The 288,358-nt window shown below is 38.3% G+C and overlaps 5 protein-coding genes across 10 annotated transcripts; 3 read left to right on the top strand and 2 right to left on the bottom strand.

Annotated features, from left to right (window-relative positions):
* Window positions 1-61,467: 61,467 nt before the first annotated feature.
* RBMX (RNA binding motif protein X-linked) lies at window positions 61,468-67,584 on the top strand. Of its 2 annotated transcripts, none has more exons than XM_081276686.1 (9): window positions 61,468-61,635; window positions 62,765-62,894; window positions 63,087-63,193; window positions 64,312-64,483; window positions 64,983-65,135; window positions 65,407-65,521; window positions 65,610-65,735; window positions 65,823-65,905; window positions 66,540-67,584. In XM_081276686.1, exons 2-9 carry the CDS (start codon window positions 62,786-62,788, stop codon window positions 66,848-66,850), a joined length of 1,176 nt encoding a protein of 391 aa, XP_081132812.1. In that variant the 5' UTR covers window positions 61,468-61,635; window positions 62,765-62,785; the 3' UTR covers window positions 66,851-67,584. The 2 variants fall into 2 exon arrangements, with proteins under 2 accessions (XP_081132812.1, XP_081132811.1); XM_081276685.1 differs by having other exon boundaries at window positions 61,469-61,635; window positions 62,768-62,894.
* Window positions 67,585-88,984: 21,400 nt separating this feature from the next.
* On the top strand, window positions 88,985-89,506 carry LOC308639908 (ubiquitin-ribosomal protein eL40 fusion protein). The gene has a single exon (XM_081278291.1). The coding sequence runs from the start codon at window positions 89,022-89,024 to the stop codon at window positions 89,406-89,408; it is 387 nt and encodes a 128-aa protein (XP_081134417.1). The 5' UTR covers window positions 88,985-89,021; the 3' UTR covers window positions 89,409-89,506.
* A 28,456-nt stretch (window positions 89,507-117,962) lies between these two features.
* ARHGEF6 (Rac/Cdc42 guanine nucleotide exchange factor 6) lies at window positions 117,963-233,348 on the top strand. 5 transcript variants are annotated; one of them, XM_081276678.1, is made up of 22 exons: window positions 117,963-118,479; window positions 119,822-119,905; window positions 146,642-146,726; window positions 148,925-149,049; window positions 150,573-150,774; window positions 164,286-164,356; window positions 187,396-187,490; window positions 191,017-191,112; window positions 192,595-192,717; window positions 209,332-209,470; window positions 211,613-211,672; window positions 213,826-213,972; window positions 216,736-216,822; window positions 217,617-217,695; window positions 218,697-218,842; window positions 219,905-220,030; window positions 221,600-221,620; window positions 223,115-223,208; window positions 224,302-224,379; window positions 226,814-226,913; window positions 228,946-229,000; window positions 230,937-233,348. In XM_081276678.1, the coding sequence occupies exons 1-22, from the start codon at window positions 118,315-118,317 to the stop codon at window positions 231,075-231,077; spliced, it is 2,319 nt and encodes a 772-aa protein (XP_081132804.1). In that variant the 5' UTR covers window positions 117,963-118,314; the 3' UTR covers window positions 231,078-233,348. The 5 variants fall into 5 exon arrangements, with proteins under 5 accessions (XP_081132804.1, XP_081132805.1, XP_081132806.1 ...); XM_081276682.1 differs by lacking the exons at window positions 117,963-118,479; window positions 119,822-119,905 and adding exons at window positions 125,958-126,892; window positions 139,100-139,235 and having other exon boundaries at window positions 230,937-233,347; XM_081276679.1 differs by lacking the exon at window positions 219,905-220,030 and having other exon boundaries at window positions 230,937-233,347.
* Window positions 230,157-230,483, bottom strand: LOC308638956 (protein BEX3-like; the record flags this gene model as incomplete). Its single annotated transcript, XM_081276887.1, has 1 exon — window positions 230,157-230,483. One exon carries the CDS (start codon window positions 230,481-230,483, stop codon window positions 230,157-230,159), a length of 327 nt encoding a protein of 108 aa, XP_081133013.1.
* A 7,639-nt stretch (window positions 233,349-240,987) lies between the features above and the next one.
* CD40LG (CD40 ligand) lies at window positions 240,988-255,558 on the bottom strand. Its single transcript, XM_081277388.1, has 5 exons — window positions 255,013-255,558; window positions 252,846-252,977; window positions 248,131-248,185; window positions 246,192-246,251; window positions 240,988-243,339 (listed from the first exon to the last, which is right to left on the bottom strand). Exons 1-5 carry the CDS (start codon window positions 255,166-255,168, stop codon window positions 242,963-242,965), a joined length of 780 nt encoding a protein of 259 aa, XP_081133514.1. The 5' UTR covers window positions 255,169-255,558; the 3' UTR covers window positions 240,988-242,962.
* Between the last annotated feature and the right edge of the window lie 32,800 nt (window positions 255,559-288,358).

The following is a 288,358-nucleotide window of genomic DNA, read 5'->3' as shown; positions in this document are numbered from 1 at the left end:
TTCTCAAATCTAAATAATGAAATGGAAAATAAAATACAGAAGGCTTATAGGATCCCAAATATACAAAATTACAACATACCCATACCAAGGCACATTATAATAAAAATGTCTAACATACCGAATAAAGATAGAATTTTAAAGCCTTCGAGAGAAAAATATCAGATTATGTATAGGGGCAAAACAATTCGAATCTCAGCTGATTTCTCAACCCAGACCTTCAAAGCTAGGAGGTCCTAGAATAACATGTACCAAGCTCTAAAAGAAAATGGATTCCAACCAAAAATCCTATATGCAGCAAAATTAAGCTTCAAATTTGAAGATGAAATAAAACCTTCCATGAAAAACAAAAGTTAAAAGAATTTGCAACTAGAATGCCTGCAATACAGAATATTCTCAACAAAATATTCCATGAAAATAAAGTGGAAAAAATAAAAAACAGCAAAGGGAGGAAATACACTAAAGGAATAGTCAATCAAAAGAGAAACTAGGGCTGGGGCCGTAGCTCAGTCATAAGAGTGTTTGCCTATCATGTGTGAGGCATTGGGTTTGATTCTCAGCACCACATATAAATAAATAAATAAATAAATAAAGGCATCCTGTCAAATGGTGGTTCCATTCCCAGCTTTCCAAGGAATCTCCATACTGCTTTCCATATTGGCTGAACCAATTTGCAGTCCCACCAGCAATGTAGGAGTGTGCCTTTTTCCCCTCATCCTCACCAACACTTATTGTTGTTTCTATGCCTAATAGCTACCATTCTGACTGGAGTGAGGTGAAATCTTAGAGTAGTTTTGATTTGCATTTCTCTAATTGCTAGGGATGTTGAACATTTTTTCATATATTTATTGATTAATTGTTCATCATCTTCTCAGAAGTGTCTCTTCAGGTCCTTGGCCCAGTTATCCCTCTCCTTGGTCTATACCCAAAGGACTTAAAAACAGCATATTACATGGACACAGCCACATCAATGTTTATAGCAGCACAATTCACAATAGCTAAACTGTGGACCCAACGTAGATGCCCTTCAGTAGATGAATGGATAAAAAAATGTGGCATATATACACAATGGAATTTTACTCAGCAATAAAAGAGAATAAAATCATGACATTTGCAGGTAAATGGATGGAGTTAGAGAAGATAATGATAAGTGAAGTTAGCCAATCCCAAAAAAACAAATGCCGAATGTTTTCATTGATGTAAGAGGCTAATTCATAGTGGGATAGGGAGAGGGAGTATGGGAAGAATAGACAGGACTCTAGATAGGGCAGAGGGGTTGGAAGGGAAGGGAGGGGGCATGGGGTAATTAATGATGGTGGAATGTGATGGTCATTATTATCCAAAGTACAGGTATGAAGACATAAATTGGTGTGAATATACTATGTTTGCAACCAGAGATATGAAAAATTGTGCTCTATATATGTAATAAGAACTGTAATGCATTCTGCTGTCATATATAAATTTTAAAAAAAGAAAAAAAATTTAAAAAGCATTGTGTCCATCTACAACTAAAAATATTTTAAAAAGAGAAATTATTTCAAATTATAAAGTAGAAATATGCCCAAATGACTGGGAATATAAATCATATCTCAATAATAACCTTGAACAATAAGGGCCTAAACCCATCAATCAAAAGACACAGACTGGAGGATTGGATTAAAAAACAAGACCCAATAATATGCTATGTCCAAGAGACTCACCTCATAAGCAAAACTACCCAAGACTGAACTTGAAAGAATGGGGGAAAATGCGTCACTCACATGGATTACGTAACCAGGAAGGGGTTTTCATCCTCATATCAGATAAAATGGACTTCAAGGCAAAGTTAATCAGAAGGGACAAAGAAGGACACTTCATACGGCTTAAGGGAGTCATATGTCAAAAATATATAACAATTGAAAATATTTATGTCCCAAACAATGGAGCATCCGAGTACATAAAACAAACCCTTGTCAATTTCAAGAATCAAATAGACCACAACACAATAATACTGGGTGACTTTAACTAAATGCCTCCGTTACCACTGGATAGATTTTCCAAATAAAAACTAAATTTAAAAAAGCTCTAAAAGTAAAAGATACAATTGATAACTTAGACTTAACAGGCATATATAGAATATTTCATCCACCAATGACTGAATACACTTTCTTTTCAGCAGACATGGATCCTTCTCTAATATAGACCACATTATATAAGCTATCACGTATGTTGGCATACAATTGTAATATTACTTTAATATAATTTTAGCACCTGTAGGGTTATTTTGATCACTCCCTTTCCATTGATATTAATTTTTGTATTCTTTTTTTAATTTTTTTTAGTATTTATTTTTTAGTTGTAGTTGAACACAATACCTTCACTTTACTTATTTATTTTTATGTGGTGCTGGGGATTGAACCCAGGGCCTTGCACGTGCTAGGTGAGCATTCTACTGCTGAGCCACAACCCAAGCCCCTATATTCTTGTTTTTTATATTGATTAGACTTATTTGATTTTTATCAAATTGTAGCTATATTATTTCTTATTCTATTTCATATTTTGCTCCTACTCTTATTTTTCCTCCCTGCTAGATAATTTGAAAATAATTTGTTATTCTAACTTCTTTCTGATACAAGTACTTTAAGTTATTTTCATCCCAGAGATCCTGATATTTGAAGCTTTTACTATCACTTAGTTCAAAGCACCTTTTATTTACTTTTCTTGTGCTTTCTCCCTTGACCTCTGAGATATTTATAAGTGTGCCAATTAATTTTGAAATAGTTGACATGTGGGGATGGGATTCTATATATCTTAAGGTGATTGATCTCTAATATAATAAATCATGTAGGAAACAGTTTGCATAATTTTGAATCTAAAAAAGTAATGAAAATGTTTTTTATATTGATTGTATTGGTTACATACATGTCAAAACTGATCAACTTGCCTACTTCAAATATGTGTATTTTATTGTACTTCAATTTTACCTTAAAAAAGCTATGGGGAAAAAAAGAAAAAAAAAAGAATCCTTAGGAAAAAAAATAATGACATGAAAAAATAAAGGAGAACAATTTGGAAATCACTATACATCAGGGAAATTCAGGTCAAAACCACAATGAGCCAGGCACAGTGGCACATGCCTGTAATCCCAGTGGTTTGGGAGGCTGAGGCAGAAGGATTGCAAGTTTAAAGCCAGTCTCAGAAACATCGAGGTGCTAAGCAACTCAGTGAGACCCTGTCTCTCAATAAAATATAAAATAGGACTGGAGATGTGACTCAGTGGTTGAGTGTCCCTGAGTTTAAACCCCAATAGCCAAAAAAAATTTTTAAAAACACATTGAAATATCAACTCATACTTGTTATCATAAAGACAAAAATACCAAGTGTAGGTGAAAAAGAGGGAACACTCATACATTATTGGTGGGAAGGTAGATTACTATGGCCATTATGGAAAACAGTGTAGAAGAGCTGGGGATATAGCTCAGTTGGTAGAATCTTGCCTCACATGCACAAGGCCCTGGGTTCAGTCCCCAGCAACACACACACACACACACAAAAAAAAAAAAAAAAAAAAAAAAAAACAGCGGGAAGTTTTCTCAAAAAGCTAAAAATAGAACTACCATATGGTGCAGCCAAACCACTTCTAGATATGTATCTGAAGGAAATGAAATCAAATCAATGTCAAAAGATATCAATCCTCATATATTCATGTGGCATATTCATAATGATGAAGATATGGGAACACCCTAAGTGTGTATTGAGAGATGAATGGATTAAAAATATTGTATATATGCACCATAACATACTATTCACCCTCTAAAAAGGAGATCTTGCCATTAGCAATAGCATGGGTGAAACTGGCAGGCACTGTTCTAAGTGAAATAAGCCATACAGAGAAAGAAAAATACTGCATGAACTCACTCATATCTGAAATCTAAAAAGAGCTGAATACATAAAAACAAAACAGTGTAGACTAGGGATGGGGAGGGGGAGGAAAAGGAGATATGTTAGTCAAAGGGTAGAAAATTGAAATTACATAGGATGAATAAGTCTAGGAATATAATGTACAGAATGACTCTAGTTAATAATATGGTATTGCACACTGAAAAATTTGCTGAAATAGTATATTTTAGGTGCTATTCACACAAAAAGTAAAGGTAACCATGTGAAGCTATGGGTATGTTATTTTGCTTGACTGTGGGAATCATTTCACTTTGTATATGTCTATAAAAACATCATTTTTGGAGGCTGAGGGTATAGCTTAGTGGTGGATCATTTGCTTTGCATACATAAGGCCCTGGGGGTAATCCACCAAAAATCTATGTCATGACCCTTAAATGTATATAATTTTTACAGTTTTCCTGAAAAAAAGAAACCAAGTCATGCCATAAAAAATGTAAAGTACTAATTTTCTTAACCATTTAGGGCCTGTTTATCCAATGAAAGCTATAGATATTTTTCTCCAGAAAAATACACACAAATAAACTTTTCCAGGGTTGATGCATTAGAGTCCACATTTTAAAACTCCTAATACTGCTTTCTAATTTTACAGATGAAGGAATTAGGATACCAAGAAATCAAGTTAAAATATCCATGGTTAAAAACTTGGCACAATACATCCATTAACTATTCTTTTCCTTGGTTAATTAGCTGTTACAAATGGAATAACCTTGGCTAAAGTAAAATAGGTGGTAAACCTAAAAACAATAAAGCCTGATTCATTTCTGTGTACTCAGAATTGACTTTCTCCTTTAGCATATTTAACATAGTGTCAAGAAACAATTCCCTCCATTCTGATACTTCAGGTTTTAACATACTTGGCCAATAATGAATCGTGATTTTATACATTGTGTAATATATTCCCCTTTTACTTTCTAAATGCAGAGAACTACCTTTTTTTTTTTTTTTTTTGGTACTAGGGATTGGACCCGGGATGCTTTACCACTGAGACCTGTCCCCAGCCCTTTTTATATTTTATTTAGAGATAGGGCCTTGCTAAGATGCTTAGGGCCTTGCTAAGTTGCTGAAGTTGGCTTTGAACTCAAAATTCTCCTGCCTCAGCCTCCTGAGCTGCAGGGCTTATAGACGTGCATGACCACGCCCAGCAAATGTTTGATTTTTCAAAATATATATCTAAAATATAACCTTATAAGGACAAGTGAAAATTCTAGTTGAGAATTTTTACATTTTAAATTAATTTTTAAATCATTGGAGATCATTTAAAAGAAACTGTAATTACCTTTTGGGGTCAAATCTAGCAGTAACCTGTGTTGCAATACCCCAATATGTATCACTTTTCCTGTGATATGCAATAGTAATGTCAATATGGTTGAAAAGGTTTATTCTTTTTGTTAAGTTCAGACTACTAAAAGATAAATAAATTTTTAAACTTGAGCTTTTCCTAGAAATTAAAAAATTAAATCTGATTATCAAATAAAATTAAATACACTAGTTCTAAGAAAACTGAGCTATAAATTAAGCATACAGAAGAAGAAATGTGTCTTTATAAGATTAAAACTGCATATGGGTATGGTGGCACACACCTGCAATCCCAGCAATTTGGGAGGCAGAGGCAGGAAGATCACAACTTCAAAGTCAGCCCTGGCACTTAGCAAGGCCCTAAGCAAGTTAGTGAGAGCCTGCCTCAAAATAAAGAACGAAAAAAGAATGGATATGTAACTCAGTGGTAAAGTACCCCTGGGTTCAATCTCCTGTACCTCCCCCCAAAAAAGAAAAAACACCAACAACAAAATACTGGGGCTAGGAATATAGCTCAGTTGATAGAGTGCTTGCCTCACATGCACAAAGCCTTGAACCAAAAAAAAAAAAGCAAAAAGGCCTGGCGCCACCAGCAAGAGATGCAGACTAGGCAGCTTGAGGCTCCCACCTGCAGGCACCTGAGCCTGCAGGGTACAAACAAGCTTGAGCCAACACCTGCTCTGAGGCTCTTCCTCCAGGCCATGCCTCTGATCCACCAAGGCTGAGGCAGGCAGACTGCAAGTTCAGGCCAGCCTTATTTAAAAAAAAAAAAAATACTGAAGCTATGAGCATTTGACCTAAAATTAAGAATTAAGGGCTAAATGTGGTGGCACATGCCTGTAATCCCAGCAACTCAGGAGGCTGAGACAGGAGGATTATGAGTTTAAAGCAGCCTCAGCAATTTATTGAGGCACTTAGAAACTCAGTGAGACCCAGTCTCTAAATAAAATATAAAAAAGGGCTGGGAATGTGCCTCAGTGGTCAAGTGCACCTGAGTTCAATCCCCAGAACCAAAAAAAAAAAAAAAAAAAATATTTAAGGTGCTACAATTCATAGTAGCTAAGCTATGGAGTCAAGCTAGGTGACTTCAACAGATGCATGGATAAAGAAAATGTGATGTGGGGCTGGGGCTGTGGCTGAGTGGTGGAGTGCTTGCCTAGCATGCGTGAGGCACTAGGTTAGATCCTCAGCACCACATAAAAATAAAATAATAAGATAAAGATATTGTGCCCACCTATAAGTAAAAAATAAATATTTTTTAAATGTTTATTTTTTAGTTTTAGGTGAACGCAATATTTTTATTTTATTTTTTATGTGGTGCTGAGGATCGAACGCAGTGCCTCACGCATGCCAAGTGAGCGTGCTACCACTTGAGCCACATCCCAAGCCCCAAAAATAAATATTTTTTTAAAAAGAAAGAAAATGTAGTGTGTGTGTGTATATATATATATATATATATATATATACACACACAGACACACACACACATAATGGAGTATTACTCAGCCATTAAAAAGAATGACTTTGGGGCCAAGGTTGTGGCTCAGTGGTAGAGTTCTTGCCTAGCATGCGTGAGGTACTGGGTTCGATCCCCAGCACCACATTAAAATAAACAAATAAAATAAAGGTATTATGTCCATCTACAACTAAATATATATAAATATATATATATATTTATATATAAATATATATAAATATAAATATATATAAATATATATTTATATATAAGTATATATAAATATAAATATATATATATGAATGACTTTATGACATTTGCCAGTAAATGGATGTATCTGGAGACTTATCATGCTAAGTGAAATAAACAAACCCCCAAAACCAAATGTCTAATATTTTCACTGATATGTGGAAGCTAACTGACAATGAGGAGTGGGTGAAGAATAAAAGTTCAGGAGATTAGACAAAGGGAAATAAAGAGAAGGAAGAGGGGATAGGAAAAGGAAAGACATTGAAATGAATGTGACATAAGTATCCTACGTACATATATGAATACACCACAGTGTAGATCAATTAAAATGAATCAATTAAAGGGACTGGGGTTGGGGCTCAGTGGAGTGCTCACCTAGCATGTGCAAGGTGCTGGGTTCGATCCTCAGCACCACATAAAAATAAATAAATAAAATGAAGGTATTGTGTTCAACTACAACTAAAAAGTGAAATTTTTTTTTAAAAAGAACCAATTAAAAAAGAATTAAGGTGCTAGTTAACTGTGTAATTGTCATCTTCTTTTTTTGTGTGTGTGCCACAGATTAAACTCAGGCGCTAGCATATGTTAGACCAGTGCTCTACCACTGAGCTACATCCCCAGGTCCTTTTAGTTTGAGACAGTGTCACTAGTGAAACCTGCAATCCTCCTGCCTCAGCCTCCCAAGTCACTGGAATTACAGGCATACACTACCGCACCCAACAACTCTATAAATAGTTGTTATAAAAGAATATTGCAAGACTGTATTGTATTATACTGCATTTTTTTCTGTGTTTTAAACACAGGAAACTGTGAAGTAATGTAAATTAAAGTGTTATCAGTCTACAGGGTTTAAACGTATCAAGAGTCTGAGTTTCTAGGTCTCTAATGTACAGCATGTGGAATATAGTTAATAATATCGTATAAACTGAAAATTTGCTAAAATAGTAGATTTTACATGCTGTTACTTCCTCTTACCCTCCCCCCACATCCACAAAGGGTAATTTTGGAAAGTGATGGAAATGTAAATTTTAGTGTGTAATCATTTCACTCTGTGTATCAAAACATCACATATACAGTAAAAAATAGAATTTGACTTTTATCCATAATAGCACAAGAAAAAGAGGATATGTTTCAGAGTGTTAATAGGGTACTTTCTGGGTGCTAAGATTATAATCAATCATTTTTCTGTTTTTTCTTTTTTTTATAATTTCCAAATTTTCTATCATGAGGATATATGTACCTTTATAATTAGAAGTATCAACAGAAGAAAAGAAAGTGAATCTAACTCTCATTACTAGCCAAGTATTCATCAGTTCACACCCTAATAGTCTGGTGAGGCCTGAGCTTGTATGACAAGCTCCGAGGTGATGCCAGTGCTCCTGATCCCACACTACACTTTGAAAGCCACTGCTCTAGTCCAGAAGAAAGAACACTCTTGACTATTTTTCTTTTCTTTTTCTTTTTTTTTTTTTTTTTTTTTTGTGGTGCTGGGGATTGAACCCAGGGCCTTGTGCATGCAAGGCAAGTACTCTACCAACAGAGCTATATCCCCAGCCCTTGACTACTCTTTTTTGACAGGAGTGGTCAGGGGAGAGTGAACAACTATTTTCCATAGTGATTTGGGGGCAGTTTTGAAATAAAAGTTATTCTGGGTTAGATTGTGTCCCCTAAAAAGATACACTGAAGTTGAAAGCTCCCTGTAACTCTGAATGTGACCTGATTTTGGAAAATGGTGTCTGCAGATACAAACATGTTACAAATAGGCCATTAGGGTGAGCCCTAATCACAACAGGTGTCTTTATAAGAGAAGGAAAACACAAGGAGATTTGGGGTGAAAATGGGAGTTCAAAGCACAATTTGAGTCTAATGTATGAAAGATGATATATCATGAACTATGTAATGCGATAAATAATCAAAAAAAAATGGTATCGTTTTAAGGAAAAAAAAAAAAAAAGAAAACACAAGGAGAATGCCTAATGACGCAAAGGCAGAGATTGAAGTGATATGGATACAAACCAAAGAATGTCAAAGGCTGCTGGTTGCTGACAGAAGCTACAGAATCTTCCTCAGAGCCTTCAGTAGGAACCAACTGTGCCAACACCTTGATTTCAGACTTTTAATTCTAGAACTATGAGAGAATAAATTTCTGTTGTTTCAAAGCTATGCAATCTGTGGTACTTTGTTATGGCAGCCCTTGCAAACTTATACAAGGGTTAAGAATATAAACTTTGCAATCAGACAGCCTTTTGCTAGCTGTATGATCACAAATAAGTAGTTTATGCATTTGCTTTATATAGATTTGCCTATCCTCAGTTTAAGCCTCAGTTTCTTCATTTTGAAAAGGAAGATGGCTGGGTATAATGGGGCCCGCCTATAATCCCAGAGATTTGGGGAACTGAGGCAGGAGGATCACAAGTTTGAGGCCAGCCTGGGCAATTTAGTAAGACCCTGTCTCAAAAGAAAAAAACAAAAAAAGGCTGGAAATGTAGTTCAGTGGTAGAGCACCTCTAAATACATAAATAAATAGGTAGGTACACAATAATTGGATTTTCAGAGGATTACTGAGAAGATTAAATAGCATAATGTATGTAAAGTTCTTGGCATAGGGAGCCTTCAATAAATGTTAGCTATATGTCACTGAGGCCTTTAATCCACAGAAAATGAGTACAAATGAGCCTTGTCAATTATTATGTTAAGTAATCTACATGTGGAAATCAGTCCAAGATGAAGAATTTTGGCTATACAAATCCTAGAATTGAGGGTAGTGGCCCTGAAGGAATTTTTGAGATCATTTAATGAAACAATGATAAAGAAGGGGGTAAGAGCAACCTTATGGGAGTGTATCAGAATCAGCTTGGGGTTCAGGGGAAACACTGCTCACTAAAGCACTGTCTATAATTGCAAAATCAGAGAAATAGCCAAAAATACATCAATTGAGTAAAATAAATTATGGTATTACCAAACAGATATAAAATGCAAGTAGTAGATTTGCATGTATTTATATGGAAATATGTCCATTATATATACCAGAGAGTTTTGTTTTGTTTTTTTGGTACTGGGGATTGAACTCAGGGACACTCAACCACTGAGCCATACCCCAGCCCTATTTTGTATTTTATTTCAAGACAGTCTCACTGACTTGCTTAGCACTTCGCTTTGAACTCACAATCCTCCAACCTCAGCCTCCCAAGCTGCTAGGATTACAGGCATGTGCCACTGCTCCCAGCTTACAAAGTTTTTTATAAGCACAGCATAATTGGTGTGGTGGTATATGCCTGTATTTCCAGCATTTTGGTAAGCCGAGGCAGGAGGATGACAAGTCCATGGCCAGCCGTGGCAACTTAGTGATACCCCATTCTCAAAACAAAAAATAAAAAAGGTCTTGGAATGTAGTTTAGCAGTAGAGTGCCCCTGGGTTCTTTCCCCAGTACCAAAAACAACACAAAACAAAAAACAACACAGCATGGTGGTTAAGGATATAGACTCCCCTACTAGATTCAAAGCTCAGCTCAGGTATATCCTATACTAGTATGTGAGACCTTGACCATGTCTCTCAGTGTCTCACTTTTCTTACCTATAATATATACATCATAACAATACTTATCTTACAGGGTGCTATGAGGATTAAATCAAATGGTGAAAAGTATTTCAACCACTGTTTGACATAAAGTAAGTAATTGATATAATAGGTAGAGTTAACAAGACCCTTCAAGATCAGAATCCCACCTATCTCTCCAGACTCATCTCCCACCACAGCCTTTTACTTCTAACCCTCTAAATTACTAAAGAGAATCCTTTGTTCTATGATTTCAAAACACTCAGCTCATTATCTCTGTTGCCATGTTTATCAAATGGTAGTTCATATATTTATATGTTTAAACCCCCTAGTAAATTGTATTTCCAATAGATCATAAGGCTAGGAACTTTGGCCCATTTAGTTATTTACTCACTGACTCACTCATTCAACAATATTTTTTAACTTCTACTATGTGCCAAGAACTTCTTAGCTGTATATACAGAGTTGAGATCCTGTAGGTGCTCAAAAATATAAGACATAGTTTTATTAGATAGATGATCAGCCCTGAGCAGGTGGGTTGAAGGAGGACATTAACAGGAGATAACTTACAGGGGGGATATCAAACATACACATCAGGGCTGGGGCTATAGCGCAGTTGGTAGAGTGCTTGCCTTGCATGCACAAGGCCCTGGGTTCAATGCCTAGCCCTACACACACACACACACACACACACACACACACACTATATATATATATATATCTAAGTCACAGGACTGGGAATCACTGGAAATATTATCAAAGCAGGCAAACATCTGGAAAACAGGAATTGTTATGTTGAACCTCTCCCAAATATAGTTAATTATAACTCCTTAAGGATCTCTTGTGACCAGTTCATCACGACCCTCGCATATTGATCACAAAGGAGAATATGAGAGAATAAGAATCCCTTTGTTCTTACAAAGGGATCCAAAACCCTTAAAAGCCCAGACTCTATAAGAAATACACCATTCTTTGTCCACTCAGTCCCCACACTGTGTGTTTTTATCCTTTGTCCTGCCTAAAATGCCTGTTACTCTGTGCAATTTTCTTGAAATTCTTCCTGCAGGATCACAAGGCCCTGTCACTGCAATCCCCAGAGTCACTTCTAGTCCATGGGACCAGCTCTACAATAGTCTGATAGAGAACAGAATTTGCATTGAAAAACACTAGGCTAGAATTGAGTTTTTGTCATACACAATCTTTTGAATATCAATCTTTTGGGAACTTGTTTTTTTAGCTATATAAAATTGAAACATGTAACTCATAACCTGGCACAGGACAAATAGGCCATTAAATGTTAATTTCCTGCCTACTAGGTATTAAAATTATGTTTTAAAACTAACAAATTTTCAAGTCAGGTGTGGTGGAACAAGACTGGAATCCCAGGGATTCAAGAGACCAAAGCAGGAGGATCACAAGTTCAAGGCCAGCCTCAGCAACTTAGCAAAACTCTGTCTCAAAATAAAATTTTTAAAAGGGCTTGGGGGGATGGGGATATAGCTCAGTTGGTAGAGTGTTTGCCTCACATGCACAAGGCCATGGGTTCAATCCCCAGCACCACAAAAAATAAATAAATTTAAAAAAATAAATAAAAGGGCTGGGGATGTATAGCTCACTGGTCTAGCACTTGCCTAACATTCATGAGACCCTGAGGTCAATACTTAGCACCTGAAAAAAAAAAAAAAAAACTTTAACAAATTTCCAATTCCAATCTTATTTGGACTGCTAAAAACTACAAATGCTAAATAAAACATAACACACATCTCCATAAAAGCAACATGAGCTGTTGGGAAATTAAATAATTATCATGCCAATTTCTAAGGAAAAGCAGGAAGCCATAGAGGACAGCTGGTTAAGGTGCATTGATTTTCCCCACTGCCCTGAGGACACCTGCTGATGGGAGAAATTTAGGCTTCAGTTTGTGTTGCCTCATGGAATAAGGAGATACATTTGTACTCATTTTCTAAGGACTTAAAGCCTGGGTCACTGGGATGGAGATGTGGCTCAAGCGGTAGCGCGCTCACCTGGCATGCGTGCGGCCCGGGTTCAATCCTCAGCACCACATACAAACAAAGATGTTGTGTCCACGGAAAACTAAAAAAAAATATATTAAAAAAAAAGTCTGGGTCACATATTAGCCAGCATTTATTGAAGGCTCCCTATGCCAAGCACTTTACTAAGTACTTTACATACTTTACATACATTATTCTATTTAATCCTCATCCAGGGCCTTCCCAGATGAGAAGGGTAATTTGAGACCCTCTGCATTTGAAACTGAAACCATCCACCCCTGCCAAAAGGTAAAACAGAAGTAAATGTGCTCCATGCATCCAAAGGACCATAGGAAGACTGCCAGGATGCTACACAGAACAAGGGGAGAAAAGGGAAAGAAAAAGAACTCTACCCTTGAAAAGTTGTGCCTACAGCCCAGCCCTAACATTGATTTTCTTTTTTTTTTTAAAGAGAGAGTGGGGGGGGGGGCGGAGAGAGAGAGAGAGAATTTTTAATATTTATTTTTTAGTTCTCGGCGGACACATCATCTTTGTTGGTATGTGGTGCTGAGGATCGAACCTGGGCCGCACGCATGCCAGGCGAGCGTGCTACCGCTTGAGCCACATCCCCAGCCCCTAACATTGATTTTCAAAGCCAGGTCCTAAGTAACTTAGCAAGACACTATCTCAAAATTGAAGCACATGAAGAATAAGCCCTAGGGTATTTTCCCTATCTGCAGCCGTTCCCCCACCCACCTTCCTGTCACATTAGCAGGGAGTCCTCTGTGGTAAATTGGAGCTTTTGTCATTTATAGTGAACTGACACCAGACCCCCATCTGACTGAAAGAGCTGACTCCAGTACAATAGGTCCCAGGAACTTCCCTATCTACCCTCCTGTCCTACTCTAAATGATCCTGCCAAACCAACTCATCCCATGACCTGGCTCTGCTGAATTCTATAAAACCCAGACCCTTGTTGTAGCCCACCACTATTTTCTCCCTCAAAAATTTGCCCCTCCATTGCTTAATAAAGCATTACCGATCTGTCAAGGTCTGTCCCCATTTCAGTTAGTTTTGCTTGCAAAAATAAAAACAAAATGAAAAAGGGCTGGGGATGTGGCTCAGTGGTAAAGCATCCCTGGGATCAATTCCAGACACCTAAAAAAATTATGTATAATTGTAATGTACCAATAAAAAGGAGTTAAGAATAAACAAACAAAAGAATTAAAGGCAGCATACTATATGGAAGGATAGGCAAATCTATATAAAGCAAATGCATACAAAGAGGAAGCAAGGGAGCTGAACCTTATGGAATAACACAAGACCAGATTTACCCTCCCACCTTAAACAACTTAAAAATGGGTAAATAAATAAAACAACAATTTTCAGATATTGGATAACAAAGAGTATAGGAGAGAAAGGGAACTGGGTCCTACTATCCAACCACCCTTTGCTTACTTTGCAGAGAGAATTTCCAGGCTGTGGTATAGGGAAAGGGTATCCAAGCAGGGCCCTTTGGTCCCCCTGAGTTGAGAAAACAAAGTTCAAAATTCAGGGAGGCCAAGAGGCTAAAATTTATGGAACAGACATCAGAAGGAAGAGTGCTTCACCCAGAGAGATTTTTAGAGATAGTACAGGGTTCTCTTTATCTGATCAGTATGAACATATAAAGTATGCCCATTATTGATTGACATACTGCCTCTCCAAATTAATGGCTTTTGCCCTGGGTGAAAATAAGCTGGGCCCTTCAGTTTTCTTCTACAAACTAGAGCTAAACCAAGCTTTGTCAGTAGAGGGCGATGGACAGACTTGCAAAGCAAAAGGGTTTTGTTTCTTAGTTGATAGGGTTCACTCCACAGGCTTGTTTCTCCAGCATGCTGCAACCCATTATAAGATAATGGATCCAGGTATCACAACAACAAAGAAAGAGAGATGAAAAGACAGCATGTGCCTCTTCACAAAAGAACACACCACCACCTTATCTTGTCAAAAAAACTAAATCTGAAATCAGTTCAAGCTGCCAGATCCAGCTGTGAAATTACAGTAAATAAAAGGACAGAAGAACATTTACAATGAATCAGACTGAATGATACAGGGATGGACAGATGGATAGACATGTAATGAATCAAATGTAGCAAAACGCTAATTTTAGAATCTAGGTGCTGGGTATATGAGTTTCCACTACATATAATTCTTTCAAGTTTTCTGTGTTTGAAAATGCTCATGATAAATTGTTATTGGATGTTGTTAAAAGACAAAAAAAAAATGTCTACTGAACTTCTATTCTTCCCCTCCCAGGTCTTAATTAGAATAAGATATATGCCAGGCTTGTATAATTATATCAAAAAAGATTTTACTGTCATGTATAACTAAAGAGAACCAAAATAAAAAAGGCATAAAAATAGTAAAGTCTATAGTGTCTAAGGAACTATACTTGAGTGATAAAAAACTATAAAAGAAACTAAAAGAAGTGATTACAGTTGACCCTCCTTACCTGCATGTTCCATATCCATAGAATCAATGAATCACAAATCAAAAATATTTTTAAAAATAATCACTTCTGTATTAAATGTGTACAAATATTTTTCTTGTGATTATTCTCTAAATAATGCAGTACAACAAATATTTGCATAACATTTGTATTGTATTAAGTATTATAAGTAATCTAGAGATGATTTAAAATATATATGAGAATGTGCAAAATTTATGCAAAATTTATGCAAAATTTTATGTAAGGGATTTGAGCATCAGTGCATTTGGGTGTCCATGAAGGGAGAAAATCCTGAAACCAATCCTAGTCTAGCATGACCACAGTATAAAAATTACGATAGCAGGACACATGCCTGTAATCCCAGCAATTTAAGAGGCTGAAGCAGAAGGATGGCAAATTTGAGGCCAGCTTCAACAATTAAGCAAGACCCTGTCTCAAAATAAACAAAAAGAAAAAAGAAAAAGCTTAAGATATGGTTCAGTGATAAAGCATCCCTTGATTCAGTAAAAAACAAAACAAAGTTAATCTCTTAGTTACCTTGGGAGAAAGAATGTTGTAAATGGGCAAGGACACGTAGAAACCTTCTGATATAGGTGGCTAAATTCTATTTCTTGACATGGTTGTGCATACAAAGGTGTCCCACTTATAATAATTCATTAAACACTGTATAATATCTGTTCTGTGTGGTTTTCTGTACCTGTATTTTACAAAAAAAAAAAAGATTGTTTTGAAACATCTATATTCCTTTCCTAGAAATTACACTTATATGAATTTATCCTAAGGTAATAGACAAGTTCATAGTTGTGCAATAACAGCTATCATTTTTCGAGTAGCACTATGTATGAGATGATGTTCCTAGCACTTTACAAGAATTATCTTACTTAGCTTCATAATGACTCTATACGGTATATACTATTCTCATCTCTATTTTACAAATGAGGCTCAAAGAGGCAAAAACAATGTTCACTGAACATTGTTAATAACAAAAATTTAAAAAATCTGATCATGATTGGATGGTTTAAAAATTATGATCTGTCCATACAACGGAATGCAAGAAACTATTTAAAAGGACAAGCATTCTCTCACTCTCTTGTTCTGTTTCTTTCTCTCTTTCTCTCTTTCAATACGAATATACAGATCATATGTACATATATTATTACATAGTACATGTATAACAAACATGGAAAGTCCATTATAAACTTTTCAGTAAAGACAAAACAGTTAGATTTCAAAAAGTGTATATGTATACACGAAATCACTTAGACTTAAAAAATTATGTATATAGCTATGCATGATGGTACACACCTGTAATCCCAGTGACTCTGGAGCATCACAACTTTGAGGCCAATCTTGGTGACTTAGCAAGACCCAGTTTCAAAATAAAATTTAAAAGGCTGGAGGTGTATCTCAGTGGTAGAGGGCTTCTGGGTTCAATCCCCAGTACTGGAGTAGGGGTATTTTATATATATATATATAAAGAATCCACAAGGGCTGGGGTTGTAGCTCAGCGGTAGAGCGCTTGCCTTGTATGTGTGAGGCCATGGGTTCGATCCTCAGCACCACATAAAAATAAAAATAGAGATATTGTGTCCATCTACAACTAAAAAAAAAAAAAGGATCCACAAAAGTAGGGAAGTGTTACAAAGAGACTCTCATTTTATACTTTTTAAAAACATTTTTAGACATCAATGGACCTTTATTTTGTTCATTTATTTATATTCAGTGCTAAGAATTGAACCCTGTGCCTCATACATGCTAGGCAAGCACTCTACCACTGAGCCATCACCCCACTTCCATCACTTTATATTCTTTATGCTCTTTATACCTCTGTATTATATAGGATTTTCATAAACATGCATTACTACTGGGCACTGTGGCATACGCCTGTAATCCCAGTGGCTCAGGAGACTGAGATTGGATCACAAGTTCAAAGCCAGCCTCAGCAACAGTGAGGCACTAAGCAACTCAGTGAGATCCTGTCTCTAAATAAAATACAAAATAGGGCTGGGGATGTGGCTCAGTGGTTGAGTGCCCCTGAGTACCCCCAGGACCCCCCCCCCCAAAAAAAAGCATGCATTACTTTTGGAATTATGAAAGCCATAATGTTCTCATGGTAAAGAGATGTGAGATGGAGGGCCATGATAGAACAAAAGCAAGTGTTGGGTGAGGCTGGGCTTGTGGTTCAGTGGTACAGTGCTTGCCTAGCATGTGTGAGGCACTGGGTTTGAACCTCAGCACCACATAAAAATAAAAATAAAGGTATTAAAAAAAAGTCTCATGTTCATGGGCATGAGGCCATGATTTTAGCATCTCAAATCCCCAGAAACACTTCCATGTTCTTAGCTGAGAGATGCAAGGAATAATTTTTAAAAAGCAACAGGAATGAAACTGAGCACAGTGGCACACGCTGATAATCCCAGTGACTCAGGAGGCTGAGGCAGGGGGATTGCAAATTCAAAACAAGCCTCAGCAAATTAAAGAGACCCTAAGCAATTTAATGAGACCATGTCTCAAAAAATAAAAAAAAAATAGCTCAGTAGTTAGGTTACAGCTCTCAAAAATCTAACTCTTTTACCTCTGAACATTCCTTCATTGTCTAATATGAGCTTTTGGGGGGAACACCTCACATCCAAACCATAACAACTACCTCCAATACTCTGCTAAAATGACAGCGTGGAAATAGTATGTCAAAGTAAATATGCAAAATGACCTTGTTTCCACAGTTCTGTAAGTTAAGGTGGTCAATCATCAAAATAAAGATTTCAGTTAATGATAGTTATTACTATACACACACCATTCTACTAGCACAACATAACCCACTGTGGTTCACAGTTGACTCTGTGCTAAGCATCACCATGAGCGCTCTCACCTAAACACATTCATGGGACATGCATATTGGCAATCCTCAACATGTTTATCTGTAGTATGAATTCCTGCCACTAGGATTATTAGCCAAAATATATGTATCTTTTTATGTTTGTTATGTGTATTGTTGTCCCATGTTATTTTGCAAATGTTGCATATTACTATGCATATTATATGCCTATTTTATTTAACCAGCTATAGCCAAATATCATTAAGAACTGTATTAGTTTACTGTAACACAATGCGTGCTTCCCTCCACCCTTAACATGTTTATAGATCTGATAGATGAATAATACCACTTATCAGTGTTGTCTTCATTTGCATCTCTTAATTATGACCATGACCGTAGTATCATGTTTCATGGCCATTTGCATATATTTTCTGTAAACAGACTGCAGGCTTTGCCCATTTTTCTATTGGGGGGGGTGTCTTTTTCTGATTGATTTACATGAGGGCTCTGAGACAGAGATAAAGGTCAGACAGTCAGTGGAGAGGATGATAACTAGTTATCAAAGAAAGAACAAAGGGTTGCTAACAATTAACATCTGAACTCTGAACTGTGTATATAAGGGAGGAAAGATAATGAAAAACAACAGTTAATGAAAGAAAGAAATTCTGGGGGCTATAAGAAAGCAAATTGCACCTCCTCCCATGGACACCCAGCTCTGGGGCCCCTTCTCTTGAGACAAGTCTGTATCTATCATTTTCTTAAATAAAACTGGCTTGCTATGCTTGCTTTGGCCATTACTCTTGGTATTCATTCTTCAACTCTGGGGAACACAGACCCCATCTCCACTGGAGCAGTATCAGCTCTATGGATGAAAGTAACGAAATAAACTAACCTTTCATCACTACATTTGTAAATAGTTTTTCTTGGCATACCAGTTGAATTTTACTTTACTATTTACTTTTACAGAGTCAGATTCATCAATCATTTTCTTTATCATTTCTGAAGCTTATATCTTTCTTCTGCATTCCTTGTTTTCTCCTGATTTTTAATGTTTCAAGTTTTAATTCAATTGAAGATCATTTAAATATAAGGATTTTGGTAGGAAACCTGCTCATTTTTTAAAACAGTTATTTGTATCAATATCATTTATAAAACCATCTTTGCTGACTTGATAAATTCCCATCAATGGTTATAGAACTTTTCTAGACTCTATTCTAGCCCACTGCTTTGTTCTACTATTCTTTTTTTCTAATAGTTCTTCAAAGAAATTAGATTAAATTTAAAACAGAAAAAAATTTTTTTCTTTATTGTGTGAGTGTCAGGAATGAAGACAATACTGGGGATTGATCCCAAGTACACTGTATCACTGAGACCCATCCACAGCCTATTTTTTTTTGGGGGGGGGGGGACAGGTCTCACTAAGTTGCTGAGGGCCTTGCTAAGTTACTGAGGATGACCTCAAACTAGTGATCCTCCCACCTCAGCCTCCCACACTGCTGGGATTATAGGCATGCACCACCACACCCAGACCAGCCTTGTTATTTTATTTTGGGCCAGGGTCTTACTAAGTCACTGAGGTTGGCCTCAAACTTGCAATACTCTTACCTCAGCCTTCCAGTCATTGGGATTATAGGCATGCACCACCATGCACAGTGAAATAAAAACTTTTTCTTAAACAACCATAATTAGCCGCTTTGATTCCAAACATCTAACTCATTAATTCTCAAATGTTTTTGTCTCAGGACCCTCATCCTTAAAAAAGTTTTAAGGACCTTAAGAATTTCTGTTTATGTGATTTATATCTGCCTAAATTTTCTGCATTGCAACTTAAAATGTGATATTCTTGAAACACAAGAATACAGAAGCATACATTCCATTAGCCCTCAGAGTCATGACATCATCATGCTTCATGTTGACTTTGGAAAATTCCACTGTACACTCAAAAAGGAAAGAGAGTGAAGAAGGCAAACAACAGCTTAAAACTATTATGAAAATAGAGTTAAATTTGGGAACTCTCTGAAAAGCTCAGAGACCCCCCCCCCACACCCCTCACTTTGAAAATGGCTGGTCTAATTATTCTCATAAAAATTATCAATGACACTATAAACAATTTTTAAAAATCTTGCCTGGGGCTTTAATTTTGCATTGAAAAAGAGCCTATGTGTATAGGGGGCAGTGTCTGGGAGGGAGAGGATATCAGTATTTATCTTTAAAATATTTAAAATAAAAATAAATACAATTTATAAGAAAGAGTACTTCTATGTATAAAAGGAATAAGATTACTGTTGATTGTACTTAGTTTTTTGCTTCACCTTGGTAATTTTAGGTTGGCTCCTACAAATGTTGATAAAGTTACTACTACCCTTGCCAACTGGTGCTCTTTCATTGTATTAGTCCCTTTATTGTCCCCAGATCTGATCTAAAAAACTTAATCTTCAAGTGTTCCCGAAGAACCCATTTTCATATACAGTGTCAAACACAGATTATGGTTATAAAAATTTCTCCTGTTCATTAACTCCTCTCTTCTGCCAGTTTATACTCACTTTAAAATAAGTGTTGTATTCAGCTTTTTTCACTGCTGTAACTAAAAGATCTGACCAGAAAAATTTTAGGGAAGAAAAGTTTATTTGAGGGCTCACAGTTTCAGAGGTCTTAGTCCATAGTCAGCCAGCTCCATTCCATGGGGCTTGAGGTGAGGCAGAACATCATGGCCAAAGAGTGTGGTAAAGGGAAGCAGCTCACATGATGATCAGAAGGAGAGAGATTCCACTCCCCAGATACAAATATATACCCCATAGCCACACCCCCAATGAATACTTCCTCCAGCCACAGCCCACCTGCCTCCAGTCATCACTCAATTAATCCCATCAGGAACTAATTCACTGATTAGGTTAAGGCTCTCATAACTCAATCATTTCTTCTCCAAACCTTCTTACATTGTCTTACACATGAGCTTTTGAGGGACACCTCTCATCCAAACCATAACAGTATCAATTAATTTGTTACTTCTCCTCCTCCCATATTCACTATCTTGCTGTTTCCCATTGTGAACCATACAAACCACTGGGATATAGGATTTTGGGGGTGGGGTACTAGGACTTAAACCCAGGGGCACTTAATCACTAAGCCACATCCCCAGCTCTTTTTGGATTTAGAGACAGGGTCTCATTGAGTTGCTTAGGGCCTCGCTAAATTTCTGAGGCTGGCTTTGAACTCATGATTCTTCTGCCTCAGCCTCCCAAACTGCTGGGATTACAGAAGTGTGACAATACTCCCAGCTATATGAGATTGTTGGGAAAAGTATAAACGGCAGCCGTACCCCAGAGAAAAAACCCCAACATGGCGCCTAAGGACTTCTCCTTCCTACCTTCCTCTTCTCTGCAGTGGCTCGAAAAGTTCCCGCCCTTGTGAACTCTCCCGCCGGCGCCAATTTCAAACCTCGCTGGCGGGGAACCTTAGCCCCAATGAGAACTAATGCCTGGGCACGGGAACTGACATCTGGAAAAACTTGCCAATAAACGGGTGGCCTGCCATTTATCTAAGCCCTACCATCTCCCCTTTAGTTCTATATAAGCACACAGCCTTTTGCAATAAAATTGGAATTCTCCTGGCGAAGTGTCTTTGCGTGGGGAATTCTTTCAGAGATGATTTTTAGGAAGCAGATGGAAAAACAATTTGTATATTTCTTTTTATAGATTTACTTGAAATTATATGAATAAAAATATTAGTACATTAATTCTGTAACTTTTGAGATATCTGTTTTCTTTCCACATAAATCTAAATTAAGTATTGGATTTTTTTTTTTTTTTTTTTTTTTTTTTTTTTTTTTTTTGGTGCTGAGGATTGAACCCAGGGCCTTGTACATGTGAGTCAAGGACTCTACCAACTGAGCTATATCCCCAGCCCTAAGTATTGGATTTTAAAAAAAATAAATAAATAATGGAACTGGGTATGGTGGCACATGTCTGTTATTCCAACAACTCTGGAGGATGAGACAGGAGAATTGCAAGTTTGAGACCAGTCTCAGCAGCTTAGAAAGGCCCTCAGCAACTTAGCAAATCCCTGTCTCAAAATAAGAAATACAGGGGCTGGGGTTTTGACTCAGCAGCAGAGCACTCACGTAGCATGTGCAAGGCACTGGGTTCGATTCTCAGCACCACATAAAAATAAATAAATAAAATAAAGATATTGTGTCCAACTACAACTAAAAAATTTTTTAAAAAAATAAGAAATACAAAAGTACTGGGGATGTAGCTCAGTGGTAAAGGTCCCCAGGGTTAAGTCTCCAGTATCTGATGATAATGATGATGATGATGCAGCAAATGCCTCAAATATACAGTCATCTACAGATGTCTGAAATTTAAGAAACACTGTCGTTTTATTCTGGAAATAAACAATTAAAAATACCACCAAGCCTGGTGCAATGGTACACACCTGTAATCCCAGCCACTTGGGAGGCTGAGGCAGGAGGATTGCAAGTTCAAAGTCAGCCTCAACAACTAGAAAGGCCCTAAGCAATCAGCAAGTCCCTGTTTCTAAATGATATGTGTATACACACTCACACACACACACACACACACACACACACATATATACACACACACACATATACATATATATGTGGCGTTATGTTGTGGTGATGTGGCTCAGTGGTTAAGCCTACCTGAGTTCAATCCCCCACACCAAAAAAAAAAAAAGTACCATCAATTAGACAACCAAGCCAAAAACCTTGGAGTCATATTATATCCTTTCTTCTCCTTCCCCTTTACTACCACCATTGATCAAAATTCTCCACATACAAAACAGAATAAAAGTAGAGCTTCCCCGGTTCAGTTCTTCCATACCCACTCACCTTCTCCTTTAGGCTCCATTGTGACACAAGACACTTCCATTACCCTAGAGCCCATCAGAAGACAGTATGAGAACAAGGCAGACTTCAAATCACATGATTGGAAACTCCAGGCTAAAAAGATCTTAGATCTGACCTCTGTCACTAGAAAGTATTACACTATATCTGTATTACCCTAATCAATTCAATGACCTTCTCTGAGACCCTCTCAGTTTCTTCATCTGTAAAATATCAGTAGTAGATTCTAGCAACAGAGCCGTTATGAAGATTAAATCAGTCAGTCAGTGCATGTATAGTCGCTGCTGGCACATAATAGGCATTCAGGATATTTTCTTTAGCACCTGGTTTCTGCCTACCCCTTTGCAGCTTCACCTAGCTATGCTTAAATTTCAGAACTTCTGCCACAGACATGCCTAACTACTCATTGTCTCCCATGGTGTGCTGTTTCATGCTTCCAGCTAATGATAACATTAATTTCCCTACAAGAAATGCTCAACCACCTCTTTGCCTGATAGTTTTTCACTTTCTCCACTGTATCCACCCTGCCTTTTAGTCTCATATTACATAAGATTTTATTGCATTGATCTGTTTACACATCCATTTCTCTACTTAAGATTGTGAACTTGTATTGGACAGAGACAATGCATGTTTATATTGTCTTTGTATCCCCAGCACCTAGCCTAAAGCCTAGAAGATGGAAGATGTCCCATAAATGTTTGCTAAATGCCTACAATAGAAAGTGAATTGTAGATAAACCAACATTCTTAGCCTTCTATAGTAAGTTCTCAATACTTACACTAATAACAGAAGCATCATTTAGAAAAACAGTGGCAGAGTACTTGCCCAGCACGTGTGAGGCACTGGGTTCAATTCTCAGCACCACATATAAATAAATAAAATAAAAGCCTGTTGACAACTAAAAAAAATATTAAAAAAAAATAAAAAGAACTAGGGATGTGGCTCAGTGGTTAAGCATACCTGGGTTCAATCCCCAGAATCAATCAATCAATCAGAGAAACAGCTTTCAATATGCTACTTTTGATTATAAAATATCCTATTGTAAATCCTGTTATGCAGTAATTTTTCCAGCTGTTATGTCATGACACCATCATACTGGCATATTATCAATAATCCTTGGTATGAATACTTCTTAAAAATTAATAAGCATTTCATGTCAAGCAATACAAACATCATCTTGCATATGTTTTAGTTCAAAGTTTTAATCAAATTCAAGTCAAAAATAGTACATAATTTTACATATCTTATTAAAAGTAATTTTGAAAAGAATTGAAAAATTAAGTTAGAGATTTGCTTTTCATAAAGAGTTTCTGAATTTGCTTTGTTGCTATCTGCAAAAATCCTCTGGTGCATTTGGAAATGAATTGATAACCAGTTTGGTGAAATTAACATCTTAATAATATTGAGTTTTTCAATAAATAAATATAATAGAGCTCTCAGAAAAATTAACTCCGATGCCAAACCTACCAGTGATGTTAGTTAATTCAGCTTTACCATTCTCTTCAAAAAAGTCACTTGCTCATTTGTGCTTTATTTTTCTGGATCTTAAGATTTATACATGGGGCTGGGGATGTGGCTCAAGCGGTAGCGCGCTCGCCTGGCACGCGTGTGGCCCGGGTTCGATCCTCAGCACCACATACCAACAAAGATGTTGTGTCCGCCGAAAACTAAAAAATAAATATTTTAAAAATTCTCTCCTCTCTCTCTCTCTCTCTCTCTCTCTCTCTCTCTCTCTAAAAAAAAATTCTCTCTCTCTCTCTCTCTCTTCAAAAAAAAAAAAAAAGATTTATACATGTCTGTCTTGTTAAAAGAAAACTGTTAAGGCTGGGTGTGGTGACGCATGTCTGTAATTCCAGCAGCTGGGGAGGCTGAGACAGGAGGATCACAAGTTCAAAGCCAGCCTCAGCAAAAGTGAGGTGCTAAGCAACTCAGTGAGACCCTGTTTCTAAATAAAATACAAAATAGGGCTGGGGATATGGCTCAGTGGTCAAGTGCCCTGAGTTCAATCCCCAGTACCCAAATAAATAAATAAATAAAATTTTAAAAAGAACTGTTAACCATTTTAAATATTTAGAAAGTTGGCTTAATTCCATGAGTAAAATGATTCAAAATAAGCAATTTATCTTATAGGTAAAACTTTTCTTTGAAGACTTTTTCTTTTAAAGAGAGAGAGAGAGAAAGAGAATTTTTTTTAATATTCATTTTTCAGTTTTTGGTGGACACAACATCTTTATTTTATTTTTATGTGGTGCTGAGAATCAAACCCTGCACCCTGAGCACGCCAGGTGAGCACGTTACCACTTGAGCCACATCCCAGCCCTCTTTGAAGACTTCTTTATGCCATCATTTTCAACACTCTAAAAAAGCTTAATTCATAACTGAAATTATTACACTACATATACACAGAAAATGCTTTCACCATTGAACAAAAGAATTTGCCTTTTTCCATAATACATGCTAGGGTTTGAATATGATTTGTATCCCAAACTCATACAAGGGTACTTTTGTTGGTGGTACTGGGGACTGAACCCAGGTCCTTGTACATGCTAGGCAAGCATTCCACCAAGTGAGCTATATATATCCCCAGCCCAAGGATAATTTTCATTCCCCAAAGTTGTATGTCAATGGCATTAAAAGATTGAAAATTTAATCTGACTATGGAGTTTAGAGTTGAGACATTTGGAAAGTGATTAGATCATTAGTTTGGGGCCCTCAGGATGGAATCCTAGTTGCTTTAAAAGGAAGGGAAGAATGACCAGTGAGATACACATGCACTCCTACCATGATGCAATATAGGCCAGAGGGGCCATCACAAGAACCAACACAATTGTTGTCTGGACCCTGTATCTACAGAACTTAAGCAAAAATAAACCTCTTTTCTTCATAAGGTAGCCCACATACAAATATTAACCAAAAAATTCCTACTGGAAGCTAAGTTGAACGCTGCCTATTTTTTTCAGTCCAAAAGAGTATTTCCTTTTTTTCCCCTTTGCTTTTTTGTTTCATTTTGTTTCCGTTTTGCTTTTTGTTCTTCCAGGGGACAGCATTTCTTGATAAGGTACACTTTCCTGTTTGGCACTCCACAGCGTATTGTGTGAAATTTTAATCATCAGAAAGGTAAGGTATGGGGCTGAGGATGTGGCTCAAGTGGTAGAGCACTTGCCTAGCATGTGTGAGGCATTGGGTTCAATTCTCAGCACCACATAAAAATAAAATAAAGATATTGGGGCTGGGGATGTGGCTCAAGCGGTAGCGCGCTCCCCTGGCATGCGTGCGGCCCGGGTTCGATCCTCAGCACCACATACCAACAAAGATGTTGTGTCCGCCGAGAACTAAAAAATAAATATTTTTAAAATTCTCTCCTCTCTCTCTCTCTCTCTCCTCTCTCACTCTCTCTTTAAAAAAAAAAGATATTGTGTCCACCTGAAACTAAAAAATAAATATTAAAAAGATAAAGGGAATATATGATACACAAAGCAAGGTAACAGATCAATAGAGAACTCAGAAATAGACCATGCAACTATGCCTAAGTAATTTTTTATAAAGGTACAAAAGCAATTCAATGAGGGAAGAAGTGTCTTTTCAACATTGTGTTGAGACAATTAGACATCTATAGGCAAAGGAGAAAAATTATTTTCAACCTAAACTTCATATATTATTCAGAAAAGCTGAAAAGAGATTGCAGATTTACATGTATAAAGGAAACTTATAAAACTTAGAATAAAGCATAGAAAGTCTTCAGGACATGGGTCATATGAAATCCTCTTGGACTTGACATCAAAAGTGTAAGAAATAAAAGAAAAACTTTATAAGTGGACCATGTCAAAATTTAAAACTTCAGCCAGGTGTGCCGGCACATACTTGGTAATTCCAGCAATGTGGGAGGCTGAGGCAGGAGGATCACAATTTTGAGGCCAGCCTGGTCAACTTAGCGAGACCCTGTCTCAAAATAAAAAGTACTGGGGATATAGCTCAGTGGTAGAGCACCCCTGGGTTCAATCCTCAATACTGGGAAAAAAATTAAAACTTTTACTTTGTGAAGACCCTGTTAAGAGAATGAAAACATAACCTGCAGAATGGGGAGAAGTATTTAAAACCACTGTTGCAACAAAAGACTCATATCTAGGGGCTGGGGGTGTGGCTCAAGTGGTAGCGCTCGCCTGGCATGCATGAGGCACTGGGTTCGATTCTCAGAACCACATAAAAATAAAAATAAAGATATTGTGTCCACCTAAAACTAAAAAAAAGATTCATATCTAGAATATATTCAAAAGTCTGCCAACTCAACATCAAAAGAACAAATAATCCATTTAGAAAATGGGTATAAAATATACGGATTGCAGGGCTGGGGTTGTGGCTCAGTGGTAGAGCACTTGCCTAGCATGTGTGAGGCACTAGGTTCAATTCTCAGCACCACATAAAAATAAATAAAATAAATGTCCATTGACAACTAAAAAAATATTTAAAAATAAAAGATATATGGATTGCAGATGAGCACATGAAAACATGTTCAATGATATATGTTACATCTGCACATGTAACAGAACGACTAAAATAATAAATAGTGACAACATTAAGTACTGACAAGGATGTAGGGAAACCGATCACTCACACATTGCTGGGGGGGATGTAAAATGACACAGTCACTCTGGAAACAGTTTGGCAACTTCTTACAAAACTAAACATGCAACTGTCATATGATCTAGCCATTGCTCTTTTGGGCGTTTATTCCAGAAAAAATGAAAAACAACCTACACACATACAAAAAAAACTATATATAAGTATTCATAGCAGTTTTATTCATAATAGCCAATAGGTAGAAAAGATCCAAATGTCCTTTAATGGAGTGAACAGTTAAACAAACTGGTATATCCACACTATAGAATTCTACTCAGCAATAAGAGTAGAATTGGAATTCTACTCAGCAATTTTTTTTTTCAGAGCTAGGGGTAGAACCCAGAGCCTCATGTGACCTAGGCAAATGGTCTACCACTGAGTTATGCCCCCAACTGAGGAACAAACTGTGGACATAACACCACAACCTGGATGAGTCTCAAGGGAATTATGCTGAGTGAAAAAAGCAAATCTCAAAAGGTTACATAGGTATGATTCCATTTATGTAACAGTCTTAAAATAACAACATTGTAAAAAAGGAAGAGATTAGTGTTTGTCGGGGTTAAGGAATGTGGGAGAGGGGTGGAGGCAGCTATAGAAGGGAAGCACAAGCCAGTCTCCTGGTAATGTAACTATTCTTTATTATCTTGATTGTGGTGGGGGTTGCACAAAATCTGCACAGGTGATAAAATTGTAAAGAATCAATCTCTCTCTCTCTCTCTCTCTCTCTCTCTCTCTCTCTCTCTCTCTCTCGCATGCTTTCTCACACACACATATACAAGTGCATGTAAGTGAAATCTCAATAAGCTCTGTGAATTGTACCAATGTCAGTTTTCTGGTTTTGATACTGTACTATAGTGATGCAAGATGTTACCACTGGGTAAACCTGGTGAAAGGTACATTGGACCTTCCTGTTCATTTTGTTTTTGCAACTTCAATCTATATTTATTTCAAAATAAATAGTTTTCTTTAAAAAGCTAGTGCTTATGATTTCTCGTGTATGTGTGTTAACCAATCAAATTAAATATGTGCAGTTTAGTGTACTTCAATTATTCTTCAATAAAATTTGGAATAAGGATAAATAAAGGTTAATGCTTCACATCATAACTGCTTATGTAAACATCTTTACTCTATCCCCATATCTATTAAGTTATTGAAAGCAAAAATCAATAGACACTCCAGGTCCAATTACATCTGCTTATATCACCCACCCAAAATGTGCACAGAACAATAAAATAACTTTTTTCTTTATAAAGCAAAAATAAAATTTGAAATAAAATCTTTATATGGGGCTACTAACCACTGCAGAGAGCTGAGAAAGTGTATTTTAATCCATTCTCATGACAACACCATACTCTACCTCCTTTTCTTTTGCTCTCCCCATTTGACATAGACTCCACTATAACTAAGTTATAAGTTTTTCTAAATCTTTTTTAGTTGTAGATGGACACAATATCTTTATTTTACTTTTTTTTATATTTATGTGGTGCCAGAAATTGAACCCAGTGCCTCATGCATGCTAGGCAAGCGCTCTACCACTGAGCTACAACCTGGGCCCCACAAGTAATCAATTCTAAGAATATTCATTTAAAAAGAAGATTTAATAATAAGATCAGCTGTATAACCTTATAAGCAAATGATCTAACTCATTCTGCAAACATTACATGTCCAAGATTTTTCAGAAGGTCTTTTCAGAGTCTTAATAGAAATCAAAGCTAAAAAAGGTGCAAGTAAGATAAAACATCAGCAACGAAATGGATCTTAGTAATTCATCTAGCTTCTGTGCTATTAATGGTATTGCTCTACAAAATATGACCTAGAATGTCTAACTATAATTTATAGACCTCACTATATAGCTCTCTTTAGATTGTTTAACCTCCAAATGCATAATTTATATGCTCCTGTCACTGCTGTTGACTTTTTAAAAGTAATCATAACTTTTAAATACAATCAATAATATTTTCAGAATTAAATTTCAAATTACATAAAAATAAGCAAACAATAGTTTAAAGTCTGTGCTACTTCTAACATGAAACAATTTCTATAACTGTAACTATTAAGTCCAGACCTAGGAAAACTTAAAGAACAGAGTCCTCCCACAACATTACTCACTCACAAATCAAAACCTTACTAGATGAAAACCACTTTTCAGTAAATCTGAATATAAAATGAATTTAAATAGAAAACAAAATAAATTGTTTATTATCTTAAATTATCTTGTTTATTATCTTAAATACTCATAGTAATACTTACATATATACCTGTCATTTTAATGAAAATCAAAACTGATCATATTTTTGCTTTATTATAAGAAATAAAGTAAAAACAAAGGGAACAACAACCATTTTTTTTCTAAAAAGTACATCAATATTGCTATTCTCAAATGATAGAGCACACTTAATCTTGATCATATGGTAACTGGTCAGTACTAAACAAATTGCTTTAATTCATTACAAACTTTAATATAAACCTGTTTTTTCCATGTTAGAAATTAGGCTATAACTCCCAGAAGATATTTTTAAAAGTCTAAAGTATAGTAAATTCATAAGTTGCTTTGCTTATAATTAAGTATAGAACTTTCTAATTCTTAAACATTGGTTTCATTTTGAAAGCCCTTTTTTCATTTTTCCTCTTAGTTTCATTACAAATTATACTTCTTATTATATCCAGGGCTTTTGTTCATTATCTTTAAAAACTTAAGGCATATTTTATTTTATTTTTTAAATATTTTTATTAGTTATTGATGGACCTTTATTATTTATTTAATTGCTTATATGTGGTGCTAAGAATCAAACCCAGTGCCTCACACATGCTAGGCAAGCACTCTGCCACTGAGCCATTCCCCCAGCCCCTTAAGGCATTTTTCAGAACAATTGTCATGCTACACTTACCTATTATATTCATAGGCAGATTTCAGTGGACCCACTTATGACTGTTAAGAAGGAAAAAGAACATTCATTACTAACACACAGTAAAATGAGGTAGCACTTGCAAGATACATAATGAAGCAACTGAAAGGTAATTAGCGTACTGCTACCATAATATCAACTATCATGATGAATTTATAATTTAGTGTAGTTATAAATGTATAAGTTATAACTTGGTAGTTATAAATTTTTAACACTGTATAGCTATAAATTCTTTTTTTAAAAGAGAGAGAGAGAGAGAGAGAGGGAGAATTTTTAATATTTATTTTTTAGTTATTGGCGGACACAACATCTTTGTTTGTATGTGGTGCTGAGGATCGAACCCGGGCCGCATGCATGCCAGGTGAGCGCGCTACCGCTTGAGCCACATCCCCAGCCCCCCATAAATTCTTAATACTTCATTTATGAAATGAAATCTTTAGGTTCTCTGGCTACATAAATTTTTCAGATACCCCCACCATTCTTAACTTTTTTAAAAAATTATAAAATCATTTTAGAATATGATAAAAAGCTATGGCCTTCTCTCCCCAGAAACACACACATATTGCACAAATTCTCTGTTCACTTTTAAGAGGCTTCATTTGGGACCCTGGGGTGCATGGAACTCACGTTAAGGACTTGAGATAATTAAAGCTATCTATATAAAGTGCTTTCCTTGTATTACTTCAACTATTTTCATAAGATTCCTTCTAAAATATACTTTATTCTTTCCCATCCTCAACAAAGAGTAATGATCACAATTTGACCTCCCTTGATAACTTGGAGTCATTTTGGACACCAATCATTGTACCTGCTTTGACTCTATAACATTCTTGGGATCAAAAAAGATTAGAAGAGCTGCCCCCAAATTAAATGCCCATAGATGACTTCCCACATTCCTTTATCCCCATCAAAGAGCTTAAACTTCTTTGTAAAGTTCTTATGTCTATTTCATTTTGGTTTGTCAGCTATTATTGTCTCCTCCTCCTCATTCTCTCCCCTCTTTCTCTCCCTAATCTGTTTGAGAGCAGGCCTTCCAACTGTGGAATAAATAACCAGATTTGTTACTAACCTGAAAGAGTATCTGAGAGCAAGAGATTTAGTGCATGAACATTATGACATCTATTCTGGCTCTTCATGGGACATTTTAGCTTACTTCTGTAGATTTCAACTATATTTCTGACAGTTTACCAGATCAGAAATTTTAAACCACTAAAACAGCACACTTAGATAAATGCATTATCCTTTCTCAAAATTCCATATGCAACTTAGAAAAATAAACATCTGCTATAAGCTTTACCATATGGCTAGATTTTTTAAAAGAAGAGAATATAGAAAAATATCAACTTTGGGAACAAATATAAATAGCCTTACTATGACTCTGTAAAATGAAAGAATTATATCTGCATTTAGAGCAGTCTAATCAAAACTTTGCAACTGCAACATAAATCAGTTATAGCATTGCCAGGTGTGGTGGCACACACCTATAATTCCAGTGACTCTGGAGGCTGAAGCAGGAGGATTGCAAGTTCAAAGCCAGCCTCAGCAAGTTAGAGATACCCTAAGAAACTTAGCAAGACCCTGTCTCTAAATAAAAATATAAAATGATTGAGGCTATGACTCAGTGGATAAGCACCTCTGGGTTCAATCCCTGGTATTCCCTCCCCCCAAAATCCATTATAGTTTTATAAATGTGAACAGGCAAAAGTTTCTAAAAGGAGCCAAGAATGGTGGCTTACACCTGTTATCCCAGCTACTTGGGAAGCTGAGTTAGAAGGGTAGCAAGTTCAAGGAAACCAAAGTCAATATAGCAAGACCCTGGCTCAACATAAAAAAATTAAAAAGGGTGAGAATGTAGCTAAGTGGTAGAGTGCCCCTGGGTTCAATCTCTAGTACCAAAAAAAATGTTTAGAGTACCAAAATTGACAAAGTACTACTAGAAACTAACATCATTTAAATAATATTTTAACATGCACCAAGGCTTACTTAAAAGAAACTTGATGATTTCTCAAATCAAGTGCAGTAAAGATTATTATTCAATAAATGGTGTTATGACAATTGGTCAGCACTCTGAAAAAAAAACATGTAAGTTTGACCTTTAATTTAGACATTACACAAAGAAATATTAATTTTACTTAAATGATAAAAACTCAAACTAAAAAATACCATGTGAGAACTACTTTGTAATCTTGGCTAGCATGGGAAAGGTTTTAAAAATAGAACACAATACTTAGAAGCCATAGAAAACTTGACAGATTAAAATTAAAATCAGATTTCTAAATGGTAAAAAAATGCAAAACCCAAAGACAACTGACAAACTTGAAAAAAGCATTTGTCACATGTCACAGACAAGGGACTGATTTCCTGACTTATGAGTTCTTACAATCTTTTCATATGAAAAGATTTTCAATCTTATTCCTAATAAAGCAATGCAAATTAAAACCACAGTGCACAATTATTCACCACTTAAATTGTCAAAGATCTAAAAGTTTCATAAACCTTTGTTGTCAAGCTGTGAAGAAACAGGTACTCTCACACTGTTGGTGGGAGTGTAAATTAGTATAAGGTACTTAGAGAACAATTTGGCATTGAGATTGTTAAATGTATGTATTCTTTGACCCAGCAATTCCATTCCCAGGAACTTATTCTACAGAATAATTTCACATGCAGCAACATTTGACAAGATCAAAGGACAGAAATAAGTGAAATAGATAAATAATAGATTAAGTAAAACAATTATAGTGCATCCATGATGTAGTGCTATGCAGCCATTATTAAAAAGAATGAGGATGAGCTGTACGTAGTAGCGCATACTTGTAAACCCAGTGACTCTGGAGGCCGAGGCAGGAAGATCACAAGTTTGAGGCTAGCCTCAGCAATTTAGTGAAGCTCTCAGCAACATAGAGAGGCTGTGTCTCAAAATCAAAAATAAAAATAGTTGGGGATGTAACTCAGAGGTAAAGTGCCCCTGGATTCACTCAACAGTACCCCCCCCCAAAAATGAGGATTTTTCTCTATGATATAAAACAATCTTCAACCTCTGTTGTTAAATGAGTAAAGTACATTAAGATGAGAATAGTGTTACCATTTTTGTAAAAAAAAAAGGAGGAAGAAAAGTATATAAATACATATTCATCTGTATATTCATAAAATTCCCAGAAGGATGCACAAGAAACTGACAATATTGATATCTTCCAGGGAGAGCTACTGTGTACCTAAAGGATCAAGGTAGATGAGAGAAAAACCTCTCATCTTCCTGTGTCCTAGCATATCATTCTAAATGTAATCATCACAAGATGGATGGATATTTTTTAAGACTTCAATACATATTTCAACTACTTTTCGATAACTTGAAGTTTAACCATTAAATCAAGTTAAATGCCATCACAAGGGAGGAAGCAGACAAATCTAAGAGGGACATTCCTTCCACAGAACAAAACAGACTGATCCCTTTTATAAGTCAGTGTCATGAAAACATATAGGAAAGGGACCATGTTTGATTAAAAAGAACCATAAGAATAACAACCATATGCGATCTGTAGTCCTAGATTGGGGAATGCTGACTACGAACTGGGTAATAGATGCGACAAAGATGTACTAACATGGGAAAATGGAGTTGTTGAAAGAAAATGTCTGCTTACAAAAGAACATGCGTACTTTGATTTTATTTTTATAAAAAATGCATGTGACTCTCATTCATTGCTTATGGGAATGCAAAATGGTACAGCTAGTTTGGAAGACAGTTTGGACATTTCTTACAAAAGTGGACATACTTTATCATACAAGCCAGCAATTGGGTTCATTGGTATTTACCTAAATGAGCTGGAAACTCATGTGTATGCAAAAACCTGCACATGAATGTTTATAGCAGCTTGATTCATATTTGCCAAAACTTGAAACTAATCATCATGTCCTTCAGTGGGTGAACAGATAAACTGGTACCCCGAGACAATGAAGTATTTTGGGGTAGTATAAAGAAATGAGCTATTAAACATGAAAAGACATGGAGGAAACATAAATGCACATTATTAAGTGAAAGAAGCCAATCTTAAAAGGCTATATACTGTACAATTCCAAGTATATGACATTCTGGAAAAGGCAAAACCATGGAGAAAGTTAAAAGATCAGTGGTTGCCAGGGGTTAGTGGGGAGGCAGAGATGAACAGGAGAAGCATAGAGGATTTTGGTGGCAGTGAAACTATTCTGTATGCTATAATGGTAGATACACATCATTATACACGTTTCTAAACCCATAGAATGTTTAACACCAAGAGTGAACCTTAAAGTAAACTCTGGACTTTGGGTGACAATGATGTGCCAATGTACATATAATGATTGTAACAAATGTACCACCCTGGTACATTATGTCAACAGTGGCTAGAGTTGGGGGAAGGGCAGTTGATACATGAGAACTCCCTATACTTTCTGCTTAATTTTGCTGTGAATCTGAAACTCTTTTAAAAAATAAAGTCCAAGCCAGGCACAGTGGTGAATGCCTATAATCCCAGTGACTTGGAAGGCTGAGGCAGCATGATTGAAAGTCTGAAGCCAGCCTGGGCAACTTAGCAAGACCCTGTCTCAAAATAAAAGTAAAAAAGGGCTGAGGGCATAGTTCAGTGCTAGAGCACTTGCCTAGCATATGCAAGGCAATGGGTTCAATCCTCTAAAAAATAATAATTAAAATAAAAATACATTTTAAAAATAAAATATAAATCCACGAAAAATGCATGTGTGCATGAACATGTATAGAAAAACCCTAGAATATATGTTTAAATAACAGCAGTGGGCTGGGGATATAGCTCAGTTGGTAGAGTGCTTTCCTGGCATGCATAAAGCTCTGGGTTCAATCCCCAGCACCACAAAAAATAAATAAATAAAAAAAGATAACAGCAGTGATAATTTTCTAGATATTATTTTTTTTAAGTTTGCCTATCCACATTTTCTAAAGTTCTACCATGAATATTAGTGCTTTTATACCATAAAAGTTTTAATTTTTTGTTGTTGTAGATGGACACAGTACCTTTATTTTATTTATTTATTTATTTTTAATGTGGTGCTGAGGATTAAACCCAGTGCCTCACGCGTGCTAGGCTAGTACTCTACCACTGAGCCACAACCCCAGCCTCCCCCCATAAAAATTTTTTAAATTTATTTTTTAATTTATTTTAGACTTATTTTTAAATCTTAGGTGGACACAATATCTTCATTTTATGTGGTGCTGAGGATCAGACCCAGTGCCTCGTGCTTGCTAGTTGAGCACTCTAACACTGAGCCACAACACCAGCCCCACCATAAGTTTTTTTTTTTTTTTAAAAATGAAAACAAATTAGGGAATAGCTTACTACTGAATTAGGAAAGTGTGGTGTGTAAAACATACAAATGAGGGCTGGGAATATAGCTCAGTTGGTAGAGTGCTTGCCTAGCATGCACAAAGTCCTGGGTTCAATCCCCAACACCACATACACACACACCTCCCCCCAAAAAAACATACAAATGAGAGACTCACTAAAGGACAAAAGGTGCAATGTCAGAAAAAAAAATGGAACACATTCGAAGATGAGAGTAAATGCCTAAAAAGAAAAGAGCTTACAGGAAAAGAAATTCCAGATATTTGTTATGATTAAACATTGTGTTTCCTTGCTAGGAAGTATGCTGAAATAAAGAATAAAAAACCAGGACTAGACACCAATGGTCAGGGAAAAGACAAATATAAGAACACCATTTCTTACATATATTTGGCAGGATGTTGCCTCAAAACACTACTGGCAACACTTCTTAGAGAAAAAGGCAAAAATCTGGGTGTCAACAGCAAACACGCAGCACCTAGACCAGGAGGGGTCTTTAAAATCTCCTCAAACCGAGTTGGAGGTAGTGGTGCAAGCCTGTAATCTCAGACACGGGAGAAGTTGAGGCAGGAAGATCAGGCAGTTTAGTGAGTCCTTGTCTCAAAAAGGGCTGGGGATGTACACACAAATTGGAACCTTCAAGTTGGCTAAATCTGTTTTCAAACCACACTCTGGGAGGTTCCCACCTGGTACTGCATTTGTTGTATCTTCTACCAGAACACTCTCCCTCACACTAGATTAGGTAAGGAGAGGTCAGAAATTAATTCTTTTGGGCTTGGGATATGGCTCAGGTGTGGCTCAGTGCTCAAGCACCCCTGAGTTCAATCCCTGGTCCAAAATAATAATAATAATAATAATAATAATAATAATTATTATTATTATTATTATTATTATTACTTGATTGCTCACCCTCCCCTCAAAAATTCTTTTCGAGTCAGTTTACAATTAAGAGAACAAGGCTGCAGGGAGGTGGTACATGCCTGCAATCCCAGTGACTTAGGAGGCTGAGACAGGTGGATCACGGGTTCAAAGCCAGCCTCAGAAATTTATGGAAGCCCTAAGTAACTCAGTGAGACCCTGTCTCTAAATAAAATACAAAATAGAGCTGGGGATGTAGCTCAGTGTTTGAGAGCCCCTGAGTTCAAGCTCCAGTACTGAGGGTGGGGGGAATAAAGAGAAGGAAAGGAAGAAACCAAGGAAAGAAACCAAGAAATTACAGATGGCACATTCCTGTAATCCCAGCAGTTCAGGAGGGTGAGGCAGGAGGCTCATAAATTCAAAGCTAGCCTTAGAAACTTATTGAAGCACTAAGCAACTCAGGGACACGTTGTCACTATTTTTTAAATTATTAAAAATAAAAAATGTGACTCAGTAATTAATTGCCCCTGGATTCAATCCCTGTTGAGGAGGAGGAGGAGGAGGAGGAGGAGGAGGAGGAGGAGGAGAAAGAAAGAAAAGGAATAGAAAAACAACATTGTTGGGGATTAGGGATATCACAGAAGAGGAATTGTGCCAGAAATCCCTGGCTAAAGAAAACTAATAATGATAACAGTTACCATTTACTGAAAGCTTAGTATGTATCATTGTAAGTGTTCTCTGTACATTCTCTCATTTTATTCTTACCAGTCTCTGGAGTTAAACAATATTATCTTGGGCTGGGGATGTGGCTCAAGCGGTAGCGCGCTCGCCTGGCATGCGTGCGGCCCGGGTTTGATCCTCAGCACCACATACCAACAAAGATGTTGTGTCCGCCGAGAACTAAAAAATAAATATTAAAAATTCTCTCTCTCTCTCTCTCTCTCTCTCTCCTCTCTCACTCTCTCTCACTCTCTCTAAAAATAATAATAATAATAATAAAAATAAACAATATTATCTTGGTGTTTGCTGAGCCCAAAGTGGATCAGGAAGAATTAGGGAGACAGAAGCTTGAAACCATAGGAGTGAGGTGTGACAGAAACAATAGGGATGTATCTACAAAGACCACAATGAGTGTGTTGTCCAGAAAGGGAGATGGTATAAGGGGAACTAGGGGGTGGAGGGAGGAGGAAGGTTTCAGACGGTGAGAGGCAGAAGAAAGATGGGGGAGGGGGGCTACTGCAGGAAAAGAGGAACTAAACAGAGGTGAGGGGGCGGAGCAGGGTGGGGGATTGAGAGGGAGATGGAGAAGCACAGGGGAAGGAACTAAAGAGCCCAGAGAAGGGAGGATGAGAGGAGCGAAAGGAAGGGGAAGAGGATGAACCCTACAGGGAATTGAAAAGGGAACCAAATGGGAGCCAGAAAACCAGCTGAGGACAGGGAGAAACAGCATAGGGCGGGGAAGGGGGCAAGATGGAGGGGAGGAGCTAAGAGGGAGTTGGCTGAAGGAAAGGAAGGAATAGGGTGGGAGGGTAAGAGTCAAGATAGAGAAGAGGCGGAGCCCAGCGGGAGGGGAGGAGCCTAGAGGGGTGGATCGGTAAGGGAGGAGGAAGGGAAGGAGCTGAGAGTGAGGGAATTGAATCCACAGAATGAGAAGGGAGGAGCTGTGAGGGACTCGGAGATGCCAAAAGGGAGGGAAAGAAGATCAAAGAAAAGGAGATCCAGATTCGCTAAGTGGGAGGATCAGAGATTAAGGATACCCTGAGACACACCCAACAAGAGAGCGCTGGCATTCCTGATCCCGGGCCATGAGCTCTCAACCCTGGTCTGCCCTCCATTCCCCTACCCGAAACCTTCCCCTCGCATATCGCTCCTTCCCTCTTGACCTCACCTTGCAGGATTCGGTCTCTAGGTCAGTCTCGCAGAAGTTGACTAGGGGCAGTCCGGCAAGGTAGAAAGCTGTGCAGCAGCAACTCGAAGTCCCGGAAACGGCTGCAGCCCCAGTAGCCACCTCAGCCCGGAGAGGGCGGACCAGGGGTGGGTTCCTACGCGGAACCACGAGTATTGATTTCAGGGGCCGGTCCAAGTGCTCAGGGACCAGCACCCTGAACCAGATCAGAATCAGTTAGTAGGGAGGAGCAGAAATGATAAGAGCTGTAGACAGGAAAGAGCCGAGACAGACTGGTGGGACCACAACTCCTGGGAAGAACGCATACACAAGAGTAGACACTGGTTAAAAATCCGGTTGCCAGGGTGTGTGGCGGGGAGTTGTGAGCACGCAGAGTGCGCATGCGTGGGGATCCCCACTGCGCCTGACACCCCCCTCCCCATCTCCCCACTTCACCCCTGACATTTTCCCACGGTTCTGGCAATCCTTCCTGCGGTATCTCACAACCTTGCTGGGCTCAGGGGAGCAGGGACCCTAGGAAGGGAAACGAAGAGGTCTCAACATCACAGACTCTGGCCTTTTCTAAAGGTTGCCACTCTGTCTCAAACTAGCAGTGTTACTGCGCCCACCCGCATCTTCATTTCTGCCTACAGGGAATGGGGGTTGTGGGAGTGAATTCCAAGGTCAAGCGGTCCAAATCCGGGGGCTATTAAGCAGTTGAAATGCAGCTACTCCGAATTTTATGGTCTACAAGTTCAAATGAACACCGGGTTTGAAAGAAAAAAAAATGTCGAAATTCCCAGTAATTTTTATAATATTAGCACAGGAATGATAATGTTTTAAGTTTTTTAAAAACGTTATTAGTAATATTACCTGTTTTTTTAATGCAGCTACTAGAAAATTTAAAATCACACGTATGGCTTACATTGTATTTCTATTGGACAGCACTGGATTGGGGAAGGAAGGAAAATAGAAGTAAAAGGGAGGAGGAGGATGGGGTCTGTTCTAGGGTATTGGAAGAAGTCTTTCTCAGCAGCAGGAATCTTATTTTGCCACCTCTGTAAGAATCCATGTCGCCCTTACCTTCTGCTCTTTGTCTTATAAGGCCAAGTGCTTGGGTTTGGACCAAGAGGTATCATAGGACAAAGATAGTAGAAAAGCTTAATTATTTTCCTTCTTTGTGCTTCAAGAGCTCTGGAGAACAAGAGGTCATTTGTTTAGGCTGAGACGTGTGCGCCTCACCAAGTGCCTTTCTGTCCAAGTTCCTTTCTCAAGAGGTCTGCTTCTTCTGGTGATTGGCAGGAGGCGATTCAAGACAGAACAAAGGCAGTGAGCAAGCCCTTAGCTGAGGCGTGTAGAAATTTAGAGAGTTAACTCTTGGACTAGCAGCATAGGAATAGTTGTACGAGAAATGAAAGAGAATGTACGAACAATCAGAAATAGGGGAGTTGTGAGAATGAAAAGATTGAACTTGACTAAGAGAATTGGACTATCCCATGTAAAGATTCAGGGTCAGAATAGCAGGATTAGAAGGGCACCGCCTTTGTGAAAAGGAATGGGAAAAGGGAGAATAAAGATTGAGATGGGTAACGGTTGGAAGTAACCAGAGCTTGAATAACAATCTTGCGTTTCACTGCTGCATAATCGCTGCTCCCTGTTCTGCTTTGAATGAAAAGGTGTATAATATTAAAATAAAAGGAAGGCTCTGCCAGCATCCCAGGCCTGGGCTGCTGGGACCAAGTAAGTACACCTACAGGTGACTGTAGGGACTGCATTTTATAGTATTTCAACCACTTTTACAAAAGGAAGCCCTCCTAGTGTCAAAAGCCCTCCTAGTGTCACCCGTGTATCACTGTGTAATTATCACCAGCTCCAGCCACTTACTGAGCACCAAGCTGAGCCAGGAGAAGAAACTGAGACTGTGGGCACTATTCACATAAATGATGCCACCAAAGGCTACTCAGCTGATGTGGAAAACAAGAACCACCTTTTAAAAGTGTGGTGGTCCATGATACCATATTCTGTGTGTAGTGGGGGTCTCTAGGCATTTGTCAATCAGGTCTGTCCAAACCATCTTCATGTTTTGCCTGTTCAACCCACAGCAAGATGCTTAAGCCCCAAGACAGCCTTGTGCAAATCATCCACTTACCCTGTGAGACTTGCTAGGACAGGTATAGGCCTCCCTGACTCTGAGAAGCCCTATAAACCTTCTCATGTTGTGTGCAAATAACAAGCAGTTTCATTTCCTTTCCAATCCATATGCCTTAGGTTTCTTTTTCTTGCATAGTTGCACTGAGTAGGATTTCTAATGCAAGGTTGAATACAGGTAGGGAGAGTGGACTTCCTTGCCTTATTCCCCACAATCTTAAAGGGAAAATTCTTCCACTATTAAGTGTTATATGAACTGTGGGGTTTTTTGTAGCTATACCTTTATCACTTAAGGACAATCCCTACTCTTCCTAGTTTGCTGGAAGTTTCAGGTATTGAATTTTACCTTTTTTTTTTCATCTGTTTGACATTATCATTTTTTTTTCTTAAGACTGAACATGATGAATTACATTGATTTTCAAGTATACAATCAGCCTTGCATTTCCAGACTAAACCTTGCTTGGCTGGTTGTTGTGTAAAACAACAACAACAAAACAAATGAGCAGGGCTGGGGTTGTAGCTTGGTGGTAGAGTGCTTGCCTCGAATGTATGAGGCACTGAGTTTGATTCTCAGCACTACATAAAAATAAATTTCAAAAAGTCCATCAACAACTAAAAAAATAAATATATTTTTTAAATGAGCAATAATGTGACATCAAAAAGATAAAATTTTAGAGGGGCTGGGGATATAGCTCAACTGGTAGAGTGCTTACCTTGCATGCACAAGGCCCTGGGTTCAATCCCCAGCACAACCACCAAAACAAACAAAAAAAAGATATAATTTTAATTCATTTATCAATGTAGACTATTTCCCAAAGTCCAGAGAGATATAAGTTGTCCCTCCTGTGCCATGAGGGGTATTTTGATGGAAGAATAGAAAACATTTTATTCATTTTATTTGTTTACTTATCTCCCTCCCTCCTCTGGAAATAAGCTTCTTGCGCACAGGGTCCATTTCCTCCTTGTTTTCATATTCCTAGTGAAGACCCAGGAGCTTAGTGAGAACATTAAACATAGATTCAGAACAGATTTATTTTTAATATTTATTTATTTATTTTTTAGTTTTCGGCAGACACAACATCTTTTTTTTTTTTTAAAGAGAGAGTGAGAAAAAAAAGAGAGTGAGAGAGGAGAGAGAGAATTTTTAATATTTATTTTTTAGTTCTCGGCGGACACAACATCTTTGTTTGTATGTGGTGCTGAGGATCGAACCCTGGCTGCAGCATGCCAGGCGAGCGCGCTACAGCTTGAGCCACATCCCCAGCCCAAAGATAGATTTTTATTTTTTATTTTTTTTTTAATATTTTTATTTTTAGAGAGAGAGAGAGAATTTTTAATATTTATTTTTTGGTTTTTGGTGGACACAACATCTTTGTTGGTATGTGGTTCTGAGGATCGAACCCCGGCCGCATGCATGCCAGGCCAGCGCGCTACCACTTGAGCCACATCCCCAGCCCAGAATAGATATTTAAAATGAACAAATGAATGGATACCATGTAACTTACACCATCATAAGCATTTTCATGTATTTTGCTGCATTTAGACATCAAAGGAGAACCAGGCAGTGTTTTATACCTAGGATACTAGCTACTCCAGAGGCTGAGCCAACTTTGGCAACTTATGAAGTCCCTATCTCAAAATAAAATAAAAAGGTCTGGCATTGTTGCTCAGTGGTAGAGCACCCATGGGTTCAATCCCCAGTTCAATCCCCAGTACCAAAGTCACAAGAAGATATGGTCAAAAGACCAAAGTAAATGTAAATAACAAGGGTAATGCCCACTCCCTCTTTTGATGTAACCATAGAGTTTGCAAAGTTCTTTCTCATCCATTGTTTCATATGATCCTTCCAGTGAAGCAGGTTAGTTACTGTTCTCTCCATTTGGAAGAAGGGTATTGGGGATTGCACCCAGGAGCATTTTACCACTGAGCTACAATCTCAGTTCTTTTTAAAAAAAAATTTTTAGTTGTCAATGGAACTTTTATTTTTATTTATTTGTATGCAGTGCTGAGAATTGAACCCAGTGCCTCACACATGCTAGGCAAGCACTCTACCACTGAGCCAAAATCTCAGCCCCCAATCTCAGTTCTTTTTATTTTTTTAATTTTGAAACAGGGTTGTTTCTCACTAAGTTGCTAAAGCTGACCTGGAACTTGCAATCCTCCTGCCTCAACCCTCTGAATCACTGGAATTACAAGTGTAATTGTAATTACTATGCCCAGCATAATCTCTCCATTTTATGTGAAGCAACTGAGGCCAAGAAAACAGAACCTAATTTGCCTGTCTTAGATCATAAAATTAATAGAAAGATATTGACAGTAAAAGCAAGTGTAGTATTTTGTAAAATAAAAAAGACAAACTTCTTTTATATATCTCTAATTTGTCACTTATCACTGTGTTTTATAATTTTGTCTGCCTCCCCATTAGTCAGTCTTAACTCTGGATCTCCTTTTTTTCCATACCTTCTACTTTAATAGAGCAAGGCAGCTACTGAAATAGCTTGATTTCACATATTCAACATTTAGAGAGGTATGTATTCCATCTGGGTAATTAATCCTGCCATTTATATACTCTGATATGGTGAGAGAAAAGTTTTATATTTTCCCTTAGAGTGTAAATATTGGACTGTGAATCAACTTTTTATGGAAAGAGTATACACATTTATTACAGGTTTATAAATACCAAAATTTTTATAAGGATAATCAAACTGTTAACAAAATACAAAATCCTAATTATGTACAACAATCTTGTTCTAAGTCAGCAGTCTTTTGTCCTTTCTTGCCTTTCAAATTTAACCTTGATCATAAGATTTTCTCTTCTAAAACCTATCTACATTTATCTTGGTATCTAAGCCTGTAGCTGTGCCATTTTATCTTAGTCTCCAGGTCCCTGCTGTCCTGTCCTTCACACTGTTAATAGACAGGGCTGGGGCTGTAGCTCAGTGGCTGAATGCTTGTCTAGCATGTGTGAGGCACTGGGTTTGATCCTTAGCACTATATACAAATAAAATAAAAGCATCTGTCCAGCTACAACTACAAAAAGATTTTTTTTTAAAAAAAGACAGTTTTTTCTTTTTAAAATTATTTTTTTTTAAATTTATACATGACAGTAGAATGTATTTTGACATAGCATACATACATGGAGTATAACTGCCCATTCTTGTGGTTGTACCTGATGGGGAGTTACACTGGTCGTGTACTTATTTATGAACATAGGAAAGTTATGTCCAATTCATTCTACTGCATTTCATATTCCCATCCCATCCCATCCCCACTTCCTTCCCCCATTCCCCCACCTCCTCTTCAATCTGGTCGTACACTCCTCCCCCTCCCCCACACCCTGCTGTATATTGTGAGTCAGCATCTGTCTATCAGAGAGAACATTCAGTCTTTGTTTTGGGGGGGGGATTGGCTTATTTCACTTAACATAATAGTCTCCAGTTCCATCCATCTACCAGCAAATGCCACAGTTTCATCTTTCATGGCTGAGTAATAGTCCATTGTGTATATGTACCACAGTTTCTTTATCCATTCATCTATTCAAGGGCACCTAGGTTGGTTCCAAAGCTTAGCTATTGTGAATTGAGCTGCTGTGACATTGATGTGGTTGCATCACTGTAGTATACTGATTTTAAGTCCTTTAGGTATAGACTAAGGAGTAGGATAGCTGGGCCAAATGGTGGTTCCATTCCAAGTTTTCTAAGGAATCTCCATGCTGCTTTCCAGAGTGGTTGCACCAATTTGCAGTCCCACCATCAATGTATGAGTGTCCAAAAGATAGTTGTGTTTCTTTTAAAAAAAGAATAAATTGGGGCTGGGGTTGTGATTCAGTGGCAGAGCACTTGCCTGGTATGTGTGAGACACTGAGTTCAATCCTCAGCACCACTTATAAATAAATAAAAAATAAAGGTATATCAACAACTAAAAAATATTTTAAAAAATAAAAAATAAATAAAAAAGGATAAATCATGACTGTCATACAAATATAAAAATGAGCTAATGCTAAAGATTATATTTAGTTCATGTGGGAACTAGGCCAATTTCATAAATACTTCAAAGGAGAATCCAAAGAAACCCATTAATAGATAAGGAATAGTGACAAGGATGTGCAAATGGAGATAAAATTAGTAGAACCTAACATAATTTTCAACCACATTGAAGCTCAACCAGAACTTTTAGAGTCTACAAGTTCATATCCAATAATTATTTCACATTGTAATCAGTTATTACAGAGTTATAGAATAGTTTTTATTCAATCAACAAAACTGAGAGGGCTGGGGATGTGGCTCAAGCGGTAGTGCGCTCGCCTGGCATGCGTGCGGCCCGGGGTTCGATCCCCAGCACCACATACAAAAACAAAGATGTTGTGTCCGCCGATAACTAAAAAATAAATATTAAAAAATTCTCTCCTCTCTCCCTCTCTCACTCTCTCTTAAAAAAAAAAAAACTGAGAGATATCCTCTAGAACCTGACAATGCATAGATTCCCACCGAAGCACAGACTTTTCCCTCTAACAGAAAATCATCTCTCTTGGGCTATCTACTCCCCAGATAAAGGGTAAGCTCCTTAAAGGCAGCAAAAATATTTTATTGATAAATGTAAAACCATATTTTATCATTGAGATATCCAATTAAAATAATTACTACTTTCCATTTGTAACAAACCAGCAAGACCCTGGCTTGTTCTAAAAAGTGCAGGCATTGGAGCTGTATTAGTGGCTCTGCCACTTAAGGCCTGTGACATCTTGAGCAAGTTCCTCAAAAACTTTATGCCTCAGTTTCTTCATCTGTAGATGGGAATTATTATAGTTTGAGTCTAAAGTGTCTTCCAAAATTTCATATATTAAGGGTTTGGTTGCCAGTATATAGTAGAAGGAAATTAGATCATTTGGGGTGACTTATGGAGACCCTGTCTCAAAATAAAAATAAAAATAAAACACCTGCCAAGTACCTCAGAATGTGACTGTATTTGAAGTAAGGTTTGTTTGTTTGCTTTTATTGTACTAGGGATTGAATTCAGGAATGCTTTGCCAAGGAGCTACATCCCCAACTGTTTTCATTTTTTATTTTAAGGCAGGGTCTCAGGCTGGGGATGTGGCTCAAGTGGTAGCGTGCTCGCCTGGCATGCGTGCGGCCCGGGTTCGATCCTCAGCACCACATACAGACAAAGATGTTGTGTCCACCGAAAACTAAAAAAATAAAATATTAAAAGTTCTCTTTCTCTCTCTCTCTCTCTTTAAAAAAAAAAAAAAAAAGACACGGTCTCACTAAGTTGCTTAGGGCCTTGCTAACTTGCTAAGGCTGTCCTTGAACTTCTGAGGCACTGGGATTACAGGCATGTACCAACATGCCAGGCTGAGAAAATAAATTTCTGTTGTTCAAAGCACCCAGACTGTGGCCCTTTGCTATGGAAGCCTTAGCTGAGTACTATAATCCAGAGGAAAGTTAAGAATGGCTAAAGTTGGGGGCTGGAGGTGTGGCTCAAGCGGTAGCGCGCTCGCCTGGCATGCGTGCGGCCCGGGTTCGATCCTCAGCACCACATACCAACAAAGATGTTGTGTCCGCCGAGAACTGAAAAGTAAATATTAAAAAAAAATTCCCTCTCTCTCTCTCTCTCTTTCTCTCTCTCTCCTCTCTCACTCTCTCTTTAAAAAAAAAAAAGAATGGCTAAAGCATGACATCTCAAGGAATCTTCCTGCCTTGACTGGATGTAGCTAATTCTATAGTGTGTACCACTGTAAGGGTCCGGCGAAGGTCGGAGGAATAGACCACCAAGAGACCGGCTCATGCAACAGCAAAAGGGGATTTACTGAGGATCCAATCCAGCGCGCTGGGGCTCCAGGCTCACTCATGAAGGGAGAGCGGCCAAGAGCCCTGAGCAGGGGTTGAGCAGTGCTTAAGTGCACTTTTGGGGAGGGCGGGGGCTTTGCATACATCAGAGCAAATCATCATGAGGCGCGGGAAAATTGAACAAAAACTCTCAAACATGATTAGTCCATTCATTGTCGGGAACAGGTCGGGCGGGGGTGATAGGTCACTCCTAAAGAGGGGGATACATTTAAACTGATTGGTTTGGGCCCTGAATGCCTATGTGCCAAGGTGCACAGGGTCCTAGGTTATTTAACAACTAAATGGTCAGTACCGGGCATTGTCTTAACTGTCTCAGGAATTTCAGGTTCTGTGTGCAGTTCAGAAACTTTACAATACCTAGTCCTTTACATTTTAACTCAGGCTTTACAGCTTAGAAACTTTACCCTTTCACCACCAGGTCTTCTCAGGACTCTTTTATGTACTTGAAAATGATTGAGAAGCAGGCACTGAGGCCCATGACTGTAATCCCAGCCACTCAGATGGCTGAGGCAAGAGGATTGTAAGTTTGAGACCAGCCTCAGCAATTTAGCAAGACCCTGGCTTGATATAAAAAATAGAAAGGGCTAGGGGCTAGGGATGTGGCTCAAGCGGTAGCGCGCTCGCCTGGCATGCGTGCGGCCCGGGTTCGATCCTCAGCACCACATACCAACAAAGATGTTGTGTCCGCCAAAAACCAAAATAAATAAATAAATATTTTAAAAAATAGAAAGGGCTAAAGGGCTGGAGATGTGGTGTTATGCTCGAATTCGGGACCCCCAAAGACCACCAGAGACCCAAGATCGATGTAAGCAGCAAAGAGGTGTTTATTGCGAGCTAGCTAGGTCCTCCGCGCGCACACAGCAACTGGTGACGCTGAGAGGCTCCAAACCCAGGGTTTGCAGCATTTTTATACATTCTTTGGAGAGGTCAGGGACTTCACATACATCATAGCATCTCTTAGCAAATCATCACACACCGCGGGAAAATCATAAAACAACTCTAAAACATGATTAGCACATTCACTGGCGGGAACAAGTTGGGTAGGAGTGATTGGTCAGTACAAAAGGGTATTTATTTGAACTGATTGGTTTAAGCCAAGAAGGGTGTACGTGCTAAACTACATGGTTTGCCAAATTGTTATCAACCACCATAAACTACTGGGAGGGTCATCTGGCATCCCAGGTATTTCCCTGTCTCATGCTAATTGGTGGCTGCTAGGGGGCTGCTATGGATCCCCACCTAGCCTGACTGAGTCAGGGACACCTGGCGCAGCAGATCTCTCCTATTATTTGTAGATAAGCAACTTAGCAGGGTGGGAATGTGCCTAGGAGTGCTCTGTGGGTTTTTCCAAGGACAAAGGCCATGTCCCTTCCTTGGACAGGCTTTGCTCTGAGATAGAGGCTGTTTTTTTCAGTGGCTCAGTGGTAGAGCACTTGAATAGCATGGAGGTGGTACTAGGTTCCATTCCCAGTGCTGAAAAAAAAAATAGAAAAAAAATATGGGTGAGAAGGGAGAGAGACAGGGAGAATGAGTCAGGAATTCCATAGAGCTTTTGTTTCTGTAGTTTAGATCCATGGGTATTTACCATATTGGTAAGTAAAACTGAGAAAAATTGTATTGTAAAGATCTTTATTAATTAATTCAAAATAACACTTATAAACCTATAATATTTTAACATAAGTAGTACATGTCATAAAAATATGCATAGTTTTTTTTAAAGGTAGTATTAAGAAAAGTGGTATTATTTTCATTCTTGCAAATCTTTTTTACCATTCTCAACTTGCTTCTACATTCAGTTCATCATGATATCATGTCATGTAGCCTCTGGACCATTGTATATTCATGAAAGAATGAGAGTGAGAAAGCAAATACTATTTTGGTATTAATATGAAAATTGGTTTGACTTTATGGATGTACTACATGGGTCCCTGAGGCCCCCAAGGATTCTCAAACTCAACTCTTAAGAATTACTTCATTAGAAGTGCTGGGGCTGTGGCTCAGTGGTAGAGCGCTCGCCTCACACGTGCAAGGCCCTGGGTTTGATCCTCAGCACCACATAAAAATAAATAAATAAATAAAATAAAGTTATTGTGTACAACTACAAAAAAAATTAAAAAAGAATTACTTCACTAGAGTGCTAACAATGCACATAATGAACTTCTTAGAAGATAAAACAGATGATTTGGTAATCAATGGATTTGATGGCATGTAGTAAGGAAGAGAGAAATTTCACTGCTACTCATTGGTTTCTGGCTTGCACAACTGAGCATGATATGTAAGAAGAGGACCAGGTTTAGCAGGTGATAAAAAAAAGATCAGGAGTTTGAAGATGTGTTATACTCTGAGACATACAAATAGAGATCTTAAGTATGGAGCTGAACGTATAGCTAAGGAATGGAAATTCAAATTTGATTATTTATGGGGGAATAAAAGAAATCATATAATGAGAGCGTAGAAATGAGAAGAGAACAGAATCTAGGACCAATCTTTGAAAAAAGTCCAACAATTTATTGTCTAACAGAGGATGAGCTGCAGAGTTTCAGAGGATGAGCAGAGAATTAGGGGAAAAACCAGAACAATGTGATGTCGAATATAAAAGTAGAGTTTGGGAGCCAAGGAAGGGAATGTTAGTCAGCTTTTTGTTGCTGAGACCAAAACACCTGACATAAACAACTTAAAGGAGGAAAGGTTTATTTTATTTTGTCTCAAGTTTACAGAAGTTCAGTCTATGATTGGACCAGTTCCATTGCTTTGTGCCTGGGGTGAAACAGAACATGATAGTGAAGAAAAGCTGTGCAGTTCATGGCAGGAGAGAGAGAGAGAGAGAGAGAGAGAGAGAGAGAGAGAGAGAGAGAGAGAGAGAGAGAGAGAGAGAGAGAGAGATATAAAGGGGGTAACAGAGGCAGACAGAGGGGGGGGGAGCAGAGACAGAGAGAAAGAAAGAGGCCAGGGAGAAGACATAGTTACACTCCCAGTGAACTATGTCCTCCAACCATGCCCCGCTTGTCTATGTTTCCACCTCCTCCCAGTAGACCATTCAGATTATTCATTCATCAAATGGATTAATTCACTAATGAGCTTGGAGCCCTCATGATCCAATCACTTCCCCAAAGCCTCACATTACTGCCCTGAGGACCAAGTATTCCACACATGTACTTTTGGATGACATTCCAAGTCCAAATCATAACAAAGTGTTTCCAGGAGAAAGTAAACAAGAGTATCAAAGGCCAAGTAAAAGAGCAAAAGATATCTTTTTTATTTGGTAACATGGATGTCACTGTTGACAAAAGAAAACTATTTGGAAGGAAATCATAAGTATAAAAGCCAGAATGGAGTGGTGAGAATTAAATGAGAACTCATGAAATGGAAGTAGTCAATATAGATAACTATTTTTTCTTTGATTAATATTTTTAAAAATGTTTTTGTAGTTGTGTATGGACAAGATACCTTTATTTTGTTTATTTTTAGGCCCTTTTAAGGATTGGACTCAGTGCCTCACACATGCTAGGCAAGCACTCTGCCACTGAGCTACAACCCCAGCCCAATAGTTGATTAATCTTTGTGTGTGTGTGTGTGTGTGTGTGTGTGTGTGTGTGTATGGTGCTGGGGATTGAACCCAGGACCTTGTGCATGTGAGACAAGCATTCTACCAACCCCAGCCCTGAATTGATCTTTAATGACATAAGTACAAAAAGTTTATATCCTCTTGTAACGGTGTTCCACTTTACCTTTTGAATATAGACTTAGCTGCTCTGAGGCCTGTGTTAAAAGGGAAATGTTTTTCTTTTCTTCTCTCTCCCCACCCCATAACCTGCAGGAGGAGAAAAACATTATCTTTTACTGTCCTAGACCTAGTTTTATCTGTATATGAGCACACATTTGCCTGCCTCAGGAACCAAGTAATTCAGACTCGGGGGATGATGCCAGAAGATCTAAAGAATGGCTATCTTCCAAATTAACAAATGCATCCCAATCCTCTGTTGGGGCACACTGGGAATGCAGCCTTTGAACAACTTCTTTAAAAGCCCTTTGTTCTCCCTTAAGGGGAGAACCACAGTCTCTGGGTCTGGAGTCCCAGGTGCTTCTCCTTTGTTAGTAAAGCAATAAACCTTTTTTATCCTTTTTCTCAAAAACAAGTCCTCATTATTAAACTGGTGTGGCAATTGGGGACAAGAACCAACCTTTTAATAACACTCTTTAAAAAAATTGTTTAAACATTACAAAGAAGACTAAAATCCTCTTTTGACCACTTCTATCAACCTGGTCTTCTCCCTCATCTTCCAGATATATTTCTTGATACTTGTTTGGTGGGTGTACTTAGCATATTAATACCATATATAGTATAATTTTACATATATGTATACAAATATGAAGGCACAGGCCCAGCATGTTGGCACAAGCCTATCATCCTAGCTACTTGGGAGACTGATCACAAATTTGACATCAGTCTCAGCAACTTAGCGAGACACTGTCTCAAAATAAAAATAAAAAGGGCTGAGGATGTGAAGCTAGGGATATAACTCAATTGGTAGAGTGCTTGTCTCACATGCATTAAGGCCCTGGGTTCATTCCCCAGCACCACAAAAAAGCGGGGGGGGGGGGGGGGGGGGGCTGAGGATGTAGCTCAGTGGTAAATCACCCCTGTGTTTTAGTCAGCTTTTTCATTGCTGCAAACAGAAGACCTGACAAGAACAATTTTTAATATTTATTTTTTAGTTATAGTTGAACAAAATACCTTTATTTATTTATTTATTTTTATGTGGTGCTGAGGATCCAACCCAGGGCCTCTCATGTGCTAGGCAAGCGCTCTACCACTGAGCCACAACACCAGCCCCGGACAAGAACAATTATAAGGAGAAAAGTTTATTTGGGGGCTCAGGGTTTCAGAGGTCTCAATCCATAGAGGTCCAATTCTATTATTTGAGACCCAAGGTGAAGCAGAACATTATGGTGAAAGCATGTGGCAGAGGGAAGGGGCTCAAGACATCAGGAAGCAGCAGAGAGAGATGAGAGACTATATATAGAGAGACTATATATATATATACATATATATATATATATATATATATATATATATATATATAGAGAGAGAGAGAGAGAGAGAGAGAGAGAGACTATATATATGTGTGTGTGTGTGTGTGTGTGTGTGTGTGTGTGTGTGTGTGTGTATATATATATATGATTAATTCACTGATTGGGTGGTTAAGACTCTTATAATACAATTATTTCACCTCTAAACCTTGCATTTTCTCACAATTAGCTTTTGGGGAACACCTCATATGAACCATAACACTCCACCCTTGGCTCCCAAAAGCTCATGTCCATTTCACAATACAAAATACATTTAGTCATAAGACAAGAGTCCCCATAGTCTTATTGTTAATTAAAGTTTGGTCCTTGTCTCTGATACCAATCCAATAACAAGGACACAGTTTTAAGAAAGAAGATATTTTGGTTTTGGTTTTTTGGTACCAGGGATTTAACTCAGGGGCACTCGACCACTGAGCCACATCCCCAACCATATTTTGAATTTTATTTAGAGACAGTCTCACTTAGTTGCTAAGCACCTTGCCATTGTTGAGGCTGGCTTTGAACTCTGATCCACCTGACTCAGCCTCCCTAGCCACTGGGATTACAGGCATGCATTACAGGCATGTGTGGTGAAAAAGAAGTTTTATTGCTTTACTAGCAAAGGAGAAACACAGGAGAATCCTGTCCTAGAGGCTGTAATCATGTTCATCAGGGAAAACAGAGGGATTTTAAAGAAGATCTTGGCAGGTGGTTCCAAGGTACCCTGATGCTGAGTTAGGATTCACTTGTTAATTTGGGAGCTATGAATTTCCTAGATCCTCAGGACACTTCTCCTTCCAGTGGTGGGTGTTTTCAAGGACAATTAACTAAGGGAAGAAAAGATAACATTGGGGGCTGGGGATGTGGCTCAAGCGGGATCGCACTCGCCTGGCATGCGTGCCACCCTGGTTCGATCCTAAAAAATAAATATTAAAAAACTCTCTCTCTCTTTAAAAAAAAAAAAGAAAAGATAACATTGTCTCCTTAGTCTTGTTAGGTAGGGGGAGAATGGAGAAAAAAAGAAAAGAAAAATGGCTTTTTAAAAAATAAGCCTCATCTATTGAAGGGCATCTAGGTTAGTTCCACAGTTTAGCTATTGTGAATTGTGCTGCTATAAACATTAATGTGGCTGTGTCCTGTAGTAGGCTGTTTTTAAATCCTTTGGGTTTAGACCGATGAGAGGGATAGATGAATGGATAAAAAAAATATGGCATATATACATAATGGAATATTACTCAGCAATAAAAGAGAAGAATAAATGGATGGGGTTATAGAAGATAATGCTAAGTGAAGTTAACCATTTCCCCAAAACCAAATGCTGAATATTTTCTTTGATATAAGGAGGCTAATTCATAGTGGGATAGGGAATGGGAGTGAAGGCATGGGAGGAATAGATGAACTCTAGATAGGGCAGAGGGATTGGAGGGGAAAGGAGGGGTCATGGGGTTATTAATGATGGTGGAATGTGATGATCATTATTATCCAAAGTACAGGTATGAAGACACAAATTGGTGTGAATATACTATGCATACAACCAGAGATATGAAAAATTTTGTGTATATGTGTAATAAGAATTGGAATGCATTCTACTGTCATATATAAATAAAAAATAATAATAAAATAAGCCTCAGCCAGGGGGGCCAGGCGTGGTGGTGCACGCCTGTAATCCCAGTGGCTTGGGAGTCTGAGGCAGGATGATCGTGAGTTCAAAGGAAGCCTCAGCAACTACAAGGTGCTAAGCAACTCAGTGAGACTGTGTTTCTAAATAAAACACAAAATAGGGCTGGGGACGTGGCTCAGTGGTTGAGTGCCCCTGAGTTCAATCTCTGGTACCCCAAAAAAATAAAAATAAAAAAATAAGCCTCGACCTGGGGATATAGCTCAGTTGGTACAATGCTGGCCTCACATGCTCAAGGACCTGGGTTCAATCCCCAGCACCACAAAAAATAAATAAATAAGCCTAAGAGGGCTGGGGATGTGGCTCAAGCGGTAGCGCGCTCCACTGGCATGCGTGCGGCCCGGGTTCGATCCTCAGCACCACATACCAACAAAGATGTTGTGTCCACAGAGAACTAAAAAATAAATATTAAAAATTCTCTCTCTCTCTCTCTCTCTCTCTCTCTCTCTCTCTCTTTCTCTCCCCTCTCTCACTCTCTCTTTAAAAAAAAAAATACGCCTAAGAGCAATGAGGGTTATATTCAAAAGGTGAAGTATATAACTGTTACATTAACAGTTCCAGGATTGCTCAAAAGTCTAAGTCCAAAGTCTCCTGAGATCCAAGGCAAACCTTCATTGTGAGCCCCTATAAAAATCAAAAGCAAGTTACATGTATCCAACATATAAAGACACAGAGTAAACATTCCCATATCACAAACAAGTCCTGTCCCTCCACATCTGACATCTGGAGCACATGGCATCCTGCTTGTGTAGCTCTGCATCAATGGCTTTTTCTGGTTGCAGCCCACATGTCCTCTCTGCTCTATCCCTGAAGATTTCTTCAGTAGATGTTCCATGGTACTGGCATTTCTTAATCTTTGGGGGGTCTCCACTGCAGCTTTGGCTTCCTCCTCACATATACATGTAGTGCCCTCACAGGACAGCCTGCAGGGACTTTGACCCCAGGGCATTTTGCCTGGCCTCCCAGACCTTCCTTTGAAATCTTGGTGGAAGCTTCCATGACCCCCTAACTCCAGCATCCTATAGTCCTGCAGAACCAGCGCCACCTGGTTGATGCCAAGATCTGCCACCAATCTTGAGCAGTAACCAGGCCTCCAGGGACCCTGGCTGCAGCAGCCTCTGAGTAACTGGCCACTGAGCATGGTGAAACAACTTCCTAGGCCCTCATGCACAAGCAGGGTGCCTCATTAGTCTCCTTTCAAAGGAATTTTTACTTTTACACCCTTGAGCTTGAGATGAGTGTGGTTTTACTAATTCCTGAGATGCCCTCAAGCCATTTTTCTTATTGTCTCTGGGCAAAGTCTTTAGCATTTCTTTAGTGGCTGTCACGTCTAACAACCACACATTCCTCAGCCCCAGTTTTACTCAGTTTTCAGGCCAAACTGCAAGATTCTCAAGTCTTTTGCTTTGCTTTCTGCTCCAGATTATCAGGATAAACTTGGCTTAAAACCACCAGCAATATCTGTTCCACCTACTGAAGGCTGTGCTGTCTTAAATTTCCTCCACCATATTAATCAGTCCATCATCTTTAATTTCAGCCTCACACCAAGTTTCAGGACATGGGCAAAATGCAAACAACTTCTTAGCCAGAATGTAACTTGAATGGCTTCTAGTCCAATTCCCAATGGAATCCTCCTCCTCCTCTGAAACCTCATGAGCACAGATTTTACTATGCAACAGTCCTATCAGCATTCTGGTGTTCTGAGCTCTCATCAGAATCACCTATTAAGCTCCACTTACAACAATCTAAAGCTTTTCCAGCTTTCATCTCTAAACTTTCCAAAATTGCTCCCACAAATTCAAAAAAGCTCCCAAAACTTCTGAACCACATGGTCAGATTAGTCACAGCATCGCCCCCATTTCTCAGTACCAATTTCTGTTTTAGTCAGCTTTTTTGTTGCTGTGACTGAAAGACCTGACAAGAACAATTAGAGGAGGAAAAGTTAATTGGGGACTCAGTTTTAGAGGTCTCAGTCCAAAGACAGCCGGCTCCATTCCTCAGGGATTGAGGTGAGACTGAACATCATGGCAGAAGAGTATGACAAAGGGCTGGGGATGTAGCTCAGTGGTAAAGTGGCCCTGAGTTCAGTCCCCAGTAACAACAACAACAACAACAAAAGGACAGGGTTTCAATAATTTGGCAAAGCTGGCCTTGAACTTGGTCCTTTAAATGGCCTGATCCAGCTGAGCAGGTGTCACATGCTTATAATCCCAGTGGTTCTAGAGACTGAGGCAGGAGGATCACAGGTTCAAGGCCAGACTCAGCAACTTAGTGAGGCCCTAAGCAACTTAGTGAGACCCTGTCTCAAAATAAAAAATAAAAAGGATGTGCCTCAGTGGTAGAGCATCCCTGGGTTCATCCCCCAGTACCTAAATAAATAAATACAATTTCTTAAAAATAAAATGAGCTCAGGATATAGTTCAGTGGTAGATTGCCCCTGGGTTCAATTGCCAATACAGCAAGAAAAAAACAAGTCTTTATTCCTTGCTTGTTCTAATAAGTAGGCTATCTTCTGGACAGTGGCTACATAAAGTGGTTTGGAAAGTGTCCTAATCTTTAATCACATACAATTCTTCCCTCCCTTTCCTCCTTGTTGCTTCACACAAGATAACAACAGACTATTCAAGAACAGGAGGCAGGACTTTTTCTACCATTAGGACAGCAGGCATACCTACAGGACCTTTCATATGCCCTTAGTTTAAAATGCAAGCCTGGGCTGGGAATGTGGCTCAGGCGGTAGCGTGCTCGCCTGGCATGTGTGCGGCCCGGGTTTGATCCTCAGCACCACATAGAAACAAAGATGTTGTGTCTGCTGATAACTAAAAAATAAATATTAAAAATTCTCTCTCTCTCCTCTCTCACTCTCTCTTTAAAAAAATAAATAAAATAAAATGCAAGCCTGACAGAGCAGCTGAAATTTACTCATCTGGGTGATCCCTAGTTTGATGACTGAAAAGTTATTTATTCATTCGTTTACTTATTTTACAGTGCTGGGAATTGAACTCAGAGTCTCATGCATGCGAGGCAAGTGCTCTACCACTGAGTTACATCCCCAGTTCTTTTATCAATTTTTGAGACAAATCTCACTAGGTTGCCTAGGATAGCCTTGAACTTGCCATCATCTTGCCTCAGTCTCCTGAGTAGCTAGGATTAAAGGTATGTGCCACCATGCCTGGATGTAAGATTAGTTCTTAAATTTAACTGGTCTAAGCTTTTATATCTGTGAAGTTTTTTTGCTTTAGGAAAAAATGTGAGCCCCTTCTAGGTAAGTTGGAATTAAAGCAAGGCCACCAGTTATCATTAAATACTTATCATTCTGCTCCCATCTCATGCTAAGTGAAATGGGGGATAAAAGCTTGCAAGTCAATTCAGCCAACATTTATCACTGGTTATATTCCATGGTTACCTTGTGGTGAAGTAATATTGCTTAACTCGGTCTATCATCACTGAGATAGTATCTGGAGAGAAACAATGAGCCAAACAAAACATTATAGTATAAAGAAAACCTAACTACATACATTTAATGACAATCCCAAGGAGTGAATAGAAAGAGGCCAAGTGAGCCACATGTGGTGGCACATGCCTGTAATCCCGGCAACTCAGGAGGCTGAGGCAGGAAGATCACAAGTTCAAAGCCAGCTTAGCAATTTATTGAAGCTCTACGTAACTCAGTGAGACCCTGTCTCTAAATAAAATATAAAAAGGGCTGGGGATGTGGCTCAGTGGTTAAGCGCCCTTGGGTTTAATCCCTGGTTTAAAAAAATGAAATAAAAAAATTAAAAAAGGAAAAATCTAAAAGATCCATTAGAAGGAAAGATGAGATTCAGAGATAACTTTTGGGCAGTCTGAGACCTGCTTATCTATCTGACTGTCCATTCACCAAAGTTCCTTACACTCAGCATGCCCATGTCTCTCTCCTCTCTTGGATTACAGCAGCAATACCTTCCTATTTTGCTTCCTGTTTCTTGTTTCTCTCTTCCCCAATGTAGTCTCCAGACTTCTGCCACAGTAATCTTATTAAGGTGAAATCTGATTACCTTGCTCCACCTCTTAAAATGGTTCCTGTTTCCACTGCATTCTGGATCTAGCCAGTAAACCCTCTGCCTCCTCTGTCTTCCATTCTATGCTATGGCCATACTGATCCCCTTGTACAATTCCCTCCAACCCCCTCCCTCTCTCTTTTGGCACTTACAAAGGCTGCTGTCTTGGCCCTCCACTCCATCCAGAGTACACTCTCTTCTTACCTCACATTGCTGGCTACTAACTTGCACAGCCAGAGAGATCTGCTCCACAGGGCTGCACATTTCCTTCTTTTTCTTGTTTTGTTTTTCAGTGCTGGGAATGGAATCCAGGGCAAGTGCTCTACCACTGAGCTACAGCTACAGCCTTTACATTTCCTTCTAGAAACCCAGGGAGACAGGGTCATCTATAGAGGAACCTGCCCTGTTCTGCTCTAGACTAGGGGAGACCTGGCTTAGCCTAGGAGCCTGAAGTGTATCCTGTAGTCCTTCAGTCTGGATCTGAGACAGAGAAGGAAAGTGCCTGCTTCCCCAGAGTAGGCGATTTCTCTTGGCTTCCCCTGGAGGTACAGGCTCTGCTTGTTGGGTCTGGTATTTCAATAATTTTTGCCAACCTGACCAATTCCCAACTATTCTGAGTCAATAATTTACATAACTCATTTTAAAGGCAGACATAACTTTTGCTTTACATGTTACTATTTGGCTGGGGGAAAGAAGAAACAAGAACAAATATATTCTTGTCCTATTGATCATTATTCCCTCCATTAATGTTAATGATTTAGAGCTACTTGCAAAGTTCCTTGGGGGCTTTTATTCATGACCTGAAAATTATTTACTGCAATCTTCCTGGTATATATCATAATTTACTATGTGTAGGTCAATGTTAACTATGAAGAAGAAAAGTGACCACTGACCATAAATTCCATTACACACCCCAAGATAAATAATAACATTTTAACCTGGCATGGTGGCATATACAGGTAATCTCCCAGGGACTTAGGAGGCTGAGGCAGGACTGCAAGTTTGAGGTCAGTCTCAGCAATATAGTGAAATCCTGTCTCAAAATAAAAAATAAAAAGGGTTGGGGGTGTATTTCAGTGGTTAAGTGACCCTAGCTTCAATCCTCAGTACTGAAATAAATAAATAAGTAAATAAATAACATTTTAGCATATTTTTCCTTCCAGTTATTTTTCCCTCCATATACATTGTATGTGTGTGTGTGTGTGTGTGTGTGTGTGTGTGCGCGTGCGCGCGCGCGTGTCCTGGGGATCAGACCCAGGAATCCACACGATAGGCAAGTGCTCTATCACTGAGCAACATACCCAGCCCCACCTTTTATTTGTATTACTGGAGATTGAACCCAGTGGTGCTCTACTACTGAGCTATAACCTCAGCTTTTTTTTTTTTTTAATATTTATTCATTTATTTTTTAGTTTTCAGCGGACACAACATCTTTGTTTGTATGTGGTGCTGAGGATCGAACCCGGGGCCGCACGCATGCCAGGTGAGCGTGCTACCACTTGAGCCACATCCCCAGCCCCTAACCTCAGCTTTTAAATTTTTTTAAAAATATTTATTTTTTAGTTATAGGTGGACACAATATCTTTATTTTATTTGTATGTGGTGCTGGGGACCGAATCCAGTGCCTCACGAATGGTAGGCGAGCACTCTACCTCTGAGCCACAGCTCCAACCCTAATTTTTTTTTTTTTAAATTTTGAGACAAGGCTGGCTTTGAACTTGCCATCCATCTCAGTCTCCCTAGTAGCTGGGATTACAGGTCTGCACTGTATTTTAGTAGCTTATAATGTGTGATCTGGGGCCTTCTTTTTATACTGTACTTTCTTCTTTGGTGGTTTCGTCCATTCTGTTGGCTTTTATTACTGTCTTTAAGGTGTCAATTTAGCACAGATGTGTATTCCAAGCCTTAGATTTCTCTAACCCCATTCCCCAAACTTGCTCTTCTGAAACAATTTTGGTAAATGACTATCACCATTTGCCATACTAGTACCAGCTATTTACTGTCATCCATAATGATTCCCCCTGTTGCTGCAATTCCTTCCCAGTTGTACCCTATTTGCTTAGTCCATTCAGGCTGCTGTAACAAAATACCATAAACTGGGCAGGTTGTAAACAAGAGAAACTTATTTCTTATAATTCTGGAGGCTGGGGAGCCCAAAATCCAGTCACCAGCAGATTTGGTGTCTGGTCAGGGTCCACCACCACCAGTTTCCTTGTTCGTAGATGGTACCTTCTCAATCTGTCCTCATATAGTGGAATGGGACGCTTATTTTTTTTATTAGTGTATAATAATTATATAGGATGATAGGCTTCATTGGTGTGTGTGTGTGTGTGTGTGTGTGTATAAATAAATATATATATGTAATTTGATTAATTTTACTTCCCAATAGTTCCCCACCCTCTCATATTCCCTCTTCCCCAACCCTTTTGCCTACTTTAATGATCTCCCTTATACTTTCATTTTTTTCAAACTTGTGGTACTGAAAATTGATCCCAGGGGTGTTCTACCTCTGGGCTACATCCCCCAGTCCATTTTTTTTCCCCAGTCCATTTTTATTTTTTATTTTGAGACTAGGTCTCACCTGAAATTTGCCATTCTCCTGACTTTGCCTCGTGAGTGTTGGGATTAGAGATGCTGTGCTTCCCTTCTACATTCATGGAATCCCTTATTTCCCCTTCTAGTTTCCACATATGAGAGAGAGAACATATGATATTTCCCCCGAGTCTGACTTATTTCCACTAGAAATTATGGTCTCTAGTTCCATCTGGAGTAGGATACTTTTATAAAGACCCTCAAGACTTTAATCACCTCCCCCAAGGTCCCACCTCTTAATACTATCACCTTGGGGCTTAGCATTTCAACAAAGGAATTTGGGACACAAATATTCATATCATATTACCTTCTAGTTCATTAGCAAATTCTGTCCATGCTACCTGCCATAGACATCCAGCAACTATTCCTTTCTCTCCATGTCCACTGCCATCACCTTAATTCAAGCCATCATCCTTTCTCATCTTCTCCCACAGTTCTATTAGTGTCCCTGCTTCCATATTTACCCAGCTATTATAATTTAGTGGAGTCACAGGTCCTGCCCACCTTAGTTCCCTTATATCATTCATGTCCCTTGAATTCCCATCACCTTGGTCCTCTTTCTGCCCCTTGACACATGCCTAGCTCTTTCCTTTTATTTAGTGTTCTTTTCCGGAAAGGTTTTTCCCTCAGTCCTTCCCAAGGTTTCTTCTCTACCTTCAGCTCTGACCTCCAAAGTCACCTCTTCAGAAAGACCCTCTCTGATGTCTTAATTTAATTTGGTCTCCCTAATGTTGCTCACTGAAGTATCTAGTTTCCTTCCTCCCTGGCACTAATCACAATATGGAATTATTCTGTTTGTTGTTGCATTTTAGAGAAATTTAATTTAGAAAATCGCTTTTTTTATCCCCCCTCTCCAGTAGCATGGGTAGAATCTTTGAATCAGTTAAATTTTATTTATTTTATTTATTTTTTTTAAAGAGAGAGTGAGAGAGAGAGAGAGAGAATTTTTAATATATATTTTTTAGTTCTCGGCGGACACAACATCTTTGTTTGTATGTGGTGCTGAGGATCGAACCTGGGCCGCACGCATGCCAGGCGAGCGCACTACCGCTTGAGCCACATCCCCAGCCCTGAATCAGTTAAATTTTAATGTCAGATAGACAAAAAATATTTTTGTACATATTTTGAACATATACAAAAGAAGTGCTCCTTATCTGACATTCAAACTTAATTGGGTGTCCTGTACTTAATATATCTGGAAGCCTTACCGTGACAGGAGTGCCTGGTTTATGTCTTACTTGTTATGGGTTGTATCCTCCTGGCCTAGCCCAGCGCTTGCCATTTAGTTAGGTGTTTAGTAATTGCTATATACGAATAAACTATCTGCATGCCGTTCGCTAGGTTTTTTATTCTCAATTGACATTCATTTATAGGAATTTCTCCCATTCATGAAAGATTCTTGTTCAGGATAATTTTGGCAAATATATTGTATTACCTAAACTTCTTTGTTTCCCATTTCTGCAAATTGCGGTAAGAGTATCTGCCTTTATCGTCTTGTTTTTAGAATTAAAAAGAGTTAACGCAAAAGTATAAGTGAAAGTTTTTAACCGTGTCCGGTCCACTAGAATGCTCAACAAAATTTACCTTTTTATTAAATGAAGTCTGTGCACCATTTTAGCAGAAAGCAAAAACGCGCCTTTGAGAATGGGTGGGGGTAGGGAAAACGGTTAGAATCGGGCGCCGGCCAGAAGACCTAGGGCCTGGGGAAAGGGGAGGAGCGAAGAGTGAATGACATGGAATACAGCCAATGAAGACACTGAGAACTGCTCCCCCTCCCTTCGCGCTTCAAATTCTAAGCTTCGTTTCCATCCGGGTTCTTCAGCCTCGTTCCCGGGTAGTATAAAGTTTGCTGTCTCCTTTGTTCGCCCTCGTTGCGCAGTAGTCCTAGCGGCTTCTCTGTTCCGTTCCTGGGTCCAGCAGCTGTCAGTCGTGTTGAGCTGCTTGGAAAGCCTACTCGGCGAGCTCGTAGGAGCTTGAGACCGTAGCCACCCCTCCGGTACGTGTCTCCTTTCCTTGGTTCGTTGTTTCCTACGTTCTTGCCTTGTTAGAACTTGGGATTATCTCCCTGGAGATGAGGGTGGCGGGCGCCATTTTAAGACACCCAAAGGTGCCGACCTATTTAAATAAAGCGGGGGGGGGGTCGGTCAAAGGAAAACACATTAGGGGGTTCGTTTCATAGTATGTCTCTCTTGAAAGTTTGGCCGTTGCCTGCTGGGGCGAGGGCGGAGGCGGAGGTCGGCGTTTTGTAGCTTGAGCGGGACGCGGAGCGACCGCGCCACCGCGGTACCTGCATTGGGATGGCGCTGACGCTAACGATGGCATGTGGACTTCCATGCGGCCTCCTTGTTAATTGGCAGCCCTGAAGACGAAGCCCTTGGAATTTTCCCAGCCAGTATTGATGGGAAAAGTTAGTTTCCTGACCAGTGTCAGTTGCTCTGGGCTGAATCCAAGTGTCGCCATTTTGTCGTTTCCACGCGGTTTTTAATGACTAGTCTTAATTGGGTTCGGTCGCAATTGTAGCGTGTTGAGTGTTACAGTGTGCGCTTCTGTGTGCTGTTATTTAATATGAAATGATGTTGACACTTTGCCTTTTTTCCCCCTTAGGCAGTAACCTTTTTGGCGGGTGGGGGCTGGTGGAGATGAGGCGGAACTTGGCGCAAACTTAAAAGATATCTGCTTAGATTTACTAACATACTAATGAGAGAACGGGGAGCCATTGAATGAGGGTTTGGTGTTGAAGTCTTGCCGTCTGGTTAGTGACCTTGAACTAGCCATTAGTCTTAAAATCCATCACTGGGAGGGGTGTGATTGAATCTGTAAAAGGCATCAGACCTAGGATTAAAACTAAAATTGGCTTTTTCAAATGTTAAGTACCTGTTAACTCGTTAAAAACAGCCAAGGAAGATTAGGGTGAAAGTGAACTTTGTGTCGGCCCTTTCAACTACTTTAATGTAAAATTGCACTATTACCACTTAGTTTAAATTGGCTCCCTACTGTGTTGGAAGCTTATCGTTGTCTTTAGTTATTAAAGAATAAAGGTTTTAGTAAAACAATCCAAACCACATTTAAAGGTGTCCCATAAACTTGGGGAACTTCTTCTGGGAGGTAATACTATTCTTTTTCAGCAGACTCATCAGGGGGGAAAAATGGTTGAAGCAGATCGTCCAGGAAAGCTCTTCATTGGTGGGCTTAATACGGAAACAAATGAGAAAGCCCTTGAAGCAGTATTTGGCAAATATGGACGAATAGTGGAAGGTGAGTTATATGAAAGTACATGCTGGGATATTATAATTAAAAGATAAGCTGTGATGAATTTGATTACATTGATCATCTGACATGATGTTGTATTTTTGTCCTCTAAGAAGTTCTGAGCTTTCTTCTCAAGTAGGTAGTTAGTTTCATTGTTTGATTCGAATTAGTGACACTTTTTCTTAAACTTTGTTAAAGTGCTCTTGATGAAAGATCGTGAAACCAACAAATCAAGAGGATTTGCCTTTGTCACCTTTGAAAGTCCAGCAGATGCTAAGGATGCAGCCAGAGACATGAATGGAAAGGTGAGATTGCACAATGAATACCATGTATCCTAGTACATAAAATAGCATGTGCAATCCCAACTGTGGTTCAGGGAAGCTCTTGAATTATTTTGGTTTTGAATATATACCTCTCCAAGATCTTCTCACCATAGCCAATTTGTAGTACTCTTTTGAAGTATATCATGAGTTTTTTTTTTTTTTTTTTTTTTTTTTTTTTGTGGTGCTAGGCATGCCGAACAAGTGCTCTACCACTGAGCGACATGCTCAACTGAAGCATATTATGAAATTCCAGGGTCAAATGTTGTAGACAAAGTTATAGATTGTACCCTTTCTTCCCCCTTGGATTGGACTTATGCATGCTAGTCAAGTGCTCCACCTTGAGTTACATCCCCAACCCTGGATTGTGCTCTTAAGTGTTTCTCAGTTCAGAGTAGCATGTAATGTTACAGATAAGCATTGTATTTTATCTTGGGATCCCTAAACCATAGCTTGATGGCTTGGCTTTTAGCATTGGTTATTACTTTTGCTTTTTTTTTTTTTAGGTGGGGGGTACTGGGGATTGAACCCAGGGGTGCTTTACCACTGAGCCACATCCCCAGTTCTTTGTATATTTTATTTTGAGACAGGGTCTCACTGAGTTGCTTAGGGCCTCCATAAATTGCTGAGGCTGGCTTTGAACTCAATCCTTGCCTCAGCCTCCTGAGCTGCTAGGATTACAGACATGTGACACGATTCCTGGTTCCTTTTTATTTTTTGAGACAAGGTCTCACCAAGTTGTTGAGGCTGGCCTCAGCTTGCTATCCTGCTTCAGCTTCCTGAGTTAACCTGGAGTTGCTGGGATTATAGGCAATGTGCCACTGTACCTAATCTGGTTATTAGTTTTGAAAATGAGCTGATATACCTACCTAGCATTGCTTTAAATTTTACCAAGTGCACTGAGTTTACTTTATGCTTTGTATTCTCAATGACTGGGTAGACATTTTAAGTAAGTGGAAAAGTCATTCTTAGAATTACTACTTCTAGGATTTTACTTAGAACAAAATTAACAAAACTGTATTTTGGTGTCAATAGTATATAGTGGATCTGTAAGTTCTTTTAAAATGATACAATTTAACCATTTTGATTTTTGTTGTTTAAAGTCCTTAGATGGAAAAGCCATCAAGGTGGAACAAGCTACCAAACCATCATTTGAAAGTGGTAGACGTGGCCCACCTCCACCTCCAAGAAGCAGAGGCCCTCCCAGAGGTCTTAGAGGAGGAAGAGGAGGAAGTGGAGGAACTAGGGGACCTCCCTCTCGTGGAGGGCACATGGGTAATAATTTAGGTGGATCTTTGGCTTGGTGTATAAGAACGACAGTGTATACTTTAAGCCCTTGTTGAAAGGCTCTCTTGCCTTTGAAATTAAGAATATATGCTTACCTCTTGAAGTGATAATGACTCAAAAGGAAAACATGGAAGGTGTCCTAAGTTAAATGCATGTTGATTTAAATGATAGATCACATTATTTCTTAGCTTATTACTTAATGTGTAAGAAAAGTACTTAGAAAATCTTTTTCAAGATTCAGTTTGATACATTGAGCATATGAAAGCAAAACAATTATTTTCTTTGAAATAACTTTAGAGACTACCCTTCATTTTCCTTATTTTCCCAGTCTACATGACTTCATGCTTGGCATTGTGCAATTGAAAATATAAGTTAGACCCCTCAAAGAGAAAAGATAAAGAGAAGGTAGTATCATCAAATCATAGAATTCTTTGTTTTGTTTTTTAAATTCTTGTGTTAACATATTTTTTTCTCCTTTCTAATGTAGATGATGGTGGTTATTCCATGCATTTTAACATGAGTTCTTCCAGGGGACCTCTTCCAGTAAAAAGAGGACCACCACCAAGAAGTGGGGGTCCTCCTCCTAAAAGATCAGCTCCTTCAGGACCAGTTCGCAGCAGCAGTGGAATGGGAGGAAGAGGTAAATGTTGCATGCATAACAATCTGTGCTATCACCATAGCACTAAGAATTAAGAAGTAACTCTTAAAAATGACCCTTAAGACTTGTTCAGGAATTCCAGGTGATCTGGTAACATGAAGCTAATGAGTACTCAAAAGATGTGAATAACATTTCTTGATCTGTGTACGTATTATGTTTAAGTCACTACTTTTCATTGTCTGAATATAATAAGTTCACATTTTATTTAACTTTTACCAGGCTACATTTTAAAAAATTATTATTTTTCCTTAAGCTCCTGTATCACGTGGAAGAGATAGTTATGGAGGCCCACCTCGAAGGGAACCCCTGCCCTCTCGTAGAGATGTTTATTTGTCCCCAAGAGATGATGGATATTCTACTAAAGACAGGTAACTCAAAAAAGTGCAGTTTTTTCATTAATTAAGGTTAAAGGAGAGCTCATCAAAAGCATAGACCAAATTACTTTTGTTTCTATAGCTATTCAAGCAGAGATTACCCAAGTTCTCGTGACACAAGAGATTATGCACCACCTCCAAGAGATTATACTTACCGTGATTATGGTCATTCCAGTTCACGTGATGACTATCCATCAAGAGGCTATAGGTAAGTGAGTGCTTCTGTGGCTCAAGTATAATATTTTATTGTAAAAGTTGGTGCTCTGGGACTTAAAGGTTTTTCTCTTTAATTTAGTGATAGAGATGGATATGGTCGTGATCGTGATTATTCAGATCATCCAAGTGGAGGTTCCTACAGAGATTCATATGAGAGTTATGGTAAGATACTGTTAAGAGTCTTGAGTTTCAGCAGCTTGAGTTTTTAGGTTCATGAGCCAGTTTAATAGGCTGCGTGGTGCTTGCTTTTAAAGGGACGTTTGCTTGCTTTTTTTAAAGGGTTAACTATCAGCTGGGCTTTTCCTAGTTTTGTGAGGGGCTTTTGTTCTTTCCTAAGTTTTTTTTTTTTTTTCTTTTGAGGCTGTTCGCTTGCTTTGGAGGGGATTTTGCTTGCTTAAATTGGCAGCCTTATGTGTTTTCCCCCAACAGTGAAAATACAATTTAAAAATTTTAGTAACAAGATCAAATGTTTACCATTGCAATATGAAGGAAACTCTACAGTTCAAAATTGCAACTTATCACTGGAAAGTGGCTGAGTGTCTACTATAAAATAACAAGCTGGAATATCCTCTTGAAATACACACCGTCTTCAGTCTTTTCAAACAAACATTAAAATCAATCCATTTCCGTATTTCAGCAGATGAGCAAATCCTTGTTATGGCCAGCAATGGTAGAGTTTAAAACCTCCCAGTTGAGAAAGTAAACTTTTAATACAAGAATTCTGTAAATTCAGATTTAAATGTTGTATATATACAATTTATAGTGTTGCCATATTACCTGACCATTGACCCTGCAGGTAACTCACGTAGTGCTCCACCTACACGAGGGCCCCCGCCATCTTATGGTGGAAGCAGTCGCTATGATGATTACAGCAGCTCACGTGACGGATATGGTGGAAGTCGAGACAGTTACTCAAGCAGCCGAAGTGATCTCTACTCAAGTGGTCGTGATCGGGTTGGCAGACAAGAACGAGGGCTTCCCCCTTCTATGGAAAGGGGGTACCCTCCTCCACGTGATTCCTACAGCAGTTCAAGCCGCGGAGCACCAAGAGGTGGTGGCCGTGGAGGAAGCCGATCTGATAGAGGGGGAGGCAGAAGCAGATACTAGAAACAAACAAAACTTTGGACCAAAATTCCCCGTTCAAAGAAACAAACAAAAAGTGGAAACCATTCTGTCATAACTACCCAAGGACTACTAAAAGGAAAAATTGTGTTACCTTTTTTAAATTTCCTGTTAAGTTCCCCTTCTTAATTTTTTATGTTCTTGTGAGGGAAAAAAAGTAAAACATGTTTAATTTCATTTGATTTTGAGTTGCTTTCAACAAGCAAATGTTAAGTGTGTAAGACTTGTTGTACTAGTGTTGTATTTTCCAAGTTAAAGTGTTCCTAAAGGCCACTTCCTATACAGTTTTACCCAGTAAATGAGGCAAGCAATTCTAAGATCTTCCACAAACATCTAGCCATCTAGATGTCCATTGATCTCCACTGAGAGATGAATCGTTCTGCCTATACAAAGAAGCTAGCTAATAGGGGGTGGTTGGGGTATGCTACTCTTAGGATTTCAGGGTGTCTTCCAACTGAAATCTCCATGTTCTCAGTATACAAAACCTGAGATCAGATATCTATGTAAGGAAAGTGCTATTCACCCAGTAAATCCCCCTTCCCCCCCAAAAAAAAAACCAAGTGGATAATGCTGGCCATATTTTGCCTTTCTGACAATTCCTTGGGAATCCGCAAGAACCTCCCTTTCCCCCTCCCCCAATAAGACCATTTAAGTGTGTGTTAAACAACTACAGAATACTAAATAAAAAGTTTGGCCAAAACCAACCATGAAGCTGCAAACGATGCTTGCTCTTACTGTTTCAAATTTTTGCAACTCTGTAGTGTCTCACTTTTAAAGGAACAGCTTGATTGCAAAGGAGAAAATAGATAAGCAATGAAGTTATCTCCAACTTCCTAAAGGCTTATGACTTCTAAAAAGTGAATCTATCAGCATTCCACATCAGATTTAAAGCACCAAATGCCTGTGAAACAGCAAAGATGGTAAGCAAAGCAAACTAGTTTTTCCGTCTAAGTCGAAATTGAACACTTACCTTCCTCATAGTACAGTGAAACATACTGTACCTCATGGCAATGGAAATGTGCCTTCTAGATTAAAAAAAAAACCTTTTGGAAAAGCAAATGTTCAATAGCATATTAGAAGTCCTCCAAATTCAACACTTGGATTTTTTTTTTTTTTAAAGCATGTGTGACACTTAAAGGCCTTAATACAGCTGTTTACCAGTACCAATCTGGGGCTTGGGAGGGGGTATTTTTTAAAGTATTTTTGATGAAGACCTTTAAACATGCTTCATATGTTTTTAACATTTTTTTTCAAATTAGTCTTAGTCAATATAAGAAATGGCTTAGGTTTGGGGTCCCCTCTCTTACCCCTGTAAGCCATTGCAAACTTGACCTTTAGTTGGATGCCTGACTTGTTTTTAGTTCTATGAAACTACACTGTATGGAGAAAATCTATTGCAAGTGGTCTTTAAAAAGCAAAACCTGAGGCAGCATGACCCAGGTCCAGCCATGAAGTTGAAAAAGATGCTCTTGAATATAGTAAACTTGAAGACCTCCAACTAAAAATCCTTATACGCACTTATTCCTTCAAATAAATGTTTTGTCCGTTCAACTTATGGATTTAACGTGGCAGTGCACCATTGGAACAGAATGAGAATCCATAAGCCATGCAACTTAACCATTTAAGCCATTCCAGTCCATCCCAAGCCAGTGAATCTTCCACTACTTAAGAGAACTAGTAGAACATGAAATACATTAAACTGCAAGTCTGAACTTGCCTTTCTGGAAAGAGGGCAGTTATAGGCAAGTTTTAAAGAGTTTCCTTAAGAGAGATAACTAGTTTTCATCTGTTTAATTTTTGCAGGTTGAGGACTTATGGTCATTGTGGTCATGGAGTGCTGATTTATTCACAGTAGATAAAGCTGGCAGCAGGAGAAATCAAATGCTAAGGTAAGTTTTGAAAGCACTGGCCTTTATAGTATTTGTAGCTTTGCCACTGTCTAGCTGTGGTGTTGGCAAGTTTTTTTTTTTTCCCTGATCCACACTTCATCTGTAAAAGGGGGTAATATACAACTCTTGGAAATTAGGTTAGATTATTTAACGTGTGTTATCTGACACATCCATTTTTTTCTTAAAGAGAGAGAATTTTAATATTTTTTAGTTTTTGGCGGACACAACATCTTTGTGATGCTGAGGATCGAACCCGGGCCGCACGCATGCCAGGCGAGCGCGCTACCACTTGAGCCACATCCCCAGCCCTGGCACATCAATTTTGAATGTAGAGGGAGGTTATATAGGTATATTTCTAGTAATATACTATTAGTCATGCAATATTCTTGGCTGTTTAAAACCAATTGCAAATCTCTCTTCAAGAGTTCTCTTGACAGGATCTGTGTATACAGGTAATACTTTGGTATGTGAGCAGACTTTACATGAAGTTTGGGCTTCAGTGAATTTTCTCAGTGCTTGCTTATTTGTATAGCCATGATACAAATTGACTAAATGGAGAGTTATTGATATCAATTACAAGAAAAAGCATGTATTTAGGAATGGTGGGGGGAGTGGGGTACTATGCAGTATAAAACAAATGCTTTACCTTGTAACTTGATCCCATGCTTTTTTACAGAGTTGTTGAAGCAGAAGAATGCTGATTGTCGATCAGTCACAGCAGTCGCATAAGCAGTGCTCATCAGAATTGGTTTGGTGCAGGCAATAGATTTTGTCTTCAAGGGTTCTTGTGGATCTGAGGAAGGCATTAGTGTTGGTTAACACTCTTAACTAGGGAGTGGTAGTTACTTAAAATTGACCAAATGGAGAAAGGGAAACAAAGAAATTGGCAAGTGGAGGTACTCAGGAAGTTCTTGTGGCTATTTATGTAGAGTTTATAGCTTTGGCTTTCATTTTGATCAGCTGAAGCAACTCTGTAATTTAGAATTAAGTATCACTGGATTTCAGAAAGTTGAGTTAGGGGCTGAGGATGTAGCTCAGTGGTAGAGCACCTGCCTAGCATGCCTGAAGGCCCTGGGTTCATCCCTAACACTGCAAAAAAAAAAAAAAGTTGAATCATGATAGGCATTAAGTGGTAACTTGTAACTCTCTTTCAAGTAATATCTTGTTTTTTTTTTTTTCCAGCAAATGAAACTTATTCTGGCATTAGCTTATCAGGAATGAGGGTTCAGTTTTACAGCAAAATTAAAGCAAGGAGTAACATGGGGAAAATGAAAGTAACAACTGGAAACATTGCTAGAATGGTGGAAAGCACACTTGAAACTGGAAACAAATTGGTCACTTGGTTATTGTATCGTTTTGTAAGCTTACTTTACCCACAGCTCCCATTCTTGGAAACAAATCATGGTAAAACCAGTTTATTGCTTTGGAGACTAGAGCCAATATTTTAAGTATTAATGTTCTCAAAACAGAGTTGTTGCATTAGAGGAAGCAGCTCAACTTCTGAGAGTTTTTGCATAGTATAATACTATCACATTTAACAACTGTGATTCAGGAAACTAAATTTTAACCCTCATTGGTCACATTCCTAAGTCATAGACCATGAGGATACTGACCAATTAAGTAGTTGCACTTGAATAGCTATCTTAGCTCAAGTCTTCCATAATCTAATTACTTGAGTTGGTGCTTCTGTGAGGACTTTTTTGGCTCTTGAGATTTTAGATTTCTTGAAGACAGTGTAGAATAGACTAATTGTAGTATGAATACTAAATTCAGAGTAAGGAGTATGCTTAAATTACCAGATACTTTTTTAACAGATAACTTAAAGACCCAGAAGGCTTAGTTTTTCCATTAGTAAAAGAGTTGGTCTTGATTCATTTTACTTTATATTGGTTGTAAAAGAAACGGAATGATAAAATGTTTTCCTTGTTTGACTGGTAGTTGAATATAGAACTCAGGTATTATAGATCATTTTCACTTTTTGGAATGTTTTGTATTGAGACAATAAAACTTAAACGTGCATCTTTTTTGTGGCAGTGGGTTCTTTTTTCCTTTTTTTAAAAAAACCTTTTTGAAATTAGAAATTATTTAGGCGTTGGAGTGTTTTTCTTTAAAAAGAAAAAGTCCCACTTCACTCACATTAGTTTTGATATACTTCTGGCACTTGATATGTTGAGTCACTGATTTGGCCAGCTTCTGCAACTAGGTAGCTGTCTTTATTGGGGAGTGAACTTAGATGTACATCAAAGTAATTAATACAATGAGGCAATTCAGATGATTTCATTTAATTTTCACCCCCTAAATTTAGTGGGAGCAATCGTACCTAAGAATTGGAGACTAACATATTAATAATTATTTCTTTTACCTCTGATTTGCTTTTAAATATCAAGAGGAAAAGGTAGCAATGAATCCAAAGCACTTTAGACCAAAGTCTGTCTTAGTGATGCTGTTGACCCATATGTGCTTTACCACTGAGCTGCATCTTCAGTTTTTTTGTTTTTGATTTATTGTCTAGGCTGACCTTGAACGTGTGATCCTGCCTGGGCCTCCCAAGTCAGATTATCGGTGTGTATCACCATACCCAGCTTATTAAATATACATTTGGCTAATGGATGTTGGCACCTAAATGGTGACATTTGTGTTAGGAAGCTAAGTTGAATGACAGCCCCAAGTAAATTAGCATGGGGTTTATACCAGTTTCAGAAAAAAAGCCTATCCATCCCATCAATTCTTTAGAAAGCTTAATAACCAATTCAGTATTTATGAATTTCAGGATAAAATTTAACTCATGTCCCATCATTCCCTTTATGGACCACCTAAAGATCTTAAATTGACCAACAAATATACCACTTAAGAGTGACTTTGAAATATTTTTAAGTTTTTTTTTTTTTTTAACGTACTGGAGGTTTAACCTAGGAATTTGCTCATACTAGGTAATAGTTATATTTTGAGAAAATAGGTGAACAATTAGTGATTATATAATTAATGTTAAAGTTCAAGATTATTTCCAACCTATTTTAATGCTTGCTTTAAAATATTTTCAAACTTAAGAAAATACTGAATGTATTGAGTTGTGAGGAAAATGCATATGCTCTTATAAAGATGGAAACCATTGCCATTCCAGAAAGTTAACCTTCTGGCCCTTCTCAGGTAATTCCTGCCTTCATCCTTAAAAGATGTTATTTTTTCCCTCTAATATCTACACATTGGTCTTATCTCTTAGAACATTAAATAAATGCAATTAATCATGGGGCCTTGTAAAGCTTTCGGAGAGGATATCAGTAGTTTTTATTGATAAGAATGAGAACTTAAAATTTATTTATGATAAAAACCTGGGCTTTTTCTAGTTTAGGGACTATTAGGAATATAAAGTTGCTGTGAATTTTTCAGTACTGGAAGTTGAACCCAGGGGTATTTGACTATTGAGCTACATCCTTAGCCCTTTTATATCTTGAGGCAGTGTTCCCTAAATTGTCCAGCATGTGCTTGAACTCTTCCTTAGCTTCCTGAGTATCTGGGATTTCAGGCAGGTATTACCTTGGCTGGCCATACTTATTTTTTTAAGTTAATGAGGATTGAACCAAGGGATGCTTTACCACTGAGCCTACAACCCCAGCCCTTTAAATTTTTTGTTGTTTTGAGATGGCCTTGTGAAATTGGGGCCTCAGTAAATTGCTGAGGGTGACCTCAAACTTTTGATCCTCCTTTCTTGGCCTCCTGAGTGACTGGGATTATAGGCACCCAGCCTGGCTATGTTTTAAAAATATAATACACATTTATTATTAAACATACATAAATTATCAAAATAATTATGGCAAAATACACAGATCTCAAGTGTGCAGTTGGATCAGTCTTGAATAAACTTCTCATTTAGATTAAAATACAAAATATCCCTTAATTCCCAGAAAGTTACTGTGTTCCTTCCCAGTTAGTAGAACACTTCCCAACCCCAGGGAAGCAACACTGACCTGGTTTTATTATAGGATAATCTTGCATATTTTAATAATTTAACATTTTTTGTCTAGCTGCTTTGAGCATATTTTTGAGATTTGTTTGTGGTTGCACGTATCTGTAGATTTTTGTTTCTGTTTTTGCTGTGCTGGGGTTTGAATCCAGTCCTTGTGCATACTAGGCAGGTGCCCTGCCACTGGGCTATCCCCCCAGCAGTTCATTTTTCATTGTTGAGTAAAATTTCAGTTTATGAAATATACGTCTATTCTATTGATGGATATATGGACTGTTTGGTTTTCTTGGATATTAATAGTGCTGTGACTTCTTGTATGTCTTGGATGTATATTTTCATTTCTTTTGAATAAATATTTATTCAAGTTAAAGTGATGGGGTGATAGAATAGACAGTAATATTTAATTTTAAGAAACTGCAAAATAGTTTCCTAGTGGTTGTACATTTTATGCCCTCGGCAGTTTATGAGAATTTTGTTTGTTCAACAATAACCTTTCTCCAACATTTGCTGTGATGCTGAACACTTTTTTTAAAATAAACTTTTGGGATAATTTTTTAAATTTTCAGAAAAGTTGTAAAGATAGTGTTTCTATATATGTTTCACCCAGTTTCCCCTGATTTTATTTTTTAACCCCAATTTTAATATGTTATGTGACTACGGGCTGGGGATGTGGCTCAAGCGGTAGCGCGCTCGCCTGGTGTGCGTGCGGCCCGGATTCGATCCTCAGTACCACATACAAATAAAGATGTTGTGTCCGCCGATAACTGAAAAATAAATATTGAAATTCTCTCTCTTCTCTCTCTCTCACTCTCTCTTTTAAAAAAAATATGTTATGTGACTACTATATTTGTCAAAACTAAGAGTGTAACATTGGTACATTACTGTTAACCCTACTTTTTGATTCCATGTTTTCTATTGTTCTCTTTCTGTTTCAGGATCCAGCCCATTATCTCACATTGCATTTTATCCTGGGCAATACCTCATACTATTAAGCCATTTGTATATCTTTCATAAAGTGTCAGTGTTTTGTCCATTTTAAAAGTTGGATTGTGGATTGCCTGTTTTTTTAAATGTAGAATTTTTTTTAACATTCTGAATTATAAATTGTCAGATACATGTGTTGTGAATATCTCCTGGTTTGTCTTGCCTGTTCTCATTTTTTTTTGCATAAATGAAATCTTAAAAAAAAATAGTTGTTCCTGTTTCCTGTGACCTATCAAAGCTGTCTACTTCATGGTCATGAAGATTTCTTCTAGAAATTTTGTAGTTTTTGCTTTTATGCTAAAACTCCAGTACATTTTGAATTCATTTTTAACTGTGTGAGATAAGAACTGAAATTCATTTTTTCCCAACTATAGTTACCCATTTATTCCAGCATCTTTTGTTGAAAACACTACCCTTCCATTGAATTACCTCAGAATCTTAGTAGGTCCCATATAAACCTGTGTCCACTACTGTACTTCACAATGGATCCGTACTGTCTTTTTATCTTGACTACTGTAGTTTTACAATAAACTCTAAAGACAATTTTTAGTTTCTTCTTGCAGAGTATTTTTCTCCTTCAGAGTTGTTGCTGCTTTCTTTTCTACTTCAAACATCTTATCGGGGCCTTTCAAATGACTGGAATTTTTTTGCTCTGCTCATGATTGCAAAATGGGATTAACATGTTTGTAATCTCTGAGGGTTTTTTAACATTGAGCTTCACTGAGTATAGTTTGTTAGATAATCCCTGATGTCAATTTCTTTAGTCTTTTCCTCTTGGCTTGGTCAGATCCTTACCTTGAGAGTATAGGATGAGTTTATACTAGCTCAAGGAAAGGTTTGGAGTTTCCATGTATGCTCCCTTATCCAGTTGGGCTCTAGTGCTGCCTCAGTTCAACCCACCTCCAGATATCCTGGTACCACTATTGTCTGTCTTGCAGTGCTGATGAATTAGGGAATGATCTTGTCAGCACAATGTTGGAGAGTCCACAATTAGAAATTTCTTCTCCAGTTTCTATCCTGGATGCCTCTTGCATTTTAATTGACCCTACCCTGACTCCCATCTTCATCCTAGACTTAATCCTCTCCTGTCTCTTGGTGTTTCTTGGTTCTATCTTCATTGACTTAAAATTCTAGGTTTAGCATTACTGTATGTCAACCTTGGGCAAGATCTTAAACTCTATATACTTGTTTTCTATTATGTAAATTTGGATAATAATAGCATTTATCTCATGGGCTGAGAAGATTAAGTAATAGTGGCTGTCTTATGGTAAATGCTGTATAGGTATTTGATTTTATTACTACTGTTTGTCAGTTTTCCTCATGTGTGTCATCTTTGAGACAGATAAGGGGGAGAGAGCCAGCACCTTACATTAAGATGAGCATCTTGTGAAGGACTAAAGTCCTGGCTAGAAGCTTGAGTTTCTTTTTTAGCCTGAGTTAGTCATACTCCATTTTTAAAAAATTATATTATGGTCAGTCCACAAAGCTTTTCTTTTTCTTTTTCACTTTTATCTCCGTCCCCCCCCCCCCAAAAAAAAAAAACCTGGCAACTATTGAAACATATTCATTGAATATGTTTTTGTGTTCTTATTGAACAAATATATATTTTTGCTATGTTGGTGATTGAACCCAAGGTTGCACGTGTGAAAGACAAGTGCTCTGCCATTGAACTACATCCCCAGCTTTACATTGATGTTTTATATGTATTTATTTTTGCTACTGGGGATCTAACCCAGGGTTGCTTTACCGTTGAGCAACATCCCCAGTCCATTTTTACTTTTTGAGATAAAATCTCAGTTGCTGAGGCTGACTTTGAACTTGGAATCCTCCTGTCTCAGCCTCCCAAATCACTGCAATTACAGGTGTGTGCACTGCATCCAACTCCCATATATACATATATATAAATTAATGTATATAAATAGCGTAGCATATATGTCTTGTTCTTTATGAACTGGTTCTCAGCACTGTTTCAAGGATTTACATATAGTGAAAATATGCATCTAGTTCCTTCTAGTTATAGGATTTCATGGTGTGCCTGCACCATATTTTCTCTATCCACTCTTCCCAGTTTTGTGTGTAACTTTTCTTCCTGGCTTCTGTTTATCTGGCCACCCAGAGTATACTGAGATTTGACCCTAGTTATAAGTCTAGTGGTGGTTGTGATGGATCCGGAGAATAGTATCTTCTTTCAAGGAGTCTTCCCAGGCAAGGTTATTACAAAGGAAGACTTATTGCCAGACATTAAGGCAAGTTGCTTCTGTTTATTGGTTGCGGATTTAAAATGACTTGAAGGTTCAAGATTCAGTTTCAGCTGGGTCTATACAAATGTCTCCCAAGTTTCAGAGTACTATTTCATATCAACCAATGCTCTATTTTACACGAGACTTGACAAGACTTAAATTCAACTGTCATTATATTCAGCATCCTTTACAGCTGGTTTTCAGCAGTACCATCCCTGTAGCTACAAGAAATGAGCTTTTGTCATGGAAGCTCCCTGATTTTCAGACTGACTTGTGCTAAGGCTTAATGGACTTGAGCTTGTAATTTTTTCTTGGTAAGCACTCAAGTGAACTCAACAGAATTTACTCAATGTTACGGTCTTTATAGTCATCATTCCTTTATAACAGTGAAGTGCAGAAGTCAGTTGGGCTCTCAAAGCATGCACACATTGTGAACTACAATGAGATAGTTTGATTGTGATGCTTCTGCATGCCAAGGATTGCTAGTAGCCCATTTCCCATTTGTAAAAAAGTACTGTGCTCGAGACAAAAGAATGAACAAATCAATCCCCAAATCCCATTTCTGTGGATCTGTTCTGCATCTGTCCAGAGTCTTCTCTGGATACCAATTCAACATCAGTCTGGGTTCAGTCAGGAGAAAGAAATGACAGTATGTTGGAACAAGGAAGATTTGACAAAGAATTATGGGTAGGTAATCACCTAGTGAATAGAGAATTCTAAAAAGTATAGGAATAAGCCAGGCACAGTGGTAAATGCCTGTAATCCCAACAGCCTGAGATGTTGAGATGGGAGGATTGCACCTCACAAGTTAAAAAGTCAGCCTCTGCAATTAGTGACTAAGCAACTTAATGAGACCCTGTGTCAAAAAGGGCTGGGGATGTGACTGGTTAAGTGTCCCTGGGTTCAATCTCTGGTACCCTCCCCCCCACACATATAAATGAATGTCAGAATAACCACAGCATATATAGCTATGATGCAATAACAACAGAAATCACTGCTCCTAGGACTGAAGAGTACCCAAGGAAGAAGGAACACAGTATCCAAAGAATACCCTTCCAGGGCTGTGGTACAGGGTCCAAGGAAGAGTCGGGGCCAAAAATAACTGGAGAGGCAAGGCTGTGCCTTGTTGAAGAGTAGCCCCAGTGGTGCCACAATGACAGAACTTACTATAAACTGTCCTCTGGAGTGCCGGAGAAACTACATTGGAAGGTGTCTCACCAGAAGTGCCAAGCTATAATAAATGTTCAAGGACTTTTTGGGGAAGCTGCAAGCACTCTAGAGGCTGGAGAGACTACCCCCACTGCCCCACTGCAGAAGCCCAACTCTAGAATTGTCCCATGTTAGAGAAACATGCTGGAACCAGGAAGTATAACCTTCTTCTGCAGTCTCACTAATAGTATTTAGGGACAAAACCTGGCATCTTGCCAATTGGCAAAGGAATATTTTTAAAGGGCTTAGATTTCATTTTCATGGAGCAAGAAAAAGAATTTAGAGTTCAGAGGTAATAATCGGTATGATGGCTAATGGTGGCCTCAAACTGAAACTGAATTGGGAAATGTTTTTTTTTTCCCCCTGTGAATTTTTTTTTTTTTTTTTTTTTTTTTTTTTTGGTACCAGGGATTGAACCCAGGGGTGCTTAACCAGTGAGCCACATCTCCAGCCCTTTTTAAAATATTTTATTTAGAGACAGGGTCACACTGAGTTTCTTTAAGACTTTGCTGAGTCTGGCCTTGAACTTAAAATCCTGCCTCAGCCTTTTGAGCCACTGGAATTATAGGCACGTGCACCGTGCCTGACTATTTTTTTCCTGTGAGTTTAAGATTGGTATTTTCTTTTTTCCTTAAATGTCAGAATTCAGGGGGCTGGGGATGTGGCTCAAGCGGTAGCGCGCTCGCCTGGGATGCGTGCGGCCCAGGTTCGATCCTCAGCACCACATACCAACAAAGATGTTGTGTCTGCCGAGAACTAAAAAAATAAATATTAAAAAATTCTCTCTCTCTCTCTCTCTCTCTCCTCTCACTCTTTGTTTAAAAAAAAAATGTCAGAATTCACTAATGAAATCCTCTAGGCCTGCAATTTTCATTGTGGGAAGATATTTTTATGTTGCATATTTAGGTTTAGGTCTTTCAGTTTTTCTAATCCCTTTTGTGTCCTCTGTAGGCAAGATTCCATAATGGCCTTTTCTGGTTTCCCTTCCTTTATCATCAATACTTGGTGTGATTTGTCACAAACCTGTGATATTTGGTAAAAGGGATTTTGAAGATAAAGGTTACCAATCCGTTTGAATTACTCAAAAGAGAGATTATCTCGTGCTATGACTTGAATGTTTGTGTCCCCTCCAAAATTCATGTTGAAACTTAATCTCCAAAGCACCAGTTTTTGACAAGCCTTATGGGTAGAAATGCTTCATCTACTATAAAAGGAGGAAAAGCAAAGAATGTGAGTGTACAAAGCCAGGGGTGGTGGCACACACCTATAATCCAAGCAATTTGGGAGGCTGAGGCAGGGGATCACAAGTTCAAGGACAGTCTGAACAATTTAGTGAGACCCTGTTTTGAAACAGAGGACTGGGGATATCTGTCAGTGGTAGGAGTACCGCTGGGTTTTCAATCCCCAGTACTGTGTGTGCATGTGCATATACTTAGAATGTGGGTGTGCATTTTGAAATGTTGGTAGATTTAATTGTGGGACAATAAGGAAAATTTTTAATTGTTTTTTATTCTTTATACATGACAGTAGAGTGTAGTTTGATATACATGGAGTATAACTTATTCTAATTAGGATCCCATTCTTGTGGTTGTACATGATGTAGAGTTTACTGGTCATATATTCATATATTACTGGTTTTAGTTGTGTAGTAAGCTGAGAGTGAGCAGGATGGAGGGATGGAAGTCTAAGGAGAGTTAGTAAAAGTCATTTTGAAAAGTTACAAATTGAACGAACTAGAGAAATATTTGGTACTGTTGATTCCCACTTCAGATTTGTATCATAAATTTATAGAGAGACCAGTCAGCATGCTTGTGTATTTTCCTCCAGCAACATTACTGCTTGAGTGCAGGAGTAGGTCCCATGAATGAAGTAGTCAGTGAGGAAGAAGTAAATCCCCCAAAATAAGCTGATGTATCAAGAAAAGGCAGGGTGGACATGGAACAATAAAATCAACAATAATGAAAATCCAGTACACTGCAGCATCCACATACTACCCCATTTCCTTGTTCTCTTTTACAATACAACTATGCCTGCTGTAGCAAGTTCTTCCTCTTACATCCTTTTTAATCCACTCCATTCACATGTTGACTCATCACTTCACTGAAACTGCTCTTGTCAAGGTCACCAGTGACCTACACATGGCTAAATCAACTCTAATCTTCACTTGACCCTCAGCAGCATTTTACTCAAGTGTTTCACTCCTTCCTCACTGATAGAATTTCTTCATTTGGATTTCAGGATACCACACTTTCTTAATTTTTCTTTCACCTTCCTGGTCAATCTTGTGGATCCTTTTCCCTAACCTCATACCATAGGAGTGCCCCAAAGCACAGTCCTTAGTTCTCCTTTCTGCATGTGCTGCCTAAGTGTTCTCATCTAGTTTCTTAGCTTTATATGTCATCTATGCACCTATAAATCCCTATCAACTATCTCAGACCTCTTCTCTAGCTCCAGACTCTCATATTGACATCATTGAATATCTACATCTCAAAGGCAATGGGTCCAAAAGAAATTTTTTGGTAGTACTGGGGATTGAACAAAGGAATGCTCTACCATTGAGCTACATCCCAAGCCTTTTTTATTTTTGGTACTAGGGATTGAACCCAAGGACATTTTACCACTGAACCATATCCCTAGCCCTCCCCCACACTTTTTGGGTACCGGGGATTGAACTCAGGGACACTCAACCACTGAGCCACATCCCCATCTCTATTTTGTATTTTTAGAGACAGGGTCTCACTGAGTTGCTTAGTGCCTCGCAGTTGCTGAGACTGGCTTTAAACTTGTGATCCTCCTGCCTCAGCCTCCCAAGCTGCTGGAATTACAGGCATACACCACCATGCGTAGCATGAGTTCAAAACTTCTTTCCCCCCTGAACTCTTCAAATGTTGGCAAAAATCTTTAGGGTAATCGTTGACTCATCTTTCTTACATATTACATCTAATTTGACAGGAAATTTTATGTGAGCCTCCTTAAAAATATATCCTGAATTCTACCACTTCTCACTATTACCATTGCTACTATCATAGTTAAAGCCACTACCCTTTCTTATCTACTCTTTCAACATTCTTTTCAACATTCTTCAGACTGGTCTTTTTCTTGCCCCCTAACCCCCAACCATTTTAAAAGCAGTAATCAGCCTAAGTGGTCCTTAAAAATATATCACTTCTTTGCTAAAAACTTAACAGTTACTCCTCATTTCTTTCAGAATAAAAGCCACCATCTTTACAATGACTTTCAGGGCCCTTAATAATCTGTAACATTATCTGCTATTATCCCCCACCCCACTTACTGACTTTAGTACAGCCATTCTTGTTTTCTTGGTGTTCCTAAACTACTCAGGTACTCTGTGGCCCTAGGGGTTTTGCTCTGGCTATTCTCTCTTCTTGAATCAATCTTCTTCCCAGATACCTACTTGACTACTTTCTTGTTTCCCGAGTCTACTCACGTCTTGCCTCAATGAGGCCTACAATAACTGTCCTATTTAATACTGCAGCCTGTCCATTCCCTTTTATATCATGCTCAGTATGCCTGAAACTCCATCATCCTACTCTAGTTATGTTACCCTATAAATCTTACCACATTTTTAATGTAATATTTGCTATGGTTAGGTATAGTTCAAGTATGTCCCCCGAGAGTTTATGTGGGGGAACTTGGTCCTCAGTGTAGTAGTATTGGGAGATGGTGTAGCACCTTTAAGAGGTAGGGTCTGGTTAAAACTAATTAGGTTATTGGGGCCACTGCTTGGAAGGAATTGATATAATTCTTGTGGGACCCTGGTTCGTTCTCATCAGAGAGTTGTTATAAAACAGCAAGACTGACTTCTCATTTATTTTCTGGCTTCTTGTCATTCCATGTCATCTCTTGTGTGTGCTTCCACTATGATACTACCTGTTTTGAGGCCCTCACCATAGTTAGCAACATGCTTCTTGGACTTTCAGACTCCAAACCTGTGAGCTAAATAAACTCTTTTCTTTATACATTACCCAGTCTTGGGCATTTTGTTAAAGCAATGAAAAATGGACTGATACACTACATAATTTACCTATTTTTGTATCCATTGTTTATTTTCTTTCTTTCATGGTTAGTACATAATCTCTATGAGATCAGTGATCTATTTTTTTTAAATTGATGTATCCCCAAAGCCTAAAATGGTGCCTGGTACATAGTAGAAGTTAGACAAATACGTGTTAAAAAATGAATGCATACACTTTATCCTCCATACCTATTCTTTCAAAAATGTCACTGCTTGGGGCTGGGGATGTGGCTCATGCGGTAGTGCGCTCGCCTGGCATGCGTGCGGCCCGGGTTCGATCCTCAGCACCACATACAAACAAAGATGTTGTGTCCACTGAAAACTGAAAAATAAATATTTAAAAATTCTCAAAAAAAAATGTCACTGCCTAATAGTTTTACAATCCCAAATGTACTGCTCTGTTGCCACCCCAAAGAAAGATAAACCAAAATTTTGTGAATAATTACATACAACTCCAAGGGCAGAATCTCTGGAATCTTTTTTTTAGACAAATATTTTGTACATACCAGTTTTATTGAGCTATCACTTACCATTTAAGGTGTATGATTCAATGGCTTTTAGTTTATTTAGAGAGTTGTGCAACCATCACCACTATTTTGAGAATACTTTCACCACCCCAAAAAGAAACCCCATACTTATTCACAGTCACTTTCTATTTCTATGGATTTGCCTATTCTGTACTTGCATGTAAATTGAATCATTCATTATGTAGCCTTTTGGGATTGATTTCTTTCCTTTAACGTGTTTTCAAAGTTAATCTAGCTCTATACCAGCACTTCATAGATTTTTGACAATCAAATAACATTCCATTGAATGGATATATCACTTTATATTTATTATCCATCTATTGATGAACATTTGGGTAGGATCACTTTTGACTATCACATGTTTTAGCACATTGGGTGAAAGAGATACCTAGGTGAAAGGGATACCAGGTATATCTATGAGGGTATTTTCAAAGGAGACTGGCATTTGAGTTGGTGGGCTGAATGGGGAAAATCTGCCTTCAATTTGAGTGGGCACCCTCCAGTCAGTTGGGGTCCTAAATGGAACAAAAAAGTTGAGGAAGGGCAAATTTTTGCTGTCTCTTTCTGAGCTGGGATGCCTTCTTCTGCCCTCGAATGTCAGTACTCTAGGTTCTCTGGCCTTTGAGCTTCAGAATTCATACCAGCAACTCCTTTGGCTCTTGGGCCTTTGGCATTTCACTGAGAGTTACATCATCAATTTCCCTTGTTTTGAGACTTACAAACTTGGACTGGTCCATGCTACAGGCTTCCCTGATTCTTCAGCTTGCAGAGAGTGCCTATTGTGTGACTTCTCAGCCTCTAATTAAGACAGTTTCTCTAATAATTCCGTTTCTCCCCCTTTCTCTCTCTCTCTCTCTCTCTCTCTCTCTCTCTCTCTCTCTCTCTCTCCACACACACACACACACACACACACACACATATGTTTATAATATATATATTCTGGAGAACACTGATTAAAGCAGATTTTGAGGTTTATTTCAGTAATGCAAGACTGGTTTCTATTCAAAGATCAATTAACATAATCCACCATATCAATAGACTAAGGAAGAAAAGAATACAATCATTCAATTATTGCAGAAAATATATAAAAGCTCATTGTAAGATTTGTTTAGGAAGGCACAGGACCTAAAATACATAAAACAAAATTGGAAAATGAATAAAATGGGAGGAATGACTCTACTTGGTAGTAAAGTTTGATGCATAATTATGGTAATCAAGACAATGTGGTATTAGTAGAGGGATAGCACAGAAACCAATGGAACAGAATAAAAAACTCAGAAATAGACCCACTTAAATGATTTTTGACAATGGCATAACAGTAATTCAATGGACAAAGACTATCCTTTTCAACAAAAGGTGCTAGAACAATTGGACATCTAAAGAGAAAACTAACACTGACCTATAAACTTCATGTCTTATACAAAATTAATTCCAAATAGGTCTCATATTTAAATACAAAATGTAAACTACACATTTTTTTTTTTTTTGTCCTGGGGATTGAACTCAGGGGCACTCGACCACTGAGCCACATCCCATCCCTATTTTGTATTTTATTTAGAGACAGGGTCTCACTGAGTTGCTTAGTGCTGCACTGTTGCTGAGGCTGGCTTTGAACTCACGATCCTCCTGTCACAGCCTCCCAAGCCACTGGGATTACGGGTATGTGCCACCTTGCTGGCTTAAGCCATAGAATTTTTAGAAGATAAATATGACAAGATCTTTGAGACTTAAGGCTAGATGAAGTGTTTTTTTTTTTTTAAGAGGGGGGGGGACAGAGAGAGAGAGAGAGAGAGAGAATTTTAATATTTATTTATTTTTTCTTAGTTCTCGGCGGACACAACATCTTTGTTTGTATGTGGTGCTGAGGATCGAACCTGGGCCACACGCACGCCAGGCGAGCGCACTACCGCTTGAGCCACACCCCCAGCCCTGAAGTGTTTTTTTATTTAATGCCAAAGCATAAACTCCAAAAGAAAGAAATGGATAAATTGGACCTCATCAAAATAAAAATTTTGTTTTGCAAAAGACCCTCTTAAGAAGACAAAAAGACAAGCTTACAGCTGGGAGGAAATATTTGCAAACCACACATATCTGACAAAGTCTTCACATCTAGAATGTATAAACAACCTTCAATATTCAATAGTAAAAAATAAACCACCCAATTAGAATTTAAGCAAAAGATAAACATATTTCACAGAAATAAATGACAAGTCAGCATATAAGAAGAACAACATCATTAAGCATTAGAGAAATGAAAATCTTAAAGTGCAACAGTATATCACTATACATATATCAGGTTAACTAAAATTTTAAAAATTACAGATAATATCATATACTGGCACATACTAATAGTATAACCACTCTGAGGAAATATCTTGTTAAGTTTCCTAAAAAACTATACTTACATTTACCATATGATGCAACAAGTACACTCATGGCCACTTATTTCAGAGAAACGAAAAGTTTATGTTCATAAAAAACTTATATACGAACATTTAAAGCAACTTTATTCATAATAGCCCAAACTGCAAATAACTCAAGTGTGCTTCTGTGGGTGAATGGTCAAAGAAAATATACTGTACCGGGCTGGGGATGTGGCTCAAGCGGTAGCGCGCTCGCCTGGCATGCGTGCGGCCCAGGTTCGATCCTCAGCACCACATACCAACAAAGATGTTGTGTCCGCCGAGAACTAAAAAATAAATATTAAAAATTCTCTCTCTCTCTCTCTCTCTCTCTCTCTCTCTCTCTCTCCCCTCTCTCTCTCACAAAAAAAAAGAAAATATACTGTACCCATACCATGGAATGTTATGCAAGAATAACAAAGAATGAACTATTTTTTTTTAAAAAAATTTTAGTTGTAGATGGACACAATATCTTTATTTTTATTTGTTCATTTTTATGTGGTGCTGGGGATCGAACCCAGGGCCTCAGATTTGCGAGGCCAGCACTCTACCAATGAGCTACAGCCCCAGCCCCAACAATGAATTATTGATAACCACAACTGCCTAGAAAACCCCAGTAAAATATTGAAGTAAGTGAAAAATGTCAACCTCAGAATTTTAATTAATGTATAATTATATTTAAATAAAATTCTCAAAATGACAAAATAATAGAAATGGCAAACAGATTATATATGTAATTTATCTATTTTAATGCACTTAATATAAATATTTTAAAATTATACTCAGGCTTTTAAAATATAATGATGTGATATATGTGACAATAGCACAGGGGAGGAGAGAGAGAGTAAAACAATATTAAAGTAAGTAAATGACACCTAACAGTAATTTGAAACCACAAGAAAAATTGAAGAATACCACAAATGGTAACTATGTGGGTTAGTGCAAAAGACTTGATCAACCACTAAGAAAAATAACAACAAAAATAGTGAACTTATTTGAGAAAGAAGTTTAAAAAGTGCAATGAAAATGTGTTTAATACAGGATAAGGCAATAAAAGGGGAACAGAGAACAAAAAAGAATGAGACATGTAGAAAAAATTAGCAAAATGGTCAACATAAATCCAATCCCACCAATAATAAGATTAAATGTAAATGGGTTAAACAACCTAATTAAAGATAGATATGTCGGGGGGGGGCAAGAAGATCTAACTACCTGCTGTTTATAGACATGCTTTAGTTTCAAAGACACAAATATGTTGAAAATTTTCTTTTTTTTTAATTAGTTGCTCAAGACAATACAATGATCTTGACATATCATACATTTGATTCAAATGGGGTATGAATTCTCATTTTTCCACATATACAGATTGCAGGATCACATTGGTTATAAATGACAAAATAATAGAGATGGCAAACACATTACTGGTTGCCAAAAGTTAGGAATTAGGGCAAGGGAGAAGCTGAATGTGGCTATAATGAGACTGCATGAAAGGGCTTTGTGATAATGGAACAATTCATTTGGGTTGTGGTGATGATTCCATGAATCTACACATGTGGTAAACATGTGGATTAACATCTGTCTTCCCAGAAGAAACAGTTGAGGCCATAAAGCAGTGGAATGATATACTCAAAGTGTATTTTCAGAGCTGAGATGTAGCTCAGTAGTAAAGTGCTTGCCTAGTATGTGTGAGGCCCAGGTTTAATCCCCATTACTAGAAAACAAACAAAAAATACCCCATGCAAACTTGTTTGGTAAAATACACTTTAAGATAAAAAATATTACTAGGGACAAAGAAGGACATTTTCTAATGATTAAATGTCAATTCATTAGGAATATATAATTTTAAACATGCATACATCCAACAATAGAGTCCCCAAATACAAAAAGAAAACTGAAGAATTGAAAAGAGAAATATAAATGTACTAGTTCATGACTTCCTTATTATTCTCAATAATGGATAGAACAAAGATAGCAGGTACTTGAGCTTACACTGGCAGCCAACTTGATCTAACATCTATGGAACAGTCCACCTAACAGTAGCAGAATATACATTCTTCTCAATGCACATGAAACACTATCAAGGACTGACCATATGCTAAGCCATAAGTTTCATTGCATGTAGTAAATGAGAAAATACAAAGTATGTTTTCTGATTACATTGAAATTACATCAGAAATCGAACAGCAAAAGGAATACTTGGGGACTCACAAGTATTTGGAAATCAAATACTTCTAAATAATCTATGTGTCAAAGAAGAAATCGCAAGAGAGATTAATATTTTTAGGTGACCGAAAACAAAAACAAGATAATGGAATTTGGGGATGCAACTAAAACAGTGTTTAGAGGGAAATTTATAGTTGAAGATATCTAAATTACAAAAGACTAAAAGGATCTCAAATCAGTGACCTAAGGTTTGACCTTACAAAATTAGAAAAAGAAGAGCAAACTAATCCAAAATAACAAACATTAGAGTGAAGATCAAAGAAATAGAAAACAGAATAGTAGAGAAAACCCAATAAAGCCAAAAGTTGATTCCTTGCAAAGTTTAACAAACTTGATTTAAATTTAGCAAGACTGTAGCTCAGTGGTAGAGTGCTTGCCTGCATGTGTGAGGCACTGGGTTCAATCCTCATCAGTGCACACAAATAAACAAATACAATAAATGTTCGTTGACAACAATTAAAAATATATATTTTTTAAATTAGCTAGACTGACCAAGAAAAATATCAAAGAAGGGCTGGGGTTGTAGCTCAATGGTAGAGCCCTTGCCTAGCATATGTGAGGCATTGGGTTTGATAAAAAATATTAAATAAAAGGTATTGCATCCATCTACAACTTTAAAAAGTTTAAAAAAAACCAAAGAGAAGACGAATATTACTAAAATTAAGAATAATGAGGAGGCATTGCAACTGATGTTACAGAAATTAAAAGGATTGTGAGGGAATTTTATAAATGACTTCATGTGAATAAATTAAACAACAAAAAAAAATAAATTAAACAAAATGGACAAATTCCTAGGAAACCACACATTGAAATCGATTCACATAGAAATCTTAAAAAATTTAATACATCTTAGCAAGTAAAGAAATTTGGTTTTGAATTTAAAATCTCACAAAAAGAAGCCTAAGCCCACAGAGCTTTACAGGTGAATTCTTCCAAACATTTAGAGAATAATACCAATCCATTACAAACTCTTCCAGAAATGAAGGAATAAAGGAGGAGAAAAGAACATTTCCCAGCTCACTCTTTTGTTTTTTACTGGGAGTTAAGTCCAAGGGTACTGTCACTGAGTTTCATCCCCAGGATCTCCATAAGTTGCTGTCTGGTCTTGTACTTGTGATCCTTCTGCTTCAGCATCCCAAGTTGCTGGGATTACAAGTGTGTGCCACTTGTAATCCTAGCTCCTAGCTCATTCTGTGAGGCAAGTCTTATCCTGTTATCAAAGCCAGAGAAAAGTATTTTACACACACACACACACACACACACACACACACACACACACACACACAATTACAGCTCAGTATCAGGAATATAGCTACAAAATATTAGCAAACTAAATCTTGTGACATAGAAAAGATTATAAACCATGACCAAGTGAGATTTATCTCAGAAAAAGTTGGTTCACTATCCAAAAGATGAATTAACATTACATACCATATTAATATAGGAAAAAAATCACATATTGTCTTAATAAATGCAGGAAAAAACATTTCTCAGCATCCAACACTCATTCATGGGGCAGCTTTTATACCCTCAACAATCTACAGTTAATTCACAATGATAAAAGACTGAATTCTTTTCTCTTCAGATCAGGAATAAGACAAGAATATCCACTCTCAACATTCTAGTGAAGTTTGTATCTAGTGGCATGATGCAAGAAAAAAACATAAAAGTCATCCAGATTAGAAAAGAAGAAGTAAAGATATCTCTATTCACACATGATATAATCTTGCACACAAAAAAGTTCTAAGAAACACAGAATTAATAGACAATTTCAGTAAAGTGTGTTAATCAAAAAATAAAATATTTAAGTTCAAAACCAATTGTATTTCTATATGTTAGCAGTGAATAATACTGAAATGACATTAAGAAAGCAATATTATAATAAGAATAAAATACTTAGAAGTAAATTTAATAAAATGAATGTAAAACTAAGTGTGCACTGAAAACTACAAAACAGTGCTGTAAAGAGTAGGGGATGTGGCTCAGTGGTATAGTGCTTACCTAGCATGTGCAAGACCCTGGGTTCCATCCCCATCACTACCAGAAAATTGCTGGAAGAAATTAAAGAAGACTTAAATAATTGGAGAGAAATTCATGTTCCTTGGATTGAAATTCTCAATATTATTAAGATGGCAATTCTCCCAGATTTATGATTCAGTGCCAACCCTATCAAGATTTCAGTAGGCATTTTTGCAGAAATTAACAATCTAATTTTAAAATTTATATTGAAATGCAAAAGACACAAAAGGATTTTGAGAAAGAAGGATAAATTTGGAGGTTTTAGATTGCCCATTTTCAAAACTCACTAAAAGCTACAGTAATCTAGCCATATGGTACTGATACTAGGATAGATGTGTAGATCAATGGAAGAAAACAGAGTACAGAAACAAATCCTTACATTTATAGTAATTTGATTTTCAACAAGAATACCAATAAAATTAAACATGGAAAGAATGGTCTGTTCAACAAATGGTGCTTAGACAATTGGATATCAACCTGCAAAACAATTGGATATCAACCTGCAAAACAAAACAAAACATAAATTTAGATCCTTCCCTTAAAACACACATAAATCACCTCAAAATGGATCTGGACCTAAACATGCAGCTTAAAACTATCAAACTTTTAAAATACATCAGGAGGAACGAGGCTCCAGAGCGGGTCGGTGGCTGAGCAGACGCAGAGATGCAGATCTTTGTGAAGACCCTGACGGGCAAGACCATCACCCTCGAGGTTGAGCCCAGTGACACCATCGAGAATGTCAAAGCAAAAATTCAAGACAAGGAGGGCATCCCACCTGATCAGCAGCGTCTGATATTTGCAGGCAAACAGCTGGAGGATGGCCGCACTCTCTCAGATTACAACATCCAGAAAGAGTCCACCCTGCACTTGGTGCTTCGCCTTCGAGGTGGCATCATTGAGCCTTCTCTGCGCCAGCTTGCCCAGAAGTACAACTGTGACAAGATGATCTGTCGCAAGTGTTATGCCCGCCTGCACCCCCGTGCTGTGAACTGCCGCAAGAAGAAGTGTGGCCACACCAACAACCTTCGCCCCAAGAAGAAGGTCAAATAAAGCCCCTCCACTGGCTCCTTTCCCCAAGGAGTGGCCTCCTGCCCAAGCCCCATGTATGGCCTTGGGACCTCAATAAAATTTCCCTTACATTGACTGGAGCAGTAAAAAAAAAAAAAAAAAAAAAAAAAAAAAAAAAAAAAAAAAATAAAATACATCAGGAGAAAATCTTCATGACCTTGGATCAGGTAAAATAAGAATTTACATAATACACCAAAAGCATAATAGAAAAAAAATGGGAAAATTATAATTCATAAATAAGAAAAACTTGTGTTTCAAAATACTCGATAAAGAAAACAAGGAGATAAGACAATGACTGAGAGAAAATATTTACAAGTCGTATATGGTAAAGGACTTACATCCAGAAAACGAAAAGAACTATTTTATTTTATTTTATTTAAAGAGAGAGTGAGAGAGAGGGGGGGACAGAGAGAGAGAGAATTTTAATATTTATTTTAAAATGCACTTGCCAGTATGACTATGATAAAAAGGACAGATGTTAAATAACAAGTTATAGAAAAAATGTGGAGAAATTGGAAACTATATTCATTACTGATAGAAATATAATATGGTACAGGCTATGAAAAAGTTTAAGAGTTCCTTAAAACTTCAACATAAAGTTACTGTACAACACAGAAATTCCATTTCTAGTTATAAACGAAAGATAAATGAAAAATATATATTCACAGGCAGATTTATAGATAGTTCTATAGTTGGACTTCTGAATGTCCTGCAAAGAACATGTTAAAGGCTTGGTTCACATCCTGTGGTGCTACTGGTAAGTGGTGGAACATTTATGTGATAGGACCTAGTGGGAGGCCTTCTAGTAATTGTGTGCATATCTTTGAAGAGGATATTTTGACCCTAGTCCTTTTATTTTCCTCTCTCGGTCTGGCCATGAAGTGAATGGTTTTGCCACATACTGCTGCCATGATGTGGTACCTTGCCACAGGCCCCAAAGCAATGGGGCCCACCAATCATGGACTGGAAACTGCAAAACTATAAACCCAAACAAATCTCTTCTTGTGATAAGCTGATCATCTCAGACACTTGCTATAGTAATGGACAGTGAATGTACAGATATTCACATAAGCTTTGTTTATAACAGCCAACAATTAGAAATGATTCATCAACGCTGGGCATGGTGGCACATACCTCTAATCCTAGTGATTCATGAGGCTGAGGCAGGAGGATCCCAAGTTTGAGACCATCTTCAGGAACTTAGTGAGGCTCTGAGCAACTTAGCAAGATGCCATCAGGGAATTTGGCTTAGTGGTGAAGTGCTCTTGGGTTCAGTCCCTGGTACCAAAAAAAAAAAAAAAAAAATTATCAACTGGTGAATGGATGAATAAAATGTAGTTTCATTCAGTGGAATGCAATTTATCAATAAAAAGAACAAACTACTGACACATGTTACAACATAGATAAACTTTGAAAATTTTCAGAAACCTGATGCAAAAAAACCACATACTGTTATTATTTAATTTATATTAAATATCTAGAAAAGACAAATCTATATAAACAGAAAATAGATTCATTTGCTGTTGCCTAGGCTTGCAGGAATGGAGAATAATTGTATATGGACACAGGGATATCCTTGGGTTGATGGAAAATGTGTGGTGGATTGTGGTGATGGTTGTATAGCCCTGTAAATTTACTAAAATCATTGTTTTTGACAATTATGACAGTGAATATTGCATGTGAAAATGTTTGCTTTCTGTGCTGGGGATCAAACCCAGGGATTCATGTATGCCAGGTAAACTCTCTACCACTGAGCCACATCTCCAGCCCTCTGTAGTAGTTTTATTTTATTTTTTTGTTTTTTGAGGAGCTTCATACAGTTTTTCATAATGCTGTACTAATTTACATTTCCACCAGCACTAATTTACATTTACCCTTTCTCCATGTCCTGATTAGCATTTGTTATTTTTTGACAATGACCATTCTAACTGGTGTAAATGATATCTAATTTTAGTTTTTATTTGCATTTATCTGATGGTTAATGGTGTAGAGCATTTCTTCATATACCTGTGGGCCATTTGTATGTATTCTTTGGGAAATGTCTGTTCAGATCTTTAGCTCCTTTTTAAATCGGATTTTTTTCTATTGGCTTGATTTTCTTATAAATTCTAGATACTAAACCTTTGTTAGATGTATGTGTAGTTTGCAAATATTTTCTCCCATGTTGTAGATTGTCTCTCATTCTGTTGATTGTTTCCTTTGCTATGTTGAAACTTAAATTTGTTGCAACCCCTTTTGCCTACTTGGGGATTTGTTTCTTGTGCTTTTGGTGTCATATCCAAAAAATAAATAAATAAGTCTATGCCCAATTCCAATGTCCTGAAGCATTTCCCCTATGTTTCCTTCTCATAGTTTCACAATTTCAGGTCTTATGTTGAAGATTTTAATCCATTTTGAGTTGATTTTTGTAACTGGTAAGAGATAGGGGGTCCAGTTTCATTTTTCTGCTTGTGGCTATCTGATTTTCTCTGCCCCCATTTACTGAAGAGACTACCATTGCCCATTGTGTATTCTTAGCTACTTTATCAAAAATCATTTGGCTATAAATGCATGGGTTTATTTCTGGGCTCCCTTCTATGTTCCATTGGTCTGTTCTTATTGCCAGTACTATGGTGTTTTGGTTACTATAGCTTCTGAGTATACTTTGAAGTTAGTGTGATACTTTCCGCTTTGTTCTTTTTGCTAAAGGTTGCTTTGGTAATTTGGGATCTTTTGCGGTTCCATACATATTTTAGAATATTTTTCTACTCCCGTGAAAAATGTCATTGGGATTTTGACAGATTTTATTAATTTGTAGATCACATTGTGTAAGTATGGATATTTTAATAATATTAATTCCTACAACCCCAGAGCCTGACACATCTTTCAATTATTTATATCCTTTTTAATTTATTTCATAAATGTTTTATAATTTTCATTGCAGAGATCTTTCACCTCTGCTATCATTTGGATGTGTTTTGTCCCCTTCATGTATTGGAAGCTTGATCCCCAGAGTGACAATGTTGAGAGGTGGCAAGGAACCTTTAAGAGGTGGAGCCTGGTGGGAGGTCCACTGGGAGTGCTGTCCTTGGAAGAGATTAAGGTAGTTGCTCTGGGACCTCATATTTAGTTCTTGGAAGAGTGAGTTGTTATAAAAACTTTAGCCTGATCCTTGAATCACTCTGCATCTCATGTCTGGCCATGTGATCTCTGCCCTCACTTCCGCTCTCACTACTGTGATGTCATCCATCAGGAGAGTTTCTCGATAGAATCAAACTGATGATGGTGCCATGCCTTTGAACCTGTAGAACTGTGGGTTAAGTAAACCTCTTTTCTGTATAAAATTACCCACCCTCAATATTTTATTGTATTAACAAAATGGACAATACAATAAATGTATTAACAATATAGTCTCTTTTGTTAAATTTAATCCTAATTGTTTTCTAATGGACTATTTCTTTTTTTGTCCTTCTCTCCCACACCCCTTCTTTCTTCTTTTGATGGAACTGGAGGTGCTCTGCCATTGAGCTGAGCTACGTCCTTAGTCTTCTTCTTCTTCTTTTTTTTTTTTTTTTAATTTCAAGCAGAGTCTTGAGACTGAGTTTCCCAGGTTGGCGTCAAACTTGGGACCCTCTTGCCTTAGCCTTTGAAGCAGCTGAGATTATAGGCGTAAATTGTTGCTCCCTGGATGAACTCTTTATTACAGGTAGGAGATACAAGGCGCAATAAACTGTCATTCATTTTGGAGGGAATGTCCCAGCGTTCCCCAGACCCTAAGGCCACTGGATACTCAATGACTCGTCATTGAATCTTTTCAGAGTTTATCTCTTTCTAGAGTGTATGTATTATCAGGGTATCCAAAATACTTATGCTTCTTGTTCATCAGGTCTGGTTTACATGATACCATCAATATAATGGACCAATATGATGTTCTACAAAATACTCACATGGTTTAGGTCCTTTGAGATAATATTATCGAAGAGAACAAGGGAAATAATCTAGACTTGGGGTAAGAATGTGAATATATAGTGATATCTGTTCCATGTTAATCAGATTGTTTTTTGAACTTCTTTCTAGATAGGAATAAAAAGAATATGTGTATCCAAATCGATGTCCATATACTACCCACCAGAGGTTTAATATGTTCTGAAGATACCACATCCAGCACAGTAGATTGAATTGGGACTATTCCTGAGAAGGTGCCAGACCTATAAATTAAGTTGGGATATGATGGGGCCACTACCTAATGTTTTAAGGGTGATGTTAATCCCTATCCATCTCCTGGTTTGTGATTTTGTTTTGTTTTGTTTTGTTACCTGGGATTGAACTCAAGGGCACTCGACCACTCAGCCATATTCCCACTGCTTTTCTGTATTTTATTTAAAGATAGAGTCTCACTGAGTTGCTTAGTGCCTCACCGTTGCTGAGGCTGGCTTTGATCTTTCGATCCTCCTGCCTCAGCCTATGTCAGCTGCTGGGATTACAGGCGTGCATCACCATGCCCTATTTTTTTTTTTTTTACAGTGTCATGTATTAAATCCAGGATCTTGCACATACTAGACAAATGATCTACTACTGAACTACATCCCCAGCCCTTTTAAAGGGGTTTTAAGCAAGACAGTGTCTTGCTGAGTTTCCCATGCTAGCTTCAAACATGTGATCCTCTCATCTTAGTCTCCTGAGAGTAGCTGGGATTACAGACATGCACACCATGCCCTGCTTGTTTTTTATTCATTATCTTGGCCGTTGGAGGGCTTTTTATGGAGGAATGAGTTTCGGGGGCTCTCTCTGTCTTTTTTCTTTTTTTGGTACTGGGGTTTGAACTCGGGGCACTCGACCTCTGAGCCACATCACTAGCCCTATTTTGTATTTTATTTAGAGACAGGGTCTCACTGAGTTGATTAAGGCTTCACTAAATTCCTGAGGCTGGCTTTGAACTCATGATCCTTCTGCCTCAGCCACCTGAGGCGCTGGGATTACAGGTGTAAGCCACTGCTCCAGGCTCAGGGGCTCTCCTAATTCAAAAGCTTTTACTCCACAGATCAAGGAAGTGAGGTAATGATTCTGCCAATGGATAATATATTCATTCCAATTATTCATTTGGGAATCATGGAGATCACTACTGGGCCCATTGTGAGACAGATATGGGCCAATACTTAACTGACATCCATAATCCCCTTTCTAACAAGGGGTCACAAATACAGTTTGGATTCCTGGATGTCAGTGTATAATTAATTACCTCCTTGGTAAAATCTGTGCATTCTCCTTTCCCCACCTATCTGAGTAAACGGTCATAGATTCTTTTGGAGAAGGACTAGGAACACTGCTGGATATACTTGCTGTGTTGTTGTAGGATACTTTCTCATGGGAACCTGGCCACTCCTTCATTTTATTGGTTCTGGGTCTGAGAACTAAAGTAGGTCTGAAAAGTAGAAAAGGAGTTATGACTTTCTTTTTTTTCCCCTCTCTTTTTCGATATTGAAGCTTGAACCCAGGAGCACTTTACCCCTGAGCTGCATTCTCAGCCCTTTTTATTTTTTATTTTGAGACAGGGTCTCACTGAATTGCTTAGGATCTCATTAAGTTGCTGAGGCTATCCTTTAAATTGTGATCTTCCTGCTCCAGCCTCCCAAGTCACTGAGATTACAGGTGTGTGCCACCACGCCTGGCCGAAGTTGTGACTTTTATTGTGGCAGTTCACGTTAGACTTTTGCTTACTGAATTTTTTTTCTTTTTTAAAAAAGATTATACGTACAGCAATGCCCTTAATGGCTGTTCTTCTGTCTTGCCCCTGGGAATACAATATTCTATTATACAATTCATTAGATCTCTGTGGGTCAGGAGACATAGGTTGCCATTCTGTTATGGTTTGAATATGAGGTGTCTCCCCCAAAGTTTATTAGGCAATGGAGCAGGAACCAGTGTTGAAATGATTAGATTATGGGAGCTGTATCCTAATCAGTGGATTAATCCATTTGATGGGATTAATAATTTGAAATGGATTACTGGGTGGCAAACATAGATAGGTTGGGTGTGACTACAGGAAGTAGGTCACTGGAGGTGTGCCGTTGGAGATTATATATATTGTCTTTCTTTTCTTCCTCCTCCTCCTCCTCCTACTCCTCCCCTTCTCTTCCTCCTCCTCCTTCTCCTTTTTTTTCTGGGGTGGAGGGGTACCAGGGATTGATCTCAGAGGTACTCAACAACTGAGCCACATCCCCAGCCCTATTTTGTATTTTACTTAAAGGCAGGGTCTTGCTGAGTTGCTTAGCGCCTCACTGTTGCTGAGGCTGGCTTTGAACTCACGATCCTCCTGCCTCAGCCTCCAGAGCCTCTGGAATTACAGGAGTGCACCACCACACTGCCTCTTCCTCTCCTTCCCCTCTCCCTCTTCCTCCTGCCTCCTTCCTCCTCTTCCTCCTCCTCTCTCTATTCTTGCTGCCATGAGCAGCTGATCAGCTTGGATTAAGAGATGCTAGTAATGTGGAATGTCTGTTGCTGAAGAAAAATGCTGCCTACAGAGAGAGTCAGCCTAAGAGAGAGGCCACATGGGCTTCAACCAGCAAGATCAAAGGAGCATGACAGCACAAGCTCTTTGGAGAGCATATCTCACCATCATGTGCCCTGGGTGCAGGGCATGGAGCTATAGGACCTAATGTTTGCCCAGTTGGGGTTTGGTCTGTTTTGGTCCCATCCCTTTTTTTCTATGTCCCTATTCCTCCCTTTTGGAACGGGAATGTTTACTCTGTTCCATTATATATATTGAATATATGTAACTTGCTTTATCTTTACAGGGGCTCTAGCCAACAGTTTGCCTTCAGTCTCAAAGGAGACTTTAGATTTGGACTTTTGTGTAATGCTGGGTATGTTAAGACTATGGGGACTTTTGAGGATTGACTGAATACATTTTGCATGTGATATGGACATGAGATTTTGGGGGCTAGCGGCAGAATTTTATGGTTTGGATATGAGGTGCCTTCCCACAAAGCTAATGTTAGGCAATGTAGTAATGTTCAGAGGTGAAATATTAGATTAGAAGAGCTATAACCTCATCAGTGAATTGAAATGGATTACTGAGTAGTAACTGTTAGCAGGTTGGGTGTGGCTGAATAATAGTCACTGGGAATGTGCCTTGGGGATTATATATCTTGTCTCTGGCCTTTTCCCCTCCCCTCTGCTTTCTGGTTGCCATGAGCTAAGAAGCTTTCCTCCATCACACACTTCCACCATGATGTTCTGCACTCAGGACCAGAGCAATGGAGTCAGTAGACTGTGGACTGAAACTGAAACTGATAACCCAAAAGAAACTTTTCCTCCCCTGAGTTTTTCTTATCAAGTATTTTGGTCACAGCAATGAAAAGATAACTACCATACATTCCAGCATTGTTGCCCTTATACTCATCTTGCTTCTGATGGTTAAGTGCTGCTTCATGGCATCCCCTGTTCCAGAATTTTAACAACCCTATGCTACTATTACTTTTGTAATAGTATCTTCTACCATCAACTTTGGCTCATAGAGGACAGCTACTATGCTGGTGCTCCTTCTCCATCATATTATTTTTTTTTCTTTTTTTTGAGAGAGAGAGAGAGAGAGAGAGAGAGAGAGAGAGAGAGAGAGGGAATGTTAATATTTATTTTTTAGTTTTCGGCGGACACAACATCTTTGTTTGTATGTGGTGCTGAGGATCGAACCCAGGCCGCACGCATGCCAGGCAAGCACGCTACTGCTTGAGCCACATCCCCAGCCCTCTGTCACATTATTTATCACTTTGATAGGTGAAATATTTTGTGGGCCCCACCAAAGAACTTAGTTTTCATTAGCTGGTAGGTCTTGTTTCATAATTGATCTGTTTTAATGGATTTTGATTTATTCCTTCACAGTCTACCATTGAGTTCTAGTGTTATGACTTCATTTAATGTGAACCATTAATTTTTCCTCCCTTCTAAAAACAAATATACACACAGTAATCATCTCAAGGGCCTTTGAGGCCCTTGCCAATGTATGGAACCCAGCATCACCAAAGAGTACCTCCATATTAACATGCTTTTCCTTATCCACTTTCATAGGTCTAGCACCCTCAGATATAATCTTCCTGTTCTTGCTAATGAATATCAGCCATGTTCTGCAGCTTTTTAAATGTATAATTGCTCTTCTCAGTCAGCATGTCAAAATACTTCTGTCCTCCCTTGTTAAAATTTGACTGTAGTTATTATTCTAGTTGCCCAGAAAGGAGAGGGACAGAACATTAAAAGAGCAGGCAGTGTCTTGGACTTGAATATTCAAGTTCTTTTTGTGATCTTCAATCAAGGAACGACTGCTGTTCTCTAAAGGGGGAATTAAAGCAATTCTACAGGCCTAGAAGTTTCTGGAGGATCATGTGGTTCAAGGATCCCAAATGCATATATCCAGCAATCCCTATCACAGTTATCAAGGTTCCATGTTTTTTCTTTACTAGGTCCCTGATTTTGATGGAGGAGGGTCACTGAAACTAAGAATTCAACTTTTTCTAATTTATGCTTCTCTTATGATTTGATGTTGTGCCAGAGAACAGTCAGTTCTCTGTCCATAGAAGATAAAGGGATGTTTAAAGTCTGTCAAGAAGAGTTTACAGCTCCACATTTTGCTTTGCATTGGTAAATGATTAACTCACAATTTCTTTCCTTGGTGTCTTCAAAACCATCAGTTGTACTCAGCAACAGTCACCCAACAAATACTACAGTACTTGTGATTACTACTTCCCCATATCTTTTTTTTAGTTGTAGATGAATATGATACCTTTATTTTATTTATCTGTTTTTTTATGTAGTGCTGAACATTGAACCCAATGCCTCACATGTGCTAGGCAAGCGCTCCACCACTGAGCTATAACCCCAGTCCCTTCCCCATACCTTTTAATTTCCAGAGTTTACATTATATGCCATTTCACCTCCATTCACCTGTATCCTATCCCACTTTACCACAGATGAAAGCCTTAATAATTAATTGCTATGGAAGGTCAGTGATTACCAGTACACCAACTACCACTAGTTTTATTAATAATATAATAATAATAATTATTGTTTTTGTACTGGGGATTGAAGTCAAAGGAACTCTATCAGTAAGCTACATCCCCAGACCCTTTTCATTTTTTCTTTTTAATTTTGAGAGAAGGTCTTGCTGAGTGTGGTCTGGAACTTACGATCCTCCTGCATCAATCTCCCAAGTTGTGGGGATCATAGGTGTATGCCACCACACCTGTCCTCTAACTACTTCTAGTAACAGAGTTATCAATGCCAATTGATTGTCAGGAAACTCAATTCTAGAATCCCATCCTTTGACTTTCACTTCCTCCCAATTCCAAGTGTTTTTGATTTGGTTTTTAGAAATCCTTAGGACAGGGATTTGGGTGCTTGCAATTTATGGACAGAGTGCTTTTTATGAAAAATCTGTAAAATTTTAATGGAAGTAGAATAGGGCAAGATGCTAAGTAATAATATGATCCATGGTAAAGTCTAGCTTTGGCTGGATTCATTGGCACAGGAAGGAGGCGTCTAGAATTTCATTGCATTGCAGTTTGTCCCACCTTAGAGCAAAGAAGCTGGATTCTTATATCCCCATATTAGATACTGGTGGCCCCAGTGAGGAGGTGTATGTAACTTCCCAAACATCTCTGGGCATGTACAGTGGTAGTATAAGGACTAATACAAATTAAGAATAAGAGACTTAATTCTTCTGTTGAAAATAAGGAAAGAGATTTTCTTTCCATCTCCCCCTTTTTAGTGGACTTTAGAAAACTTTTAAGTACTTTCTCCTCTCTGTCAAATGTATATAAATCCTTTTGAAGAGTACATATGGGAGGGTAGGAGAACAACTTTGGTGGAAACCTTGCTCTAAGTAAATTAGCTAAATTAGCTAAATACCATGATACATGGTAAAATCTAGCTTTGGCTGGATTCATTGGCACTTTCCATCCCATCCCTATTCCCTATCTAGAGGTAATCTTTGTTCCTTGCTCTCCCTCCCAACCCCATTTTGAGTCACCTTCCTTATATCAGAGAAGACATTCGGCATTTGTTGTTTTTTTTTTTTTTGGGGGGGGGGATTGGCTAACTTCATTTAGCATAATCTGCTCTAATGCCATCCATTTCCCTGCAAATGCCATGATCGTATTATTTATACATGCCACATTTTTTTTAATCCATTCATCCACTGAAGGACATCTATGTTGGCTCCACAGTTTAGCTATTGTGAATTGGAGGTGATGTTCCTTTCTGTCTTTGAAATCTCTTAGCTGATTGCCTGGGACATGCATTACCTTCTGGCTTAATGCTTATTCAATAATAAAACTATTTTCTTGCTTTACTACCATTGTGAAGAGAATTTGGGGGCTAAAAAATATTTTTTGTTTTCATATCTTTTGTTTTCATATCTCTCCCACAATTGTGTGACAAGGACAAGGAAGAATCTGGTAGTTCCCAATTTGAACCCACAACTTAAGGTGTATGGCCACAGAACAATGAGGTAAAGAGACCCTGAGTTATAAAATCTCTCTTCTAGTTCTCCCTTTTTTTGGAATAGTAGCTAGAAAAATCCACCCTCTCCAAATTAAATTATTTTATTATTAAATAAGCATGGGTAATATGGACTCTAAAATTTCTTCAGCATCAATGTATGGTTAGATAATATGGGAAGCAGGAGTGTTTTCTACAGGTCTTTCATATAAATGGTTATTCTCTCTCTACTGCATGATAATACAGTCCTATATTGGCCAAAGGAGAGGTTTTTTTGTTGTTGTTGTTTGTTTTTTGTTTTTTTTTTTTTGTTTTTTGGTGCTGAGGAATGGAGGCAGGGCCTTACGCATGTGAGGCAAGCACTCCAACTAAGCTATATCCCCAGCTCTAGGACAGTTATTTTGTTTTGGATAAATGAAGACATCAGTGGAGTTTCTTGTATGTCTCTAATCCTAGTGAATGAATTTCTGGTATTAATGGGATGAATATTATTTTAAAAGTAAAGTAAAGAATGATTTAGAGGGAGTCAGGCATGGCAGCACAGACCTGTAATCCCAGTGACTCAGGAGGCAGAGGCAGGAGGACTGCAAGTTTGAGGCCAGCCTCAGCATGCAATTTGTGAAGTTATAAGCAATTTAGCATGACTCTGTCTCAAAGTTAAAAAAAATAAAAAATAAAAAGGGCTAGGGGCTTAGCTCAGTTGGAAAGCACCTCTGCTTTGATTCCCAGTACAAAAAGAAGAAGAAAAAAGGGAATGATTTAGAGGGATTGGGGTTACAGTTCAGTAGTGGAGCACTTGCCTAGCATGTGCAAAGCCTTGGGTTGGATTCTCAACACTGCAAAAACTAAAGTTTCATATAATTTCAATGTAGCTAGTGACCTAACTAGCCCTGCCTGAAGTTCATAAAAATAAAAATAAATAAAAATAAATAGCCAGAGGTGAGGTGTTTTAGTCTGTTTATTTATTTATATATTTATATTTGTCCCTATGGCCAGAACACTCGACAAGAACAACTTAGAGGAGGAGAAGCTTATTTGAGGGCTCATGATTTCAGTGTTCTCAGTTTACTGATGCTAATGCCATAGTTCTGGGCCCAAGGTAAAGCAGAACATCATGGGGAAAGGGCATGGTGATGGAATCCTGCTCACCTCATGGCAGCCAGGAAGCAGAGAGAATGAGGAACAGGTCTCAGGGAAGATGCACCCTTCCAGGGCACACTCCCAGTGACCCACCTGTTCCAGACGCAGCCCCCCTGCCTATAGTTACCACCCAGTCAGTCCATTCAAACTAGGATAGACTGATAGACCATAGCTCTCATAATCTAATTATTTCACTCCTGAATATTCCTTCATTAACAGGAGTTGTAGGGGGACACTTCATATCAAAACCACAGCAAGAGGGAGAAACCTTTGTTTCTCAATGTCCTTATCCCTCACCAACTCCTCTCTTGTCCCTTCCTTCCTACTCTCTCCCTCCCCTTCCTTCATTGTCTTTTTTTTTGTTTGTTTTGTTTTTAGTGGACAAATCTAACTCTTGTTTGCTTTTGCTTATGAAGGAGTCCACTATCTAAGGCAAAGAGTTTCTCAAAAGTTTTGAGATTCCTCTTTATAAGAAAACTAAGAAAAATTTGCTCCACCAGCAGCTTCTCTAGTTTTTCAAAATGTGGATGATTTGCTGGTAGTCTCCAATGAAGACCAATGAAAATTGACTTCTTCTTCTTTTTTTTTTTTTTTTTTTTTTTTTTTTTACAATTATTTGCTTTGTGAGAGCCTAAGGCCTCACTAAACAAATTGCAGTATTGCTTTTCTAAGGTAAAATATTTAGAGCATCTGTTATTAGCTATAGGCTACAGAATGTTACAGTCGAAGAGCCATTCTGTTTTGCAGATCAAATGGCCAATGGAAAAAAATGTAGTGCTGCTAAAAAATAACAAGATCATGGTATTTGCGAGAAATGGATGGCATTAGAGCAGATTATACTAACTGAAGTTAGCCAATCCCTAAAAAACAAAGGCTGAATGTCTTCTCTGATATAAGGGGGGTGACTCAAAATGGGATAGGGAGAAAGAGCATGAGAAGAAAATTACCTCTAGATAGGGAAGAGAGGTGGGAAGGAAAGGGAGGGAGAGGGGAATTGCACGGAAGATGGAAGGAGACCCCCTTTGTTATACAAAATACATGTAGGATGATGTGAGGGGAGAAAAAAAGAAATGTGTCACATTAGATTGGGTAGGGAGAAGTGATGGGAGGGGAGGGGAGGGGAAGGGGGGATAGGAAGGGCAGCAGAATAAAATAGACACTAGTATTGCTGTATGTATATACGTGTCTGTATAACCAATGTGATTCTGCAACCTGTACACTTGGAAAAATGAGAAATTATACCCCATTTGATTTAAAAAAATGTAGTGCTGTTTTAGTCAGCTTTTTCACTGCTGTGACTAAAGGATCTGACCAGAACAATTTTAGGGGAGGAAAAATTTATTTGAGAGCTCACAGTTTCAGAGTTTTTAGTCCCTATACAGCCAGCTCCATTCTCAAGGGCTCCAGATGAGGCCGAACATCATGGTGGTAGAGTGGGGGCAGAGGGAAGCAGCTCACATGGTGATCAGGAAGCAGAGAGAGAGGGAGAGATCTCCACTTGCTTAATACAAATATGTACCTCAGAGCCATGCCCCTAAAGCCCTGATTCCTCTAGCCACACCCCAAATGCTTTCAGTCACCACTGAATTAATCCCATCAGGTGATTAATTCACTGATTGGGTTAAGGATCTCACACCCCGATCATTTCCACTCTGAGCCCTCTCATACTGTCTCACATATGAGCTTTTGGGGGACACCTCACATCTAAACCATAACAAGTGCTAGGATCTGCATTTTTGTGTTCCACCCGCAATTTATATATGTTGAATCCTAATCTTCAATGTGAGGATATTAGAAGGTGGGGATCTGGTTAGGTCATGATGGTAGAGCCATTATAAAAGAGCTTCTAGAAAGTTGCTGGCCCTTCCACCATATAAGGACCTAATGAGAACTTGCTGTCTACAAAAAAGCCAGCTCTCACCAGACACTAAGTTTACTGGTGCCCTGATCTGGGACTTCCCAGCATCCAGAACTATGAGTAGTAAATATTTTTTTGTTTGTTAGCCATTCAGCTTATGGTATTTTTGTTATAATATCCCATGGGCTAAAGTAGGTGGTTTAGAGCCAATCCAGTATTGTAAATAGCAGGTCCCAGTTTTTGCAGAGTGGGAAAAACCTCCAGTAGAGCAATTATATGACAATCCTACAAATCTAGTTTGGTCTCTATAATCTGGATAGTCTTTTGAATACTAAAATTGGTATAGCCTCTTGTCCAGCTTTGAGGAATCCAAAATTGAAAAAAAATGACTTGATTTATATGATGTTCCTGTTCAAAATGAAGATTTAATAATATTTATCAATTTGTAATATATCATGGCTAAAAGTGCCTCATGTAAGGTTCCCTAGCTGTAGTAATTTATCAGACAGCAGTGGAAGCTTCTTTTCATCTGGAATTAAACCTGCATTAGCTATAGTTCTTGATTTTGGATATATATATATATATATATATATATATATATATATATATATATATATAATGTTATATATATAATGATATGTATGTATATAATGTTTTAAATCCAGAATACACACACACACACAAATAAAAATATATGTTTAGTATCTGTCATGTAACAGAAATTTTTTAAAAAATACAGATTTTTAACTTCAGTAACAGCTAAAAAAGTCACAGAAAATTCATAGATAATTTGTTAGACTTTACAACTGCCTACTCAGATACCAGAAGGTCGTTTTGCTGAAAGAGCTGCGAAACTCCATTTTTTTGGTGTGTGTGTATAGATGGACACAACACAATGTCTTTATTTTTATTTATTTTTTTTAGAGAGAGAGAGAGAGAGAGAGAGAGAGAGAGAGAGAGAATTTTTTAATATTTGTTTTTTAGTTTTCGGCGGACACAACATCTTTGTTGGTATGTGGTGCTGAGGATCGAACCCGGGCCGCACGCATGCCAGGCGAGCGCGCTACCGCTTGAGCCACATCCCCAGCCCCACAATGTCTTTATTTTTATGTGGTGCTGAGGATCGAACCCCGGGCACCGTGCTAGGTGAGCACTCTACCACTGAGCCACAATTCCAGCCCCGAAACTCCATTCTTAATACAATGAGAAATCATTGGTCATTATTAAAAATGCACTTCACAAAAGGAAATGGGCAAATTGATTGAAGAAGCAAGTGTTGTTTTGGATCTGGAATGTCCCCCAAAGTCTCATGTGTTGAAGGCTTGGTCCACAGTGAAGCAATGTTCTGAGGTGGGGCTTTCAGGAAATGATTGGATCAAGTGCACTCTGACTACATTATTTGATTAACCCATTGATAGATTCATAATTTGAATGGATTATTGGGAAGTAGTGGCAAGTATAGAAGGTGGGACCTAGTTGAAAGGGGTGGGTCCTTGGGGCCATGCCTTTAGGGACTATATCATGTCCTGGGTCACTTCTCTTTCTACTTTCCAGAACTCATGAGCTGAGCAGCTTCCTCAGCCACACTTTTCTGCCATGATGTTCTGCCTCACCTCAGGCCCAAAGTAGTGGATTCATCTGATTTTTGGACTGAAACCTCTGAAACTGTGAGCCAAAATGAATCTTTCTTCTTTTGAGTTGTTTTTCTCATGCATTTTGTCACACTGACAAAAAGCTGTCTAACACATGGAGTAAAAGAAATTATACTGGACTATGGAAATTACCTAACAATAATTCCTATACCTTCATCCAAAGTTGCTTGGTTAGTCTTATCAACAAAATTGCCTGAAAAAAGAGGAATTCTGATGGCACTTGACCCTTACTAGGCCTACCAAAAATATGAAATTGTTAAAAACATTTTAAGAGGGCTGGGGATGTGGCTCAAGCGGTAGCGCACTCGCCTGGCATGTGTGCGGCCCAGGTTCGATCCTCAGCACCACATACAAACAAAGACGTCGTGTCCGCCAAAAACTAAAAAATAAATATTAAAATTCTCTCTCTTTCTCTCTCTCTGTCTCTCTCTCTCTTAAAAAAACATTTTAAGAGATATGTTATCTGCCTATAGAATTCTTTGTGTGTGTATGTGGAGGGGGTGGGGGTGGTACTGGGAATTGAAACCAAGGGGTCTTATGCATGCTAGACAAGTGCTCTACCAGTAAGCTATGTCCCTAGCCCTTATTATTTTATTTTGAAACAGGGTGTCAATAAGTTGCCCAGTGTAGCCTTGAACTTGGAATCCTTCTGTTTCTGTCTCCTAAGTAGCTAGAATTACAGGTGTGCATGACAACTTCTTTTTTTTGGGGGGGGGGTGCTGTTAATCAAAACCAGGACTTTGTGCATGCCAGGAAAGCTCTATACAACTGAGTTACAGTCCCAGTCCTGCAGCAGAATTATTTATAGGCCACCTCCAAATTAAGCATAGGGAGGTCTCCCTAACCAGCTTTACCAGGAATATGGTGGTAGCTGAATTTCACAGAAATATTGCTTGTAAATGGTAAGAGATTTTTTTCTGGTCATGGCATTTATGTCATTTTTTAAAAATACATAACAACAGAATGTATTACAATTCTTATTACACATATAGAGCACAATTTTTCATATGTTTGTATAAAGTATGTTCACGCCAATTCATGTCTTTATACATGTACTTGTTGTTTTGCATTACAATTCTTATTATACATGTATACATAATTTTCCATGTCTGTTTGTATATAAAGTAGGTTGACAACCAATTTGTGTCTTCATACATGCACTTTGGATAATGATGTCCATCACATTCCACCATCCTTGCTAATCCCCTGCCTCCTCCCATTCCCTCCCTCCCCTCTTTTCTATCTAGAATTCATCTATTCCTCCCATGCTCCCCGTCCCTACCCCACTATGAGTCAGCCTTCTTATATCAGAGAAAACATTTGGCCATTTATGTCATCTTGGTGGCCTGAAATCTTTCCCTCTGCAAAATCTGATGTTCAGTTAAGCAAGATTAAGCTCTAGATATCTGCTATAATACTCTATTTAAAAGAGTAGATATCTTGCTGAGTGATCTTACTATCATAAAAAATAATAAAAAGGCAGTGTTCAGGCATTGATAAGGGCTCTCTCACTACACACAATTCCCACCTTTAGGATACCAGAGCATATTGACTATGGCAGAGGAATCTATATCCTGCCTCTATGGATTTGCCTGTTCTGGATATTAAAAAATGGAGTTATATACCATGTGATCTTTTATATCTGCCTTCTTTAGCTTAACATAATGTTTTCAAGATATAACTATGATGTAGTATGTATCAGTAGTCCATAATCATTATGACTAAATGTAACTAAATAATATTCCATTGTAACATGGACATTTGGATTGTTTCTACTTTTTGGCTATTATTAATATTACTATGAGCATTCATTATAGGTTTATGTGCATACATATATTTTCATTTCTCTTGGGTATTTCTAGGGGTAGAATTGCTGGGTCAAATGGTAATTCAATATTTAATCTTTTGAGGAACAGCTAGTGATTTCGTTCAATTATACCCATTTAGTAGATGAAATGACTTGGACAAAGAGGTTTTAGTGATTTCAGGTTGAGGTTGTGGCTCAGTGGTAGACCACTTGCCTAGCATGTGTGAGGCACTGGGTTCAGTTCTCAGCACAACATAAAAAAAAGTAAAGGTTTATTAACAACTAAAAAATAAAAATTAAAAAATAAATAAATAAGTAAAATAAAGGCATTGTATCCATCTACAACTAAAAAATATTTAAAAAATTAGTGATTTCAATGCACTGTTTTGCTGAAATTCTCATTCATTTAAAAGCAAGATTTCTGACGATTTCACACCTTGCCTTACTGACAGTTATTTCTCTGAACAGACAGAGGAAGTAACAGGAGGAAGTATTACTTTAGTCTCAATACTGACAAATATGGTGGAACTCTGAAGTGGCAGGAACCTTGGAGAAAATAACCATGTCTAAGAGTTCATGCCAGTCAAGGAAGAAACACTGGGTAAAGTGGTCTGCCTCAATTTTAAGGAAAAAAGTTAAGAAGCTGAAAGAATATGCAAATATATTGTTAGGTCTTAACCTTGTATTCTGAAAGGGAAAATGGTTTGAGGGTAGGCTCTTGAAAACTACTATTTGTTGAATAAATATTTATCAATCACCTACTGTAGGGATAAGTGTGACCATGTAAAATACGATTCTTAACCTTATTTGATCTTTTATATGGACCATATTTTTGTGTACTAAGCAATTAGCACCTAGTGGTACTGAAAAAAAATTGTTGAAAGCATAGTTGATTCCCATTGAAGTTTACCTCTCTTTTTATTTTATTTTACTTTTTATTTATTTATTTATTTATTTTGGTGCCAGGGATTGAACCCAGGGATGCTTAACCACTGATCCACATCCACAGCCCTTTTTAATTTATTTACAGAAAGTGTATTGCTGAGTTGCTTAGAGCCTTGCTCAGTTGGTAAGGCTGGCTTTGAAATTGTAATTCTCAAGCCTCCAGAGCCATTGGGATTACAGGCATGTGCCACTATGCCCAGATTTCACCTCTCTTTTTACATTATAAATTCTATGAGGTTTGGAAACATATCTATAATATTTATAGATGTATCTCCAATGCCTAGAACTGCAGTGTTCGATATGATAGCCACATATGATTACTGAGCATTTGAAATGTGGAAGTTTGAAGTGAGATGTACTCTAAACATAAAATGCATACTGAATTCAAAAGACTTATTATGAAAACAAAGTTTGCAAAGTATCTCAATAGGTTTTTTTTCTACTGTTTTTTTTTCTATTGCTATGGTTTGAATATCCTCTTCAAAACACATGTTGAGGTTTTATATCCAATATAGTGATATTGAGAGGTAGGGCCTTTAAGAGGTGATTAGGTCATGAGGGCTCTGTTTTTGTGAATGGATTAAGGCCATTGTTGTTGGAGATGGTTAATTATCAGGGGAGTGGGCTCCTGATCAAAGGATAAGTTCTACCCAATACCTTTTCTCTGTGTCCCAAATTTCTGTTTGCCCTGTTATAACAGCACAAAGGCCCTTGCCAGATGCTGGTGCCATCATGCTACAGTTTGGACCCGCAGGGTGGTGTATTGGGAGGTAGTAGAACTTTTAAGAGGTGGACCTGATAGGAGGTCCTTAGGACATTGGGGTAGTGTACTTAAAGGGGATTCTGGGACCCTGACTCATTATTCTCTCTTTCTTTTGCTTCCTGGACATAAGGTTAGTGTTTTTTCTTCTTGATGTGCTCCTGTCATGTTGTACCGCCTCACCGTAGGCCCAAAAGTAATGAGGCCAATTTATCATGGATTGGAATCTCCAAAACTGTGAGCTAAAACAAATCTTTTCTCTTTATAAGTTAATTATCTGAGATATTTTGTTAGAGATGGAAAGTTGACTAACACACATACTCTTGAACTTCATTATCTCCCAAACCATGAGTAGAATAAAGTTCTATTTTTGTAATTTACTCAGGATTCTACTACAGTAGAAAAAACAAACAAACAAACAAAAACAAAAAACAAAAAACAACCAATCAACCAACCAAACACACAAACAAATAAAAACCAGACTAAGACATGGTACAATGACAATATGTTGGATTGTTTGGTCAATATATCATTAAAATTATCTTTCCCTTGCTTTGAATGTTGTTGTTTGAAAATTTTAAATTACATATTTGACTCACATTTTGTTTCTATTGGACAGTGCTAGTCTAGAACAATGCATTGCATAATCAAATGTGTTTCCATGAATGAGGGAGTAAAGAAAAAAGATAGTCATACAAATTCATGTCATTATACTGGGAACTCTGGTGAATTCATATTTTAAGGATAGTTAGGACAATAGAAGGAAGAGTATCTAATAAAAGACTTAAAAGGACAATTTTGGGAATATTAAGCATCAAGATAAACTTTAGACTCCAGAAACACTGATGACTCAAAAAAATGCTCCTTTTTGTATGTTCAGAGCAAGAAAAAAAAAGAAGAGGATATCCCTACTTTTTGGAATAGGTGAGATATTATTAACAATAAAATTGTAAAAAAGAGGCTCATTCAACTTTTGTTTTGCTTACATACTCTTAGACTTGACACCAGATCTATATGTTATACATAACAGGAAAAATGGGTGAGTTGGACCACATCAGAACTAAATATTTTGCTCAGCAAAAGTCTATGTAAAGAGGATGAAAAGACAAGGTATATATTGTGAGAAAATATTTATAAACTCCATTTCTGAAAAGAACTAGTGTCTAAAGTTTATTAAAATCTCTAAAAATTCAACATTAAGAAAATAATCCATTAAAAAATGGAAAAATATATGAACAGACATTTCGCTGAAGAGGATATCCAAATGGTGAATAAAGCTCATGAAAAGATGTTTAACATTCTCAACCATCAGGTAAATACAGTCAGGGTCTCACTGAGTTGCTTAGGACCTCACAAAGTTCCCGAAGCTGGCTTTGAATTCATGATCCTCCTGCCTCAGCTTCCTGAGCAGCTGAGATTACAGGAGTGGGCCATAGTGCCCGGCTTCTACTTATTTTTTAGGGAGTATGAATTAAAGCTATGTGTTTATGAGTCTCAGAGGACTTCATTCTTTACAAACACCATAGCATTCATTTCTCTGTTTATAAAAGTAATGTTTTCTTATGATATGCAATATAGACAACACAGAAAGACATAAAGAATAAAAATCAAGGGGGGAAAGGAAGGACAGCAGAATTAAAAAAAAAAAAAAAGAATAAAAATCAGCCACAATACTACTACACAGAGATTAGTACTGATAGTATTTTTAAATTTCTTATTAGAGAATAATTTGCATATAATAAATTTCAGTAAATTTTTATATATGAATGCACTTGTGCAATCATCACCCAGATCAAAATATAGAATATTGTCATCGACCCATATGCGACCTCATGTACCTCCAGTCTATACCATCCACGAGAGGCAAATGCTATTCTAATTTCCATCACTGTAGATTAATTTTACCAATTTTTAAAACTGATATACATGAAATTATATGATATTTACTCTTTTATATGTATGTCTTCTTTTGTTCAAAATTATATTTTTAAGATTGATCCATGTTATTTGTATCAGTAATTCATTACTATTAACATTCTGATATAAATTTCAGAAGGTTTTCCACACATACTCAGACACAACTATAAACATAAGATCAGACTATGTGATAACATTTTTCTCCTTTTCATGTCAATATATATATATCTAAAATTGTTTTGTTCTGATTACAAAAGTAATATATGTTTACTATACATACTATATATATATATATATATATATATATATATATATATATACACATACTTACTGAAGTATATAATTTACAAAGAGACTGTCTCCCATATTTTCTGTAATTTCAGCAACTCAAAATAAATAAATAAACAAACAAACAAACAAATAAATAAGCAAGCAAGCATTTAGAAGGCCACTTCTTTTGTGGCAGTTTAAGGGATGGAATTTAGGGCTCATACATATTTGGAAGGCACTGTATCACTGAACAACACCCCAGCCCCATGGAAATTTTGACTACTTTATTCATGAACTTAACACTCATTTATTGAATGCATTCTATGTGCTAAACATTTTTCTTGACACTGAGGTTATAGCAATGAACCAAACAAAGTCTTTGCCATCATAAAACTTACTTTATAGTGGGAACTACTAACAAATATACAATTAAATATCTGATCTAATATTAAGTAATACTTGATAATAAGAGAGGTAAGGATATTAAAAGAGTGATAGGATACTCAATAGTATTTTTTTAGAAGAAATTATATTTTATTGTCAGAGAGAAAATGAAGGCAAAATCCTGAAATAATTGGAATGTGTTTGGTGTGCAAGGAGACTGGGGGAGGGGGCGGGGGAGCAGACAAAGCAAGGAGAAAAGTAGTAGAAAGTGAGGTTTGAATGTAGATAGGGTGTGTAGAGCCTAATAGTCTGGGATAAGTCCTATGGGTCTTATTCCAAATATTATGAAAGCCATTGGAGTAGTGGAAGCAGGTGAAAGAGATGATCTCATTTTTGTTTTAAAAGAATTATTCTGCTCCTGTGTAGTAAATAGACTGTATAGGGGCAAGAATAGAAGTGTGAACCTCAGAGTGATGAGCTGTTAGCAGTGATCCAGGTGAGAGGCAAAGTGGCTTAGACCAGGGTGATAGCAGTAGAAGGGGTAAGACAAGGATGGGTCCTGGACTTGTTTATTGGTGACAGGACCATTGGTTACCTGGGTGTGAGGTGTAAGAGAAAGAAAAGGAGTCAAGCATGACTAGAAGATGTTTATGCTTGGTGATTTCAGTATTCATATAGATGACCCATCCAACTCCCTCCCATCTCAATTCCTTTAGGCTTGCTGTGTGTGTGTGTGTGTGTGTGGGGTGGGGTGGGAGGTCACATACTCAAGCTGAGTCACAATGAGTTTGAGGTTAGATCATTCAAGTGAATATGGTGAGTAGGAGTTGAAATACGAGTCTAGACTTCAAAATAGATGACAGGGCTGGCAAGTTACAGCCACAAAACTGGATGAAATCACCCAGGGAGTGAGTATTGATAGAAAAGAGAAGATACCCAAGGCCTGAGACCTGGATCATTCCAATGTTTAACAATCTGGAAGAAGGAGGAGGAATAAGCAAAAGAGATGAACAGAAACTAGTGAGATCAGAGGAAAACAGTAGAGAGTCATGGAAGCCAAATGAGGAATATGTTTCAGCAGAGCCACTGCAAGGCCATGCTACTCTTTTGTGAAAACATAACAAAGCAAACAAAAGCCCTCTCTTCCTTAAGTAAAAATAAATTCAATTACTATTGTATTTACTTTCCAGTAAGAAGAAATACAAAAACCATAAAGTCATTCTGTGTAGATTATACAAATCAAATATTGAGCACAAAAGTAGAGACAATTTGCAAATTTGGTCACAGCAATTAAGAACTCAAAGAGTATAATAATTTATTATAAAAGAGTTTCATATCTTACTTTTTTTTCAGAACAGACATCTTTGTGGCAGTTTCAGTGCTTGCTTATTGTATTTCTATAGGATGGTGATTGTGCTGGAGCCCAGCCCAGGAAGATGGCACCTTCAGCAATGCTGCATCCCCTCTTGTGGCTGCTGGTCCCACTGAGGTTCCCAAGAGGCTCTTAGCAGTGCCAAAATCCTACCCGAAGGAGCCACAGAATGTCAAGTTCATATAACTATCATTCTGACTTTGAGGTGGGAATGTATCGGGAGAGTAGAACCCTGGGTCTCTGATAACTATGAAGCCACATGCTAGGCTTGGACCACCAAACTCTGGCTGTGTTATGCATGAGAGTGAGATAAAACATCTTATTCTTTAAAATAAAGAACTTCTGTTCCTTAAATGCACCATAGAATGAAAAAATGAGAGAGTAAGACTATATTTGCAAACATGTATCTGACATAAGTTTAGAATCCATAGTGTATAACATTTAGCAATTGGTAACAAAAAGATGACTCAATAAAAAATGGGAATAGAAATGAGCAAGTGTTTTACAGAAGAGAAATATATATGGCAAATAAACATATTAAAATACCCAACCTTAATATTGTAGTAATAATAGAAATAGAAATTTTATATCCACAATATAACAAAAATTTAAAAGTCTGAAATACCAAGTATTAGCTATGATATGGTACAATGGGAAATTATACCTTGCTTGTGGTAATGTAAATTCATATAATTTTTTTCCTTTTGTTGTTGGTGGCATTGGTGTGATAGCTAAGAAGTCATTGTCTCATCATTTTGGAAAACAATGATTTGGAAATCTGAAGTTATGGAAAGATGGTAGGAGTAACTGAGCAAGTAAGTTGGAAATATATGTTGTCTAGTAAATATGAGGCTTGAATTCATGATTCAAGAGGCAGAAAATTTTGTGTGATGACAAAGTATAAGGTGAAACCTTGCACATGGTTTGCTAAAGTGGAATTGTTCTTTGAAGATAACAAGGTATATTAATTTAGATTCCATCAGGATAGAGAAACCCCACAGTAATTTGAACAGAAAAGGTTTAACATAAAAAATTAAGGATAAAAAATAAAAAGGGCTGGCAATGTGGCTCAGTGGTTGAGTGCCCCTGGGTTCAATCCCCAATACAACCACCACCACCAACAACAGAAAAAAAGAAGTATAACAGGATTGGAACATTGAGGGACTGGCCTAGTAAGATAAAAGGGAACTCTAAAAGAATATAGGAATAGCAGATATAATATAGAATAATAGACAATATAAAAATAACATGTAGGGGCTGGGGATGTAGCTCATTTGGTAGAGTGCTTGCCTCGTATGCACAAGTCCCTGGGTTCAATCCCCAGCACCACACACACACACACACACACACACACACACACACACACAAAGACAAATAACGTGTAATAGCCAATACTCGTAGAACTGTGATAACCCTCCTCTCTGATATCTAGGCCATATCTTAGAGAAGTTGTTTGGTGCTGAGTCAGTGGAACTTGTTGGACATCTGTCCTCTGGAACTAGCCATAAATATGCTCCTCTAAGATACTAGTTCGCAAGGAAGGTGTCTTAACAGAGACAATTAGCTACAGAACTGCCCAAGGGCAGTGCCAAGGGAAGCAGTACATTTGGCATATTGTGTCCTGGGGAAGCTAGCGCTTCAGAAGGTGGGCAAAGTAAAAATGTTTCAAAGTTCAGGTCCATTTTCACAGAGTAGACATAATGGTGCACCAAAAGGAAAGCTGGGAGCTCAGCAAGAGTATGTGGAGGGAGCACACAGGAAACAGGAAGTAACCCCCCCCCCCCTTACTGCAGTGTTTCTGCACCATTGATTACTGGTAAAACTTAAAACCATACAAGCTGGCAAATCAAAGTATATTTCAAAGTTCCAGGTCTATTTTCACAGAACAGGCATGAAGATACACTGAAAGTTAACACATTAATTACTGGAAGAAGCAGTCAAAAACTGAGTGTACATGGTGTTGGATTGTTGTTTTGGTGGAGTTGAAGTGAACTAGGTGTTGGCAGAAACTGGAGTACACTAGAAGGTCAGAAATCAATTTATTTCTTCAAGTGTGACTGTGACGTTGGTCTATCTGCTGCAGAATCAAGTGTGATATTAATAATACATTTTCCTTTCCCCATTGCACATCTTCTGAGTTAGAATATATTTGGGAATTGGGCCCCCAAACCTTCTTTTTAACAAGTGTGCCATTAGATTTGAAATTTAAAAGTACATCAATTATGACTATTGCAAGTAGATAAAAGTGAAGGAAAAAAGTATAACAGGTCCCAGTGTACCAAATATCCAGTTTTAACAAACCTTCACACTTGCCTTATTTTCTGCAGATATTTTTATTTTACATCAAAACCTATTTTAGTTCAAGTTCCACTTACTCATTCCTTTCTCATTTATCACTCTTAGGAGGTGATTATTCTGAACTTCCTTGTTTGTCACTCACTGCTTTAGGCTATGGAGAGCCTTTGAGGGTTTTGAGTAGGGATGTTAACGCTAGAGGTGCTTTTGGAAAATTGGTGAAAATGTGCTCAGCTGGAAAACTCATAAAATGAGAAGGGGAGGTGGACAAGTACTCCAGAGGCAGGTTCAGTGTCCCAGAGGGTGTGGTCCTAGGCTTTTGCCCTTTTTACTCATGCTCATGGATAAAGTCTGCTCTTTGTGTTCCTGTGACCTCCAGTATTCCCCTGCCAACCTTATTCCCCTAGTTCATCGGTTGCTTTAGCAAGCCAGCTCAAGTTCCACAATTAGTCATTTCACCAAGATGCTTGCCACTGCCCTGAAATTCCCTGCTTTTTTGACATTATACCATACCAATTGTGACTCCAATCTTTATGTTTTTTTTTAAGAGAGAGTGAGAGTGAGAGAGAGAGAGAGAGACAGAGAGAGAGAGAGAGAGAAGGAGTGAGAGAGAATTTTTTAATATTTATTTTTTAGTTTTCGGCAGGCACAACATCTTTCTTTGTTGGTATGTGGTGCTGAGGATTGAACCCAGGCCGCACGCATGCCAGGCGAGCGCGCCACTGCTTGAGCCACATCCCCAGCCCCATCTTTATGTTAATAGAGCTGTTTCTTTTGTCTTGAGGTAGTGACCTTGCTTTTCTGGTTCTACTTTATTCCTTATATTAATTTGCTATAGCCAGCATCCAAAATGAGGCAGATTTTCATCCAGGTGACCTCAATAAACTCAAGCCTATTTTGGACTAGGCCAGGTTCCTGAAGTTACTCTTGCTTTGTTCTTCATTAGAAAATGAAAGTGGTACCTTAATAATACTGCCAAATTTTGTTGTCTGTAGAGTAAAATTTTGATGAGCAATTGTGAAAATTGCCCAAATGACATATAAAAGTGTTTATAGAGGTCAGACTGGGGAATTTAATTTCTTAACAAATGAATTCTGTTTTTATTTCCATTACATAGATTTGGCCATGGGTCAAAGGCAATAAAACATTTGACTATATTTATTTTGCTTATAAGTATATCAGCCAAAACATATGGGGGTCAAATCCCTATTATATGGATAGACTATGGATAGCCACAACATGTATGAATCTCTAAATGATGATGTTGAATTAAGAAACCCCATGAAGTAGAACCAACCTAGATGCCCTTCAATAGATGAATGGATAAAAAAAAGTATGGCATAGATACACAATAGAATATTACTCAGCAATAAAAGAGAATAAAATCATGGCATTTGCAGATAAATTGATGGAGCTAGAGAAGATAATGCTAAGTGAATTTAGCCAATCCCCCCAAACCAAATGCTGATTGTTTTGTTTGATATATGGAGGCTGATTCATAGTGGGATAGGGAGCGGGAGCATTGGAGGAATAGACGAACTCTAGATAGGGGAGAGGGGTTGGAGGGGAAGGGAGGGGGCATGGGTAATTAATGATGTTGGAATGTGATGATCATTACTATCCAAAGTACATGTATGAAGACAGGAATCGGTGTGAATATACTATCTATACAACCAGAGATATGAAAAAATGTGCTCCATATATGTAATAAGAAGTGTTATGCATTCTGCTGTCATATATAAATAAAAATGATATTATTAAAAAACAAACCCCATGAAATGAAGTAGTGTGCTGTATACTTCCATTTATACAAGATAATTAAAAATACAAACTAATCTTTTTTTTTAACCAACTAATTTAAAGAGACTGAAAGCATTGGTGTTTGGTTGTCTGAGATGTCAGAGGAAGGAAGAGAAGAAGGTGTTAAAAGAGCACAAGGACACTTTTGGGGGTGATGGAAAGTTTATCTAGATTTTGTATGTGATTATATCAAAAGTGTTGCATATGTCAAAATTCATTAATATGTATGCCTTCAGTATTGCAGTTTATTATGTATTAATTATATCTCAATAAAGTCACAAAAATAATTAGTAAGACTGTCTTATGTCATTTAAAAAAAAAACACAAGATGCAATGACACACGCCTGTAACATCAGCAGTTCTGGAGGCTGAGACAGGAGAATCTGTAGCTCAAAGCCAGCCTCAGCAATTTAGGGAGGCACTAAGTAACTTAGGAGATCCTGTCTCTAAATGAAATACAAAATAGGTCTGGGGGTATAGCTAAGTGGTCAAGTTCCCCTGAGTTCAATCCCCAGTACCAGAAAACTAAAACATAAAAAGAAAAAAAAACCCTCCAAAACAAAATCCTTGTTATAATCAAGTGTTGTCTATACCTGGGACACCATCTGAGTTCATTCATTCACACATTCAGCATTACTGAACATCTATGGTGCATACCAGGCACTCTGCTGAGAGCACAGTGTTAAATAAGGAGATGAGAGTTACTCTAGGAAGCTTACATTGTGGTAGAGGAGACAGGTCAACAAATAATAACAGTGTGATAAGTGTTCTGACAGAGCAAGAAGAGGCAGTTTTGAAAATGCTTATCAGGATTATCTGAGCTGATTATTTGATAGTAGATGCCTGAAACTGTGTTGAAAAGGATTCTGAAGCTTAGCAGGAAAGAACTGTGACTGGATGTCCCCCAGGCATCAGGGGTAGTGATTTTGGTGAATGACATACATTTGCCAATGTAGAGCTATCCTATTAAACTTGGCTTTATTTAAATTTCTCAATAATATGACTATTTTAACTGGTTCTGAAAATATGGTTGAAAATAATAGAGCTCTCTTATTATGGACTCACTTTTTTTTTTCAGAGCAGTATTTTAAATGCAAAGTGTTTCTTGTTGGGGAAACATGAACCTTCGAGCTGTAGTATAGACAGAGGACGAGTGCTCTTTTGTTCTCATACATTGTTTTTAAGTGTATTTTACCCACTTATGTGACTGTGTCTGAGCCTTTGCTAAGGGTACTGCAGCTGGATTGTGTAGTGGAACCAGGTCCAGAAAAAGAATTGCTCAAGAATGCAAGTAAACAGGATGTCAGATGTTATCCTTAGCCTATTTCCCTAAACATAGCTTTTTGGCTGCAAAGTAAAATGCCATTCTTCTAACTTCTGCTTATACACAGTGATGGCTGACAGCAGGCACAATCTTCATTTGCTTGGCACAATGTCACTGTGCAACTCAATGTGTTTTGCAAGGAAGGATCATGACACCCAGCATCTCTCTCAGATAGTATAAGTACATCCGGTCATGTTTTGGAGGTACTTTCTCAGCCTGCCTAACTTTTCCGAGCTTTGTTGTGCCAGCACAGCTCCCCACCAGGCTTAGATCTGTCTGCCCTAAGAGCCAGTTGGCATCTGCCCCCTAACAGAAGCCAGATTTTCACTGAGGCTACACTATTTATTGATAGTGTTTTCCCTGAGTGTCTCATTTCCAAGGTCCCTAAAGTGCTGGCTCACCTCTGTTTTCCACAGCACTTGCTTCCTTTTCTTTCCTCCCTCCCAGCATCCTCCTCACTTCCTTTCCTTATAGCTTCTTGCACTGTTGGTTTTGTGTGTGTGTGTGTGTGTGTGTGTGTGTGTGTGTGTGAGAGAGAGAGAGAGAGAGAGAGAGAGAGAGAGAGAGCGAGCGCATGCATGTGTGCTTCTTCTTCCTTTTTTATCTCAATGAATTTGTTTTTCAGATTTTGAAAAAGAAAACCAGTTTATCCAGGATTCTTATCTGGGTTTTTTTTTCCTGTTTCCATATCTTTGTGTATGATCTCTGTAGTTTTCAGATCCCACGTTTTTGTGTGGGTTCCACTGTTGTCTAAGGAAAGTTGTTTTAAACCTTTGCTCTGCAAGCACCAGCAGAGAACTCAGAAAAAGGAAGACAACAGCAGATGCAATCACGGATGTGGCTTAGTCCTTGCAGCTGCCCCAGAGAACTGTTCAGAGTGTACCATCCACAGTAATGAATCCAGAAGAGCGAATCGTGACATGGCTTATATCTTTGGGAGTTTTAGATTCCCCAAAAAAGACCATCTGTGATCCGGAGGAGTTCTTGAAGTCCTCGCTGAAAAATGGGGTAGTGCTATGCAAACTGATCAACAGACTTATGCCTGGCTCAGTGGAAAAGGTAAGGTCAATTTTGCAGTATCTTTGGGATTGCTTGCCATCAGAAAGCAGTAATAATATAACTCTCAAGATTTCCCACTACTAGGTTGAGAGAATCTCCTACTTGAATATGTTTCTGAAAGTTAGACATTCCTTTGTACTGCTTTTGTAGTTTGAAATAGTCAGGAAGCTAAGTGTATTCCTTCAGTAACTGGCCCCCATATTTTCGCAGAATAATAACCTATTACACTACTGGCAAGAGGGGACAGGGCAACACCCATATCACAAATTTTCTGTGTCGTGGAGATGCATACTGCACTTCCCTGTGTATCTCAGACATGTTTAAAACTTGGGGTGCATATGAGTCTTTGGAATAATTGTATGATTTATAGCAGGTCTTGATGATATTTACTGACAGGTTGCCTAAAAATTGTTGTAAATTTCCTTTTCAAAAAATTGCCATTGAAGAAGGGACTATTTAGCAAGCAGAAGTGGTCTAAAATGTCACATAAGGTTTGTGAAAACAAGAGAAACCAAATATATATTTTGAATGCAATGTGTGTTCAAAGTGAAACTAAACTTACCCTCTTAAAAAAATCCCAAGATTTTTAAAAATATTTTTTAAGTTATAGATGGACACAATACCTTTATTTAATTATTTTTATGTGGTGCTGAGGATCAAACTCAGTGCCTCATACATGCAAGGCAAGCACTCTGCCACTGAGCCATAATCCCAGCCCAAAATCCCAAGATATTTTGATGTTGGGAGCCCATTATGTTGACAATAGATAATTTCTAAGTTAGGCCCTTCAAGTAAGCTTAATGGTAGAGTCCTGCAATTATTTTCTTAAGCTCATTATGGAATATGACTGAGTAGCATTCTTTTGTCTTCTTGAACCAGTTTGTATTTTTATTGAGCAAGTAGATTTAACTTATAATCTCTTAAACCTGAGACACAGTGATAAAATGGGGGTAAAACAGAGAAATATAATCAAATTAGACAACAGCCAAGGGAAATAAGTTTTTAATAATTTGTCATGGGGAGGGGAGGTAAGAAGTATTGCTTTCTTGCTTGAAAGCAAGAACTGAACTCAAACAAATACTGTCTTGGTCTCTCTAAATTTGTTATCACCACCTGAAGGTTGAAGGCATGAGAAAACGCTTGTAAGTAGAAGTGGCTTGGTGACATTTGAAAGAAAAACCAACCATTTAGATTTTTGCATCACTTCCTTTGGTGGTTATTTCTCTTCCTGGTTTGGCAGCAGCATCACCCTCTGCCTTATTTAGCTATCAGCGAATGATGAATATGGTTTGCTGGGCATGGGATGACAATCTCCAAGTGACATTTGACTGTATTTCTCTAGTATTGTCTGGAGCCCCAAAATGAAGCCAGCTGCATCAGTAACATCAATGGCTTCCTGAAAGGATGTGCGACCCTCCAAGTGGAGGTAAGCCTACCCAGCTTATCTTCCTTGTTGTCACTATTTTTGCTCTGCTGATAAAAATTGGTGAGTAAGAGTACTTCATCGATTTTCACTGCCAATGGCCACTGACTTAAACAGGAGTAGTATGTTATAGAAACCAGAGTGGAGATTGGTGGCCTGCAGAGGTAGACTGCTAGTGTTGGTCTTTTCCATAAACCAGTTCCAAACAAAACTCAAAAGATGGTGCTGGGGTTGTGGCTCAGTGGTACTGCGCTCACCTCGTGCGTGTAACACCCTGGGTTTAAGCCTCAGCACCACATATAAATAAATAAATAAATAAATAAATAAATAAATAAATTAATTAATTAATTCTGTCAACTACCAATAACAGTGGTGCCTATTATTATTATTGTTTTTATTATTATTATTTTTCAGCACTAAGGATAGAACTCAGGGTCTCAAGCACTCTGGGATAATGCTCTACCACTGGGCTACATCTCCAGCCCTAAATTATGCCTTTTAAACACACATCCAATCCCTTAAAATAGGCTTCCAGTGACAGAGCTTTTGTGGGTGTTCTTCCCCACAAAGGGGAACCAAAAGTGGGCCACTGATAGCTGAAAAGGGTCACTGTAATTCCCTTGAGTTGGGAAGCAAAGAAAGGCCATTGCCATTCTTTCCCATTAACTCCTCAGACCAGGGGTCTTGAAAAGTTGAGAGAGCCTGGCCTCGAGGTAAAAATTATATATTAAAGTATGTTGCATCACTAATGGGTCCTTACAGCTTTTATAATGGTGTTACTGAAAAGGAGGTGATGCTTCCACCTGTGTGTCAAGATACTTAACTTTTCTGTGCCTTGATGTTTTTATCTGCAAAATGGACATAATAATAGTTACTTTTCCTTAATGGATCAAATGAGACACTGAATAACAATTTAGGGCTAAAAGCACCAACCTCATAAGATCTATGAGATAATTTATGTAATGTCCTCAGCATAGGGCCGGGACAAAAGTTTCATTTATTAGTAGATTAGCATTATCAGTGTTACCTGTGGACAGGTAGTAGTGTTTGTTTTTTATTTTTATTTTTTTTACTTGTAGTTGGACCCAATACCTTTATCTCATTCACTTATTTTTATGTGGTGCTGAGGATTGAACCCAGGGCCCCGAGCATGCTAGGCAAGCGCTCTACCGCTGAGCCACAATCCCAGCCCAGAGTAGTAGAGGTTTGAGCCTGGACTCTGGTGCTAGATTTCTTGGGTTTAAATCTCAATTCCAGGGGCTGGGGATATAGCTCAGTTGGTAGAGTGCCTGCTTAGCATTCACAAGGCCCCCTAGGTTCAATCCCTAGCACCACCAAAAATAGAAAAAAAAATCTTAATTTCTCTTCACTAGTGGATTTGTGATCTCTGGCATATTACTTAAATATGCCTCTGTGCTCTTGTGAAATGGGAATAATAGGGGCACCTATGTCATAGGACTGATGTGAAATCTCAATGAATTTAGTCATATAAAGCCCCCAAACAAGTTCTTGGAACATTTTCAAGTGGTAGTTATTCTTCTTATTAGCAGTACTAGGAACTTCACCCCAGATACTTAGCTTGCTTCACAATTTTCCCTAAAGCTAGCCCTAGTGTAAAGCAACACCTATCTCAGAATATCTTATTCCAGTTTTCCCTATTGCCCAATTTGAGAGCTCTGTGTGTGTGTGTGTGTGTGTGTGTGTGTGTGTGACACACATGTGCATGCATGTGGCTTTTGGGGTAGACATGGCTTCAAACCACCACTTGATATTTCTTATAGAATGATGTCTACTATGGAACAGATCATGGTATTTTCTTTTTTAATTTTTCAAATAAAAACATGGTGAAGTTGCCAATGATTGCTGTGCTCTGAAGCTGCCAGAAGGTAGACTGAGCTTCTCTGCAGTTCTAAGAATACTAGATGGTACAGAAATACCTCCTGGGTCTGGAATTGTTGGGGATTTTTCCAATAACTAATGCTTACTCCTTTAAGCATAAGTGCTTAAAACATTTTTATCCACTTTGGGTAGAAATCTTTCTAAAAAGTGCATCACAATAATTCATCTTCTTAAAAAGGATTGGGCATATTTTCATCTCTTTTTGATAATTCAGGCTGACCTGAGTGTGTTATGAATATGGTAAAAAGCAATATCTGCAATTATAGTTACTCATAAGCCTTCCCTAGTTTAATCTGAGTTAGAGTCTTGGCTTGGTCAGTTACTGACTCTGGGAAAAGTTACTTGCCATGTCTATGCTCCTGTTTCCTCATTTGTATAATGAGGACATTAGCAATATGTACCACACAGGATTGCTTTGAGGATCAAATGAGATGATGCATCCAAGGCACTTAATATATCACTGCACAAAAATATGAATACTGGCTGTTCTTGGATGTGTTGTTACTCATGCCTGTAGGTGATATACAGGTGCCATACTGGGGCCCTCCTAGAACCCTGAGAGAAGACTCATAAAATTAGTAAACAAGGGATGAGACTGGAAGCTGAGCTGGGAAGCTCCAAGCAGCTATGTTGACCATAAAGTCTCAAGCCAGGAAACAGACTCAAACACACAAATATTTTCAAGTGTCACTAGACAGAGTATCTGTCAGGCCTAGCATAGTGCCTGGCATAAGGCATGTCTAATGAAGTTTTGTTCACTCTATAAAACTGTGAATATATTAAAAGAAAGAAAAATCAGGGCTTGACTATTGCCCAGAACACACTGTTACTCATTTAAAGAATGAGTGCCAGCTTGAAATGGTCAGTTTGACAATGTAGAAAACATGGAGCCTGAGATGCAGTTGGGAATCAAATTCTGGGGCATAGGGACCACATTAAAGAGCTGCTGCCTTCTGGACCTCTGAGGCCATTTGTTTTTTTCCATATGACTTCTATCTTTGTGTTCTCATATTGTGACAATGTCTTAGGGTCTCCAGAGGATCACACAAATAGTAACTGATGGGGGAAGTCTGCTGAGACACCTGGGTAACAGTGTTCTCTGAAGCACTTCCCCAACTTTGATAAAATCCCTTGAAACACAAAAGTTTAAAAAATTCTGATGAAGTCAAATTCATTTATTTTTTGTTAATTTTGTTATTTGTATCTTTCATATCATCTAAGAAACCCTTGCCTATTCAAAGGTTATGAAGATTTACTTTGATTTTTCTTTTAAGAGTGTTACAGTTCTAATTCTTACACTAGGTGCCTTGATCCATTTTGAGTTAATTTCTTTATGTGATAGGAGACAAGGGTCTAAATGAATTCCTTTGCATGCACACATGCATTTTTCCTCAGTATAATTTATTGAAAAATTATTCTTTCTTCAATTGAATTGATTAGCTTTTTAAAATCAGAAGGTGTGAGTCCTCAGCTTTGTTCTTCATTTTCAAGATTGTTTTGGCTATTCTGGATCCCTTGCATGTCCATGTGAATTTTAGGACCAGCTTGTCCATTTCTGTGGGGGGAAAAAGCCAGCTGAGATTTTGATAGTTATTGTGTTCAATCTGCAGATCACTTTGGGAAATATTGTCATCTTGATAACTTTTCAATCTTTGAATCTATAAACACAGGATATCTTTCCATTTATTTAGGTCTTCTTTAATTTTATTTGACAATGTTTTGTAGTTGTCAGTGTAAATGTCCTATGCCTCCTTGGTTTAATTTTTTCCAAAGTATTTTATTCTTCTTGAAGTTATTATAAATAGAATTATTTTCTTAATTTTGTATTTGAATTGTTCATTTCAAGTGTATAGAAATACAATTGATTTTTTATATTTCTCTTCAACTTTGTATAAGATTATGTCATCTGTGAACAGATACCATTTCTTCTTTCCTTCCAATCTGGATAACTTTCATTTCATTTTCTTCCTTCATCTGTCTGCCTAGAACCTCCAGCACAATGTTAAATAGAAGTAGTGAGAATGTACTTGTCCTTAAAGATTAAAGCTTTCAGACTTTCACTACTGAATATGTTATTAGCAGTGTATTTTTCATAGATAACCCTTTATCATGTTGAGGAAATTCCCTAACACTGCTAGTTTGTTGAGGGATTTTTTTTTTTTTAATCGTAAAAGGGTGCTGGATTTTGTCAAATGCTTTTACTGCTTCTGTGAAGATGATCATTGTTTTTTATATTGATATGTTCTATTACATTCATTGATTTTCATATGTTAAATCAATCTTCCATTATGGATAAATTCCAGTGAGTTATGTTGCATATGCACATAAAAAATTGTGTACAATTGTGATTATTCTTGAAGAATCTTTCTCAGAAGTGGAATGACTGTGTCAAAATTTGATAGATAATATTCTTCTAGAAAAATGCTATCCAAAGTTACACTGCCACCAACAGTTAGAAGTGTCCTCTTCCTTGTGTGTATGACAGCATGGGATATTATTTATCTTTAAAGTTTGCTAAACTAATGGATAAAAACTATATTTTATTTTTTTGCTGTAATTTGTATTTCATGATTCCTAATGAATTGGGACATCCTCTCCCTTATAGTCCATCTGTATTGCTTTTTCTAAACCAAATATATCTTTTTTAGTTTCTTACACAATGAAGAAGGCCAGGGGGTGGTATTTGGGTCTGAAGTAAAAACTTTCCAAATCCCCTATGGAAAAAAAAAAATCTTTGTTTCCAGGTAGTGTAACTAATGTGACTAGGAAGTCTTTCACAACATGACAACATGAGTTCTAGCAATGATAGATAGATTTGTTGGTGTTTTGCCTTTGGACTCAGTGGGTATCAGGGACACATATGATTCTCATCTGTTGGAAGTGGCCTTTGTAGTACCTCCCTGCATTGTTCTGGCAGCAGCCACAGGACTGACTGGTCTGCGAAAGTTCCAGCCTTATGGCTTTCCTCTGCTTAAAGGACCAGGCCTTTCCCCTGCTTCATCCCCAATAGGTACTCTTGTTTTGTCTTCTACCACCACTGCTACCTACTCACTGCTAGGGACATCCTAACATCTCGTATTTTGCTCCTGGGTCCAGCTTACTTTTGCCAAAGGATGTTTTGCTCATGAAGGGTTTCGTTGAATGAATATGAGGCTCAGTTAGTGTTTCTTTCACTTTCTCTCTTTCCCTCCTTCCCTTTTTTTCTTCCCCTCTCTCTTCATTTCTTCCTTCTTTCTTCCTTCCTTCCTTCCAATACCAGCTGGAAAGTGTATGGCTTTTTCTCTGTCCTCACTCCCTCACTCCCTCCTGTCTCCCTGAGTCACTCCATCTGCCTTGTCACAGGAACAGCATGGGTGCCTTCCCCAAAGTGAGGCCTGTGGGATGGACGATTTGCCAGTTCCCAGGGGCTGCTCTGCAGGGAGGCAGGAGTAAGGCAGCTCTACTAATAATCATGAATCAAGGAGAAATCTCCAACCAGCCAGCTCCAGCTCTTAGGAGAGCTGTACCTCCCTGGAGCACAGACCCAAGGCCCAGAACCAACCCATAGCTGTAATGGTACAACAGGCCTTCTTCCAAGCCCCGACCCTGTCATCTGTGTGAAGTCGGAGCCTCCTCTCTAGGCCTCAGTTGACTCACCTGTAAAATGAGACTAGTGTAGGGCTTGGGTAATGTCTAATGGTCTGAGACTCCTCTTAATTTTCCCATTGCCATCATTCTCCAGTGGGCAAGCTTTGCATAATTAGCTGCTCAATTTGACTAGTGAGAAGACTAAAGAGGATTTTGGTAAGTTTTTCTTCTCCTGCTGAGCACATATGACACACCAAGTGGAATTTCCACAACTTAATTGAATGTCACCCATGACTCTGGCCATCCTAATTTTTTATTGACCACATTGTATTTCTGTAAAAATTAGACTTCAGGTAAGGTTGTAAATATTTCCCATCTATCAGGAAACTGATTTATTCTTCCTCAAAGAGACTATTTGATTTGAGGTCTGTTGTCAGAGAGCTTAGGAAGGGCATCTAGGGTAGTTCAGGGAGGGGAGGTATGTGAAGGGCCACTGAAAGCTTTGTGCTTGGGTGTCTCATGGCTCAACAGGAAGTTTGGGGGTTCTGAGTAGCATCTGGGGGTGGGGGAGAAAGTGGGCCACTACTAGGAATGTCTAGTCCAGGATTCCCGCCCGAATCTTTGGCAGTGGCCCATGGCCAGCCAGCCACTGGTAGCCCAGGGCTTGGGACTGAACCCGGTGGCAGCAGCATGCGCAGTTTGGCTGCTGCTGTTCTACCACGGCTTTTGCTGCTGCCACAGCTAGCCAGGCTGCTGTTGTTGCTGGTGGTGGTGGTGGTGCTGCTGCTGCTGCTGCTGCTGCTGCTGCTGCTGCTCTGCCCTATGCCGCTGTCACTTCCAGTTCCTACTTCTGCGATCCAGGTCCGGGTCACTGCTTCCCTGCCGCTGGCCCAGTCCCTTCAGGCCGCTTCCCCTCCCGGGCTCTGGCTCTGGGTAGGAGGGAGGTCAGTGCTGGCAGAGGAGTGGGGTCCCAAGGAGCCTTACGAGCAGGCTCCCTGAGTAGCCGCTCCCCTCCCGCCGCCGCCCCAAGCGCCCTCACCAGGCTAGTCGCCAGCGCACCCAGCGGGGCGCGCTTCCCGCACCCCCAGTTGGGCCCCGAGGTCCTCCGCCCCGCTGAGCCGCACAGCTCTGGCAGCAAGAACTTGAGGACAAGAATGACTTCCCTTTAGATTAAAAAAAAAGGGGGGGGTTTGAAAAAATCCCTGGACTGGAGAGACTGGCGGCGCGGCACGGAGTTTGGAGACGGGCGCCCCCTCCTCGCCCGCGTCCAGGAGCAAAGTTGCAGCCGCCCCTCCCCGCTGGGGCGAGCCGAGCCCAGCTCTCCAGTTTCGCTCTGGTGGCGGCCGTGCTCAGGGCAGGGTCCCAGCTCTGGCTGAGTAGAACGGTTCCCGCAACCTTGGCACAGGCTCGCCCGCCCGCTCGCCGGCCCCGTGACTCGGGAGGGCGAGCCGCTTCCAGGAGGCGGCGGCGGCGCGGCAGGAGAGAGCGAGCAGCTGGAGGACAGGCGGGCAGCTGCCGAGCCAGGTGACCTGCCCGGGGGCAAGGGGTCAGGGGTAGGGGAGCGCGTGAGGGCCGGGGGCTGGGTGCCGAAGGAACCGGTTAGAGAGGAGCCGCCCTTCCTCCCCAATTGCCACGGTTCCCAGCCCCAGCCGCGGGGTCCGTTCCCTGCCAGGGCCTCACGGTGCACTGGGATTCTGGGTGCCGCGAAAGGGGGGGAGCGGGGGCCGAGGGCGCCGAGCTAGGACGCGCCAAACTTAGGGGCGAGTTATCCAGCTCTGGCCTCGGGGTTTACATCAGACCGGATTCTTTCTTTCCCCCGGAACCAGAGCAAGAGTCAACAGTACTATTTCTGCTACTAATTTGATGCCCTCCCAACCCCAAGCATCCGTACATTTGGGGATGTTTTACACTGGTCTGTCGCAGAAATGGTTTGTGGATGGAAAAGCCCTGTACCGAACAAGGTATTTCCTAGTGTTCATGGTTAATTTCGAGTTTTCATTTTCTAGTCATTTAGGAACCCAACAGGTATTTGAGCTATTACATTTCTTAGCTCCAGAGTGGCGAGCCCTCAAGTTTATCTGTCTCTTAAAACATTTTTATTTTCGGTTTGGCATTGTTTTTAGATATATGGGAGACTCAATGAAAATTTCCCCTTTTTCTTAATGTGTAGAGGGAGTAAAAAATACAGTCAGGGAATATATTTTCCTGTACAACTAAGGTATATTTTTGTCAAAACCTTCACATAAACAACAACCAAAAAAACCTTACAGGATAGGATGAATTTCACTTGATGTTTTGTAAAGTATTCATAAATTTTAAGACAGAATTTTGGATCTGAACTGCTTTTCTAATTTATATTTGTCTGGAAAACCTACAGTTTGTCCTTGAACTTCCTATCTTAATTTTGACATTGGCCATGGTAAGAGGATCTTCGATGACATCATTTTCTCCAGCCACAGTTTGGTGTTCTGTGACTGAGAGTACCTCTATCCAAAATATACAGCCTGGGCCTGTCCTTGGACTTCACATTTTCAAGGAATTCTATTAAGCAAAGTATTATGCTACATGCCAGGCAGTGCTGCAGTCCCTTCTTACATAAGTGAGCTCAGGCCGGTATAGCTCCTGGTGTGCTCAGAGTAGTTAAAACAAGAGTGTCTGTCTCAGTCTGGGGCAAAGTAAATTTCCAGCTAGTATTCTCATCTTGAATTTCTTTGGAGCTTAATTTTTGAATGCCTTTTACTTATCTCAAACTCATTGGGTCCTTATAAAGGATGTAGGAGAGATGACATTACTTTCATTTGACAAACAGAAAAGTTTGGTTATCCAAAGTCATACAACTTATTATTGCTAGAGTCAAAACTCTAACTATCTCCTGTTTTCAGCCCAGATTTTGTTTTGTTTGTTTTTGCGAAAGCATGACATTTTGTACAAAAGTGTTCATTTGTCATTTTATGAATAGTATGTCTTCTGGATTACTAGTTTTGTTTTTTTTCTATTCTTTTTGCCAACTCACATTTTGGCCTCATCTTGACTAGCAATGACATTCTTAGAGGTGAACACAGGGGTGAAGTCTTCCAAAGAAGGTCTGTGATTTGTATTTATCTATGATCTGCCTCCTCTCCAATCACACTCAGGGATAGTAGGTGCTGAACAGAGTGAGTGCCCAGGGTCCAGAAATTTCCAATATTCATTTGGCATCATTATTCCAACTATAATGTTTCTTCAATCTTTAGAAATTCATTCAGGAGGAGAAACCTGGGAGCATGAGTTTTTGTTCATTTAGGGCAATATGTTCACCACTGTGCTTAGCAACTCAGATGCAAAGGATGAAAAGGAGTTGAATATCTACCATTTCTCCAGCACCTACTATGTTGCAGGCACTGTGATAGGTGCTTTAAGTATATTATCTTATTTAGTCCTCACAACAATCCTGGGAGGCAGGTGGCATTGCAAACATTATACAGAGGCCGAGACTGAGGTTTGAGCATGATCCAAACAAAAGCTTCACGTTGCCAGCCCAAAGCAGAACCACTCATGTGATTTACTGATGTACCTTATTCCAGAGCTCATTTCTTTTATCATGTGCTGGGCTGCTGCCTCCAAGGAGCTGTTTACAAATCCAGGAACCAACTAGCCCCTTGGTTTTCAGATATGATGATACATTAGAGTCATCTGGGATGCTTTTTTTTTTTTTTTAAAAAAAGACAAATCTTTGAGTCCAATCACCCACAGATTCTGAGTTAACTAGCCTACAGTAAGGCCTAGGCATTGGTGTTTCTTTTTTAAAGAAATGTTTAAGTCAGGGCTGGGGTTGTAGCTCAGTGGTAGAACACTTGCCTAGCACATGTGAGGCACTGGGTTCAATACTCAGCACCACATAAAAATAAATAAACAAATAAAATAAAGGTATTGTGTCCATCTATAACTAAAAATATTCTTAAAAATGTTTAAGTCAACTTTATATTGAAATATAAAATACATTCAGGAAATTGCACAAATCCTAAGTATTTAGTTTGATGAATACTCATGAACTGAATACACTATATAATCTGCACCACAATTAAGAAACAGACCAGTACAGACACCCAGAGCCACCCTCATACCCCTTCCCAGTCACTCTCTCTCCTTAAGGGGCACTACCACCCTGAATTCTAAAACAATAAATTTATTTTTTCTATTTTATTTTATATGAGTAGAATCAAACAGTATGTACTCATTTGTATAAGGTTTCTACTACTCAGAATAATTGTACTAGCAACCTATGTTGTTGCAGATAATAGTGGTTCATCCTTTTTTTTTTTTTTAATAACCAAGATGGGAGCAGACTTCAACTATTCAGCAAGCAATCTTTTTTTTTTTTTTTTTAAAGAGAGAGGTGAGAGAGAAACGGAGAATTTTTAATATTTATTTTTTAGTTTTCGGCGGACACAACATCTTTGTTTGTATGTGGTGCTGAGGATCGAACCCAGGCCGCACGCACGCCAGGCGAGCGCGCTACCACTTGAGCCACATCCCCAGCCCGTGGTTCATCCTTTTTGATGGCTGAGTAGCATTTAATTGCATGGACGTACCATGTTTTGTTTTTCCATTTACTTGTTGATGGATATCTAAGTAATTTCCAGTTTTTGGTTGCTATGAATGGTGCTGTCATGAATATCCTTGTGGGTGTTTCCTGAAGAACATATACCCATATTTCTGTTGAATTTATAATCTGGGTCCTAGGGAATATAACATTCAGCTTTAGTTGGTACTCCCCAACAGTTTTCCAAAAGGATCAAGCCCTGTGGTTATATTTTTTAAAGCTCCACAAGTGATTCTTATGTGTATCCAGAGTTGAGAACCAATTCCCTGGTTTATGCAGAGTTCAGCAATGTGACCACCTCAAACATCTACCACCTGGCTGAGAACCATAAATGAGATAGTAGCCTCCTTTTCAACCTCAGATCTTCTAGATTATCTTCTTTGCTAAATTACACAGCTTGCATCAATTTCCCCATAATTGCTTTTGCCAAGCTACCCTCACTCTATTCATCCACTCTGATTTTGGTCATATTCAACATACCTATATGCTAGTCTTAGACCTTCTCAAAGGCAGGAACCAAAGTTTGGTCATCCTTATAACCCTAGCACCCAGGATAGAACATGGCACATAGAGGTGCAGAGTAAATGCTTCATCGATAGGATGACTGAGTAGTTGGAGAGGATCTGGGCTGGAAAGAAGTCCTATCTTTGCACCAAGACTTATGTACTTTATTCCTAGGAGAATGCCTCAGGTCCTCACTCACAGCTTGATTGTTTTAATTTATCTAAACATGTTAGCATTATGGGTACCCTGGTTGTTCATCTTAAAGCTGATTAGAAATAGAAACTTAGATGAGATGAAGTAAGGTATGTGGAAGCACTTTATAAACTGGAACACAGCATCTAAATAGAGCTAGGCATGATGGTGCACACCTGTAATTCCAGTGGCTTGGGAGGCTGAGGCAGGAGGATCATGAATTCAAAGCCAGCCTCAGCAACTTAATGAGGCCCTAAGCAATTCAGTGAGACTTTGTCTCTATATAAAACATAAAAAGGGCTGGGGATGTGGCTCAGTGGTTAAGTACCCCTGGGTTCAATGCCCAGTACCCTCCCCCCAAAAAAGCAGACCCACAAACACGTAGGAGATCCTTTAGTGTGGGGTCAGGCATAATCTGTGTAGGTCTAATGGCAAGAGCTTTTCCCTTTCCTTGCTTTGGTCTGGGTTTGATTTCTGGTTAGGGTAACTTGTTTTTATTTTCCTTTGAAAAGTAGTACAGTAGCGCCAAGTCTGAAATCTTGAGCTTTGGATTTGAACTGACCTGGGTCAACCACTTAGTAGTATATGCTAATCTCCTAGATGGTAGTGGTAGGGAATACCATTTATAAGGTATGTTGCTACCTCTAGAGTTAAATGAGAAAGCAAGTAATGCACCTAGTACAGTGCCCAGCACTAAGTAAACTCTCAATGAAAGCTAGTTCCTAACTGGAATTTTCATGTAGTTTAGTAGACTGGTGTTCATAAATGGTATTGCATTATCAAAAAAATGTTTACTTAATTCAGTTATGTTAAGCTAACAACTGAGTCTTTGCTTTTTAGAATGATTTCCTCTTGAAATCTTCACATTTAAACAAATTGAATGCAGAGAAGGATAAACTGTGGGCTCTCTAAGGGTTCTGAGATTTTACATTAGTTACATTGCAATTTTAGACAGGGATGAAGCTTGAAATAAGAAAACAAAGATCCAGCCATCTTGTTTCTCAGATCCATGTGCTATTTTGGCAGAGGTTACTTGTTTTTGGAAAAATGGTTTAAAAAATAAAGTCAAAGGTGAAAACCCCACATATTTTTGAATACTTAATACACCTCTTCAGAAAGAAAAACAAAGTTGAATGTTTCTGGGTGTTTTAGATGAATAGTGATCATGGGCTTGGCTCCTGTTCTCATGCTCAGCAGCAAAAATAATCCTCTCAATATCATAAGCATCTTTCTTTCACTAATTGAAGTACCTTTTTTGAATATTTATTTTTTAGTTGTAGTTGGACACAATACATTTATTTATTTATTTTTATGTGGTGCTGAGGATTGAACCCAGGGCCTCACACATGCTAGGCAAGTGCTCTACCACTGAGCCACAACCTGAAGAAGCTTTTTTTTTTTTTTTTGAAAAATTTTTTTGGAGGGGCTGTGGCTGGGGCTCAGTGGCAGAACACTTGCCTAGCATGGGTGAGGCACTGGGTTCAATCCTTAGCACCACATACAAAAATTACAATTTAAAATTTTTTTTGTAGTTATAGATGGACAGAATGCCTTATTTTTATTTGTTTATTTTTATGTGGTGCTGAGGATCAAACCCAGTGCCTCACACATGCCAGGCAAACACTCTACCACTGAGCTGCAGCTTCAGCCCTGAAGTACCTTTTTATTTTCCTGAACTTGAAATTCTCAGTGCCTTTTATCATAGAAAACAATTTGAATTTAGAGTGTTTTGAAATATTTTTAAAATCATTTAAATATCATATTTAATCTGTGTATTTATTTGGACGACTACAGTAAGTGTAAATTTCAGTGATATTGGAAATTCCAGTGATGTCCATGGACACAGTTTGGAATTTAAATTGTAGTTTTAGACAATAGATGCATAATCTTAAAGACCTGGTTATAACGGTTCTTGTTCTCTTTTCTGCTTATTGTATTGTTATCAATGCTTAGCAGAGTCAATGTTTTAACTGATGAAACCAATTTGTATATGGTTTCCTTTATAACAAGTCAGGACTAGAAATGTTTGGGGATCCAGTTGTAAAGGGGGAACTGGAGAAGACAAAGCAACTGAACTCTTCAGAGACTATGAATTATTCAGTTGTTAACCACAGTAACTTCTTTAGCTACCATTTTGTGTTCTAATAATAGAAACAGTTTGGACGGATTCCTTTTGGAGTTGAAAAATCAGGAAAGCTTTTCATTCTTTTCTAGTCTACACATAAACTAAAAGAATGTGAGAAAAGAATATTTGTAGCTTCTCATGTTTACCCAGATGAAGTAGTTTCATCTTTTTGTGTGTCTTTTAAAACAGTTTTATGTATTTTATAATTAAAATATCTCAGAAATTTAAAATACACCCCAGAGAAACATGCTCAATGTTTTGGTTAAATTAAACAATTAAATGAATCATCTTTTCTTTTTAGTTATTACTGACAGAAACGTTCCCCCCTTGCATTCAGGAAATAAGTAATAAACCTGTTGAATTGAGCATAGCTGAGGGGAAATAAGTATCAATGGATCCCATTTGAAAAAAAATAACAGTATATAATATAATTACTACAAAGGAAATACGATGTTTCTGAATTGAGTTGAATGTACCAAATACATAAGAAAAGGAAAGCATTTTGTTAGAAAAATTTTGATCAATGGAATCTTCCTAACTGGAGATGTAAATTATTTTGTTTTAAATTGAACTCTCTCTAAGTTGGTTTTAATGCTGACTTTAATCCAGACTGTTTCTGGGGGCAACAGAGAACAGTATGTCCCTTTATTAAAACCACACAATCTTGGCCAGCTATTCTCTATTCCAACTCCATTATAATTTGGTCATATGTGTCACTGAGATGGCCACCAAGATCAGTCTAAGAGGTAATGCTGCATTGGCAGCACACAGCATAAGATATGCACAGCAATTGGTGTGCATATATTTGGGGTTACTACAAAAATATTCAAGGTCTGCTTTTTGAATTGCTAATGACTGAAGTGTGAAGGCATTTGCCAGTTTCTTGGGGTCCTTGTTTACCAACATTTTAGAGGGGGTGACCTCCCCTGAGTCCAGAGTTGAAAAATCAGGAAAGCTTTTCATTCTTTTCTAGTCTACACGTAAACTAAAAGAATGTGAGAAAAGAATATTTGCAGCTCTCCCTATCTGCCTTTCAACTTGGACATTGCTTTTTTCTTTGCTGTCATCTGGAAGAAAGACACTGCCAGACTTCTGTCTGATTAGCTCCAGGCTTTGTCAGATCCTGGCAAACTGTACCCTACCACACAAAGAAGTGTATGGGTTCAGATATATGGATCATCCAAAACAGCATAGAGTCACACCTCATTTCTGTTTGACTTCTGGCAGAAGATTTACCTTCCTAATTAAGTTCTGCTTAGACAAATAGAGTAAAATCCCAATTTTATATTTTCTTGGGGACTTGAATATTATTACAGAGATCAGACATGTCAATTGAGGGATTGAATAGGACAATAGGGAAAAGAAAGAATTAAATTAAGGTGAGATGAAATGCAGCAGTTTGCAAAGCAGCAAGTAAAACCATTACGAAGCATTTGTCTCACCCTCAACAATAACAAAGACATTTTCCTACTCTCTGGAAGTGTGGACATTATTTTAAGAGGCAGCTTTAAGGTGTCAAGATCCTAATATCTTTTATGAAGAGTCTGCCTGTGAAGCAGGCCTGAACACTAAGAAGTATTTTGTTTTATAATTTGTTCCTCATGTCTTGGTCTATAGCAAAATGGGGATATTTACTAATAGTTTCTGAGAAAGGTATACACGCCAAAAAAACCCACAATATTTTATTTGCAAAAGAAATTGAATATCTTTTGTGGGTAAAATATGCATTGTGATAGTATAAGCATCTACATTGTAATTTAATCAGTTGCCTTCTCTGGAGGCATTTGGGAATATGTTGTATATTGGGGAAAAATATTGTTTTGGGATTAAAAAGAAGGACAATGAGCAGAATGGAAAACAATAGTTTAAGGGTTGGTATACTTGTGGGTGACTTCTTCATTTGCTGGATTTTATATACTGTCCTTCAGTTTTTTTTTTTTTTTTGTTTTGTTTTGTTTTTTGTACAGGGATTGAACTCAGGCACTCAACCACTGAGCCACATCCCCAGACCTATTTTGTATTTTATTTAGAGACAGGGTCTTGCCGAGTTGCCTAGGACCTTACTAAATTGCTGAGGCAATTTAGTGAACTCGCAATCCTCCTGTCTCAGCCTCCTGAGCCACTGGGATTACAGGCCTGCGCCACCGCACCCAGCTGGATTTTTTCTCTTAAAACAAGTTTAATTATTAGTGCCTGGCATGTATCAGGTGTTCAGTAAATATTTGTTGAATACATAATAAATAGATTTTGGAATAGAAATGAATTTTTAGAAATTCTCTTTGACATATCAGCCTACATATAGATGATCAAGAGTTGACTTTTATTGATAGAAATGACTCTTTAGTGTATAAAAGAAAGTATAAACAGAAAGTATAAAAAAGAAAGAATAAAAATAAATCCAGGGCTCCCCTAACATAGCATTACTCAGAGTCTCTATGCCAAACTAAAGTACCTATTTCATGTTTTTTATAAAATTAAAATAATAAGGTTTGAGTGGTTAGGTAGCATGGTTCATATGGAAGCTCTTCTCTACTTTTCCAGTCCACAGGCTGCTTCTTGTTTCTTATATTACCCAAAGTATTTTGATTTCACTGAGCTTTCAAGTTGTGAGCTTTGAACGCAACCTCCCTAAGCTGTGACTTTCTCCAAAGTGATCCAGTCAGCAACCTCACTTTCTTTTGGTGAGGTAGGTGCTCTGTCAGCATTCTTCACTTCACTCAATCATATTCTTTTAAAAGAATAATTTATTTTAGCAAGTGATGGAAACTATATGAACCATGATTTATCCAATTCTACAAGGGAAAAAAAGGTTTTTCCTTTTTCTTTCCTTTGGAGAAAAGCATGCCAAAAGGACAGGTGTTTCAGGATAATCTGAATTGTAGATTGGGAGGAAAGACTGATATTCACCATCTATACAGTGAGTACCAGGTGGGCTTCTGCCTGTGAATGTATGAAAGAGTGGAAATTAACAGGGTATAGCCATGTACAGCTGGGTGTCTAAGCTAGGGGATCCAGAGTCTAAAGCCCAAATGCAAGAGGAGTTCAGAAATAGGGAGGCCCGTTGTAAACAGAGGAGTAGTGGTTGGAGAAAACCCAACTGATGGGAGTGATTTGGGATGGTCTCTGATGAAGAGCTCAGATTCAGATAGTTGAGGGAACTTTCAGAAGGAGAAGTATAAATATTACAGAGAAGCACAGCAAAGCAAATGAAACATTCAGGGGAATACAAGGAGAACACGGTGAAAAATGATGGGCTAGGTTGGAGTCAGCTTGAGAAGAAATTTGGATGCTAACCTGAAGAGGGGCTGGGTCACATTCCTATTTTGCTGCATAGAATTTCTGTGCTTTGCGACGTGAGTGCTAACAGAAAGCACCATTCCTGATGTCTCTCATATCTGAGCTCCTGAATATCCACCTCACAGTGTTTGGATTGTTTCTGAGGTGCAAATCCAGATTCTAAAAAGATGTAGCAAAATTGATTTATCAATTCATCAATTAATTGATGTCTGTTAGACATTAATGGTGTCTCTGAAAATGACATACTTGACATCTGGTTTTTTTTTCTTCTTATGTTGATGCTGAGGATCAAATCCAAGGTTTTGTGCATGCTAGGCAAGTGCTTTATCCCTGAGTTATATCTCCAGTTCCTGACAATGACATGCTTTTGAAAAAGTGACTCACACAGAGATAAAAGCATGGAGTGCCAAAAGTCTTTCCCAAATGAATTACTGAAGGTGATCTCTAAAGAAAGAAAGAAAATGATAGTAACTTTGGTACAACATCCTTCTTGCCCAAATTAGCTGGTGTTAGAAAGACTTTGGGCATGTGCTTTATAGTCTTTTAAATTGTTTGTTACCCCTTATTGCTTCTGGTGAGATATTTTGCCACGCCCTACTGTCCTCTGGCTATAACTTGGAGCTGGTTTTAGAGCACGGTATAGACAGGTGAGTGTAGCTTGTAGTATTTGTTATTTATTCTATTTTGTAATAAAAGTTAAAAAAATACAGCCAATTTCAGCAAAGCAGCAAAATTCCACAGTTCTTTCCTGTTTCCTTCATCATAATACTTAGTTCACAGTGTTTGTGGTGGGATTGAAAGGAACTTCTATTGCCTGGGACAGGCAAGCTATTGTGGACATTGTCTATACTTGGTACATGACTTAAAAAATCTATGACCATGGAGATGGAAGCACCTTTGGTCACCTCACAGTCACGGGGCCTAGTTTTGTAGATGGGAACAGATTTATCTCGTTTTATGTAATAGACATTTCCTGAAAAGTTGCATGGATATTGATATTTTCTTTCCTAACTATTATTTCTTTATGAGTTTATTTTACTTCCAGAAATTCTTTTTCTTCAATTATTATCTATTAACAAGAGCATCTACACATTCATTAATTAATCAAATGTTGATTGAGTTCCTACCATGTTATAGGAACTCTTCTACAAAGTGAATATACAGAGGTGAACAAAAATTATACTCGTGTCATTAAATTTTAGGCATAATGTACCCATAAGTCTCTTTGAGAGAGCACCCTGTTGATCAATCAGTGAATAATTATTTATTAAGTATTTCATATATGTTGAGTATTAGGTCAGGAGTGCAGGGAAATTTGGACTTCAAAGAACCCACCTCCTACTTGGAAATCCAAGAGACTAAATAAAGATTTTTATGCTGGTAGATCATTGAGGGCTCAAGTGTGCAGCAGCACAGCAGGCTGGAGCTGTTCAGAAGAAAAAAAATGTAAACGTAGGTCAGTGGAAGACTTGATAGAAACTACCAGAGGAACTGCTACTTAAAGCAACCTGCAACAGTGCCTTTGCTTGTGGCCCTTGTCTCTCCCTGATCTTTGTGCAGAACTCATTTACCATCTGTCTCTCCTGTACCTGGATTACCTAAGTAATTGCTTCTACTAGGTTCTAGGGCTCCAACCCCAAACCATCAAATACTTCTAGGAAATCAGGGGCTGAGGGAGCCCTCTCTTTGTAGGTAAGCATCTTCCCTAGCTGCCTGGACAATTGCAGAGGTAGTTACTTTTTAAAAAAATTTTATTAGTTATTAATGGATATTTATTTATTTATTTATTGTGCTGAGAATCGAACCCAGTACCTCACACATGCAAGGCAAGCGTTCTACCACTGAGGTACAACCCCAGCCCCAGAGGTAGTTACTTAAATTTTTTTTTTTAGTTTTAGATGGACACAATATCTTTATTTTTATGTGGTGCTGAGGATGAAACACAGTGCCTTTCATGTGTTATACAAGAGCTGTATCTCTCTACCACTGAGATACAACCCCAGCCCCAGGCAGTTACTTTTTTTTTCTTTTTTTTTTTGTACTGGGGAATGAACCCAGGGACACTTAATCACTGAGCCACATCCCCAGCCCTATGTTATATTTTATTTAGAGACAGGGTCTCACTAAGTTGCTTAGGGCCTCTCTAAGTTGCTGAGGCTGGTTTTGAACTCACGATCCTTCTGCCTCAGCCTCCCGAGCTGCTAGGATTACAGGCATGCGCCACCACGCCTGCTTCAGGCAGTTACTTTTAACTACTGACATTTTTGAGAATATTCTCATAGTCTTCATATATTTGCCTGGTTCTTTAATCAAGGAGAGTTCTAAAATAAATAGTACTACGAGTGTCTAGGGCATTTGTTCATCTGTTTTATAAAAGGGCAAGGGAAAAAAACCCTAAAAGATATTGGACATTCATTGGAAACACACATCCAAGCACTCTTCAAAATGAAAATGGATTATTTTCCAACAATTTATTTGTGAGTTACTGTTGGGAACACAGAAAATGTTTCCCTGTAGAAACAAGGTTCTACATGATGATTATGTTTTTTTTGGTTGGCCCACAACAGCCTGTTTAATACTTAATGTCACTAAACTATAGAACTAACAGAGACTAAGTGTTAGGTGTGATGCTGTGTCTCTGGGAAAATGTGTTCTGCATTCCAATTTGGAACACTAGGAAGTCAGTCCCTTTCTCTGAAGGAACAGGGGGGGTGTTGGGAGGGTACCCCCACTCTGGTATACAGACACTCCAGCAGCTGAGGTATCACTCATCCACCCCCATCCTTTAAAACTGGCAGCCAGTGTGGCTCCTGCAAGGGCTGTGGTGACAGGATAATGGGAGGAGGGGCAGGGGCAAGCCACACTGGTTGGCTGGCTGAAAGTCAGCTGGTTTTAAGCCCTCTGCTTCTTGACCTTGGCTTGGCAAGCACTACTGACAAGAAAGATTTCATCTTTTCCTTTCCTTCATGCCTACTCTCTTTTTGGTGAGATTATCCTAAATCAGTTGTTCTTTTGTGATCTCTCCTTTTAGACCAACGTGTCTATTTTATTCCTCATTCATCTTCCTCTTTCCTGAACACTTAATAGTCAACTGAAGATAAATCTCTATTGTGGAGAAAGCTGAATTTCCCCTAAAGGAGTGCTAACAGAAGAATGGAAGTCATAAGGTGTGTTACAGTGACGGGGGTAGGGGGCAGGAAGTAGATTTGGTAAATTTAAAATGGGGAGTAAACAGTGAGGGATTAAGCTCACATCTTGGCTCCTACCACAGGAGCTCTATGGAACTGAACTTCCTTGCTTCGAATTATATGAGGTTCAAGTCATTCAGAAGCCCATATTAGTTACATAAAATAATTATAGAAATTCATAGAGACAAAAGAACATAGATTTTTTAAATTGTCCACAATCAAGTCCAAATGCCTCTTGGCAGCAAGATAGAGGTAGAATTTATAAATAGGTCATTTTAAAATGACATTTGAAACATCAACTTATAAAGAGATAATAATTACCTCAGTCTATAATACCCAAGACTCTCTTGTTCTCATTCTACACTATCCAACCCATTTATAATTATAACCTGGCTTACCAGGTGGATTTATATATGGAGAGAGAATGCCTGGCCATGAAATGAGAGTACCCAGTCCTCTTAGTAGTTCATTTTATCCAAAATTAAGAAATTGGCATTTTGGTTTATGTGTTGGTCTTTGGTGAACTTGGCTAGTGTAATGCCATTCTCAAGATCCTTGAGGATTGAAGACCAGATTTTGGACCCGGGAGACCCAGCTAAGCTGCTGCCTTTGAGAGCTCCTATTCAAAGATGCACCATCAGGCCTCTCATTGATTTCCTTAAGTCAAAGATACCTCTCAATTTTCATATGGGAAAGCCACAGAAAAGTAGTGCTGCCTCCTTAAGGTCCTTATAACTGCTCAGGAGTGACAAACCTAGGATTGGGATCAGGGTTTTCTGACCCCCAACACCAGTTTTCTTTTCAGTATACCTCGGTTGCTGCAGCTATAGTACACAAGTCAGATCTTGTTCTCTAAATTTCTGAAACATAGAGAAATGGAGAAAACAAAAGTAGAGTACAGACTTTGGTCTCTTAAGTTTGTTCCACATCAATAGGAAGAGTTATTATTTAAAACCAGGCAGGGTACAAATGCCATCCACTGTATTCTATTAAGTGGAATGCCAGTGGGCAATGAATCAAGTTTCTGAACTAAGAACATTATTTTTACTGACTTTGTGACTGCTATTAGTAGGAGCTATGTGAAAGCATCCCAGGTCAAGTTCCCAGAGCCAGGCACAGTATTACCCAGTCAGATATGACTAAGCAGCTCAGATTTGCTTGCTCTATCTCACTATGTAATGACTTTTCCTCCAAAGTTCAAGGGTTCAGGTGCTCAGCTCTGAGGATTTATTTATATTCTAAGTCAATTTAAAATTTTGTTCAGTAAGCTGGGTGTGGTGGCACATACCTGTAATCCCAGCTACTCTGGGAGGCTGAAGCAGGAGGACAGCAAGTTTAAGATCAGCCCCAGAAACTTAGGGAGACCCTATCTCAAAACAAAAAAAAAAAAATCAAAAGATCTGGGAATGGAACACAGTGGTAAATCACCCATGGGTTCCATGTTTAGTACCACATGAACAAAACAACAATAACAACAACAACAGCAACAAAGATTTTGTTCAATAAGAGTAAGAAAAATAAGGAAGAGCTGAAATGTTCTTAAATATTTGGAATCATTTTTTTTAAAACATAAGTTGTATATCCTTGTGGTCCCACTGAATCACTTGCTTTTCAGTTGCTTAAATTTCTTAAAGTTGAGTGATGGAATCTACTGTGATCACCCCAAACCATAAGTTATCTTTAATGGAAGTTGATTGGGTATTACTGAAGCTAAGATGACCAGGATGTGGCTGGAGTGCTGTGACTGGTTGACTTAGATAGTCACAGCATAATACCAAGGAAATTGGGGGCTGAATGTCACTGCATGTGACCGATACCTTGGGCCTGTTTGCCTTAGCTTAGTTTGGTCCTGTAACCACAAGCTGAACCCCACCCTATTAGCAACTCACAAAATACGGACTGTGTAGCTCTTCCCCACTTCTGGCAAAAGGGGCCAAGTGCCTACTTAGTCAGAGCTGTCCCCTGAAATCGGAAGGACAGCACAGGAATTAAGCAAAGCCCCTTCAAGACAGTCTAGGCATGTGGAAGATTTTCTCTTCCCCACATTTAGTTGAATTAGTCATTTTACAGGTTGAACCAACTTGCTTCAGATGAGGAAGGTTCTGCTTGTGTTGACAGCAGCAAGGGATTTCTTTTTGTGTAGAAAACCACAAATTGCTTTTTCATGTTTTTCTGTTTCACAGAAATATAAAGCGTGCACACAGAGCTACAACACCCCTCAGGGCACTTATGTGTGTGTTTTTATTGGCTCTATCCCTTTCTTGTTCTGTGACTTAACTACTCCAAGTCTTATTGTTTACCTAAGAAATGAAGGAAATAATTGTGCCCCTAGTGCAGGAGTTCTGGGAGAACCAAATGCAATGAAAAAATACACAGTTTAGTCCATTTTTGCTGCTATAACAAAATACCATAAGCTGGATACTTTATAAACAATGGAAATATATTTCCCATGATTCTGGAGGCTGGGAAGTTGAAAATCAAGGCACTAGTAGCAGATTCACTGTCTGGTGAGGACATGCTTACTGTGTCCTCACTAGGTGGAGGGGGCAAGACAGCTCTCTGGGATCCCTTTTATAAGGCCACTGATCCCATTCAGGAGGGCTCCATCTTCATGAACTAATCAGCTTCCAACGACCCCAACTTCAATTACCATCAGAAATGGGATTAGGTTTAAATGTAAGAATGTAGGGCCTGGGTACAAACAATCCAACCATAGCAATATATATGTAATCTCCACTTGTGGTGTTAGGCACATGGTAGGGGCACAGTAAGTCAGTAATGGTAGCTATAAGATTAGTGAGGGAATGGAACAGGGGATCAGGGGAGTTTCTTCTCATGTGCTTCATTGCTTTTGTCAGTTTAGGGACAGTGTCTTAAAATAGCACATATGTTGAAACCGAAAGCTACTCCAAAAGAATCTACTTGTAAAGTCATAAAAATATTAACTTCTGCTCAATTTGTACTGACAGATCCCAACATTTGAGAATTAGCACCTGGTGTTTAGTGGATGGAAAATAGATTTTGTTGTCATTGTGGATATCCAGAGTGGAAAAGTGTGGGGAAACATAAATATTTAAAAGCAAAATGTCTCTCTCTATATATATTTCAATCCTATATTTGCTCATATAGGATTGAACCCTAGGCTGGCAATTTATAAATGCTTAAAAAAATATTTAATGAAGTTTAGTCCCTGTCTCTCCTATTACTTACACAGAGTGGTGTAAATATTTTTGCTCTTGTTACAGTCGAATCTTGCCTCATTCTGTTGCAAAAGTGGTACTTTGAAACTATCTCTCTGTAATCTAAGAAGCAGTCCTTTTTTTCTTGTTGGCGTCACAGTAGTGGTAAAATGAATGGGGGGCAGAAATCCTGCTGTTCATCTGATCTTCACAGATCTAACTGGAACTAACTAGCTTATTTCTGGTGCAGAATAGATGTTAAGAAAGTTCAGAGTTAGAGAAGATAATGCTAAGTGAAGTTAGCCAATTCCCCAAAACCAAATGCCGAATGTCTTCTCTAAGGAGGCTGATTCATAGAGGGGTGGGGGGGGGGAGCATGGGAGTAATAGACGAACTCTAGATAGGGCAGAGGGGAGGGAGAGGAAGGGAGGGGGCATAGGGTTAGAAATGATGGTGGAATGTGATGGACATTATTATCCAAAGTACGTGTATGAAGACACGAATTGGTGTGAGTATACTTTGTATACAACCAAAGATATGAAAAATTGTGCTGTATATGTGTAATAAGAATTGTAATGAATTCTGTTGACACATATAAATAAAAAAAAATAATTAAAAAAAGAAAGTTCAGCTACTCTGGGACTCAGTTACATACCAGAGATGCTAAGCAGGCTAGTGAGGCTTGTACAAGATGCCAGAAGATGGGTATGTATCATCATAAGTTTGTCATGATGGAACTTTGAAAAATTCCTTTGAAAAGGACTTTGGAAAATCGCATACAACATAAACATGCGCCTATACTTTACCTTTTAACATATTCCACTGCTTTTCAGACAGATAGAAGAATTGGTTCTCTATTTTGTATGTATGAGTGGCAGTAGGCCAAAGCAAGTGGTCTATACTGCAATATACCTTTCTCACACCTCTCCACATTGAGGGATTCTTCCTTGCTTTCTCCCAGCTGAGCATCAGAGCCATCAGTCTTTCTGCACATCATCATCTCTAAACTTGGTCTCCCACTCTCATTTCCACTAAGGCAAACATGAGTGATAAGTAGCTGAAAGTATGCTTTTTCCCAAATAATATTTCCATTTTGTAGGGGATAGATCTTTATGGAAGAAATATCTGGGGTGGAATTTTTAATATTATTCAATTTGGAGCTTGGGAGGGTGTGGGGTGGTGTAGGATATTCATAGTTGTATCTAAGCTTCTGACTACTTTGAAATAATAATGGTGAGGCTTTGCCTTTTCTCTCTCCATACCAGTCCCTTGTGGCCTCTTGCAGTTCCTTCCTGTATAGTTCCTAGTACTATAGAATAGACTTGGCAGTGACAGCAACAGTACCCATGGATAGACTTGAGTATATTGTGGTTTTCTGAAAAGGGAACTGCACAGTCCAGGCAACTTCCCTCAAGCAGATGCAATGATTCTTGTTGGTACACATTTCATTTTCTTATCAGTTTGTTCTTAAATTAGTACAAATGAATAATTCTGACGTTTCCATGAATAAGCAGTCAATTAACCTGGATAAGGAGCAAGCAAAACAAAAAGGGGAGATTTTTATCAGTTTTTGCTTATCTACCTTATTCTGCTAGTATTTATTTCTGGTTATAATTTTACTCTACTCACCTCCCCCCACACCCATCCAATGAATATATCTACATGCACACACACATATTCACTCTGCCTTTGAGAATCACAGGCTAAAGACAAGTGATTTTTTTGCTTTGTGACTAGTTTGGCATAGATGTCATTAACCCTTTCCTACTTGACCACTTTTGAGGGGATTCAATATGTCTGGAATCCTCTGGGGTTCTGAATACTCTTTCTAGAGTTTACTGCATTTTGTTCACCCAGGGTTTGACAAAAATAGAATTCTTAATTTGCTCTTGGAAAACTTCTCATTTTATATTGTAGCAGTCAGAAATTATTTGGATTGTAGTGTCATTTAACTCTTTAGTAATATTAATGCTACCCTTTTATTAAAAGTCTGGCAGTGTTTCCTTTTTAGGTACAGTTGGTCTCTTCAGTCATTTAACTTTGAATCCAAACCATTCATGGATTGGGTGAATAGTAGAATCCCAAAATAGTCAGACTTGTGTAGGCTCACATTTGCATGAATCTATATTGCCCCCAGACTTGGTGAATAAAAGGATATTACATATTTCCATTCTAGAAACAAAGTTTGGGGCTGGGGATGTGGCTCAAGCGGTAGCGCGCTCGCCTGGCATGCGTGCGGCCCGGGTTCGATCCTCAGCACCACATACAAACAAAGATGTTGTGTCCGCCGAGAACTAAAAAATAAATATTAAAAATTCTCTCTGTCTCTCTCTCTCTCCTCTCTCACTCTCTAAAAAAAAAGAAACAAAGTTTGATTCTTCAATAATATGTACAAAAATAAGATAAAAATTATCTTGACATGACTCCCAGAAAATATGCAGATTAAAAATGGAACAAATGGCTCTACCTAATGGGAAGACAGACCCTTCAAAATCAGTATTAATCATGTCCCATTTGAAAAGGTACATGTGACTCTCATCACCATATTTGGGGAAAAATGATGTAATCTGTTTTCTTCAAGAGACTTTTAAAATCCTGGAATGAGATGTTTTTTAGAAGGAGCATTTCTGTATTTCTACACTGTCAACTAGCAATTAATAGATTGAGCCTATGCCTGAGAATGCTTCTAGTTTCAAACATATGTGTTAGAGACTATAAGAAGTCTCAACATTTGTTTCCTAAAGGCATAAAACAGAGGTTTATTTAGGAGAGTAGATACACATTCAAGGGACAATGGGGTGGGGGAACAATCTCACAAGAGACATACCTTTTGGGTAAAGCAAGGAATATGCACTCAAGGGAGAATGTGGGCTATCTCCAGAGGGAGAGATGACAACCCATTGGTGTGGGGTGTTAATATTTACAGAAGGTCGTTGCTAGGGGCTGGACAAGAGATGGAAGTGGGGTGGAGCTACACAATTTTGTGCCAGTTTTTCCTTTGCTTGTACATTTCCCTCATTTTACAAGGGCATGGACCAAGGGCATGTACCTTAAGCTCAAGATTTACAAGTGTGTTTTCTGCATCTCAGTGGCTTGTGGATGTTTCCTTTAAGATTCAGTATATCTCTCTCTTTATCCTAATTCCCTATCTCATTTCCCTCCCCGAGATATTGATCCCTTAATCTTGAGACTTGGTGAGGGGTGAAGATCCATCTTCTTAGGGCTACTTCAGGCCACCAAGAGGTGATGACCTGCTAGTAAGGGACCAGAAGTCTCACCCTCACTGTTATAAAGAAGATAGACACTCTCAATACATTTTAACATGTTGAATACATGGAAAAATTAACAATTTTAAACTGTATTTAAAACAATAACAAGTGATTGGTGTCTTCACTAGGGACAGTAGCATATCAGCATGTAATTGTGACGGGGAAAGTGAAATTTTCTATTTACTTAACAGTTTGTTGCTAAAAGATGAGTGGTATCAGGAAGGCCAGAGGTTATATTTGGAAAAGTCACCTAAGGCTGGGAAGAACCCATAGGCTCTGCCAGGCAAAGGTTTATATTTTCTCAGTTCTAAGATGAACTGCAAAGGGCAAGATGAAGCAGTAGAATCCAAAAACTGAGGCTGGGGGCAAAAGGCAGACCTGGGCAGAAAGTTTGGCAACATGGAGTTGGGATCCCAGGCAATTGGCATCCAGCAGTCAGCACTAGGGAGGAAGGGGATTAGAGAGAAATGCACTTCAGAAAGTGCCCCTAGTGAACACAGAGAATAAACTGTAAAGATGAAAGTGTGTCAAAAAGGCTCCACCTGCTTATTTGTGGACGGTTGAGGACATTCTGTAGGTGATAGGCATTAACTATAACCTAGGCACACGAGCTTCCTGTAACTGGGCTGAGCATATTGATATGTTTAGGTCAAAAGAGCAGGTCTGAGTATGTGCTGTGCATTTCCGGGTGGGCGCTGCCTTCTCAGCTTGGCTCTCATTTCCCATTACTGCTTTGCTGTGACTCACTGATGGCCTGCCACATGTCATTAGGCAGCTCAGCTGCTGCTCTCATTTCTCCCAAAGGTATACAGAGGTTTGCATCTTGGCTTTTACATTTTTTTTCCTCTGAGAGCTGGAGGAAGTGGCCTTTTCACAGTTTGGTTCATTGAGTTGAATACTTATCGTGTCTTACAGTTTCAATATTTCTTGCTCATAGGTATTTGATCCTGATGACCTTTATTCAGGGGTTAATTTCTCCAAGGTTCTGAGTACTCTTTTAGCTGTCAACAAAGCAACAGAAGGTAAGTAAAGTTTGTGATTTATGAGTTCTGGGTGACATTTTTGAATCCATGTGTTTCTGATTGTTCTAAGAGTCAACCATGCCCTGGATTGATTAATTGGTGAAAATTTGCCCCTTTTGCCCCCAAATAAACCCCAACAAATATCAAATACTTTAATTTTTCATGGTTTAAACATACTTATCACCATATTTAAACATGCATATCACAGAGGTATTCTAATACCCTTAGTACAATAATAGGAACAAAGAAAACCCAATTTTGTTCCAAAACTTTTGAATAGTCAACTCAGTATAGCAAGACAAAAAAAAAAAGAAAAAAAGAAAAGACCAGTTCCCTCTTTTTAAAATAAAGTTTACCAAGTACAGCCATCACTTCCCTTTCCACACTAGGAACACATTTTTCTCATAGTCTTCCCTGTGCCTGTGTGTATGTTGAAGGAACCCCTCAGTAACCTTGCACTGGAAATGAAACTTCAAGGTCTTAGTAAATTAAAAGTATCTTTTGTTTAAATGCTTACCATCCATTACATTGGAGGTTATTAAATATAAATCCTAGTAAATTTGAGGAAAGTGTTGATAAACTTAAGAGTGGAATTTCACTCCTTCTATGATACAGTGTCTTACCTACAGTGGTAGTAATAATCATAGTTCAAATTCTTTGAACCCTTTCCCTGGGTCTAGCCTGTCCTAAGAGCCCTAAGTGGTCTTATTCCATGTTTGAAACACACCTGGGGATAGGCATTATTATTATTAGGTCCCTATTATCAATAAGGAAAGTCAGGTCCGCAGTTGCCCAACTAGAAAGTGGATGAGTTAGAATTCAAACTCATACCTGACTGACTTGAGAGCCCTTGAACTCAAATCTGAATCTTCCTGCTCAAACTGTTAGAGAGGCAAGAAGCTGTGTGCCCAGCACTGCCAGGTTTTACCAAGAAAGTGGAAGGCATGGTTCCCCTGCCCTTGGAAAAATTACCATCTATTTAGGGAGACTCAACTTACCCAGCAGAAACAATTGGAGAGCAAGAACAGACAATATAATCAAGTGCCAAATAAGATGGAACATCTAGGAAGCTATCAAGTAATTATAGTTTTAGTCAAAAGAGCTGTATATAATAGCAAGACATGGAAAAATACTTCTTTAAAGTTGTTCTTTTGCTATTTGAAAAAAATGCATTTGAGCTATTGCAAGGCATATAGCAGAAAGTACATCTAATTCAAGTAACTATATTTAACACACATGACAACTATCCAGTTCTGGGCAGGGAGGATCATATAATTCTAACATTATGCCACACAAATTATATGTTCCTTTGCCAAACTCTCCTAGCAAGTTTTACAGTCTCTTCCCTTGCCGCAGATATTTATAAAGATACAAGAAGGTGAAAGTTAAAACCCACAGCATCAAGGAAATTACTTGGATACTGAGCTTGTCGCCTAGGGAATGTTTGGGCTTTAGACTTTTGCAGTTTATATCTTTTAAAAATAAATGGAGAGGAAAAGAACCCTCATTTGAATTTGTCAAGAAGCCAGATTCTCTCTTTAGTACACTTTCAGCATACTGAAAACATCCAACTCAGCTTTGGTCTGATCAAATTTCACAAGGTTTCAAGGAAGAGAAGACTCCTGAGTTTGATTTTAAACAACAAATTATTCTAGTATCAAGATCGCATCTGTCTCAGACACGCACTCTTTCTTATTCTCATTCTCCACTCTTCCCACGGCACACTAGGGAGATTTTAGATTGTATGTGCCACATAAATCCTTACATGTAAGAAAGAGCCACTGAGTTATGGGCCAGAAAACAGGGCAAGAAATTTAAAATATTTCAAAGTAATAAGAGCCACAAACAGCTGTTTGGTACCCGATATAGTTCTGCCTTGGATAACAGGGCATATAGTTGCGACTGGTTCAGGAAGGAAGAGTTGTAGGGAATGGGTTAAGAGAAAATGTGGTTCTGTCGCTGCTTTTCATTCTACTGGAGAGCAATGGCCAGTAAGGTTAAGAACAAGAAGTTGGCCACCAAAAAGGGAGGAGGCAGGGGTGGGGGTGGGTTTGAAACACAGTTGGCATGTTCATAACAATACCATTGGAATTATAGCTAGGATGCTTTTTATAAAGTCCCATACAAGATAATGTTATATTGTAGATGGTTTTCTGACCTGAGTGCTTCCTTTACCATGCCTTTTCCTCTTTTCACAGATCAGCTCTCAGAAAGACCATGTGGACGTTCCTCTTCTCTTAGTGCTGCTAACAGTTCTCAGACAAACCCACAGGGAGCAGTTTCTAGCACAGCTCTAGGGCTGCAAAAGCAGGCAAAGACAGTGGTAAGTATAGTCCCCAATTCTCCCTGTCTGTTTTAAAATTCATAAAATAGGACTCATATCCCAGTTGCATTTTCATATGTGGTGAAATTGTCATTCTGTTTGTTTTGGGTGCCACCAAGAAAACTAGCTATAAACTAAACACCCATTCAGGCTAGACTTTGGAACAAATCAGGCATGTGGGGCCCAGAGTCTGAAAATCAGGGTTAAAGCCCCAGCTTGGCTGCTTATTAGAATCTGGCAAGTTACTTAACTGAGAGTGCTATACAAATATAAGTTATTATGACAATTCTGGATGACACTTTGCTGTTATTTTCCCTATTCCTTGGTTTATTAGAACTAAGTGGGTACCTGGCACTTTAGTAGGCAATCAATAAATATTCAGTGCTGTTCTTAGCATTATTGTCACCTTTATTTTTCTCTTTGAGTAAGACTTGATTTTAAATATCAGCCTATGATGAACTTTTATATTGAGATCTCCCAGTTGTCTTTGCATTTGGTCTTTTTGTGTGTGTGTGTGGGGGAGGGTATGGGGATTTAACTCAGGGGCACTTGACCACTGAGCCACATCCCTACCCCCCTTTTTATATTTTATTTAGAGACAGGGTCTCACAAGTTGCTGAGGCTGGCTTTGAACTCGTGATCCTCCTGTCTCAGCCTCCAAAGCCACTGGGATTATAGGCACGTGCCACCATGCCCTGATGCATTTTATCTTATTGGGAGTTTTTATTTGGGAGGAAATGCTCCATCTTGTCTTTGGGTGAAGCCTCTCTTCTCTGTCAAAAGCCACCTGCTCCCTGTAGGCCATCATGTCCTGTTACTTCCAAAGCAGTTAAACGGGTGGTTCTTAACCTTTCTGAGACCACAGATCTCATTGAGAAGCTGATAAACATCATGGCACCACACCATTTGTACCCTATTAAATTTTATACCAAAAGTCATATTTATGAACTCGTTTGGGTAAAGAGCCATTGTGCTTATTATTTTCTCAAAAGGTTCTCAAAAATTTAAGCCCAATTGATGCAAGACAGGCTAAGATTATTCCTAATTTAGTTAGCTATGAGATATTTGATCTTTGCATGGGACCAAGTGTAACCAAATTAAGATGTTCTTAGTAATTGGAAGATAGGAACAGATTTCTGTGAGAGTTGATTAGTACCTAATATGTGGGCTAAGATTGTGTGTTGGGTAGAGGCAGGGTGAAATCTTTTATCATCACTCACTCTATTACTTAGGTTGGTTAAAATAGGTATCTTTAGATAATAGATGAAGGGAGAGGGAAATGAAAGCTATGACCCCATCCAAAATACACATTCTGACAACGCAAAAATTTGCATAAAGTTTCAAGGGGTTAATTAATACCTCCGGAGGGCCATTCATAGACTCCTAAGTTTAAAAATCAGAACTGAGATGGATATAGGGTTTTATTCTTGGTCACTCAAGGATAGGTCTTACCTAAAACCATATAATTTCTACTATGCCTCAATTAGATGCCTCTTAATCTGCTGTGGCTTTTGTTTCTCTAGGAGATGACGGAAAATGGAAGTCACCAGTTGATAGTGAAGGCAAGATTCAACTTTAAGCAGACTAATGAAGATGAGCTGTCAGTCTGTAAAGGGGACATCATTTATGTCACTCGAGTTGAAGAAGGAGGCTGGTGGGAAGGCACATTAAATGGGAGAACAGGCTGGTTCCCTAGTAATTATGTCCGAGAAATTAAATCCAGTGGTAAGTGAGACCTTTAACTGTCTTTTTGAATATGACTTTTGTGTTTTCTTATTGAAATTTTCTTATTGAAAATCTTGTAGTTTTAATTGGTTAACAGAAACTGTTTATACTTACATGTGTAGTCAAAAATAAGACTAGAACAGAACTGGGAAAAATCTGTGGTTAGATATTTTGAAACAAAGTTGTATTTAGATTACATCAAGGCAACAGAAAGCTAAAAAAGCAAAGGAATTCAAAGCTTAGACAACTGTTCCACCTTAACTATGTCCCTTTCTGTCTACTAATTCAGGCCCCTGTAATATAGTACATAGTCCTTCCTGCTACTCTGAGTCTCCATGGCAGAATACAATAATAAAGGAGGCCAAGTGCTGACTTCCTTTTTTAGCCCTAAGTAGACCTAAGACTACATGCCTCAAAGATGTGTTTGAGAGATAACAATCATAGGGTTGTAGGAAGTTGTCTGGCTGCTTTATTAACATTATTGTCTTTAACCTATTGTATATTCTTAAGAAAGAAGGGAAACTCTACTTATATTTCAAAAACCAAACTAAAACAAAACCAAACCAAACTAATTCCAATACTCTGATACATAAAAGTATGTTACAACACAGACTTCACTTTCTAATAATATCTACCCAAGGGCTCCTTTAAGTTAATAGCTCTTTGTGTGTTATCTCTTCTGTAGGTATCTTCATTGCTTTTTTTTGGGGGGGGGCTGGGAATTGAACACAGGTGCAATCTATTACTGAGCTACATTCCCAGACCTTTTTCATTTTTTGAGATGGGGTTTCACTAAGTTGCCTATGGCCTTGCCAAGTTGCTGAGCCTGGCCTCCAGTTTACAATCTCCGTCTCAGCCTCCCAAGCTGCTGGGATTACAGATGTACACAATTACACCTAGCTTCATTGCTTTCTTAATGCCTCCAAATTGCTACTTTTAATTAATAAAATTATAGATTCACTGTAAATAAAATGAAACATTATGGAAATATAGTGTAGACAATAAAAGTTCCTTTTCTCTTTACCCCTCCTCCTAGATAACCATTGTTAGAAGCTTCTCCCAAAAGCATTTAAGATAAAATTTAGTTTGCACACTTTCTGTGTTTGGATAAAAAGGGGCATATCCTTTAATGGAATATGTTTACTACCAGATTTGTAATTATTTTTGTGGTGCATAGACTTCTCAACATTTTTCCCCAATACTGGGGATGGAACCCAGCTCATGCATGCTAGGCAAGCAATCTATCACTGAATCACATCCCCAGCCTCCAGTATTTTTAATTATTGGGAATTGAGATGTTTCAGTTAAGCCTTGAAGTATTTTCACAGGCCTTGCCTGGAATTTCCTTGGTTCTAATGATTTTTACAGCTGATATTTACCCATGGCTACATCTTTCCATTGATATAATCTGCTTGTTAGGACTCCTAAAACATTTTCCAGATTTACTCTGACGTTTTTTCCTTGATTAAGTGTCATCATCTGCAGAACCAAAAGGATCAGGCCTTGTTGCCTGGTCTGGAAATTCCAAGCATTGTTGAGGGGACATGGGAAGTGCATAGCATGTCCTCACTTTGATGGCTTTCATAATGGTGTCCCCTATTATGATACCTTTTGTAGCAGTCTGGTCACTCCTTTGTGGACTGCCCCAGACTGTTAGTTCTGGTGTCCAACCCTTTCCCTTCAATTTTTTTCTATATGCTCTTTGATTTGGGACTCATATGGTAAATTCTGACTCTGAGTCAAGCACCTAGGTAATCCCTAGAAATAGCTAAACCAGATGTTAAGGATAGGAGACAGGAGGCCTGCTAGTCAGAGATGGCCTAGGATTAGAAGTTTATGAAACAGCATCTCTCATTAGCTCAGTACAATAGTTTCCTAATTGGTGTCCTTGGTCCTGTTCTTGTCACTTCTGTAATGTGATCTAAATTCAGGAGCCAGAGTGATTCTTTCAAAACTTAACTTGAGTCACAACTCCTCATCTCAAAAAGGATAAAGGCCGCGCTGGGGATGTGGCTCAAGTGGTAGCACGCTCACTTGGCATGCGTGTGGCCCGGATTCGATCCTCAGCACCACATACAAACAAAGATGTTGTGTCCGCTGAAAACTAAAAAATAAATAAATATTAAAAAATTAAAAAAAAAAGATAAAGGCCAAAGTCATCACAATAGCCTAGAAGTCCTTCAGGATCCTGCCTCTTTTCTGACCTCTGACCCATCACTCATTCCATTCTAGCTATACTGGCCTCTTGCCTGCCTGTGCCAGACAGACTTCTGTCTCCTGTATGGTCCTTCTATGTGGACCATCTTCCTCAGATGTCAACATGGTTGCTTCCCTCACCTCCTTCTGCTCTGCTTACTTTCTGCTTCACAGTAGAGACTCCTGGTCACACAGGAGAAAATCAAACCCTGTCCCCACTGCCTCTATGCCCCTCTCCTGCTTGCTTGCTTTCTTTCTTTCTTTCTTTCTTTCTTTCTTTCTTTCTTTCTTTCTTTGTCATTTCTCTCCATCTAACATGCTATATTACTGCTTATTTAATTTACTCTCTAAATCTCACCATTTAAATGTAGACACCACAAGAGCAGGGATATTCTTTTCTATTTTGCTTGTGCTCAGTAAATATTTATAAAATGAATGAATATCATATGGTATGTAATGAAATTCATTGTTTTCATTGAGTATCTCTTGGGTACTCAGGGCATCTAGAACAATCTATTCCTCATGGATCTGCCCCTTAGGACCTTCTTTTTTTTTTTAAAGAGAGAGTGATAGAGGGAGAGAGAGAGAGAGAGAGAGAGAGAATTTTTTAATATTTATTTTCTAGTTCTCGGCGGACACAACATCTTTGTTGGTATGTGGTGCTGAGGATCGAACCCGGGCCGCACGCATGCCAGGCGAGCGCGCTACCGCTTGAGCCACATCCCCAGCCCCCCCTTAGGACCTTCTGATAGTCAAGATAAGTGCGTGTACAACTAACAGGTTAGGCTAGAGTAAGTGACAGAGAGATCTAAATAAGATCCTGGTGGAGCAGAAAGACACAATTTAATTATCAATGACATACATGGGTCTAAGAACTTGAACTGGGTCTTAAAAGATGGAAGAAGATAGAAGGTTAGGGGAAGATAGTAAGTTAAAGCACAAAAGTAGGAAAGCATGGTATATGGGTGGCAGAGTGATTTGGGTTTAAATTAGGTACATAAAGAGTATGAGTGAGGTCTTGAGCTAGAACTGCATGAAGAGGGTGCCAATGTAAAGTTTTAAGCAGAGGATAGCATGTGGTTTGAGAAGATATTTCTGGTGGTAGGAAGATCTTTTTGTTGGGGGCTGAATTTCAGGAATGCCAGCAAAGGCTATTGCTGAGGTCCAGGCAGTCTAGATAGTGGTATAGACTAATCTTGGTGATAGTAGGAAGGAAGAGAAGTGGATGGATAACAGTACATGTTGTTGAAACAATTAAAAACTTGCCAGTGATTAATTATGAGGACCAGGGAAGAGGTGAGGATAATTCTACATCTAGGGGTTCAGCTTGATGGTGGGTTCTTTAGGGCATGCACTATAACCCACCCAGCCATCCAGTAAAGATGTATTTCCCATGATTAGGATATTAATTCTGTCCTGGGCACGGGTAGAGTAGAGAAGGATAAAACATGACTCTTGCCCTCATGGTACCTAAGGCTAGGTACTCAGGGCATCTATAACAATCTATTCCTCATAGACTCTGCCCCTTAAAACTTTTTGATAGTCAAGATAAGTGCATGCACAACTAACAGGATAGGCTAGAGTAAGTGACATAAACAGAGATCTAAATAAGAGGAAGCTATTAGAATATAGTATGGTAAGTTCAGTGATAGAGCTACTACAAGGTTCTATAGAAAGTGGCAAGGAAAAGAGGGGCATCTAATCATCCTGATAGGGAGGTCAAGGGGAACTTATTGATCTTTATGCACCTTTCTGTCTCCATAACACAGGGCTTTAAACATAAGACATGCTTTATCCATACTTATTATAGTTGGATATGGTTTGAACATGTCCCCTAAAAGTTCATGTGTTTGAAACTTGGCCCCTAGTGTGGCAGTGTTAAGATGTTGTGGAACTTTTAGAAGTTGGGCCTAGTAAGCAATGATTACTCACCAGGGGCATCACACTTGGAAGAGACTAATGTAGTCCTTGAAGAATGCCAGTTAGTTTCTGTGTGAATGGGTTGTTATAAAAAGAGTAAATCTGGACCCTGAACATTTCTGGCTTTCTGCCTCACTAAGTGATCTCCCCTTCTGTACATGACTGATTTCCTTTCCATTTCTCTGCTATATTGTGACCTAGCCAAAGGAGCCCTGACTAGAGGCCAAACAGGTGAGGCCACTCAATCTGGAACTTTTGACCTCTAAAACTTCAAGATAAACAAACCTATTTTATTTATAAGGTACCCAGCTTCAAGTATGTTGTTACAGCAACAGAAAACAAACTAATATAGTGCTGAATTCAGTTAGTGGAGAAAATAGGAGGAGGTTGTTGGTCGTGTTGGTGGTGGTGATGGGTGGTGGTGGTGGTGTGTGTGTGTGTTGGGGGTTAGTGATGATTGATACTGAAGATGATGGATTGTTTGAGAGTTGCTGAGTGAAATTGTAGCAAGTCATAGTTCCAAATATTTCCAGCAAACAGTGTGGATAGGGACATGGGAGGGAGATTAAGAACTAGAGATGAAACAAACAAATGACAGTATAAGGTTATAGGCAATGAAGTGTAAAATATATTGCAGATCAAAACTCTGAGGCTGAAAGTGCATTAAGGATGGAAGTGATAGGGCTTGAGCTGAATGCTGAAAGACAGACAGGCTGTGGACAGGCCCAGAATAAGGGGAGGGACAATCCAAGTCATAATAATTGGTTGGTAAAAAAGACACCATGAAGGTTCTCTGGTAGAACAGAGCAGAGGGAGCTTGGGGGATAGTACAATAGATTAACATAGTATAATGAAAATTTCTTGTTGGGAAAGTTAGATGAGCAATAAATCTTTGCTGACCTGAATTCTTTTTCAACCCAACTCTTTGCCACTTCTACAAAATAGTAAGCCAAAATCTATCTAGGATACTGCAGAGGGACATTATGAATTCTAATGCTTGTTTTTTCCTGTTTAGTCTAGAAAATATTGTCATTTTTTATTCTTTCCATAAACTCTGTTCTGTAACTTAGGAAAGAAGATTTGTCTTGTAGGAGGTTGGAAAATAGTGATTCTTAGATGAAATGCATATTTCAGGGAAACAAAAGCTTCAATTTAAAAATTTAAACCCCACTGCCATACAAACTATTGGGCCATTTATGAAGTTGAATTAGGAATATAACTGAAGAACTTCAGTGGTCTCCATGTGATTACTATTGGGTCCAATGTGTGATACTGGGGTTGCTTGGATAGTCAGCAATTGAGACAAATTCATACATATAGCTTGACAGTACACAAATTTTTGTAATGTCTTAAAAGTTAAGCAAAGCAAGTCCAGAGCCATATAATCCTCACCCTGTAGAGTGCTGTTACACCATTGCACTCTGTGATGTAGTAAATTTTCCCTTGGCATTGTAAGTTTCATATTCCACTGTAGCTCTTGTCTGTAGATAACTATGGCCAAAGCCCTAGGGACAGCTTTGTTCTGCTCTTTGAGAGAAGACTGATTTCAAGGGGTGTATAACATAAAGAACAGCCCACCTAATACTATAGAAACTTAAGAAATAGAATATTTGAGCATAATACTCAAATATGCTTTCAGCATGAGCTTGAGGCTGAAGATAGGGTGTGTCTTTATGACCATGATTATAAAAACATCTCACCAAAGGGCTGGAGATGTAGCTGAGGGCATAGTACTTGTTGAACATGGTGAAAGCCCTGGGTTCATCCCCAGCACTACAAAAACAAACAAACAAACAAGAACAAAGATACAAACCTCTCAGCAAAAATGATGGAACCTGGACACTGATGACATCAATAAGCCATTGTTACCAGTTATTCTTGCCTATCTCTAAATTTCTTATTATGTGAGGAAAAACCCCTATTTTAGCAGAAATATATTTTTCAAAGATCTTATTTATAAAAGTATATGTATTGAAAACTCAGTCATTATATAAGCCATAGAAGGGCCTTTACTCCTTTGTTTCATTTGAGTCAGATACATTGTAAATAAGAAAATTAGTCATTTATACAATTTCCTGTTCTTTTTAAAAAAGGTGTGGTAATCTATAAACTAATATGTTATTAATACAACAAAGAAATTTCTGCCAGTGCATGTATAACATCATAAATTATATCTTTTTTATTTTTGTCTTTGTTCTGTTACCTAGAAAGGCAAAGGGTTTTGTTAGGACTTTGCATTAAAAATTTTCCTGGAAAAAATTTTCCATGCCAGGAAAGCATTGAGACAAGTATGATTAGAGGAGATATTTTGAACAAATTCTATTTTCTCCTTCTAATTCTGTTAAGGGATCATTAAATCCTTCTAAAACATTAGTAGGCAAGTATAGATACCAATTCAGGGGATTATTAGGTACATGGTTAATTAAATTTGTATTAAAGCAGATTAAGAAATAATTCTTCCTGCTCATTATAAAACAAGGTTAGGGTTGAGCTTTATATTTCAACTTTCTGTTTTAATCCCTCAGGTGTATCACATAGATGCCCCATGTCCACAAAAACTGTTTATCACTATATTTCTTTTAGTTCTATCACCATCAACAAATACTAAGAATCTGGACATTAGCAAAAAAGAGGAAAGAATCAAAAGTGAATATTTCTTTACACTGACTGATTATTTTTCACTGATTGAATTAAATTGACCAATTTTTGTTCTTTTTAATTACAGATGACAGTAGAATGTATTTTGACATATCATACATATATGGAGTAAAACTTCCCATTCTTGTGGTCATACATGACATGGAGTTACACTGGTCATGTATTCATATATGAACAGAGGAAAGTTATGTCTGATTCATTCTACGGTCTTTCCTAATCCCATTCCCCTTCCCTTCCCTTCATTCCCCCTTGTCTAATCCAATGAACTTCTATTCTCCTCTCCTCCACTTTTTTGTGTGTTACTATCTGCATATTAGAGAAAACATTTGGCTTTTGGTTTTTTGGGATTGGCTTATTTCACTTAGCATGATAGTCTCTAGTTCCATCCATTTACCAGCAAATGCCAGAATTTCATTTCATTGTTCTTTCTGGCTGAATAATATTCTAGTGTGTGTGTGTGTGTGTGTGTGTGTGTGTGTGTGTGTGTGTATAATAAAGAAAATATGGTGTGTGTGTGTGTGTGTATAATAAAGAAAATATGGTGTGTGTGTGTGTGTGTGTGTGTGTGTGTAATAAAGAAAATATGGTGTGTGACATACACACACACCATATTTTATTATACACACACACACACCATATTTTCTTTATTCATTCATTTGTTGAAGGACACCTAGATTAGTTCCATAGCTTGACTATTGTGAATTGAACTGCTGTGAATATTGATGTGGCTGTGTCACTGTAGTATGCTGATTTTAAGTCCTTTGGGTATATACTGAGCAGTGGGATAACTGAGTCAAATGGTGATTTCATTCCAGTTTTTTCTGAGGAATCTCCATACTGCTTTCCATAGTGGTTGCACCAATTTGCAGTCCCACCAGCAATGTACGAGTTGACCTTTACTCCCACACCCTCATCAACATTTATTGTTACTTGTATTTTTGGTAATTGCCGTTCGGACTGAAGTGAAATGAAATCTCAGTGTAGTTTTAATTTGCATTTCTCTAATTGTTAGAGATGTTGAATATTTTCATATATTTGTTCCCTGATTTTTTTTTTTCTGTGAAATGTCTGTTCAGTTCCTTTGGCCATTTATTGATTGGGTTATTTATTTTTGGTGTTAAGTTTCTGAGTTCGTTACATATCCTAGAGATTTAATGCTCTATCTGAGGTGCAGGTGGCAAAGATTTTCTTCCATTCTGTAGGCTCTCTCTTCACATTCTTAATTGTTTCCTTTGTTGTGAAGAAGCTTTTTAGTTTGATAACTCCCACTTGTTGATTCTTCATTTTACTTCTTTGTGCTTTAGGAGTCTTGTTGAGAAATTCGGTTCCTAAGCTGACATGATAAAGATTTGGGCTTACTTTTTCTTCTAGTAGGCACAGGGTCTCTTGTTTTATTCTTAAGTCCTTGATCCACTTTCAGTTGAGTTTTGTGCATGGTGAGAGATAGGGGTCTATTTCATTTTGTTACATATGGATTTCCAGTTTTCCCAGTACCATTTGTTGAAGAGGCTTTTCTCCTATGAATGTTTATGGCCTCTTTGTCTAGTATGAGATGACTGTATTTATGTAGGTTTGTCTCTGTGTTTTCTATTCTGTACCCTTGTTGATCAATCTTTTTATTGCCTTAGAAACACCATCAAATATTTATGTTTTCATGTTAGTTCTGATTAAGTCACTTTAAACTACCCCTAGGGACTGAACTTGTCTCTTCTCAACCTCCACATATTTATTCCTTCTTTGCATGTTGCTGAGCATGGATTTCAGAGAGAACTTCACACGGTAGGTGAGAGTAGTGAAAGGGGGGTGGGGAACAAAGGAAGTACAAAAAGGCCTTAAACTGTCACTGAGGTCATAGTGCTGGTGTTTTTTTCTCTTTGCATCCCCCTCTTGAATTTTTTCATGAAGCCATTTATTTGCAAGAGCTGTGTTATTTTAGATTTCCCAAGTTTGTCCTTCCAAATTAGTCTTCCTTCTGTTCCTTGTGTTGATCCCTCTTCCTAGAGCAAGCCTGCAGAGAGAACTAGAAGTTCAGCATGATGCTGAATGAAGAGTGGTGAGAACATACATCCTTGTCATGTTCCTAATCCCAGAGAAAGCATTCAGTATTCAGTCATTCACTGTTTTATAAAATGCTGGCTGAAGAAGGTTTTTTGTAGATGCCCTTTGTTGAGTTGAAGAAGTTTCTCTTTATTCTTTTTTTTTTTTGGAGTTTGTTTTTCTTAAATGGGTGTTGAATTTTGTCAAGTGCTTTTTATGCATTGATTGATAATTATTATGTAATTTTTATTTTTAGACTTCTAAGGTCACAGGTTATATTGATTCTATTTTTTTTTTTTTTTTTGGTACTGGGGATTGAACTCAGGGCTGCTTAACCACTGAGCCACATCCCTATCCCTTTTTACTTTTTATTTTGAGACAGGATCTCACTAAGTTGCTTCAGGCCTTGCTAGGTTGCTGAAGCTGGCTTTGAACTTCACGATCTTCCTGCCTCAGCCTATGGAGCTGTTGGAATTACAGGCATGCACCACTGTGCCCAGCCTCTTTGATTGTTTTGAATATTTAACCAATCTTGCATCCATAGGATGAATCCTCTGGTTTATAATTTTTAATACATTGTGGAACTCTATCTGCTAATATTTTGTTAAGTTTTTTATCCTTTTTTCTTTTGTATTTTATACTTGAGGGATGCTGGTCTGAAGTTTTTTTTTTTTTCTTTCTTTCCTTTTTTGTACTGTCTTTGGGTTTGTTTCAGTCTAATAGAGACCTTCTCAAAAATGATTTTAGGGGCTGGGGCTGGGGCTCAGTGGTAGAGTGCTTGCCTAGCATGTGTGAGGCACTGGGTTCAATCCTCAGCACCACATATAAATAAGTAAAATAAAGGTCCATTGAAAATTTTAAAAAATTAAAAAATGATTTCAGAAGTGATCTCTTTATTATTTTCCACAAGAGATTTTATATAATTGATTTTGATTTTTCCTTAAACATTTTTTAAAATTTTTTTATTGGTTGTTCAAAACATTACATAGTTCTTGATATATCATATTTCACACTTTGATTCAAGTGGGTTATGAACTCCCATTTTTACCCTGTATACAGATTGCAGAATCACATCAGTTACACTTCCACTGATTTACATATTGACATACTCATGTCTGTTGTATTCTGCTGCCTTTCCTATCCTATACTATCCCCCCTCCCCTCCCCTCCCCTCCCCTCTTCTCTCTCTACCCCCTCTACTGTAATTCATTTCTCCCCCTTGTATTATTTTTCCCTTTCCCCTCACTTCCTCTTATATGTAATTTTGTATAACCCTGAGGGTCTCCTTCCATTTCCAAGCAATTTCCCTTCTCTCTCCCTTTCCCTCCCACCTCTCATCCCTGTTTAATGTTAGTCATCTTCTCATGCTCTTCTTCCCTACTCTGTTCTTAGTTACTCTCCTTATATCAAAGAAGACATTTGGCATTTGTTTTTTAGGGATTGGCTAGCTTCACTTAGCATAATCTGCTCTAATGCCATCCATTTCCCTCCAAATTCTATAATTTTGTCATTTTTTAATGCAGAGTAATACTCCATTGTGTATAAATGCCACATTGTTTTATCCATTCATCTATTGAAGGGCATCTAGGTTGGTTCCACAGTCTAGCTATTGTGAATTGTGCTGCTATGAACATCGATGTAGCAGTGTCCCTGTAGCATGCTCTTTTTAGGTCTTTAGGGAATAGACCCAGAAGGGGAATAGCTGGGTCAAATGGTGGTTCCATTCCAAGAAATCTCCATACTGCTTTCCAAATTGGCTGCACCAATTTGCAGTCCCACCAACAATGTACAAGTGTACCCTTTTCCCCACATTCATTTTGCATCACATTCACACACTGAGAATCTCCAAGACAGTCACTTCTTTCTTTTCAGTTTGTTTCTCCTCTATCCTACTTTTACATAGTTAACATTTTCTTTCAGTTGCATTACACATTCCTGTGGCCTTTCCTCTCCTCTTCTGTGTCTTGGCAGGTGCTCTATTATGTTTACCCTTCCTTTTGGCCTTGCTTCTGAAAGGTGACCACATCTTGCTGGTATTTCTAGGTTTCATTTTTTATTAAGACTGCTTTAAATAATAATTGCACAAGACAACTCTGAGTTCTAATTAGAACCATTATAGCTACATTGTAGAAATCTTGCCTAATAAAAAACCCAAATAATTTGATAGTTGCCAATTTTGAACACATCTAAGTGTGCAAGACCATAGTGTACTGGAAAGGCATGGTGATACCCCACTAGGGTTTAGGTCCTGGCTATATTGCTTACAATCTAAAGAATAGCCAGAGTGACTCTTCATTGCTTAGGTCTATTCCAATGAAGCCTTATAAGGTCACTAAGTGGATTGAAGGTAGATCTTGAAGTAGCATCAAGTTTTCAGAAACTGGTCATATCTACTGTCATCCCAGGGGAGTAACAAGTTGGCATTCATTGCTGTGTTTTTGACTTATTACCACCTTGCCCAGCTTAGCTGAGTTGGAAGACTTCAGTGTTCCATGTACACACCTGCCTTGAGTATTGTCATTTTTGCAACTGTGTTTTAGGAATGCTCCCTGCCTAGAAATCTCCTTGCTTTCTTCTGTACTTCTCTGAATTCTAGCCACTCTCCAGGGCTAAATCAAGTAATCCCTGACCAGAGAGATCTTCTCTGGCAATCACAGATTAAACTGATGGACACTCTGAACTCTAGTAGCATTTTCTGCCTATGCCATTGAGCTGTTTGTTTGTTTGGGAATCATTGGTTTGGGAACACAAGGTCTTGTCAAGACATTCCTGGGCTTCAGTCTTGGCTCTGCCATTTCTTAGCTGCATGACCTTAGGCAGGTGACTTTGCTTCCCTGAATCTTGATGGGCTCCTCTGTAAAATGAAAAATCATCTCTGCCTGTCCCAGTTATTATAAAGATCAGATAAAATGTCTTAAAAGCTATTAAGTGCCAACTAAATACTGTGGGGTTTTAATACAATAATAGTTAAAAATCAAGGTTAAATGAGAAAATATTCATGATGTAATGATGTAATAAGAGAATTGCAGCACTATAGGTAAAGTAAGAAAGATCCATGTGTGTTTAAGTGTGTGTTCACAAACATGTACATTGAAAGAATAGAAGACACTCTTCAAAATGTTACTCTGAGTAATGGTTAGTTCTGGGTGATGGGATGATCACTGTTTTTCTCTGTATTTTGAATTCTTAAGGATGGGACTAGAATAGATTTATAAATTTAAAATATTATTTAAAAAAGAAAAAGTCTGATGGTATGTTGTTATTTTATTATTTATATTCCACCATATTTTGGAAAGGCTTTAAAGTAGCATATAATATAGTAAGATAAAACTGAAATGTAAGACAAAAAGAAACAAAAGAGAAAACACAGATAGGGAGATGATATGTAGTGACACTTTTAAATATTTGGTATTAACTATCTTGTGCTTTTTTAAAGAATGTTTTCGTCAGTCATAAATTAATAGGTAAGATTAACTTTGTAAAATAAAGGCAACATTTTACAATATAATGTAATCAAATTAAAATGATGTACAAAAATGACTGGGGCTGTGGCTCAGTGGTAAAGCACTTGCCTAGCATGGGTAAGGCACTGGTGTTCCATCTTCAGCACCACATAAAAATAAATAAATAAAAATAAGGGTATTGTATCCACCAGAACTAAAAAAAAAATTAAGAAATTAAGAAATGGTGTACAAAAGAATTTTCTGGTAGTTTTGAGTGAGTTAAAAATTCTAGTTTTTTTTTTTTTTTGCATCACTATTCTCATTACACATATACAGCACAATTTTTCATATCTCTGGTTGTATATAAAGTATGTTGACACTAATTCATGTCTTCATACATGTACTTTGGATAATGATGTCTCTGGTTATTTTATTGTTGGGACAGTAAACATCTCCAACAAGGCACGGTTGCTATTGCTTATATTATATTATACTCATAATATGCAAGTTACAAATATACATTTGATTAATGTTGAGTTTTCATGTCTTTTTTTTTCTCCTTGGTACTGGGGATTGAACTCAGGGCAATCAACCACTGAGCCACATCCCCAGCACTATTTTGTATTTTATTTAGAGACAGGGTCTCACTCCATTGCTTAGCACCTCACCATTGCTGAACCCGTGATCCTCCTGCCTCAGCCTCCCATGCTGCTGGGATTACAGGCATGCACCACCATATCTGGCTCATATCTTTTTTTTTGTTTGTTTGTTTAAGAGAGAGAGAGAGAGAGAGAGAGAGAGAGAGAGAGAGAGAGAGAGAGAGGATTTTTTAATATTTATTTTTTAGTTTTCGGTGGACACAACATCTTTATTTTACTTGTATGTGGTGATGAGGATTGAACCCAGCGCCCTGCGCATGCCAGGTGAGTGCGTTACTGCTTGAGCCACATTCCCAGCCCTCATATCTATTTTTAATAAGTTTAATGGAGAGGCAAACTAGAGTAATGAAATTCAAATTGGGAGTGACATTCTTGCCCAAACTCTGCCATTAATTATGCTTAACTCCTTGGCTTATTCCACCTTGCAAGTTGAATGGCTTAAACTGTTTATAGTTTAGTAAAGTTGTAGTTTTATTTATTTAGGAATGTATATTTCCCTTAGTATTTCCACTAATAATAATTATAGTATGTTAGTTGATCTATGTTATTTCGCTGAGTTGTTGGATATTAACATAATTTAAATATTTTTTTTTCACAGAGAGACCTCTCTCCCCCAAGGCTGTCAAAGGATTTGAAACTGCTCCACTTACCAAGAATTATTATACTGTGGTGAGTGTTCAGATGATGAGCAAAAATTTTCTTGACTCTGTATGGAAACTTTCTACTTGTCAAACCATTGATGTTTTCAGGTGACACAAAAGAAAAACTGGATAAAGTTGTATCGTAAGGTTCCAGTGCCATTTGCATTACCACATTGCTCTTCTACTTGTAGGACTCTTACGGATGTCTGGAAGTTCTACATACATGGTACTAAACAATTCAAGGGTAGCACAAAGAGTGAGGCCTGTTAAATACCAGTGAGAGAGAAATTGGTTCATACATAAGCATTATGGAGAAATTCAGCAGTTAGACAAAGTCTTTCCAGATATCAAGAAGGTGATTTCCCAAGTTTCTCTATTGCTGTACGTTTTAAGTGATTATGTTCTGTAAATTTTACTTTAGAATCAATCAATCCATTATATCCTCTGGAATATTATCAACTCTATTCTTGAGGAGAGCCCTAAGGAAGACTACTCTTTGGCACAGAGGGAAGAATGAAACAGCTCTGGCTTGAACACAGATATATCAAACTTTATTAGCTATAAATAGGGCATGTGCAATACTCAAAATAAGTTCCTGTTTGAAAAGAAATCACATCATTCTCCTTAATCTACTCTCTGCTTGCCTTCATGCCTCCTTTTCCGACTTGGCTCAGTCACTAATGAAAAGGCCAAGTCATCATCACTCTAAGTTGCCCTGTCTGGTTGCCTCCCTCCAACCTCTGCTGAAACACAGCTTCAGTTTTTACCCAGTGTTTTCTGTGAATTTGTACTGCATGCTCATTTCATTTTGTACATGGAAAAGAAGTTTTTAATCATCTCTATATAGGTATGTGAATGTCATTTGGTTTCCAAAAATTGAATTTCACTCTTCAGTGGATTTGTTCCATACTGGTGACATAAGCAGTAGGTAATGAGAAAACTTAAGACAGGAACTTTATAGGTAACATGGACAATAATCATAAGGAAACTATTTTGTCAATATTTTTTTTCTCTAAAATTTCTGAGGAAAAAATGTATGACTCAGCAGAGCTGGGTTCCTTCATCCCTTTCTTCCTGATCACTTTTTTACTGGTCCAGGTGACCTCTAATAATTTAATTTTTAAGGAAAGCAGACAGTTGAGTGATAGATGAAAATGTTACCATAGCTTCTTCTCTGGAGATCTGGAGCATACTATAAGTCTGCTTGCAATTTCTTTGTCTGCTGGTTCCACCAGTTCAAACTGTTGTTAGGGGTCTGGGGTATAGCTCAGTGGTAGAGTGTTTGCCTAGCATGCACAAGGCCCTGGATTTTATCACCAGCACTGAGAAAAAAAATGTAGGGATTACCTGACAGATTACCTGGCAGATTAACTTCTGTGGTTTTTATGGGCTTTATGTAAATCCTATACATATATTTTATAGTAACTACAGTTTATATAATCTACCTCTTATTGGAAAACATGTGCATTGTTTCTATTGTACTATAAACAATTTTGCAGTGAACATCTTATATATACAACTTTATCAAAGCATATCAAGATATGTAGGGTAAATTCTTAGAAGGCAAATTGTTTGTTTGAAAGATATATATGTTCTTAAAACTTATTGATGGATATTGTCTCAAATCGCAAGCTTAATGAAGAAAATAGAAAGTCTTGGCCAATTCATACTGACTTATGAAGGAAATAGAGAACTTTCGCATTAATATTGTTAAATTATTGACTAGAGGCCAGTTGGTCATGTTGTAACTATATATAGATGTGAAGGGATTTTAGTTGGTGTTGTTTTACAATTTACATTTCTTTGGCTTTGAGTGTTTATACACATTTTTAGTGGTGCTTAACTCAACATAAGTTCTCAGTGTTGTGATTGCCTTCCTTATTTGAATTGAATGCCTGAAACAAATTTTAAAAATACTGTCCCATCAAAGCTGGGCACAGTGGTGCATGCCTGTAATCTTAGCGGCTCAGGAGGCTGAGGCAGGAGGATAGCACGTTCCAAGCTAACTTCAGTAAAACCAAGGTGCTAAGCATTTCAGTGAGACACTGTCTCTAAATAAAATACAAAATGGGGCTGGGGAGGTGGCTCAAGAGGTTGAGTTCCCCTGAGTTCAATCCCCAGTACCCCCCACCAAATACTATCTCATCTATAGGATTTGGAGAAGTGGCAAGTCACATTCACCACATGAAAGATGTCTCCATCTGATCTTATATTAACTCTTCTTCCCACTAAGAGTCATTAATTGTGTAGCTTTCCTGTTGCTAGATCTATAAAACTACAAGTGACTGATTTTTACTCAATTTCAAAAACAACTTTTCTGATTATTTGACCTATTACATAAAAAAATGTTATTAAATATCAGACAGTACAGGGGAAGTCTAAAGAAGAAAATAGATACACCTGTAGTCCCCACCACTTAAAAATGATCAGTATTAACATGTGAGTGAATCTCATGTCAAACTTTTTATGAAAGGCATATGTTATATGCATATATATGTATATATATACATATATATATATATAGTGGGATACATGTGTGTATATGGTATATGTCTGTATCTTTTTAAAAATAAAAATAGGTACTATGTGTTCTTCATTATTTCCCCTTCAAGGAGATTTTTCTATCCCCACACTCCCCTAGTACTTATCTCTGACCAGACCCATTATTATTTATTTATTTTAGATATACATGACAGTAGAATGTATTTTGACATATCATACATACATGGAGTATAACTTCCCATTCCTGTGGTTGTACATGATATGGAGTTTCACTGATTGTGTGTTCACATATGAACATAGGAAAGTTATGTCTGATTTTATTCTACTGTCTTTCCCATTCCCAGCCCCACTTCCTTCCCTTCATTCAGACCCATTTTTGTGTTCTTACATTTGAAGAATTTTTGCTAGTCCAAGCTCCCTTTATACTTCTATGTATTGTCAAATTCTCCAAAGGGCGGGGGATGGAGAGAGAGACAGAGAGACAGAGAAAAAGAGAGAGAGAGGAGGAAATATGAGTAGGGAGATTTCCTATAAGAAATTGGCTCATGTGTCTATGGAGGCTGAGAAATCCCATGACCTGCTGTCTGCAAGCCGGAGAGCCAGGAGAGCCAGTACTACAATTCAGTCTTGAGTCTTAAGGTCTGATATGACCAGACAGCTGACAGTGTGAGTTTCATTTTAAGGACAAGAAAAGACCAATGTTCCAGTTCAAATAGTTTGGTAGAGAACAAGTTTTCCCTTCCTCTACCTTTGTGTTCTATGTAGGCCTTCAGTGGATTGGATGATGGCCACCTACATTGGGGAGGCAATCTTATCCCAGAAACCTCCTTAAAGGCATACCCAGAAATAATGTTTAGCTAAATACTATATCTGGGCACCCCAGGATCCAGTCAAGTTGACATGTAAAATTAGCCATGAATTTCTGTAAACTTGGGCAGGGTAGAGAGTTCTTGGAATTTGAAAATGAACAGTTTTCTCCCCAATTTTCAAATTTCCAGGGAATTGTTAGCTGATTTCAGCCCCACTTAAACCTTGATGCAATTCTGGTGTCATATCAATTTTGAAATGTTAAGAAGTTCTTCATTGTAACCAAGATGGAGTTAGGCACCCATCTTAGACCCATACCTGCAATGGGACATGTTTAATGTGTATAATTGAGGCTTTTCTACCAGAAGCCTGTTGTTTTGAATGGGAACTTAGCATCCATTAAGAATGTGGCACTGCAGAGGAAGACTTAGCTGCACCTGACCTTGGTTTCTTCATTGTCCTCAAACTTTTCTGCCATATGTTATACTTTTCTTATCATTGAAAAAAATTCATTTTCTTATTTATATATTTTTTTTCTAATAGTCTTCATATTGGCTTTCTTTGCCCATTGAAACTTGATGTTATGTGCCAGGAAGGATTAAAAAGCAAAGAACAGGAGCCAGGTGTGGTGATCCCAGTTGCTTGGGAGGCTGAAATAGGAGGATTGTGAGTTTAAAGCCAGCCTCAGCAAAAGTGAGGCACTAAGCAACTCAGTGAGACCCTGTCTAATAAAATACAAAATAGAGCTGGGGATGTGGCTCAGTGCTCAAGTGCCCTTGAGTTAAATCCCCAATACCAAAAGAAAAAAAAAAGCAAAGAACAGAAAAAGGAATCTATGCAGCCTAATTGCTAGACTGTACATAGGCCTTAGCACCCATAGTCTCATTTAGGAAGGTAGGACTGACATGATAGCTTTAGCCACAGAACAGAGAATGATGTCATAAGATGGGTATCTCAAAATGTGGTTGGGGATGTTTTCCATTAGAAGCGCCCAGGAAGCTTGGTATAACTACACACAGATGGGCCCATAGATGACTTGCTACATTAGAATCTCTGGACATAAATCCCATGAATTGGATTTTTAAGCAACTTACCCTGTTTCACAACCCCCTTCCCTCCCCACAGGTGATTTTGGTGCTTACTTAAAGTAAAATATGAGAATCAGTAGGGGAAAGGGAATGGAGGAGGTAGTATTCAAGATGTGTCTAAGAAGAAAATCAGAGCTTATATAAGCAGAGAAAAACTGAAAAGGAATTCAGACAGGAAGAACTATATGAGCAAAGTTCACCAGGCAAGAATGTATATGCCTGCAATTCATCCCTGTAGGTCATAGAGTTGACCATACTCTCTTCTTCCCCCATCAAAATGTCCCTTGGAACTATTGCAGCACACTGTAACAAAGCTGTCTTTTGTGGTATCACAAAGGCTATATGCACAGTTTTCAACTTTGGGAATGAGCTTCTATCTGTAGAGTGAGATATGCTATCTCTGTACATTCAAGTAAGATCCAGTATTATTTATTTTGTTCTGACTTTCTTCCATTTTATATAACTTACAGTTGATGCCTAAAGGGCATGTCTCACAGAACCGACATGCAGTAGGAAAGGTGGGAGGAAGTCTGTGGCATTTAAAATAAAATATCCTAGGAAGCCTCCTGTAACTCTTGCTCTAGCCTCCTACCTGCCTACCCTCATTTTCTCTCCCATCTCTCCACCCACTTGCTCCCACCCTGAATTTTCTCTACCTTTCTAGTGCTTATCCACTCTTTTTATTCTGCTAGTCTAAATGACCTTACACAGCTCTCCATTAATTTTATTTTCTATATCCTCTGTTATGGTTTGGATTTGGACTGTTGCCCAAAGGCTCGTGTGTTGAAGGCTTGGTCTCCAGTGCAGTGATGTTTAGAAATAGGGATTTGGGGAAGTGATTGGATCATGAAGACTTTGATTTCATCAAGTGGATTAATCCACTGATGGATTTATAATTTGAATGGATGTTTGGAGGTGCTGGAAACTATAGGAGATAGGACATGGTTGAAAGCAGTGATTCCCTGGAGGCTTGCCCTTAGGGACTATATCTTATTCCTGGCCATTTCCTCTCTCTTTTGCTTCCTGGCCACCATGAGGTGAGCAGCTCTGCTCCATCACACCCTCTCTGCCATGATGTTCTGCCTCACCACAGGCCCATAGCAACGGAGACAGGTGAGCATGGACTGAAATCTCTGAAACTGTGAGTCAAAATAAATCTTTCCTCCTCTAGGTTCTTTTTTTTTCCAGGTATTTTATCACAATGACCAAAATCTGACTCACATCCCCTATTTTTTTTAACCTATCCTCTTCCTGTCTTATTCCTCCATATATCTCTTCCATCTAAATGCTGCAGGTAGAGGAAGTAACAAAATTTTGTGGAGTTGGTGAGTCTGTCTCCAGATACTGAAGGATAGTGCTGCATGTTTTGTGAAAGCTGATGACCTGGTGGTGTAAAATGAATCCCTACTCTTGAAGGTAGACAGATAGTTCCACTGGTATAGAAATCAAATATGACCCCAATACAGCAATATATTGCCTTTTGCAGTCACAAAGTACTTTACCAATATTAACTCATTCTTAGGGGCATCGTAATTATCTCAAAGTAAAACAACATTGTTTTACTTTGATTTCAGGTCTCATGAGACTATTATATTCTTCCTTTATCATGGGACATGTCTCAAAATATATTTTCAGACATGGTTTGTGCATTTTAAACCCTTAAAACAATTTCTTTATACTTATATGACTCCTTCCTTTTAGAAACCATAGTTATAGAGATGAACTGACTCTACAGCCTTTCCAGGAAATGTAGGAAATTTATTTTACTGGAAAATCAATAGCTGAGAATGGACATACAAAAGGCTTCCACCTCTTTTCTGTGGCTTCTCACCACCTGATTTCTTCTCGATTCAGGCAAAAGTTAGTTGAGCAACATGATGGGCAAAGGCAGTGTCTGGGCAGTCTATTTTAGTTAAGTTTGAATGGATTTTGTCTCGATCAAATTGTACTTCTCTGAAGTTGGTTGGTCTGCCAAACTCCTTGCCTTCTGACTCACCACTGAGACCTTCTGTTGGGAAACACACAGCCTTTTCTGTCTGCTTCCCTTCTTATCCTTTCATATTACATGCCCTGTGGCCTGAAAAATAACCAGTCTCAGAAGTTCATCAGTCAGTCTTTTGAGATTGAAGAAAGCAATAAATGTCCAAGTGAATTTGGGAAAGAATCTCAAGCATCCACCCTGATGGGCATTTCTGCTAATCAAAACATGGCAAGGACAGTTCTATTTAATATACTACCATCTATATATAGTTTGGGAGACATAATTGGTGACAAAACTTATTAACTACCTTTGTCCCTTTAGTTTTATGAAGCCAGCATCTTGCCACCCTCAAAACTTGCAGTAATGTGAGTTTAATGTATATTTCTGTTTAGCTTTCTAGATTTCACTGAAAGGCAGCAGGAAGTATCTGTCTGTCTCCCTTGCCTTTGTCTTTTGTTTGTCCCATCCCAGTGGTTCCAGTAGAGATGGCACTCCTAGAATACATGCTGCCCCACCTAACAAATGAACCCTTGGGAGCAGAACAGTTGGCACCTTTCTTGAAAAATCTTAGCAATTTCATGTAAAAGAGTCCCAGATGCTAGGACTTAAAAAATGAAATTATAAAGCTATTTCATTATGGGAGATGGAGGTTGCATTGCATCAATCATGGAGTTAAAGGAATGTTTAGTTTTTTCAAAATCAAATTTTATGATGAAAATATCTTTATTTTTCTCCCCCCTCCTTCCTTCTCTCCCTCTGTCCTTCCCTTCCTTCCTTCCTTCCTTCCTTCCTTTCTTCCTTCCTTCCTTCCTTCCTTCCTTCCTTCCTGTGGGTGGTACTAGAGATTGAACCCAGGTGTACTCTACCACAGAGTTACACCTTCAGCCCTTTTTATTTTTTATTGAAACAGGGCCTTGCTAAGTTACTGAAACTGGCCTGGAACCTTTGATCCTCCTGCCTCAGTCTCCAGAGTTGCTGGGATTATAGGTGTACACCATCACACCTGGCATATCCATAATTTTTCTTTTTTTTTTAAAGAGAGAGTGAGAGAGGGAGAGAGAATTTTAATATTTATTTTTTAGTTATCGGTGGACACAACATCTTTGTTTGTATGTGGTGCTGGGGATTGAACCCGGGCCGCACGCATGCCAGGCGAGCGCGCTACCGCTTGAGCCACATCCCCAGCCCCTATCCATAATTTTTCTAATTTAAGAATTTCCTCCAGCAGAACACATGCCTAGCATGTACAAGGCCCTAGGTTCGATCCTCAGCACTGCAAAAACTAAAATAATTTAAGAAAGAAAGAAGAAAAAATTCCCTTCAGGCATTGAGTGTTCTATTTTGTTTTTCTTTATTTCAATAGACTCTATAATTCATGTGGTGTGATTGTTATAGACAACAGTGCTTGAAGGGAGAGTGAAGGAGATGGCTTATTACCAGACACAGTCATTTTAGAAAAACATATGGACAAAAATATGATGAGAAGATTTAATTCCCCCTTGAAAATAAGAAGGAAGGCATGACACCATCATTTTTGACTCCCAATACAAACACTATAGACGACCAAATAATTTTTTTTAAATAAAGCCATCTGTATGTGAGTCTTGCCCCCTCCTTTTCTTGTAAGAATATAGTACTGTTGAATTCTAGGACAGTTCTATCCATTTCTTTTTTAAAATTATTTTTTTAGTTGTAGCTGGACACAATAACTCTATGTTGTTTATTTGATCTAACCCAGTGCCCCACACATGCTAAGAAAGCGCCCTATCACTGAGCCACAACCTCAGCCCCAGTTCTATCCATTTCTATGAATAAGAAAATGAATATTAGGGCTGAACATGAGTATAAGTGGTTGTTTTTGAAGTACTGCAATAAACAGCAGCTGAGCTGGGCAGAGAGCTATGAAGATGGGCAAACTTGAACTTCAGACATCACACAACACTGGGAAAGGACTTGGAATCAGAGAAGAACCAGAATTTTTATTAATAGATGGAAAATCAGTGCTTTGAGTGTTTGTTTGTTTGTTTGTTTTTGATAATGGCTTCATTGAGATATCATTCACATACCATAAAATTCAACATTTTAAGAGTACCACTCACTGTTTTTATTATATTCACAGAGATGTACAATGAAGAACACTATCTCAGTTAATTTTATAACATTGTCATTACTCCAAGAGGAAACCTATTAGCAATCCCCAATTTCCCCATCCTGACAGCTTTTTGTCTATTTTCTGTCTCTCTGGATTTTGCCTTTTCTGGAAGCTTCATATAAATGGAATTATATAATATGTAGTATTTTATGTATGGCTTCGTAGCATAATTATTTTCAAGTTTCATCCATATTGTAGCATATATTAGTATTTCTTTATATTTTATGGATGAATGATATTCTGTTGCATGGATGTACCATGGTTTGTTTATCCATTTATCAGCTGATGAACCTTTGTGTTGCTTCCAATTTGGAGTTATTATTACTCATGCTGCTATGAACATTTGTGTGCGATTGTTTTTTGGTGGGGCATATGTTTTCATTTCTTTAGGAGTAGAATTGCTGGGTTATATGGTAACTCTTTGTTTGACTTTTTGATTTTAATGGTCAAATTGTTTTCCTGGTAGCTGGACTGTTTTACATTCTTACAAGCAATGTACATAGGTTCCAGCTTCCCCACATCCTCACCAACACTTTCTATTGTCTGTTTTTAAAGTTTTATTACACCACCCTAGTAAGTGCAAAGTAGTATCTGATTGTGGTTTTGATTACAATTTTTCTAACATTTAATGATGTTGAGTATACTTAATGGCCATTTGTAAATCTTTGGAGAAATGTCTATTCATATCCTTTGCCAACCTCTAATTGATTATTTTTGGTTTTTTTGGCTATAAGAGTTCTATATATATTCTAGATACTAGACTTTTAACATAGATATGATTTGAAAATATTTCTTCCATTCTGTAAGTTTTCTTTTTACTTTCTTGAAAAATTTTCAATTTTCATGGATTCCAATTTACCTATTTTTTTCTTTTGTTGCTAATCCTTTTGGTATTGTCCAACAATCTGTTGCCAAATGCAAGCTCATGAAGATTTCCTCCTCTGTTTAAGACTTTTGTAGATTTAACTTTTTTTTTTGAGATACTAAGGATTGAACTCAGAAGCACTCTACCACAGAGCTACATCCCCAACCATTTTTGTTTGGTGTTTTGAGACAGGGTCTAAGTAAGTTGCCCAGGTTGGCCTCAAACTTGCTATCTTCCTGAATTAGCCTTCTGAGTAACTGGGATTATAAATGTGCACCACTGTGCCTGGCTATAGATTTAACTTTTAAATCTAATTGAATTTTATATATATATAAATGATGTGAGGTAGGGATGCAAATTCTTTATTTTACATTTGGATATCCTGTTTTCCAAGCACCATTCGTTAAAAACATGGTTCTTTTCCCATTGAGTGGTTTTTATATCCTTGTCAAAAATCAATTGACCATAGATGTTTGGTTTCATTTCTAGAATTGCAATTGTTCTCTATTGATCTATAGATCTACCTTTATGTCAGTACTACACAATCTTTTAAAAACTATTTTATCTTTAGATTGACAGATAAACAGTATTTATCATGTACAACATGAAGCTTTGAAGTACATGTACATTGTGGAATGACTATATCCAGCTAATTAACATATGTATTACCTAACATAATTTGGTGAGAACACTTAAACATCTACTCTCTTAACATTTTCCAAAAAAACCTTATGTTGTTATTAGCTGTAGTAATCATATTGTGCCATAAATCTCTTGAACTTATTCCTTCTATCTAATAGGAATTCCACACTCTTTGATCACCATCACCTTAACTCTTCTCCTACAACTGTCCCAGCCCCTGGCAACCACCAGGGGGTTCAACTAGACTCCACATATAAGGAGATGATGCAGTTATTAGTTTTTCTGTGCCAGGCTTAGTCCACTTAATATGATGTCCTCCAGGTTCTTCCATGTCATCACAAATGGCAAGATTTCCTCTTTTTAAAGGATGGAACAGAAATGGATGACATTAGAGCTGATTATGCTAAGTGAAGTTAGCCAATTCCCCCCCCCCCAAAAAAAAAAAAAACGAATGCAGAATGTGTTCTCTGATATAAGGGGGGTGATTCAAAATGGGGTAGGGAGGAAGAGCATGAGAAGAAAATTACCTCTAGATAGGGAAGAGAGGTGGGAGGGAAAGGGAGGGAGAGGGGAATTGCACAGAAGATGGAAGGAGACCCTCATCGTTATACAGAATACATATATGATGATGTGAGGGGGAAAAAAGGAAATGTGTCACATTAGATTGGGTAGGGAGAAGTGATGGGAGGGGAGGGGAGGGGAAGGGGAGATAGGAAGGGCAGCAGAATAAAATAGACACTAGTATTGCTGTAAGTATATACGTGACTGCATGACCAATGTGATTCTGCAACCTGTACACTCAGAAAAATGAGAAATTATACCCCATGTGATTCAAATGTATGAACTGTCAAGATCATTGTACTGTCGTGTGTAACTAATTAAAACAAATAAAAGATTAAAAAAATAAAGGATGGAACAGTATTATATTGTGCATATATACCACATTTTCTTTATCCACTAAATAATCTCTGATGGATATTTAGGTTGATTCTATTTCTTGATTATACCAGGTAATGTTACAATAAATGTGGGAATACAGATATATCTTCAACATACTGATTTCATTTATATACGCATTGATGGATTGCATGCTAGTTCTATTTTTAGGGTTTTTTTGTTGTTTAATATCCATTTTTTAAAATAACAGCTATGCTAATTTACATACCCACCAGCCGTGTACAGAGATTCCTTTTTCTCTACATCCTTGCTAACACTTTTTTTTTGTGTGTGTGTGGTTCGGGGGATCAAACTCCAGGGTCTCATGCATCCTACACAAATCCTCTACCACTGAGCTACATCCCCAGCCCAATATTTTATCTTTTTGACAATAACTTTCCTAATAGGTGTGAGGTGATATCCTTGTGGTTTTGATTTGGGTTTCCCTGATAATTAGTGATGTTAAGTATTTTTTAAAATATACCTGTTGGTGATTTGTATATATTATTTTCAGAATGTCTGTCCAGACTATTTGCCATTTTAAAATAAAATTGTTTTCTTGCTGTTGAGTTATTTGAGTTCCTTATGTATTTTGGATATTAACCCCTTATCAGATGTATAGTTTGCAAATATTTTCTCCTATTCTGTGGGTAATTCTCTTTATTCTGTGATCTTTTGCTGTATGCAAGCTTTTTAGTTTGATTTTTTTTTGCTCTTCTTTCTTGTGCTTTTGTGGTGTTGTATAAAAATATCATCATCCAGACCAATGGAATGGATGAGATTCCCCCGTTTTCTTCTAGTAGTTTAACATTTAGTCTTACATGTAAGTCTTTTATCTTTTTTTTGTGTGTGGTACTGGGAGTTGAACCCAGAGACAATATATCACTGAGCGATATCCCCAGCCATTTATGCTTTTATTTTATTTATTTATTATATATTAAGAACCCAGGGGTGCTTAACCACTGAGCCACATCCCAAGCCGCCACCCACACCTTTTTTAAATATTTGGGTCTCACTAAGTTGCTTAGGACCTTGCTGAGTTGCTGAGGCTGGCTTTCAACTTGTGATTCTCCTGCCTCAGTCTCCCAAGCCACTGAGATTACAGGTGTGCACCACTGCACCAGCTTTTTATTTTTAAGTTGATTTTTGTATATGGCATAAAACCACAATCTGTTTTCATTCTTCTGCATGTGGGTATTCAGTCTTCTCAACATCATTTATTAACGAAACCATACTTTTGCCATGTGTGTTCTTAGAACCTTTGTAAAAAAATCCATTGGCTATAAATGTGTGATTTATTTCTGAATTGTTATTTCTGTTCCATTGGCCTGTGTGTTTGTGTTTATGTCAGTATTATGCTGTTTTTATTACTATGGCTTTGTAGTGTATTTTGAATTCAGATATTGTGATGCCACCAGCTTTGTTCTTTTTGGTTAGGATTGCTTTATCTATTCAGGGTTGGTTTTTTTTTTTTTTTTAGTTCCATATGAAGTAGAATTGTTTTCTTTATTTCTGTAAAGAACAATATTTTTTTTTATTGTTGGTCGTTCAAAACATTACATAGTTCTTAATATAGCATATTTCACAGTTTGATTCAAGTAGGTTATGAACTCCCATTTTTACCCCGTATACAGATTGCTGTATCACATCAGTTACACTTCCATTGATTTACATATTGCCATTCTAGTGACTGATGTATTCTGCTGTCTATCCTATTCTCTACTATCCCCCTTCCCCTCCCCTCCCCTCCCCTCCCCTTTTCTCTCTCTACCCCCTCTACTGTAAATCATTTCTTCCACTTGTATTATTTTTCTCTTACCCCTCCTTTCCTCTTATATGTAATTTTGTATAACCCTGAGAATCACCTTCCATTTCCATGCGATTTCCCTTCTCACTCCCTTTCCCTCCCACCACTCATCCCTGTTTAGTGTTAATCTTCTTCTCAAGCTCTTCGTCCCCACCCTGTCCTTGGTTACTCCCTTTATATCAAAGCAGTCATTTGGCATTTGTTTTTTAAGAATTGGCTAGCTTCACTTAGCATAATCTGCTCTAATGCCATCCATTTCCCTCCAAATTCTATGATTTTGTCATTTCTTATTGCAGAGTAATACTCCATTGTGTATAAATACCACATTTTTTTAATCCATTCATCTATTGAAGGGCTTCTAGGTTGGTTCCACAGTCTTGCTATTGTGAATTGTGCTGCTATGAACATCGATGTAGCAGTGTCCCTGTAGCATGCTCTTATTAGGTCTTTAGGGAATAGACCGAGAAGGGGAATAGCTGGGTCAAATGGTGGTTCCATTCCCAGCTTTCCAAGAAATCTCCATACTGCTTTCCAAATTGGCTGCACCATTTTGCAGTCCCACCAACAATGTACAAGTGTACCCTTTTCCCCACATCCTCGCCAGCACTTGTTGTTGTTGGACTTCATAATGGCTGCCAATCTTACTGGAGTGAGATGGTATCTTAGGGTGGTTTTGATTTGAATTTCTCTGACTGCTAGCGATGGTGAGCATTTTTTCATGTACTTATTGATTGATTGTATGTCCTCCTCTGAGAAGTGTCTGTTCAGGTCCTTGGCCCATTTGTTGATTGGGTTATTTGTTATCTTATTGTCTAATTTTTTGAGTTCTTTGTATACTCTGGATATTAGGGCTCTATCTGAAGTGTGTGGAGTAAAGATTTGTTCCCAGGATGTAGGCTCCCTGTTTATCTCTCTTATTGTTTCTTTTGCTGAGAAAAAACTTTTTAGTTTGAGTAAGTCCCATTTGTTGATTCTAGTTGTTAACTCTTGCGCTATGGGTGTCCTATTGAGGAATTTGGAGCCTGACCCCACAGTATGTAGATCATAGCCAACTTTTTCTTCTATCAGACGCCGTGTCTCTGATTTAATATCAAGCTCCTTGATCCATTTTGAGTTAAGTTTTGTGCATGGCGAGAGAAAGGGATTCAGTTTCATTTTGATGCAAATAGATTTCCAGTTTTCCCAGCACCATTTGTTGAAGATGCTATCCTTCCTCCATTGCATGCTTTTAGCCCCTTTATCAAATATAAGATAGTTGTAGTTTTGTGGATTGGTTACTGTGTCCTCTATTCTGTACCATTGGTCCACCCGCCTGTTTTGGTACCAGTACCATGCTGTTTTTGTTACTATTGCTCTGTAGTATAGTTTGAAGTCTGGTATCGCTATACCGCCTGATTCACACTTCCTGCTTAGCATTGTTTTTGCTATTCTGGGTCTTTTATTATTCCATATGAATTTCATGATTGTTTTATCTATTTCTACAAGAAATGCTGTTGGGATTTTGATTGGCATAGCATTGAACTTATAGAGAACTTTTGGTAGTATCGCCATTTTGATGATGTTAGTTCTGCCTATCCATGAACAGGGTATATTTTTCCATCTTCTGAGGTCTTCTTCTATATCTCTCTTTAGGGTTCTGTAGTTTTCATTGTATAGGTCTTTCACCTCTTTTGTTAGGTTGATTCCCAAGTATTTTATTTTTTGGGGGGATATTGTGAATGGAGTAGTTGTCCTCATTTCCGTTTCAGAGGATTTGTCGCTGATATACAGGAATGCATTTGATTTATGTGTGTTGATTTTATATTCTGCCACTTTGCTGAATTCATTTATTAGCTCTAATAGTTTCTTTGTAGACCCTTTTGGGTCTGTTAGGTATAGAATCATATCATCTGCAAATAGTGATAATTTAAGTTCTTCTTTTCCTATTTTTATGCCTTTAATTTCTTTCGTCTGTCTAATTGCTCTGGCCAGTGTTTCGAGGACTATGTTGAACAGAAGTGGTGAGAGAGGGCATCCCTGTCTTGTAACAGATCTTAGAGGGAATGCCTTCAATTTTTCTCCATTCAGAATGATGCTGGCCTGTGGCTTATCATAGATTGCTTTTACAATGTTGAGGTATGATCCTGTTATCCCTAATTTTTCTAGAGTTTTGAACATAAAGGGATGCTGTACTTTGTCGAATGCTTTTTCTGCATCTATCGAGATGATCATATGGTTCTTATTTTTAAGTCTATTGATGTGGTGAATAACATTTATTGATTTCTGTATATTGAACCAGCCTTGCATCCCAGGGATGAATCCTACTTGATCATGGTGTATAATTTTTTTGATATGTTTTTGAATCCGATTCGCCAGAATTTTATTGAGGAATTTTGCATCTAGGTTCATTAGAGATATTGGTCTGTAGTTTTCTTTCTTTGAAGTGTCTCTGTCTGGTTTAGGCATCAGGGTGATATTGGCCTCGTAGAATGTATTTGGAAGTTCTCCCTCTTTTTCTATTTCCTGAAATAGCTTGAAAACTATTGGTGTTAGTTTCTCTTTAAAGGTTTTGTAAAACTCTGCTGTATACCCATCCGGTCCTGGGCTTTTCTTAGTTGGTAGTCTTTTGATGGTTTCTTCTATTTCCTCTATTGTTATTGGTCTGTTTAGGTTGTCTATATCCTCCTGTCTCAATCTTGGCAGATCATACGACTTAAGAAATTTATCGATGCCTTCACTATCTTCTATTTTATTGGAGTATAAGGATTCAAAATAATTTCTGATTATCTTCTGTATTTCTGAAGTGTCTGTTGTGATATTGCCTTTTTCATCCCGTATGCTAGTAATTTGGGTTCTCTTTCTTCTTCTCTTCGTTAGCATGGCTAAGGGTCTCTTGATTTTATTTATTTTTTCAAAGAACCAACTTTTAGTTTTGTCAATTTTTTCAATTGTTTCTTTTGTTTCGATTTCATTAATTTCAGCTCTGATTTTAATTATTTCTTGCCTTCTACTTCTTTTGCTGTTGTTTTGCTCTTCTTTTTCTAGGATTTTGAGATGAAGTATGAGATCATTCATTTGTTGGTTTTTTCTTTTTTTAAGGAATGAGCTCCAAGCAATGAATTTTCCTCTTAGAACTGCTTTCAATGTGTCCCATAGATTCCGATATGTTGTGTCTGTGTTTTCATTTAACTCTAAGAAGTTTTTAATTTCCTCCTTAATGTCTTCTATAACCCATTGATCATTCAGTAACCTATTGTTCATTCTCCAAGTGATGCATGATTTTTCCTTCCTTCTTTTATCGTTGATTTTCAGTTTCATTCCATTATGATCAGATAATATGCATGGTATTATCTCTACTCCTTTATATTGTCTAAGAGTTGCCCTGTGACATAATATATGATCTATTTTTGAGAAGGATCCATGTGCTGCTGAGAAAAAAGTGTAACTACTTGATGTTGGGTGGTATATTCTATATATGTCAATTAAGTCTAGGCTGTTAATTGTGTTATTGAGTTCTATAGTTTCCTTATTTAACTTTTGTTTGGAAGATCTGTCCAGTGGTGAGAGAGGTGTGTTGAAGTCTCCCATGATTATTGTATGGTGGTCTATTAGACTCTTGTACTTGAGAAGAGTTTGCTTGATGAACGTAGCTGCACCATTGTTTGGGGCATATATATTTATGATTGTTATGTCTTGTTGGTGTATGGTTCCCTTGAGCAGTATGCAGTGTCCCTCTTTATCCCTTTTGATTAACTTTGGCTTGAAATCTATTTTATTTGATATGAGTATGGACACTCCTGCTTGTTTCCGCAGTCCATATGAGTGGAATGATTTTTCCCAACCTTTCACCTTCAGTCTATGTATATCTTTTCCTATCAAATGCGTCTCCTGTAGGCAGCATATTGTTGGGTCTTGTTTTGTGATCCATTCAACTAGCCTGTGTCTCTTAATTGGTGAGTTTAAGCCATTAACATTTAGGGTTATTATTGAGATATGGTTTGTTCCTCCAGCCATATTTGTTTATTAATGTTACTAAACCTGATTTGTTTTCCTCTTTGATTACTTTCCCCCCTTTACTGTCCTACCTCCCACTGTTGGTTTTCAATGTTATTTTCCATTTCCTCTTCCTGTAATGTTTTGCCAAGGTTTTTTTGAACAGATGGTTTTCTAGCTGCGAATTCTTTTAACTTTTGTTTATCGTGGAAGGTTTTAATTTCATCTTCCATCCTGAAGCTTAATTTCGCCGGATACACGATTCTTGGTTGGAACCCATTTTCTTTCAGTGTTTGAAAAATGTTATTCCAGGATCTTCTTGCTTTCAGAGTCTGTGTTGAGAGATCAGCTGTTATCCTGATTGGTTTACCTCTAAATGTAATCTGCTTCCTTTCTCTTATAGCTTTTAGAATTCTCTCCTTATTCTGTATGTTGGGCATCTTCATTATAATGTGTCTAGGTGTGGATCTCTTATGATTTTTCACATTCGGCGTCCTGTAGGCTTCTTCCTGTAGGATTTGGGATTCTGTTTCATTCTTCAAGTCTGGGAAGTTTTCTCGTATTATTTCATTGAATAGATTGTTTATTCCTTTGGTTTGGAGCTCTGTGCCTTCCTGTATCCCAATGACTCTTAAGTTTGGTCTTTTAATGTTATCCCATATTTCTTGAATGTTCTGCTCATGGTTTCTTAGCAGTCTTGCTGAGCTGTCTATGTTCTTTTCAAGTTGAAATACTTTGTCTTCATTGTCTGATGTTCTATCTTCTAAGTGATCTATTCTGCTGGTAGTATTGTCAATTGAGGTTTTAAGTTGGTTTATTGCTTCCTGCATTTCTAGGATTTCTATTTGTTTGTTTTTTATTACCTCTATCTCCCTGTGTAATTGATCTTATGCTTCTTGGATTTGTTTATGTAATTCATTGTCAAAGTGATCTTTCATTGTCTGATTTTGCTGTCTCATGTCTTCCTTGAGACTCCAGATCATCTGAAGCATGTATATCCTGAACTCTTTATCTGACATTCCATCTGTTGCAGCTATTACCTCTTCTAAAGTTGAGTTGACCTGCATTGCTTGTGGTCCTTTTTTCCTTGTCTTTTCATACTGCTCGCGTTTCTTTCTGCTTGGTGAAACTGTTGTGTTTTTGAAATTTTCCCCCTATTTATTTATATTGCTCTTGTATAGTTGGGAGATCTCCCTTGCAGGGCGGGTAGTGGCTGTGCTCCTCCTCTAATTAGGGTGATCTGTCTACCACGCTGGTTGGTCGCAGGTCTGCCCACCCTGCGGGCGCGGGTGGCGGCTCTGCTCTGCCCCCACTCCAATTGTGGTGACGTAACTACCACGCCCTCGGGTCGTTGGTCCTGATCCGGATGTGGGCGGCAGCTCTGCTCCACCCCTACTCCAATTGGTGTGACGTGTCTACCACGCTGGTTGGCCTCTAAGCCTGTTCCGCCGGTGGGTCGCAGTTCTGCCTACCTTGTGGGCTCGGGCGGCAGTTCTGCTCAGCCCCCACTCTCAGTGGGGGTACCTGACTGCCTCTCCAATGGGTCGCTGGGCGCTGGGCCTTTTCCGGACACGGGCGGCGGCTCTGCTCCACCCCCACTCCAACCAGTGTGATGTGACTGCCTCAGTGCTTCTTGTCCACCACACTGGCAGGCTGCCGGGCCTGTCCTGCCAGTGGGTCGCAGGTCTGCCTACCTTGCAGGCTCAGACGGTGGCTCTGCACAGCCCCCACTCCAAATGGGGTGATTTGGCTACCGCGCTTTCGGGTCGCTGGTCCTGTTCCAGGCGTGGGTGGCTACTCTCCTCGGCCCCAGCTGCAGTTGGGGTGTCGTGATACCACGCCGGCGGGTCACTTGGCCTGCTCTGGGCGCAGGCGGCAGCTCCACTCTGCCCCCCAGACCCCCACAGCACCCAGCAGGACCCAGACCGAGAAGCAGTCCCCGCAGGTTCCCTAGCCCTGGGCCAAAGCAGCTTCGGGAGCCAGAACCCGGCCTCTCCGATCCCGGCCACGCTCCGCTAGGAGCTGGCTCCACAGAGCAACCCCCGCGGGTTCCCCAGCCCCAGGCCAAAGCAGCCCCGGGAGCCCGAGCCCGGCCACTCCAAACTCTCCCAGCTCGGTGCACGCTCCGCTGTGAGCAGGCCCAAAGACGCAGTCCCCGCGGGCTCCCCAGCCCCGGGCCAAAACTGTTCCGGGAGTCAGAGCCCAGCCGCCCCTCAGCGCACGTTCCACTTGGAGCTGGCCTCAGCACGCAGTCTCCGCAGGTTACCCCGCCCTGGGCCAAGGCAGCCCGGGGAACCAGAATCCGGTCGCTCAAAGCCCGGCGCACGCCTTTCCAGGAGCGAGCCCCAAGGAGTATTCTCCTCAGGTTCTCCAGCCCCGAGCCTGAGCGATCTGTCTGCGAGACACAGGCAAATACCAGCCTGAAATCACCTGTTCCGTAGTTGAATGAGCTGAGATCAGTAGAAAACAGGGATGATTGCATCAGCTCTCCAAGATGGTGGCTGCTGTCCTCCTCCGTGGTCCGACCGGTGTCGAGAATCGAACTGGACCGCTTCTCTCCTCTGTCTCAAAGCCGGAACTCAGCACTAAGCATGGCTATTGCACCGCTGGCAGGAGCCCCCAGAATCCGCATCGCTGTACTCCCGCTCTGGTACCTCGCCGCTACCCAGCGCGCGCCGCAGACTCCATCCTTGGGGCGGTCCGCCGACCAGGCTCTGCTACCCTCTGTGCGGAGAAATCGCCCGCGACCGAGCCCCCGCAGCCGAACCCCGCGCGATGGAAATCCGTCCTCTAGATTCTGGAGCACCTCAATTTCACTGGAAATTCCCAACGAGGTAGCCTTCAGCCGTTTCACCTCGTCTTTCTCCTGCACAGTGACGCAGCGCACTGGGGTGATGCACTCCCATCGCCGCCATCTTCCGAGCTCTGTAAAGAACAACATTATACATAACACATATAATGACATTTACCCACCATTATAGTATTATACTAAATAGCGTCACTACCTCAAAATTCCTCTGTTTTGCCTATTCATTCTTCCCATAATTTTATTCTCTTTTAATGCTGAGTAATATTCCATTGAGTATATATACCACAGTTTCTTTATCCATTCATCTATCGAAGGACATCTAGGCTGTTTCCACAGTTTAGCTATTGTGAATTGAGCTGCTATGAACATTGTTGTGGCTATATCACTGAAGTATGCTGGGATTACAGGCATGAGTGGGATAGCTGGGTCAAATGGTGGTTCCATTCCAAGTTTTCTAAGGAATCTGCATACTGCTTTCTAAAGTGGTTGTATCATTTTGCAATTCCACCAGCAATGTATGAGTGTGCCTTTCCTCCCACATCCTCACCAGCAATTATTGTTGTTTATATTCTTGAAAACTACTATTCTGACTGGAGTGAGATGAAATCTTAGAGTAGTTTTGATTTGCACTTCTCTAATTGCTAGAGATGTTGCTTGCTTTCCTTTATTTATGGTATTCCTATTACATATATTTGCTTCTCAGTTCCCACTCAGGTGGGACAGGATGGCTAGAGGGGAATGGAGTTGGGTGTTTTCCCTTCCTCCACACTGAAGGGTAGAAGATGGTTGGTGTTGAGCATTTCTCTTCTCCATGTCTGTTTAGCTGTCATGAAATTCTAATAACTTGTGTGCTGGTAGTTTCTCCTGAGGATAGGACATTTTAAGAACAGACTGTTCTGGTGTTATTCAAAATGGCTACTTTCCCCCTCCTCCTGTATAAAGCATGAGGATATTGCCTCTGTTCTTGACTGGGACAACTTGTAGGGCTTTTGGAGATAAAACTCAAAGAAGTGTGGCTGTATTCCCTTAATTCTGACCCTGCCCCGGAGTTCTCAATTCTCAGGTATATCCATACTGAGCCCCTACCAATCTTGTCAATTAATGCTTCAGGTTTCCCTGCCTGGTCCTGATTCCTGTAGAGGCTTCTAATTGTGGGTATTTCCTCTGATAAATTGTAATTCTCCTTATCAGCTGTCACTCAACTTTTTGGAGTAGCAGTGCTCTTATGGCCTCACTTTTCTAACAGATCTAAGAAAAAATCTGTTTGCTATTTTTTTCATTTTGTCTAGCTATTTACTTCTTGTTAGGATGAAGTAACAACATCCAAGTTCATTGTATGCTGGACTGGAAATCAGAAATCATCTTTATTCTTTAATCATCTTTTTAATATATTTGTATACAATAAGAACTACTTTAACTGTATTCCCTAAGTTTTTATATGCTGTGTATCATTTTAATTCATTCCAAATTTTTCTCATTAGAAAATTTGTGTTTGTGCTTGGATTATCTATAGGGGACAATGTTTCTTTTCCATCACTGGATTAACTTCAGAGAATATCAATACTTTCAGAACCCTGTATTTATATTTTTAGAGAATAGTTTCTGAGGAATAAAGGAACTGAAAGTAGATAAGAGTGGCTGGGAGTGGGGGTTACAACTTAACCCCTAGCTTTTAAAGTTACCCTGTGGCCTGTAACCTTCTAAGTTAGTGATTCTTAACCAGCAGCAGTATTTCCCTTTAGATGATACTTGGAAATATCTGGACACATGTTTGGTTGCTATAATTGGGCTATGAGGTAGGACGCACCTTACATCTAGTGGGTAGAGGCCAGGGATGCTGCTAAACATCCCATGATGCACAGTGCATCCGCTCACAACACAGGGATCATCTGATCTGAAATGTCAGTAATGCTGCTGTTGAAAAACACCCTTTAAACCTCTTAAATTAATCAGACTATTTCCCACTCACTCAGCACTTGCCTGTATAGTAGCTCACTACGTGTTCACAATGGTCCCTGAGGTAGCTGAAATGTCACAATCTGAGATGAGGTGAGTTAAGCATTAAAACTTAAGTAACCTGTCAGTCAGTAGCAGAGTCAGGATTACCATCCTCCAGTCCAGTTGTTTCCTAGAAAGTCCACAGCTAACTACCTGTGCCTCCACTTGCTATTCCATTCCACCTTTTAAAAGCAGACCATCATGCATTGCCTTGTGAGTATAGCCACTCTTTAGTATCTTTGGGTAATTGGTTCCACGACCCCCCTACCCAATAACAAAATCTGTGAATGCTGTGTTCCTTATATAAAAGGGCACACATAGTATTTGCATATAATAGTGTACATCCTCCTATATACTTTACATAGTTTCTAACTACTTATAATACGTAATAAAATGTGAATGCTATGTAAATAGTTGTCATACTATATTATTTACTGAAAGGAAAAAAAGTTTATACATGTTCAGTACAGATGATATTACTAAAAATATTTTCAATAAAAAATACTTTCAAGCCAGGTGCCATGACACATGTCAGTAATCCCAGTGGCTTGGGAGGCTGAGGCAGCAGGATTGCAAGTTTAAAGCCAGCGACTTAGACCCTAAGCAACTCAGTGAGACCCTGAATCTAAATAGAATACAAAATAGGGCTGGGGATGTCGATGTAGCTCAGTGGTTAAGTGTCCCTGGGTTTAAACTCTGATACCAAAAAAAAAAAAAGGTGACTTTTAAAAAAAAGGTGACTTTTTTGGTGTGTGTGTGTGTGTTGCTGAGGATGGATTCCAGGGCACCACATATGCAAGGCAGGTGCTCTGCCACTGAACTATATACCCTTTCCAATATTTTGTGATGCTTGACATACAGTTATCCTTAAATTATCTTGGCATTGAATCTCTACATCTTAAGGTAGTTGGTCTCAATTTTCTCATCCATAAAATGGGGATAATAATCCTTTGTTAACTAACTGAGCCCTTTCCTGAGAATCAAATTATTCAACACACATGAAAGTATTTTGAACATGTAAATGGAAAAGCTCCTCCAGATATGGGTGACTCCGAAAAATTGTGTTTGTATGAGTTATGCAATATAACCAGTTGTCAATTATTACAATACCTTGCTAGATCAAAATAAAGTGCATTCAGATTCTGTGCTCCTTACTTATAGTGCCAACCTAAGTAAATAAGGCCTTTATTTTGCTAGTAATTTGGTTAAAATATCTAAAGCTATATTAGACCTTGGACTCTCTTTTTTTTTTTTAAAGAGAGAGTGAGAGAGGAGAGTGAGAGAAGAGAGAGAGAGAGAGAGAGAGAGAGAGAGAGAGAGAGAGAGAATTTTTAATATTTATTTTTTAGTTCTCGGCGGACACAACATCTTTGTTGGTATGTGGTGCTGAGGATCGAACCCGGGCCACACACATGCCAGGCGAGCGCGCTACCGCTTGAGCCACATCCCCAGCCCTAGACCTTGGACTCTCTTGACAATTATAATACCTTAACCTTTTTTTTCCATAGGTGTTACAGAACATCTTGGACACTGAAAGAGAATATGCTAAAGAACTTCAGTCTCTTCTTGTTACTTACTTGAGACCCTTGCAATCCAATAACAAGTAAGTTTTTCCTTTGAACTCCTTGCTAAATAAAGAAAGATAATGTCAGCATATGGAGTCATTACTCTTATGTCACTGAATAATTGATTTTGCCCTTTAGAAGAATTTCCACAGATCACAGGTTGCCAAGAACATGGTCAGGGCAACAGAAATTGTGCAAGACGTTGCTCTGGGAGAGCTTGGCTTGCTTTCTGTGGAAGAAATGAGTAGATATGAATTTCTCCTGTTACAATTTTTTATTTTGTACATTTTTGTGTCTTTCATTATTTAAGTTTTTTCAAAACGTAATCAACAAATACTAATTGCACATATTTATGTGATACAGTATAAAGGTTTTTTTTAAATTTAGTTATAGACGGACACAATATCTTTATTTTTTATTTTTATGTGGTGCTGAGGATTGAACTCAGTGTCTCACATGTGGTAGGCAACTGCTCTACCACTGAGCCACAGCCCCAGCCCAGTATGAAGTTTTAATACATATGTGTAATGATCAGATCCAGCAGATTGGTGTATCCAGCACCCTAAATATGTTTTCTTTGTGTTGGGAATTTTCAAAAGCCTCTCTACCAATTATTTTTAAATATACAATTAATTGGTATCAACCATGTTACCCTATGGTGCTATTGAATATTAGAAGTCATTCCTCTTATCTAGTTGCACCTGTTAAACATCCTCTTCCCTTCCTCCTTCCTCACACCCTTCCCAGTTTCTGGTAACCATTATTTCACTCTCTGCATCTATTAGATGAACTTTTTTTTATATCTTCCATGTATCTAGTACATTTTAAAAGTGGCATGTCTTATTTACCATTACTAAGGACTCGTTGGTGCTTTTATTGAGAAAGCACATAAACTGTAAATTCTCGTGCACATTTGGTATTTCCTTGCCAGGACAGAACTTCTTTGCCATGCTGTGAGAGTGCAATGCATGTAGCATTTTGTAGATATTCATAACAACAATTCAAGACAGTCTTTCGCTGAGCAAATGTGAATGATAATGAGATATCAAAATGTTTATTTTTTATTTTTTATTAGTTGCTCATGACAATACAATGATCTTGACATATCATACATTTGAATCAAATGGGGTACAGTTTCTCATTTTTCTGAGTGTACAGATTGCAGAATCACATTGGTTATACAGACATGTATATACATACAGCAATACTAGTGTCTATTTTATTCTGCTGCCCTTGTTCTTTAAAACAAAAATGTTTGAACCTTATTTTGGTGTTAGAAATTTAAAGTGATTGTCAAAGGCCTGAAATGAAAACTTAGTTTTTACAAAAGAAAACTCTTGACCATTTAATATGCTAAAAAGTTAAACATATAGGGGCTAACTGCTTTATTTTTGTATTATTTTAATTGATTATATATCACTAGAGATCGTGATACATAAATAAAGTAGAAAATTTAGCAATCAATCCAAGGAATGAAGGACAAAAGTCTCCCCTTTAATCTCCATAGGAACTGACTTTTATTTATTTATTTATTTATTTATTTATTTATTTATTTATTTATTTATTTTTGTACTGGGGATTGAACCCAGGGCTGCTCCTTTATGTTTTTTTTTTTTTATTTTGAGGCAGGATCTTGCTAAGTTTCCTTGCCTAGACCTTGAACTTGCTTACTTTTGCTAGACAGTGGTCTACTATCAACTTAAATGAGTTTTTCGCTATTTGTCTTCCTTTTTAAAAAATTATGTTTGTTCAGGTTTGTCTTGCTGAATTTCTGGCTTATTCTCATGGCATTATAGGAATCTTTCTTCAGTATGAAAGGATTGTGTATTTCCTTGTGGGAAGAGTTTGAACATGATCAACAACATTGTTCTGGGCTGTTATTGCTATGCGAACTATGAAGTTTGATATGAATCATAGTTCTTAGAGTTGGATGGCACCTCAGGGTCCAGTGCCCTGGGAGAAAATTGCTATCTCCATTGCACAGACTTAAAAAGAGAGACTGAAGCTCAGAGAGGTTTTCTGCCTTGTCTGTACGCAGACAGTAAGAGACCCGACTGGATTCACCATGTCTCTTGACACCAGGTGAAATATGCTCTTTGTTTTCTGGAGGTGACAAGCAGAGGATAGAGGAATTTAAGTGGTAAACCTGGGAGGGGAGGGGGTAGTATTTCAAATGAGGAAGAGACTGATTAGCAATCAAGACACAGTGAGAGGAAAAGATAGGCCAAGAGCCAGGGCAGGGGAGGTGAGAGACCTGAGTCAGACCTGCATTGTTCCTAAATATATTTGGTATGTAGTTGTAGTTCAGTTTCCATTAGTTCTGTCTATCTGGTCGATCCCAGAGTGATCTCAGAAAATTAGAGTGTTTATTGTCTGATCCTGAAGGTGCCAGGGAGAGCAGCAAGCAGACAAGCTGGCCGCTAGCAGTTTCGCTTTTGTCACCCATCATTGGGGGGGTTTTCCAGCTTGTTGATCAAGAGAGCATTATAGCAGAAGAACTGGAAGCTTTTACACTCTAGGGGTTACTGGAGATGTTTGTCTGGGTCTTCCCATTTTTTATTAGCAAAAATATTCTCTTGGAAATACTTTCCAAGGATCATTTTATTCTTAAGGAGAAAGAACAAGCGGCAAACACTAATATGTTGAGTAAATCTTTGGAAAATTTTCTCTTTAGAAGTGGTTGGGAGCATGGAATCTGGAGATAGGATGTTTTGTTTCAATTTCTGTCTTTCCAATTTATTGGCTTTGTGACTTTGGTTGGTGTGCTTAACCTCTCTGGGTCTGGGTTGTCTAACCTGTAAAATAGATAAAGCAGTAGTACCTACCCCATACAGTTATTATAAGGTTGTTAAAATGAGTTCTTATTTGTTAAAACCTTGAATAACTGTTCATCACTGTATGAAGGTTGGATCTTGTTCTCATTATCATTTACTGTTTGGTAAGGGAAAACTAGACAAGAACATTCTTCATAGAGAGGCCCTAGGTAAAATTATTCAATTTGCTTTTATTTGACTCTACTCCATTACAAAAATGAAGAAATAAACATCGGTATATTCTCTTCCTCTTATTTTCTTTCATAAAGATTTCTTTTAGTTGATTTATGAGCATTTTAGTTCAGGAGAAAGATGATTTTTCTGTTTTTTTTTTCTGTGCATTATTTGAGCATATGTCTTTCAATTACTTTTCTGGTTTTCCCAGGAGAGGGTACACAAAAGTTTTTACACTTATCCCTAGCCCTGATGTATATTTTATCTATTTAGATTACTTAGGTTTTTATGCACTTGTTATTGATTTTCCTCATGGGTTTATAAACTACCAAAATGCCACCGTATTACCACTCATTTTGTTTAGAATTGTTAATATAGGAAAGGGAGACCAAAGAAAGAAACTTAAAAAGTTGCCCAAGACCAAGAGTTGGTGTAAATTAAGAAGCAACAGTTAAAATACAGGGATTGCTACCTTCATATTTGCTAATAATCACTCTGCTAACTAGACTATAGATAATGTAACAGCATCCTTCAATTCTGTTAACTGAAACTCCGTGAATTTTTTTTTTTTTTTCAGTCTGAGTTCTGTGGAGTTTACGTCTTTACTGGGAAACTTCGAGGAAGTGTGTACATTTCAACAAACACTCTGTCAAGCCTTGGAAGAATGTTCAAAGTAAGTGTGGCATATTTGTTAGGATGGCCAGCAACATTGAGTTGTTCTTGTCTTATCTGTTGCCTTTCATAAGGGTGCTTTATATTTATCCATTTGCTTTAGTTTTGATACATTGTCCCAGAACAAAATAACAATACAGAGAAGATGCACTAGGTGGTGTTGTTTGCAGTGTCAAAGCACTAGATGTATATCAGGGCTGTACGTTTGGTAAATTATTTCTGACTTTAATTTAAAATCATATCAATTTACTACTTCTGGTCACTTTAAGAGATACATAAGTTCTTTAATTGACCATGGATGACACCTTTGACTCTGATTAAATATTTTCTTTGGTACATTGCAATTACATGGAAATGGCATTCAGATTATTCTATTTCACATGTTTGTTTTCTCTCATGGGAATTGAACCCAGGGTCTTGTGCATGCTAAACATGGTCTCTACTACTGAGCTACATCCCAGATCATTTTCTCTCTTTTACTCATTCCTAGTGTCTATTATATTAGGTGTTCAAACACATAAAAGTGAGGAAGGAAAAGTATATCTTTATATGAACTACAAAATAATTTGATGGCTGGTTGCTGAGGCATTCAACTTTGTACTACAAAGTTAACAGTCCTAGTCATTGTGCAATGTATTTCTGTTGCAAGATTAATTTTCTAAATAGCATATCTTGGAGATATGGGTAACTTTCATCTCTATAAAGAAAATGGGGGTAGTTGCCTGTTTCTTTGGTTTTATGGGTCCGGGAGGGCTGTCCAGGGAGAAAGATGGAAAGATCTTAAACTACAGAGACCTGAGGAGTCACTTCAAATGCCAGTAGAGATCTAGATATTTGATATGGAAAGATGTTTACTGAGAAGGGCAGTTTTGCAAACTAGATTCATGATCTTTGTTTGCTGTTCTATGAAGAAACACATAGAAATAAAAGCCCATGGAATATGCCAAAATTATTACAGTAGATATAATTGAAGGGTGTGATTTTGAGTAAGTTTTTCTTTCTCATGCTCCTCTGAGTTTTCTACAAACAAAAAGGGATGACTTTTAATTTTTAAAATTAAAAAAATCTTGAGGCCACCCTGCCAAGCAACCACCAGGCCAACAGGACTATATCATATTCTTTTGTGGTGTGTAGCTTTTGGATTTGATTAGTTTTGTCTGTACTTCATATAAACCAGTCAAAAGAGTATTTTTAATGTGTCAAGCTAAATTTGAATATAAGCATCTTAGAAATAAACAAACAACCCTACCTACTAATTCTAGGTAAGCATCTGACATATGTATTATAGCTGTATTTGGTGGTTAGAGTTTAAAGCAGTGCTCAAAAAAGCCTATATTTCATGGATAAAATGGTTTTAATACAGTTTCATTTTTATCCATGGCAAAACAGTCAAAAGGTTTACATGCTGCCAAGTTTAACTAGAATCATCTTTCACCTTCTGTTTCCTATTTTACATTCTGCGTTTCACCTATTTCTCTTACAGATTTCCAGAAAATCAACACAAAGTAGGAGGTTGTCTGCTGAATCTCATGCCTCATTTTAAATCTATGTATCTGGCTTATTGTGCAAATCATCCTTCAGCTGTAAACGTGCTTACCCAGCACAGGTAAATTGCTAATATTTTCCCAACTATGTTGTTTTGTAATAAGATCCTTTCTTAGGACCACCTCATTTGGAAATCCAAGGCTTCAATTGAACTCTTGGTTATCCATGTTCTTGATTCCAGGAATTACTTCATTGTTACATGAGTTGGTCATTAATCCAACACATACTTTATTGAGCACCTACTATGTGTAAGGCCTCGTAGTATCTGATGGGAATTTAGTAGTGAACAAAGAATAGAAGAACCCTTCCCTTGTGGAACATAGATTCTTGAGGGAAATACAGGTATTAAATAAAACATTGTGAACACATTGTATTCCAAAAGCGTAATTAAAAGAATCTGGGAGAGTTTGGTAATGTGGTATGAACTTAGCCTTCCCCACCCTGATGAATGTTTTATTGGATTATTATTATATTATTATTCAATGTTTTATTGAATATTTTGTGGGTAGAGGAAGTCACTTCTCGAAACAGGTATTGGTAAGGAATGGTGAAAGAAGACCAACACTTGTGTGAGCTGTGTGCCACAACCTTTAACAAAGGGTTCTAATGATAATTTACACAAATATAAATTGTTTCAGGTTCATGAAGAACAATAAAATAGTGTCTCCTTTAAGAATAAGGGTCTTGGGGCTGGGATTGTGGCTCAGCAGTAGAGCGCTCACCTAGCATGGGTGGGGCCCGGGTTCGGTCCTCAGCACCACATAAAAATAAAGGTATTGTGTTGTGTCCATCTACACCTAAAAAATAAATATTAAAAAAAGAATAAGGGTTTTGGGGGCTGGGGTTGTGGTTCAGAGGTGGAGCACTTGCCTGGTACATGTGAGGCACTGGGTTCAATTCTCAGCACCACATAAAAATAAATAAAATAAAGGTATTGTGTCCATCTACAACTGAAAAATATTTGAAAAAAAATGAATAAGGGTCTTGGGCTGGGGATATAGCTCAGTTGGTAGAGTGCTTGCCTCGCATGCACAAGGCCTGGGTTCAATCCCCAGCACCACATTAAAAAAAAAGAAGAAGAAAAGTCTTTTGAAGGGACCAGGATGAATGCCACAACTCTCCTACCTTTCCTTAGCTTCAGACTACCCATCCCTGATACATTCACTGACACATTCATCTGGACCAGAAAACTGTATGAGAGGCTCAAAGGTGCAGCTTGCCTTTTGATGTCATATGTTAGAAATCCAAGTGGGACAATAGCAAGACTCGTGCTCAGGGGCTTTTTTTTTTTTTTAGTTGTATTTGGACACAATATCTTTATTTATTTTTATGTGGTGCTGAAGATCAAACCCAGGGCCTCACATGTGCGAAGCGGGTGCTCTACCACTGAGCTACAGCCCCAGCCCCCAGGGGTTCTTTTGACTTTAACTCTGGGACTAGATTCAGAGCAGACACAGATTCTGGAGACTGCTTGACACTGAAAGAATAAGTTTCTCTTAATCTGGCCTAGATTTAAACTCCCAGAATTAGGTGAGAAAATTAGTTAACACCAACCCTCAGAAGTGACAGAAATTTTGGTTTTTGCCTTGGTTTGTTTAGAGCTTCAGTTGTATTATAGACCTGTTATTTAAGGACATTTTTAGATTTGAATCCAGTAGGTCCTAGCAGAAGGTCAATTTTCTCCCCTGAACAAAGTTATAAACACTTTTGATATAGCAAACATGGAAGTTGGATTTTAAAGCAAGAGAGGCATGGATTTTTGTTTTTAAGGCAAGTGGTTCAAATGCTTAGAAGTAACATTAGCTAATAATAGTACTGGCGATGTGCCAGGCACATGATACAAAAGCCTACCAGGGAGTTACTATTATTACCATCTCTGCTTTACGGATAAGACATTGGAAGGCTTAGGTTAAGCAATCTGCCCAAGAATTCATAGTTGTTAAGTGGTTGAACCAGAATTCGGGTCTGTTAGACTCCCCCAAAATGCTTTTTTTTTTAAAGAGAGAGAGGGGGGGAGATAGAGAGAGAAAGAGAGAGAGAGAAAGAGAGAGAGAGAGAGAGAGAGAGAGAGAGAGAGAGAGAGAGAGAATTTTAATATTTATTTTTTAGTTTTTGGCGGACACAACATCTTTGTTGGTATGTGGTGCTGAGGATCGAACCCGGGCCGCACGCATGCCAGGCGAGCGCGCTACCGCTTGAGCCACATCCCCAGCCCTAAAAATGCTTTTTAAAAAGATGTTATCCACAAAGAATAATCTAAAATCAAATTTAGAGAATTAAAATGAGCACCAGGTTCCTACTACCAGTTCATTGAAAAATAATTCACAAATCTTACACTTCAAAATGGAGGAACTGTGATTGGGCAAAGGGGAGGGAGAAGTGGGGAGGGGGACAGGGGTTAGTGGGGAGGGGGAAGGAAAGATGGTGGAATGAGATTGACATCATCCTTTTCAAGTGTACAGTGAGTTGATTTTTAGTATATTCATAGACATGTGTAACTATCCCCAGAATCAGTTTAGAATATTTTTTGTTTGGTTCACTTCCTAAGGAAACCTATACCACTAACAGTCCATTTTCCCCAACCCTACCAGCCCAAGGTAGCCACATTAAAATACTTTATGTCATTATGGATTTCCTTATGCTGGACATTTATGTAGAATCATAAAAAGTATGGACTTTTGTGTCTGTCTTCTTTCACTTAGCATGTTTCCAAGGTTCATTCACATTGTAGTATGAATCAGTACTTCAGTTTTAAATCAATAAATACTATTCTATTGTGTGGCTACCATATTGTTCTTCCATCCACTAGTAAATAATGCTGGATTGTGAATAGTGCAGTTTTGAACCTTCATGTATAAGTGTTTGTGTGGGCATGTTTTTGTTTCTCTTGGATAAACACCTAGGAGTTAAACTGGTGGATCATGTAGAAACTCTGTTTCACCTTCAGAGAAACTATCAGACTGTTTTATTTTTTGTTTGTTTCTGATCTGCTTCTTTTTACCCATGAAATGGTATACTGTGAACATGTTTCCAAAGCAGTGATTACATGGGCATCACATGTATACATCAGTTCACAATTATTTTCTTTTTAATATTTTAGACAATAAGGTTCTCATATTTAAAACACTATAGTTTTTATATATATAAAACAAATGTACTTAAATTCATTAAATTATAGTATAGAAGCAAATTTATGGACTAACAGACTGTTTCTAAAGGGGCTATATCAATTTGGTTTCCCACCAGCAGTATATGAGCGTTCCATTTTTCTCCATGCCCTCACCTACATTTGCTATTGTCAGTCTTTCTGATTATCACTCTTATTAGTGACAGTGAAGTAGGTTTCTCATTGTGGCATTGATTTGTATTTTTCTAATGACTAATTGAGAGTTTTTCATGTATTTATTAAGAATTTGTACATATTTATTTGCAAAATGTCAATAGAGACTTTACCTATTTTTATCTTATATTTTATTTTTATCTTTTCATACATATTAATGGGTATCATATGAAGTTTTAATAAATGTATGTATCATCTAATGTTTAAATCAAGTTATACATATTTATTTAGTCAAAAGTTCTCTCTCTCTCTCTCTCTCTCTCTCTCTCTCTCTCTCTCTGTACTGGGATTGAACCCAGGGTGCCTTACCACTGAGCTACATCCCCAACATTTTTAATTTGAGACAGTTGAGACATGTTCTCACTAAGTTGCTCAGGCTGGCTTTGAATTTGCAATCCTTCTGCCTCAGCCTCCTGAGTCACTGAGATTACAGGTATGCAACACCATGCCTGGCTACAGTTATCATTTCTTTATGATGAAAACCCATCAAAATCCTCTAATCCTCTAGCTTTTTAAAACGTGTTGTTGTTGTTATTATTATTATTATTATTATTGTCGTTATCTATAGTCCCCTACTGTGCAATAGCACACCAGAACTTCTTGCTCCTATCTATAATTTTGTACCCATTGATCAGTGTTTTTCTGTCCTTCCCTTCCCTGTACTCTCTCCAGCCTCAAGTAACCACCATTCTAAGCTTCTGTGAATTCAACTGTTTAGATTCCACATATGAGTGAGATCATGTAGTACTTGTCTTTCTGTGCCTAGCTTCTTTCACTTAATATAATTAACTCAAGGTCCATCCACATGGACACAAATGACATTATTTTGTTCTTTTTTAATGGTTGAATAGTATTCCATTATGTATACCATACCACATGTTTTTTTAACCATTCATTGGTTGATGGACCATTAGATTGTTTCTATGTCTTGGACATTAATGAACAATGCTGCAACAAATATGGAAGTGCAGATGTTTCTTTGACATACTGATTTAATATCATTTGGATAAATATCCAGTATCAGGTTTATAGGATCATATGGTAATTCTATTTCTAATTTTTTGAGGAACCTCCATACTGTTTTCTTTAATGATTGTACTAATTTCTTTTCCCTCCAACGGTGTATTAGGGTTCCCTTTTCTATACATCCTTGCCAAAAATTGTTATTTTCTGTCATTTTGATAAGAACCATTCTTATGTGATAATTCATTGACTTTTTTTTTTTTGGTACCAGGGATTTAATCCAGGGGTCTTAACCACTGAGCCACATCCCCAGTCCTTTTAAAAAATATTTGATTTTGAGACAGAGTCTTCCTAAGTTTCTTAGGGCCTCACTAACTTGTTGAAGCTGGTTTTGAACTCAGAATCTTCCTGCCTCAGCCTCCCAAGCCACTGGGATTAGAGGTGTGCACCTCCATGCCTGGCCTTGATTGTCATTTTGATTTACATTTCCTGATGATTAGTGACATTAGTATTTTTTAAATTTATTGCTCATTTGTATGTCTTCTTCTTTTTAAAAAATATTTATTTTTTAGTTTTGGGTGGACACAATATCTTTATTTTACATTTATGTAGTGCTGAGGATCAAACCCAGTGCCTCATGCATGCTAGGCAAGCACTCTACCACTGAGCCACATCCCCAGCCCCTTATATGTCTTTTTTTGAGAAATGTCTATTTTGGTGTCTTGTGCATTTTTAGATCAGGTAATTTTTTTCTTTTGCTATTGAGTTTTTGAGTTCCTTATAATTCAGCCAAATGTATAGTTTTCAAATATTTTCTCCTATAGTTTGTCTCTTTACTTGGATGATTGTTTCATTTGCTGTGCTTTTTAGTGTGTTGCAATATCATTTATCCACTTTTGATTTTGGGGTGTTGGTATGTATGCATCTCTTGGGGGTCTTGTCCCCCAAATTGTTGCTCATTCCAATGTCCTGAAGCATTTGCCATATGCTTTGTTTTCTTGTAGTCCTATAGCTTCAGGTCTTACATTGTAAGTCTGGAAGCAGATTTGAGTTGATTTTTGTAACTGCTGAGAGATAAGGGTCTAGTTTCATTCTGTTCCATGTGGATACCCAATATTTCCAGCATCATTTATTGAAAAGATTATTAAATAAAGCTCTAATTTTGTTCTCAGCACCTTCATCAAAAATTAGTTGGCTGTAGATGCATGGGTTTTACTTCTGGGTTCTATATTTGATTCCATTGGTTTATGTGTCTGTTTTTTATGCTCATAACAGGTTATTTTGATGACTATAGCCTTGTAGTATATTTTTGACTCAGGTAGTATAATACCTCTGGCTTTCTTCTTTCTATTCAGGATTGCTTTGGCTATTTGGAGCTTATTGTGGTTTCATATAGATTTTAGGATTTTTTTTTTAGTTCTGTGAAGCTGTGTATTCCTTTGGATAGTATGGATAGTTTTAATAAAATTAACTTCTAATCCATAAACATGGGATGTCATACCATTTTTTTTTGTATCCTCTTCAATTTGGTTCAGCAATATAAAAAGAATGTTCTTTGTAGAGATCTTTAGCTTATTTGTTTAAATTTATTCCTAGGTATTTTATTTTTGTAACTATTATAATATATAATATGTAAATGTTTTTTTAAATTTTTATTTCAGATAATTTACTACTTAGATATAGCAGTGTTTTTTATACATTGATTTTTTATTCTGAAACTTTGGTAAAATTTGTTTATTAATTCTAGTAATTCTTTGGTGAAGTCCAGGGTTTTCTATATACTATCATGTCATCTGTAAGCAACGACAATTTGACTTTCTCTTTTCCAGTTTGAATGCCCTTTCTATCTCTTGCCTGATCTCTCTGGCTAGGACTTGCAGTACTAAGTTGAAAATAATGTTGACAAGTAGGCATTCTTGTTTTGTTTCAGATCTTGAATGCTTTCAGCTCTTCTCTACCTAGCATAATGTTAGCTTGGCAGCTTATTATATAAGGTTTTTATTATGTTGATGTATGTTTGTTATATGACTAATTTGTTGATGTTTTTTTATCATGAAAGTGTATTGTTCTGAATCTAGTGAGATGATCATATGGGTCTTGTCCTTCATTGTATTGATGTGGTTTTATCATGCTTATGATTTGCATATGTTGAACCATCCTTGTACTACTGGGACAAATCCAACTTGATCATGATGAACAATCTTTTAATGTGCTGTTGGATTTGGTTTGACAGTATTTTGCTGAGGATTTTTGCTTCTGTGTTCGTGATGGATACTTCTCTGTAGTTTTATTTTTTTCTTGCATCCTTGTCTAATTTTGGTATCAGGTTAGTGCCAGTCTTGTAAAATGGGTTTTGAAGAACTCCTTCCTCTTCAGTTTTTTGGAATAATTTAAGAAGAATTGGTATTTGTTCTTCCTTAAATGTTTGTAGGACTCAGAAGTGCTATTATTTGGTCCTAGGCTTTTCTTGGATGGAAGGCTTTTTGAAAAGTCAATCTCATGACTTATTATTGGTTTGTTCTTTGAGATGCAGGGATAGGTTGTTTGAGATCATTCTGATTTTTTTTTTTTGTTACAGACATTGATTGCTAAAACTTCCCTCTAAGTACTGCCTTTGCTGTATCTAATAGGTTTTGTTATATTGTGTCACCATTTTCATTTGTTTCAAGAAACTTTTTAATTTACTTCTTAAATTTTTTCTCAATACATTGGGTTGTTCCAGTAAGTTGCTTAATTTCCAAATTTTTATTGTTATTGATTTGTAGTTTTATTCCATATTCAGTATGATTCCAGTTCTTTCAAATTTGTTGAGAATTGTTTTGTGTCCTATCATATCTATCCTGGAGAATGTTCCATGTGCTAATGAGAAGAAGGTGTATTCTACAGCTGTTGGATGGGATGTTCTGTAGATGTATGCTAAGTCCATTTGGTCTAGGCTGAAATGTGGCTCTCCTGTTTTTTTGTTTGTTTGTTTGTTTTTGTTTTTTTATCTGTCCCTTTAGTTTTATTAATATTTGCTTCATGTATTTGAGTGCTATGATACTGGGGTCATAAGTATTTAGAATTATCATTTCTTCTTGATGAATTATCCCTTTATCATTATATATAATTATTATCCTTATTTCTTTACTGCTTTTGATTTGAAATCTGTTTTATCTGACGTAAGCATGGCTACTTCTGCTTTCTTCCATTTGCATGGAATATATTATTCCGTACCTTCATTTTGAGTTTGTGTGTCCTTACCAATGAAGTAAGTTCCTCATAAGTGACATAGAATTGGTTCTCATTTTTTAAAATCCATTCAGTTTCTTTGTGTCTTTTAATTGGAGAATTCGATTTATTTACATTTATGGTGATTCTCAACAGGTAATGTCTTCCTACAGTGGTTTTGTAACTTGTTTTCTACTTTTAATGTAGTCTCTCTTCTTATACCTTTTGTGGTTATGTGATTTACTCTAGTGGTGTGATTCAATTCCTTGATTGTTGTTTTTGTTTGTCTCTTTTAGATTTTTGCTTTGTGGTTACCACAAAAGTTACAGAAACATCTTTTGATGGTAACAAAATATTTTAAAATGATAGTAACTAATAAAGATAAGAACAGAAACACCAATAAAAAAGAAACAGAAAAAATAATACTGTTAAAACTCTACACTTGTATCCCATTCCTTTCTACATTTTGAACTTTAGATGTTTCACTTTGCATCTTTATGTGTTGCCTATCTCTTAACATATTTTTTATATCTTTATTTATTTATTTTTATGTGGTACTGAGGATCGAACCCAGTACCTCATAAGTGCGAGGTGAGTGCTCTACCACTGAGCCACAACCCCAGCCCCCTCTTAACATATTCAATGTATTATTATTTTTATTTGTTTTGATTTTTGGTCTTCATACTAAAGATATGAATGGGTTATGCACCATGTTAACAATATTAGAGAATTCTGAATTTGTCTACAAAGTTACTCTTACTAATGAGTTTTATGTTTTCCCATTCTTTCTTTTCAATAACATTTGTTTCAGTTTCAAGAACTTCCTTTAGCATTTCTTGTAGAACAGATATGGAAGAGGTATAATATAATTTTGCTATGTGCAATTGCTTTTATATCAGTTAAGAGAAGGTGAATAAGCATGTATTTATACTATCATTCATAATTGCATAATTCCATTTACTGGTACTTTGTTTTTATATGTGGATTTAAATTTACATTTGGATTTTTTTGTTTTTAGTGTGAAGAATTTCTTTCACTATTTCTTATAAGGTGCATTTTCTAGCAAAGGATTAACTCAGTTTTCGTTTATCTGAGAATGCTTTCATTCCACCTTCAATTTTAAAAAATAGTTTGAGTGGATATGGAATTCTTGGTTGGCAGTTTTGTTTCTTTCAGTACTTTGAGTATGTCAGCCCACTGCCCTTTGGCCATGATTTTGATGAGAAATCAACTGTTAATATTATTCGGGTTCCTTGATGAGTTTATCTCTAGCTGCTTTTGATATTTTTGTCTTCATCTTTGTCTTTAAGCGGGTTCACTATGATTTGTCTGAGTGTGAATCGCTTGTTTTTACCCCATTTGGAATTCGTTCAGCTTCTTAGATGTATACATAAATATTTTCCTCAAATTTGAGAAGTTTTCCATCATTATTTCTTTGAAAAATTTTTGGCTCCAATTTCTCTCTTCTTTCCTTTTGGTACTCCCATGCTTAAAGATGTCCCATATTTCATCTGGGTGTGGTGGCATACCGCCTGTAATCCAGTGACTTAGAAGGCTGAGGCAGGAGGATTCCAAGTTTGAGGGCAGCCTTGGCAACTTAGGAAGGCCCTCAGCAATTTAGTGAGACACTGTCTCAAAGTTAAATAAAATAAAAATTAAAAGGCCAGGAATGTAGCTCAGTGGTAAAGTGACCTTGGACTCAATCGGCAATAACTATCCCTCTCCAAAAAATAGCTGTTTCGTATTTCTTTGAGGCTTTGTCCATTTTTCTTTATTCTCTCTTTTCCAGATTGCATAGTCTCTATCAATCTGTCATTAATTCATTGACTTTCTTCTGCCAATTCACAGATCTTCTGTTGAGTCCCTCTAATGAAATTTTGAATTTCAGTTATTGTCCTTTTTAACTCCCAATTTTCCATTTGGTTCTTTTTCATAATTTAATTTTACTTATATTTATTTTTGTATGGTGCTGGGGATTGAACCCAGGGCCTTGGGCATGTGAGGCAAGCTCTGTACCAACTGAGGTATATCTCCAGCCCTTACTTGTATTCTTTATTTGATGACACATTGACCTCATATATCTTTAAACATGTTTTTTTTTTTAGTTCTTTGAACATATTTATAATGGCTACTTGAAGTCATTGTTAAATCTGATATTCAGTTGCTCTTATTTTTCCCCCAGTGTATGGGTCACACATTCCTGTTTCTTTTTCTTTTTTTGCATACCACATTTTTTGGGTTGAAAAATAAACATTTTAGGTTTTACAGCTCCAGATCCTGATTCCACTACCCCTTCTTTGGGGCTTTGGTTGTTGTTGTTTGTTTGTTTATTTAGTAACTTGACTGAACTATTTTAGTGAAGTCCATTTTCCCACAGTGTACAGCCTCTAGTGTCACTCCTCAGAGGGCACAGGTACGCTGTCTCTTGGAATGACAGGAGTATGAAAAGGACTCTCTTTGACCACCTCTGTCCCTAATGTCTCTGTTAAAACCAATTTAGTATCATACCCACTGTTAAACTCCACTGATTGTTTCTAATATTTTTGACAATTCTCTGGGGCATAAATTGCCCCACTATTTAATCTAATTAAATTCAAGGAGGAGTAGGTTTTTTTTTCTTTTGAGCAATTCCTATTTTCTTTCCCTAGTTCCTTTTGGTGACCTAGCTGGCCTACGAGTACAGGTTATTGCTCTTCAGTTAAAGGGATCACCAGATTCCTTTTATTTTCTTATTACCAAAATCTCCATTGTTTTTGCAAGAGCCCTTAGGCTTAAATCTCCTCAGACCCTTTCAAATCAAACCAATTCCTTGGGAAGACCTTCAGAGCTCTCTGTTCCTATAGATGACCTTTTTCTCTGAGTTACTACTCTGGACACTTGGCAGGGTGATGTCTCCTGGTGTTCTCAGCTTTCCTCATCTGCCAGGGAACCTCCTTCAAGTGAGCTGGGGTGAGGGCGATTTGGCCCCACTATTTTCAACCTGCCAGTCCTGGGGTACAGCTTCAATCCTATGTGTGGGAGCTTAGATGAAGGGAGTTTCCTACCTCTCAGCCACACTCTCCATAAATTTAGTCTATTTTACCCAAAGTTATAGTGGATGAGATGTGCTGGTGGTCTGCCCCGCTTGGTGAAATACGCCTATTGATTGAGAACTGAGGAAGGAGAGGGCTTGTTTTCTTGGCCACATTTGCCTGGAATGGAGCATCTGTCAAGATGAGTTGGGAAGAAGGATACAGCAGGTTGTGATTCAAATGCCACACTTTCCTGTTGTTCATGAGTTTTAGTACATTTTTTAAATGAATGTTTCTTCATCTGTCATATGCCATTAGAATAATTTTTAGACAATTTAAATGGTTGTTTTTTATTGTTTCCACTTATTCCAGTTTCACTGGAGAGTGGGTCTAATGAGCAGCTCATGCCACCATCCTAACAGGGGATTTCTTCCCCATTTCCTTTTAAGTCTTCATGTGCCCCTACCTGATCTTAGCCTAAAAGTTTTACTGCTTTTGTATTGTCTCAAAATTGTATGTTCAAAATTCAACCACTTAAAAGTTGTTTTACTGAAGGCATTTCACTTAACTTCTACATTTTGGTTTCCTCAACTATAAAATGAGGATAAATCCTCACATCAACCTTGCAGGATTGATGTGAGGATTAAATGAAGTGATATATACAAAGTATGTAGTACACAGTATGAGGTAGTTGACACCATACACCATATGACTTTATTCATCTTCTACCTGCTGCTACCAGTGGCTTTCAAGAAATATTTCAAGACACAAATAATAGACAATATAATGTACATGCCCACCATTTAACATTAGAAACAAATTACAAATGCAATTCAAGTCCTATATTTACTCTCTAATATATTTTGTTCCTCCTCTCTCACCAGAGGGAACCATAGTCTGAACTTGGTTTTTTCATTTCCAGGAATGTTTTCATACTTCATATATACAATAAGGAAAAAGTCATTCAGAGGCATTTCTCCCTTTCATGAAGATATAAATATCCTGTTTGTGTAAGGGAAAATTGCTTCATACCAATAAAATATGAGATCCCTGGCATGTTAGTTATTTATATGAGTGCATGTTCTTTTTCTTTTGATATGAGAACAGCTCTGGATAAATACCAGAAAGAAATGGTTTCCTTTAAAGACTAGACTCTCTGTGGTGTTTCAGAGAAGTTTCTATTATAGCCCTGTGTGCTAAATAATATTTTCTGCATTTACCTATGTTAAGAATTTAATTTTATAACTAAAGATGCCTTCAACTTTAATGATTTAAAATTTGTTACCCAATGGATTTAAAGATTTCTCAATTATTTTGAAAATCACAATACTGTTTGCTTGATTTTAATTAGTGTTGGTTTTATAAAAAATATTTATTTTAGTTTTAGGTGGACACAATATCTTTACCACTGAGCCACAACCCCAGCCCCTAATTAGTGTTGTTTTTTGAGAATTTTATCATATATCCTGAAATGATGGAAGACTCACTGAAGTCTTCATAGAGCTAAATGTCTACATTCTGATTCATTTACATAAAAGGGATGAAATTTGAACTTAACTACTTGGGATTTTCCTTAGATATGCTTCTAATGTAATCGCTGGTATTTTCAATGAGTCTCTTGTGAATATATGAAGACATATTAGAGGCAAAACATAGTTGGATGAAATTCACAGAAAATTCAGATTAAAATTTTATTTTTGATGAATATTTTGGCTGAAATAGGGATATCCGTGGATTTGAGTTCCTCCTTCTGCTGAATCTTTGATGCTCAGGTAAATTCTTTCTTTTGGTCTGTAGGTGGCAATCTCAAACCAGAAATGTTCACAACAGTCAACGATGACAAGACATCCAACCCTAAAATTGTTTGATTGCATGCAGATGCTGGGATAAAAATGCAGTAACATGTTGCCCAAATTTGGACATGTAATTGACCCCAACCTGGTGTATCCCCATATTTACATATATTCGTATGGTTGCCCCAGCTTTTTGTTATCCCCTGGGTGAGGCCTTTGGGGATTTCCCCTATCTCTCCCCTGCTGACTTGCTTAGGTAGCTTCTGTCCCTTCCTGGGAATAACATCTCCCTTACAAAAATACCCACTTCTTTCCTGTGCTTCAGTGTAGTGGTGTAATATCCATTCTTTCCATGAGGGAGAAGGTTCCAAGAGAGCCAGGAGAGGACAAGAGTTGGCATTAAGACAGATGTGGATCTCACTTCCGTCTGTGTTGTAGCAACTACCACAAACACCCTGTGTACTTTTCCTCTTGTTAGTTTTATTCACCTTCTGTTTACCATTGTTGCCAGCAATGACGACTTTCAGAAAACCCCCCCAAAGCTGTGTATTTGCTTTGGGGGTAAGGAGCATAGGAAAAATTCTGAGCCTCAATCCTGTTTTGCTACTGTCTTGAGAAACCAGGAAAAAAGAGAATGATTGCAAACAAAATGTGGTAGGGACAAGAAAGAAGCAGACAGCTTACTCTTGGGTCTGGATAAATGAAAAAGGGAAAATAGGGATCCACCCAGTCCAGTGTGAGTAGCAAAACTGGGATTTTTCACTGGCCAGAAGTTGGGCCTTCCAACTCCTCTTGCTTCACCTAATCTGTCCAGGCCACAGAAATTCCCATGACAGGCTTGTGGGAAAGGAATGCGATGGGAAACAGGAATCTTTAACCCTCTTTTAGGGAGAGTCATGACCTTTCAAATTGAAAAGCTACACAAAGATTCCACAGAAACACTGTTGTATGTTATGTAGTGTTATGAGGTAAAATAGTTTTCTCCTGCCTTCCTATCCAACCAGGAACATAAAAGAGCCCCATCTGCTGTGTATTCTATTAGGTAAATGCATGTTGAGTTTTAAACATCATTTGTACATTGAGAACTTCTTTTATTTTATCACAGCACATATACAGAACATTAAGCTTGAAAAGTAAGTCTTAACCCACTGTTGTTTCAAACAGATCATTTAAAATTATAAACTGCATTTTAAAGACAGATTGTTCTTAGTATAATGATACATATTTGCATATAATGATATTAATTTGTGTACTAAGCTTATTTGGCTAAGTGAAATGTGCTTTTTAGGATCTGCTTATAATAGGCAGTGGCCATATAAAACAGTTTTGTTCTTTTTTGCAGTAGCAACATTTTCTTGTCTGTCAAATAGCCTCTGTTTTAATCTGAGATATTGAGCTCATTTAATACTGAAAACTTTAAAAATTAGTTAAGCTAGGTGTGGTGGCATGTACCCGTAATCTCAGTGCCAGATGCTGAGGCAGGAGGATCACAAGTTCAAGACCAGCCTCAGCAATTTAGCAAAGCCCTAAGCAACTTAGCAAGACTGTGTCTCAAAAAATAAAAAGGGCTGGGCCCTAGCTCCCTGGTAAAACACTTGTCTCGCATGTATGAGGCACTGGATTCCATCCTCAGCACCACATTAAAAAAATAAATAAAGATATTGTGTTCTTCTACAAGTAAAAAATTTATTTTTAAAAATAAATAAATAAAAAGGGCTGGGGTTGTGACTCAGTAGTAAAACGCCCCTGGGTTCAATCCCTGGTACCAAAAAAATATATTGTTTAATAACATTTAGTAAGCCTAGAAGTTAGTATGTTGAATGGAAAGTAATAATAAAATACCTATAAGCATTTTCTTTTAATTGCTATAACTCTTTCATCAATTAGAGTAGACTATTGAAGATATAGCAGACATTTAGTCATGGAAAGAAAACATAGGACTTGTTAACTCTAAAGAAGTTAGGATAGTGATTTTCTCCAAATTACATTTCTACTCAAATGCACTCTCCAAATCTGAGTTATTTTTCTAATTATATTTTACATGTGATGAATTTTTAAACCTCTATGTGATTTATGCTCTTGGTTGGAAATTAAATATCAATTGAATTTTAATTTGGGAATCATGGGTACTAGTAATTTTTAAAGATCAGATTCTGGCAAGGTGTCTTGGAATAAAGATAATAATACATCTGTTGACTAGAGTTTAAACAATCCTTTTCTGCAGTCAGGCAGGGCGGTAACATGGAATGACCTGAAGCTTTAGCTTCAGACCTGGTTATGAACCCCATCATAGTTATTACTCACCCTTCCTGATTCTCAGGTTTCTCATCAGTAAAATGGAGATAATGCCTATGTTGAAATACTGTTGTGAATGTTAAACAAGAATGAATTCATGTAAAGATCCTAGCATCAAATTGTAGCCTTAACAAACCCCACCGATTTAATCAGCACAATTTTATTAGGAAGTAGGTTTTACGAATGAGTCATTTGAAGCTCAGGCAACTCACCCAGGGTCACCAAATCTGTTTTCTGATTCTAAGCCCAGGGCACTTCCTACTTCTCAGCTGCTTCTGGGACAAAACTGAAATAAAATACTTAGTAGCCATGGTTTGATGGGACCACCCAAATGTGATCTAGTGTTCAGTAAGATGCCCATTCCTGCCTTTCTTCTCTCTTCTTTTTAAATTGATTTTTATGGTGTTGGGGATCAAACTACATCATTTTTTTTCTTTAAAAACATGTTATACCTTTATTTTATTTATTATTTTTAATGTGGTGCTGAAGATTGAACCCAGTGCCTCACACATGCTAAGCAAGTGCTCTGCCATTGAGCTACAACCCCAACCCCTCTTTCTTCTCCCTGACATACGTGTGCTAATGCATGACTCCAAGCTACTGATGTGTTAGTTGCTTACAGATGCCCAAGGAGGAAGAGTGTTTATTATTAATAGAAATCAACTGTGATCCACTCTATTCCCAATCCCCCATACTTGAATACCAATAACAAGTCTCTTTAAACACATTTTGCAACCTGTGGCAACATACTACAGTTGGAACCACAGCACAAGATGTGCTCTAGGAAGAATAAGTAGGTCACTTCTCAGTATAGGGGTTCCTGTTGGGGAGTGGTGAGAAAGGTTGTTGCAATCAGTAAGAGTCTAAAAAGTTAATACTTGACCTTGTAGGCACTCAACTCACTGAGTTGCTTAGGGCCTTGGTAAGTTGCTGAGGCTGGCTTTGAACTCATGATCCTCCCGCCTCAAGGCTTCAGAGCTGCTGGGATTACAGGCATGCACCACCACACCCAACTCAGAGGTTTTTGAGTGGGAAAGTAGTGGGACTTAAGTCATGGTCTGCAGGATGATTTGCAGGTGAAAGAGTCTGGAAGCTAGGAGATCAGTTGGCCTATTGAAGCAAGCCAGATTTGGATGCAATGAAAGCTTGGATTTAGGCTGTAGCAGAAGGAATGGATCCAAGGAGAACTGGGACTGGTTGGATATGAATGGGCAACCAAGAAAGTCAAGGAGTCAAGGGAGAAAACAAAAATTTCAAAATATGTTGTCAGTCAGGCAGAAGATTATTAAAATGGCCAAGTGGTCCCAGGACTCAACACCCCTATGAGTGGAAAGGAGACGATTTGGAAGCATGCTAAAGGGCTGAGAGTTAAACATTTATAGGACATAGTTCACAACCTATTATTACTCTTTTCACCATATTGCTGCCTTATGGAAGTGTTCAGGTATTCTGCAATACTGGATTCAGATCCTAGGCTAAGTGACTTTTTGGTGAGTCTTACAACATATTGTTACCTGAATGTAGGACTTTATTCTAGAACATTGCAAATGGGTGACAGGGAGTACTTAGTGAGTTGCTAATCATAGTATTTGACCAGCAAATATCTAGAATATTTGAAGTGACTAAGAAAATATATTATTTTTTTAAACTTAAGTTGAGGTCGTCTGATGGTCTACATGCCCCATCCCCCTGGGTGCAAGCTCCTGAAGGATGGGTGCCCCATCCTGCGGATTTTTGCTTCATTCATTGCTATATCCCTGTCAGAGAACAGAGCATACCACTTAGTAGATGCTTAGTCAGTAAGTGCTGACTGAGTCAAGGACATCAGAGATTATGACTGGTCACCACTGGAGTCCCCTTGCTGGGCACAGGGCCAATGGAAAAGGAAGAACTGAATAAATGTTGGTTGAATTGAGTTGAAATAAATTGAACAGCATTTTGGACCAGTTAAATAAATTTTTATTTGGTTTTATATTGTGGGAAATACAGTAAAATAATGTTTGATTGACAACTGTTTACTTGGGATAGTCAGCAGTAACAAAGCTATATTCATTTTTTACTAGTGATGATCTGGAACAATTTATGGAAAATCAAGGTGCATCCAGCCCAGGTATCCTCATTTTAACCACAAGCCTCAGCAAGCCATTTATGCGACTAGAAAAGTATGTTACTCTTTTACAAGAGCTGGAACGACATATGGAGGTAAGGCAAGGCAAGCTTTTCTAAGCTTCTGTACCTGTATGACCCTCTGCTCTGGAAAGCAGTCAGTTTGCCTCTAAACTAGCCCTGATGAAGATCCAGAAAATGTCTATTTCAAAATTTACTCACTCCCATCTTCCTTCTTCCAAGGCTTCTACTTTACTTTTTTATGCAACCAAGTAAGATCTATTTTCTTTTGTACTAAATGTTCATGATCATTATCCCCCTCCCTTCTTCCCAAGTCTTGGTCCTGTTTCTTGCTTCAAATCTATATTTACTTAGGTTTTCTTTTGCCTTCTCATCTGTAGATTGTGGTGCAGTCAAAATCAGACCTAGAAATCTCTGTTCTGGTCTATTAACCAAATGTATTGTGGGAGGTAAAGCAAACCAACATCAGAAAATACAAACAACACATTCATTGTAGACAGGAATATTTAATCTCCAGAACACTGCAATCATTCAGCTTTCTGACTCTGGATTACAGTGGAAGATTCTGGTATTCCTTCAAGATTAATCAATGCATCCAATATTAATGCATTTCTCTATACACCAGTACATCTACATCAAAGTCCCATCACATTTTGGCTCATAAACTTACAGTTTACATGACACAGTGTATAATCTTTTATAAATATTAAGATTTGTGATGAAGACTGATCATTGAATCATTTTTCATCAAGAGCCCAAATCCTGTTGTGATTAAAAACCAGTCAACAGGGATAGCTCTTTAAGCTGTTCTTTGGTGATTATGCATGGGGTGTGGAGGTGTGGGTGGGAGAGGAGGGCCCCCTGGGGGAGGCTGCATTTACCCTAGTTGCTCTTCCTGTGTCTGGGGGAAGGTTTTGAGGTTTTAAAAGGGCTGATTATCTTTAAAGCAAAAGGTTGCATGCTGTCAGGCTTGTCAGCATTTGTCAGGATTGAAATCATGTACTCTGAGGGAAACCGCATTCTCAGGGTGTTTGACCTGCCTGAAAGCTGGAGGCAGTGGGGAGCAGGTGAATAAAGCCTGCCGGAATGAAATTTCAGTTAGGGCTTGGAAAGGTGTTGGCCTCTGGAGGTCTTTCCATATCAAACTGGTTGGCTGAACCGTTTGAGGTTTGCCCCTCCTTGCTTATCACAAAAATCCAGAAACCAATGGCCTAAGTTTCTGTTACTTCTTAGTACTGAAGTACAAATACACATTTAATTTGGGGAGAAAATAAAACCTCAAAGCAGTAAGAAGATGCTCCCACAGCTCAGATTCTCTATTTTGGCTTTCCTTGTAGTGGAGCCTGTTTCTACCCCTGCCTTCAATTGTTCACATTGTCTTTGGCTTGCTTCCCATTGCCCACCATCCTTTAAGACACCTCCTTCCTGCTAGTTCACCAGTGCTGAGACACTATCCATATTTCTGATTGCTGGGCATGATCGCTGGCTAGCAGTAGAATGGAATCTGAAATTCTCAATTGTCAACTGGTTTGGGTGACTACAAATTTTGTTATAAAGGAATACAAACCTACTTTCCATGAGCAATATTATTCTTGGCTTGAGTCAGACTCTGATAATGTTCAAGTTCAGCTCTGTATTTTCTCACCCAAAACCGGTTGAGCAGATTGCATCTTCCTACTGTGCCAGCTGAGTTCCAGGGGTTAGGTTTACATACATTTAACATACACCCTTCAGGTGAGGTATAACCCCATATAACCCCTCAAGGTTAGGTATATGCTATGACTTAACATGGTCCCTCAGGTAATTATTTAATTACCATATTCATTGCTAAATATTTATTATCTAAAGCACAACAGCAAAAAAGAGAAATGGGAACTCTTGCTTCAATAATTGTATCTACTGTGCTGTTACTAAATATATGCTGTGATACCTGCTGTTTTAAAAGTCCATTATACTCTATGCTAGTTTAAGGATTAAAACACAGACTGACATTTGGAATCTCAATTATTAGATAATTAAATTTTCTTTTGGTTCACTGTTCTTTGACTTTAACACAGGTATAGACTTGTGTTATCATCACTACAGTTGGGATGATTCTGTCACCTTCCAAAATTCTTGCTTACTATCATTTGGGGCCACACTTTCCTCCCACCTGGAACCCCTGGCTACTGATGACCCGTTCTCTGCTAATATTGTTTTCAATATTTACTTTGATAGGATACTCATCCAGATCATCAGGATATTCTGAAAGCAATCGTAGCATTCAAAATGCTCATGGTAGGTCATGTTTTAAGTGGAGAATGGTCACTCTCCGTTTTCTGTATTTTGTTCCTGAAAGAATGATTTGTGTGTAATATTTTCTTTATTATGCAAAGGTCTTCAGACCTTTCATGACAGTATTGCAGTGATTGTTTCATGTCATTTTGTCCTCCCAAAATCATGCTTATCTATGAAAGGTTGCCAGGCTAAAGATATAAAGCAATCACATTTGAAGTCTTGGCCACATTAAGCATTGGTGTGTAGGTGGGGGGTTTCCTTTTGTCTTTGTCTTTACCCCCTTTCCTCACCGTATGTCTGTATAACTCGTCATTCACTGATTGGCATCAGTACTGGAATCAACTATGTCAAAGGGCTTGAGTTTGTTCTTTGCATATGAAAAAGAAATCCTTTATAAAAGGAAAAAAAAACTCTACTAAATACAATTGCTTTATATAGGTTGCTACCAAAGGTACTGAAATCTTGTATCTTGAACATCATGATTAATGTGTGTTCTTGAACCCACTGATGTAAAACAACTTGGTGCCATTTTAAAAGCAAAGAAAATTTTATTTTTGGTGATGGATTAAGTTTAGCTACATTTTTGACATTTCTGTAGCATACTAAGTTATTTGGATCAATGTTCAGTTATTTTCCTTGCTGTAAGTTTGTGATGCAGTGTTTACCATCACCTCATTTATATTGCTGTTAAAAGATCAGTAACTGGCATATCCATGGTTAAACAGCAAGTTGAAGACCAGAGTAAGGTATTAAGTTAACATTGCTGCTGTTGTGCCTTAAAAACAATCAAATCCTGGCAGTTTCACATGGCTCCACCTAATTGAACAGCCCACTGAAACCCATGGCATTTGTTGTAATTTGTTTCTTATTTTTCCTGTGTCAATGGAATATAAAATGCCTCTTTGAAAAAAAAACTGCTTTTATTTTTGATCATGTAAAACCTGCTTTGGTGGTTGTAGTCAGTTTATTTTTGGTATAGATGCAGGAAAGTATCTTTATAATAAATTTATTTCTTCAAGTATCCATTTAGCTGAATGAGGCAACAGAGATTTTATGGAAAAATCACTTCCAAAAAGCTATTACATTACAGTCATTTGGAAACAGTAATATAACTAACCATATGCTTATTTTGTATTCAATTTGGAATGAGTGCTGTTAAATTACTCTAAGGTAGCCTCACACTTTCTAAAGCAGGGATGTGTGTGTGTGTGTGTGTGTGTGTGTGTGTGTGTATAATGTTCACACTCCACAATTTACTGTTTGCCAGTGTGAACATAAACAGTAAATTGTTTCTTGGTTTGAATTTTCAGTTTGTCATCATGAAATTCTGTTGTCCTCCTTTTCCTAATCCCTTTGGAAAGGAAAATTAATTTAGTATTTTTTATAGCAATCTAGTATTGCTCCCTCTGCACAGAGCAGAGTGGTGCATGTGTTTCATTATAAGCTCAGTTTGGTTCCCTGTGCCATAAAAATGAATTTACATTTTTCTTGCCAGTCTCTTTTCTATAAGTCTTGTAGCTTTTGTTTGTTTGTTTGTTTTTGTTATTATGAGGATGTTACCTTGATGGAAAGTGAAGATATGCTAGAAAAATAAAATTACTTTGTAATAACTGAAGCCCTATTTATACCAAGATAGACAAGATGGCAAGGATCTAGAGCACCGTACCAATCTACAGATCTAAATCTGTCAGCTGTTTTCCTGCCTCTGCTTTATCTGATTCCACTACTTGTCCTTATAGACTCTTACAAGGAGGGACAAGCAAACCCTTTCTACCCTTCGATCTTTTTTTTTTTTGGTGTGGGTGTGGAGCTGGATTGAACCCAGGGCCTTTTGCATGCAAGGCAAGGACTCTACCAACTGAGCTGTATCCCCAGCCCTCTACCCTTCTATTTTGATGCTTTGGTGAAATGAAAAGTAGTTCATCCTCATATAACTTTTAGGAGCTCAAAGCTTGAGACTAAAGATAGTGGATCTTCTGTCTGTCAGGAATGGGTCTGTTCATGGAATTCAAGGTGAAGAATAATGGGATTTGTGAATGTGAGAGGCAAATGTCGCATCTTACGTTGATCTTCTGTTAGGTCTGATAACTTTCACTGATCTGTTTCATAAGAATTCTTGTTTTGCAAAAATGTGCTCTGTTTTGGTTCTGTAGGGACAGTGCCAAGATCTGAGAAAGAGAAAACAGCTGGAGTTACAGATACTTTCAGAACCTATTCAGGCATGGGAAGGGGAAGATATTAAAACCTTGGGAAATGTGATTTTTATGTCACAAGTAATGGTGCAGTATGGAACATGTGAGGTAAAGTGCTTTAAATATTAACATTTTTCTTCTATGTTTCATATTTTTCTTCCTTTATTTGTCCTTCTATCAAGGACAAATGCTTGAGCATTCAAATCAGAAACTGAACACCCCTTCTTTGCCCAACAGTCTGCTAGGTGCTATGGGAAATAAAGAGAAGGAACAAGCTTTGCTTTCAAATAACACACTAAAATAGATTCAAATGCAAATTGCAACTAGAAAACAAACCAAATAGCCAGCAGTAGAGTCCATAGAAATTCAGAGAAGGGAGCAACCAAAAAGACCTTATAGAGACAGGACTCAAGGAGGAAGATGCTAAAAAGAAAAAGGGAGGATAAAGTAGAGGTCATTTTTATTTCAAGCGAGAATAGGAATGTGACTTTTTTCTGTAGGGCAGTAAGAAAACTAGACTTCGGGCATCAGAAGAAGCATTTTAGACATAGTGAATGAAAGAAAAGGTTAAATGAATCAGGTTTTGAAGAACATTGGACATTGGGCTAGAGCAGTTTAGATTGATGCAGCAGGCAATAGGAAGTAATGAAAGAGTACTGAGTAGCAGAAAAACATAAAGAAAGGGCTGTTTGACACTTAATCTGGTGAACACATTAATCAGATGAGGATGGGACTAGAAACAAAAAGGGCAACCTGAATGGGAAGTGAGAAGTACCCCCAGCCAAGGTGGTGGTAGAGGTAATAGAGCATAAGAGGCAACTCTGAAACATGCTTAAATGGGAAAGTCAATGGGAATGGGTGACCCATGGGCTAGAGGAGATGATGAATGTAATTTTAGACCTGTTAACTTTCAAGAGACTATAGCTATCCATGTGAAGATGTCTTGTAGGCAGCTGTTGAAATAGTATGGAAATGTGGGTGATAGGTCAGAGTTACAGGTAGAGATTTAGATGTCCCTGACAGATATGCCTTCCTAGGAGGTAAATATTCAAAGAGAAGCACAGGGGCTGAAGATAGATTATTTCTTTTAAGAAGGGGGTAGGGTAAGGGAGAAAGGTTGATTATGTCACCTGCTATGATTTATCGGGTGTTAGAATTGTCTTCCCTCTCCCAAAACATCTTCCTATATTCCCAGATGTGTCTCTGGCAGAGATTCATTACTTTGGGTTAATAAGCAATCTCATTGAAAATGCAGATACCCTGGGGAAGGTTAATGCAGTGAGTCTAACTATTAGTCATTTCACATCTTTGGGATAAATCCCTTGGGTGAAAGGAGGAGGAACAAATGCCAGAAAAAAGAAAGACAAATAGGAGGGTAGAAAAGAATTGGGGGTTTGTGGTATCATGGAAATTCTTGGAGGAGCACTTGAAAGTTGTCAGCAAGCTGAGTGCTCCAGAGGGTTCAAAGGTCAAGGAATGTGAGAACCAAGAAGAAGCCATTGGATTTTGCTAGAAGGCAGTTATTGATGGCTTTGAGAAAGCAGTAGGGGTGCAGTTAGGGAGGGATCAATGGGAAGAAAATGAAGGCAGCAAGTAATTTGGCAATAAAATGTCAAGAAATGAGATATTATGTATAAGGAGTCACATGGGAAGAGCAAAGCCTTTTAGGACAGCAGATCCACATATGTTAAAGGCAAAAGGGGAAAAGCTTAGTAAAGCATGGGAGGCTGCAGGAGGAAGGAGGAGAGGAGATATATGCAGAAGAAAACTAGATGAGAGAAAGGTTGGTGAGAATGTAGAGCACTTGTTAGAATAGTTAGCCTCTGAGTGTTAACTCTTCTCAAATAGGAGGAGGTGAATACAGACAGGCATGCAGACAATTGTGGCTAAGATGGCTGGGCATGAAAGCCAAATGGGAATTTTGCATTTACCAATTGCATGTCTATTTAAGGGATTCCAAGAACCCTCATATATGAAGATTCTTCTAATGCTATAAAAATATAGTTAACATTAATGCATTATATGTATCTCAAAAGAGCTGGGAGTGAGGATTTTGAATGTGCTCACTGTAAAGAAATGAGAAAAGTTTAAGATGGTGGATATACTAATTATACTGATTTAATCATTACATAATGTATACATGAAATATAACATTGTATCATATAAATATGTACAATTATTATGTGTAAATTAAAAAAACACAAAATTGGGCTGAGGAGTGCAGTTCAGTGCTAGAGTGTGTGTTTAGTATGCATGAGGCCCTGGGTTTGACCCCCAGCACTATTCATATACAAAATCACACAAAATTTTTTAAAACTGTGTTTACTTCTGTGTTTTATATGGATATAATTAATTATCCTATTTTTGATGATTAAAAATAATTTTGTGAATAAAAAATTCACATGCATTAGAGCATAACTCAAAAGCCACTTCATGGGCTGGGGGTGTAGCTCAGTGGTAGGGCCTCTGCCTAGTATGTGTAAATCCTTGGGTTTAATCCCTAGTATCACAAAAAAAAAAAAGAAGAAAGAAAGAAAAAAAGAGTAAGAAACCAATTCTTTTTCCACTTTTCAAAGTAAAATTGTATTTTTGTTTTGTGAACTTAGAGACTTATTTGTGCCCAGGCCTAGCTCATTGCACTGGCTACATAAACTGTTGACCTCTCAGGCTTATGTATTTGGGAAACGTGTGGTTATGTGTATTTAACTTTATGTTTAAGAAGGAGAGAGAAATTGTGTGTTTATGTCCATGTGAAAGTATAATTAAACTAGTTTTGTGCTTTGAGGTTGAGTATGTTTTTTTTTAAATCTAAAATTCTTAATAAAAATGACCAATTTCTATTCTCCATTTAATATTTTCATTCCACCACAGGAAAAAGAGGAGCGATACCTTATGTTATTTTCAAATGTCTTGCTAATGTTGTCTGCAAGTCCTCGGATGAGTGGCTTTATCTATCAGGTTAGTAGATTTCATATAAGACAAATGGCAGGACCCACATGAAATAGGCTTCCATTCAGACATAATGTCTCCACTATAGCATTAAAAGCTCAAGCCAGCAAAGGCAGGCAGAATGTTCTGATCCTTCATTGTAATTAAACAGCTTATCAGAACAGATGTTCATTAGATCAAAGACCTTTGTGTTAGTAATGAGTTTGTCCTGAATATCTATTGGTCTGCTTCTGAACTGGGTTTTGAATGTATAAATAGAAATCTAAGTCTACAGTTGGATAAATTAGCAGCAATATTTTATAGGTCCATATCATCATTGGTGAGAAAATACAAAGCTGGCACCTGCTCCTGTGATTGTCTTATTACAGTCACATCACACAATTTGGGTATCTAAGATGCAAGTCATTAAACTCCTTAGGAAATTAAACTTCCCTCAGTGTGCTCCCAAGATACAGAGTGTTATAAGTTATTAATGCCTGTTATATCCTGGCCTGACCATGGCAAATTTTCATAAAATTGAGCCTTTTCTTTGTTTACTACTTCATGTGAAAACGTGTTCAAAAAGTAAATCGTTTTGTAAATCCTGATCTCATTGTTTAGGGTGTATTAGGCAAACACAACCCTTGTTTCCCCTTTGCTTCCTTGTCTGATTAAAATTTTAAACAAGGAAACATTATCTATCAACAGGCTAGAGAAATATATCTACCTATAATTCAGCAGTGATTTCAGAGAGGATCAAAGAATCTAAGAGAGATATATAAAATCATAGAATTAATGGGAATCTACTTTTTTTTTTCTGGTAGGGAAAAATACCAATACCAGGAATGGTGGTGACTAGATTAGATGAAATTGAAGGGAATGACTGCACATTTGAAATCACAGGTAGGTAATTTCACTTTTTCATGTAGCTACTTCAAATCTTTTTGGGGATGAAGTGGAGTTTAAATAAATAAATGCAATTATTTTCTGTTATACAGTCCATGAGAAAGTTTTATGGGGACATGGCACAGCATATTCCATTTCTTGGAATAACTAGGGTACAGTGATAGAACAGAGAAGTCACCTGGTCATTTAAAAGCCTTGGCTTTGCCATTAGTTTCAATCTTCCCTTGCATAAGAGCTACTGGTGAGAGCTAAAGAATAACAAAATGGACTGAGGTAAATGTAATTTTCTCTCTCTCTGTCATCTATTCCCTAGTGGCAGAGGATCCAAAGATGTAGACTTTTACCAGCAATCTTAATATCCCCCTATGAATTAGCAAGATTTGGTTGTGTTTCAAAAAAGTGCTAAAAAGCCATGGAACTTTCTTCACAATTTGAGCAAAATGCCAGGTCTTGGTAATGCTCTCTGACATTTTGGGCTGTTATTCCTTTTGCCAGGCCTGTGTGATTTACATGTAATGACTGCACTTTTTGCACTGATGTGGTTCAGCAGCTAAGACTGGGATAATGACCCCTGGCCTTACCAGTACTCTTCTTTCCCAATAGAAAGCATATAATTTGGTATTTGCCCAAATCTTATTCTGACTTTAATATTGGGGGATCCAGTACAAGAGCCTCACTTTAGACTATGAACTAGATGCACATTCTGCTTAAATTTTTGGATTGCTATTTTGTTCATAGTAAGGTTTTACACTACTTCTAAGATTCTGTAAGTGGAAGAAATCAAGTACAGTTTTATAACACAGACATGAATATTTATTTACTTTCTTATCATAGCTTATCTATTCCTAATATAGAAGTTTGAAAAGGTTATCCATGAATATGAAGACCCCAGAAAATAGACACCCAAGTCTTAGTTGTATGAGGTATATTTATGAATGAGACAAACTCAAGGTTTTCCTTGCCTTTTCTTTTCAAATGTTCACAATCGGATGATGCAGGTAACATAGTAGAGAGAGTTGTGGTCCATTGCAACAATAGCCAGGACTTCCAGGAATGGCTGGAGCAGCTGTCCAGACTGACTAAAGGACCTGCCTCTGGTGGTTCATTATCCAAAACATCATCATCGTCATGTAGTGCTCATTCCGTAAGTAGTCCATTTTTTCTGCCCAGGAATGCTTACTTCAGATCTTGCCTGCTGAACACTTAATACGAAGTAGTGAGCACAACCTTCGTCTTTGGTTAATCTTTCATTCATAGATTTTGAAGTACAGTTAAACCTCACTAATTCTGATTTCTCATTGTGAGGCTCATCCAAATTAATAAAAAGTTTCATTTAGAGGTGTGCAGTTTTGTTTGACAGTATTCATATTCTCCAAATAACTACTAGCCAAGTGTTTTCAACCGAAAGTCCTGCTAAGATGTTTTCATGATCAACAAAACTTACTTTGTTTAGCAACTGTTATTTTCATATTAATAATATGCTGAGTCAAAACAAATAGCTTATTTCCCCAAGTACTTAAACATTTCCATGTAACCTCATTCATGCTATCACATTTGCTCAATAACCTTCTTCAAAGATAAACTTTCATTATTGTCTTCCTCTGAGTTCCTGCATTTAGAATTCATGAAAATTGAATTGATGAGATTTTACTGTACTTGTTGAGTGAAATGGAAGATATGCTGTGTTGTCTGTTAACACTCCCGTGATGCCAAAATTCCTATTTTGAGCACTGTGCATTGTGGTGGTAGAACATGGGCTTTGGCCTTAGATCTGTGTTCAAATCTTGACTTTTCCAACTACTAGCTAGATTTCAATTGCTGAGTCTGTGCTGTATGCTGTTCTGATAAAATAACCTATTTAAACACCTGTTTGAGTTCTAAACACATCACTGAACTCAAATGTTGCCTGGTACACAACTTTCCTCTCTTCTAGAGGGGAGAACCTTCTGACTTCAATGAAATTGCAGAAGAGAGAGAGAAAGGACAGGATCATGGGATGTTGAGTCAATTTTGTGCTATTCTTTAGAGACCCCATAATCTCTAGTGGAAAGTGCCAGTTCTCAAACTGGAGACTTTTGTTTCCCCATCATTTCCTTTCTCTGGCTGGCTTTGCTGACCCAATGAAGTGATTGTGGTTGTCTTACTGTGTGACCCAAGGTCGGGTTCAGATGGCAGATTGCCAACATCTCATAAGACGTTTTCCCAGTCTTTTAGCTCTACTGGACAGCCCCGAGGACCCTTGGAGCCTCCTCAAATTATAAAACCGTGGAGTTTAAGTTGTCTACGACCTGCACCTCCACTTAGACCATCAGCAGCCCTAGGTTATAAAGAGGTAATTTTGCTACATATGGTATAAAATGCTTCTGACAAGCTAATCTTGTAGCTTATTCCAAACAGTTCTGTGAGAATGTGCTAGAATGTACGATAGGTGATATATGTCAGTTAATCTTGAATTACCAGGCTCAGTGATTTTTTTTGTTTCTTAATTTTCTATTTCCCTTTTGTCCATCTACAAAAGTTTATCAGATACCTACATGGTTAATGTGCATTGCCTGAATTTTTCCAACCTCCTCCTGAAGTGCCTCTGGTTTACCTTTATGTGATTGTGAGAATTCTTTAAGTTAGTTAACCATGCACACACATCTCAAATGAGAGCCACTTTATTTGGAATTGAATTTTCAACAAAACAGACCCAATTCTGTATTTTGGAGCATTTTGACCTACTAAGCCAAATCAGGAAAGTGTTATAGGAGCAGGCCATGAGTTCAAACTATGAAAATAATATTTATTGCAGTGGGAATGGGAAAAGAATTCAATGGAAGAAATGTCTTTTTAAAGAGAGGTTTCTTGTCAACAACCTTAAGGGACATTGGATATCTGAGTAGGTGGGATTTCAAGGTGGTGGTTTTTTTTTTTTTTTCTCTCATAGTTGCAGTTAGGTCAGTCACTAGCTTCTATAACTGTGTGGAGTGTTAGTTTTTCCATATAGTGGGATTTTTTTCTCCCTCTAACCAATTTCTTATAGTTTTAGCTTTCAGAATAAGTGCTTGTTTATTAATATCTGTTTTTTAAATAGGTCTCATTGAGGGAAGAATAAGTTTGTGACAATTATGATACAAGCTTTAGAATTATACTGCAAAGGCAGCATATCAAATGTGTGTTTCAGTGGATGATGCAGACTTAGCTCAATTTTGAGTATGTTTTGATTTTAACCACCATGCTTCTGCTTTGATTAATTGTTGCCTCCAACTCTTAGTGCAGTAAAAATAGAACGATGTATGAACATTGGAGGAGATTTTTTTGGACACTTTTGACCCAACACAATAGGAGAGAAAATGCTTGAGTTGAATCTGAATTGTTCACCTCTATTCAGAATTTGGCCAGAAAACTGTCCCATAGATTTGCCTTGGAAATTAACCTGAAATTCCTGCAATCATCTACTTTTCTTCTTTGATTACCTAAAGCAGGAGTGCCACTTCCTAGTTATGTAGGTCCCCTTTTCAATGATGGGTAATTTATAGTTGTCAGTTATTAAATTCAGTGCAGGGGTGAGCTTTGAAGTGTACAGTTGACTTAATCCTTCACATAACTAATCTATTAAAACTAAGGCATGATCACTTTGTTTCTGCTGGAGAAAGAGATTAATATATTCTTACTATGCAGTGTGTATTTCAGTTATTTTCAGTTTTCGTTATTCTTCACAGTACTGTATTCTTTGGACTTCTGCATGATGAAATTGCACCTGAAACTAATGTGGGAAATGTGATGATATTCTTTCTGTGTAATTTATGATAACACTAACATTTCAAATGTTGTTTTAGAATTATTGATAAATGGATTTGGTCATTATAACCATCGACCTCTCACGCTCATCTTCTCTTTCTTTACATATTCATTTTAGAGGATGTCTTATATCTTAAAGGTAAGGGTAGAACAATATCTTTGGCTTACAGTGACATATGTTGTGCTGTAACCTTTGATGAATGAAGCTTTGCTTTATGCTTGTTTTGTCCCTTGTTATAATTGGTGGCTCAAATATGAAGATGTGATTCTGACATGTAAGTACTTTCTTCAAAAAGCAGGCTTGTGAGAGATACATAAAAAAGTGTCATCTTCTATGTAATGCTTTAAAAAGGTCCATTTCCTGTTTTTTTTTAAATACTGTTTTTCCTCTTATTTTTGTCACATGTGAGTTTTTCATGTCTGTCTGTTTTTAAGCCTAAGTGGATCACTGTGGCTAAGCAAAAGGAATGAAATTCTTTGTTTAATATATTTTCTTTCTTTCTTTTTTCTAATTTGTTATATATGACAGCATAATACATTTCAATTCATAGTACACATATAGAGCATAATTTTTCATGTCTCTAGTTGTATACAAAGTAGAGTCACACCATTCAGGTCTTCATACATGTACTTAGGGTAATGATGTCCATCTCATTCCACCATCTTTCCTACCCCCATAACCCCCTTCCTTCTCCTCTCTTCCCTCTGCCCTATATAGAGTTCCTCCATTCCTCCCATGCTCCACCTCCCATCCCCTTTATGGATCATCCTCATATCAGAGAAAACATTTGGCATTGTTTAATATATTTTAAAATACTAATGATCATCTATGCATCACATATGTACATTGCATGGAAGATTGGGATAAGGTAATCATGACAGTTTTTCCCTAATGTAAGATTTAATCCATTTGCTTGGATATTGACAATGAGCACTCTTTTTCAATTTTCTCATCATTCTTAAAGCAAAAGCAAATTTAGTCATTCTCTTCTCCACTGTCTACTAATTCAAAGTATGGCTTTATACATATATAGGTCAGCTTGTCTGTCGGTATATTACTCTTAACCCAATCATTTATTGGAAAATCCTTCACTTGGCTCTTCTCTCTGAGTTTGGAAAAATTACTTAATCTCTCTGTCTTAATCTTTCCCATCTGACAAATGAACATTATATTTTTTGTGGTGCTGTTGCTAAAAATACTCTTAAAAGTAGTTTTGAAGCTCTTGAAAAGTGATAAATGCTATATTATTAGCCACAGTTATTATTTAATTCCCTTCAAATGGTATCAGTGGAGAACATAAACCAATTTAAAAATATTATTATTTTTTTCTAGGGTTGGTACCCATTACTTTCTCTGCAGATGGTACCCTAAAGGCATTTGGCCTCATCTTTAGTAGACTGTCTCCATTCTTATTCTCATTGTTATGGCACTTGAGAGGATAATATCATCGCCTGTATTTTATCTAACCTTGTAGAGTTTATTTGAGTCATTTTTATTATGTAAAGTATTAAATTCTGATGCACTCCTAACTATCAAAATAAGAGAAAGGTATTCTATTGTGTTTAATTTGCTCTATTTTAATTTGAATTTGGGAGAGAATTTTAATTCATTAAGAGAACTTTATCCTTACAGGAGTCCAGTAAAAGCCCCAAAACAATGAAGAAGTTTCTTCATAAAAGAAAGACTGAGAGAAAACCATCAGAGGAGGAATATGTAATTAGAAAAAGTATGTGTTTTGTATTTTCTGAAAGTTATTTATGGATGAACTAACATGAGAATTTTTTCAAAGCACATGATCAGAGCAGTTTGTTCTTGGCATCATCAGTTACATAAATGTATGGATAGGTTTGGTCGTCTCTAAGACTTTTAAATAAGTACTTCTTGTCATCTTAGGCAGACATCATCTACTTTATTTTTATGACACCAAACATTTTGCCCCACCTGGTTTAGAACTTCTAACGGGACTCATTTGCTAAGGATACATATTTCTTCCTCTTAGTTTCTGATGGCTGAAATGTTTTCCTGTACAGTGTAGACTAAATAGATCTGAATACTGAAGCCTTTCAGGAAGTCTAAAGCTCAGTGATGTTTTCCGTCAAGGAATTGGCCTGCTGACATCTAGAAACAGGGCTTTACTTAGAGGCAAGCTACAAAGCCAGTTAGCCAATCATACATACCTATTTGGCTATAATACTGTGGACAAGGTACTTTGAGACTCATGTAAAAAAAGCAAGTCTGAAACAGGTGGTAGTACTATGTGCATTAGTAAAAAAATATAGTTTGGATGAATTCTTGCTGGATTCTAACTTCTGCATGCCTCATCCCCCACACACACCTTGAGTATTTTCATCAACTTATTAACAGGGTGCCTTCCAGTCATTTCAAGAATGAGTTGGGGAGATGGGTGAGAAGAGGGAGAGTCAATGAATATGCCAGCTGGCTGGAAAGATGGATGGGGGTTAATGTGGAAAGTTTTCTAGAGAAGTCGAGCCTTGAAATTTGAAGGAGAGGAAGGTTGTGGTATATTGGATGACAGCTGAACCCAGTATCAAGTCTACACTGTGATTTTGGCCTCCAAGAAATGGCAAACAGGACTCTCCAATTTAGAGTTCTGGGCTGCAGGAGCAGGCCTCTCTCAGTTCAGAGTTCTGTGGGGTTGCTGTCACTCTTCTCTAGCATGAGGATCTAATAGTTGTTTCTACTGCCTTTTAGAAACATTACTCATCAGAGAGGTTGGTCCTTGGTGGTGAAGTGTGCTGCATCATTTTGAGGGTTCAGAGGCATTGATCTATGAAGTCCTTTTTAATTCAATTTGACAGGTACAGCTGCTCTGGAAGAAGATGCGCAGATTCTTAAGGTGATCGAAGCCTACTGCACCAGCGCCAATTTTCAACAAGGTAATGCCTCAACTAAATTCTTTCAAACTACTTTCTCTAATGACTGGTGTTTCTTCCTTTACTGCTCACTGCCTCTTAGGGGAGAGAGAGAGAGAGAGAGAGAGAGAGAGAGAGAGAGAGAGAGAGAGAGGGAGGGAGGGAGGGAGGGAGGGAGAGGGAGAGAGAGAGGGGGGAGGGAGGGGCAATGCATATGGGGTTGCAGGGTGTGGAAAGCAGGTGACTTAGTGCAGAGGAGCGGTGCAGGACTGCATCTTTCAGATAAGGCGGTTTTAGCTACTGAGCGGTTTGTTTACCACTGTTGCTTTTCACCCAGAGAGAAAGAGATGCAAGAGGGAAAAAGTTGGAGGTGATCGAAATGAAAACAATTTGAAAAAGCCATTCATTCTCCTTTGAAGTACACAGATACCTGCACCAGCACTAGTTAGGAATTAAAGAGCCCAGAGAGTTCCTGTGTCTGTGAACTGATGCTAATCTCATGTTAGAGGCAGATTTGGAAAGGAAGTCAAAATACTATCTTTGATCAGCTGAATTTTAAACAAACAATGCTTCACCAGAATCAAGTTTCAAAGTTTCTCTGAAAATCTGGATATGTAGCAGTGTAGCAGGGCTGTTCAAAATGTATGACATTGATCAGGGAGCTCTGAGGTGAGGTTATTTCCCTACACAACTTGCAGGCTACAAAATGAAAGCTGGATTATGTTTTCTGATGCATCTTTGTGCTTTATAAAAGCCAGGTCACATGGATAATGTCTTTTGTCTGCCATTATCATAGACATTCAAGATACTGATTGCGAGGTTTTCACATTTGCATAAGAAACAAATGCCCCACAACGCTCCATTTGAACAGCCACTTATCAATCACTTGGTGTGGGAGGGGATTTTTTAGGCAGACTGCTTTCACATATTCTTTCAAAGTGAGTCTGTCAAGAGGAAAGAATTCCACATGGAAGTCAACCATTTGACCATGAAGGGACACTTTCTGCTTCACAGACAAAACCTGGCTGTGATTTCAGGCATGCCCAGTTTTGAAAACAAGTTTGGAGGACGCAGAAGAAAAAAGTCAGAGCAGTTTTTATTGTGAAAGTTAGGAGTACAAGGGAGACAAGCAGACACCAGAAGGAGCATATTCCTATAGAATCTGACCTCATCTCTGTCCCCCACCACTTCTTTTCACTTCCATAGTGTTCACCCATCTACTCACAGGTGAAGGTGTAAGCAGGTGTCCTAGCCTGAATATAGCCACGTTTATGCCCCTTCTCCTTAGCCTCTCTTTTGCATGTTTGACAGATGCCAAGCCCAGTCAGATGTCCTGTTTCCCGGGAACTGACTGCTCTTTGTTTTTGCTGCATTTATTTATCAGTCAGCCAGTCTTCTGTACACTTATTATGTATCTACAAAGTGCTATTCCCTGGAGAATGTAGAGACACATCTCACCTCATGAAAGCAGGGCATGATCAAGTGAAGGCAGTGAGTTTACACAACTCTGAAGGAACTTGGCCAGCATCTCAGAGAGACCAAGGATTAAGCAATTGAGCTCATAGAGGAAGGATCCAGAATGAGGAGGAAGTTGAAGATTCAGGAGAGCTGTTTGGTCAGGCCTCCATGTCTGTTTTGTCACCTTTACTGTGCCATTGCCTGGAGACAGTCTGAGCAGAGAGAAGTGTGGACACTTGAAGCTTTTCTGCTGGCATGATGATCTCATTCTACCCAGGATCAAAATAGTCTTAAGTGGCTGGGCATGGTGGCACATGCCTGTAATTCCAGTGGCTCTGGAGGCTGAGGCAGGAGGACTGCAAATTCAAAGCCAGCCTCAGCAACAGTGAGGCACTAAGCAACTCAGGGAGACCCTGTCTCTAATAAAATAAAAAAAGGGGCTGGGTATGCGTCTTAGTGGTTAAGTTCCCCTAAGTTCAACTCCCTGTACCTCCCCAAAAACAGTTTAAGTGACCCACCATTCCCCTTTAGGACCACAAAGAAAAGAAATGAGCAGGAATGCTGCTTCTGGAACCCTTCAAGAGCATTGTGTCTAATGCAGTGCTGCTTTCAACCTGAACTTTACTAAAATTATAGAATAGCATAGCATAGGATGTGGTGTGAATGTCCTAGAGAACTGCAGGCATGGTGCAATTGCTAGTTAGCTCTTTGCTGTAGTGGGCAAAACAGGAAATTCTGGGAGTCTTGATTGAGAACAGCTATTACAGTGATCATTTCATGTTATTTTTCTGAATGCAAAATGCCCCCTCCAAATTAAGTAATATATTTTAGCATTTAGAATTTCTTGTGCCAGGAAAAATAATCAGTAAATATTCATCTCTGAGTACAAGGTAGCAGGATGTTATGAACAAAGACCCAACCGTAATGATAGTGGAAAAGAACTAATTCTTACAAGTAATCTTTCCTAGTCACTTATCCCTCTTGCAACCCTCATTTATAGGTGCTCGCAAAGATTCTGTTCCACAAGTCTTACTCCCCGAGGAAGAGAAACTCATCATTGAAGAAACCAGAAGCAATGGCCAGACCATAATTGAAGAAAAGTGAGTAGAGCAGGTGACATCTTTCCTGTTTTGTCCAGGGGCTGGAAAGAAAGTCTAGTCCTCTGCTGAGCATGCAGTTGGGGGCCTTGGGAAGGATATCTCCCTTACAAAGGGAAGGAAAAAGGGGAAAGGAATGGTGGAAGGACCAAAATCCTCCAGAACAATTCCATTTGCAGCCAGCTCCCCCAGAAAGTAATGTGCTTCAGAGCACCCAAGAGTTCAGTGCTCTGGAAGGTATATAGGAATGCCATAGCTGTGGTTTCCCTGCCTACAGGGGTGCCTCTCACAATTTTTGAGTCAGGGCTAGTCTTTCACATGGTTGACCTCAAAGTCCTACAGTAATCCAGTGAGACGAACATGATTCTCACCACTTTTACAGATGAGGAAGCTGAGATTCAGGGAAATTAAGTCTCTGATCTACCTTTCACAGAAGTAAGTATGACTTGGAGGATAGATACCTTATGGCTCATAAAATAAATACAAAGTAGTTAAAATTAATTTGTTTAATCTTGAGTCATTTCTGAAGTCAGACCTGAATTTGCACAAGATAGCACATTTCAAAGTGCTTCACATCATTATGTATTCTTATATCTGGTGTATAAAGTGATATGGCAGAAATGGTAAAGCACTTGGGCTGGGGTTGTGGCTCAGTGGTGGAGTGCTCACCTTGCATGTGTGAGGCACTGGGTTCCATCCCCAGCACCACATCAAAATAAATAAATAAAATAAAGATATTGTGTCCATCTACAGTTAAAAGAGAGAGAGAGAGAGAGAGAGAGAGAGAGAGAGAGAGAGAGAGAGAGAGAGAGAACACGCGTGCACGCCCAGGCCTGGTTCAACTCTTGATTCTACTACTCATTAGTTGTATGACCTGGTGCTACTTCCTTCACCTCTCTGGACTTGTTTCCTCATATGAACAATATGAATTATAGCAATGCTTTTAAAATTGTTGTATGAACAATTATAGTTAAGTATAAAAGCTAGTACTCAGTACATAAATATAATAATAATAAATTTTATTATATCTATATTAGTCTTCACAATTTTCCTAGAGTTTCAGGGAATGTGGTTTTTATCCCCATTTTATATGCAAAGAAACTAAGACCAAGAGAAGATGAGAAGGAAGCTGATTATCCAAAGTTAAAAGACTAGTAAGTGGCAGGATCTGAACTGGAATGTAGATCTCTAAACTCCTTGTTCAGGGATAGAGCCTGAGAGGAAAGACTGCTTCACAGCTTATCCAGGGTACTTCCTCATTTTTTGTAACATATGAAATAGTCCAGAAATAATGCCCTGATTTTGTGTCATGTGAGGTCAGTTATGGTCAGGTAAGTGAAAAAGGCAATGGTTTAGCAGAGCTACTATAGTATGGACAGGGCCTTCTGACACTTCTCATTATACATTAAGTGATATTCATTCCTGCCTTAAAGCCACAGAAATCCAAACCTTATGATGGGAATCTAAAAAGTTAAACTCATAGAAACAGAGAAATGGTTGCTGGAAGCTGTCATGGTGTAAAGGAAATGGGAACTTGTTGGTCAAAGGGTATGAAGTTTTGGTTAGGCAGGATCAGTACTTTTTGGTAGACTTCATGTACAGCATGGGGTCTAAATTAACAATACAGTACTATATATTTGGAGTGTTCTAAGAGAGTAGATTATAAGTGTTCTCACCAGACACCTTAAATATATACAATTTTTATTTGTATACCTTAAATATATACAATTTTTTATTTGTTAACTATATTTCAAGGTGGGAAAAACTTTATGATAGTCTAAGTCTCTTGTTTTCTGGTTATACAAGCTGGGAGTAGCCAAGGAGGAGGGAATTACAGAGAAGGTGCATTACACGGCTCTGGAATGCAGCAGTTGTTCTTCCATGAAAAGAAAGCAAGGACTAGTCAGTGCAGTCCCATTCCCCACTGGCTAGAGATATACTGCTTCCCAGGATCCATATGTTTATGGAGTTAAGTATTACTTAATTGTATGTTGGTGCCAGTCGTTCATCTGTGAATTTTCTCTTTATGTTCTAGAAGCCTCGTTGATACTGTTTATGCCTTGAAGGATGAAGTCAAAGAACTGAAGCAGGTAATAAAATTAAAAGTCATTTTCTCTGATAACAGAACCTCTCCATCTTCCTTGCTTCCCACTGGGAGATGCTGTCAGGAAAGGCCCAGGAGCAAGGTGATAAGGGGGAATTTTTATTTTCCTTGTGTCATCAAGGTGGGTTTTATTGATTTTGCCATGTGGCCTGGAGTTTAGATTTCTGAGGCTTACTTATATTCCTACTTATCAGTTTGAAATAGGGTTCCAAACTTAGTTATGATTATTTTGTTTTGACATCTGTAAACAGAGCTTCAGGAAAGGCATATCAATCAATTGTGTGTGTGTGTGTGTGTGTGTGTGTGTTAGTCAGCTTTTCATTGCTGTGACCAAAATACCTGACAAGAACAACTTAGGGGAGGTTTATTTTGGGCTCATGGTTTTAGAGGTCTCAGTCTATGGTCTACTAACTCCACTGCTTTGGGCCTGAGTGAAGCTGAATAACGTAGTGGAAGAGCCTACTGGAGGAAAGCTGTTCAGCTCATAGCAGCCGAGAGGCAGAGAGAAAGAGACTGAGGATCCAAAATATAAACCCCAAAAACATATCCCCAGTGACCTGTCTCCTCTAGCTTTATGCTACCTGCCTCCAGTTACTACCTAGTTAGTCCATTCAAATTATTAATCTATAAAATGGATGGATTAATCCACGAGTTAGGTTTCAGATCTCCTAATCTATTTCATCTCTGAACATTCCTGCATTAATCCAGGTACTTTCAGGGGACAACTCTTATCCAAATCACAACAGCATATAAATGTAAAGTGAACCATCAATCATGGTTTGTGGATCCCTAGGGAGTTTGATGTGATTGGAACCTCTTAGGTAGAAATACCAAGCTGGCATTTGGGGTTGTGGACATTGTGCTCAGGAGATGGGGTCACTACCAGAGTTGTTGTTGTTGTTGCTATTATTATTATTTTACTTTTTAACTGCTTTATTAACTTTAAATTTTTCCATGCAAATGGGTAAAACTCTACTGCTGGCAGAAACTTAGGCTGGGTGCAAAGGCAATCTTCATCAGAAGCTGGCAATGTAAGACCCACTTGACACATGGAAATAACAAGGTTCACAGCAAAAAGATCAGTAAAGGCATATAGGGAAAATGCAAGGAAAAGGAAAACAGGGGGAATCACAGTATTAATCTCATGGAAAATTGCAGAAGTCAAGGCATAAGCAAAATTCATTATGATGGTCATGGTGATTAGAGAGCTCCCCCTTAAGAATACCAAGACAATTTCTCAACTGCAGTTCCCTAAGTTTTCTCCTGATTTCTTTCATCTCCTCCATGAACATTTCCATATCATCTCCATCTCCTCCCATCCCATCATTGATCTGCCTATTGGGTATGGCCCATCGAAAATTAGGGGCAAGTTGGCAGGCCTGTCCCCATCTATTATTTCCTGCAGGCTGGTAGCCTTTACCTCCTCCCAAAGGGCGGTCTTCCTCTCCATTCTGCACAGGCTGCTCCATTTCTTTGTTTACCTGGGCCTATCCTTGCCTTCTCCCCCTCCTCTGGATTCTCACACAGGTGCACTGCTGCAACACTGGGCCCCGAAGACCTGCTCTGCTTTTCCTGGGCCCGATGCCAGCCCACCATGCGCAGGGCAGCAGGGAGCTGGTAGCTAGATATGAGTGACCACTACCAGAGTTATTTGGGAGGTCCCTTAGTAGACACTTGGGTTGAAAGAGAAGACACTAAGTGACAGGAGTGTTAAATGAAAAGAATGCTTGTATTTCAGTAAAGAGGAATGGAAAGGGTTGGGCAGAGGCAGGTGAGAAAATTGCTTTGTCTTAGAAGCTGCAGGAACAGAGTTTGAGAAAGAAAAAGTGTAATCACAGGTAAAGGGTGCCAAGAAGATTAGCAGGAAGAGCCTGGGAAAGGCTCGCTCTGTTCAGTAATTGACAGGTCTTTTTCCATTGTAGGAGAATAAAAGAATGAAGCAGTGCCTGGAAGAAGAATTGAAGTCAAGAAGGGATCTAGAAAAACTGGTCCGGAGGCTGTTGAAGCAAACAGATGAGTGCATTAGAGCTGAATCCAGTAGCAAGACCCCGATTCTTCCATAACCATCACTGTGCGGCTGGGCATTGTGCTTTTGGTGCATCTTCAAATGTCTGGCTGAATGATTTGACTCATTTTGCTCACTTCTATGGCTTCTGTTTTGTGTTTGAGTCTCTCTCTGTGTGTATATGTGTGAGTGTGCTCAGGTAATATGTGTGTGTGAGTCTGTGTGTTTGGGTGTTTGCTGTTGATCGATTATTGGTTGATTGGTTTTTCTTTTCAATGGGAAAAAGCAGAAAGTGGTGGTAGAAGTGGCCCCAGCATCTTCTTCTTTCAATAAGAAGAGAAAAGCTAATGTAGGCAAATGGCTTCAGTGTTCTTCAGATGGCCTTCATTTCGCAGTGCCTCTGCAATAGCCATTGCCCTCTGGTCATGCTTGTTGGGTTGACTGTTTTCATAAAGTAGCTGGCCATGGAGTAATAATTATGAACCCAGGTTTCCCTCTTCACTTCTTGTGCTCAGCTGCTCCTCAGTACCTGATTTACTGAAGGCAATCTTCCTGAGGTATGAGTAGAGTAGGGATCTACCCGACTATTCCTAGACTGTCACATGCCACCCTTCAATCACACCATTTAAAACTATTGCCCTATGTTGTCTACAAGACCAAGAAAACTATAGTACCCTGATAATTTTTGTGCTGGTGTACATTTTAACTAGGTGGAGCAGAAGCTCTGGTTATTCATGCCAACACCAAATCCAGCAGCAAATTACATTAGGCAATCCTCCTTCAGCTGCAGTGTTGACCAGCTCTTCCTAGTGCATGATGGGGTTCCCTCCTCCAAGCCTTCTGCCTAGTGTGTAAGTTCTATATTTCTCCTGTGCTTTTAGCCAACCATATTGAGTGCTGTGTAAACTAGTATGTATGTGCTTTGCTTACTTTTTAAAAAAATGAACTTAGAATATGAGTGGTTATTTGACATTGCATATTCAAACTGCAACCTCTCATTCTTTGAAAGAATCTGCATTGAGAAGATATTGTGCCCTAATAGACATGTCACTCACTTTATTGCTTTCCCCTTTACACCATGAGAAGTTGTAATAATCATTAGCCTCTTTTGAGTAGGACTGTAAGAATTATTTGCAGAAATGTGAAGTTGGTCCAGTTTGTATATCCAGAATGAAAGGGCTCCTCTAGTAGCTCTGTTGGTTCCTAGTGATGCTGATTATTTGAAACTGATTTACTCAAGTTACTTATTGAATCAGACCATTGATTTTGTAAGTATCCCAGAAATTAGAATTGTGAGAAACCAGGTTTAGAAGAGAGTCACAAAAAAACAGTGCACATCCAAATTCAGCTCAATTCAATGTCTATCCAAGACTATAGGACAGAGTAATGCAGCCCACTCCTCCTTCCCACCTAGACAGGGGACATTTGGACAGATGGGGACGGTTACTGAAAAGAAAGGCAAATGGTCAATAGGCTGATAAAAGTTGTCCTGCACAGATACATTTGATGGATTCCTAATAAATGTGCGATTTGCAAATGTTTAAAAATCAAACTTGGAACTTGAATCCCTCAGCTTGCTGAGGAGCCCTTTTGCTTTCTGGTACTGAGAGTCTCAGGGTTCCATAGCTTTATGGTACAGGGCTTCTGTGTGCCTGCTGCATGGCAGAAGTTACAGCATCCACAATCCAACATCAGCCAATCACACACAGACATCTTCGGAAGGTGAATAGTGAATATTTCTAAGAATGGTTGTTGTTCAGTTTTTAAGCACAGAAGTTTAGATATGACATCTTTCACCTCAAAATTAAAACAATAACAACACAGATCTTCACATCTGCCCTGTCTGCGTTAGTTAACGGCTTGCAATAAATGTGCAAAGTATATCCATAGGAAACATTTTTGTGACTATAAAATATTTTAGTTGATTGCTTAAGATATTGAAAGATCTTTATTTTAAAGTGATATGTACATATGCATGTTTTGGGGACTTGGCCCTTCTGATGAGAGGCCCTTGGTACTCTGGGTAATGAAGCTTGTGCAGAGAGCTGTCCGTGTTCATACACTAAACAATAATATAAAGGAAATGAAGCCATGTTAACCCGAGAGAAGTGTCTTCATAGCTGTGTTGTTTACAATACTCTATAAATGGGTTCTTGTTCCTCTGTAACTAAACTGCTGCCATTAGAGGCCTCTCAGTTTCTTCTCTGTCATGTCCCTTCTTACACAAGCGCAAATTTTCTAACTTGTTTTTAGTTTAAAAACTTTTAAAATTGACATTTTCCATAAAGAAGAATAAACAGTGCTTTATAACATAAGTGACTTGTTTCTATTTTTTTCTAGGTGGAGTGAAGAAAGATTTCTTTGTTTTCACTTTTAATTGTTTAAAGTTTCATTTTATTTTTAATTGAAAAATAATTGTACTTATGGGTATAGTATGGTGTATATATATATATATATATATATATATATACATACACATACATACATACATTGTGGTAGATCATATCAGCTAACAAACATGTCTCTTGCCTCAAATAGTCATCATAGCTTTGTGGTGAGAACATTTATAAATTCTCTCTTAACTATTTTGAAATACATCATAAATTATCATTAGCTGTAGTCAGCATGTTTTACAATGGTCTCACATACTCATTCCTCCTAACTAAAACTTTGTACACTTTGATGAGCATTTCCTCATCTCCCCACCCCCACCCCAGCCTCTGGAAACCACCATTCTATTCTCTACTTCTGAGAGTTTCACTTGAAATTTTTATTGGTGTACATTAATTGTACAGAGTAATGGATTCCATTGCAGCATATTCATACATGCAAATAATCTGATCAATTTCACTCCTTAATACCTCTCCTTGCCTTCCCTCTTCCCTCCCCTGATCCTCTTCCTCTGTCCATGATTTCCTTCTACTTTTCACAAGAGATTTCTTTTTTACCCTATAGCTTCCATATATGAGAGAAAATATATGACCCTTGTTTTTCTGAGTCTGGCTTATATCACTTAACATAATTCTCTCCAGTTCCATCTATTTTCTTGCAAATGACATAATTTTGTTCTATTTTATAAAACTCCTTTAGTTCCTTTGGATAAACACTGAGAAGTGGTATGGCTATATCATATGGTTGTTCCATGTTTAGTTTTTTGAGGAACCTCTGTACTATTTCCATGGTAGCTGGACTGATTTATAGTATCACCTTCCTCCCACACATGCTTGCCAGTATATATATATATATATATATATATATATATATATATATATAGAGAGAGAGAGAGAGAGAGAGAGAGAGAGAGAGAGAGAGAGAGAGAGAAGAGAGAGAGAGAGAGAGAGAGAGAGAGAGAGAGAGAGAGAGAGAGAGAAGAGAGAGAGAAGAGAGAGAGAGAGAGAGAGAGAGAGAGAGAGAGAGAGAGAGAGAGAGAATGAATCAGGAATTGAATCCAGGGGCATTTTACCACTGAGCCACATCCCCAGCCTCTTTTTATATTTTATTTAGAGACAGGGTCTCACTAAGTTGCTTTGTGTCTCACTAAGTTGCTGAGGCTGGCTTTGAACTTGTGATCCTCCTGCCTACCTATTGTCTACCAAGCCACTGGAATTATAGGCATGTGCCACCACACCTAGCTTTGTTATTTGTATTCTTTTTTTTTTACTTTATTTATTTTCTATTTTTTTCCTAATTAGTTTACATGACAGCAGAATGTATTTTGTTTCAGTGTATACAAATGGAACACAACTTTTCATTTCTCTGGTTGTAAGTGATACGGAGTCACACCATTTGTGCAATCATAAATATATTTAGGATAATAATGTCCATCTCATTCCACCATCTTACCTACCCCCATGCTCCCTCCCCTCCCCTCTCTCCTTTGCCCCATCTCAGTTCCTTCATTCTTCCCATACCCCCTTCCCCCCATTATGGATCAGCATCCACTTATCAGAAAGAACATTTGGTCTTGGTTTTTTAGGGGATTGGCTTACTATGCTTAGCATGATATTCTCTAACTCCATCCATTTACTTGAAAATGCCATAATTTTATTCTATTTTAATGCTAAGTAATATTCCATTGAGTATATATACCACAGTTTCTTTATCCATTCATCTACTGAAGGGCATCTAGGTTGGTTCTATAATTTAGCTATTGTGAATTGAGCTGCTATAAACATTGAATTGATGTGGCTGCATTACTATAGTATGCTGATTTTAAGTCCTTTGGGTATAGACCATGGAGTGGGATAACTGTCTTGAATGGTGGTTCCATTCCAGTTTTCTAAGGAATCTCCATACTGCTTTCCAGATTGGTTGCATCAATTTGTAGTCCCACCAGCAATGTGTGAGTGTGCCTTTTTTTAAAAAAAAATTCTTGTTTAGTTGTAGGTGAACACAATGCCTTTATTTTATTTATTTTATTTTTATGTGGTGCTGAGGATCGAACCCAGTGCCTCACATGTACAAGGCAAGTGTTCTACCACTGAACTACAACCACAGTCCTATATGAGTGTACCTTTTCCCCCCGCATTCCCACCAACACTTATTGCTGCTTGTATTCTTGATAATTGCCATTCTGACTGGACTGAGATGAAATCTTAGAGTATTTTTGATTTTCATTTCTCTAATTGCTACAGGTGTTGAACATTTTTTTTCATATACTTGTTGATCAATTGTATATCTTCTGAGAAGTGTCTGTTAAGTTTCTTTGTCCATTTATTGATTGGGTTATTTTTTTGGGGGGTGTTAAGTTTTTTGAGTTCTTTATATATCCTAGAGATTAGTGCTCTATCTGGTGTGCATGTAGTAAAGAAGTTCTCCCACTCTGTGGGCTCTCTCTTCACGCTATTGATCATTTCCTTTGCTGAGAAGAAGCTTTTTAGTTAGAATCCATCCTATTTATTGATTCTTACACTTGATCTTAGCCAAAAGGCTGAGAAGCGATTGATTCTTGATTTTTTTTTCTTGTGTTTTAGGAGTCTGGTGAAGGAAGTCATGACATGATGAAGAATTGGGCCTACTTTTTGTTCTATTAGGCACTGTTATTTTTATCCTTGATGGCTGCTATTCTTAGTGGAATGAGATGGAATCTCAGTATAATGTTGATTTGCATTTCCCTGATAAGCTGAACATTCTTTTCATATAATTGTTAGCCATATGTGCCTCTTCTTTTTTTTTTTTTAAGCGAGAGACAGAACCATCTTTATTTACTTCTCCTTTTTTATTGGTGCATTATAGTTTTACAAAATAGTGGGTTCATTAGATACATTTGTATAAATACATAATTTGGTAAATTTCATTGCTCAGTACCTCCTCTTTCCCTTCCTTCTTCCCTCCCTCTTAATTCCCATCCTCTACTCTGCTGATCTCCCTTCTATTCTTGTGAAAATCACCCTTTTGTCCTTTATTTATCTCTAATATATATATATATATATATATATATATATATATATATATATATATATATAAAACTATACACACACACACACACACACACACACACATATATATATATCACAGTTTCTTTATCCATCTACTGAAGGGCATATGACAGAAAATATATGACCCTTGATTTTCTGAGTCTGGCTTATTTCACTTAATATGATGTTCATATTGATGCCACCCCATTTATTGATTCTCATAGTTTGATTCTTTTAGATTGCATATAAAGTGAGTTCATACCATATCTGTCTTTCTGTGCCTGGCTTATTTTACATAGCATAATGTCCTCCAGGTTCATCCATGTTGTCATAAATGACAGCATTTCTTTCTTTTTAAGTATGAATAGTATTCCATTGTGTGTACGTATATCATATTATCCTTTCATCTGTTGATGGAAACCTACGCTGGTTTCACAACTTGGCTACTATGTATAGTGCTGCAGTAAATACAGGAGTGCAGATAGCTCTTTGATATTCTAATTTCATTTCCTTTGGAAATGGTGAGAAGGAATATAGATGGTTTTTATTTTGGGGTTAGAATTATTTGCTAGTCCAGTCTCATTGGGACCCCTAGCCTATCTCTACCTTTTCTACTCAGGGAAGATTCTATTTCATGGCATGTATTATCTCTGTAAAGTGGGGAGCAAATATCATCTGCCCATGAATTTGAACTTTTCTTAACTTCCCTACCTCTATTATTTTGGCCCCAAATTATAAACTATTTGTACCTCTTCTCATCATTTCCCTTTTAATACTAAAAAAGGATACATTTATTTTCCCATTCAAGCTTATCTCTTGATCTTTAGTCTTGTCCTTGTCTATCTTTATATTTTATATGACTTTTTTGATCAGTGAGATCCTCTATTTTGTCCACGGTCAAAGGCTAGTGTCATCTGTCAGGAAGAAAACATTTGTTCTACCTAAAGGTAGATGAGCTGTGTAGGATCCCTTGCTATCCACCATCCATTCCTATCCCTTTTTTATTTATCCTCCTGCTAACAAAGGCCAAAAAGTACATTTATGAGAATTCCTTGCAGCTATATTTCTGGATAAAATGAGGATTCTGATGCATTTTAAGTTCTGCCAATGAGATTTGGAGTACTTAAATTAGGCAGGAGCTCTCTTCTTGGAGCATGGTGGCCTGTAGGCAGTTCTAAATACATGTTTGTGGCTTCTGTATTCCACATTCCAATATGTCTACTAAACCTTTGTGGGTGAGAGGCTATGTGACAGCCAGCATTCATGGGCAGTAGTAGCAGCAGTAGCTTCATGACATTTGGATTCCAACTGCAGTGGGATGAACTTGAAGCCGTTAGATCACTGGAGGTCCCTTGATTCCTACTTCTATAGCCCTAGGTTTTGTTAGACACCTAATAGCCTTTCTGTCTGATACACCTTCAGTGGTTAACCTTTCCTATTCTGAACCAATAGATACAGTATTGTACCTCTCATGTGCTAGGCACTACTGTGTTTTATATTAAGCTCATGTAAGCTTCCCAACAACCATATGATGTTATCTACCATTATCTCCATCTTACAAATGAACAGAGGCACAGAGATGTTGAACAATATGCTAGTACGTGGTGGAGCTGGGATTTAATCTCCTGAGCTATCTGCCTCTTGGACTCCATCTTTCTACCTCTTTCTACCATATTTCCTCCTCTGCACTTGACACCTGTTAAGGCTTCTATCTTAGCTATCTACCCTTGTAAGGTCAACGATGAGCCTTATTTATTATTGACTCTTTTTAGTTATATGTGATGATAGGCTTCATTTTGACATAATCATAAAAGCATGGAATATAACAATGAGCTCTTAATTGATAAATTGAGATGATTGCCTGCTAATACCCATCTTGACCTCTCTAGAGTATTCAACCCTGCCTTCTCAATAGAGCTCTTTTTCCTTTGTTTTTGTCATCCTTCACTTCCTTGCCCTTCATTCAATCTTTCTGGTCACCCCTCTATCTTCTTTGCTGTACCCATATCCTTTGCCTGTCCCCTGAATATTGCTGATCCTTAACATTCTTTTCCACTCTCTAGCCTCTTCCTGAAGTAGTCCTATTATTTCATTTATAAAAATGCAGTGACTTCCACATCCATACATTTTTTTTTCATTCTGACCTTTCTTTTGAGCTCTGGACCCATGGATGCAGCTACAATTTCAGGTTGTATGTTTGTATCATCTCAAAGCTAAAATGTGCAAAATTTTCAGATGAGGAGACAAGGGATGAGAGGAGGCAAAAAGACTTGCATATGGTTATAACGTTGGTAAATAGCAGAACCTCAGTTAAGACTATATCTGCTAGGCTCCAGAATTAATCTCCACACTACAATGAATATTTCTGTTTTTTTTAAATGGGCATGTGGTTCACAAAAAAGAGCATAACTAAAATTATAATTAGTTCCATGTTTCTGTGTCTCAAAGGGCCTTAGGTTTATTGAGAGACCTAAGATAGCACAGGTCCCAACACAGTGGTATCAGACTCTGTAGAAATAGTCAAATATGGTTCAAAATGGGTTCTCTCCTGAAGCCCAAGTGTTTATGTGTTGTTTCCTGTAAGTGGGGTGCCCTGTACTGACAGCTTGCTACACACCCTATTTGCATTTTATAGTCATTTGTTTCCCATCAAACAACAAACATTGTAATATTTTTACTTTGTTAATTTTTGTTTATCTAGAAATAAAAATTTTTAGGAATTTCAAGCATTCCTTCTTCATCTTTAGATGGAATACGTAAGTAACATGTTTATAAAACTGGAACTAAATTAGATGACTTACTATAGGTAGGTCAGAAATGTACTCAAATTCTTGTCATTTATTAGAACAACTACTAAAGTGTTCAAGTGAAGTTTGGAGCAAGCATCATGTACTATTTTTCAGGCTACAATGAAATTATAACAAAGATAAATTATCTATTTTTATCCACAGTTTAGTTCTAAATTGTCTTCTACTCCAGGGACACATTTTTATTATTTAGATATTTTTGATATAATGAGTATTTTGTAAATTTTGTTTTGTAAATTTTGCTTCAACTAACACACAGAACTATTTCCTGGACTCTTGGGTTATAAGCAGCTGCATTTATTCACTCATTTATTCCTTCATGCAACAAAAAAGGGGCCAATTCTATGCTGAACATTGTGGTAGACAATGATGTTACCATGGTGAAGAGGACAAGGTCTTGGTCCTCAAGAATCTCACAGCACAGTAGGGAAAATCCCAACCACATTAAGTGCCATGAAGTACTTGTTAACTGCAGCATGCATTTGGGGAATGAAATGGGTCTTACATCTGGAGACTTAGAGGTGATGGTAGAAGATATGATAAGTTAATTATTTTTGTCTTCATTCTTAGGTCAATAAGAATCAGGAGAGTGGTAAAATCATAACTGTGTTTAACAGCACTATGGCTGTGCATGGAGAATGGATGAGAAGGGTCAAGAAATCTTGGAGGCTACTTTACTATTCCAGAAGAGAAATAATGATAATTTAGGCTGGACTAGTGACAGAAGAAATAGAAGTAAAAAGTAAGGAGATAGGGGTGCAGTTTGGTGGTAGTTGGCTGTGCCTAGAATATCTCCATCCCCAGGAGAAAAAAAAGAACTAAGAAATAGGGTTGATGAGTATAAGCAGGCAGAGTTGCACATGGGGAATGAGGACATTGAGAGATAGTTAAGCCAGGTTTCTGGATTAGACAGAGTAGAGGAAGATGCCACTCACTGGAGTGAGCAACTGTGAAAGTGGATCCTATCAAGTGGAGGGCAAGATCAAGAGTTCCATTTGGATGCATTAGGTTTAAGGGCTTGGGCCTACCATTTGGAGATGGAGGCAAATTCAAGAGGATAGGTGAAAACTAAAAGTACTACATTAGAAGCATGAAAGTGGTAATTAAAACCATGAACCTGGGGAGATGGCTCATGGTAAGTACATAGGACATAAAGAAAAGAGGGTGATGGATGGGATCAAGATGTCCTCCTGATGAAATAGTCTGAGAGGCTGAAGGCAGTTATCTATATGAGACTGAAGCTTAGGGAAAAGGTCTGGGTTGGTACTACAGGAGATGACATTTAGAGGGCAGTAGAAACCATGGGAGAAAATGAGCCTAGAAAATGTAGTGTTTTGTATCAATAACATTACTTTTGATAATAGATATTGTTAGGAACTTGGTTACTACAGGTAGAAATAATCTTGAAGTTAATGATTCCCAAGGAAGAAGAAAACAGGGTGAAATGCAGGGGTGATGTTTAAATGAAAAGAGGTCATGAGTGTAAAGTATAAAAAAAAAGTGTGCCTACGTGGACATGAATTCCCTTCTGATGAACCTATTGGTATGGTTTGGATATGAAGTGTTTCCTGAAAAGCTCAAGTGTTAGAAACATGTATGATATCCCATGTAACCATGTTCAGAGGTTAAATGGTTAGATTATGAGAGCTGAAACCTCATTGGTGGATTATTCAATTCAATGGATTAACAATTTGAACTATTGGGTGGTAAGTGGGGTGGGAGTGGCTGGAGGAAATAGGTCATGTGGAATGTGGTTATTTTATAGCCATTTTTTATTTGTTCTAATTAATAATGCATGACAGTAGAATGCATTTTGGCAATACTACAGTGGGCACTCACCTACTATAAGGGAGAGAGAGCTGGGACCTGTGTATTGTGTCCTTCTCTTTTAACTGGGCCAGGTCCTTCCCTCAGGTAGTCTTGGAATCCTGGCCTTCCTAAGGAAGGCCCATACCTGTAAGGTTATCATAGTGTCTCCTCAGCTGCCCCACTTCCTTCAGTCCTCCCATGCAAAGGTTAACAGGGTAGAAAGATCTTTGCTTCTGGAGGATAAGAAAGCACTGTGGACCCATACACAGTGAGCTCCTGAATCAACATCACCCTTGTTCATATCAAAGTTCTCCCATTGGAGAAAGTATACAAGCCACCTACATTGGTCTGGCATATCAGCCTTGTTTTGGGTACTCATACTGCAAGCTCTTCAGAGTCACCCTGTCCAGACAGGGCTGTGCTAGCCACAGGGCTGAAGAGCAGGGGTGGTAGCCAAGAGTGGATGCCATACTTCTGCTTCTTCCTCTTTCTTATTTCTACAGTAATAGTTTTTTAGATGGATAGATGATGTTTGTCTTAAAAAGCACTCTATCAGTAAAGATGAAGATGCCACTCTGTTTTTCTTACATGAACAATTCCCTGATTAGAGGCAACTAGAAATGACTTTATTGGACTCAGTGGAAGACTATGGGGCCAATAAACCCACAGGGTATCCTGTTTCCATTTCCTCTTGTCTAAGATGGAACAACCTAGACAGCTGTTAAAATGATAGGCTACTGCTTCTCATTTAAGGCCCTCCCTCCAGTTTTGCTTATCTGTGATTAAGTTTTTTAAATATCAATCTCCTTTAACCTTTTTCATGCAAACTGGAGATAAAGACCCAGATTGCTTTTCACTGAATAGGCCTCTTTGTCATCCATTGAAGAAATGAAGGTAATGACAAACTTTGGAGAGTATGTTGTCACCAAGACATTTTGTTGTGTTCCAAGCTTGAGAACTAAGTTTATGAGATTAGTACAAAGGTTGGCAAAATCCCCTCCAAATACTTCCTTCCTCTTCCCCCAACCTGGCTGTGAGTTTTAGGTACTAAACAATAACAATAATGTTAAGGGATCTTTATTATTCAAAAAATAAATAACAAGATAATGACAAATTCACTCTGGAAACAAAGGATACCATAGGGACACAAAATAGATTTTCTTTAAATACAGTCATTTCATGATGAGAAGAGGGCAGGCTTGGAGCTGATTTCTCTGTTGCTGCCTCTCATCTCAGTGCTGCAGATAGGGACAGGGTAGAAATAAGGCAGCTGATTACTAACAGCCTGACTGTGTGTGTGTGTGTGTGTGTGTGTGTGTGTGTGTGTGTGTGTGGTGAAGTGAGAGAGACAGGGAGGGATGGAGATTGAGAAAGTATGAGTGTTAGGGTGGTAGTGGGGTAGGGTTTCTCAGTTCTCCACAATGGTAGACTTTCTAGAACCTGGCCTCCTTCATCAGGGCCTCAGGGACCCAGAGTCAACCACACATGAGTGTGAGCTGAGGCTCCTCATTTCCCTTCTGCATCTTCACTAGTAAATCAAATACATTATCCACTGAAAGACACGCACATAAATAAACAAAACTGAACTTGGCTAATAATCTGCTGTTTACTCAGACTTCTATCTGTGCATAATGACCTCGTTTTTTCATGGGAGTCTCTGGGTGTCTGCATCAGTGGGGTTGCTGCTTCAGAATATAAGCTCTTATGGAGCAGGGTCTGTTAGGGTGTTGCCCATCCTGTAATTCACTTGTTACAGACCTACATGCCTTGGGGTGCATAATAAATATTTCTCCATGAGGAGGATCCTAGGGTTATAAATAGGCAGTTCAACAGGGGGTGGTCTCAACTGCTTTGCTGTGTTATGAAGACTGCCACTGTCAGCTTGACCACAGCCTAGGAGGTTGCACTGTTCAGAGTTTGAGTAAGCCAAAAGACGTGAAGCCGGTCCCATGGCTCACTTGGCTTGGATCAGTCACGTTGACAAACAGTGAAGCACCTGATTGCAATTCAAATACTCCTCCCAAATGAGTGGACTGTTGGCCGCAAGGTTTGGAGGAACTGTGGCTGGTTGCCGCCCTCAGTAAGATTCTCTCAGATTCACTTGAGGACTTCAGACAGAGGCTGACTATAAATGGAGCTTGACTCAAAGCTTCCCGGTTGGAACAGAAGGTAACTTGGGTGTAGACATAATAGAGTCCTTCTCTTTTAACAGTCAGCTGTTTCCCATTTTCAAGGGTTACCAAGTTGTTGCTCATGGTGTAATATCCTTTTTTGGCCCACTGTAGAACTGAAAAAAGAGAAAATTCTGGTTAAGGGGAAGCAAGAGCATGGTTCACATTCTAACTGGAAATAGCTTTGTTCACATTCTAACTGGAAATAGGAATGGATTCTCAAGGCTCCTTCCAGCCCTCAGAGTTTTGGAGGAATTGTGGATAACAAATTAGCATGGGCTTTAGAGTCAGAGCTGGATTTCAGTGCTAGCTTTCTTCAACCTTGGACAAGTCAATCTCCCTGAGCCTCAGTTCCTCATTGGCAATATGGAGCTGATATTAAAACAAACACATTTCAGAAACTTGTGGAGATTAAATAAAGTAACAGTTCACAGTGAGTTTCCTTGTCTTTTTAGTTCTTAAAAGCCAATTTTCCCTTGGATTTAAGAAAGTGCAAGTGATTTCAAAATTCCACATCATGAATTATGCATACCAAATTATTCAGACAAAATCATTGCTAATATTAACATGGATACCTTGCTTGCCTTGAATTTCATAAAATCAAAGAGCTGTTACCCTACCTAGCTCTGCCTTAGCTCAGAGAAAAGCCCCTGTTTCTTCCTAGCTGATCATGTAGCAAAACCGACCTGCCTCCCACAGCAAGGACTAAAATTAGGCAAGGAAGTATGAAAATAAACTGTGTGTTCATTTCACTATGTGCATTTTGATCTCCCATTGTAGTGGGTGCCACCAACTTGAAAGTGCCTGTATTCTTGTGGCTAAGCCAGAGTACCCACCAACCATGTGCCATTTTCTCTGCTGAGATGTTGAGTGGGTTCAAAGTAGTATATGTGCCCAACTTCAAATATCAGCTCCCACAGAGAGCTAGATTGGCTAACAGGGGGTGGGGGTTGAGGAGAAGTGAAAGTATTGATGCATTTGCTTCCTTGAGCATTTTTTTAAAAGTCCTATTCAGTGGTCTTAGGTCTATCAGGGCACTAGACTCTATCTTTAAGACTCATCCTTAGGGGCTGAGGCTTAGTGGTAGAGCACTTGCCTAGCATGTATGAGGCACTGGGTTCAATCCTCAGCACCACATATAAACATATAAAATAAAGATCCGTTGACAACTAAACAATATTAAAAAAAAGACTCATCCTCAGGTAAGAGAGAGGTATACTGAAATGCCTGACATTTTTAGGTCCCCCCCCAACAAAAAAACTTTGGAAATTATGCTTTCCATATGATGTTTTCACTTTGGAACCATTCGGAAAAAGGGACAGGTTCTCTATCTTTTATTCCATTTTGTTCACTTTGTTAATTCTTTATTTTAGTCCTTGCTATAAGATGTAAGTCAAGTCTACAGCAGTGTGACTGGGTAGGAATGAGAAATTGGAGACTGGGATGGAGAGGGATGTTATTGTCTTCCCATTTGACCCTCTGAAGAACTACTTGATACAGACTTTAAGATATTGTAGGACTGATATCAGTCATGAGCCTTTGGGGAGAGTCTGAATTCCAGGAAATATATCCAAGAGCAAAAATTTAGGTATAGGTGGACAAAGACTAGTAGGAAATGATTTTAAGAGGTTTCTCTGTTGCTGTCATGTAATCCAAAAGAGAAGGTGTCATGTGAATGGCTTCCATGGGCATAACAATGTAGTTACAATGTAGTTGTGATGTTCTCCATTAAGTGTATTTTCTGAGAAAGGGACATCTGATAGAATTATTAACTATTATAGGAATAACTGATATTAATTAGGGACTTTATGTCATTCTTTTGACATCTAAATCACAATGAGGTAAGCTAAGTAGTGGCACCTTTCAGTGGTATAGCATAATTTGACAGCATAACTTTCTTTCACATTAGCTGACTTGATACTCAAAGTCACCTTGTCAAGTAGGTAAGGCAGGAAACTGCTGCATAGTTAAAGGAACTTGCCTAACGCCACTCACCACTAAGTGGTGGTCATGGTTCTTGAATCCCATTGTTCAAAAGCTCTCTACCAGGTGCTTTTATTTCCATACCATGATCCATGATAACCATGTATGTGTTACATGGTCCACTGAGAAGCCCAAGCTGCCTCAGCAATAAGACAGTGTCTTCCTCTCTTTCTTTCAGTCTCTGTTTCTGTCATATGCGTGCTCACACGTGTGAGTGCTCTCTCTCTCTCTTTAGAACTCCATTCCAGAGCAATCTGCTGAAATTTTCAAAGACTGCTCTGATGCTCTTGCCTTTATGTAGATGGGGGATTTTATGCTAGCGTACGTGTTTCCATCATTTATCAGATGCGACACATTCTCTAACATCAGCTTTTGCAAGGTACAGATTTGGGAAAAAATCTAAGGGCTAGAATGATGGCAGAACATATATGGAAATAAAATCATTCAGAGTTGAAAAGATCACAGTATGTCGTCTGTTGTTACTTCATTGGAAAATCTAACGTCTTGGCACCTATTGATCTTTACAGAATGATTTTACCTTTAATTTCCCTGAGGTTGGCCCCAGTGAGGCTGAGGTTAATCATACAGGGATTGACAGAAGACAGAAAAGACCCCCTGAGGCCCATTTACACATAGTGAAGAGGGGTTAGGAGGAGGGATGCTCCCAGGCAGGAGGTCACTACATGCCATCTCTTCTATGCTGTCAGAATAATGGTCCCTCCACCCAGTAATTCATCATTTAGAATCAGCCATTGAGCAAGAACATAATGAGAACATGGGGACTACTTCCCATCTCCCTTTGTCCCTCTAAGTCCCATCTGTGCATTTGAGCTCACTTTGAAGACAAAGGATAGCATTTGAGGTGTATGAGTAGGTTTGTAAATTGGGCCCCAGAGGAAGAGGGGAGCCTCATCATTAGGCTGCATTGCTTCTATATCCCAGCTTCCCCCTTGAGTGGCTGGTGCTCAGATGCTATGGGACTTACCAGATGCTGTTTTACTGGCCTCACTTACAACATGTACAGCAATTTGTGGATTCTGATCACCTGAAATGAAACCAAAAGCAAACTGTCAGGCCAAGAAAATATGAAACTGCTCATAGGACTATGTGGTGCAGTTTCTACAAGTGTGTCACAGAGACTATGCTAAAATAGATTATTAAAAAGAATGATTATGTGGTCTGAAATTCTTCCCACTGAAGGAAAAGTTGGTTTCTAATATCAATAATTAAACTAGAAATTTTTCACTGATTTCATTCTCCTAATAGTTGTTCAATACTCAATTCCAATTGACACAGACTTATAGAGGCTAAAATGCTTTCTTCATTAAGCCTAATTTGAATCTTGCTTTTAGGAACAACTCTCACACATTGGGGGTTTCAGTGGGTCCCAAAGTTGTGTTTGCAGACTTTGCTAGTAAGATGCTTATTGAGTCTGATTTGGTCAAGAAACTGGCTAAACTATTGGATTTTTCTTTGTTTCTCATGTAGAAAGCCTTGCTCCTTAATTAGATGTGCTGGTCTCAAAAGTACAAAGGCTGTCTGGAAGTTTCTTTTTTTCCAGTTATATGTGTGGTGCTGGGCACTTTGAAGGTACCCTGTAAATGCTGACATCAAACTGCATGACCTGAAAGGCCAGTTTGGTTAAGTTTATGATTTTCCTGAAGACTACAAGGCAGCATCCACATGAACTGTTTTCTCAAATTTCACTGTAATTAACATACAACACGGTACCACTCAACGTATCTTGTAGTCATTCTGAGGATGAAACTTCCATGGGAATCAGATGACTCTTTAGCATACCAACCAATGGTTAAGGCTCTGAGTACTCTTTTTGTGTCAGACAATAGTCTCTATGTCTCTATTTATATGCATTTCTTCATGTGTTTTAGATTTGCACAAGCTATAGCATTTTAGTCACCAACTTTGTGATATACTAGTCTCTCTGGCAATACTCTCTCCTGCTTCAGTTGCTCAAGTCATGTCAGGTATTATTGTACTGCTTTGGGGGTGCTATAGTCTAAAAGGAACAGGTAAAATTGGGTGTTTCCAGAAAAGGAGGCAACTAGAAGAGGAAAAAGCCTAGAAACTGTTGTCAGAGGAATACTAGAAGACACAGAGTATTTTAAACCAGAAAATAAAAAACCCAATCAAAGTACAGGGGCCATATTTGTTGTCTTCCATATCTAGACAGTTGGTTAGTTTAGCCCCAAAGAGCAGAACTGGGTTCAGTGAGTGGAAACTACTGGAACTAAATTCAACTCAAGAGGATGAAAGACTTCTGTTGAGTAGTATATTAAACTTACCACAATTATTAGAGCTGTTCAGAGGTAGACCAGGCCATCTTATGAGGTAGAAGCTACCTCATACCTAGGCATGTTTGAACAGAGACCTGATAGTGTCCCCTTTTATTTTTTACTAAAAGAGATTTATATTCTGGGGATTGTGCTAGATTTGAGAACCATCATGGTCCCTTCCCAACCCTAGATGTTCAGGATACTCTGAGTTCAAGCATAGGACAAAAATTAGAATGCTGTCACACTATCATTTTTGGATCCTAGAAGCTCTACTGGCTACTGTCCCCGATGAAAAAATTGTTATCATTGGGTGATCGATGCCGCCTTTACAAATTGATGGCTTTCTTGTCATCTCATCCTCTGAAGGTGGTACCAGGCTGTATGGTTTTTGAATTAAGAAATTGAATATAATGGGATTTTTCATATTTAGTAGTCATCATTAAAGGAACATACACACCAAGCCTTTCCAAATCAGAGGGACCAGAGAAAGTACCCATTTGTAAATGGTATTTCTGTTTTATTTCCAGGGCTAAAACTTTCCTGATTCATCACTGGGTTGTTCAATATGATCAGCCTCAAACTTCCTTTTACTTTTCACGTGTTCATCAAAATTGGTAAAAAGCAGCTTACCTTTTTGCATTTCAACACTTTCTTTCTTCTTTTCCTCTTTGTTTAACATTATATCCTAAAAGAAGAATCATTGCAAAAGGTTATTTTGACAGGAACTCTGCTACAGGATTTTAGAAATATCATTGATTTGGGTATCCGTCATTACTTTGTAGTCTGTTTCTGGTGAGGATTATCATATAGACAAAGATGCTGTCATTAATTCTATCATACCAATTGGGAGCCCATGGCCCTGACAGATGGGTTGACAAGGCCAGAAATCCCAGGGGAGAATCTGGAAACAAAATCCAGGCCTCATTATCTCCATTCCAGTGCTCTCTCTATACCAGAGGCTGTGGTACTGAGCCTCCCTATGACCCCGACCTCCCTGGCTTTGACAGGTATTGACAAATAATGCTGAATGGAGAGCTGATTCTACCCTGGGAACTTGTAATGGCATATTTTTTAACATAAAGCATAGTGTATATCTATTAGGATAAAATTGGCCTGAAATCTCATAGGAAAAGATAATAAATAATAAATTTAACCTTAAGAGAAAAATTCCAGAATATGAAAAAACCTTCAGACATTTTAAATTTTGTTATTCTTGTCAATGGGCTTAAGAGATTCTCTCAGTGGTCATCCTATATGGAGTGTATTTATTTTGAATTTATTTGAATTTTTATTTATTAGGAAAACAGGTCATCTCCCAATGCTGCTTTGTTCAAAGGCAGATACAACACTTAACAGATTTATTTTCACTACAAACTGAAGGGATATTAGAGGTTCTTAAGAAGCTAAAAACAACTGCCATTGACATTGGTTGAAAGATGATCAAGGCCATTTCTGCCATTTTAAAGAGACTGAACAAAAGGCCTGGGGGGCTTAACTGGCTGATTGGAGGTCACCCAAAGAGTCCAAGGCTTAAACCAAGAGTAGAAACACATTTGCAGGTCTGGCTTGATTTGTTCCATTATTCTATATTAGGAACACAAGTGGGAAGAGAATGGTATTTTCCCATCTTCTGATAGTCAAAGTCCTGTGCTTCCTTCCATCCCTGAAATCAATTGCATACAGAGCCCTCCCTTTGCATCCCTCCCCAAGAAGGAATTTGTGTTGCTCCTGCTAACTGTTTAGCTGTGGGCTCAGCTCAGTTGCCAGATGTGAGGGCGCAAGTCACAGAGCCCCAAGGAGAACCTGAGTCTCAAAACTCTCACAGGGGCCGCAGGCCTTCAACTTTCCATTTGAGCTGAAGTGGGGCCTGGTGAAAATGTGGCAACAGGAAAATGTTTTCGAGATAACAAGTAAACAAATGACTATTTAGTGTCTTTTAAAAAACTAGAGTGTGATGATCAAGGTTGAGATACTTTTAGGCTAGATGTTTGCATTGGTGTCAGGACCTGGCCAAGATGAAAACGTGAAGTCAGCAAAGTTTGTCTTTTATGCACCCCGCCTTGCCTTTTCGTGAACTTTCCCCAGCCACACTCCCCAGAGCCTCTCTCTCGTTACCCCTCTCTCTCTCTCTCTCTCTCTCTGCTTCTCTCATCATTTGAACAGAAAGACTTTTTAAAGTTGATTTTCAGAAAATCTAGGAATAGTTATTTCTCTCTTAATTAGAACTCTATGTGGCACATATGGACAGGTTGCCCTTTAACTTGAAAACAAAATGATTTGACTCTTTCAAAGGCATCTCAGGGATTATGTGCAGATAATCATTGAATAGAACATTCTAGCAGGGAGCGAGACAGGTAGTTTTTATGTGAAATTTCTCTTTTCAAAATGATGCCTTCATTTAGCCCTGAGCCCTGAATCCCATTTTCCTCCCAAAGTGACAGCATGGTTACCTGCCTCAGATGATAATGAGTTCCTTGTCAGTAGGTATGCTAAAATAAAGATGGGGTGATCACTTGGTAGGGGTAGTGGAAAAAGACTGATTTTTTCCTTCCTTTCTCCTTTTTGCAGTGCTACAGATTGAATCCAGGGCCTTGTACATGCTAGGCAAGTGCTCTACCAGTGAGCTACATCCCCACCCATTTAAAAATTATTTTATTATTTTTTAGTTTTAAGACAAGGTCTTTGCTAAGTTGCTGAGGGAACTTGTGATCCTCCCACATCAGCCCTCTAAATTTCTGGGATTATGGCCCAGTGGATCTGATAATTTCTAAGACTCTGTTAAGCCCTATGACTCAAAGCCCCAAAATTTAAGCTTGTTGCTCTGGACAAGCCAGATTATAGCCTGGAAAGAAAGCCTGCTACCATTAGATGAGAAAACACAAAACCTATCTGAGGTTATTCTGTAGTTGGACTGTTGGATTAAAAAGAGTCCAAAATATTTTTGGAGTGAGAAATTTGGGGGAATTGGTATTTGAAAAGGGGTCAGGCATTGGAGGAGGATTGGGCAGTTGAAGGACTTTGTCAGATGGCTTTGATCGGGGTTCCATACCTGCTACATTTCAGACAAGGGACCTCCTGGGTCACTGGTTGACTTGCCTGAAAAGGTCTATCTTTTTAAAATACAAAACTTGGAGCTGTTACTTTTTTTCATATATGTATAAACAGAGAGATCAAACCAACTGTTTTCCTTACACCTATCCGGTAGTTGATTTTGGAAGTTTTACAATTCTGATTTGAAATAAGGACACGAGGAATTGGCAGTTCAACTGTAAAACTCTCCATAAGAGAGAGAAGGAAAAACCAACAAGCTGTTCTCACTGCCATTGGAAGGGACTGAGGGCTAATCATATTATTACAGACTGTCAGAGCTGGTAGTGCCCTTGCAGATAATCTGAGCCTTCTCATGTTATACATCAGAAAACAGAGGCCCAGAGAGGTGAAGTCATTAGCTCAAGGCACATAGCCTTGGATTATGCTATTTGGATAATTAATAATTTTTTAAATGTGGTTTTATTTACATTTAAATTTGCAATACTTCCCAATACTCTTTGCTAGAAACTTCCAAGAACTGGACAAACCCCAAATTTCCCAATCTGGTTAGTCTTACAGATAAAGGGTTGGAAGTTTCATTTAAAACCTAGTATAGGGGCTGGGGCTGTAGCTCACTGGTACAGCAGTTGCATAGCACATGTGAGGCACCAGGTTCCATCCTCAGTACCACATAATAAATAAATAAATAAGGTATTGTGTCCATCTAAAATTATTTTTTAAATTTCCATAAAACCTAGTGTAAAGAATCTGAAAGTCAGCTACAGATTTGAGCCACATTTTGATCCCTGTAGGTGACTCAGGAATAAGCTCTTTGAGTTTTCACTACTGGGTTAAATTATACATTGGTGACAGTACAGGAGGACAAGAATAAATTCTGAAGTCCCTTACTCCCTTATTCAATTACACGTTATCTGCATGTGAAAACTAATTCCTGTTGGTTTATTCAGGTATCCACTCAATCTGACACAGGGCTGTCCTCAATGTGGTGTGCTGCCTCCTGGACATGACCCCTAAGTGAGCTGAAGGCCAAGGGCACTTGACTCAGAGGGAAATGGACAGAGAGAATTCCTGATGGTCTGTTTCAGGAAAAAGAGCCATTTGATATCATGTCTGTGATGACCAAAGTAATATAAAAATTCTAGAAGTTCTTATTTTAGGTACCCATTATTGGCCATATCACTAGTGGGTGGCTAATAGCCTTTTGTGTTAAAAGGCTTCAAACCTTCTCTGCCTCTGGCCATGATTGGCTCTACTGGACTGACTTTGTGAGCAAGTGGTATGTTATGAAGTCTGGTTTGATTGGCATGGAAATATGTTTGTTAGGTAGGTAGATATGTTTGTTAGTACCTGGAAGTCCTTCATGGGATAAGTACTAGAGACTGCATCTGTCAGGAATCCCTACTACTCCTGGTGTAAGCAACACATTCACTTGTGACCTGCCAACATGGCAGCTGCCAATGGTTATTGCTTTCCTGGAAAATGGGGAACAGACTATGGTGCCCCAGTGGGAAAACATCAAGGTTTGGGTGGGGAGATACAGAAATGCAAAAAATAGAACTTGGTGTACTTCTTCATCATTTTTTCTCAGTGGCATCAACATGTGTGAGTTACTGAGGATGCATGAATGTGCCCACAAGTATATTTTTCCCAGAGAGAGCCTTTTTGTTTTTATCAAGCAAGAATGTACCCATTTTTTTTTTTCGGTACTAGGGATTGAATTCAGGGGCACTTGACCACTGAGCCACATCCCCGGCCCTATTTTGTATTTTATTTAGAGATAGGGAGGGTCTCACTGAGTTGCTTAGCGCCTTACTAAAATTGCTGAGGCTGACTTTGAATTTGCAATCCTCCTGCCTCAGCCTCCCGAGCTGCTGGGATTACAGGCATATGCCACTGTGCCTGGCATCCAACTTTCCTTTTTTTTAACTTTTTAAAAATATTTTTTTAGTTATAGTTAGACACAATACCTTTATTTTATTTATTTATTTTTATGTGATGCTGAGGATCAAACCCAGTGCCTCACACATGCTAGGTGAGCGCTCTACTGCTGAGCCACAACCCCAGCTCATCCAACTTTCCTTTTTAATGTAGGATTTTGGCTTAATTTTTGCTTTTTTTTCATACACACATTCTTATCCATGCAGGTATGTATATATTTTTACATATGTATGTGTATATGTGCATGTGTAGATATAACAAATCTTCAAACTTTCACATTGTCAGATTTCAGTTTCCCAACCTAACAAGTATAGTAAAACTTTTAAATGACTTTTACCAGTAACTGAGTGCATTACCTTGACAAAGCCTTCAAATTGACTTCGGATTTCCTCACAGTTTAGCAGGGATAAAGATCCATCTCCTTTGTTGCATCTCTGTATCGTTTTCATGAATACAAAATCCTCATGAAGATTCCTTTCATCTTCTATCTGTTTTGAAATAACAAGGAGATGAGAAATGTCATTCATTAGAAGAATACAGCTAATAATGCCTGCCTCCACATTCAGTTCCATCATACCAACAAGAGGATGTTGAGAAAGCATAAGTGGGGAAGATTATAAATTATTATGTCAGATCATTGCCTTTGGTATTTGCCATTTAAAAATCTGCAAAATCCAGCAATTAAGAAAGCATATTATCTGAAACTGTAGGTAGAATCACAGCTATTCTAATGAACTGTCATTATAAAGTCTATATTTTTCAAAGTACCATAATTACAATATTGTATAATTGTCATATTTCCTATCAGTCTATAAAATAGTTTTCTGCTGGGCTAATTTACCCACTTTATTTTATTGTTCATGAAGAAGTGCTTTCAAAAGAAGTTAATTTGTGATGTGAGTCCATTTTACTTTGATTCTAATTACAATTTTCTTCCTTCATAACTTCAATATTTGTAGAAAATATTTGCATTTTTAAAGAAATTGTTTTTAATCCCCAAAGTTAACAAGATATTTTGTTTTCCAATGTTCTAGTAATTAAATATATATAATTCACTTGTGTCATCAACTAATCCTATAGCATTATCTTGTTTTAGGAGCAGATTTCTAAGATTCAGAACAAGATCAAAAGCTGGGCCTATAATCCCAGCCACTCTGGAGGCTGAGGCAGGAGGATCACAAGTTTGAAGCCAGCCTGGGCAACTTAGAGAGAACCTGTCTCAAAATAAAAATAAAAAGGACTGGGGAGGCAGCTCAGTGGTAAAGTGTCCCTGGGTTCAATCTCCAGCATGAAAACAAACAAACAAATAAAACCCAAGTTAACCAGCAGCTTTGGGGGTCACTAAGAACACACCTGAATGTTATGGTACATTTAAGTCTACCCAGGTCAGTATTTCTCCTTTAAGAGCTAGGCCTATGTCCAGGCATTTGATTGACAGAATCTACCAGACCAAACACAAACAAACAAGCAAGCAGTCCTAGAACCCATCTTTTTTTTTTTCAGCAGTGAAATCTACAATTTGAGTTTTGTAGTAGATTGCCTCAGCCCTCACTACCTCACCTTTTACTGATAGAGAAGTCTGTGACCTTAATTCTAGATCTGCATTCCAAGAGAGGACAGTTAAGGATCCCTGAGAAACTGCAGTCACCCAGGTGCTGTCTAGCCACAGTTGCCACCTCCAGACTTTTAGGAATAACCAGATAATTGATTCATTTTCTCCTAGTCACACTATGATTGGTGTTTTATCAATAGAGCCAATAAGTGGACAAATACATGGAAACAGGAAAACTCCTGTTATCTTTTTCTGAGAATGCAAAACTTCGTGCTAATTTTACTCTTTTCTTCTGTTCCTATACGTCCAACTGTTTAAGAAGGTAAAACACCTCAGAGGGAAACTGAGCAGCTTGCAACTACAACTGGTGTTTGAAGCATCGTACAGAGAACACCATTTTTGCTTAAAAAAAAAAACCTGCCAATTTAAGCACTTTTCCATGTCTGTGCTAATCTGCAGCACTTTGACTTTTCAGATCAAATTGATTCTCTCCTCCCCTAGATGGAAGTTTAAAAGAAAAAAGTTGTCTCTATCAGAAAAAAAATTACTTTTCAAATAAAACTTTAGCAAATAATTATAGCTATGCCCACGTAGAACTTACTATGTGCAAGGCAACTGTTCTAAGCTCTTTACAAGGCTGGACTCATTTGATCTATGAGAGGGGTACCATTCGCATTTCTATTTCTCAGGCATGGAAACTGAGGCATAGAAATGTAAAGTAACTTATCCATGATCACAGACCTGGTAGGGACAGAGCCAAGATTGGAAACCAGGCAATCTGGGTCCAGATCTAATATCTTAATCAGAGGTAAGAACATGACACTTGACTGAATAGACAACAAACATGCCACAAGGCCAGTAATCAGCTTGGTTTTCTACCATCGACCATTATTTGGTTAGATCTAAAACCAAGCAACCCACAGATCAATAAGAGTTTGAATTAGTTAATAAAGGCTCATGGTTCATCTTACCTTGTCCAACCTTCTATGAAGATACACAGCAAAAAGTGCCGATCCAATCATCTGGGTGATAAGAAAAACAGTAAGTAAACACATAAAAATTTTCATGCTGACAGGCAGTCCAGTGGCCACAGATCGGGGAGTAGGTTGGCTGTACGTTTCGATCATGCTGGGTTAAAATTGAAATGATATCTTCTGACCAAAAAGGTGGCAGAGGCAGCATGAGAAGACTGTCAAAGTGGCCACCTTACTCAGGATTAGTTAAGAGCGCACAATCGTTGCAACCCACACTTCCTGGAAAAAGTGCTTCGTAGTCTTCTCTCCTAGTTAAAAAGTTACGTAAAGGTTTTTTGTTTTTTTTTTTTAAATTATACCCATATCATTCACTTCCAGGCTTTCCTTTTTGTTAGTAAAGAAGAAACAAGTTTCTTCTTCCATACATTCATTCTTGCCTTGAGATGTCATAGACTTCTTAACAGACAATGGCAGCATTTTCCTATCGCTATCTAACTTTTTGGGTTCACCAGTTTCAAGGAAAGTGACAAATTCATCCACAAGCAATTGACTCATTTCAATTTCAATCTTACTAATATAAAGTGGGAAACTGGTATAAGAAGACAGAAAAAAATTGTCAACAAAAGTCTGGATTGATTTTGTGACTGGTGTGCTACTGGCTGATTTCTTCTCAAGACTATTTCTTTACATTTTCAGCTCAATAAAAATCCCAGAAGCTTTGCAAGTCAAGACTACATGGCGTAAAGAAAAAAATGAGTTCTAAAAATTACTGAATAAGATTTAGGCAAAAAAGGTGATGCAAGAACAAATTATCTTTGTCCAAAGGCAGAGCTAAGTAGGGTCTTTGAGGAAATCAGGCCAAAACTCTAGACAGAAATTAAAGCAGAAATATTAGCTTGGCTTAGCTGTTGCAGGTCTCAATTGCTAATGCTGATACAATGGTTCAGAATAATGAAAATAGGCTGCACTTGAGACACCTGGATTCTATTCCTTGCTCTACCAACAAATTGCTATGGACTTTGTAAATCACAAACTTCTGTAGATCTCAGATTCTTCAGACCCAAAGAGGGCACCTGCTTTGTTTATCCCATAGGCTGTTGTGAAGACAGAAAAAAGATGTACACAAAAGAGATTTGAAACATGTTCAGCAATAGGTAGCTCTCATCCCTATTTTTTTAAACAATTATTTAGCCTAAAACTTGAGCTTTATAAATCATTGCCTACTCTTTACAGTGGTTTTAAAAAAACATATGAACAACAAACATCAAGTGGCTCATGCCTGTAATCCCAGTGGCTTGGGAGGCTAAGGTAGGAGGATTGCAAGTTCAAAGCCAGCCTCAGCAATGTCAAGGCACTAAGCAACTCAGTGAGATCCTGTCTCTAAATAAAATAGAAAATAGGGCTGGGGATGTGGCTCAGTGGCCGAGTATCCCTGAGTTCAATCCCCAGTGCTGCCCCCCAAAAAGCACCTAAAGTTGTGACCATAAATTGAATCATTGAGGTGTGTAGGATTATCTATTCCTGACTGGCTACTGTGTGCTATCTTAGAAGTCTTCAAACTAAATGCAGTTGCGGTACTCCCTAGCCCACATCCCAACCTTGTCTAGAAAGTGATAAAATTGCTTTGGTGATTCCTATACAATTGTTTTGAGAGACAAATAGAAAACGTAAAAACTGCTCTGATAGGCATGCTCTCTGTGGAATTAGCACCTGCTTTCTTCCCTCCCACGCCCCAGCATCCTGTCCTGGGCCCCGATCTGTGCAGTTAGCTTTTCACTACGTTTGCCAAGTAGGTAGCTTCAATGCACATGATGAACTTTGATCAGTCAAGTCAGAGGCTTCAGTTCTTAGAGTAGTGACCTTAGTACTGCTGAAGGAAAATTAATATGAGAGCCAAAATGGGCTCAAAGCCTCCTCCAGAGTCAGTTTCATACGATTACAGAATATCAGAGTTGCAAGGTCCCTGTGAAGATCGGTTCAGCCAAGCCCAGAGGAAGAGGATGCTGAAGAGACCACAGAGATGCAATGTCAGGATTTGTTTGTGTGATCAGTTTCAAGAAAGAGTTGTTGTCTAACCTTTCTGGTCTCCTTTGTGATCTCCAACCTTCTTCAGTATGACTTCTGCCCATAAATACCACTGAAACTGCCCCTACTATTATTAGCTCAATAATAGTTTGAGTTGCGTAGTTTTTAGAATTCATTTTTAGTGACCACTTTATTATCCTATTGACCTATTATTCTGTTGTTACTCTTCTGAATACACTCCACCCTTGAAATCTATACCATAATACACTTTTTTCTTGTTTGCTTCCCCAGATTTATTGAAGTGTAATTGAGAAATGCAAATTGTATATATTTAAAGTATACACCATGATGATATATGTATACACTGTAAAATAATTAGTCTTGTTTTTACCAGTATTTTACAGGCTTTCCATGACATGTCCTATTTAGACAGTCCTTCCAATTTAAGGTCCTCCCCTTATGTACATTCAAATATTGTTTCTTACTTCAATGTTGGGAATTTGTAAGTCCTGATTAATAATATTTCCATTGCCCAAATAAGAGGCCACTTGGAGATCCTAAAGACTGCAGTCTTGAAAGTTTAGCTACCACTAAATATCTCTACTTAGATGTTCCAGATCCACCTTACACTTGAGATGCCCCAGACTTATCTCATTTCCAACGCAGACTACTTCTCCCTTCAAGTTCTCCGTATCTTGATGAATCAGGTTCCACCACGCTTCTAATTGCCCAGGCCAGAGACCTGGGAGTCATTTATGATTCCCTCATCTTTCTTACCCAGATGATTCCCCAATTTCAATGGCTTCTTCCTCCCCAAATCTTCTTGATTACCACTACTTCTCTCCATGTCTCCTTGCAAACATCCTAGTCCAGGCCTATATATCCTTTCTTTTTGTAATTTATGAAAGTGTATCATCCTGATTTACTTATTTCCTGCCTCACCCCATCTATCTTCCATGCCACCAGCAGAATGTTAATTCTAAGTCTTTTAAGTGATCATATTAACTAATCTGATTTGACATCCTGAGATTCTATCCCAGACCCAAGGAAGCATATTGATATAGTGCCCTGGTGTGTTCAGCATGAATAATAGCTCCAGAATGCACTGCTTGTATTTCAATCCTTGAAGCTTCTTCTTTCTCCCATCCTTCTTCTGCCTAGCCTCCTAGTTTGGTGCCATAATTGGCTACCTGCTTAGTTCCCAAGCTGAAGCTCCATTTTCTGATATCTGCTTCTGTATCAGATGGCCTTTGTGTCAACCCCCCCATACCTATCTCTCCCCAACAAAGAGTGGTATGGCCATCGAGTTTTCCCCAGTTAAAAATCTTCAGCTGCCTAACACATTAGAAAAGATTCTCAAACATTGCTTTCACGAAAAGGGGACATCTATGGAGTTCATGAAAGTGCCTGTTGTCAAAATCAAATATTGACCATCTTTTTCTTATTGCACAGAAATAATTAAGTTAATGATACATATTCTCATTTTTCAGTTTTTTTCTTTTTAAAAAAAATTATTAGTGCATTATGGTTGTACATAATAGTGGGGTTCATTTAAACATAATCATAGATGCATGGAATATAATATGCTCTACTTCAGTTCCCAGTATTTCCCTCTACCTACCATCCTACCTTTCCCTGTTCTCCTTCCTCTACTCTACTTGTGTTTCTTCCATTTATTTATAGCTTTTTCAAAATGAGTGCTTTCTAATTTTCTTGAATCTTTGTTGTTCTTTTACTACTGCTTTTCTGGCAGCTAGTAACTAATCTATAGCAAACAAGTAGCAAGGGAAAAATTTTAAATGCATTATAATTTACCAACTTGTTTTGGGTGCAAATATATTTGTGGTTGTGATTTTATATAGATAACATAGAATACACTCATAGTTTCTGCAAGGAGAATGATTTCCAGTATATGCGAAAGAGTTAAATATGTCATTATTTTTTGTTGTTGTTCTACAAAGGGTTTCACAAAGACTATTTTTCCTGAATATATCTGGAAGATTCTTGCCTAGAGGATAAGGTCTCAACTCTTAGTATGACAGATGGTCTGAGCCCTGCCCACATTTCTGTCCTTAACTTGAACATCAAGCATATTGAGCAAGTTTTATTTCCATAAATGTGCATTGTTTGTTGATGCTGTTCCCTGTGCACAGGCTGATTCCCTCCTCTCTTATCCATTAATGTCAAAGTGAAAGGTCCCATTCCAACTGACAGAGTGTCCTCTTCTGTGCTTAATATATCAGGTATTCACCATACCACATCAGCAGACATAGACTCAAACCCTCAGAGGGAAAGTTTGAACCTCTGCATACATGCACTAGTGAGTCCCCTGCTTCACCTTCCTTAGAGGGGAAGAGTAGACTCCCCTGAGAGTGAAGTTCACCCATTCCTTTTCAGTGTCTTAGAACTTATTACAACTTATTGTCTGACATCTTTACCATCAGCTTCCAGAGGAAAGAGACAAAGTCTTTTAAAAAAACATTTCAGAGTCCTTGGCTCCTGGCACATTGTTAGAGATTAGTAAATATTTGTCAAATTACTAAATTTTCTTTTCATGGATAGAAGGGGAAGTTGTAAGACATTCTAAGCTGGAAGAAAGATACTTGACAGCCTCTCTGGTGATACAGAACAGAATATATTTGTTTTACATTTTCTTCCATTCTTTGAATTATCTCTTTTTTCTCTAGGAGTCAATTCCTTTTGTTTATTTCAGTCCTTTGCTTTCATGTTAACAGTTGTCCTAAAACGTCTGGTGATCCCTAGTTATCTGGTCATATTTATGAATGAAAAACTATGTTGGTTAATATGGGTAGATGGCATAGGTTTCCTCTGCAATTGTGTTGATATGCTTCCCCTTACAAACCTCTCTCCGGAATGGGAGGGCAGACTTGTGGGTTCTGTTTAAGTGGGCAGGGCCTGTAAACAAGTAGGCTGGCTTCCCTTTAGGTTATGTGGGTAGAGAGGCAGGAAGACCAGGGACCCCCACAACTGATAAGGTAAGGAGGGCTTTTCTCTGGGGGTGGAGCCCTTTAAAGGGTTTCACTCCTGACTGCTGCTGGTTTTTCTTTTGCTTTACTGTTCCCGTTGTGGTGGAGGTCTCAGTGTTTCAGCACCCTCCCGGGCAGCACTCCCTAGAAAACTTTGGCCTGCTAGCAAAGGCCTACAGGGGAAAGGGAGTGGAGGGGAGAGAGGTCCACCTGTTCCAGCTGCTTCTACTGCAGCTCTTTAATGAGGAACATAATCATTATGGAGGCTGGCTTTGAATTCATGATCTTCCTGCCTCAGCCTCCTGAGTTGCTAGGATTACAGGTGTGCACCACCATGCTCAGCTCCAATTCATTCACTTTCTTACTTCCTTGTGTCCCTCAATATTCATGTCACATCAATGTTACCTTTTCTTGTTTCCAATGGCTGTGGCTTCTTTTTATTTTTCACATTTATTTTTGACCATTTAATATATTTATGAGATTAAATTTGGTTTTTTTTTATTATTTTAAAATTTATTTTATTTTATTTTTTAATTTATTATTTTTTATTGGTTATTCAAAACATTACAAAGATTGCAGAATCACGTCGGTTACACATCCACAATTTTACATAATGCCCTATTAGTAATTGTTGTATTCTGCTACCTTTCCGATCCCCTACTATCCCCCCTCCCCTCCCCTCCCATCTTCTCGCTCTACCCCATCTACTGTAATTCATTTCTCTCCTTGTTTATTTATCCCATTCCCCTCACAACCTCCTTTATGTAATTTTGTATAGCAATGAGGGTCTCCTTCCATTTCCATGCAATTTCCCTTTTCTCTCTCTTTCCCTCCCACCTCATGACTCTATTTAATGTTAATCTTTTCCTCCTGCTCTTCCTCCCTGCTCTGTTCTTGGTTGCTCTCATTATATCAAAGAAGACATTTGGCATTTGTTTTTTAGGGATTGGCTAGCTTCACTTAGCATAATCTGCTCTAGTGCCATCCATTTCCCTGCAAATTCCATGATTTTTGTCATTTTTTAGTGCTGCATAGTACTCCATTGTGTATAAATGCCACATTTTTTTTATCCATTCATCTATTGAGGGGCATCGGGGTTGGTTCCACAGTCTAGCTATTGTGAATTGTGCTGCAATGAACATCGATGTGGCAGTATCCCTGTAGTATGCTCTTTTAAGGTCTTCAGGGAATAGTCCGAGAAGGGCAATAGCCGGGTCAAATGGTGGTTCCATTCCCAGCTTTCCCAGGAATCTCCATACTGCTTTCCATATTGGCCACACCAATTTGCAGTCCCACCAGCAATGTACAAGAGTACCCCTTTCCCCACATCCTCGTCAGCACTTGTTGTTTGACTTCATAGTGGCTGCCAATCTTACTGGAGTGAGATGGTATCTTAGGGTGGTTTTGATTTGCATTTCTCTGACTGCTAGAGATGGTGAGCATTTTTTCATGTACTTGTTGATTGATTGTATGTCCTCCTCTGAGAAGTGTCTGTTCAGGTCTTTGGCCCATTTGTTGATTGGGTTATTTGTTTTCTTATTGTCTAATTTTTTGAGTTCTTTGTATACTCTGGATATTAGGGCTCTATCTGAAGTGTGAGGAGTAAACAATTGTTCCCATGATGTAGGCTCCCTTTTTACCTCTCTTATTGTTTCTCTTGCTGAGAAGAAACTTTTTAGTTTAAGTAAGTCCCATTTGTTCATTCTAGTTATTAACTCTTGTGCTATGGGTGTCCTATTAAGGAATTTGGAGCCCAACCCCACAATATGTAGATCGGAGCCAACGTTTTCTTCTATCAGATGCATAGTCTCTGATTTGATATCAAGGTCCTTGATCCATTTTGAGTTATCTTTTGTGCATGGCGAGAGAAGGGGATTCAGTTTCATTTTGTTGCATATGGATTTCCAGTTTTCCCAGCACCATTTGTTGAAGATGCTATCCTTCCTCTATTGCATGCTTTTAGCCCCTTTATCAAATATAAGATAGTTGTAATTTTGTGGATTGGTCTCTCTGTCCTCTATTCTATACCATTGGTCCACCCGCCTGTTTTGGTACCAGTACCATGCTGTTTTTGTCACTATTGCTTTGTAGTACAGTTTGAAATCTGGTATCGCTACACCTCCTGATTCACACTTCCTGCTTAGAATTGCTTTTGCTATTCTGGGTCTTTTATTTTTCCATATGAATTTCATGATTGCTTTCTCTATTTCTACAAGAAATGCTGTTGGGATTTTAATTGGCATTGCATTAAACCTGTAGAGAACTTTTGGTAATATCGCCATTTTGATGATGTTAGTTCTGCCTATCCATGAGCACGGTATATTTTTCCATCTTCTAAGATCTTCTTCTACTTCTCTCTTTAGGGTTCTGTAGTTTTCATTGTATAAATCTTTCACCTCTTTTGTTAGGTTGATTCCCAAGTATTTTATTTTTTTTGAGGATATTGTGAATGGGGTGGTTTTCCTCATTTCCAGTTCAGAAGATTTGTCGCTGATATACAGAAATGCCTTTGATTTATGCGTGTTGATTTTATATCCTGCCACTTTGCTGAATTCATTTATTAGCTCTAGTAGTTTCTTTGTAGACCCTTTTGGGTCTTCTAGGTATAAAATCATATCATCCACAAATAGTGATAATTTAAGTTCTTCTTTTCCTGTCTTAATGCCTTTAATTTCTTTTGTCTGTCTAATTGCTCTGGCCAGTATTTCGAGAACTATATTGAATAGAAGTGGTGAGAGAGGGCATCCCTGTCTTGTTCCAGATTTTAGAGGGAATGCCTTCAGTTTTTTTCCATTTAGAATGATGCTAGCCTGAGGCTTAGCATAGATAGCTTTTACAATGTCAAGGTAAGTTCCTGTTATCCCTAGTTTTTCTAGTGTTTTGAACATAAAGGGATGCTGTACTTTGTCAAATGCTTTTTCTGCATCTATCAAGATGATCATATGGTTCTTATCTTTAAGTCTATTGATGTGGTGAATAACGTTTATTGATTTCCGTATATTGAACCAGCCTTGCATCCCAGGGATGAATCCTACTTGATCATGGTGCACAATCTTTTTGATGTGTTTTTGTATATGATTTGCCAGAATTTTATTGAGGATTTTTGCATCTAAATTCATTAGGGATATTGGTCTGTAGTTTTCTTTCTTTGAGGTGTCTTTGTCTGGTTTGGGAATCAGGGTGATATTGGCCTCATAGAATGAATTTGGAAGTTCTCCCTCTTTTTCTATCTCCTGAAATAGATTGTGGAGTATTGGTATTAGTTCTTCTTTAAAGTTCTTATAAAACTCTGCTGTATACCCATCCGGTCCTGGGCTTTTCTTGGTTGGTAGTCTTTTGATGGTTTCTTCTATTTCCTCACTTGATATTGGTCTGTTTAGGTTGTTTATATCATCCTGACTCAATCTGGGTAGTTCATATGTCTTAAGGAATTTATCGATGCCTTCACTATCCTCTATTTTATTAGAGTATAGGGTTTCAAAATAATTTCTAATTTCTTCTGTATTTCTGAATTGTCTGTTGTGATGTTGCCTTTTTCATCCCATAAGCTAGTAATTTGGGTTCTCTCTCTTCTTCTCTTTGTTAGCATGGCTAGTGGTCTATTAATCTTATTTATTTTTTCAAAGAACCAACTTTTAGTTTTGTCAATTTTTTTTCGATTGTTTCTTTTGTTTCGATTTCATTGATTTCAGCTCTAATTTTAATTATTTCTTACCTTCTACTGTATTTGCTGCTGATTTGTTCTTCTTTTTCTAAGGCTTCGAGGTGCAGTGTGAGGTCATTTATTTGTTGGCTTTTCTTTCTTTTAAGGAATGAACTCCATGAAATGAATTTTCCTCTTAGTACTGCTTTCATAGTGTCCCAGAGATTTCAATATGTTGTGTCTGAGTTTTCGTTTACCTCTTTGATGTCTTCTATAACCCATTGATCATTCAGTAACCTATTGTTCATTCTCCAAGTGATGCATGATTTTTCCTTCCTTCTTTTATCGTTGATTTTCAGTTTCATTCCATTATGTTCAGATAAAATGCATGGTAGTATCTCTACTCCTTTATATTGTCTAAGATTTGCCCTGTGACACAATATATGGTCTATTTTTGAGAAGGATCCATGTGCTGCTGAGAAGAAAGTGTATCCGCTTGATGTTGGGTGGTATATTCTGTATATATCAATTAAGTCTAAATTATTAATTGTATTATTGAGTTCTATAGTTTCCTTATTCAACTTTTGTTTGGAAGATCTGTCCAGTGGTGAGAGAGGTGTGTTAAAATCTCCCATGATTATTGTGTTGTGGTCTATTAGACTCTTGAACTTGAGAAGAGTTTGTTTGATGAACGTAGCTGCACCATTGTTTGGGGCATATATATTAATGATCGTCAAGTCTTGTTGGTGTATGGTTCCCTTGAGCAGTATGTAGTGTCCTTGTTTATCCCTTTTGATTAACTTTGGCTTGAAGTCTATTTTATTTGATACAAGTATGGACACCCCTGCTTGCTTCCGGGGTCCGTATGAGTGATATGATTTTTCCCAACCTTTCACCTTCAGTCTGTGTATGTCTTTTCCTATCAGATGAGTCTCCTGTAAGCAGCATATTGTTGGATCTTTTTTTTTTAATCCATTCTACTAGCCTATGTCTTTTGATTGGTGCATTTAAGCCATTAACATTTAGGGTTACTATTGAGATATGGTTTGTATTTCCAGCCATATTTGGTTATGTATGATACTTAACATGATTTGTTTTTCCTTTATGAGGTTAAATTTGTAAAGGATATAAAATAGTATGCAATAAAGATATAAAATAATCTTTTCATATCCTATTTTAGGATATAAAAGGATACAAAATAGTCTTCTTCTCCCCTTTTCCTCCCAGTCTTCCATTGTCAACAAATGTTGTCAGTTTCTTATGTGTCTTCCAAGACTGTTTTTGAGCACATTTAAGCAAATACATATTCTTTTTCATCCATTTACATATAGAATACAATACATTCTTCTGCATCTTTGTCTTTTTATTTAACAATATATCTTGGAGAATATTCCATGTCAACAAAATCCTTTTTTTTTTTCTTTTTACAACAACATATTACAGTAGTCTCCCCTTATCCAGGGTTCTACTTTCCATAGTCTCAGTTACCCACAGCCAATCATAGTCTAAAAATATTAAATGGAAAATTACCAAAATAAATATTTATAAGTTTTAAATAATTTAATTATAGTACATTGTTATAATTGTTCTATTTTATTGTTAGTTATGGTTGTTTGCCTCTGTCCTTTACTGGACCTAATTTAGTCACTTAAACTTTATCATTAGTATGTATGCATAGTATTTTAGGTTTCTGTGTTCATTTGAGTGTATCCTCCCAAATTCATGTGTGGGAACTTTAATTCCTCAAAGCACAGTGTTGGTAGGTGGGGCCTAGTGAGAGGTGTTTTGATTATGAATGAGGAGCCTTCATGAATGGATTAAGGCCTTTCCTCATGTAGTAGTCAAAAGAGTGGGTTGTCATAAAGCAAGGTTACTCATTATGTTCTGTCTCTTCCAAATGTGCCTGCTGCACTTCTCCTCTCTGCCATGAGTTGAAGCAGCATGAGTCTGCAGCCATTCCCCTGTGTATAGTGTTTTATGTCACTGTGTGTGACAATATTAAGCATTGTTAAAATGAGTAGTTAGAATACAAATGGAAAGTTCAATATACCCTTTGAAATACTCTGTCCTTGAAACAAACCAGTGGTGAAGACAGAAGCTGTGGACTTGCCACTCTCCAAATTCGTGAGACAAAAGAAACCTTTTATTTTTTATAAATTACATGATCTCAGGTATTCTATTACAGCAACAGGATGTAGATTCAGACAAGTACTATCCACAGTATGAGATATCTACTAGGGGTGCTGAAAAGTATCCCCTGTGTATAACAGGGGACTACTACCTTCCATGGTATGAATGACAGACTATATTTTATTTAATCCCCTATTGATGAACATTCAGGTTGTTTCTAATCATATGGCAGAAAACAATTTTAAAGTGCTGCAATATATAACCCGTACTTAGTCATTTTTTTAAATGTTTCTTTTCAGACATTTTCATGTGGTCTGAAAATCTAGAAGTCATATATATTTTAGCGTTGACTAACCAATATGCCACCCTAAATATCACACTTAAAGGAAGATGATTTAAGAGTGATTATTTTCCATTACTCAGACCAATGCACAGTAAATGATTAGAGTTATACACCATCTTCAAAGCCAGACATCACATTTTAAAGCTTCCAATGCAAAGTCCTATCTGGCCTTAAGAATTTCAGTTGTATCATGTGAGAGTCTTCATGTGGGTCTGCACCAGAAAGCCAAAGATGTTGTGATATTTGGTAGTTCCATCTACGATGCTTCATTGGTTGACTAGATTAGTAAGAAGCAGTTTCAGGAAACATTTCTTTGAATGAGTTTATTTGTTCAAATCAACATTCACCGAATGACTACTGTGGACCAAGTGCTGAGCTGGACCCTAGAAATACAAAAAAAAAAAAAAAAAGTCTCTTTCTTGGCAGGAGCTCCCAGTTCAGAGAAGATGACCAATACATGAACAGATAAACAAACAATGTGAAAAGTGCCACAGTAGTGGTGAAGTTGTGAGAACAGTAAGAAGGCATACCTACACAGCCAGGAGGGTGGAATAGAAAGGATATTTAGAGAAGAGTTCCTGGAAGAAGAGACACTAGTAGTAATGTTGCATCCTTATTTATAGCATTACACTGACAAATTCCAACATTCTGTGTTCATCTGCTGTCTGTGGCTTTTCTAGCCTGGAATCTTCCACTCTTTTTTCATTCTGCAGAAGTCTTCTAGTTGACTATAATCCAAATGCTCAGGAGGAACAAGGTAGGAGGAAATGGCAATAATCATCTCCAGCATAGATGAGTGCAATTGGGAAGGGGGATGTTTAGACTTTGGCCTGGTTTCTGTTAAATAATTTCAATTATGTGATTGCAATCCTCAATTTCCATTTCTACCAACTGCCTACCTCCATTTCAGGCTTCCAAGGTGAACTTTCTTGGTAAATGCCCACTCCTTGTTTCTGACTTGTGAGTATTCTGAATCCACTCTGAATTTGTGTAAGAAATGAAGCTATATTTATTGATGTGCTTAGCTAGACAAGAAATGCAGGTAGCAGTGGCAACTACTGGGAAGTAGAAACAGGGCATGGGGCAAGTTTTACTTTTACCCATGCCTTCTGTATTCTTTGCATTATTTTTACAATGAGCATATTTTACCTTTATAATAAGATTTTTTTTGGGGGGGTACCAGGAATTGAAACTCAGGGGCACTTGGCCACTGATTCACATACCCAGCCCTATTTTGTATTTTATTTAGAGACAGGTCTCACTGAGTTGCTTAATACCTCGCTGTTGCTGAGGCTGGCTTTGAACTATCCTCCTGTCTCAGCCTCCCCACCTGCTGGGATTACAGGCGTGCACCACCGTGCCTGGCCTATAATAAATTATTTTTGACAAACATTTTACTGAAGTAAACTTTTACTTACAGAAAAGTACACAGTCATAAACTTCATGAATTTACATAAAGTAGACACATTAACTGTAATCACCCATATTGTCAGCCTTTACTAGTATCTCAGAAGTTCATCATCTTGTCTCTTTTCAATCACCTCTGCTTCTCCCCAAGGTAACCACTGTTCTGCCTTTATCACCAAAGATTCATTTAAAAAATAATTGGTACATTATAATTATGAATAATAGTGGAATTCATTGTTACATATTCATACATACACATAACATAATTTGGTCAATTTTCATTCCCCAGTACCTACACTTTCTCTCCCCTCCTCCCTCCCCCTAACCCCTTTCCTCTACTCTGCTGGTCTCCCTTTAATTTTTTATGAACTTTCCCTATTCTGCTTTTCCTTTTTTCTCTCTACCATCCACATATAAAAGAAAACATATGATCCTTGACTTTCTGAGTCTGGCTTATTTTGCTTAACATTAATTCTCTCAAAGTCCATCCATTTTCTTTTTTTTAAATTTTTTTTTATTGGTTGTTCACAACATTACAAAGCGCTTGACATATCATATCATACATTAGATTGAAGTGGGTTATGAACTCCCAATTTTACCCCAAATGCAGATTGCAGAATCACGTCGGTTACACATGCACATTTTTACATACTGCCATATTACTGACTGTTGTATTCTGCTACCTTTCCTATCCCCTACTATCCCCCCTCCCCTTCCCTCACATCTTCTCTCTCTACCCCATCTATTGTAATTCATTTCTCTCCTTGTTAATTTTCCCATTCCCCTCACAACCTCTTATATGTAATTTTGTATAGCAATGAGGGTCTCCCTTCATTTCCATGCAATTTCCCTTTTCTCTCTCTTTCCCTCCCATCTCATGTCTCTGTTTAAAGTTAATCTTTTCTTCCTGCTCTTCCTCCCTACTCTGTTCATAGTTGCTCTCATTATATCAAAGAAGACATTTGGTATTTGTTTTTTAGGGATTGGCTAGCTTCACTAAGCATAATCTGCTCTAGTGCCATCCATTTCCCTGCAAATTCTATGATTTTGTCATTTTGTATTGCTGCGTAGTACTCCGTTGTGTATAGATGCCACATTTAATCCACAAAGTTACAACTATCTTATATTTGATAAAGGGGCTAAAAGCATGCAATGGAGGAAGGATAGCATCTTCAACAAATGGTGTTGGGAAAACTGGAAATCCATATGCAACAAAATGAAACTGAATCCCTTTCTCTCGCCATGCACAAAAGTTAACTCAAAATGGATCAAGGAGCTTGATATCAAATCAGAGACTATGCGTCTGATAGAAGAAAAAGTTGGCTCCGATCTACATATTGTGGGGTCGGGCTCCAAATTCCTTAATAGGACACCCATAGCACAAGAGTTAATAACAAGAATCAACAAATGGGACTTACTTAAACTAAAAAGTTTTTTCACAGCAAGAGAAACAATAAGAGAGGTAAATAGGGAGCCTACATTCTGGGAACAAATCTTTACTCCTCACACTTCAGATAGAGCCCTAATATCCAGAGTATACAAAGAACTCAAAAAAATTAGACAATAAGATAACAAATAACCCAATCAACAAATGGGCCAAGGACCTGAACAGACACTTCTCAGAGGAGGATATACAATCAATCAACAAGTACATGAAAAAATGCTCTCCATCTCTAGCAGTCAGAGAAATGCAAATCAAAACCACCCTAAGATACCATCTCACTCCAGTAAGATTGGCAGCCACTATGAAGTCAAACAACAACAAGTGCTGGCGAGGATGTGGGGAAAAGGGTACTCTTGTACATTGCTGGTGGGACTGCCAATTGGTGCGGCCAATTTGCAAAGCAGTTTGGAGATTCCTGGGAAAGCTGGGAATGGAACCACCATTTGACCCTGCTATTGCCCTTCTCGGACTATTCCCTGAAGACCTTAAAAGAGCATGCTACAGGGATACTGCCACATCGATGTTCATAGCAGCACAATTCACAATAGCTAGGCTGTGGAACCAACCCAGATGCCCTTCAATAGATGAATGGATAAAAAAACTCCATCCATTTTCATGCAAATGACATAATTTTGTTTTTCTTTTTATGGCCGAATCTCCATTGTGTAGATGTACCATATTCTCAAAGATTAATTTTGACTGAGAGTTCCAGTTACTCCTTATGCTACTAGTGCTTGTTATCATTGATTTTATTTACCTTAGTCATTCTAATAGGTCTGTAGTATTGTCTCACTGTGATTTTCATTTGCATTTACTGGTTGGCTAATGATGTCAACATCTTTGCATATACTCATTTGCTATCCATATATCCTCTTGGTAGTGAGATCTTCCATAAGTATGGAACATAATAATTCTTTTAAAAATTATTTGAAAATAATGGCATCATTAATGTGACTTGGTAACATTCTTTGAGAATAACAATCCTCCCAAGAGGCAGGTTGGGATAGTGTAAATAGCCAGAATTTGTTAGTAGACATTTTGGACTACTGTACTTTCTGTGGGATCTTAGACAAATTATTTAACATCATTGTCAAAAATAATTTACTAAAAAGGTAAAATTTTCTCATTTTAAAAATAATACAAAGATCACAGAGTTGGTTTGTCTATAAGATAGGGATGTTAATAGTTTCTGCTTCATAGAGTTGTCTTGAGTATTAGATGAGAAATTTATATAAGGTTCTCTGATCCATTTCTGTCACAGTATAGGTTCATTGATGTTCTCTCTGTTCTTCTGGAAATGCCTGGAAGGAAGGTAAGGAAAAGGGATATGCTTGAAGTGGTCAGTGACTTAGTATCTAAGGGAAAATGTGATTCTCTTTTATTTCTCTAAAGCAAAAACTCCTGAGTTGTATCTTAGAGGCAAGATTCTGTCGCCTTACACCCTGCCACACACCACCCCACTAAATACAGCAGGTGAATACTGTTGAAGGGGAGTTCTAGAAGAAATTTCTAGTCATAACTGGGCCCTTGGAGGCTGTTGTACCTATGTATGATTTGAACATTGGTTGTGTATTTAGCAGAAAGACATTGCCCCCACGTCATCTGTGTATATAATTCCAAAAGGTTCTCCCATTGATGGTTTCTATTACAAGACTGCCTGAGAAACCTTGTAGCTGACACCAAATAGTCAATTTCCTTTCAAGAAATATTTGCCCAGCACTTAGCAAGCACTAAGCTCTCAGGTCTGGGTATCCCAAGTGAAAAAGAAAGGACTGCTAATTAAGGAGAGAGAACAGCATAGAATTGACCACAGTGTACCAGGTAAGCAACACAGTAGAGAACTGCAGGGGGAATAGAGAGCATGGATGAGAAACAAGGGTGAGGAAGAGGTGAGAGAGTCAGGGAAGACTTCCTGGAATAAGAAACATCAGATGGAGTGTGGTGGTACACTCCTGTAATCCCACAGTTTGGGAGGCTGAGTAAGGAAGATTGCAAGTTCAAAGCCAGCCTCAGCAACTTAGTGAGACCCTGTCTCAAAATAAAAACTAAAAAAAGGCTGAGGATGTGGCTCAGTGATTAAGCGCCCCTGGGTTCAATCCCTGGTACAAACTTTTTAAAAAGAAGTAGAAGAGACTTTTTAGTTTGAGTCCATCCCATTTGTTGATTCTTGGTTTTAATTCTTGTGCTATAGGAGTCTTATTAAGGAAGTTGGGGCCTAATCCCACATGATGAAGATTAGGACCTACTTTTTCTTCTATTAGATGCAGAGTCTCTGGTTCAATTCCTAGGTCCTTGATCTACTTTCAGTTCAGTTTTGTGCATGGTGAGAGGGGTTTAATTTTATTTTGTTGCATATGTATTTCCAGTTTTCCCAGCACCGTTTGTTGAAGAGGCTGCCTTTTCTCCAACGTACGTTTTGGGTGCCTTTGTCTACTATAAGGTAACTGTAATTATGTGGGTTAGTCTTTGTGTCCTCTATTCTGTACCACTGATCTACTAGTCTGTTTTGGTGGAGCTGTTTTTGATACTATTGTTCTGTAGTGTAGTTTAAGGTCTACTATAGTGATGCCACCTACTTCACTCTTCCTGCTAAGGATTGCTTTAGCTATTCTGGGTCTCTTATTTTTCCAGATGAATTTCATGACTACTTTTTCTATTTCTGTGAGGAATGTCACTGAGGTGAATAGAGAGCCTACAGAATGGGAGCAAATTTGTAATGTTTATAGCAGCACAATTCAAATAGCTAAACTTTGGAACCAACTTAGATGCCCTTCAGTAGATGAATGAATAAAAAATGTGTGGCATGTATACACAATGGAATATTATTCAGCATTAAAAGAGAATAAAATCATGGCATTTGCAGGTAAATGGATGCAGTTAGAGAAGATAATGCTAAGTGAAGTTAGCCAATCCCAAAATACCAAATGCCAAATGTTTTCTCTGACATAAGGGGGGTGACTCATAGTGGGGTAGGGAGGGGGAGCGTGGGGGGAATAAATGAACTCTAGATAGGGCAGAGGGATAGGAGGGAAAGGGAGGGGACAGGGGTTAGCAATGATGGTAGAATGTGGTGGACATCATTATCTAAAGTACATGTATGAAGACATGAATTGGTGTGAACATACTTTATATACAACCAGAGATATGAAAAATTGTGCTGTATATGTATAATAAGAATTATAAGACATTTTGTTGTCATTTATTTTTAAAAAATCAATAAAAAAGTACAAAGGGGGAAAAAGTAGAAGAAGTAACTTTAGATCTCTGAAGGAATTTTGGGGGGGAGAAGGGGAGAATGCATACCTGTTGCAAGGAATAACATATGGAAGGAAACAGAGGTTGGGGATCAGGGGCTCTTTTTCCTCTTGGGCTTTTATGCTTGAGACCAAAACCTTGCTCTGGGCTCTGCATAGTACCCAGGGAGTGCTAAATGTGGAGCATAAAATATCAGGCCTAAGTAAAAAAAAAATTCTTTTCATTCCAGGGTTAAGGGTCTCAGGGATCAAGTGCCCTTTAGGTAAATATATAACTGGCGCACATTTTCCTTTAAAAATTATCGTGACATATAGCACTCCTCAGAATTTAGCTTAAAAAAATGAAGTTATTGCCGGGCATGGTGGAGCATGCATGTAATCCCAGTAGCACAGGAGGCCAAGGCAGTAGGATAGCAGGTTCAAAGCCAGCCTAAGCAACTCAGTGAGATTCTGTCTTTAAACAAAATACAAAAAAGGGATTGGGATGTTGCTCAGTGGTAAAGCACCCCTATGTTCCATCCCCAGTACAAAAAAGAAAATTGAAGTTATTAGCTATATGATACATGCATACCCATGTTATAGTAGCAAAATTCCCAGTAGCTAATTTATGGAACCAGCCCAAGTATCCATCAATGGATGAAAGGATAAAAGAAAAATGAGGTATATAAACACAATCGAGTTTTATTCATCCATAAAGAAGAATGAAATCATGTCACTAGGGACTATTATGTTAAGTGAAATAAATCAGATTCAGAAAGTCAAGGGTCATGTGTTTTCTCTCATATGTGGAAGCTAGAGAGGGAAAAAGGAAAAGAATAGTGGGAGAGGGTCTCATTAAAATCAAAGGAAGATCTGTAGAGTAGAGAAAAGGGACCAGGGGAAAGGAAGAGGAAAGGGAATGGGAATGGGGATTAACATTGACCAAATTATATTGTTATATCCTGGGCATGTCTGAATAGGTAACAACAAATCCTATCCTTGTGTATTGTTGTGTATAATTATAATGCAACAATAAAAATATGGGAATAAAATCATCCATAAAAGCTGGTCACAGTGGCACATACCTGCAATCCTAGCCACTGGGAGTCTGTGATAGTTAAGTCAAGTTAAGTTGTGATCCTCCACAAGTTCAAGCCTTGAAAACTTAGTGAGGCCCTGTCTCAAAACTAAAAATTATTCATAAGGGCTGTGGATGTAGGTCAGTGGTAGAGCTACCCTGGGTTTAACCCCCCAGTACCAAAAATTTAAAAAAAATCATCCTGACATGATTGAGAATTGAAGAATAGTCTAGGTGGTTCTAGCCCATTTTGCAATCTCCTTTGCTTTAGTCTCAGCCTGCCTTATTATGCATTTTCTCCAGAGTTCCAGAACTCTAGTAGCCTGGCCTCTAGCTCCTATGCCCAGAAACCCTTTCACATAGCATTTCCTTGGGGCTTCCCGAATTCAGCACTACCCTAATCCTTTCTCTTGACTTAACTTCTTCAGAGTACTCCCTGTAATTTCTCTCTCTTGCTTGGTCTCTCTTTGTCTCTCCTAATTGCTGCTCTTCTGCAGGTTTCCCTCTTCAGTTCTGACCCTAGGCTTTGGCAACCCTCTCTGGTCCCTTTTAATCTCCCTGGAGACAACCTTTGAAATAAGCTGTTTCTGAAGTGACCCCTCTGCTCCTAATTTTCCTCTGAGGTATCCTCACAGGAGACTGAATTCCTGGAACCTGTCTCAGGAGACCTTTAGTACTCCCACAGGGTCTCCTGGATCCAGCCCCATTGTTTCCTATAGGGGGAAGTTGGTGCGTAGAGGAAGGGAATGACTTACCAAGGTCTTGCAGCAGACTGGTGGCAGAGCTGAGACTAGCTCTAGCTTCCTGACTTCCAGCCCAGTGCTCTTTTCCAGGAAGTAGGCTCCTCTCACAGGGCTTGGGTCTTCAGAGCAGCATGAGCTCACCCACTGACTGCATGTGCACCCATCTCTCCCAACACTTCCTTCCTGAGCTACTTCATCAAAACCGAAGCTGGCCGGTCCAGGCTTCTGACTCAGCAGCCTAGCAGAGAACATTGAGCCATGTCTGCATATGATGAAGGAAACATCTGAGGCAGGAAGCATTCTTTTTTTCTGTTTGGGTTGGGGGTGGTGGTGCAAAAAAGGTAGAGAGATTGAATTAAATAATACGACTTGAGTGGAAGGTAATTTCTCAGCACAAAATGTACCACAGGGACCATGGTTGGTAGGAAGAAGAAGGTCTATATCCAAAGGTGTAAGATTACCAGTGAAATACATTTTGGCATAGAAGTATATTTGTTGGGTTCAAAGGACTCCTGTTAGTACAAATATGGCAAAAAAAGATGTCCCCACAGTTCACTTTTATTAAAAAAAGTAAGTTGAGAGTGTCCCCAAACTGTCCATGAGTGGTAGTTAGAAATTATCTGTATTTTTCCCTCCATTCTCTGCATTCATGTTAATTTTTCCCCACAGGTTGATAGTAGAATAAAAATTACCATAACCTTCCAGAGCTATGGTGGCACAGATTTCCCCTGCAAATAAATGGAGAAGACAACTTTTTTCCTCTACCATATCCCACAATGAAGTGTGACATCTGGGTGTCAGTTTGGAACAGCTTCCACTAGAGCATATCTATATCGATCCCAAGGGCCCTTGATTTTTACCTCAAGGTATCTTCTGGAAGGTGCTGTGGTGCATGTCTGTAATCCCAGCAACACGGGAGGCTGAGGCAGGAGTATGGAAATTTCAAAGCCAGACTGGGCAACTTAATGAGATCCTGTCTCAAAAAAAAAAAAAAAAAAAAAAAAAAAAGACTGGGGATGTAGCTCAGAAGTAGAAAGAATGCTCCTGGATTTGTTTCCCAGGATTAGAAAGGAAAAAAAAAATCTTCTGATTGGGAATTGCAGGGAGTCCTGGTGCCTCCTATTGTTACCAGGTCACTGATATGTGGGAAAGAACCAGATCCCAAGTATATTTACATAAGCAGCAGACTGACACTCTTACAGGATTGAGTAGTGTCCTCCCCAAATCAAATTCACATGGAACTTGTAAATGTGATTTCATCTGGAAAGAGAGTCTTTCTAAATGTGATTAGTTAAATTAAGATGAAGTCATACTGATACCGCTGGTTACTGGTGAAGAGTTCTGCTTCCCCACATGTTGAAGCTTGAACATTAGAGAAGCACACTGAGACAAGCATATAAAGCAGGGTTTATTTAAAAAGGGGTAACATAGACTTCTCCCGGGAGGGAAGAGGAAGCCATAGCTGGTATAGCAAGAAACAAGGGTGTTCTGTCTTTTTATAAGTCCTAGGCTTCCTTTGTTCTCCTGCCCTCTTCCCCTTATCTCTCTCCTTCCTGAGTACGTGACTAGGCCCAGGGATGCTTGGTGGGCAGGCCAAAAGGTGGAAAGCAGATGGGCTGGAGAGGCAGAGGAGGAAGGGGGTGTAATTAACCACTCTCTGTAGGGACAATCCCCGGGACAGTTTACCTTAGCAACAGGTTGGAGCAGGGGCAGGTTATCTTGATTAAGGTGGAGAAAGGGCTCTGCAGGAATTCACATTTCAATCTCTCTCCAACTTCTCAGACCCAAATTGGCCTCCTTGATATGACCTGACTTGATTTACCTATCTATACTGACTGCCTCTTTTAATTCTGGCTTCAATACTAGAATAAGATGGACCTTAATTCAATGACTAGTATCATTATAAGAAGAGGAAACTTTGGACATACACACTCATGAAAGATAGCCACATGAAGAGATGGAGGCAGAGATGTGAGAGTTGTTGCAACAAGCCAAAGGACATCATGATGGCTGGCAACCACCAGAAACCACTAAGAGGCAAGGAAGGATCCTTCTCTAGAGCCTTCAGAGATAGGACAGCCCCACTGACACCTTGAGTTCAGATTTATGGTTCCCAGAACTGTAACATAATGCATTTCTATCATTTTAAACCCCTCAGTTTGTGGTATGTCATCCCCTGAATATTAATACAAGATTTCCATGGAGGAAATTTTTTCATCTTCTGAAATGCATTTCAATAATGATATGAGGAAGCAAAGGGACTGTGTGGCTCTTTTGAGTATACTCTGCACTGGTCTCTACATGAGTAGAGAAACAAATTGGTACGGTATCATAATATCATAAAACTTGCTTTAGGGAAAAGTTCTGGGATATTTTTGTCTTTTTGTAACAAGGACTTAGACTCTTCACTTGGGCCTGCAAATGTCAGATGGATAGCTAAAATTAGGATTAAATATTTGGCATCACTGCCTCTATTTTGCATTCCTCTCCTTTTTTTCTGAGTCACGTTGGATTCCATGAACAAAGTCTGATGGATAAACATCTTGTGATGAGTCAAGGCTAACCTTCAGATAACATCAATTTTCTTGTCCTCAACAAGGCCCTGCTTGACCATCCTGAGATAGTGATAAACCAGACCATATCTGATCAATATCACCTGCTTTGCAGCTATGCAAAGCCTCCAGCTCTGGAAACTTCCAACCTTACCCTCATTCTCTTTTCTGTAAAACCTCAAAATCATTGTCAACCCCTTGAAAGCAGGGCTAAGGAACCAAGTTCCCCTTGTCTTCCTAGTGTAGCTACACTGATTGAAGCTCTTTTTTTTTTTTTTTCACCATTTCTTTTTCCATTTGGTTTTTGGGGCAAGTCGCCAGACCTGATTTGTTGGACCCCTAGAATCAGACCTCTGGCCAAGACTCTAATAACACTTTTGCTTTAACTCACCTATAATTTTGAAGTTTTCCACGATGAATATGCATTGCTTGTGTAAAAATAGACATTTATATCTATATACACCCATCATGTACTTATCCATCCATGTATATCTTTAATCAATCATATTCTCATTCACTTGTAGAACCCTTCTAAGTGAAATAGTTCCAGGGTAACTTCATTTCTTATAGTCCCAAGGCTAGGAATTATTCCTTAAAAGCTGTGGCAGGGATAAGAGTGGATAATAATAATACCATATATTTATATAGCCTTTGATACTCTTCAAAGAACTCACCTCCATATCCATTGATACATTTAACTTCATAATCCTTTGATAGATAAATGACAGTGAGCACACTGAGTGATAGGAACATGAAGCCAAGGGGATAATTCTATGAACTGGGCATACATGCTACACTTCCACATATTTTCCCTGAAGAAGAAATTTACCCCAAAAGCAATTTACCTAAGGCCATTCTGGCACTGCTCTGACTTCAGTCAACAAGATGTTACATTTCTTGACAAACCTGTTATCCTTAGGGCAGAGGAATTTAAGACTCCACTCTGCCAATAAGAACATAAGTTACCCCCAAAGGGTAACTTTCGTGAACTTTACACAGAACAAAGATTCCAAGACTCAGGAAAATGGGATAAAAAGTGAAGCCCATAAATAAATGATGGTGGAATGTGATGATCATTATTATTCAAAGTATATGTATGAAGACACGAAAAAAAATCTGTTTAAAAAGCAAACAGTTCCAATTAGAACCAGTCAGCATGGGCCAAGGTGACTAAGAGTTATGTTAAGATCTTTAGTGTATCCTTTTAATAGTAACTCCCCCATTGGTTTTGCTTGAGTACTTGTGGGTAAGTGAACAGTAGGCACTTAAAAATCTGATGTAATAGCTGGGAGCAGTGGCACATGTCTGTAATCCTAACATCTTGGGAGGCTGAGGCAGGAGAATAGCAAGTTCAAAGCCAGCCTCAGCAAATTAGCGAGGCCCAAAGCAATTTAGTGAGACCCTGTCTCACAATAAAAAATAAAGAGGGCTGGGGATGTGGTTCAGTGGCTAAGCACCTCTGGGTTCAATCCCTGGTATCAAAAAAAAAAAAGTCTCTTGTAATCCTACTGTCAGTCAAAAATTAAAAGTAGGCTTATCCGGTTGGAACTCTCTAGAAAGTTCTCTAAGATCCCAATAAAACTAGGGATCAAAGAAGGCACAATGTTGCTCTCTCTTAGAGACAAACTACTCTCTCTCTCCCACCCCTTTGAGAGTGCTTTCTTTCTTAATAATCTTTATTATATTTTTAACTAAGTTTAATTTCATGTGCTGACATTTTCCTCCTGCAAAAACAGAGAGCCAAGAAACACAATGCAAACTCTGAATTCCCAGGTCCCCTGCCAGTTACATAAGGAAATTGAGATTTGGACAGTTGTTAAGCAACCCCTCCAAGGTCTCATAGGATGTCATGGTCTTAATACTTAGTTTGGCACCAGTTTCTAGAATATAAGATACATTAACTTTCATCTGCTTCTTTCACTACTAAATCTTCAGTACTTAGAATAGTGCCTGGAATGTAGTAATTGTTTGGTAAATTTTCATTGAATGAATGTATAATTACAATGCAGGCTCCTCCTGAGAAGTATTTTATGCTGCTTGGAACGTTTTTATTCAAGCCAGGCTGTTGTGCTATGCAGAAGGCAAGCAGGGCTGCCAAGGAGTTCCCATTAGCTTTCTTCCCAATCTGTGTCCTTCCATGGCCTGGTCCTCACATCACCTACATGGAAGCTTCTAGTTGTGTGGTCGACGTTGGGACTGGAAAGGGCTCCTTGTCCAAAAATAGTACCACCCAGCAAAAAGATCCAGGGGCAATGGGAGGGCAGGCTCTGTAAATGTGTGGGCTTGTTACAGAAAATTTGGTTCTGGGACAAGTAACAGGACATATCAAAAAATATTCAGAGAGAGAGAGAGAAAGAGATGGAGAGATAAGGTGGTGGGAAACATGGATGGAATAGTGAGGAACAGAGTAAGAGGTGTGCAGAAAATGTCCAAAAATCAAGGCAGGAGAGGAAACCTTGTTGGAACAAGTATGACTCTTTGACTTTGAAACATGGGTGAAAAGAAAAGTGAGGCTGGGTGGGGCCACACATCTGTAATCCCAGCAGCTCAGGAGGCTGAGGCAGGAGGATCATGAGTTCAAAGCCAGCCTCAGCAACTTAGCGAGACACTAAGCAACTTAGGGAGATCCTGTTTCAAAATAAATAATAAAAAGGGCTGGGGATGTGGTTCAGTGGTTAAGCATCTCTGGGTTCAATTCCTGGTACCAAAAAACTTTTTAAAAAGTTATGTGAGGCAAGCACAAGAATCCTATCTTTATACCTATGCCTTACTGCAGTCCTAGCCCAATCCCCAGTTCTCACATCCTGTCCTAAGGATAACCCTCTATTTCCCCCATACAAGTGACAACTTCCCACAAAGCTGTGTCTCAGATGACAGGCTTTTGTGCAGAGGGACTTCCTAATGCAAATCCTACTAGGAAAGCTGCCTGGGGAGTAAATTTCCAGGAAGCATTAAAGGTACCCCTCCCCTGCCTGGGACAGTTAGGTGTGTGGTTACTCTTATTGCTGACGAGGACTAGGGGTGGGGGGAAGCTGGGGAATTCCACAAAAGGACAGAGGGAGGCCAGGAGACCTCTGAGGACTGGGGGTCAGGAAGCAGAGCCCTGGAGACCTGGGAAGCTTCAGGATTCCACAGCCCTCTCCCCTCCTGGCCTTTTCCACACATCCCAAAACAGAAAGAGGAAATTTGAGGATTAAGAGCCAACTAATTATAGGTAAGAAAATTGCCTTTAAAAGGCACCACTGTCTTAATTAGGGACCATTTCTGGCTAATTTGCAATGCAAGGGGAGGGGTACAGTTTTGATAACAAAAGATTTGGGGAAGTCATGCATTTCTGCATTCAGGTAGAGCTGTGTATATTCTGGTCAGGGAAGTCTTCCAGCACTTTTGAGCTGTATAGGAGGGGAGTCACAAGGGTGTTTTTCTTCTTTTCCAACATTGTATACTTCTGTTCCCAACCTCCTAGGCTTCACAGGACCAGTACACACTAGGTAAAAAAAATGCCAGTCTAGGATTTCATTCATGCAGCTGAATCCAAGAATATGCATTTTGTCAATTATCAATTTTCCTATTTTCAGTTTCTTAACAAAAAATGGTCTCAAAATCTGCTCCTATCTCAGAGCAGAATGACCATTTTCCACTTAGGACACCTAGGAACTTTCCAACAGTAGTATGGCATTTGGGAGCATCCTTCACAGAGTTGGTGAACAATGAAAATTACTGCATTTTCAGAGTTAGCTCCCCTGAAACCGGAAATGTGAACAAAGCTGACTTAGTGTTAATACTTTCTCTTACTCCTTTAAGAAGGAGGAGAGACTGTGCTCAAGTTAGCAGTGATGTGTGAAAACCACAGTAGAAGTTTTGTGAAGAAGAGCAATTGTGGCTTTTGCACAAGTTATTCCTAAACCGAGGCTGGGGACAGTATGTGACACTTTTCAAAGTAGCTTCAGGATTGGTATTTCACTGAAATCAAGATCTTTAAGCAAGACCGGAAAGCCAAAATCTATGTTTTATGATCTCTGCAGGAAAGTAATAGTTGCATTATGGAAAATTCTAGAATGGCAGGCTCAAACCGTGGCCCGGAAGAACAGTAGGCTTTTTCTGGGTGGGAGGGGGCCAGACAGGGAAAATCTAATTCCTAATAAAGGTTTCTGATAGGTTTCCACTCTCGCCCCACTTACCAAGCTCTGCAGCCCTGGCAGGGGATTTGATTCAATAGAGGAAAAAGAAAAGAAAATTAACATCAACTTCAGGAAGTCCAGAACATTTTTAACTCAAAAGTTGCCTGCATATGGAATGAATCTATACCAGGTATCCAGTCGTACTGAGAGTACACCAAAGTATCTCATGCACACAGTTGTGACCTGAGGAAAAGTCAGTGCTATTGTATAAATAATCCAGTTAGGGATAAGAAGAAAGTATGGAAGATTTACTTGGGGCTCAGAAAACAACACCTTAAAGTATGTGTCTTTGGCGTGCTGAGCACTTTGAATTAAAGGAAAATAGAAGGCTTTAGAAGCTGTCCAACCAGGTTCCCCTGATCTTCCCTCCCCCACACTCCCACCCAAGCATAGGGAAAGGCTTTTCTCTGAACTTACCTTATCTCTCTGAAGGCAGGATCCAACATAAGGGAACACAATTGCCTTCAATCCCCTCTCTGAAATTGCATTAACCAGAGAAGATTAAATTCATATTGCAGGGAGGAAGACTCAGGAATGTCATCGCATCCAGACAGATTTTGTCACAAGCTGTTGTCTGTCCTTTGCTCCCATATTCATTTCCAAACTATGTTCTGTGCTTTGGGCTCATTGATTCCCTTTACAAATCATTGATTATCCCTCCAAAATTTCCTGCAGCCCCCTACCTCTCTCTCGACTATGAAGAAGATGTTTAGGCTTCAACTATTTGGCCCTTCTTTGAGTTTTGTATGTTTATGGCTCCTGGGCACAAGTGCACTTAAAATATTTGTCTGCTTTTTCTCCTGTTAAATGGTCTATTGTCAACTTATTTCAGCAAATCTTCAGAGGGAGGAGGAAAATTCCCTTCTCTTTTTACAGTTGTCATTAATATTGAACAAGTAAGTGAATGAAAAGAGCAAAGAAACAGTTTGACAGTAAAATGAATGTCTTCTGCCCCTCACTTGATTCCTTGGACTGGTTTAAGCCCTGTATGGAATAAATTAGGAATGTTTTAAAGTAGCCCACTTTCCTAAACACCATCAGGCTAATACAATTTCATGAATGAATTCTTTCAGATTTTTAAGGGATGTGTAATTTTGATACTTTTCCATATGTTTTAGAACAGAGAAAAATAAGAAAACTTCCCTCCCTGTTTTTTTTTTAAACCAAAGCCAGGATAGCATTGATATCAAAATCTAACACAGAGCATAGAAATTAAGTTGTCTACCAATCTCTTACATATTTATTAAAAATATGCCATGTGTAATATTAGTAAATAGAATCTGGGACTATAGAAAAGACTAAACCAAGAGAAGAGACTTCACCAAGAGGATACCATTCAAGTCATGACAGAATGGTTTAATATTAGAAAATCTATGAGTCTAATTAATTGAACTGGCAGAACAAAGAAAAAGCATTATTGTGATAAATGGTGAAAAACCAAAAAATTCAATATAAATCCCCTATGATATTTTGGAAGAGGAAGAATAGCAATGTTTTTCATGCCTAAGATAAATTTGTATTTTAGTGTTACTGTCTTTATTTTCTTGGGCATGTCACTTAGTTTTCATATTTTCTTTGTGCCTCAGTTTCTGCATATTTTCAATCAGGACAATAATGTGTACTTCTCAGTATTGTGAGGATTAAATAACATATGTAAAGTGCTATTGCACAATAACCAGTACACCCACACTCTTATCACCTCATTTTCTCACCTGTGTAATACTCATTAGCACTGAATGGAGTACACTAAGTTTTTCATTTTTCTAATTTTCTGTGGTTTTTCATTTGCACCAGTGGATTTGGAATGTATTCCTGCTGCTCTGGCTTGCTGTATTTATGCATGATCTCATAAGTCAAGTAATACTTTTCCTGATCACTTTCTGATTCAGCCTGTCTCCATGCTAACTCCTAGAGCTCCTAAAATGAGATTGTACTAATGGGCATCATTGGTTGTAATAACATCCAATGTTATCTGTGTTTACAACTAGAATCATCTGAAAAGCTTCCCAGGTGATCCTATTTGGTTGCTAGAATTGCAAACTGATGTAATCATCATTTCACTCCAAGTTCCAAAATTTTTTTTTACTAGCTGCTATAGTTTAAATGGCCCCACCAAATTCATGTTGAAATTTAGTCTGTGGTGTGAGGCATTAAAAGGTATTAGCTATATTCTTTGGAGTTGGGATATCCGGGAGGTAATTAAGGTTAAATGAGGCCATAAAGATGGGGCCCTAATCCAATGAAAGTGTGACTTAATGAGAAGTGGAGGAGAGACCTAGGCTAGGATCTTGAGCTTCCCAGCGTTTAGAACTGTGAGCTAAATAAATCTTTATTCTTATAAAATACTCATTCTGTGGTGTTTGGTTATAGCAACAGAAAATGTGCGAAGATACTAGCTCTACACGAATTAATGTACATGTCATTTGCTTCTAAAATCAGTTTTGATTCATTACTGAAAATTAACTGGATGATTCCATAATGCCCTGAAAGACTATTCATTCGAGCGAATGCACACTTTCCAGAAAGAGAACTTAAAAGAAAGAGCAGAGGAGTGGGGCTGTAGCTCAGTGGTGGAGCTCTTGCCTAGCACTTGCAAGGCCCTGGGTTCGATCCTCAGCACCACATAAAAATAAATAAATAAATAAAGGTATTGTGTCCAACTACAACTAAAAAATAAAAAATAAAAAAGAGCAGAGAGCAAGTAACTGAACTATGGGGGGGGGAATCTCAAAATTAGGTAAAAGTAAAAAAGAGAAGCAAGAAAGGTTCAGAAGAACCAGGAATGGGAGAAGATGCAAGGATTAAGCTCAACTTTCTAGTTTCCCATCAAGCATCCCCACAAAAGGGAGGATTTTCTGGACTAGTTGGTGTGGCTTGACCCTCAGAACAAAAACTATGCTGTCTGGCTTCAAATCCCACGCCCACCAAACAAGAACACAACATTGGATAAATTACTAAACTCCCTGTGTCTTCATCTCATTATGTACAAAATGGAAAGGACTCTGAATATAGGGCCATTGCTCTAAGTAATACAGCAATAATAGCACCTCAGAAACAATATGTATTAGTGTAAGTGTAAGTGGTAGCTATTGGTATTTGAAATACTCCATTGTGGAGCCTTGTGCATTCCCTTTCTGCAGCATTTGTCCCAGTTGTCATAGTTGCCTTTGGTGATTAAAATTCGACTCACCCAGGATAACCTCCCTTTTGAATAACTTAGAGCCAACTGATTTTGGATTTTAATTATATCTGCAAAATCCCTTCTTTTTTGTCATATAATGTAACAATCATGGTAGTAATATTCCACCATTCACAGGTCCCATCCACAGACAAGAGAGGGAATTATAGAAGGTATGTACCAGGGGGTAGTAATCTTGGGTGCATCTTAGAATTCCACCTATTACTGTGATCATTTTATTAATTTCTCCCCTCAACACTAGATCATAAATCCCACGTGTCTGTTTTTCAGAATGAACAAACAAATGAATAAATAAAAATTGAAAGAACTAAGGAAAAATAGTTGTGGTCATATCCATTTTGCCTCACTGAAAACTTACCATGGTGTTTAAAAAGCTGAAAAAAAAAACCTTACAACTTCACAAAACGCTGTGAGACACGGTGAGGCATACATTTGGGTGAATATCAAGGCTGAAGCCCTTTTTTTTTGTGCTTGTGAAGTCACCCTGGGGTTGTGGGGACTTGTCCTAGGACCTCTGTAGCCTCAGGCAGATCCCCACCACAGGGGAGCTCTAGCTCTTTGCCAGCACCTGGAACCTAACATCTGGCACTCCAAACATAGTGGCACCATGTGATCTCAACTGTTTACGAAGACATCAAGGGCATCCTGAGTGGAGAAAGGAGGGGAAGAAATGGTATCTACAGGCCAAACCTAGGAACCTCAGAGTTGCCCAGACTTTTTCTTTTCTTCTTTGTTTCTTTTTCTTTTTTGCTTGGGGTGTGTGAAGTATCCTAGTTGCTATTATGGTCTGAACTGCACATCACTCTGTTGTTTTGTCATTCACTGGCCTCATTCCTCTCCCACTAACTGAGACTCTGTTTGGGTTAGGATGTAAAATGGATCCATTTAGTATATTTTGTAACACCTTTATCAAGATATCATTCCCATATTATAGGATTCACCCAAAGTATAGAGTTGAATAATTTTAGTATATTCACCAATTCCATTATCACCTTCATAAGAGACTCTGTCCCTTTTATCAGTCATGTCCTATCTCCTCCTCATGCCTCCCACTCAGTTTTGATTATAGGTGAGTGAACAAAAAAGCCCAGGTATAATGGAGGCAATAAAAATGCCTTATATACAAGGAATCTGTGCGTTTTGTGTATACCTAGAGAATAGTACCCCACAATGATACCCCTCTTTCTCCACACTTGACTTAGTGTTTTTGTGATTCTCTTCTGTTTGACATCTGCCAATATATGTCAGTACTTCAGAACATGGGTTAGCAATGGGAAGGAAATAAGATGGGACTAACCCTATTTGGCTACTTAATAATAAGGCCAGTCCAGGGGATGAATTTGAGATGCTGTATCATGTTGGTAGCACCCAGCTGCCCATGACAGAGGTCTCTGTAGCTATCACACCCAGCACTTGGATGATCTTGTATTGCTCCAGCTTTGGGTGATCTGTCAGCATACTGAAATATAAAAGCAAGTGTGCAGGGAGGGTGTGGTTGCTTCCTGAATCTCAGTGGGAAAAAAGTTTATAAAGCCAAAATTCTGTTAAGAATTCATTTTCACGGACCCTGAGATTTTTTTCAAATTGTTCTTAAACCTATTTTATTATTTTTACAGAGAGCTATACATCTGAGAATGCTTCACCAGCCAATGCCCGATGGAGCTCTGGTTTTCTGATGAGAAAAATGATAAGCTCTCATTGTGGGAAACTTTGAAATGCAGAAAAATATAAAGAAGGAAACAAAAAGCACCCACAACCCAAAGATAATCACTGATAACATTTTGGAGTATTTCCTTCTAGACTTACCAGCTTGCATGCTCTCTCTCTCTAAAAAATATAAATATGTGTAATATATTTTGTACATATATATTATGTATATATATATATACATACATTTATGCATCATTGAAATTACGTTAAGTATATAACTTTGTACCTTCTTTATCTCTGAACAAATTACCTGCTTTATCTCAGCGTAGAATTGTTTCTAAATTTGTCCCTATTCAAAATGGATTTTGTAAACAAATGAGTTGATCTTAATACTGACTCTCAGAAGCACTTTTCATAGCCATCAAATACCGAAATATAATCAATGAATAAAAAGGGGCTCCAAAGCCCAGAGTGTGACAAAGTACTTGGCAGAGTTGTTTTGGTAGCCTAGGAATTCTCTTCCATTCATGTGGTATTTAATTATGTAGCACCAGACACTGATAATTAACTGTTTCTTGTCTCCAAAACTAGTTCATGAGCTGCAGAACAAGCATAAGATATTAACCTTCTATAGTATGTTCACTTCCAAATTTCAATGAACAATTACAAAAATTGTTTCAAATGCACTTTTGAGATATTTTTGTCAGTCAGTATGGTAAGCAATCCCCCTAAAAATATTTTAATGAGTCTAGTGATTCACTTGATTACCTGTGGGGACCAGGGAAAACTACATGGCAAATCTTAGCCACAAAGGTCATCTTCTTGCCCAGGAAGTAGAGGTGTCTTCTTGTACCCAGCATTGCACTTTCCCCCTCTTTCCTACTTTAGGCCCATCCACACTGAACTTTTGAAAGCACACATTGTTCCTTCCCCTTGAGGATCAGCTTTCTGAAAACTCTCTGGCAGGCACACACAAAAAATGGGTTTCACTGGGGCCTCTACTTAAAGAAAAAAAAAGGAAATGAGGCTATTGGCTTTTGTTCTGGGGTGACTCAGAGTTTCAGGCCTAGTTCCTGAGAGTCAAGAGCCAAGGTGAGCCCCTCTCCTAGAGGATCTTCTTAGGATGAAGAATTGCTCACCTAGTTGAGATTCTTAGTTTCTGGAAGATTGGGTTAGGCAAGGGGAAAAATCAAATCATGCTTTCAACCTGGGAACTTAATTTTACAATAACTGCAGAGAAACCTCTCTTTTACTTAGGTTTATTAAGAAGTATAGAAGTAAGTTAATGCTATCAACAAAGAGAAATACAATTACTCAAATTCTAGCATAACCATTGTTGTCCTATTTCCTTATAGCCTTTTCTTCATATATTTTTATGGTTGTAATTACAGCATCTATATAATGTTTGCATTCTGTTTTTGTCATTTAGACTTTCCTAATAAGCATTTTATGTGATTTTCCTAATTCTAATTACCACCATTTAAAAAAGCAACATTTGGAATGTTTCTTTTTACTAACATTGCATCATTGTGAGATTATGGGTTTTCTTCTATTTCTTTGCAATAGCTACAGAGTTAGGAGGTTTAATATAGGGTTACACCCTCAAAGAAGGTGAACTCTTTCTGGTAGAGATAGTAATTTATTCAAAGATTCTTATGTTGGATCCCCAAAACCACAAGCAGCATCAAGTTCAGGACTGTCTAAACAGTCCATGTGCAACGGAGTACATATGGATGAAGTGGATGACCCAAGTCTACCACCCTCAAACTCAGATTTTGTATTGGCTCCTAAATGCTGTACTCCTGGCTAGGGAAGCATTTCAGTTGGTTTTGATGGGGGGCGGGTTATGTATATGCAATGCACCCCCATGGCTCTATAATCTCATTGGATGGTTCAGTGGATAGTGTGCTCTGGTGAGCTTACACCCCATCTCCATGGTGATCAAATGAGAAGATCTACCACCTCAGAGGACATCAAATTCTTTTTTTTCTTTCTTTTTTCTCTTTCTTTTCTTTTCTTTTTTTTTTTTTTTTTTTGTGTGTGTGTGTGGTGCTGAGGATTGAACCCAGGTCCTTGTGCATGCGAGGTAAGCACTCTACCAACTGAGCTATATCCCCAGTATCAAGGACATCAAATTCTAAGGTGAGAAGCAGAATCTTTTTGATACTAAGTGGCTCAGCTGATGAAGATGTTGCCAACTCTAAAGTTCTGGTAAGGTTTACTACATTTTATCATACTACTGGAAACCTCCAACCTGTTTTACTTATAGACCAGTAAATGTCTGAGAATTTTTTAAATCTATAATTTGTGTTTGTTGATTTGCACAATCATTAACAATCCAAATGATTTGCCCCATAAATCTTTTTTATTAGTACAGACTCTTTTTAGTATCCTAGGTTCCATAAAAGAAGTGCATTCTCTATACAAGGAAACAAGGAAATCTTCATAACTGACTGCCAAACCTCAGGAAATAAAACTAACAGCACCAATGTATTCTCAAGTGAAAAGAGCCACTTAAAACATTTGGTGGCTTTCAGTCTGCTAATATCTATTCTGACTTCTAAACAGGGCACCTCTGCTTGGGCCAACATTCAGCTTTGCTCAAAATGACTTTTCTAAATAAATCTATAGTGTGATTTTATACTGAGCTCAATAGCATATTTTTAAATAAATTTATTATTGAATTTGACCAATAATATCCTGGATTAATTGAAATAAGCAGCTTTCC

This window comes from Spermophilus citellus (assembly GCF_964194105.1).
Source record: "Spermophilus citellus genome assembly, chromosome: X".
Taxonomy (NCBI): domain Eukaryota; kingdom Metazoa; phylum Chordata; class Mammalia; order Rodentia; family Sciuridae; genus Spermophilus; species Spermophilus citellus.
Note: the sequence above shows the minus strand (reverse complement) of the source record. Positions and strands in the feature narration are given on the sequence as shown.

Coding starts and splice junctions, on each gene's coding strand:
- RBMX (XM_081276686.1), top strand. CDS start 62,786: ATGGTTGAAGCAGATCGTCCAGGAAAGCTCTTCATTGGTGGGCTTAAT. Junction 63,194..64,311: donor CCAGAGACATGAATGGAAAG/GTGAGATTGCAC, acceptor TGTTGTTTAAAG/TCCTTAGATGGAAAAGCCAT. Junction 64,484..64,982: donor CTCTCGTGGAGGGCACATGG/GTAATAATTTAG, acceptor TTTCTAATGTAG/ATGATGGTGGTTATTCCATG.
- LOC308639908 (XM_081278291.1), top strand. CDS start 89,022: ATGCAGATCTTTGTGAAGACCCTGACGGGCAAGACCATCACCCTCGAG.
- ARHGEF6 (XM_081276678.1), top strand. CDS start 118,315: ATGAATCCAGAAGAGCGAATCGTGACATGGCTTATATCTTTGGGAGTT. Junction 146,727..148,924: donor TGTCAACAAAGCAACAGAAG/GTAAGTAAAGTT, acceptor CTCTTTTCACAG/ATCAGCTCTCAGAAAGACCA. Junction 223,209..224,301: donor GGAATATGTAATTAGAAAAA/GTATGTGTTTTG, acceptor TCAATTTGACAG/GTACAGCTGCTCTGGAAGAA.
- CD40LG (XM_081277388.1), bottom strand. CDS start 255,168: ATGATCGAAACGTACAGCCAACCTACTCCCCGATCTGTGGCCACTGGA. Junction 252,978..255,012: donor TTCATAGAAGGTTGGACAAG/GTAAGATGAACC, acceptor ATTTCAAAACAG/ATAGAAGATGAAAGGAATCT. Junction 243,340..246,191: donor GGCCAGTAAAACAGCATCTG/GTAAGTCCCATA, acceptor CTCTTTTTTCAG/TTCTACAGTGGGCCAAAAAA.